The sequence below is a fragment of the Micromys minutus genome (assembly GCF_963924665.1).
Source record: "Micromys minutus genome assembly, chromosome: 24".
Classification (NCBI taxonomy): Eukaryota; Metazoa; Chordata; class Mammalia; order Rodentia; family Muridae; genus Micromys; species Micromys minutus.
The window spans coordinates 44,836,810-45,099,770 of record NC_137959.1 but is presented as its reverse complement, the minus strand read 5'-3'; the positions used below and the strand labels follow the sequence as shown (position 1 = coordinate 45,099,770).

Below are 262,961 nucleotides of genomic sequence, written 5' to 3'. Positions count from 1 at the left end.
TGGTACCACCCTCAGGAGTGGTGCTTCAGGCTCGTAAGTGGTTCCTTTGTCAGCAGCTCAGTATCTGGTCCTTCTTGCAGGAGCTCACACCCACAATCTACATAATATGTGCATAGGGTCAGAACTATGTGGTATTCCCTGGAGAACTCCTGCACCAGCTCTGAGAGAGACTGCCTTTCCTCTCACAGAAGCAGACTCTCGGATTTAGCCTGGTGTCTCTATAACGCTCTCCAGATAGCTCCACCATATCCTTTCCTGAGACTTCGTCCCTTATTTGCTGCTGCCCCTCACAGATGGGATAGACCTCCCTGGCTGCCTGGACGACTTTGACCTTAGTTCTATATTAGAGCTCATCTCTGCTCCTGTGACTTCCCCATACTCCAGATTTCCCCAGAGCCTAGACCCTGCACCCAGGCCCAGCTGCTTCTTGAGCATGGCTGAAGAGTCAGAGCATTCCCAACTCAGTACACTTCCCCATCTTGTCTCAACTTTCCCTCTTCCTGAAAGCTCCAGCTTCTCCAAGATCTCTCCTTATCGTGAGATGGTTGTTTTGTTTTAAGACGGAGTTTCTCTGTATAGCCCTGGAACTCATTCTGTAGACCAGGCTGGCCCTGAACTCACAGAGATCTGCCTGCCTCTGCCTCCTGAATGCTGGAACTAAAGGCGTGCACCACCGTGAAATAGTTAATGCTATATCAGAATGACTGGCCCTCAGGATTCCAGGCAGTAGGTCACTTATTCTTAGAGTGTCTGAAGATGTTTCTAGATGAAACTTGCAATCACTCATCTAGCCTCATGAAGCTAGGTAGGTGGGTCTCATGGACACCATTAGGCCCTGAAGGGAACATGGGGTTCCCAAGTATAAGCATGCTCCTCCACCTACTGCCAGGGTGGGACTGTGTTTCACCTGACTTTAGCATCAGCTGGAGCTTGTACCCCAACATCCCTGAACACCCTGTGTGATGGTTTGTTTATACTCGGCCCTAGAAGTGGCACTATTGTGAGGTGTAGCCCTGTTGGAGTGGGTGTGGCCCTGTTGGAGGAGGTGTTGCCCTGTTGGAGTGGGTGTGTCCCTGTGTGTGTGTGGGGGGGGGGGCTTTAAGACTCTAGTCCTAGTGGCCTGAAAGCCAGTATTCTTCTAGCAGCCTTCAGATGAAGATGCAGAACTCTCAGCTCCTCCTGCACCATGCCTTCCTGGATGCTGCCATGCTCCCGCCTTGATGATAATGGACTGAACCTCTGAACCTGTAAGCCAGCCCCGATTTAATGTTGTCCTTTCTAAGACTTGCCTTGGTCATGGTGTTTGTTCATAGCAGTAAAACCCTAAGACCCCTGGCTTGCTGGTTGTGGAATCAAGCCCTAGTAACAGATTGCTACATACTGCTCACACCTCTGATGGTTCTCCTCCAGGACCCTGTCTCATAAGCCCATCCTTCAGTAAACCCTGCCAGAGGAGCCTGCTGTGATCTCTCATCCCCTGAATGGCCCACGGATACCTCTCTGTGCTCTCAATATGGTCATACAACATCTTTTTGAGACAGAGTTTCTCTGTGTAGCCCTGGCTGTCCTGGAACTCACTCTGTAGACCAAGCTGGCCTCAAACCACCTGCCTCTGCCTCCCAAATACTGGGATTGAAGGTGTACAACACCACTTGCCTGGCTGGTATGACATCTTTTAGCCTGACTCTAGGACCTGTCAGAACACTCAGAGGTCCCATCCCCACAGAGAATACCCATAGGCACCTTCCATGACATATGACCCCAGCTCTGACCTCAGCCCCTCTCTGCTCCATCCTTGTGACTCTCCAGGTGTGCTTGAGGCCACAGGGCATTTGTATCCACCTGAATGCTCTGTTCAGAAGCCACTCCAGGCCTCCCTTGGCCAGCCCGTCTCTTTCCATGCTGCCTAGGCCTCTCCTGAATCCGGCAGTGGATTGCTCAGGTCTGGCTTGCTGCTTTCCCCGTCCCCCTAGGGAGCAGACGGTGACCTCCGTGACCTCGGAGGTCTGATTTCATTCTGGTGTGTTCCAGCTGAGAGTGAATGATGACTGACGGTAGACTCAATCTTTCCAAAGCCTTCTTAGCCACCCTGACTCCACGGCTGCGTCCACACTTGACCTCCAGCTTTGCCGGGGGTCCAGAGCCATGGCCAGGGTTCCAGTTGGTTTTGAAGGGAGAAGAGTGATTTGACTCCAGGATGGCCTATCTGCTATTCCTCGTGGCCATTTCTGACCAGACTTTCAGCTTCTTCTTTAAAAAATATTTTTCATGTATGTATGCTTTTTATCATGTATGAGTGGTCTACCTGAATGTTCACCTGCATGCCAGAAGAGGGCATCAGACGAACCCTTTCTATACGATCGTGAGCCACCATGTGGTTGCTGGGAATTGAACTCAGGACCTCTGAACGAACACCCAGTGCCCTTAACCAGCTGAACCACCTCTCCAGTTCCACTTTGAGTTTCTAGACCAAGTTCAAGTGAGGACACTCAGTGCTTCCCTCTGCTATGAAGTGGGACATCTAAACACATATGTACAGCATCTGTGTCAGAACTTGCCCTGGGTAAGTCCTGTTGGTTATTCTGAGACAGATTGTTAAGGGACCATCTTGGTGAAGGTGTCCCTGAGCTTTCTCCCTGGGTGGGGCGGGTCCAGCCTAGCTGCTGACCTCCCTGTGCTTTATCAGCAAATCTCCTGATGAATCTTGGTCATGACCTCAGAAGCCTCCCACATTCCATGCCAGAAAACAAAGACAGGGTCAGGACAGAGAGCAGAAGGGGGGGGGGCAAGAGGGGAAGTAGGGGCTCCTGTGTGAACTGTTAGATCCCAGACTGTGAAGTGGGGAGGAGAGAACTCGAGGTTGAAAACAACACAGCACCCTGTGGGTCCTTAGGTTTTAGCATCCTGTCTGAGAGCTAGGAGGCTGGTTGTGATGGTTTGAATTTGCTTGGTCCAGGGAGTGGCACTATTAGGAGGTGTGGCCTTGTCGATTAAGTGTGTCATTGTGTGGTGGGGCTTTGAGAGCCTCCTCCTAGCTGCCCAAAGTCTGTTCCTGGCTTCCTTTAGATGAAGATGTAGAACTCTCAGCTCCTCCAGCTCAGCGCTTGCCATGTTCCTGCCTTGATGGACTGAACCTCTGAACCAATAAACCAACCCCAATTAAAGGTTGTCCTTATAAGAGTGGTTTTGGTCAGGCTGGAGAGATGGCTCAGTGGTTAAGAGCACTGACTGCTCTTCTAGAGGTCCTGAGTTCAAATCCCAGTAACCACATGGTGGCTCACCAAATGAGATCTGATGCTCTCTTCTGGTGTGTCTGAAGCCAGCTACGGTGTGTGTGTGTGTGTGTGTGTGTGTGTGTGTGTGTGTGTGTGTGTGTGTATAATAGTTGCTTTGGTCGTGTTGTCTGTTCACAGCAATGGAATCCTAACTGAGACACTGGTGAACACTGAGGAGTAACGCTAGGTGCTCAAGATAGTCTCATGAAAATGCCCAGCAAAGCTGCCTGTTCTCAGCCTTGAACTCCAGACAAGGAGACAGGCCCAGCCACACAGCTGGTGTTCAGTTGCCTGTCAGCACAGACAGCTGGCTAACAGGCAGCCTAAGTTGCTGCCTCCTGCTGGCGGTGTCTCTACTGGCTTTCCTTGATGCTGATCGGGGTCTTGGGGGATAAATGACAAGCCAGTCATTCAGGAAAGTTGTTCCCAATTGCTCATGGTGGGCTCCGTTTACAGACTCTGAGGACTTGGCAGGATGGCCAAGTGCTTGGCGCCATTCATGGCCCCAACTCATAACTCACATCCTTTCTCCCTGGGAGCAAGTCCTGCTGTTATCCATCCTGCCTAACTCTGTAAACCAAGGAGCGAAAGCACAGAACCACAGCAGAGCCATGAGTCATACTCTGGCACAGCGTCAGAAGGGCTCTAGACTCTCGCATGGACCACTGTGGCTGCTCTGGTATGAAAAGCCCCAACTCCTTCCACTGGCTCTCCGCTCCATCTCATACCAAACTGTAAACCTGCCTCTTAGAAGGACCGCCATTACTGCTTCTGCTTCCTGTGGGAACTGAGGTCATCCATCTCTTGTGCTCACCTGCCCTCAGGGAACTCCTACTGCCCTTATTTTGACCTTAGCCCTCAGAGCTGACACTGACCTAGAGAGCTGCTTCCTTTACAGACAGGACATGGTGGTGTTTGAATATTAGGAAAATGTCCTGGTGTCTTTTCTGCCTAGGAGACCAAGCCATGGGTACCCAACACCAATGGGCAGGAGTTCATTCCCTCTCAGAAGTCACTCCCTCCTATCTCACAAGTTATCTCCTCCCATCTCAGAAGTTAGCCCCTCCCACTTCGGAAGTCAGCCCCTCCCATCTCAGAAGTCAGCTCCTCCCTTCTTGGGGCAGCAATTTGTCACCTCCCATGGGAGTTACCTTGACCTGCTCCCCACTGTAGTTTCTCTGTTACACCTGACTGTGGTACCTCAGCAGGATCTGCCCCAAGACCCAATTTGAATCTGAAACTTTGTCTCTAAAAAAAATGTTCTGTAATACCATGGACCTGTGTACCCACCTATCCTTTGACATCTAAAGAAAAGAAGTGATTAAATGATCAAAGAAAAAGAGAGTATGGATGCTTGGGGGGTAAAAAAGGATTTAAAAGCAAGCTGAACATGGTAGCCTACTTTTAATCCCAGCATTATGAAGGCCTTACACTAATAATCTTTGTGACTTCAAGATAGCCTAGTCTGCAGAGTGAATTCCTATACAGCCAGGGCTAAACAGGGACTCAACAAAACAAAGTAATCAAACCTGAGATTAGTCACCAGGACTTGAAAGGCAATCGTGCTGAGTTTTCTTTCAGGGCTAAACACTCCTCCACTGTGCTTCAGTCCTGGGCAATTACAACTGTTAAGAGTTCTCTTTGCTGTTGTTGGATGGGGCTTTGCTGGCTGGTCTGGAGCCCTTTGTGTAGACCAGCCTGGCTTCAAATTCATAGAGATCTGCCTGCCTCTGCCTCCCGAGTGCTGAGATTAAACCCACCTTAAAGGAGCTACATCTGAAGAAGACAGGTGCTTGATTGTGACCAGACGGCTGTCCCCGGAGACCCAGGCTAGACAGGAACTAGCCCATATGACTGCAAGAGTCAGGTCCTAAGTGTTAGGGTTAGAATGGCGAAAGCAGACTCAGTGGAGGACTTTTACACTTCAGACAAAGACCACTCCCATCAGAGGAAGGAGCCGGAGCCAGAGGCAGAGCCAGCTTTCTCACCCCCTGGAACCACTGAATAGCCCGTCCCTGAACATCTGTTTCTAGGCTACCACGGTGCCCTGCAGAAAGGGACAACTCTTCCCTCCAGACAATACTTCTCTAGAGCAGTGCCCTCTGAGTCCCCAACCAGTCCTCTGCCCCTCCCTCAGCCCACTCACCCCAGCAAAGCCCACTCACACCAGCAATGTACAGGTTTGTCCCAGAAGGTCCCTCCTAGCCTCCGCAGCTCTCCAGGCCTCTGAGGCTGGCTCCTCCCTGCCACCTGGCTTTGCTCCCAGGCCTCTCCTAGCCCCACTTCCACCCTGTGTTCTGCTGAAGAGGAGGGGTCAGAGGAGAGAAGTGGCAAGCAGGAGGGAACTCTCTCTCCATCCCCTCCCTTCTGAGCCCTTACGCACTAGAAGACCAGTTCTCACCTCAGGGCAGAGCCTCTCTGGTTCAAACTCACAGAGATCCCCCTGCCTCAGCTTCTCAAACTGGGGTAAAGGTCCAATTGAAAGCTGGGGGTGGAGCTCAGTTGGAAGACCGCTTACCTAGCACTCGGTTTGAATCACATCTCAACAAAGCTGTCATACCTAGAAACAGCTCTGGTGTCCATAAACACAGTGTGACGAGGTGAACACAACACAGCCGTGTGGAGGAACTGTCCATACACACAATGACGTGGATGAATGTCATAACACAAGGAGGGAACAAACCCAGACACGAACAACAAACAAAACAAGAGGGGGTGTTGGACTTGTGTGACTTATCAGGGGAGGACACGGGCTTAGGCTAAGAGGGAGGCCTGAAAGGTTATATTTCCCAGTCGTGATTGTGGTGATCACATGGTGTGTGAATGACATCAGTTCAGCTAAACATTTGGGGAACCTGGCTGTGGTCTCTCTGGGCTTCATGAACTGATTTCTCCTGGGGAAGATCTGAAAAGAGGGACCAGGACCAGAGTTCCTCTTTAAAGGGCAGGCAAGGACAAGCGGGACACCAGGTCAGTGTGTGCTCTGTGGGTGTATGTTGATAATGACCCATTTCTCACCTATAGGACAAAGGATGGGGAACCTCCTCAGACCCCCCCCCCCCAAATCTCCTAAGCAAATGGAAGGAGTTTTTCTTTGTTGTATTCAAATCTCCAGGACTCTGGTTGCTGCAAGTAGCACTGTAGGCAGCTACACGTTGCTGTGCTTACTTTACTGGCAGCCGCCTAATGAGACTCTGAGGCAAGGGATTCGGGTGTTGGCAGCTGGTGGCAGGAGATGGGAAAGTCTTCATGGACACACTCTGTTAGAGCTGATGGCTTTGTGCTGTGACTACCACTTACCACAAATGTCACAATTATATAAACTGCATGGTTTCTAGGGTGGTAAGGAAACCTGCCTTCTGTTGTCAGAATACAAGACAGAAAGGACCGTGCATTGCCCCTTCCTGACCCAATCCTGGATCCTGGCTTCCTCCTGGCCGGTGCCTCCACAGGGGAACATTTTTGAAACAGGAAAATTGTGTCATACCCAGTCACTGTTAAACTACACCTTAGTCTGCTCAAAAAAAAAAAAAAAAGGCTTCTGTCCCAAAGAGTATCCACTTATTGCTTGCCTATGGGGGCGCTCTTCCCAGCCCCTCCCCCAAATGGGTCTAGTTGGGGGCGGGGCACCCTGCAGTCATCTGCCCCAGGGCCCTGCAATTTTAGGGTGGAGCCTCTTTGGAGCTGCCCAAGTAGAGCCTGAGCCACGTTTTCTAGGGCTGGGCTGTGTGCAGCGAGGCACAACTCTCGGAGAAGGACTTTGTGGTGAGTAGCGATCCCGAGGGAACGGGGAGGTGGGGCTTCTGTCAGAGGCTGCTCCAGGATTCGGTAGAAACCCTCCTGTCAGCCCAGGCTAGGCAGCTGTATAGGAAGACTGGAGGGGGCTGTGGGTCGGAACTGCTTGCCTGCTAGGTGGGGCCTTTGGCTACCGCTCCCAGTATGCTTTGGGTTTGAGACAAGCAGACCCCAAGTCCACAAGGATGTTCATGATATGTCACAACCACACAGGTTCACTGTTGAGGTATGGCCCTGCACACAGGTGGCCAAGAACTGGTGAGTAGGGCAGAGTTCTGCAAGCAAATGGTCACCCTCTCAAGGCCAGACAGATGCCACTGTGAGTCCAAGGCCACAGAGATCTATGTCCTCTGATGGGCCAGATGACCAGTGAGTCAGTTCAAGGTCCTAAGATGGTCCTGCAATGATACCTGAGAGCAATACCAGCAGCCCCCTGGTGTGGACCAACACCTTAATGATGGAATGGCAGACTGCTTGGGAAGAGCTTGGGCCCCGGGTAACAGACTCCCTCCCCTCTAGCCCTGCTCCGGACAGTGCCAGCATGAGTGAACGCATGAACACCACTGAAATCTTCGATGGCATCCGCTTCCCAGGGTTCATGCACACCCGGGAGTCCCTGCAAGCGGCTTGCTCTTTCCAGTTCCAGGACACAGACATCCTCTTGGTAACGTTCCCCAAGTCAGGTGAGAGACAGGCTGGGACAAGGGCCCTGGGCAATCCAACACCAGGGCTTCCTTCCACCCCTCCTCACCTTCCACCCTTTCTGGCAGGATAGAGTAGACCCTCTCTCTCCCTGTCACCTGTGAATTTGGTATGAGCTGCCTTTCTGGCTTTCGTCAGTAGCAGCTCCATGAAGCCCCTCACTAGCCTCCTTGGCCAGTCGTTTTTCTTTCTAGCAGCCTCAGAAGCTCAGGGTATCCCGGGCACCAGCAGCCCTCCCTCCCGGTACCTTAGTCAGGTTCCCACAAACTTCTCATACTCTCTCTGCACTTGCTTGAACATGTTTCTGAGCCCACAGAAAGAGTGTTAGGGATGATGTGGGGTGTATGTATACTGAGAACCTGGCTTTAATTCTGAGGCATGCGGTCCTTTGGGGACAAACTTTTCCTTGCTCTCAGTCATGCTGAGGTGAATGGTATACAGCACCCCAGTGAAGTATGTTTATGTGGGGACAGGAACTCCCTAATTCCATAGGACTCCCTGATCTACTGTCCTGTCCTTCATTATGTTCAGGGTACCAGCATAGTTCTGCAGGACCCTACGTGAGCATCCTTTCCATCCTGAATCCATGAGGATGGGCACAGGGTTGAGGATCCTAACCGGGATAGTTTGCTTTTTGTCTCCTGGGCACAGCCCAGCTAGGGCACAGTGCTCATTAAGACCAAGATCTGCCTCATGTGACTTGGCCACCAGGGCCACCTGAACTACCAGTGACCTAAGTCAGTCAACAATTCAGTAGACAGGGCCAAGTACTCCTCCTATACCCCACATTCCTGACAAGTCTTTCTCTTGCACCAGGACCCCTTCCCCTCCACCCCACATAGTTGTCCCACTTCCCAGCCCCCACACTTCCTGGATCAGAGCCCTCTATTCTCATCTTAACAGATTTACCCAGGGGCCTGGTCTGTGGGCTGGGCTTCCCACTGAAGGAATGCAGTGGGTGGGCTGGGATCCACCAGACTGTGCCTACAGCCTCTCAGTACGTCCTCCTAAAGGGTAGGGCAGCAGAGCTATGGGCCCTGAGTCCTGGATCCAGGCCATCAGTGCCCCTGTAAGGGGCAGAGGTGAGGGCAAATCATCTCTCAATAACTGCACAAGTTCATCCAGACCCAGCAAGTTCTGGCCTGTAGCAGGTGGGATACACTGCTGAATCTTATCACTAGTCCTTGAACTGGGCACAGGCAGAGGGGAAGGAAGGGCCATACCTGCTCTAAAAAGCCTTTTCTGGTTTGTGTTTTCTTAGGCTGGTTCTGTCTGATATTAAAAAAAAAAAAAAAAAAAAAAAAAAAAAAAAAAAAGGTGATAACCTTCTTCTCCATACTGGAAGCCAGAAAAGCTAAGGGAAGGCCCTGTGGCCTTCTATTTCCATCGAGGTCCCTAGGATTTGCTATCCCTGAAGGTGACCCCAGAAAAGTGTGGTTGCTTGAGGGGATTAGACATCCAAACAATTCCCAGAACACCCTCCTCTCTGGCCAGGGCCAAAGATCCTTATCAGATGTCTAAGGTAGAGAAACGGGTTGTGGCACATCCCGGTGGAGTATTTGCTTTGTGTAGGTGAGGACCCAGGTTACATTCTTAGCAGAGAAATCCAGATAAGCATTCTGGAAAGAAGGCTAGAAGGTTCTGGAACCCTCCATTGTGTGAGACAAGTGTCGTGACTCACTCCTTTAATCCTAGCATTTTGGAGGCAGGGGTGGTTCAAGACCAGCCTGGTCTACAGAACTAGTTCGAGTGCAGTCAGAGTGAAATAGAGGTATCTTGTCACGAAAAAACAAACTAACGAATCAGAAAGGGGTACCATGGTTTCCCCTCAGGGAGCTCCTGCTGCCTGTCATACTGCTGACATGCACAGGAAGCCACCAGGAGCTGGGTGACAGTTCCATGCCCAAATGCTCCTCTTACTCCAGCTGACCACCCTCCTCACAGTTCAGTGGCTAGCCCTCCTGAAAAGGCTTCTGCAGATCTGCGCCACAGTTTTCCCTCTTTCTGCCTCATCTCTCTCCTCTGCCTTGCCTGGTGGAATTACTGTGGTATCACACATACCAAGGATGCTTCAAACCATCCACACAGTGAGTGCCCATCTCAGACCAGAGCCCTCCAGCACGATGCAGGGAGCCGGCGTGTAAGAGTGTTCTCAGGACAGCTCTTCCACAATGGAGCCTCTCTTCCTCTCTGCCCTGCCCTCACATTCCTGCATCTGATGCCTTCCTGGCCTTAGCTTCCCTTCTATCCCTGCCTGTCATCCCCTGAATAGCAGCCTCAACATTCTCATAATCTAATCCTTATGGTATGTGGGCTCACGAGGCAGAAGGGATTTTGCAGTCATAATTAGACTAAAGACCTCTAGATGGAGGCCATCACGGATCATGGAGTTCAGCTACAGCATCCCTAGAAAGTGTTCCCTAAGGCTCAGACAGCAAAGGAGTTAGGATGACAGGAGCCGGACGGGAGATGTGGTGGTGCTGCGGTGATGCTTTTGCCCTCAGATGAGACAGTTTGGAAGGACCGTGTTAGCCCTAAGAAGCTGGAAAGGGAAAGGTTGCAAGAAAACAGTGTCCTCAGCAATACCAACCCCACTAGCACTCTGACACCAGAGCTACGAGAGGGGTTGCACAAAACATGTTGAAAGCCGCTGGCTTGGTGGTTATCTGTAACATTTACTTATTTGTGTGTGTGTGTGTGTGTGTGTGTGCGCACGTGTGTGCTCAGGTACACGCTGTGGCACTTCCGATGTTTAGAGGTCAGACGACAACTTTCAAGAGACAGTTTTCTCTTTCTACCATGTAGTTCTCAAGGGAGTTTATCAGGCTTGGTGGCAAGCCTTCTTACCCATTAAACTGACTCACTGGTCTAGTTCCTGCCTATTCGGTACAGCAGCTGAACGGGAGGGGACAGTAGTGGTGTATCCAGGAAGGTGCTTGACCACTGCCTCCATGACCAGGGCCACACCCTGTTTATACCACACTTAGCACCATACAAGTGCCAGCCACTCATGGTCTGGAGTAAATAGAGGCCTGAGTGGGCTACCGTGTAAACATCCAAGTGCTGAGGACCAGGTCTTGCGTTAGCAGAGCACAGGGGGATGTGGGCATCTCTCTCCCCGCCTCTCAGAAAACCTGCTTTTGCATCTACTCCTATAGTAGCTGCTTATCCTCCCCAAGATCCCAGAGGCTGACAGGATCTGCGGAATGGAACACCACCTAGCCCTCAGGAACGCTCATGCCTTCCTGTTCCAGCGAGCACAGCGCTCTGCCTACCTTTAGCTCTGCCTACCTTCACAAATGCAATGGATGATGACTAAGCCATGCCCATAAGGCAGGAAGGTGGAAAGCCCCAGTGTTCCCTAGAAGCCACTCTTGCCCAGTGTCTGTGTGGTCCCAGAACTATCAATGGGGTCTTTTACATCCACATCTCCTATCGCCTCTGTAGCATCGGGTCTTACCCACAGTGCCTTCCCCTTGTTTGTGATCTCAGTTACCCACACTCAGTGTAAAAACGTTAAAGGGAAAGTTCTAGAAATCACTAACTCTTGTGTGAGAAAAAACTCATGCCGTCTGCTTCCTCCAACCTGAGTCATGATTCTCCCTGCTATGTCATATCTGCCGCCACTGACCTCAAGTGGACGTTCCCAGTTATCAGATCCAGGGTCACAGAACCCAGTCTTTCTTTCATGTTACCCTCAAGCCTCAAAGCACATGAGCTGTCCAACCCAGACAGAGAAGCCAGAAGGTGCTTCCCTCCCTGAAAAGGTACACATTCTCAACTCAATAAGGAAAAGACAGAATCGTCTCAGGCTGCCAAGGTCTGTGGAGACAAACCCTGTGAAAGTCTGAAGCCGAGAGAAGAAATCCAAGCTAGCTTTGCTGCTGTCCTTAGTGAGGTCGGTCGCTGAGCAACACGGAGAAGGTGGTAAAACTTTAGGTCCTGTTTTGGGCCTTGTGTGCCCTGTGGGGAGAGAAGCAGGGTGGCCTGCCCAGCTCCTCTGCCCCCAGAACAAAGAAAGAGAGTGGCCCTTGTGGTCACAGGAAACTAGCTGCAATCTCCAGCCTGGAGCCAGGCGAGACACAGAGAGAAAAAAGCCACTAGATGACAGACAGATGACCGATGGCAGTGTGCTGCCGTTCCCCTTGCTGTCCTTATTTATGGGTTTTTGAATTTGTTTTGAGACAGAGTCTCTGTGTAGCCATGGCTGACCCGGAGCTCACTGTATAGACCAGCCTGGCCTAGAACTCAGAGATCCACCTGCCCGATAGGATCAAAGGCATGTGCCACACTGCCCCATCCTAAAGTGTTAGTGTAATACAGTTTACAGGAGAGAAGTAAGGCTGGGAGAGCGTGTTCCCATGACCTCGGTTACAGAGCATCCTTCCAGCTCCGTATGCTATTGTTGAGTCAGAGACACCCACTGCTGGAGAGTTCCTGTTAGATTTCGTGATGAGCTGTGTCTTGTGCGGACACGAAAACTGTTTCCTTTCTTTATTTTTAGAAAGAGGGTCTTACTATGGAGCCCTGGCTGGCCTTGAACTTGCTTTGTAGACCATACAAGCCTTGAACTCATGGAGATCCTCCTGCCTCTGCCTCCCTAAGGGATTAAAAGTGTGTTCCACTGCTCCTGGCACTAGGGGACTTTCTTTTCTTTTCTTTTTAAAAGAATTATTTATTTATTTTAGGTATATGAGTACACAGTAGCTGTGTTCAGACACACCAGAAGACACACCATCAAATTCCATTACAGATGGTTGTGAGTCACTATGTGGTTGCTGGGATTTGAACTCAGAATCTCCGGAAGAGCAGTCAGTGCTCTTAACCCCTGAGCCGTCTCTCTGGCCCAACTCGGGAACTTTCTAATTCACCTCTCCACACTGACCAGCTAGCACTGGGTGAGTGTGAGATCTTTCTCTCATGCTGGAACTATCTATAATAGTCAAGGTAAGGAGAGCTTATGTTGGCTCACGGTTCCAGAGATCCCAATCCATGACCGGGGTGGTACCATGGCTTTGGTCTGGTGCCACATCACAGAAGAGAGGACTTGGCAAAGCAAATCCACTGTGACTGAGAAGTGAGAAAAGGAAGGGAAAGGAACTAGGGTCCAGTGAGAGATCACATAGGGCTATACGAAAAGCCCTCAGGTCCATCCAAGTACACAGCATAAGAGAAGAGAAACACACATCAGATATAGGAAGTTGGAAGAATGATTCCTAACATGGGCAAGACCCAAGGTTTGAAGACTGGAAACAAACAAAAGCAGCCGTGGCAGGCAGCACATGTCTGTCATCCCAGCACTCAGAGGCTCAGGAAAATGAGAAGTTTAACACGAGACCCAGCTCAAAATAAGGAAGAGACTAGGAAGCTACTATCTCAGAAAACATTCTGCCATGATCCAAAGGCCTCCAAACAGCCCTTATCTCCTTACTGTCCCCTCCTCCCTCTAACACACACGTCCTTCAGAGACATTCTGGATTCAAGCCCGAGTGCTGGCTAGCCAAATATTGCCAGACCTAGTCTTTCTTGCCTCTGAGCTTGAGGGAAATCACTAACATTTTGCACTGTACTTAGGAACAGTCACTATATGGACGTTATAAAGTCCAAAGGTGGTGGTGGTGGTGCACCTGAATCTTTGTGAGTTCGAGGCCAGCCTGCTCTGAGAGTTGCAGAACAGCTGCTACATGGTGAGACCCTGTCTATCTCAAAACAAACAAAAACGACGACGAAAATGAAAGATTTGCTGGTTGCTTGCAATTTTCACACTTGGTTTACTTCTGTGCTCTGTGAAATAAGCTCTTGCTCTGTGTTTTGCCAAATGGCTACTCTGTTGACCCAGAGGGGTTGTCCTGCACCACAGCTCTGAGCTGCCCCTTCCTGACCATGCTCCTGTCTGCCACTGGGCTGCCTGTGGGGGCCGTGTGCTGTTTCCCACTGAGCACCACTTGTGTTCTGAGGTCCGGCTGCCATGTGTTTCTTTTCTGTATAATTTCAGCACCAACTTGCCCAAGTCTGTAGAAACCCGAAGGTATTTTTATTGGAATTGAGTTTGATTTACAGATTAGCATGGGAGAATTGGTCTGTTTATTTTGTTAAGACATCCTGTCTAAGGACAGAGGATTCTCCATCTGCCCAGCCTACCCCCATATCTTCACCGAGGCGAGAACACTCTTCCCACATAGTCTTTACCCCTTCCTTCCTGTTAGTCCCTCACTGGTGTAGTAGGGTTTTTTCTCTGCTGTTATACCTCAAAGTTGCTCTGGGGCCCATGAGGACAACTAATATTCTTTATATTTTTAATTTTAAAAAGTTTTATTTATGATTTTTTAGAAAAGATTTATTTATACATTTAACGGATGAATACACTGTTGCTGTCTTCAGAAACACCAGAAGAGGGCAAAGGATGCCATTACAGATGGTTGTGAGCCACCATGTGGTTGCTGGGAATTGAACTCAGGACCTCTGGAAGAGCAGTCAGTGCTCTTAATCGCTGAGCATCTCTCCAGCCCTATTTATGATTTTTTTTGTGGTGAAAAAAAAAGTGTATATTTAGAATTAGCCATCTGAACTCAGTTTAGATGATCCAATTTTTTAATGTATATGGGTGCTTTGTCTGCATGTTTGTCTTTATGGTAAATGTCTGGTTCCTGAGGGGACCAGAAGAAGTTGTCACACCCCCTGGAACTGGAGTTACAGACAGTTGTGAGCTGCCACGTGGGGAATTGAACCCACATCCTCGGGAATAGCAACCAGTGGTCTTTAACCACTGGACCATGTCTCTGGTTCCAAGACTTGTGTTTTTTCTTTTAAAGCATACTCTTCTCTTTCTTCTTACCTTCCTTTTCTTCCCCTGTGATGCAAAGGCTAAAACCTAGGGCTTTATGTTTCGAGGCAAGTGATCTTCCTCTGAGCTTAGATCCCCAAAACAAGCTTTTTAATAACGTGCTAAGGCTGTAGGATAGAAATTGACACTAAAAACTAGGGTTCTAACAAATTCTGAGAAGAACCCTAAGTGGGTATGCAGGAAAGCGATTTTAGGTGAGGGGCCACAAGCAGGCAGTTTTGTGGTGAAGGCATAGGAAGACAAGAGGAAGTGGCTGGGATTTGGCTCAGTGGTAGAGTTCTGGCTTAATTTAAACACATCCCTGAGTTCTACCTGTAGGACTCCAAGAAAGGGAGAAAGAGGGAAAACAGAAGTGGGGGGTGTGGTAGAGTAAACCCAGGCTCTTTAAAAAAAAAAAAAAAAAAAAAAAAAAAAAAAACCTAAATCAAAGTTACCTAGCTGTGGCAGAGATGAGGGACTAGGAAACCCCTGAGTTCTCATGTACAGGACGTTAGCAGAAATACAGGCGATAAAAGCCAGAGCAAAGGCCAGGTGTGAGGACTTAAGCCTTTAATCCCAGCAGTTGGGAGTGGAGGCAGGTGTGACACTGCAGGTTCAGTGCCGGCCCAATCCACACAGTGAGAACCCAGACAGCCAGGGCTATGGAGACAGATCCTGTCTCAGCAGACAGACATTGATTAAAGCCTCAAACAGAAGTAAGGAACACGGGGAAGCATGGGAGATCACTCAGCTGGACCAGGTTTGGGTTCTGTGGTCTGCGCACTCAGAACAGCGAGAGAGGACCAGGCTTGCTTCAGAATCCTTGCAAGGGTTGAGGATGCACACAGTAAACCTGTTACTCAGAGGGGAAAAGAAAAGCTGGGAATGTCTTAGGCAGAAGTAGTCACACCCCAACATCTGCTGTACCCCCACTCCTACCCCTTGTCCTGCAGGTACCACCTGGATGCAGCAGGTTCTGAGCCTCATCTTCTGCGAGGGGCACTTGTGGCCTATTCACCACCTCCCCAACTGGGCCCGCGCGCCCTGGGTAGAGCAGATCTCCTTTGGCAGCCTCCTTTCCAAGCTTAACCCTTCCTGGCCTCGACTGCTCACCACCCACCTGAATGCCAAAGGGCTGGCTCCAGCTCTAATGAAGTCCAAGGCCAAGGTAAGGAGACACCACCTTCATGCACCTAAGCATCTCACATAAGACAGGATTCAGACATTGGATGTCCAAGGGGTTTAGCTTTACCTTCAAGGCCTGGGGTGAAGGATATGGAATGCCTGTAGGTAGGGGAAAAGCACAGCAGCAGCAGACGTGGGCTGGAGGTGAGGCAGGGTCTCTACAGAAGGAGGAGGGAGGGTGAGTCAGGCAGGTTAGCTCATTGTCCAGGTGTGGTGAATGTCAGTGATTGGCTCTGGGAGAGAGAGATCCCTTCCTAACTTGGTGGGAAGGCGCTAGAGAAACTCAAGCAGGTCTTGGGGACACAGGTCTACACTGGATAGCCCAGTGGTAGTATTGGTGAAGCACTGTTAGGCAAGACTCACTTACTCTGTGTGTGGTAGTGGCCATCAGCTGCCTAGAGCCTGAGGGAATGAGTAACAGTCCCCCCCAACCCCCAAATAAAAATGTTAACTGTAATAATAAAGAAACCAAAACATGCCCCCAGGGGCCACCCATTCACTACCGTACAGGATTCCACCCACTGCTGCTCAGTGATCAAGTGTGGTCCCTGCCTGGCATCCACCATGCCACTGCTGTGGTGGGGGGCTGCAGGCTAGCATTGCATAACTCTTCCCACCCCCACTTCTAGACTGGAGCTGGGGTCCGGGGCTCAAGTACTTTAAGTAAAGCAGCAGGGGGAAGTCTTGAAGCTCAGAGCTCTGAGATTTGGGACTCTGTCCACCAGGTGGTGTATGTGGCCCGGAACCCCAAGGATGTTCTGGTTTCTTTCTACCATTTTCACCGAATAGCCGGCTTCCTGCCCAATCCCAGCTCCTTTGAGGACTTTGTGGATGAGTTTCTCAAGGGTACAGGTGGGTCTCAGGGACTGAGGTGGCTCTCAGAGTCCCCTCGTCACCCAGCTGGTGGGCAGCCTTGCTTCCAGTCGCCTCTGAGGTCACCCTGCTCCTCCTGGGACCCAGCCACACTCAGCTGAGGCTGCAGACTTTCTGTGTTTCTTCCTTGTTCAGGCTTCTTCGGCTCCTGGTTTGACCACGTGAAGGGGTGGCTGGGCCTCCAGAAGGACCTAACTTTGCTTTTTGTCACCTATGAGGAGCTGCACCAGGTGGGCACCCCTTCCACATATCCAACAGGCCACTTCCTCAGCCCAAGCCCTGACGTGTGGCATCCTCAGCTCTTCCAGAATATTCTGCGAAGCTTGTTTTCCTAAGACAGGACTGTCAACGATATTGGTGCTTTCAGAACTCCTAGCTGCTCCTGATTCAGACATGCTGTCCTACAGCTTTCCGAAAGCAACAGCCATTGTGAGACGTGTTGGTAGGAGTTTCAAGCAATTTTTATCTTATTTTTTGCGAATCAGTGTTTGTCTTTGTGTATGTTTGGACCATGCGGTGCCCAAGAAGGTCAGAAGAGGGCATTGGGTCCCCTGGAACTGGAGTTATGAATAGTTGTAACCACCATGTGGGTGCTGGGAATCAAACTTTCTTAACTTCAGGGTCATCTCTCCAGCCCAAGTTTCAAGAATTATTACATTTTCTTTTATTTGTGTGTGTGTATCTTCCAGTGTCAGTGGGGGCCAGAAGAGGACACTGACTCCCCTGAAGCTGGAGTTACAGGGAGCTTTGAGCTTCTTGATGTAGATGCTGGGATTTGAACCTGCATCCTCTAGAACAAGTACTCAGCTATTCAGCCATCTCTCTAGCCCCAAGGATTTTAAATGTACATTTACAAGTCTAATTTATTGTGGGGCTGGGAAAATAGCTAAATTGGTAAAGTGTTCCTATTACATGTACAAGGGCCTGCATTTGATCCTCAGAACCCATGTTTAAACAACCAGGTTTGGTAAAACATGAGGGAGAGGCCGAGACAAGCAGATCCCTGTGGCTTACCTGGCTGGCCAGCCTAGTCTGTTTGGTGAGTTGAAGGCTTGTGATAGACCTTTCATCAACAAATTAAGGTGGGCTTCTCTAAAGAATGTAACCTGAGATTTTCCTACATGCACACACACGGACCCAAACACATAGACACACAGAGAAGCAAGAATTTAGAGACCAGTGAGATGTCCCAGTGGATAAAGACATTTGTTGGTCTGGTTTGATCCCTGAAAACCATATGGTGAAGATGGAGAACTGACCCCTGTTTTCTCCCCCTGTGCCTTAAGTTATACAACTGGCTATATAACTGGTGTTATTTTTGGGTTTATTCATCAAAGTGATCTTTGATTCACGTTTGACTGCATCTGAAAATACAGATAAGCCCCTCTGAGCAGCTTCGATGCATGGATACAGGCGCTTTCTTTGCTCCTCCTTCCAGCCCCTGTACTTTCTAATGGAACAGACAGGCCTTGTGATTACTCAGCCCACCCTGGCACAGCCAGCAAATTGCATGCCTGATGCTGGAGAACCTTGAGTTCTCTGAGCTGTTCCAATATTATGTGTAAACAGCAAGATTTTAGCTCAGAATAACAAGATGAGATCTCCTTTTTCACAGTGTTTTAAATTCCATCCACAAGGCTGCCCTTTCCTCTGTCTGCAGCTTTGGCTCCAGCTGTTGATGCTGTGTGTGCTTATGGATTTTTGGGAATCCAGGATCTGTTGGGCCTTAGAAACTGTACACATTTACCCCCAGCAGACAACACTGGTTTGGCCTGAAGACATTAAAACAAGGAAAACAAAGACAGTCAGGAATAGATTCAGCAGAGGTTTAGACCTTCCCCACAAAATGAATCTTGACAACAAAATTTAAAGCTCAGTTTTCAAAGCTTATTTTTAAATCAAATTCTTTGAAGATGTGACACCTCTGAGTGTCAGATACAACATGACCTGAACTCGGAGATAATTAGTATTCGAGGTTTTATTTTTCAATATTTTTATTCCCTGCTTCCTTGGTGGTGTTGGCCTGATACTACTCAGCCCCAGGTTACAGACAGCTGTGGGCTGCCGTGTGGGTGCCAGGGATGGAACCTGGTCCCTCTGCAAGAACAAGTGCTCCTAACTGCTGAGCCATCTCTCCAGCATCCCACCCTGCATCCTACATGACTATTAATATTCTGTGGATAGACATAGCTAAAAGAAATTCCTTTTGTGGTTGGTTTTATAATGTTTCCAGCTACTCCCTATAGCAGATAATACAGAATTTAGCATGCTTGTTCACAAATTTAAGTTACTTGCACTATTTTTTAATGTATATTGGGGGTAGGGGTGAGGCACTGCCTCTCTGTGTAGCTCTGGCTGTTCTAGAGCTCATTCTGTAGGCCACTCTGGCCTCAGACTCACTGAGATCGGCTTGAGTCAGCCTCATGAGTGCTGGAATTTCTGGGCTTATTTTTATTTTTAAGTATGTGATGTGTGTACTTGTGTGTTCTATATTGATATTTATGCACTGGATCTCTTGGAGGTCCCGTGGCTGGGTACTGGAAACTGACCTTGGAGCAGTCCCAAGAGCAGTATGCCCTCTAAATCATTACATTGTTTCTCTCCTCACTACTCGTCCTATGTTAATGCCTTAACTATGTATCCATTCCTCTGAATCCAGAAACCTCGCTGTACCATCCAGAAGTTAAGTAAATTCCTGGGGCGCCCCCTGGGGCCGAAAGAGGAGGACATCATACTGGAACACAGCAGCTTTGCCTTCATGAGCCAGAGCAACATGGTCAACTACAGCCTTTTGTCCAAGGAGATCATAGACCAGAGCCAGGGCAAGTTCCTCAGGAGAGGTAGGTGTCCCTCCCAGCCTCCATTCAGATACCCAGGGCCCATCCTTCAGCCCTTCTCTTTTGTTTGTATGTTTTGAGAGAAAGATCTCTATGCAGTCCTGGTTGTCTTGGACTTTGCTATGTAGACTAGGCCAGCCTCAAACTCACGGAGCTCTTTATGCTCCCCCCTCCTGTGTTTGCCATTCCTCCTGGCAGCATCTGATTACAGCCCCCAGCCTACCCAGTGGATTTGCTTCCTGACCTTCCTCCCCGCCTTTCTCGTTGCTCCCCAGTTTCTGTGTGATACTGAGGAGCTCCATTACTTCTGGTCCTGCCTCCACAGGGCTCCCCCTTTGGCCCCAGGCTACAGCTCTGACTCAGACCACTCCTCCAGGAGCCACCTGAATTTCTGAATACCTTTCAGAAAATGCCCCAAACTTCACCGCTAGCAACTCCTCCGAAAGAATCTGACCTTCGCCATTATGACAGGCATTGTGTTCCAGCACTGCCTGAGCCCTGCCCTGCCCACCCAGTTCTGAAGAAAGAGTAGTAGAAAAGGTCTCCATCTACCTGAGTACCTGTGGGATTCTTGGATGCAGAAAAGAGAGGAGCCTGTGAACCCTCATGGCAACTAAAACTATGTCTTGCAATTGTCCCTGATAAAACCTCTCAGTGGGCCTGGACCTCTGGCCTGTGTGCCAAATAGGCCTTGTTTTTCTCAACAGTCAGAATACTTGGAACTGTCCTCAAAGTCTCCAACAAGACAAATCCTCAGGACAGGTCTTCAGGGCACATGAAACCTGACACTGGCCCCCAAACCCTAGCCAAATGTGTGAACAGCAAGACTTGAGCTTGGTCCAGGATGGGGCAGCCATGGGTGCCCATGACCATATTAGCAGCTATGCAAAGTACGCAGACTAGGGAATGTTCTCACATAGCCCTGGAGGTCAGAGCAAGGCTCCTCCTCATGTCTTTCACTCCTCTGGTGACAGTGTTCATAGCTTCTGGCTACATCACTTTAGGCTCTGTCTTGATTAGGGTTTCATTGCTGTGAAGAGACATCATGACCATGTTATAAAGCAAAACATTTTATTGGGGCTGACTTACGTGTTCAGAGATTTAGTCCATTATCATCATGGTGGGAAGCATGGCAGTGTGCAGGCAGACGTGGCACAGGAGGAGCCGAGAGTTCAACATCTTGATCTACAGGCAGCAGGACATTCTGTGCCACAGCAGGCAAGGCTTGAGCATAGAAGACCTCAAGGCCCGCCCCCACTGTGACATACTTCCTCCAACAAGACCACACCTACTCCAACAAGACCACGCCTCCTAATAGTGCTACACCCTACAGGCTAAGCATTCACACACATGAGTCTACAGGACCATTCCTATTCAAACCACCCCAGATACTACTCTTACCCTCTGAGGGCGCCAGTTACTAGATTAGGCCTCTCTCCTCTTAACCTATTTCTAAATTAAGGCATGTTCCCAGGTATCAGATGGGAGGTTCACATGCCTCCTGCAGGACATAATTCAGAATGTGGTAATGGAGAGAAGCAACTGTCAGTCTCTCGGCTGTGGTGTGTTCTTGTCTTCTCTCCTCACCTGACTCACACCATCTGCCCTTACTCTAGGTGTCGTGGGGAACTGGAGGGAACACTTTACTCCTGAACTGAATGAAAAGTTCAACGCTGTCTACCAGTCCGAGATGGGTGACTCTGGCCTTTGCCTCCCCTGGACCATGGACTGACCCTTCTGACCCATCTAGCCTAGTCACATGGACCTATCCTACTGGCTGTGCTCCTGGTCTAGCCTGTCCTCTTATGGTGCTATGTCCCTGGTCTAGCAATAAAAGCCCAGATCCATGTTGTACAGACTCTGCCCCAGTTTCAGCCTAGACCTGTGCACTTTACCCTGGGACCTGAGGGACAAAGGGGACATATACCCCCCAGGACCCTCTTTTGTCTCTAGAGCTTGGCCCTTTACTAGGTTGCAGTCCCAAAGCTTTCTTTAGACCCTCCAGATAAGACTACCCTAAACCTTATATCCCAAGCTCATTTTTCCTGAGAGCAAGAGTGAAGATGTAGAAAAGTGGGAGGAGCCTGTGGGTTTCCCTAGGAGACCAAATCTAGACCAGAGAAGTCAAAGCAAGCATTAGAAATAAACACTGACAAACCCAAGTAATGGGAAAGGTCTCTGCCCACTCACTGGGGCTCCCAGAGTATGTGGGCTGCCTACCAAGATGGCTGCCATCCCAGCCACAGGTACACACAGCAGCAAGCTTTTGCTCTGAGAAGAAGGGTTGGCAGCAGTGGGCATAATGAGGCCCAAGTGGAGCCAGAAAGTTCCTTCTCATCCTCCCCATCCCTGAATGCTGCCCATGTGCCTGAATTCCATGGAATACTCTAATGGCAATATGACAAAAATCCAGCCCTGGCTTAAAGCCAAGGAGTGACTTGATCCAAGGAGCTGGCTCCAGACTCGGTTGATTAAGAGCTCTGTCCTGTTTTCATTTATAGGAGCTGTGTGCTCACGCACTGTGATGAGAACAACCCTCTCTAGACCCTTGGGCCTTGGCTCAGCTGTTGGAAAGAGCCCCTGGTCTTTTGTTTGTTTGTTTGTTTGGTTGGTTGGTAGGTTTGGTTTTGTTTTTTGCAGGACAGGGCACACTGAGTGTGCTTGAGCCTAGGAGCTCAGCCCCACAGCAACAAATTCCTCCAACAAGGCCACACCTACTCCCACCAGGCCAAGAGAATCCATGAGGCCACATGAACGTACAGACTCTCCGGGGTCTGAGTGCAGATCTGGAAGCTTGACCCCTTTGCCTGTTCTGTTGGGGAACACTAAGGTATCCCAATGCCAAGAACAATCATCCTGAACATTGTGGCACAATCGTCCACTGCCCAGCCCTAACCATGGTCCGGAAGTAAAGATGTACCAGGTCTGAGGCAGACAGTGAGAGTACTGTGACTGTGAGCTTCTCCCTCAGAATCTTGCTGTCAAAAGCTAAACCCAGATTGCCTGCCTCAGATCAGGGGCCACCAAGAGACCTTGGAAGGAAGCACCCGGGAAATGAAATGCAGAGGCAATGTGGAGGTGGGAGAGGCCAGGAAGCAGCAAGTCCTGTTATGCTGTTTCTTTGGGTGAAAATGTAGCGGCAGACTCTCATTAGGCTGAGCAGTGCAGCCAAGAGGCCAGCGAGACTCCAGTATCCAGGGGTAAGAGGGGCCAGAGGGTGGAGGCGTCCAGCACACCGGTCTGGGGTTGCCTGCGGAGGGGAGGAAGGCTGACTTGCAGCACTGGACACTGAAGCCAGGAATTCACACATGCTTAGCAAGAATTCTACAACTTCTGGGTGTGGTGACACGTGCCTTTAATCCCAGCATCAGGAGGCAGGTGGATCTCTGGGAGTTTGAAGCCAGCCTAGCCTATATAGTGAGTTCCAGGACAGCCAGGACTATGTAGAGACCCTGTCTCACAACACACACACACACACACACACACACACACACACACACACTACTTGAGAGCTCCAAGGACAGTCTAGAGCTCCAAGGAGGGTCTGACTGGTTGTCTTGGCTGTTCTTAGCAACCCAAGTCCTCATACTGAAAGGACAATTGAATGGCCAGAGACAGGGTGCTGTCCTGAGACCTCAGACTTCATCATAGATGCTGTTTATTAATGTGTTGCAAACACAGCAGCAGCATCCTTGACTTTGGACCTGCTGTGTGTCCCAGAGTGGGAGTTTCTATGACAACCCGTAACTTTTCCGAAGACCCCATGAGCTGGGAATATAACTCAGTGACTGAGATGCCTGCCTGGTGTTTACACAGCTCTGAACCTGATCTCAAGCACTCATAAAACATAATGTGATGGTGCCTGCCTGTAATCCAAACACTCGGGAGGTGGGGACCAGAGGATCAGAAGTTGCAGGTCATTGTTAGCCACGAATATGGTCTATATATACGACTCTGGTGCAAACTCAACAGCCTGCTGTGGTGGGGCACACCTGTAGCCCTAGTAGCACTTGGGAAACAGGCAGAAAGACTTCTGAGAGTTCCAGGTCACCCAGTGCCACCTGGTGAGATGCTGTCTCAAAACAACAAGAAAAAACCAAGATGTCCCAGTGGCCTTGGAGCACTGCCTCAACCACAGAGAAAGAAATGTAAGTCAGGTTCCAGCGCACAAAGGGAGCAAGTGTTCTGGATGGGCCCTGCCTCCTGACGAACTGTGTTCATCCTGGGGCCACAGGTTGGCCTCCTAAAACTGAGTATAAGGATGTCCCCATGTTAGAGAAGGATGCACAGCACAGATGCAATCGAAGCGGTGAGAGATGCAGATGTTGAACGCGATAGGCCAGTGAGAGAGGCCCATATGTACCGTGACTCCATGCACATAAGGTGCAAAGCCCCGCAAAACAATAGATGACCTTGTGACCAGTTGGGGAAGTGGTAGCACCAGGGTGCTCCCAGGAGGTGCTCCAGACCACAAAGAGACACAGATCCTTGTCTCAAGCCACAATAGCTAGTGACCCGGAATGGGCCCATGGCGTGCTTGGATGAGTTGAGCAAGGACTTAGGATGGTGCTGAGCCAATAGGAGCAGGTTCTCTTGTGTGCAGACTGGAACTGGGGATGGGACAGAGTCTTAAAGGACACACTGACGCTCTGCCAGACTCTCCTTCAGGACCAGGAGTCTGGACTACTCAATCTTGGGGGAAAAAAGAGAAACTATGTGAGCCAGAAGATCTCTCTGTCTCTGTCTCTCTGTGTCTCTGAGTCTGTTTCTTTGTCTCTCTCTGTCTCTTTGTCTCTATCTCTGTCTCAGTCTCTCTGTCTCTGTCTGTCTGTCTCTGACATGATGACTAAGATCTTCTTGGTATCTATTAGCCTGAAGTCTAGGCCCCGGGCCTGGTCAGGGTCAGGGTTGTGGACTGAGAGTAGCACTGAGATGAGGCTGGCTCTGGAGGTGTCTTAAGACATGGCCCCAAGTCTCATCACGGCTGCTGAAGTAGATGTCCCCAGAGACAGAACCCAGATCAAGGAAGGCTTCCCTGCTGCCTCACAGGGACCTGCTTTAGCCTGGGGCTGTTTCTTAGGGATATTCTGTTCAACTAGTGACTCTAAGAGGAGTTAGTCTGTTAACCCTTGGCCATCATTTCCCCCACCCACAACACATAGCCAGCCAGCCAGATGTCCCCTTACATCCTTGTACCCTCAACAGATGGCTTCTTACCCTACTTTCTCTGCCTGAGATTCTGTCTTAGAGTTGTAAAATGGAGCCTTCTAGGGTCGAGGGCAAATTTCACGCACCCAACTAATGCCTGAATTTTTATGCATGTGGTGAGAGGTATAGCCAGAGGCTACCCAGGTCAAACTCCACACACAGAAGTAATGGCTGAATTTTTATTTGTGTGGTGAGGGGCATAGCTCTCTCTTGCACTGGTCTTCAAGCTCTAGTGCTCATTGAAAGCCGAGCACAGTGACATAGCTGTTCAAGAGAGACCCAGGCTTCACCTAGACCCTGCAAAAAATATATAATAATAAACCTGGACGCTGTTGTTGGGTTAAAACCCCATAGAGTAGACCAACCCCCAGGGTGGCTGACAGAGTCTTAGAAAGAGGCTTCAGCAACTAAAGCAACAGAGTAGTGTGGTCCTTTCCAGATGCACACATGCACACTCAGACACAGGGTAAAACACACACACACACACACACATGCGCACATATATGCGTGTCCACAGACACAGGAGTAAACACACAAGCATACATAAACAAGGCCCTAGGCTTTACAGCCTGGTAGTCAAGCATGGGAGGCCCAGCTTATACTCTACTGTGTATTCTTGGCTGAACAGCTTCCTTCCTCTGAGTTCAGCCCCCCCTCTGGGAAATGCATGCACTCACAGTGGGCCATCACGTGGGGCTGTGGTGAGAACTCAACACAGCAGGCAATGTTTAAGCAAATGCTTAAGAGAGTTCTGAGGAGGGAGAGATATACTCCACGGTGTGCAGGTACTAGATCTGGTGAGGGAAGGAGGGGGGAGAGAAGAGGGAGCAGGGAGGACACACCCCTAGGCCAGCTGACTGCCCACCAGTAAGGGGCATCCACAAGCAGAAGGACAGGCCAGGGGCAGGTGGCGAGGGGAACAGCTTCACTCACAGCTCTCGTGTGATTGGCCGGACTGCGTGGGGCTTGTCTGACAGCTTTTCAGCCCCCACACCAATTACAGGCACTTAGTCACAGGTTCCTGCCCGCACTTCCTTTCAGCAGCAGGAGAAAGAACAGCCTTGATGGGGCTAGTCCTTCCCACCCCCTCCATCCTGGCCTAGCTTGGCTAAGGAACAGGATGGGCACTAACCCAGCAGGGCAGAGCTTGGTCTCCGAGACCCAGTGGGCTCTATAGGAGGGACAGTGAGGTGGGAACACATTTAGATCACAAAGGATGGCCCTTCGGAAGGCTTTGTATGCCACGTCAGAGCATACGGCAGGTCAAGCTGAAGCACAGTGCTCGGGGCCTAAGAAATATGGAGCCTCTCAATCAAATCAATAAGGCAGCCATGTGACTCTGCAGTCTCTCCTCTCTTAACAGGGACATCAGCCAGGCCTGAGTTCTTAGCTAGCTGAGACAGGGTAACCACAAGGGGTACTCTGAGGTCATTTAGCCATCATACTGGCTGGTTTTGTGTCAACTTGACACAGCTGGAGTTATCACAGAGAAAGGAGCCTCAGTTGAGGAAATGCCTCCATGAGATCCAGCTGTAAGGCATTTTCTCAACTAGTGATTAAGGGGGAGGGCCCAGCCCATTGTGGGTGGAGCCATCCCTGGCCCAGCCCATTGTGGGTGGAGCCATCCCTGGCTCAGCCCATTGTGGGTGGAGCCATCCCTGGGCTGACAGACCTGGGTTCTATAAGAAAGCAGGCTGAGAAAGCCAGGGAAACAAGCCAGTAAGTAACATCCCTCCATGGCCTCTGCATCAGCTCCTGCTTCCTGACCTGCTTGAGTTCCAGTCCCGACTTCCTTTGGTGATAAACAGCACTGTGGAAGTGTAAGCTGAATTAACCCTTTCCTCCCCAGCTTGCTTCTTGGTCGTGATGTTTGTGCAGGAATAGAAACCCTGACTAAGACAGCTATGTATTAACTAGAGGATGGAACCCCACTGGGGGCTTATTCTCATGACACTGGCCATGGGCCACTCCTGCCATGACGGCCCCTGGGGACTAATATTTCAACTAAGCAGGACAATACGTGGTATTTGTAGGGTTTTGTTTATTTGTTTTCATCCTTCAGGACAGAGTTTCTCTGTGTAACCCTGGCTGTCCTGTAACTCAATCTCTGGACCAGGTTGGCCTTGAACTCAGAGATCTGCCTGCCTTTACCTCCTGAGTATTAGAATTAATGGTGTGCACCACCCACCCCCAACATTTTTTGTTGTTGTTGTTTTTTAAACAGGGTCTCATTATGTAGCCTTGGCTAGCCTAGAATTTACTATGTAGATCAGGCTGACCTTGAACTTAAAGAAATCTGACACCTTCACTTTCTTCACTTTCACTTAGTCCTTGGTATTTTAAGGACCTAGCTCTAGAAGTGACATTGGACCCCAACAGAATGTGACCCTACCTCTCAATGCAACACTCAAAGCCCTGTTAAGCAGCCATACTTGTCTCTGGCAAACAAGGGATAAGGATCAAACCCCCTCAGATAGACCTCATCTGGCCCAAAAGATGTTCAAAGTCTAAGGTGTTACTAGAGCTGGTTGGGCTGGACAGCCAACGCCTCCAAAACACAGCAGAGCCTGTGGAAAGGGGCTGATTTCACAGCATGCGTGAGTCAGGGTCAGTCCCAGTGGGGTGGGCCGTGGGGCTCTTGGCCACTCTAGGATCCCCAGTTCAGCCAACTTGGAAATTCTTTACCCAAGGCCCTAGGGTCATTCCCATGCCAAATGCTCAAGAGTGAGGCTCCCCAACTTGTTGGAAGATTCCCGAGTTAACTGGGAACGAATTCTATCTGCCTTGTTGGGTTTGATCCACACAAACACTTCTGGACTCCGCAGTCAAATGACACATGCTGCAAGATAGCAAAGGGGGTAACAACAGGAACTTGGACAATCAAGGATGTACTGGCTCTGCCCCCATCAGTGTCTGACCCAGGCCAAGTCCCTCCACTAATCTGAGCCTTGATTTCTTTGTGAGGTAAGAGTCTAGGACTAGGTTCCTCAAGTGCTGAAAGAAACTCACTTTCTCCTTGCTTTGTGATGTCTTGGAAGGGATGACCCTTCTTACCCCTCTGGCCAGCAGCTATCCCAAGCCCTCCACGCTGACTCTTCTACCGTATAAACCTTTCCCTCACTCTATTCCATCTGCTGCGGCTGGGATCCCAGGCGCCTTGGCTTCACCAGAGAAGAACCCAGGCAAATCTAAGAGCTGTCAGGCACTGTGTGGACCGGGTCAAACCCAGCTGACACCCTGCTGGTGTCTCCTTCCCGTATATCTATGGAAGGTGCATTTCTCTGGTGTCCTCTCTGTCCCCAAAGAGACCAATATCCACCAGCCCTTCCGGAATCGTAGCCAGGTTACCATGGTGATGCCTATTATCCAGGCTTAACGGGAGATGAATCAGTAGCTAAAAATAGCCCCAGAGTGGATAGATAGATAGATTGATAGGTGGGTGGGTCTGATTCAGGGTTGGGACAATTTGTTTTTCTCAGACAAGATAATTGAGAGGAAATCTCAATTAAAAATCCACCCCCACTCAGACAGGTGGAAGCTGCCCTCAGCCAACAGCTTGTGGCACATGGTGAGTCCTGGGTGCAAGCCAAAGTCACTTAGGGCTGCTTTTCCCTTCCTGACACATCAGCTGAGGGGACTACCCTAAAGCTTAGGGCCACATTTGGACTGGTATGGGTGACCTGGTGAGCCTGATTCTAGGGACGTTCGTGTCAGAGCCTCTGAAGCAAGAAAGTCGCAAGGCTGTGAGAATGGGGGACATTTTATTATACCCAAGCTGCCTCCCACAGACCCGGCTGGCCCCCAGGGTCTCAGGTATGGGCATAGGTTGGAATGGCACCAGATAGGATGAAGAAACCTATGGGAACTAAGTACCAAGACATAGGTGTCCTCAGGGTTGGGGTACTGCCTTTCTCCACAAGAGCAAATGGCAAGATTCTCTAGTCAACCACCCCTTCACCAACCCTTCACCACCCTTTCCATAGCTGAGCTGCCAGGATTATGACAGGTGTGGCCCCACCCATCTCTCAGGGCCAAGTTGGGCTTGGGGGCTCTTTGAAGGAAGCTTTGATTGACAGCTGCTGTGCCAGGTTGGTGAGTTCAAGCAAGAGAGGGAGAGAGCATCTTTCACATCATCTGAGAGAAGCTTCACTTCTTTCAGAGCACCCTGTTCGGTGACTGTTGGGGACGGGGAGGCCCAGACATGGGGAGGCTACTGATTTCTGTCACTCCACACACCTGGGTCTCTTCATGTTGGGAAACAGGCTACTGACCCAGGCCAGCAGAACACAGGAAGAAGCAGGGCTGGGGCCTGGGCTGGGTGATAAGCTTCCGAGGGGTCTCTGCGGGCACAGGAGATGCTGTAGATGGGCGGACTGCTCGGAGGCCCCTCCCCTGACATCCTCATGGCGCTGAGCTGGGACCAGCCTCTCCAGTCTGGATGCCAAGGCTTCGAGGGGGCAGTTCCTTGTGACTGTAGTATTCAACTACCTGCTTTGGCACCTCGGCCAGCACACACTTGGCCAGTGCCGCAGGGGATGCCTGGGTTCAGAGACAACATGGTTACATCCAACGGCCTTCCATATCCTCATTCCCCTATCTGGGTCGCAGTCCCAGTACTCAAATCTACTTAAGGGACTTGTGACTTGGCAGTCAGTTGAGCTGCTAAGGACACAGACTGGAAATGCAACCACCAAGCCCCTAGACTGCCCTAGCGCTAGCTGATAGAGGTACCTACAACTGTCCCCAGTGTGCTGGGGTGCCAACCTAGCCCTTTCATATCTCCCAGCCACAGCAGGTAATGGCAGGAGGTAAAGTGGGACCGCCAGGCGCAGGTACCCACCCTCACGCTCTCTCATGAAAACCTGCAATGTATATGTGGGAGAGAGTCCATGTGACGTGTTTACTGTAGTGTGGACATAGCTGGGTGCCAGGTCCACAGTACCCCCACTGGCCTCTCTGTGTCAAGAATTTTAGGGTCAGAAGCTCACTGCACAGGCAGCCATTAGGGTGGAGGCTGACTAGGAGCCATCCCTAGGGACTGCTCTTCAGCCTGACATACGAAGTGTGAGCAGGGAAGCCACGCATGCACAGAGCAGTGAGGACTGTCCCCCAGGGTCCAGCCACTTACGTTCTTGAGCTCACGGAAGGGCACAAACTGAACGATGTCTCGGAGTGCAGGTTCACCTCGTGGGGAGCGCAGGACTCCATCATCCCCGTCTAAGATTTGCATGTCTGTGAAGTCAGCATTGCCCACCCCAACGATGATGACTGACATAGGCAGGTGGGAGGCACGAACGATGGCCTCTCGGGTGTCCGACATATCCGTCACCACACCGTCCGTGAGGATCAGCAGTATGTAGTATTGCTGGAGGTATCAGAAGGAAGTGGGGGTGCTGGTCCCCGAGTCCTCTCAAAGACACGCACATCACATCCAGCTCCAGTCCCCCCACCTGGAGGAGCCCCTGCTGTGTGTGCCTCTGCGGTACCCAGGCTGTTTTCTTCGAAGCACAACACAACACTCATGACAATCCTAACCATACATCACTGTTGGCCACTGTGCAGAGTTAAGTTGCTCCACCTATCATGAGACTGCAGAATCCACTTTACAGACAAAGCCACCTAATCAGGGCTTGAACCCAGGTCTCAGAGGAGGAGGACTCCCTAATGGACACAGCCTAACACCCTGACACCAGGGTGCCCAGCTATGCTTCAAGAATGACAAGAGTGGGAAGTGTTTCAAACAGAAGTCCATTCTCACGGTCAAGAATATAATACCCAGGGGGCTGGACAGATGGCTCAGTGGTTAAGAGCACAATCCGCTCTTCCAGAGGTCATGAGTTCAACTCCCAGCAGTCACATGAAGGCTCATAACCATCTGTTATTAGGTTTGATGCCCTTTTCTGGTGTGTCAGCAACAGGATCTTTAAAATAAAATTAAATTTAAAAAAAACCCAGCCAGATGTGGAGTGGTGCGCACCTAATCCCAGCACTAGGGAAGCAGAGGGAAGCTGATCCCTGAATTCCAGGACAGCCAGGACTACATACAGAGATGAGAACTGGAGAGAGGGTTCAGTGGTTAGAGCACTGGCTACTCTTACAGAGATCCTGAGATTGATTCTCAGCACCCACATGGTGACTCTTAACCATCTTCCAGCAGATCCAGTGCCCTCTTCTGGCCTCTGTGGGCACTGCATGCACATGTTGCACAGAAGCTTGTACAGTTGGGGTTGAAGAGACAGCTCAACAGTTAAGAGCATGGACTGCTATTCTAGAAGACCTGGGTTCATTCCCAGCAACCACATAGAAGCTTACAACCATCTGCAGACATACAGGCAAATCACTCAGTTTTTTAAAACTCTGGTAACAGAAACCATAAAAGTAACTATGTGTGGGGATGGCTGGAGCCTGTGATTCCAGCCCTCAAGAGGGTGAGGCTAGCCTGGGCTATATACTGAGTCCAAGGTCAACCTGGGCTATAGCGTGGGAACCTGTCTCAAAAACAAAACAAGCAAAAAAAGCTCCACTAGAAATAAAACAAAACTTTCCTAGGTTGGCAATAGAGTTTAGTTTATGACTCTGCTTACAGAGTAAAAAGCAGGCTCAAAGCCCCAGCTCCAAATAAAAGTGAATTTCCTGAAGGTAATGCTCATATTGTGCTCAGGTGACCTCAATCTCTGGACATAGACACGGATGTCTGAGGATCAGAGTTACAATCTGCTCTCAGAAGAGTCACTGAAGGTTAGCCAGTAGTGAGTGCTCACACTTGGAGGCAGACACAAGGCACTGCTGCAAATCTGAGGCCAGCATAGTCTCCAAAGAAAGTTTTAGGCTAGCCAGGGCTACATAGCAAGACTCTGTCTTGATGAATAAAGAAACATATAAAACACAAAGCTGACTGCAATTTCAGCACCAGGAGGCCGAAGCAGCAGAATTGCAGGTTTAAGCCTGAGATCAGTAGCAAGAGTTTGTCTCAAACATATGTGCACATACACACACATACACATACATATACATACACACATACATATACACACATATATACATATACATATACACATACACACATACATACATATACATACACACATACACACTCATACATACACATACATACACACACGTACATACATATACATACACACACATACACACATATACACATACACACATACATACACATACACACACATATACACACATACACACATACATACACATACACTCATACATACACATACACACACATATACACACATACACACATACACACATACATACACACATATACACACATATACACACATATACACATACACACATACATACACATACACACATACATACACACACATACACACTCATACATACACATATACACACACATACACACATACATACACACACACACATACACACACATATACACACATACACACACACACACACACAATGCATTTGTATGTGAAACTGAGATGTGTAAAAGCACCATTCAGTGAAAACACATAAGCAAGCAGGTATAGAGTTTCCTTGTGAAGTATGAAAAAAAAAGCTGAAACTCAGGGTATTTGCAAAATGTATGAATGTCTTCAAACCTCTGAGCTGGGCGTTTAAAGATAGTTAGGATTATTTCAATTGTGTGTCTTTTAGCACAACAAAATAGTTAAATCAATTTTTTTCGAAACATAAGCAAAATGAAGCCCAGCACTCAGGACACTGAGTGGCCCTAGAAAATAATGACAGCTCTTGGCCATGTTGTTGGGACCTTCCTCTAAGTCTGAAATTAATTCAAGGTGAAGAAATGAAAATGTTTAGATTCAGAAACAAGAGACATGTAGGCAATTGTTGATCAGGAGTGCGAATCTCTGGGAATCATCTGGCAATTTCTTAGTTTTAAAGTTAAGAAAGAAAGACCGTCACTGTGTGTGATGCTCACATGTCCACATGGGGGTCGGGGGCCAACCCCTCTGCCTTGCACCTTTCCCTGTGTGTGGGTTCTGGGACCCAAGCTCAGGGCAACAGACTTGCATGGCAGGCACTTCAGCAGCTCCACTTGGAGATTTCCTGACTTTAGGAAACAATGAGACCTCAGCTCTTAAAAATTTGTTTTTCAAGGAAAACAAAAAGCATAAAGGTTATTGTAATAAAGGGGTGCACTCCTCAGAAGACAGACTGGCTAGGCTTAGTACATCCATCCACTCTGGACACACTGCCTAGAAGCCGGGATGATATCTGTTGGAGGCCCTCCTTCCTGGAGCACAGAGGAATCCCGACAGCCATCCCTGGAGAGGGCTCCAATGCCAGTGTGTGTGACAGTCCCTGACAGAGGGCTAGCCTGCTGCCTCTATAAAGGAACCCCCTTTCCCTCACAGCTTTTGGGCAGCAGGATGTCTCATGACCAGAGTCTGGGGGTTCCAGGTGGAGTCTGAAGGGTCAAGATGAAGGGGACAAGCACAGTCCAAGTCAGACCACACCTGGGGGCACCTGGGGACAGGTAAGAGTGTGGACCTAGTAGGACTAGATGGCAGGAGGGGCTGCCTTCCGTGCCCTGCCAGGCATGTGTTATACACAGACCCACCCCACAGACATGCACATTTAAGGAGGAAGTGACATTAAGCTACAGCCTCTTAAATAGTTTAGGAGGACACTTAATGCATACATACATGAAGAGGATGAGGCGGGGGGGGGGGGGGGAAGGAGGAGAAGATAAGAGGGACCAGGGATGGGTGGGGAAGAAAGGAGCAGGCTGGGCTACTATGACCCAGTGCCAGAAGTCATACGCTAGTCTGGTCACTTGTAAATACGACATTTTTTTTTTTTTTTAACAAATTGAAAAATTAAGAGAAAGCAGCAGGCCAGCTGCGGCTCAGCAACATAGAGAGGGCTACAGAGGGCGGAAGGTAGCACGCTGAGGATGCTAAAAGAGCCGATATGTGACACCCGCAGAGATGTAGAGAGACAGGAGGAAAACTGAGGCAAACCAGTGTTCATCTGGATAGCCGAGGGCTGACCCTGATGTGATTAGTTCAGTCCTCTGCCCGAACTAAAACCAGACTGCCTGGGGCTTCGAGAGAGAGAGCCACCAGCTGACAGCCCGAGCCCATCCCTCATCCCACCCCGTCCTGCCCGGCTGCCTTTGCCCTGGCTCTACCCAGATAATTGCTTCCCTGGCTCTTCACCACTAGGACACACATAGTTAACTGCATGCAATCCTGTCCCTGGTCACCTACAGAAGCCTCCCCGGTGCGCTCCTCAGCGGCTGCCATGCGTGCCACCTTAGAGATGATGGGCGCCACGTTGGTGGGGCCGTAGAGCTGGACCTTCGGCAGGCAGTTCTGGTAGGCCTCCACCACGCCCTGGATTCCTGTAGGGAACAGAGGGGTGAGCCTGGCCCAACGGAGCACTATGCCAAACCCGCCTCCAGCTCCTACCTTCACATTCATCATCCTCGGGGTTGAAATTGATGGCAAAGTCATGGGACACCTGGTGGGGACAAGAGTCAGACAGGACCTTCCCAGGACCCACTTGAGTCTCAGTTACTGGGAGAAGCTGGTTTGTTGCTTTTCAGGCCCATGTGGAAAGACCTCCATGGAGAGAAGAAGCCAAGGAGGCAGACAGACAGACAAACTAATGCCGGGCAATTACTTTAGTGCTTGAACTCTATAACTGCATCTTCTAAGGTGCGCTAACCAATACTCCCTCTTTTCTTTCCAGCATCTATGTAAGAAGTTGAATTGTCACTTCTGATAAGAACATGCATCATACCTATAGCTCCTCCTCCAAGGGGCCAACAGTCAGTCTCTGGGGCCATAGGCCCAGGTCTCCCCTCCCTCCACCCCCATCCCAAAAGGGAACGGTGGCAACCAGGGATCTTGTAGCCAACACACTCCTTCCTGGGTTGCAGAAGGTTGGAAGTAAGGATGGGGTCCCAGCCCAGGACTCTCCTACCTCATAGTTGGGAGGGATCCGGGCTCCAAATCCCAAAGCAGAAAATCGCTTGTCACTGGAAAAGAGGCCCTCAGGTGAGTAAAGTAGACACTGGAGAGAGTCTGGAAGGCCTGGGCCTTGCTGGTCAGAAGTAGGGGTCACAGGTAAGCCACAGAGGGGAAGCTGGGGAACTGAGCGGAGATCATCCACAGCACAGGCAGGAAACAGTAGAGTTGGCACCAGAAGACTGGGAACTGCTCCCCAGATCTTTCCTCCAGGCCTGAGGACCCTAACCTGAGGTTGCAACTCCTGAAGGGAACCTACTTTGCCCCCACTATACTCCCTGTTCGCCCACTGACAGGGAGAGCTCCACAGGCAGGGAGCTCAGGATGGGGATCTGGGCTGTTGTGTGGGTTTGTCCTCAGCCTTTCCTAGTCTGTCACCCCAACCTCCATGGCTGCACTTTTCTGCCCTATAATTGATTTCCAAACAATGTCCAAGTTCGTGTCACAGTGAAGGGGTACGTGGCCATGTTAGAGACACAACACACCCAGCCCTTGAAGGGTCTGTACCCAAAGTCAGTTGAGCTGTGAATCTACTGGGTCTGCCTCTGCTGGGTTGCTGCAAACAATACCCCCCCCTCTTGCTTGAGATCCTCCTCTTGCACCTCAGGTGTCAATCATACTGCCTGGCACCCCTTCAGAGAGTCCCCAAGACCAACTTGGCTCAGAGAGATGGGTGGGGCCCCACCTGTCATAATCCTGGCAGACCTCGCCCACTGCCACCAGTGCCCTCAGGTATTCGTTGGGCTGGTAAGGGTTGATGTGGTGGAGGGAGCAGCTGTTCCTTGGGTCACCATTGGAGGCTGTGAAGTCAATGGCTACCTGCAGGGGCCAGGATGATGAACGTCACTGTGCACCTGCGCCCTCTCTCACACACACTGGATAGGACAGGATACCCAAGCCCAGCTTGATGTCAAGAGGCTAAACTCTCAGCTTCCCCAGCCCTATGCAAGCTTGATTGTTCACTAGGACTACTCACCAAACCTCAGGAAATGAAGGGCTCCGCAGACCCTGAAAACCCTAAGTGCCACCCTTGGAATTCCAGGATGACATTGACCCTGTCCTCTGGAAGAATCTTTGAGCTAAACTCCCCTCCGAGGGGCAAGGCCCCTGGAAATACTCTCTCTTAACCGCTATGGTCCCTTTTGAGCCTTCCACCTGATCATTTCAAAGCTCCCTTGGGTGTGGCTCTGTTCAGCAGCCCAGCATAGCTGTGCATGAAAACAGGTGTCGGAGTCTGTGATGGACTCCCTGGACCGTCTGTGGTCAGCCCAAGGCTAAGTCAGATGGATGCTACAGCCCTCATTAGCTAAGTGCCCACTGCTGTGTTCTTTAAGGTGTTTATTTTGTTCTGTCCTATAATTTTGTAGAAGCTCTGGGTGGGTGGCCCTGGGCTGGTCCTGAACTCCTACATCCTTTCCTTGATCAGCATAAAGGGAAGGAGAGGGAAATGTGGATGAGAACAAATATTGGAGCCTGACACTCTGAACGCTCCTGCACAAAGGGCAGGGCCCAGAGACTCACCGTGCAGTGGATCTGGCAGCCGCCCATGATGTAATCCAGGAAGGAGTGGACCCTGTGGAGCTTCCAGGCAATGCAGTTGGCAAAGCCACTGGTGACCCCCTCAGCCCACCCTCTTCCTCCCAGAAAAGTAGGTCTGTGTTAGTGGGGGAGGAGCCTATTGGGCATCTCTCTCCTAGGCACTGAAGTCTGTGGGAGCATCTTTCCCACTCCCTCCTCCCTCACCCTTCCCAGGTATTTGAAGACCCCACAGTGAAACCCACTGTACCTCAGAACTGAACCTTTGAGAATCATTTGATAACCTGGAGAAGCTAATCCCACCAACCCATCTCCCTAGGGCTTCGGGCAGGACCGAGGCTCACCTTCAGGTCTGCCAGGATCACCACCCCAGAGTTCTTGTAATTGCGCTTCTTCTGTTTGTACTTGGCATTCACACAGTCCCACTGGGCCTGGGACAGGGACAAGGACAGGCAGAAACTCCACCCAGAGCAGCAGTATTCAGGCCCCTCCCCCTCAAGGGCCAGGAGCCCCTGGATGTCCTAGTCCTGATGGAGCCTTCACACTCCACAAGACTGTCTCCAACAGTGCACAGGAGGCCCTCGCTGCCCGTAAGGGCCAGAAATGGTCTCTGTGGGGACACACCCACTTCACAGGGGAGCAGTCAAGCACACAGTAGGACAGACAGGAGTCGTATGAATGAGAATATGAACAAGATAGGGCCCAGGTTAGATCCTGCACACACTGCAGCCTTGGCCTACAGGTCAGCCATATTCTGAGCCTGTAGATCTTCCTCGGGGACACCAGGGCCCAAGAAAGAACCCAGCACACCCACCCAGCTACAGAGGGTTAGGCAGGTCCCAGGAAGGGTGCCCCTCCCACCTTGACACACAGAGTACATGGTTGCTCACATGGTCACTTGCTTGCAGGCCCCTGTTCTGAGCACGTGGTGGATGTCACTGTTCTTTGTCACCTGTGCCTTCTCTGGGGTGGGGTGGGGTGGAATGACTAGCCTCCCAGAGAACCACTAGGACAAGTCAGAACCTGTGGCCTGAGATGGGCCAGCCACTCACCTGCTCCTCCTCAAAGGCCTTCTGCATCTCTGCGAAGGTGGTGGTGAAGTCGCCAATGAAGTCATGCTTTCCTCGGGAGTCATAGTCCCAGACCAGGCACTGGGTGGGGAGCCCAGGCCTCTCAGTGGGGGGTGTTCCTCAGAGGGCATGACTCCCCCAAACCCCCTGGCCCTGGGCAGGTGTCATTTGTCATTCCCTCCTTGGTCTTCCCTTAGCCACAAACCCTAACTGTCCAAACACTCAGAGGGTCTGGAGGAACTGCACACCTGCCCGGGGGTCCTGGCGCTATGACCATGTCCCTAAATATCCCCCCATTCTAACCATGACTCCATTTTCAGTTCTGCTCCAAACTCTGTGCTCACCTTCAGAAGCCGGGTCTCCTCACAGCTGCAGAGCGAATTCAGGGACACCTTGAAGGGTTCCCACACTGGGTTAAGGTTGTTCTTCACTACCTGTGGGCCAAAAGAGACTGATCTGGGTGGGAACCCCACGGCAGCTAGGGCCCAGGGAGCTCTGGAATCCTTAGGTCATATGTCCCTTAGCTGGGCTACCGGGCTCTCAGAGTCTCAGCTGCGCAGGGGCACTTGGGTAGCAGCCTGTCTCCTGCCCCCTGGAGACTGGGTACCAGGAGACTAGGCCTGTTTTAGGCTCCAAACAGAGCTGGTGTAGTCTAGACAACTCCACTCTCCACTTCCTCCACCCCTGACCCTAATCGCTTCAGCCTCACACCAGCCACCTGGGCTGCTTTCTCCTTAAATAGATTCTTTTCACTCAAATTAATTTGTCTCAAAAGGGAACTCTCTCCCCGCTGTAACTAAAATCCTGTTTCCCGGCAGGAGGAAGCAGGTATCCCTAAAAATAGGACCGGTAACAACAAAGCTGTCACGCTAAATTTGGGCGGACAGAGAGCCAATCCAGCCAGCTGTTCCATTGAAAGAGAGTAGAAAGCCTTGGAAGTAAAGACCCTGCAGCCACAGGGTTGTGGTATGTCCCTGTCCCTCATCTGGGAGGCCCATTGCTGGTACTTCACGTGAATGACCGTCACCTCTGTCCGGTAAACCAGCTGCTCAGTCCCGTCGTCATTGACCCGATACAGCTCCAGGAAGGGGTCGGACTTGCTGAAGAGGTCCTGGGGCAGCAGAGGGTGTGCTGGCAAGAGGGCTAGCCAGCCGTGGGCCTGAGGATGGCTCCATCCCTGATGGCTGGATGTTGGCTTCATCCTTTGCACGTTGGTATTTCACCCCCTCCCCACAGCTCCAATTTCCCCAAGTATCCCCAAGTTGGAATGCTCCCCGAGAGCCTGCAGGGACGAGGGCTCACCATTTGGAGCCTTCACAGGCTTCACCCATAGGGACCCGTGGCCTGTCCCCCAGTGTGTTTCCACATCCCCCACCCTGCTAGTTGTTCACACTCCACCCACCCACCCTGGCTTGTCCCAGCTTAAATATCTCAAAGGGAGACAAGAACCCATGAGACAAGGCTCAGTCCCAGTTCAGGACAGTGACCTCTCTGTCCTCCCTGGGCCCCTCTCCTCATTATTAAATATGAACCCTGCCGCAGACAGTCTGATAGTCACATGCCAAGGGGTGTTGTGGAACAAAGCTCTCTACCACATATGGGAGTGTGTGTGTATGTGTGTGTGTGTGTGTGTAGCTGGGAGGGTGACAGCCATGTCTGTGATGATTGTGAAGTGAACGTAGCCACCAGGGATGTGACAGTGGCGTGCCAAGGGCTCCACGCATAGCTCCCATGTCTCTTGTTCTCTGAAACTTAGAAGCCAGTGCTGAGCAGGAACTAGGCTTTCACAGTGAGCCCGCCTGCAGGAGGCTCGGAGCCCAGCACTCGGGGGATCTCACCTTGTCATCCAGTTTCCGGGCCTGGAAGGAGAGCTCCACATAGCCATTGTTCCCAGAGATGTCTTCTGCTATCACCTGAGTGTGTCACATGGGACCCATGGGCTGCAGGCCATCGGTCTCACCCTCTTGCCTCAGCTGCCACTGGTCCTGAGGGGGCCCTGGTCTCTCCTAGCAACTACACAGCTCCAGTCCATCGCCTCCTCCCAAGACACCCCACCCCACAGCTCCGGGCCTCACCGTGATGGTGGATTTGCCAGCATTTCTACCGAATCTCAACAGCAATGGACGTGTCATTTTCTTCTGGGCCACAATCTGGAAAGCAAGAAAGCTAGGCAGACTTAAAAGAGGAAGGGGACATTGCTCAGCCTCCTGGGCTCTTTCTTCTGCTCTCATCGGCTCCCCACCTCCCCCAGCCTCTGATGGCCTTCTGCTGGTGTCTGGACACGCTCCTCAGCTTCTGTCATTCTCGGGTCTTCCCCTCATCTGCCTGTGGGGTGTAAACACATGCCACAAGGGACACCAGAAGCAGATGCATTAGGCCATCAGCCATCAACCCTTATCCAGGACCTCACGGTACAGCCGGCCCGATTCTACTCACTGGTCTTGGGTGAGAATCCTTGTGGGCTGACTGGTTAAATAGCTCTGAGCTCTGGACCCCTCCTGTCCCCAGTGAGTCAGAGTACCTTTGAGATGGAAGAAGATACTTGGCTTTTCTGCACAGGTGCCTGCTTAGAGAAGGCCATGAGGATATGGGCCCCGATGCTCAGTCCCAGAAGAGCTCATCTTCCACCTTGAGCCTCCCTCCCTCACCTGTCCCACTGGGTAGGTAGCTCACACATGGAGCAATGCACCCCTAACCTAAGGAGGGAGACGGCCTCACACAGACCCAGGCTGCGCGTGGCATATCACCTGTGTAGTAGGAAACAGAGTCTAAGGGCTAAGTTCCAGTGAACCCTTTTAGGCTGCAAGCTCTGGTCTGTTCACAGACCCTTACATCTCCCTGAAGAAGACTCTGTATTCAAGGGCCCAGGATGGTCTATATGGTGGCTGCCACCTTGATCCCAAGGAGTGGCCTCTGACTCATATTTACTACTAGCTAATGGACACCAGGGGACCATGGTAAAAAGAGCTACAGGTTGTGGCACCTGACCAGTCGGCCAAGCTGACCTCAGAGCAGACGTTCATGCAGACATGTTCAAGGACAGAACTTGTATGTGGCCATACGTGTATCCACATGCGGCCATGTCTTTCGATGGCCATATATGTTCATGTAGCTCAGTGCTGCCTGGACTGTGGTGCCTGCACACATGCATGTGATGGTATCTGTGACTGCGTCCACACACTTCTGTACCTTTGCCATCTTCTGAAGGAAGCTGGAAGGGAGTGTGCCCCACTTCATCCCAGCCACTATTACATAAAGGAGGGATGGCAAAAACAAAGAAATCTAAAGAGAAGGAGCCCCGACCAGGCAGTGGTGGGGGATGAGTCACACATGATGTCGGAATGGAGAACCAGACGGCTGGCCAGAAAGGGCAGCCTGCAGGGTGACAGCCACATGAAACCGTTCATCTCAGTGCCTCTGTACTATCTAGTGATTATTCCTTACTGTAAAGGACATCCTGTGTGGAGGTGAGAAGACTTTACCTCACAGCCCAGTGCACGTCACATGGGCAACAGAGAGGAGAAGCCAAGGACAGTGGCTCCAGGCTGCCAGCGGAGTCCTCTAGCACTCTCATGGTTAACCCCATGCACCACTCCCGCCAACCCCAGCTGCAGGAAAAACATGGAGCCTGCCCCCTGCCTGTGTGGGACAGAACCCAGAACCTCAAATGTTCGAGGCGAAAGCTGCCACCAAGCTGTGCGTCAGACTCAGGAGGGCTGTGTGCTGCTGCGGAGAGTTATGAAGAGACCAATGGGGAGAAGAGTGTGTAGAGTGTGTGGGGGTGGGAGTGGGGGGGTAAGGGAGAGAGAGGGAGAGATTTTAAAGATAGGATCTTACTGTGCAGACCAGGCTTATTGAGCAGCACCCCCCCCCGGCCTGCCGCAGGCTGGGATTATAGGTGGAGGTGGGGGCTGGGGGGGTTGGAGGGGCACTACAGCTGGCTGTGGTTTCCTTTTTCTTTTTGTTTGCTTGGGTTTGTTTTTTCCTTGTGTTGAGTCAGGACCTCAAGTAGCTTAGTCTTAGATTTGATAAGTGTCTGATGGTGGCCTTGAACTCCTGACCCTTCTGCCTTCGAGTCCCAAATATTAGAACCACAGTCGTGTACTACCATATCTGGTTTGTGGGAGAGAGTGGCTACATGTGTGTACATGTGGGCGTGCATGCTGTGAGTGTTAAGGCCACAGTAGAACATCCAGTGTCTTGACTGTCACTCTCTTCTTTACTCAGGGTCCTTACGGAACCTGGAGCTAGGTTGGTGGCTTCAGTAAATTTCCGGTCTATATACCCCAAAGCTTGTGGGTGCCAGAGATTTGAACTCATGTCCTCCTGCTTGTGCCGCAAGAGCTCTTAGCAGGTGAGCCAGATTCTTTCTCCATCTTTTTTTTTTCTCTTTAAAGACAGTCTCATTAATCCAGGTTGGTTCCAAATTGACCATAGAACAGAGGATAACTTTTTTTTTTTTTTTTTTTGAGGCAGAACCTCTCTGTGTAGAATTGGCTGAGCTGGAACTCACTCTGTAGACCAGGCTGGCTTTGAACTCACAGAGTTCATCTCTGCTCTGCCTCTTGAGTGCTGATATTAAAAGTGTGCACCACCACTCCAGATAACCTTGACTTTCTGTTTCTCCTGCCTCTACTTCTTTTGATGTTTACTATAGGAGAGCACTCTCTCATGTGAGGTACATTCCCACCTGGTTATTGTTATGGAAAATCATATATTTATTCACTTATATGAGAACAGGATATCTAATAATAGGACTGGGAGGGGCTGCAGGGATGTGCTATGACAGGCCTATGGGAACACAGGAGCATGTAACCCAGCGTGGTGGTGCACGCCTGTAGTCCCAGCACTCAGGAGGATCTGGGTAAGAGTGAGTTCTAGGACAGCGAGGGCTACACAGAGGAACCGTCTTGGCGTTTCACGCCCGCAGTTTCGGTGACTGGAAGAAGATGGAAACGAAAGGACTCGAAATTCAGCATCATCCTTGGCTACGTGGGGAGTTCAAGGGCAGCCTGAGCCAATATGACATCCTGTGTTTACACATGCATCTTAGAAACAATCAAACAAACAAGCACTCTGAGTTAAGAATACTTGCTGCTCTTGCAAGAGGACCCAGGTTTGGCTCCCAACACCCATATAGAGGTTGATAACTATCTGTAACTCTGCTTCCAGAGACTCTGACACCCTCTTCTGATCTCCAAGAACTCACGATGAGTGTGGTTCCCAGACATAGTTGCATGCAAAGCATTCACACTCGTAAAATAAATAAACCACTAGAAAACAAAACGGATAAGGGCCCCGGTTGGTGGTGCACACCTTTACTGCCAACACTTGCGAGGCAGAGGCAGCTGGGGCTCTATGGGACTCAGGCCAGCCAGGGCTACATAAGAAGACTGTTGAAAACAGAGACAACACAACCGGTAAGGAAAGGTGGGTATGCTGGTACACTCCTACAACGGCAGGACTCAGGGCTGAGGCAGGAGGATTTCAACTCCAAAGACGGCCTGGGCTGTCTCAGAAAAACAAGTGCTTTTAAGGAGAAGTGGAGGTAGGCAGAGGCAGATCTCATCTCTGCAGAATCCCTGAGCTGAGGGCATCGCTGCCCCAGAAGCTGCTCCTACCCTCCTCCCTTCCAAGATGACGGGGTACTCACTTGACCCAGGGTACACTCCATGCCCCCTAGGAAGTCATCATCCTGGCAACTCAGCCCACTAGGCCCGTGGGTGTCGTACACCTCAAACCGTAGCTTCTGCATCTCCTCGAAGTAATAGTCGATAGTGAAGACCTTGGAGAACACAGGATGCAGGCTGCTCTTCACCACCTCTGTTCTGTCCACCTGCAGCAAGCCCCAGCCTATGAGCCAACGCCACAGGTGGAGCCTCCCCAGATCTGTCTGGGCTCCTGCCATGCTCCCTCCCACTCATCTGTACCGTTCCAAGCTTGCCCAGAAGGGTCGTACTACACGCTAGTGACACTTGCATGCCTGGGATAACAGCACACCCTTCCCCTAGCCAGTCACAGGCTGCAGTTTCTCCACATTCTCTCATCTCATGCCCATCACTGCCTTCCCATCTCCACATTACAGATGGTCAAACAGAGGCTCCGGGAACAGCAGGGTCCCGCCTAGGGACCGAGATGTTAGACTGAATCAGATTCTAGTCCTGGGCAGGGCAAGCCTAATGTGGAGACTTTTCCACAGCACTTGGGGATTTCTCTGCTGGAGGGACTTGGGTTCACCAGTCTCTCACTAAGTTCAGCTCCCTCCTCCGGAACTTATACCAATGACAAACCTTAGCTAGTGGATTGTCAAGTCCCCTCGGCATGGAGGCTCTTGCATTCAAGACAAGCGTCTGCCTGGCCCTTTCTGGGAATATATGATCCAGGTATCAATGAAGCCAGGCTATGATATGGGAGGACCGGGGTCACAAGATAGTCTTTAAAACAGTCTGCAACAGAGCAGCCCCCTAATACCTTCTAGGGGCGTGAACACACGCCTTGTGGCAGGTCCTTTATCTTCCAGGGAAGTTGACCACAGGATTTCTCGGACCCAGAGTCTAAGGAATATGCTGGGATGCGGAGCTGGTATTACTTGAGGTGCCATGCATCAAGAGGGGAGGTCCCCAGAATAAGCCCTCCCCTTCACTCTCTGTATCCCCTGCACACCCTCGGTGCCCTGGGCTACCCTACAATAGTCACAGCTTATCTGATACGTCTTTCCTGGCTCTTCTCCCATGCTTCCTGCACATGACTGCCACAGCCAAGCGGTGGCTTGGAGCTGCTGTTGGGGGCACTCCTACTTGAGTAGAGACTCAGGTTCAAGTCTTTTGTGCCTGTTAGGCCTCCCAACTGAGAAAGTGGTTTATATTCTCCACAACACGGGCTGTATAAAACACTAGCCCAGAACATGCGCAGAATCCTGACGCTACCCCAGAACACAGGCAGTACCCTTCTGGGGGCTAACGAGAGCTGGTGACTACGGAGAAGCCCACTTTCTGAAGACCCTGGCTACCCTGGGTTTATGGGAAAACCCCATGCTGGAGGCAGGCACTCAGGGGGCATTAAGGAGCTGGGAGGGGCTCTCAGTCCTCGATCTTAGCCACATGCATGCAATTTACCATTTCTCCTTAATCGTGGTGAGGAGACAGGTTGTAGGCTGGAGAGTCCTCTAATCAGGGCATCTTAAATCTGGGTGACGGAGTCCCTGTCCAGCCCTGCCCAGCTCCACTCTACCTGACCAGCAATGTCTAGCTCGCAGCCCTAACACCACTGACCAGGCTGCTTCACAAGCGAGAAGCTCATGGCTACTGCAGCCAATAGAGGGGGAACCCTACAACCTTAGACAGTTCCTATACCTGCCTCAGGCAGGGTCCCCACTCCCAAGGTGCACTCCCTCCTGCGCTCCTTAGTCTAGCCTGGGCGCTTAGCTCCAGCGCTACAACCCCGAGCGGAGACCCTCGGCGGCACTTCTGAACACTTTCCATGAAGGTTCTTTCCTGCCGCAGCTCCCCTTCTGCCCTGCCCTTCCTCGCAGCAGGTGGACACCTCCTCCCTTTCCCTGGTAGCCCCAGTTTCGGAACACTCTTGCCAGCACCCCAAATCTCAACTCACGCTCAGGTCCTCGGGTGCCCAGCTCCGGGACACTGGGCGCCCTACCTGTAGCCACTGGCCCTGTGTCTGCTGCAGCAGCACCACGCTGGGGTCGGACTTGGTCAGCGGATCCCGGTCCAGCAGGTGCCGGCAGCTCAGCCGCAGCTCCACCTTCGAGGCGCAGGGTGCAGGCACCACCCCCGGGGCCACCGCGCGCTCCGAGTCGCCGCTCATGCTTCAGGCTCCGCACTCTCGAACCGGTGGGCGCCGGAGAAATGGTGGCCGGACCAGGCGTGGCCGCGCTTCCCCGCACGCCCGCCGGGCGCGGGCACACGTGTCTCGGGCGGCCGCCACAGAGCGGGGGCTGTAGGGAGGCGATGCTGCCGAGAAGGGATGGAGGGGACCGCGAAGGGGCGGGGCCGGGGTGGGGCCACAGGAGAAAAGCACAGAGACCTGGTAAGGGAGTAGATGGCCGGGAGAGGTGCCCCTTGGAGAGGGGTTTAGGTCCCCTCACTGGAGCTGAGAGATAAGGTCTGGGTTGCACGCAAGCTCTGGGGTTGTGGTGTCTCTATAGGGCTCATCGGTTCTGGAAGCTCCACACTGCTCGAACCTAGGCACCAGGTTTCCTTCGTCCAGACAACCTCTGAGAGATGCACAAGCCACCCCAGAGTCGCTCCAAAGCCCTGTGTCCTTTTTGGGGTTGTCACCTAAATCAACGAGCAACTTAGCGGGTTGCTCACTGTTCGCCCAGCGAGCTGGCAGCAGGGTTTCCCTGTTTCTCAGAATCCATAGGCCGGGGGCAGGCAAGAGCTCCTCACCAATCTCTGGTCTGTGGTTGAGGGTCAGAGAGGGACTAGAAATGTCCTCTCCCAGATCCACTCCCTCTTGTACCCTCTCTCTCCTTCCCAGAGAAAGGCATTGGGAAGAAGAGGAGGTGTTGGCTACGACGGCAATTACCCCCCAGCCCCATTCTCATTGTCAATTTCTGCCTAAACATAGGGCAGAAACCGGACCAAAAGCCATGGCTGGGGCGGGGATTGAGGTGAAGCAGGTTGGAGATCCGGAGTATAGGGCGGGGTGTATGTGCCTATGGGGGTGCAGTGTGGTGTGGTATGTCCAGTATCAACAAACAAGATTCCAGAAGATTCTGGGGTCAAAAGGGTGTCAGCACCACGACAGAGATATACAGGTGGTGAGAGGTGAATGTGGGAGGTAGCGCCAGAGCTTTCGATGAAGTGGGAAACTGATAACGGTATTGTGGGGACAGCCCCTCCTCTGTCAGCTTGGACCAGGGACATACCCATCCCACTAGCCACGCGTCTGCTTGTGGACTCCAGCTTCTAACCTCCATTTCCTGAGGCTCGCCTATCACCTTCCTGCTTCCGCAGCTGTTCTGGACTATCCTCTTCCAGAGCCGGCCCCAGTTAATGCTCTTCCCTCTGCTAAGTCCAGCCCGGGTACCTCTGGGCTTCTCCGTCCTACAGCTAGCCCACTGTTGCTTGTGGGGTTATAGTTGTGGCTTTCTGTTCACAGAAACTCATGGTCATCCCAGAGCCTGTGGTTCGAGGGGACTCTTCCATTCTGGGTCACACCCTCTACCTCTTGGCCACTCAGCACCCAACATGAGCAAAGAGAATGAGGAATCCAAACATCCAAACGAAGCAAGGCTCAAAGCAGATCCCCAGCGCCACAAAGAACCAGCAGTGCCCATAGGGCCTCTGGATTCCCCAACAGGACTTTGGGTCACTGCCCTTTGAGCCGTTCCCAGGTCCTCACTGAGCTCTAAGCAGACGCTGGACAGCACTAACCTGTGGACATGTTCAATAGCTCCAGTTTAAAGGAAGAGCCACCAAAGAAATCAGAATGGGCTGACAGGAAGGATCAGTGCACAGGGAGCTTGCTGCCAAGGCTCACAACATCCTGGAGCCCACTTGGTAGAAGGAAAGAACTGATTTCCATGTGTATGTGCACATACACACACACACACACACACACAGAGAGAGAGAGAGAGAGACATACAGAGACAGAGACAGAGAGAGACACAGAGAGACATGGAGACATAGAAAGGGAGATGAATTTACCAAGAAAATCTTCACTTAAGAAAAAGAGGAGACAGGTGTGATGAGAATCACCTTCAATCACAGAACTTGGGAGGCAGAGGCTGTGAGTTCAAGGCCAGCCTGGTCTACATAGTGAGCTCCAGGCCAGCCAGGCTACATAAAGAGATTATGTCTCAAAATAACAAAACAACAATGAAAAGGGGGGTGTGAGTATTTTGGTGCACAAATTTTGGTTTCAGCACTTGAGAGGAAGATGCAGGTAGATTTCTTTGAATTTGAGGCCAGCCTGGTCTACATAGTGAGTCCCAGGACAGCCGGGCTACATAATAATATCTTGTCTCAAAACACACACACACACACACACACACACACACACACACAAATGATTCAAGAGGCTGGAGAAATGGCTCAACAGTTAAAACACATACCTCCTACAGGGGACTGAGTCCAGTTCCCAGAGCCTATGTCAGGTGGATTATAACTGACTGCATAACATACTGCAGCCAGGGGTATCTGACACCTCAGGCTGTCTCAGGCAGCATCATTGTGCACATGTATATGCCCATACAGAGACACATACACATAATTAAAAATACAATAAGAATGTGTTCAGCAGCTGGTTCAAAGTCTTCTGCCTGTCTGGGGGACTCTGTGCTTCACCAATATTTCTATCAGAAAGCACAGCTGTAGGGCATGTGACAGATGGTCAGCTAGAGAGAGAGAGAGAGAGAGAGAGAGAGAGAGAGAGAGAGAGAGAGAGAGAGAGATGAGAGAGAGAGGGAGGAGCTTGGTAGCTGGAATCTCAGACCGACAGTTGTAATCAACCTCCTGGAAGCTATGCTGGTGTTTGCTGGCTCCTGGTGGCCCTGAATGCAGACAGCACTAGTAGACAAGCACAGACACACAGAAACTACGGGGACAAGCTGGTAACCCTGCTGCTCTGGTCTACTTGATGCCTGGGTTAGTGGCCCTACCTCACTGCCTGTCCAATAGTCTAAGGGCCAGGGAGGGTAAGCCATGCCCCACCCCCAAGCACTAGGCAGCAATGAATTCTTTCTGTTCCCAGCTTCTGCTGGCCCAGGATTTTTTGCTGGCCAGACACAGGAAATGAGATCTCCCTTCAAATATAGTTTATTATCATCCAGGAAATAACACATGTCAGTCTTGAAACGTTAAAAAGCTGATAAGCAAGCAATTTCTTTTGAAATTGAGCACCCAGACGTAAGCACCACTAGCATTTTGTATTTATCCCTCTAGGATTTTTTTTTTTTAATGCAAAAATGCTTTCATTGGTTGATGGGGTTTTGCTTTGTTTTGTTGGCTGATTTTGTAAAAAGGAAGTTTTTCTTTTCTTTTGCTTTTAAGGGATGTCTCTATGTATCCCTGGCTGTCATGGAACTATGTAGATCAGGTTGGCCTCAAACTTACAGAGAAATCCATGTGCCTCTGTCTTCCAAGTGCTAGAGTGTGTGTGTGTGTGTGTCTGTGTGTGTGTGTCTGTGTGTGTGTATGTGTCTGTGTGTGTGTGTGTGTCTGTGTGTGTGTGTATATAGTGGAAAAATTTGGATTCTTTGGAAAGTCAGTTATATCGAATGATATTTTGCTGGGGCACACAGGTGAAAGCATGTCTTGCTAAGGCAGACAAATGAAAGGACCCTTGGTGAAGAAGGAAAAGTATGAGCCCGCAGACAGTGGGGGAGCATTGGTTTGATTGCTCGGCGTCACTATCTTTGCTAATGACATGTGTATTGGTTTGCCTTACATAGGGTTGTTGAACTCCTCTGTGGTAAAGCCACCATTGAGAGAAGCTTGTCAAAGAATTCTAGTAAGGTTCCTGTAGCACCTTGCTGTTTCTGCCGCCTCAGGCCAGTTGGTGAGCCTTGAGGTTTCTTCAGGATTGAACTACAGCTGCTGGTTCATGTGTGGTGTCTGCCTGCCTAGAGGACCAAACTGTAGCTGCTGATTTGTATTTGACATTTGCTAAGGGACTGAACTGCTGACAAAGATGAAGCTTGCCCCCAAAGAACTATTGCTGAACAGATCCACTTCCCCCAGATCCTAATAACTTTTCTCTTCCACTACCTTTGGTGGGTGGTTGGCAAGAGGAGAGGTTAAACATTTATTAAAAGTAGGTTGCAGGGGGCTGGAGAGATGGCTCAGTGGTTAGGAGCATTGACTGCTCTTCAAGAGGTCCTGAGTTCAATTTCAATTCCCAGCAACCACATGGTGGCTCACAGCCATCTGTAATGGGATCTGACTCCCTCTTCTGGTGTGTCTGAAGACAGCTGCAGTGTACTTATATGCATAAAATAAATCTTTTAAAAAAAGAGGGTAGTAGAGGCAGAGAGAGAAAGGAGTAGAGGCCAGCCACAAGCACGTAGAGAGAGAGGGAGAAAGAGAATGGGGAGAGAAGGGACAAAAGGGGAAAGAGATAAGAAAGCAAGAGGGCAGAACAAGAGAGAGAGGAGGGGGCAAGCAGCCCCTTTTACAGTGTCAGGCCTGCCTGGCTGTTGCCAGGTAACTGTGAGGCAGAGTTTAGATAGAATGCTAATACCTCTCTCCCCTTCCAACTTCTTCTGTATCCTTCTACCTCCTCTTGAATGTTGGGATTACAAGTGTACACTATGTCCAGCTCCAACAGACAGGGTTGACTTCACTGAACATCACCAGGAGGCTTGAGTTAGCATCTGTGACCGGAAGTGAAAGGCAGGAAGCAACGAGACAGCTAACTTGGTCCCTTCATCCTCCAGGGCCATCCACACTCTACCTTGTAAGAAGTTGTCTCTGAGCTGCCTTGATCCATGGAAATTGTGCGTGGAGGCACATCTGTCTTAGTGAAGGGTTTCTATTGCCAAGAAGAGACACCGTGACCACAGCAACTCTTACTATGGAAAGCATTCAACTGGGGCAGGCTTACAGTCCAGAGGCTCAGTCCATTTTCCTCATGGCAGGAAGCACAGTGGTGTGTAAGCAGACCTGGAGCTGGAGGGGCAGCTGAGAGTTCTACCTCTGGATCAGCAGCCAGCAGGAAGAGAGAGAATGAGCCACAGGGCTTAGCTTGGACTTCTGAAATCTCAAGGTCCACCCCAGTGACACAGGTCCTCCAACAAGGCCACACCTAGTAGTGTCATTACCTATGAGCCTACGGGGGACTGTGGAGAGGGGCATTTTCATTTCAGCATGTGGGAATTTCTCTCTCTTACTGCATTTATTTGTGAGCAGAGGGTGCAGGTGTGGATGTTCGGGACAGCTTGTGGGTGTCAGTTCTCTAGCCACCATGAGGGTCCTGGGAATTGAACTCAGGTTGGCAGGCTTAGCAGCAAATGCCCTTATCCACTGAGGCATCTCTCTAATCGGTCCACTAATGGAATTTTTAACAGGAAAATTTTTTCTCTGTACTTCTGGCTGCAGCTTTCAACACCTAGGCTCTCTTCTTGTCTCCAAGCCTCTGAATGATCGCAATGTGTCCCTTTCCTAAAAGAGCTGACATTTATCTCCCTTTAGAAGTCTGCATGTCCTGATGCCTCATTCACTGTGACAACACAGCCCTTTAGGTCCTGGGCAATTTTGTGAGATTCCTCAGTTACCTAGTTACAACATGAGAGAGAGAGAGAGAGAGAGAGAGAGAGAGAGAGAGAGAGAGAGAGAGAGAGAGAGCACTCACAGTGGGCTGGGGCTCCCCACCCCCATTGATCACTAATTAAGAAAATATCTTACAGCTGGATCTCATGGACACATTTTTTCTCCCTTGGCACCTGTTTCTTCTGAGGCTTATCTCTGCAAACTCCCTTCTGCTGTGTGGTTCTCCCATTGTTCCCTAACCCACTGACAATTTGACACCATCCTCAGCCCACACAGGTACAAGAACTAAAGTAGCCACAATTTTCTGGATGCTTTTTCACACCAGACAGGATGGGGACTAGAGTTAAGTGTTACAAATGGTAGAAAGGACATGATTTCACAAAGAGACCACAAGAGGGCCCAGAAGCAGGGTTAGGAAAAGGGCAGAGCTGTTTGCTGAGTTTATTTATTGTCTGCAGGCTGGTGTGGTGAGCAGAGAGGCTAAGGCCACTGTGAGACAAACAAGACCTCATTGACATTTAAGTCTCCACTGTACAGGAAGAACCTGTGGGGCTGGAGAGATGGCTCAGCTGTTAAAGGCTAGGCTCACAACCAGAAAGAGATTACTTAGCTACTGACATGTAAAATTGCACCAAAACAGTGCAGCCAGCACAATGCCTACTGTCTACTGTGCTGTCCCAAGAAAAGCCTTGACCTGAAGTACAGGAACAGGCCTCTGCCACCCTGGGATGTGGTGGGAAAGTCCTGCTGCCAAGATTCCTCCAGTAGCTGGGATGACCTGGTAAGTAAACTAAGATGGAGAAGGGAGGGGGCGGGGGACAAAGGTAGGAAAGGAAGAGAAAAGGCACAGGAGAGAGAAGGATGGAGGGAGAAGAGGAAGGAGAGGAGAGAGGAGGGAACTGGGGTGAGAGGGAGAGGAAGGGAAGGAGCCCCAGATACTCACTGCTATGATACCATCTGTCTGTCAGGACTGCTCAGTAGGACTACTGAAAAAGCTCTGACCGCTGGGCAAAGCCATGAAGACCAGGGTGCTGTGGTAGCCATGGAGTATGGGCCTAAGCGGCGGGGAACAGAGTCATGAGCTGCACATCAGGCGGAGCCTGGGTAATGGACATCCTGATTTTAGTCTCTCTTGACTTATCTGGAGCTTTGATGATATTCTTAGCAAGAGTCCTGGACTGATGTCTGGATATTTCTCCCCTCTCTTTTCTGTCCTTTTCATCAATAACCTAGTTTTTCCCCCCTCCTCTTCACAGATTTTTGTGGTGGAATGTTTCCCCATGAACCCATTTTAGGGCAGACAGAAACAGTTTCTAGGATTTGAAATAAAGTGTTGCTCTTTTTTTTTTTTCCCAAACAGGATGTAGCCCTGGTTTTCCTGCCTCTTGAACTCACTCTGTAGACCAGGTTGGCCTTGAACTCACAGAGATCCACCTGCCTCAGTCTCCCAAGTGCTGGGATTAAAGGCGTATGCCACCACTGCCTGGCCAACATAAACTTCTCTTGTGTGTGTGATGATGCTCAGACCCAGGCTCTTGCCAATGTTAGGTTGAGCTATATCTGTAGTCCTTTCCTGTAAGTTATAAAAGAAAAATGGTTTTAACACCCAAAAGCTGTTTTTTAAAAACCAAACTGGAACTAACTTCTCAATCCTCCAGGCCAATGGTGTACCAGGGTTCGGCTGTGGCAGAGAGCAACTTGGCAGGCACAGTTCATGCTGCCGTCGCCCTGCCCGGAACTGAGGTACTACAATGGATTCACTCCTTGACTGCTGCATGAAGGCCCAGCCAGAACTGGCTGCTGGAATCTTCCCCAAGGCTGAGAGGGTCAAACTGCAGCCAGGGCAGCAGTGGGTGGGGCTGAAGATGCCTTGTGGCCACCAGGACCCCCTCAGATGCTCTGGCTGTGCCAGTAAGGGAGAGAGCTCTTTAGTCCCTGGGGCTTGGGAAAGTGTTATACTTGACAGCATCTCTAAAGGGCTCTTGCAGGAGTCGGGGAGCCCACAGAGAACTAGTCAGTGCTTGTCTTCAGCTCTCTCTGGCCACGCTGTCACCTCTCACCCCTTCCCTTTGCCAGCACTTTGGTTAATTTTTTAAAATTGCTTTAAATAAAAAATTAAGCTACTGGGCTGGAGAGATGGTTCAGTGGCTATGAGGACAGACTGCTCTTCCAGAGGTCCTGAGTTCAAATCCCAACAACCGCATGATGGCTTACAACCATCTGTAATAGGATCTGATGCCCTCTTCTGGTGTGTCTGAAGACAGCTAAGGTACTCATATAAATACAATAAATAAATCTTTAATTAAAAAAAAAAAAAAGCATTCACCACTACATCTCTTTATATGTGTGGGGACAATTTGGAGGAACCAGTCCTCTCCCTTTATCTGAGAATCAAACACATCAGTCACAAGCTTCCATCATTGCGCCATGACTTGCTTTCTTTCTCTGGGTCTGGGAAATGGCCTCAGGTACTCTTTCCTGCAGGGCCTTTGCCCGTGGAGTTCCCTTCTGCGTCTTCCAAGCCTCAAAGTACTTCATAAAAGCCAAACCTGCTAGCAGAGCCCCTGAGGAGGCTAAAGCAAGTGTTCAAAACCAACCCAGGTTACACAGTCAACTCCAGGCCAGCCCTCATGGGCTACATGATAAAGCCCTGTATCAAAGCAAGGAAAAGGAGGTAGAGAAATGGCTGACGTTTGAGGTGCTTGCTCTTAAGATCTATGTTTGGCTCCCAACATCCATATCTGGGCACTCACGTGTCTTTAAAAGCTTTTATAGAATTTCGGTCTTTTGCCTACATGTCTCTGCACATGAAGTCATTTTGCTTGCATAGGCTGCATAGCAGCTTCCTATTCCCGGGGACTAGCACCATGTGGGTGCTACAAGTTGAGTCCTGGTCCCCTGCAAGTGCTGCAACCACTGAGCCAATCTCTCCAGCAACTCACAAGAACCTTTAAGTGCAGTTCTAGGGGATGCCATGCCCCTCCTGAGACACCCAGCCAAGCTTAGGCCCTCTCTTGGCAGGCCTATTCTAACAGCAAGTCCATACAGGCCCATGGTGCACATAAACACATGAAGAATGCACATGCACATACATAAAAGAACACAAGGGAGTGACAGCACACACCTATTCCAAAACTTGGCAAACCAGAGACTCGGGCTGCCCAGGGCTACCAACATAGGAACACCTGTCTCAAATCACAAATTTAATTTTAAAACATTTAAAAAACCTAAAGAAAAAAGAAGCAGGAGGTTCTGTGTTTGAGGCCAGTCTAGTATACACAGGCCAGGATACAGTGACTGTCTCAAAAAAAAAAAAAAAAAAGGGTGAGGGGGTAACCCCAAAGAAATGACCAAAATGGTTCACAGCTCCTGAACAAGTGGCCACAGAGCAAATTTAAGATGTTCAATTGCACTCAATCTTGTTCTCCTGGCGAGGGATGGCTGGGTGGTTAAGCATACTTGCTCTTGCAGAGGACCAGACCTTAAAACTTGATGGTAGCTTACAATCTTAAATCCACTCTCAAGATAACAGATTTGTATACAGTATACTTATCAAGGCCTAACACTCAAGTACCAAAAATTTTTCCCTTTCCATATCTGCAAGAGAACTTCTGCCCCCTTGTGGACACTCACAAATGACCAAACCTAGACCCTGCAGGAAATGATGCTTCGGTGGACAGGCAGGCATTGAACCCCTTGGGCACAACTGCTACACATAAGCAAGTACCTAATCCTGGCTGTCACACCAGAAAGAAAAAGGTAAACTACTACAAAATCCAGGTGCCAGCCTTTCTCTGGACTCTTAAGGAGGTCGAGCCTGCTATAGGAGGCAGCAGCCACAAGGCAAGACCCGATGAAGTTTTATGGCTGAACTGTGTGGTGTTTCCCATATATGAGCTGGGTGTTAACAGACAGCCTCCCACCTACCCCATCTTGGTTAACCAAGGCCCACAGTGCTGAATCTCAACCTCATCTCTTAGGAATACCTTCTAACACAAACCTGCAAAATACAACTAATGTTCAAGAAAAGATGCACAGAAATCCAGCTCTTGCTTTATGGAAAATTTATTACAACTCTCCAACTGCGCATTACTTTTTCTTTTCAACATCTTGCTCTGCAGCTTCCTTTGCCCTTTTTGCTCGGATGCCAAAGAGCCGGGCATTGGCACGGGCCATGCGAAGACTGGCGAACGCTTTAAAGTTCTTCTCTTCTTCTGTGATGATTCTAGCCTTTTCCTTTTTATACACCTGGAAAGAGAACAGAAGTCAAGATCACTGCCATAGCCCTCTGGGATTAAGTTAATCACTCTCTGGGCTGTAGCTTTGGCTCACATATGAAATGTGAGAAAATAACTAAGTCATGGCTTCAGTGATGACTGGTGCAGGCTAGTTTGCCTTCAATCCTAGCACTTAAAGCAGATACATGTGTGGGTTAGAGGCCAGGGTGGTCTATCCCAGGACAGCAAAGGCTACAGAGAACTCCTACTGTGTGTGCGCATGCAGGGAGTTCTCTTAACTAGTTTATGCGGGAGGGCACAGCACACTGTGCACTTGGCCACCCTCAGCTGGTGGCTTCTTACAGCAGCACCCCCCTCAGCCTCCATCCTCCTGCCCTGACTTTCTCCAATGTGCAAGTGTAATCCAAAACTTGGTTCTGAACACGGCATTTATCACAGCAACAGAAAGCAGAACTAAGACATGCCCCGTCTCCTTCAAAGAAAAATACTCCCAAGCACTCCAAACAAGTAGGGGATGCTAAATTAGGGAACACAAGCCCATCCTTTAAAAGCTTAAGAGGCTCGTGGTGGTGAATGGCTTTAATCCCATCCCATGGGAGGCTAGCCCAAAGCAAAAAGAAACACACCATCTCAAAACAGAAAAACATAAACAATAAAAGGACTGGGACGTTAGGTTGTTCCCATGGCAAGAGGTAACTTCCTTTTGCCAGTCTCCAATGTGCCACAATACACTTCACACCCGCCAATAAACAGCGTCCACTTACATTCCGGATGGGCATCACAGGTCCTGTTAGCTGGGTGGCCAGTTTAAGTTCTTCAGCCTGTTTTTCAGAAAAAGAAAAAGTTGGGTCCACATACCTGCCACTTACAGACCCTACTGCCATGGCATGTCGGCTCACTACAGCTTTGGGGACAGAGGAACTCCATCTTCTAATCCCACACTGATCCTTGTTACTAAACTCTTTATACACTTCTCAACACTGAGACATTTTATGTGCAGGCATGTCCCAGGATGACCTGTTAGGGGGCGCCTGCTCTAGAACAGCAAATCAGGCCCCAAGCCAGTAACTTCCAACACTAACAAGCACAAGAAAGCCCAGGGACGACATAGTGGCTCCCACCTGATGTGACCCTCCCTTCCACAGCACCATCTTGAAAGGCCACACATGTGTCAACTCAGCAGAGCTGGATCCAGGATCACAGACTCATCCACACCGAACCAGACCTCTGACACCCCACAGCACTTACAGAACTGTCTCCCTTCTTTGGAGCAGAAGGCTTCCTGGGGAAGAGTATGAGCTTGGAGCGGTACTCCTTCAGGCGCTGCACGTTGGCCTGCAGTGATTCCGTGGATTTGTTTCGTCTCCTAGGGTCCACAGAGATGCCGATGGTGCGAGCCACTTTCTTGTGGATACCTGCCACCTGTCCAGAAACAGCAGCGGGTGAAACACCTCGGAGCAACCCCCCCACGGTGGCCCTGCATAGAAAGCTCGGTGTATTCAGATGGAAAAGGGTTCAAAAGTACTTTCATCAAGACAGTACAGCGATTCCGGAGAAATGTCATCATTTCACCGAGCCAAGAGTATTGGACAAAGACCCTATCCTGCGGCACTCACCCTGAGTTCCTCCAGGCTGAAGCCCCTGCCAGCACGGACCTTGGTGTGGTATCTAACTGTAGGGCACCTCACGATGGGCCTGATGGGACCGGACGCGGGACGAGGGGCAATGCGGCGCGCTTTCGCCTGCCGGGCCTTGCGTCTGCAGGAAAAACACAGTTACCTCTGCCCCACACGCGTCCACGCAGGCGCCCCGCCCGGGGACCCACCAGAGACCCGCGCGATCCATACCTGCGGATCTTGCGTGCCGGCTGGTTGAACCAAGTGTCCACTCGCCGTTGCCAATCCTTGTGGAAGTGGGGCTTCAGGATCATGCCATTCCGGCTGGGCGCCATGGCTGCCTAAGGCCGCGAGGGAGAGGAGGGCGGCAAGTGAAGGCCAGAGTCCCGAGCCCCCGCCCCGTGTCCTCCCGCCCCTGCCCTGGCTCCGTGCTGTCGGCGCCTCGGCTCCTCCATGGCTGCCCGTGCAGCTTCTCTTCGCCGATGACAGCGGATGGAGCTCGATGGAGCCTGATGCAACGCGATGGAACGACCGGCGACAGAGACTCACCTCCTGTACAGGAGAACGGCCGAGCGGAAAGGACCGGGCACCGCAAAGCACCCTGGGCTTGTAGGGAGTCCGGCCAATCCAAAACACCAATCAAAAGCAGTTGAGTGCGGAAATGACGTCACAGGAACCGCCCATTGCCTCTCTAGCCATCTGGCTGGATGTTCTCACTGGTTCCTCAACTTTCGGTTGGTACTTCTGACGTGCTCACAGCACAGCTAGACCTATGAATTAACCCCCTAAAAGTCTTTCTCCCTCCTAGATCCAGAGATCTTTGCCCGACCACCCAGGAATATTTATGCTTCTATCTTTAATCTTCTTATAAAAGATGTGGTCTGTGTTGCCCAGACTTCTGGAACTCCCACTTCCCCAGAGCAAGGCATGCACCACTATTACAGACCTGTTTTTTTTTTTTTTTCTTTTTGAGATTTTTAAAATTTATTTTTACTTTATTTGTATGAGTGTTTCTCTTACTCATGTCTGTGTGTCGGATCCTCTAGAACTGGAGTTACTCAAACTCCCCATTTACTTACCTAAATCCTTTAGCCCAGACTACTACTACTCATGAGGGGGAGGTGCAGGGGTCCGGAGATCAGGTTGACCAAATGCAAATATTGCATTCCTATCCACAGTATTAGCGACAGCAACAAAACACAAAGCAACCGAGGCATACACCAGTCCTGCACCTGTATGCCTATAATCCTGTCTTTTTCTTTCATTTAAAAAAAAAAAAAAAAAAGATTTATTTATTACATGTAAGTACACTTGTAGCTATCTTCTGACACACCAGGGTATCAGATCTCATTACAGATGGTTGTGAGCCACCATGTGGTTGCTGGGATTTGAATTCAGGACCTCTGGAAGAGCGGTCAGTGCTCTTAACCATTGAACCATCTCACCAGCCCCAACCCCATCTTTTTCATTCCTTCGTCCCAATTACCAGGTTTCTTCCTGATAAAAATTCCACTATAGAAATAGCTGCAGAAATGGCTCAGTAGTTAAGAGAGCTAATACATTAAAAACCCACATTATACTCAGGCCTGGTGTTAGAGGCCCATAATCCCAACTATTCTAGAAACTGACTGGATAAGAGCAATTTCAACGCTTCTTGAGCAACTTAAACCCTCTTTCAAAAAAACAAACAAGCAAACAAAAAAACCCAAAGAACTGGCAAGATGACTCAGAGGGTTGAGGGTACTTGCTGCCACCAAGTCTGACCATTTGATTCCTGGGGCCCACATGGAAAACAACTGAGCTCCCCAAGTTGTCTGCTCAGCTCTCTATGTGCACCATGATATTCTCTGTCTCTCTCCCCTTCACACAGACACACAAGGAAACTGTGTCCATGTCCAACTTTCCTTTCTGTACAAACATGCAGACAGCAATGCAGACTCGTGAGAAGGCCACCAGCCTGCACCAGAGTTCCAGCTGAAGTTGCAGTGCTGCCTGGGCTGTAGGTGTTAGAGATCTGAAACTGAAACACTGTTTAGAATCAAGTTATGGAAGGGAAGGGAGGGAAGGTTGTGATCTGAAGTTTCCTCTGTTGCATAAAACCAAGATGGACACAGAAGTGAACAGTTATGCAGACTTGGCTGGTGTAGTTGTTCAAGCTCTAGTTCCAGGTCTCTTGGGTAGAAAACTCTGCAGACACAACTCTGCCCAAGAACTTCTTGGATGACACCCTTGCCTGAGAGGCATCCTGTACACAGGCTTGCATGTCTAGCCCCAGCTGCTTAGGCTGTGCTGTGCTCACTACTCTGAGACACTCTGCTCCTACAGTAGCCCTTTCCTTCCCTATGGTGCCTACTGAAACTTGGGTATTTGGGAGTGTCAGGAAACCTAGCCTAATTCAGTAGTTAGCTACACACACACACACACACACACACACACACACACACACATACACACATTTTCTTTTTTCTTAAGATAGGGTTTTTTTGTGTAGCCCTGGCTCACTCTGTAGACCAGACTGGCCCTGAGCTCAGAAATTTCCCTGTCAGTCAGTAATTCTTTCATTCAGAATCTGGAACTCCTGTAGTCACATAACCTTTGATTTTTTAAAGATTACTAACTTTAATATGTGTGTGAGCTTGCAGGAGTTATGTGTGTCACATGTATTCATGAGCTCAGAGGCCAGAAGAGAGAGCACGGATCCCTGGTTTTGAGATGCCGTATACATGCTGGGAATTAAACCCTGGAATCCTTCTGCAAAAGCAGTAAGTGCTCTTAACTACTAACCCATAACTTTCTACCAAGTGGCATAGTATTTCTGGATTTAGTGGTGCACACCAATAATCCTAACCACCAGAAGGCAGAAAGAGGAAGATCACTGCAAGCTCCATGCCAGCCAGGGTTACATAATCAAGACCTGATCTCCAAAAAACAAAAATTAGGGCTGGAAAGATGGCTCAGTGTTTAAGAACATTTACTTGTTCTTGCAAAGGACCTATGCTTGATGACCAACACCCACAAGGTGGTCGCAACCATAGCTGTAGTTCAGGGGATCCAGTGTCTGACATCCAAGGTCACCAAGCACTTGCACAGTGGTACCAAGTATATACATGTGATACACATACGTACTCAAAGGCCAAATACTTATACACCAATTAAAAAGAAAAAAAAAAAGCCACACATACAAAAGGTAGGCAGATGGGACTATCTCAATGGCTAACAGTTTGACATTTGTTTATTTAAAATTAGTCTTTTATTTAGAGATAGGGTGTCACTATGTAGCTTTAGCTGGTGTGGAACTCTGTAGGTCAACCAAGCGGGGCCCAAAAGTCATCAAGATCTGCCTGTTTCTGGCTCCCAAATGCTGGGCATAAAGGCTTCTGCCACCAGCCTGGCCTACTTATTTTGTGTGTAGGGATCTGGGCATGTGTATGCCTTGGCATACATATTGGTCAGAGGGTAACTAGAGTAGTCCAGTGATTGAACTCAGATTCCTAGGCTTGCAGAGTGCTCTTGCCTGCCCAAGACCCTGCTTTAGAGAAATACAAAACCTAGTTATGTGCTAATCTTTGGTTAAAAACTAGAACTCAGATGAAACTCACAATGTTCTTACAAACCCCTTTACTCCCCCAGGTGCTGCGGGTCCTTCCCACAGCAGCTTCCTCAGGTGCACCACGACAGGCGATGAGAACAATGTACTCTGTCAGGAAGTTTCTGTAACCCATGCGCCACACGCTAGCACAGGAAGGGTGGAGGCCCCACAAGCAGGAACTATGAACCAGCAAATGCCTGTGGCTACCCTGCATGCTTTGAACTCCAATGCCCTACACAAAGTGTCTTGCCACTGAGGGACTCAAAGTATAAAGTGAAAACAAGACCCATGACCTCACAGCTCAAATGTGGTTTCCCTATCACAAAATGTGTGAGAAGTATCAGTTTTGGTAGAGGAGTCAAGGCACGCTATACAAGGAAAGGTGGGGGAGGTCTCCACTTGCAGACGCACAGAGCAGTAGGTGGCAGTATTATAATCTTCCAGGATCCAGTGCTTGTTCTGACTTTGGCCCCTCAATGAGGAAGCCCTCTGATGAGGACAGTCTGCTCAGAGGGTCTTTCATCTTAGATCCTATTAGCATTCTGAGGGAATCCAGGACACAAACGAAATCATTCAGTCCAACTGCTGGGCTACTTTTAGAGCTACAAGTCACACAGAAAGATGGCATCTGAAGCGCCAGGGGCTCAACTCAAGCACGTGCACTTCCCACATGAAAAGCAATACATATGGTAAGTTTGGTTTATCTGAAAACAATTTACTAATCATCAATCAATAAATAGAGATCAGAAGTCTTCATCAGAAACCAGAGAATTGACAAAGGCTGAGGTTTAAGTTCAGGCGAAAAGAATCTCAGAGGCTGGTGGCAGCTATGACAGTGACAACCGCAGGTGCATGGAGGAAAGCTGTTATGGGGCCTTGGAGGTGGGGGCTAGGGAGCGGGAGCCTCCTCCTCCCCTGAGGCCTGCCTCTCCTTTTCAGCATCAATCCACTTCTGTGGTGCAATCATTTTCTTTGGCCCATGGGGCGGCGGGCCAATGAGCGCCTCAATGTCCTCATAGTTTATCACTTCCTTTTCCAGAAGGGCGGTCGCCAGCTAGAAAGAACAAACAGGGCAGTGTGAGCTCCCCGGACAAAGATGAGAGCCTTGGAGGGTAGAGCATCAGAGATGGAGACCCATCCCACAGGATGCCTCTGTGTCCCAATGAAGCAGGAGGGCTAGTCTGTGAGCAGGATGCCTCAGAAAGGCCAACTTCCCAGAGACACAGGCGCAAAGAATTGCTCCCTGTTTTTACCCTAAAAGTCATCTGTCAGCTGCCAGCCTCATTAATTTTTCTATTTCCTTTCAAAACCTCTGCTTATTTTTGGCAACTGCAATTTCCTTCACCAAACAAGGTATGTGTGTCTGGGAGAGGCAGGCAGGGTGGTGAGTAGAGAGGCTCAGGCTTGAACTGTGGAGACAGGGGCTGACTGACACAACGGGGGAGGGAGTTCTGCTACTCGGATACAGTCCTGAACATCATCATCATTTTATTCCCAGACAGGGTATCATTAAGGCTAACTTCAAACTTGATATGCTCCTGCCTCAACTTCTTGAGTGTTGGGATGACAAGCACTCAATGCCCATGTTTGGCCCAGAAAATATTTTTTCCTAAAGGTCCTGTGTCTGTGTCTATACCCTGCTACTTCTTGCTGTTTAAAATAATTCTTCCAAAGCTGGGCATTGTGGCACACGCCTGTAAACCCAGCACTTGGGAGGCAGAGGCAGACAGATCTGTGGGTTCCAGGACAGCCAGGGGTATACTGAGAAACCCTATGGGGGGGGGGGGGACTGGCATAGGATCCCGGGGGAGGGGGGTGGAGAAGGGATACTGACAAAACTCTTCTAAGAGCTGTGTGTAGCGGAACACATCTTGAATTCCAGTGCACCAGAGGAAGAGATAAAGGCACACAGGTCTGAGGCCAGGCTAGTTCCAGGCCAGCTAGGGCTATATGGTGAACCCATTTCAAAACAACAAAACCAAAAAGACTCTTCCGACTCAGTGGTTAAGGGTGCTAGAGATGAGTAAGGGTGGAGGGATGCACTGCTGAGCTGGCTTGACACACTTCTCATGAAGAGACAGGAGAACAGGTTCTAGGTGATCAGGGCTGCATTGGCCATGCTGTGCTACTCTTCTAAGGGCTCCTGAGATGCCCAGCCCCACATGCTCTCACCGCCTGCAGCTTGTCCAGGTTGTCGAGCAGCACCTTCTCAGTGTGTCTGTAGGCTTTGGCCACCAGCAGTTTAGCTTCCTATAAAGAAGGAGGTAAGTCTGTATGAGAAAGGTATGGACCATTGTTCCGAGACTCACTGGCTGCCAGCTCCAACACCAAGTGCAGAAAGCCCAGGTTCATGAGCAGGCCCATCTTTCACGATACACAGCAGCAGTGTCTCCCTCTCACTCTGTCTGAGAAGCCCAGGACAAGACACACCCCAACCTTTACCCCAGAAAGTGACTGGACAACCTTCAGCTGGCTGCACTGCACAAGTAACTGCAACTGGCCCTGAACAGAGCCAGGCACCATGCCGGCCCAGCTTGCAGGCTATAGGGATGTGTACACAGGCTCTGCCAGTTGGTGTCCTTATTTGACATTCCCCCAGTTCTACATCTGCTTTGATTTGGACCCTTTCAGGTCCACATTCAAGAAAACACACTTAACAGGTTAGAGGCCAGAACAAAGACTCATGCACATTAGGCCTCCATGGCATATCTGAATGTGCAGGCTCCTATAGCACACCCAATGATGCTCCCCACAGGCAGAGGCGTCCACTCACATGGTCCATCATCTGCTGGAGGCCCTGGCTGAAGGGACGACGCCCAATGCCCACGAGGCCCTCTTGTGCCTCTGGGAAGGATACAGGTCCAATGCTAGGAGCCATCCCGAACTGTTTCACCATGGAGTAGGCGATGCGGGTAACCTTCCTCAAATCATCTTGGGCCCCTGGAATCAAGAAAGGAAAGGATCCTGAAGAGCACATGTGCACAGGAGCACCTGACCTCAGGCCCTGTCACAGTCCAAACTTCCCAGAGCACTATGCTGAGAACGTGTACAGAATCAGACACTCGACATGGTTCTTACTGCTCTCTTTTTTACTGTGTTAACGTTTACTGTGTGTCTGCGCGCGCGCACACACACACACACACACACACACACACACACACACACACACACACAACACATGCAGGACTTGGCTCCCTTATTTTACAATATGGGTTCTAGGGACTGAACCCCAAACAGCAGACTTGATGGCAGTGCTTGTGCCTGCTAAGCCATGTCACTGTAACTCAAGACACTAGCCTGCCTTACACCAGTGAGCTCAAGCCTACGGCCAGGTCTGTACTAGGGAAGCCTGTCGCTCTTTGGTTTTGTTTTTAAGCGGGTTTCTCTATGTAGATCTTGCTGAACTGGAACTCACTTTGTAGACCAGGCTACGCTATGCCGTGATTAAAGGCATATACAACCACCTCTTAGCATTTTTTTTTTTTTTTGAGACCCACCATGACCTTTTTGGATATCCAATTTGATGTAGCCATAGCCATGAGCAGTAATTAACCAATCACATTTACAATATATGACGTTTCAAGCATCTGCCCATAGCTCTGCACTGCACACGCCCTTCACCAGTCTCACCCTGCCAAGTGCACTGAGCACCAGCAGACGGGTTCACTCTGTCAGTCCCACCCAAGAGCTAGCTCCTCACCAGAGGTGACCCTGCTGAATGAGATGGCTTCGGCTGCACGACCACCTAGGGCCATGCACATCCGCTCAAACAGCTGCTCCTTGGTGAAGAGGTACTGGTCCCGAGGGAGCATCTGAGAGAAGCCCAGTGCAGCGTTTGTTCGAGGTGCTATGGAGACCTGCGGAAGAACAAACAACTTACCAGGGAGCGTGTGGCCTCAAGGAGAGGCAGGGGCCGCATAAAAAAAACCTATTCTTAAAAAACATCTTCATACTGCAGAGGCCAGCTCATGGAAACTAAAGTTCCTGTACAGTATGTTCCTGGTAGCACCATATGCATAGGAAGTCAATCTGGCAGGTCTCTTAGAAGCAATCCTAAGGCGTAATGCCAAATTTCACCTCATATGCCAGACAGTACGGAAGGAAGGAAGGAAGGAAGGAAGGAAGGAAGGAAGGAAGGAAGGAAGGAAGGAAGGAAGGAAGGCCATCCTACCCTTGTCTTCTCTCCTTATAATCCAATGCCACATATTTGAGGAAGAGGCAGGACTACTGCTCTAACAAACCAAGAAATACTTGCTTATTACAAAGGAATGTAGGTGGTGCAGGTCACCTGTGAGCCCCAGTTAGAAGCTAGCATTAACATTCAAAGTCAGGGCTGTAACTACAACTCAGTGGTAAAGAGCTTGCCTAGCATGTGCAAGGCACTGCATTGGATCCCCAGCATCACCTGAGAGAAGAGAAGTTGTCGGCTGGAGAGATGGCTCAGTGGCTAAGAGCACTGGCTGCTCTTCCATGGGACTCTGAGGTTAAGCCCCAGCATCCACATGGTGGTCCACAACCATCTGTAACTCTGGTCCAGGGGACCCATCCAATTCCCACTTCTGACTTCCATGAGTACTGGGCACACGTGAGGTGCAGAGACACAGATGCAGCCAAAGACCTGCACCATAATTCCAACAATTTCTTTTAGTTTTGGGGATAGGGTCTTTCTTTGTAACCCTGGCTGTCTCTGTAGACCGAGCAGGTCTTAAACTCATGGAGAACTACCTGACTCTGCCTCCCAGGTGCTGGGATTAAAGAAAAATGTTTAAAAGATGGATTAATGTCTCTAATAAGGACATCTGTGGTCATTACTAGACTTAATCACAGATCATAATGACTGTCAGACCAGCAATGGTGCCTTCAGTTTCTTTCCCAGAACAGAACCATGTCACAGGCTTGCAGACATAAAGACTAAGTGACAATCCTGAGAACAAAACAAAATCTTGAGTTTGGTATTTGTTTGGATTTTTTTGAGACATTATTTTTCTTTGCTACTGAGTTCATTAATGTCCAGCCTGCCTCATGCTAGGTCTGGTCCCCAGATCAGCAACTGCTAAATCTGCCATGGGATAGCAAATCGGAGTCAATGTCCTGCCAATCCGAGAGACATACAGGGACTGCTCCACCCACTCTACTTAAAACAGACCAACCAATACGGACTTTGCTCTTAGCTCTGTAAGCAGGGAGACTGAGCAAGAGTTCCTACAGACAGTACTGTCTGCTGCACTGTCTCACACTGCACTGTGGGGTGGGAACAGCAGCATCACAAAGCCCCCTGCTACTTGCCAAGATACTTAGCCCTCCTTAGCAGCTATGCCAGATGCCTCTCTTATCCCATAATCCTGATTTTGCAAGGGTCTCTGTATAGTCTACATCATTTTGGGAAACTATCAAAATAACCATTTGCCACTCTGAGCAGAAGCAAGCTCAGCTCTCCACCACAAGCCCCGAATGGGCAAGGACAGAGGCCGTGGGTATGGGAAGCTTTCTTCTCAAGCCTTAAATGAGGCTGTGGCTTAGGACTTACGCCCTGCCTCTGCATCTAGTTCCTGCTAGGGACTACAGCCAACGTCATACCAAGTTGGTGGTAACATTTTCTCTCACATAGTACGAACACACGTGGTATTTCCCAAACCAGAGGTAAGGCCTGTGGAGCTCAGGCCGGCCATTCACCACAACCTACCTTCATCACAGCCTCTGTGTGCTCCAGCAGCCAACCGACCAAGGCATGGCCAGACTCATGGAAAGCGACCACTCTCTGCTCCTCCTTGGAAAGGATCTTACTCTTTTTAGCAGTTCCTGAAAGAAGTCAAGGAAACAGCACGCTTTGGGCACCTTCCAAGCGCTCTCTTCTTGCTTGGCATGTCTGTAGCTGCATTCTCACACAGACACACTCACCACTCCAGGCTGGAATGGACTGGAGGCTGACCTACTGTCGTCTGGAAGCATCAATAACAATTCTTTAGGAACTAATAGTCTCCAACTGCAGTCAGTCCCTCCCAGCCCCACCAGTGACTTCTGGCTTTGTTACTGACAGGATGAAGAGAGGTCCCTCTGCTGTGGGGTTCTGCTTCCATTACTGTTGAAACAAGGGCCTCACACCTCAGGGACGAGCTTACTTAAACCTCCCTACTCAGTTCTAGTCGTTTACCATTCCAACCTTTTTTTTTTCTGGGGTTGGTGTGGTGGGGGTACTTTTGAGACAAGGATCTCTCTGTCCTGGAATTCACTCTGTAGACCACCAGGCTGTCTTTGAACTCACAGAGATCTGCCTGCCTCCACTTGCTTAAAGTTAGAATTAAAGGTGTGCGCACACCACATGGCCCAAACTTGGTTCCTATTCTGTGCATTTTTGCTGCTGTTGCTGGTTTTTAAGACAGGGTCTAGCTATGCAGCCCAGGCCTTTGAATGCAACCACACCTGACCTTGATTTAATGTTTAGGACATGTTACAAGGTTCTCAAGCCCGGAAGCCTGGAAGAAGCAAGTTCCTGAGAGGAGCAAACAGCTGCTGTTACTACTTCCTGATCTCTTCATGTCAGTCAGCAGGGTAAAGAAGTGGGCTGCCTGTATGGTTTTGCTCAGGCAAGGTGATATACTACTTTAATCCCAGCACTCAGAAGACAGAGGTAAGAGGACCTTTGTGAGTTTAAAGCCATCAGTGTCTACACAGCAAGATCCAGGCCAACCAGGGCTACATAGACCCTGTCTCAAATAAATAAATAAATAAATAAATAAATAAATAAATAAACAAAACAAAAAGAAAGAAAGAAAAGCCTTCGGGTAAGCACCATCACAAAGCAACCTCATTCACTGAATATTATGTCTGCTTTAATTCCAGCACTTGGCAGACTGGGGCAGGCAGATCTCTGTGCATTCACGGCCAGTTCCAGGCCAGCCAAGGCTACATGGTGAGGCCCCATCAATAACCTCCAAACAAACCTCCAAACAAACAACCCTCAATAACCTCCAAAAAAACCAAAACCAAAAACAAACAAACCACAGCTCCATGTTCTCGATGGAGAATGAGGCTTCCACCCTGTCAATCATCAGAGCTATTAGCTTCTGGAATATGAAAGTCAGTGGCACGTTTATCCCTCTCCCACAGACCCTACAGGTGTCCTCTGGAGGCAGCAGCTTCTACTACATCATACTTTGCTGGCTGTGCCTCATCTGTCCCAAGTGGGCTCTCAGCCACTTCATGGTACTATTCCTAGGATAATCTATGTCACAGCAGAGAATAGAGAGGTGGGTTTTATTTGGGGGGTGGGGGGTGGGGGGAGGTAAGGCTTGAAATAGCATCTATCTATGTATAGGACCTGGCTGTCCTAGAACTCACTTTGTAGACCAGGCTGGCCTCAAACTCACAGAGATCATCCTGCCTCTGCTTCCTGAGTGCTCGGATTAAAGGAGTATGTACCACGCCTGCCTTTTTATACTCTGGGCTGGCCTGGTACTCACCATATAGATGTATTAAATAAATGATGGTATCACAAATGTGTGCACTAGCATATGCTGGACTTAGACTTGAACATGTTTTTGTATTTGCCTGAGGAGCAGGTATGTTCTTAGGTAAGTTTACAGTATCTCACATGGAGAAAAGGTAACAATCCCCTTGCTACTTACGCAACTAGAATATTATATTAATACAGAACATTAGAGCCTAGGTCTAGTTTCATCTACCCACCCCTAACTTTGCTGGCACAGACGACCTCTGAGCCCTAACAAAGGGTGTGTTCCTCATACCAGCAATGACACGCTCCACTGCATACTCAAAGTTGAACGTGTGGACGGATGTGTGTCCCTCCCGTGCAGCGTGCAGTGCAGCCTCATTGCAGATGTTGGCGATGTCGGCGCCTGTCAACACAAACCACAGGCAGGGATGGGGACTGCTGGCTCTTTCCTGTCAGTATTTAGGAAAAGGAAAGAGAAGGGAGGTGGAAGACTCAGCTTTTAATGGAGACCAACAAAAAGGACAAGGGACAGAAGAGGAGGCAGAGGTCTAGGATGCCATAACTGGGGAGGCTGAGGCAAGAGGCTGAGGTTCTAGGCAAGCAGAGTCTACACAAAGGAACTCTGTCTCAAAATAGCAAACAAAAGGACAAAGAGGAAAGTCGGAAAGGTAGAAGGAAAGAAGGGAGAGAGGAGAAAGGGAAGAGAGAGGGAGAAATGGAGAAAAGCTTCCGGGGTGACCTGCAGCAAGCAGGCAGCAGGTGGTCAGCACTCTCACAGGAGCAGCTCCAGTACAATGTCCTGCTCCTCTAGATCCTGCAGTGCTTCCTCGTCTGCTTCTATGCTGTTTCATGTCACCTGAAAGCACATGTCTGCACAATAGGGCAGGCAGGAAGGGCTCTCATGGCCACAGAGCCGAGTAATGACTGAAGGGTAATCACGAAGAGCAGACAGTGTAAGAGAGCTTTCATCTTCACTTATAGAGATGGGGTCTCATGCCTAGTCTCAGGTCTATTGCTCAGGCTGCCCTGAAACTCACAGAAGTGCTTATGTCTCAGCCTCTCAAGTGCTTATGATTAAGGAACAGCCATCAGCCTGGCTTTAAGGGGAATTTTAAATGCATATTAGCTTTTAAAATGAAAGCTGTAAAGAAAGGAAGAGAGAGGAAAAGGTCCCTCTTCCCCGTCCCGCTGCTGCCTGCATCTGCAGTTGATCTCACCCAGGCTTGCACTGACTTGGCCCCAGAACAGACACAGCACTCCCACAGGAATACTGATGCTCTCCCTCACCATGCGTGTACTCAGGTGGACAACATACCACTGAATCCAGGTGTCAGCTCTGCCAGCCGCTGGGAGTAAAAACTGCTGGGCTGGGTCAACTTGAGGCTTTTCAGGTGCTGCTCAAAAATCTCCCGCCTCTCCTGTCACAAACAGAGAAGACAGAGTTGACCTCAGACCTGCCTGACAAGACAGCTCCCATCTCCTATAAGCTCTTGAATGAGCCTTGCTGTCAATCATAGCAACACTGGCTTTATCATGGTTGATATTCTCAGTTGTTTTGGAAACCAATTTAAAGAGCTTCAAGTGTCACATGTAGCAAAGATTTAAACCTCTCCAAGTCACACACTCTAGATCCTGACATAAAATGTCAAACCCTGTCAGGAGATAGGCAGCTTCTCTGCCCCACACACCTCTTTCCAGTGGCATTAGCTACCCAGTCCATAGGTTTGCTCTCCTTCCTTCCACACGTACCCTCTACCCACACCCTCAATCCCTGCTCTCAAGACTGTAATGAAGGCTTTTAAACCATGAAGCAAACAGAAGCTTGTGAGGAAGAGGCTATCAGGCAGAAAATCCTGGTTTCCAGGGCTTTCATCAGACAACATACTTCTAGGACAAAGTCAAGTATAGTTACAAGAGGCAAGATGGCTAGAGGCTGGAGAGATGCTCAGGGGTTAGGGATACTTGTTCCTTCGGAGGACCCTGGCTTGGCTCCTCTTATGCAGACAGTGGTTCACAACCATTTCTAACTCCAGTCACAGGGGATCCAGGGACTCAGGTACCTCTTCTGACACTGGTACTAGGCACACACATCATGCACATACACATAAACAGGCAAACTCTTATATACATATGCACAATTAAATCTAAGAAGGAGGGATGAAAATCCCAAGATTTCCCACAAAGTCTTCAAGGTAAGAGGAAGAGATGCCTCATCTTGATTTGAATGAATTTACAACAAAATTCAACTTGAGCTGGGTGGTGGTGGCGCATGCCTGTGATCCCAGTGCTTGGGAGGCAGAGGCACGTGGATCTGTGGATAGCCAAGGCTACGTAGAGAAACCCTGTCTCAACAAACAAACAAATTAAAAAAACAAACAAAACAAAAACAAAAACCATAAAAACCTCTTCAACTAGATCAATGCAGTCAACTACAAACATTCAAGGATGAAGACAGACACACTAGGTAAACCTCCTCATACTAAGAAATTAAGAAAGAACAGTGAGTAGGTACCAAACAAGCCACATCACCAGGGCCATTCAAGAGGCTGAAGCTGGAGGATCATAAATTCAAGGCCAGCCTGGGATACATAAAAGACTCTGTCTCAAAACCAAACCAACTCCAAAAGGACACTGGGCACTACAGCAGCCAGAAGGGTGTAGACACTTGGGCCCCAAGGGTTACAGCAGTGTTACAGCAAGCCTAGGTCCAGGAGGTAAGAACCATGGCAGCTGTAAAAGCAAAGCTTGCTGTCCCAGGCAGGGAGGATCAGTGCCATGGAAACTGACTGCCCCATCCTTCCCGGCAGTTCTGACCTGGAGAGTAGGAAGATCAATGAAGACATGCCTGTCGAGCCGACCAGGCCTCATCAGGGCATTGTCCAGAACATCAGCTCGATTGGTGGATGCCAAGACGATAACATGGTCTGTGGTGCCCATTCCTGAGAGAACAGAGCAGATACAGTGGCCTTTGGAGTGGGGAAATCAACAGAATGGCTTTTCCCAGTGACTACTGCCTTCAGGACACAGCAGGGAAAAGTAAAAGCCTAGGGAAAAAGAACACCACATTCCTTCTGGACAGTGATGAGGTAGAGACACCTTCCCAATGGCTTCCAATCAAAGTCATGCCAAAAGTGTGAAGTTGCTTGTTTTCCAACAACAGCAGTTTTCTTTGGCAATATGTGGAGGCAGAACTGCCCAAAGTCTCCTGGAGACGCAGGTAGCATCCCTGGAAGGAAATAATACATTTTCATCCCGAGGAGCTATTGTTCTTTCTGAGTGGCACCATCATTACTGTGTGGTATCTAAACACTTTCAAGTCTGGGTTTAGGCATGAGGTTTCTTATCTAAAATGTTAAAAGTGGAGCTGGAGAGAGGAGTCAGGGTTCAAAACTGTGCTACTCTTGCAGAAGAGCCAGGTTTGGATCCCAGCACACACATCAGGAGGCTTACAACCATCTTTAATTTCAGTTCCAGAGGATCTGATGCCTTCTGTTGACTGACATCCATGAGCATGAGGCACACGTGTAGTACACACATATACACGCACAGGCAAAGTACTCACACACAGAAAGTGGCTTAAACACCACCCCAGATCCTGGACTAGATTTGACTGAGGAAGAAAAACAAAAAACAAAACAACAAACTACACAGTTTTTAGCTAGGTCTAGTGGTACACACCATCTGTACTCTCAGCAGCTGGGAAGCAGAGGCCTCTGTGAGTTCTAGGTCACCCTGGTCATATAGCAAGTTCCAGGACAGCCAAGTCACAGACTCCCTTCCCCCTTCAAAAAACACCCCAAAACCCAGAAACTTTGTAAAGAAGCTGAGGAGGGGTTGAGAATATAGGTCAGCTGGAGGAGTGTCTACCATGCAGGAAGCCCTCACTTCCACCGTCAGTGCTGCATAAACCAGGTGCGTGCGAGGGATGCTGTATGCCTGCAATGCTAGCAGTCTGCAGGCAGCAGGATCTGAAGTTCAAGGTAATCCTCAGTCTCGCACTGAGTTCAAGACTAGCCTAGGATTCATGAGACTCTCTCAAAAAAAAAAAAAAAAAAAAAGAAAAAGAAAAAGAAAGGAGAAAGGGAGGGAGGGAGGGAGGGAGGGCAGGGGATCACACCCTCTCTTTCACACTTCACACTTGACAAGCCATGACAACGACAACAGTCCACTGAGCCTCAAAGACAGAGTAAGGCAGAGGGTTACCCTCCTAAAGCCAAGCAGATGTGTAAAAGCAATGTTGATTTTTAAAAAATGAGCTTAGACTCAAAGAGACACCAGACATGGTCTCTGCCACAGCTCAAGGTTCCTCTAGACACCTGAGCCTTGATAGGGCGATGATGACAGAGTGGGAGCCGAGAAGCTTCATGTAGTGTGGCAGCTAAGAGATCCACACAAAACCCTGACTGAAGACCTGCCTGGTTTCCTACCCAGGCTTCTTCTGTTTGTTTTAATGAGACACCATCTCTCTCAGTAGCCCTGCATGGCCTGAAACTTGCTGTATAGATGAAACTGGCCTTCAGCTCAAGGAGAGCGCTGCCTGCCTTTGCTTCCTGAGGACTAAGGGCATGCTTCACCACACCCAGCCACATGACTCTTGACTGCCTTCTGTGCAGATGCCTTAGGATTCTGAAATACACAACATACGCAATAATATAATAACATACGAAAGTGCGTCAGACTTGAAGGTATTTGGAAGGCTGAGGAAGGAGGATGGCAAGTTTAAGGCCATCCTGGGCAACTAGTCAGTTTGTCTCAAAATAAAATATAAATGAAGGAGCCAGGTATGACAGCACAAACCTATATCCTCATCGCTTTAGAGGGGGATGTAAGAGGGTCAAAACCATCCTGAATTACATACACACAGTAAGCTGGGCATGACGATGCATGCCCTATAACCTGCATGAGGCAGAGGCAGATGGATCTCTGAGTTCCAGGCCAGGCAAGGCTACATGAGCTTGACTTCTCAGAGCTCCTGTAAAGCCAGATGCACAGCACAGCTCTATAATCCCAGCACTCCCACGGGAAGGCAGGGAGTGAGGGGCAGAAGAATCCTCTAAGGTGCCCAAACTGTCTAGGCTGGCTGGAAGGTTTGTGTGTGGGTGGTTAGACATGGGGAATGGATCCCAGTAGCCTCCTGCTCTACATAAAGCTGGCCATACCCTGACAATGTCGACATGGAGTAACAGGCCATTTATCAACACACAATTCTAACAAACAGCCATCCCCACACAGTGGAGGCTCACTAAGGTGCTCACCTTCAACCCTTGGTCTGACGTGGAGGATGTCCACAAGCTGCGGCTCTATGTAAAAATGGCTCTTAGCAAGGCCAGTGTTGCTCTGGAGCACAAACTGAGGGTCACTAGTAATGTCATTAAGCTATCAAGCCTGGCATCACCCAGGCCTTGGCCCACAGTGACCCACTTGGATGCTGGCAGTCGAGTGCTAGAGGACTTTTTGCTGGTAGGGTATGACAACAGCTGAGTCCCAGCCTGTGTCTGCTTTGTTACTCACTCACCTGACACAGCTATGAGAAAACTTGTCCTGCCAGAGCACAGCTGTGTAAAATATGCTCACTGCTCCTATGAAGATGTACCCAGATGCAATAAAGGCCATGATGAGGCTGCCCTCGAGTTCACAGAAATCCACCTGCCTTGTCTCCTGAGTGCTGGGATTAGACATGCACCTCCATGACTGGCTACAAGTGCTCCTAACTGCTGAGCCATCTCTCCAGCCTGCTTTCTTCCTTTCAATTTTTGATACAACCCAGGATCTCATGCATACAAGGCAAGGACTCTACACCGAGCCAGTCACCAAGTCCTGCTAGGATTTTTTTCTCCCTCCTCTCCCACCCCTGAAAATAGTCTTATGATGTAGCTCTGGCTAGCCTGGAACTTGCTATATTTACCAGGCTGGCCTCAAACTGCCACCTGCTTTTGTCTCCTAAGTACTGGGATCAAAGGTGTGCACCACCATGCCTGGCCCTGAAACACCACCACGCTGTCTCCAAAAACAAACATGTGCATATGCTGTAACAGACCACTGCATGGTAAAAGCCCTTTCTCCAAGGCACCTGTGGCCAGGTGACTTTGTGGTAAGCAGGTGGGGAACAGGTGCTGGCCTCAAGCCTACGATACAAGCTTATAGTCCCACAGCACCTGTGTCAGGGCCTCCATGGCTGGGATTTCTCGGTCCCTTGCTGAGTTTTCCCACGAGCAGCACAACATCCGCTCTACTCCATCCTCTGCACGTCAATGAACAGAAACTGCTCTTCCTGAGGAGACAACAAAGACTAGTCTCATGGCATCTGAAGGAGCCAGCGTACACAGCTGTGAGTGCATAAAGAGACTTAGTGCTGGGCCAACTTGACAAGCACCGGTTTCCTCAGCCAACTCTGGGGGACAAACAGCTATTTTTATAGTAGTTCAGAGAAACTCAGCTCAGAAAAACGCCATGCTTTCTAGTAGACTCAAGACTCTTGAAAAGGTGGCCTCTGTCTTTAAACTGTGTGAGGTAACAACCCAGTTAACAGGTTTTCAGTATAACTAGCTGAGTATTAATGTGATGAAATCCATTTAAGCCTTTATTTAAGTAAAATATCTCTTTGAGGTATGGGGCAGGGAAAGAGCCCCAGGAGAAGGTTCACTAGAGTCTCTTCAAGCTAAGGACGACTGGCCAATGTTCAGAGGGACGAAGGACACGTGCTCAGCTTCACGTCACTAATCACAGAACCCAGCTGAGACAAGAGAGACCTTCAAGCCAGGTCCCTGGGCTTGGTCCATACTACGCACGAGTTTCTAGCCACCCTCTGCTCTTCACAGGGACTCCACCCAGCTCTCGAGAGGCATTTAGTGCTGGAAACTGGACACTGAGCACTTGATGTTGGTGTGCAAAGCAGTGGTCAGGGGCTTGTGCTTGCTGTGGGCTCTGAACTAATATGCTGATAGACAACTGGACAACAAAAGGGACAGAAAATAGGAGGGCTGTGGGGCAGCTCTAGATGCGACCTATCTCATGGTTTCTCAGTCACGAAATACCTTTTCCTCATCCTTATCAGATCCATCCTTTGCTTTTTGTAAACCTGTAGCAACTTTACAGTTCATGATAATGTGCAACAGACCATTTGGTAACACAAAAGCTAGGAGGTGAACTCTTCTGTGCACTGTGAGATCGAACAGCATATACTTACATATGTGTGCAAGTATATGCCTGTGTATGAAGGCCAAAGAAGGACATCCCGTGTCCTCTGTCACTCTCCATTCCACCTGTTAGTCCACCACAGAGAATGTGATGTTTTGTACAAACTGCTGTGAGGGTCATCGTGTTGTTGAACTGTTCCTATCAAATCCATTCTTCACCTGGCCTGGGAACATATCCCCGGTCTAGGCAGCACTGGTGCATACTTGTAATCCCAGTGTCCAGGAGACATAGGCAGGCTAGCCTAGTCTACATATCAACAGAGGCAGGCTAGCCTGGTCTGCATATCAACAGAGGCAGGCTATCCTGGTCTGCATATCAACATAGGCAGGCTAGCCTGGTCTGCATATTAAGTTCTAGGCCAGCTAGGGTTATATAATGAGGCCTTGTCTCAAAACTAAAATAAAAACCATAAACTGCATGGTGGCTCATGCTTTTAATCCCAGCACTCAGGAAGTAGAGGCAGGCAGATCTCTGAGTTCAAGGACAGCCTGGTCTATAGAGTAAGTCCCAGGACAGCCAGGGCAAAACAGAGAAACCCTGTCTCAGAAAACCAAACAAGCAAACATACAAAACCAGGTTTATACTTGGCAAATTTACGTATTTAACTACAAAAATGTTCATAACAAATAAAATCAAAACACAGAGGGGGCAGGGAGGGAAAGAGGGAGAAGAGAGAAGCGAGGGGGGGTGGGGGGGTGGAGAAAAAGATGACTCAGCTGGTAAATGCTCTTATGGCCAAGGCTGATGATTTGAGTTTGAGCCCCAAAACTCATACAGTAAAAGAGAACCAACTCATTAACAGCTGTCTTCTGACTGTATGCCTGCCATGACATGTACCCCTTTCCACACACAAACTATATTAATGTAATTTAAAAACAATCGTTTAAAGACTGAGTCTTCTAGACATAGCTCAAAATAAAGTCCACATCTCCCCCACTGGGCTTCTCCATTACAAAGCAACACTACCAAGGTCAGCCCAAAAGTCTCCTTCACCGTATCCCACACTGGCACTTCTGATAATACAAGAATCTCAACACCGGGCTCCATGCTCCCCCTCCAAGGACAGAGACACACAGAGAAACTGAGGGACTGTAGCCCGGAGGCCTCCCTGCCAGCTCTCCCCACTCAGTCCCAGCTTCCCTTTGACCAAACCTGACTACGGAATTTCACTGCGGATGAAGACAGTGCTGAACATGGGTGAAGCCTTGGATTCACTCCCTAGTATAAAAAAGTAAAGCCTAATTCCCTTTACATTTACTTATTTTACGTGTATGAATGCTTTACCTGCAATTGTGTTATATGAACCATCTGTGTGCCTGGTACCCACTGGTTAGAAAGGCACTGGACGCCACGGAACTTGAGTTATGGATGGTTGTGAGCCATCATGTGGGTGCTGTAAGTGCTCCTAACCACTGAGCCCTCTCCAGCTCCCAAGGCAGACGTGTTGTGTTTTATTTTGTTTTGTTTCTGATGTGTTTGTTTGTAGTCCTGGCTGTCCTGGAATTCACTCTGAAGACCAGGCTGACCTTGAACTCAGAGCTCTGCCTGCCTCTGCTTCCTGAGTAGCTGGAATTAGAGGCGTCACCACCACCACCATCAGGCTAAGCATTCTCTCTCTCTCTCTCTCTCTCTCTCTCTCTCTCTCTCTCTCTCTCTCTCTCTCTCTCTCTCTCTCTCTAAGATTTATTTAACGTATTTAGTACATTGTAGCTGTCTTCAGAAACACCAGAAGAGGACATCAGATCTCATTACAGATGGTTGTGAGCCACCATGTGGTTGCTGAGAACTGAACTCAGGACCTCTGGAAGAACAGTCAGTGCTCTTAACCACTGAGCCGTCTCTTCAGCCCCCTAAGCAGACTTTCTTAAAAGTGGCAAACTGATAGATAATCCTCACAGTGACTTGCTATTAGATGCTAACATCTAGAATATTCTGTGCAATGTCCTCATTAGGGCAGCAGTGGACAGCAATATACAACAGTGACTGAAGAAAAACAACACCCCTACCAGTGACACTCTAGGTGCTAGAACAGAAAACGTGATGAGTTTCGTCTGCCCTAAAGCTATGAATCTGATGCGGGTCAGAGTCTCCTTCTGGTGTACAGTATGTGGTGAAGCATGGTGAACACCGACCGTCCATCTCAACTAGCAGCTGATTAAGGGTCTGCTCCTCTTCTGTGTTGGAGAACCCAGACATGGAGGTGGAGCGCTTCTTTCCCACAGCATCGATCTCATCAATGTACACTATGCAAGGGGCCCTGGCTCGGGCTTCCTTGAAGAGGCTGCGCACTCGGGCAGCTCCCAGGCCTGAGGGAACACAAGTATCAAACATAGACAGATAAAGGAAATCAAATCCTATTTTTCAGTTACAGCTGGGCAAAATCTTCTACCAAAGTTGCCTATATCTAAGTGTCTACTCTGCAGATGAACAGGAAGTAGCCAGCATCTTGCCATCCTGGCCTCCCAAGCCACAATTGAAAGTGGAATTTTCCAAGTTGATGTGGACCAAAGCTTATTTTGTGGTTTAAGACAGGTTTTTCTGTGTAGTCCTGGCTGTCCTGGAACTCAATCTGTAGACCAGGCTGGCCTTGAATTCAGAGATCGGCTTGCTACTGTCTCCCAAGTGCTGGGTTAAAGGTATGCATCACCACCACCCTGCTTGGACCAAAGCTTATTTTAACCTGGGCTGTGTCTGTCCTTCTCTGTTCCACTCAGCTCCTCACGTTAGGGAGGACTGTAGGGAAAGCCATCCCAGGCACTGGGCCAATGAACCTGCCCACACTTTCAGCCCATACCTACCTCCAATGACCTCCACAAACTCTGGGCCAGCCATTGCTAAAAAGGGCACCTGAGCCTCCGTGGCTACTGCCTTGGCCAACAGTGTCTTCCCACAACCAGGGGGCCCCAGCAACAGGGCACCCTTAGGAACCTTGGCACCGAGCTGAAGGAAACGCTCTGGGCTCTAGGCAGGAACAGACATGCAACACTAAGTACTCAGCACTTAACAGAGAATGTTTATGTGGCTCACACAGAGAGTAGCCTGTGAAAGTCATGAACCAGCTATGGTTCGGTGCATCCAGAAAAAGAGCTGAGGCTTCAGATGGCCACTGCTCCAAAAGAGAAGATAGTCCAGCTGAAGGGAACTATTACACTCTTCTCTTCTAATGGACAACTGTACACTGGCATTGCTGGTTTACCAGGTACAGATACTTTTGTACCCATGAGACGAGAGTCACCCATAACCCATCCATCTCACCCAAAGAACTTCAGTATTAAAGTATCTGCTCACACCATAGCCTTCCTTCCTGGAGAGAAGACATGTCACCCTACACCTCTCACGGATAAGCACATAAGTTTTACCTTCAGATAATCCACAAACTCTCGGACTTCCAGCTTGGCTTCATGCATTCCTGCCACATCTTGGAAGCTGACTCCTTTGCCTGTCTTCCCGTCCACAATGGTGAAACGTGCCATCTTAAGCTGATTCTGTGCAGAAAGAGTCAGGGAACGAAGCTCTGCATCCCTAGCAAACCAGGGAAGCAGCAGTGTCTGCTATCTGCCTGACCTGACACAACCTCTACACCCATCCTAGGTGGAATGCTTCCTCTTATAGCCCAGAAGGACCAGCCTCAAAGCCTACTCCTGCAGTTATGATGCAGATCACAGACCACTTCAAATACACAAGGGGAAATCTTTGCTTTGTATTGTTTATATCAGGAGAAAAGTCATGTGGCAATTTATCTTTTATAAAATTGGAGCTGGAGACATGTTTCAGTGGCTAAGGGCACTTGGTATTCTTACAGACTAGGACAATTACTAGCACCCACACAGAGCAGTTTTCATATGGATGTTTGTCTTCCAGATGAGTTCCAGGAGATTCGACACTCTCTTCTGGTCTCTGTGGGCACTGCAAACATGAGGTGCCCATACATACAGGCAAAATACTCACACAAATGAACTATACTTTAAAAAGATAAATGAATAAAACTTTCGGGCTGGACAGATGGCTCAGTGGTCAAGAGCACTGACTGCTCTTCCAGAGGTCCTGAGTTCAGTTCCCAACAACCACACGGTGGCTCACAATCATCTGTAATGAGATCTGATGCCCTCTTCTGGTGTGTTTAAAGACAGCTACAGTGTACTTATATATAATAAATAAATTTAAATAAACAAACAAATAAATAAAACTTTCTTGGGCATGGTGGTTCATGCCTTTAATCCTAGCACTTAGGGTAGAGGCAAGTAGACTTCTGTACGTTCCCATGTTAGCCTGGTCTACAGAGTTCCAGGCCAACCAGGGCTGCACAGTGAGAGCCTGTCTTAAAAAAGAAAAAAACAAAGTAAAAAAAGAAGGAAAACAAACATAAACCTCCCCTCAGGGTGAGAAGCATAGCCCAGTGGTGGAGCACGCACTGAGCCTGAAGGCTCCAGGGTTAATTACCAACTCTACCCAGGAAGAAAAAGAATTCTTTAGCTAAGGAGACAGAAATTTGCTTGCACTCTCTGTCACTCCCAGGTAGAAAAGGAGCTTCCCATCCTGTCAGCCCAAGCCTGAGGGATGGAGAAGCCATGGGATAAAAGGTTCACTTTCTAAGGTGTAGCCTGAGAGGAGAAGGGGAGTTTTCCTATGCTATGACTATTCTTTAAGCTACTTTTAATATTTATCTTGTTGGCTACTAAGAGAAACGAAGGAGAGAGAAAAAAATGACCACTCCTAGCTGATCAGGGTCACAGTGAACACAGCTCTCTATCTGGAGTGGGCTCAGTGGTCCCCATGTCAGTAACACTGGCCAACCCACTCCCCAGTCACCATGAAGGAGAGATGGGCTGTGCTCATGGCTTCTATCTAGCCACTGTAAGCTCACTTTCACTGGCTGAAGTGGCACACGTCTGTAATACAACCACTCTGGAAGCAGACATAGAGGATCTGAGCCGGAGGTCAGCCTGGGGACTCCCAGAGACTCAAGCTCTTACACAGCAGCATCCAGCAGCACAACTTACAAAAGCACTGAATCCGCCTTCCCTTCCGGTCATTCCAGCCAGTCTGAAAATATACCACAGGATGGCCAAACCTACTGCTGTCATCCCCAGGGCGTAGAGGGCACTGGGGAAGAAGAAAAGGGTTGGAAGTCATTGTCCAATAACTGAGGAATTAGAGCCTTAGCAGCCATGACCTCCGAGTCTGAGGCCGAGGCAGAAAGCAAAAGTTATGCAGACATGTTTTCCTGTCCCACTGTGATCGACCTTCCTCTTCCACACAGGTTTTCAAGTGTTTAGACTGAATGTAAGAAGGCTTACCTATTCTGCTATGTGACAATGCCCAACAAAAGTAGGCTCTTCTACGGCTAACAGATCATATTGTGCCATTTCAATTAGTAAACCAAACACAAAAAAGACTTGACAGAATTAAGTTCTATAATTAGTCTCTCGATATGAGAAGGAGGAAGAGGACCACCGTGCCCAACCACCATGTCCTGCCCTGTACCTGCCCAAGACTTAACAATAAACCACAGGACAGAAATCCACAGTTAAGTTCTCTTTCAACACGGGCTTCCATCATTGCTGTCTAGCAACACCTATGGGTTTCATGGACTCTCACAATATACCAAGCAGTGCTAAGGTACCTCTGGAGGAATTTCTATTTATTATCGGCCCTTTGATCCCTTCTGTTCTGTTTTCCTCTGTGGAAATCGGCAACCTCCATGTGCTTAATTAAGAACTCCCACAGACAGCGAAAGACAGTGAAAGCCTCAGTGACCTACAGGTCCACCCCTGCACTCTCACATTCCTGGAACCTTCCCAGGGATCCAGTCAACCATCATCAAAGGAAGCTCACAACTTCATCTGGTCAGCATGTCTCACACTGCAGTGAAGCTGGGTTAGGACAAGTCTGCAGAACAACTCACATACTTTCCAAAGAATCCTGTCCGCTTGTAGGACACAGGGATCCTGTCCTTGCTCTCAATGTTCAATTCATCTTCAGCTGCTCGGAGCTTCTCTTCAAATTTGTCAATGTTTGCAACCTGCATCCTGTACATCAAGGCCAGCCGCTGAGGGCCAAAAGGAGAGCGGGCAGAGAGAGGGTGAAGGGTCAGCACATTGCATTGGCACACTATGACAGCAATGCTCCGAAGAGGACACTCGATAGAATGTACTTCCATGCCTAACAAGCTGTACTTTTCTCAAGAACACCCTAGAATGACAATCTCAGGAGATACCTTTTTGATGGAAACGCTTTACACTAACTAAACCTTTGCCCTGCCACATGGGACTCCCCACAGGGACAGGCACCTGCAGAAGTCACAATCATCCCCATGGCTAATCTGGGTCACCAGTCTCAGGTTTCACTGTTTTTGTCTCGTGAGACAATAATTTTGTGTAACCCAGGCTGGCCTTGAATTCAAAATCCCCCTGAATGAACCACCCTGCCCTGTTTCCATGCCCAGAGCTCAAGTCTAATGCACTTCTGGACTTAACTTGAGCCAACAACTGATGAACAGAGAAGTCTTCACTCTGTGCCATGGTGCAGGGTAAACTGGTGTAGGTGCCAGCAAGGAGGCCAAGTGAGCATCGGAGCCACCGTTTGCGTTTCCCCCCTCTGCCCGTGAGACACACACCGAGCAGTTAAACTTTCAGGATTACCTTTACTGAGTAGGGTGCTTGGCCTGGACTTTTCCAATTCATCAAACCATACTAACAGACACACAGCTGCACAAGGGGAAAGACTTAAAATGACCCTCTTAACTATGCCAGACTCAAGAACAAAGTGTCTTTATCCAACCCTACATTATCCGCAATGCTATTGGACCTCCTGAACCTGCCTCATTCAGGCACCTCAGCAAAGCAGAACACACTCTGTGTGCTTTTGCTAAGCCTTGGAGTAGGCGCTGCTTGTGAAGTTCCTTCATCTTTGTGGCTTCCCCAGTTCTTATAAATTAGCAGCACAGAGCTGATCTAACAAAACTTGCTAGGCCATATGACATTCATACCACACACATGCAGGTAAGAAGAATCGCAAGTTGTCCTTTTGGGGTACAGAAAAGTTCTGTTGAAAACAAGAATACTGGAAGGATGGTTCATTCCAGGCAACTGGAGCCTGTGCCTGCAGTGTGGTGTGGCTGTGTGGAGCAAGAGCAGGATGATCTCTTAGTACATTCTCCTGCCACCCAACCGCAAATAAAACATAAGATGGAGATAAAAGAAAAATTCAGTGTCTGCTGGCTAAGTGTGATGGCATATACCCTTAATGCCAGATCTTGGGAGGCAGAGACATCCTGGTCTACACAGAGAGGTCCAGGCCAGCCTGGATACATATTTAAGGCTCTATTTTTATAAAACAAAACCCAAGAGTCCTAATGAATCCTATACTCAAGTAGTTTCAAGGCTCACATGGAAATAACCAGAAAAGATGAACAAGAATTCCATCTTTTATTATTCAAGTCAACATCTTTGCCAGCGAGCTCTCAGGACTTAGTAATGGTTACAACACTGGGGAGACGGAAGAGGGACACTCAAAGAACAGAAGCAGAGTAGAGTGAGACTCACCTTGGCTGTCCTCTGAGGGCAGCAGTCTCCACAACTTCAACTGACTACTGTCACTACATTTCCTTACTCTCTGACAGGAGCCTCCTGCTGGATCTGAATCCTTCCCCCGTCCCATCTTCCTCCAGGGCTCAATGCCTGCTATGAACACAACCCCTCATTGTTCTCTTTGAGTTCTAGACCCTCACCAACATTGTGTGTGTGTGTGTGTGTGTGTGTGTCCCTGTCCCCCTTATATCCCTCAAAAGGCAGACATGACTGTGGGGTCAGCAGGCCTCAAACCTGCACATACCCAGATTAGCCTGGCAATACTTTAGGGCTACAGGTGTCTTATCTCCTTATCCCTAATATCAATCAGGCAGATACTGTCTGAAAATCAATTCTCACTTATTTTCACCTCTTCCACTCTGACCCCTGCCATCCGAGCTGTCTTTCCTACCAAGCATTCCTCTGACTACCTTTCTTAAGGTCCACCTTAACAGGCACTGCCCAAAACCTGCAAAAAGCCCTATTCTGTACACATCTTGTTCAAGACAACCAGACAAGCCCAAGTTGAAGGGCTGATTGAAAAGGGGACCCTCCCAACTCTCCCAGTCTCTCCAAGTCCAACGCATTCCCCCAACTCACGGGCCGCCCAAACACCACAGCTCCAGGATGCAGATAGACTTCCACCACATCACTCTCGGGCACCACCTGCACACGCTGCACCTCGCCTTTAGCCAGCATCTCGTTGACAAAGTCAGCCCAGGAAATACTGCCCCCACTAGTACTGAGGGAGTTGAGCAGACTCATTATAATAGCAATGATGAACAAGGTGCGAAGCCTCTCTCGATACATCTGGTCTTCCCGCTCCTTTCGTCTCCTCTCTTCTGAAGGGAACACAGGGAGGATAAGGCACATCAGAGTCAGCTCAGGCACATTCTCACTTGGGCAGGCACTCTATCTCTCTCCACCCCCCTTAGGAATGCTCAGCAATGGAAGGAAGGGTCTGTGTCCTAATGAATTCTGAGTTTTTTGGGGTTTTTTTCCAAGTTACCCTAGCCCTTACCTGGTGGTACACGCCTTTACCCCAGCACTTGGAGAAAGAGGCAAGAGGATCTCTATGAGTTCAAAGCCATCCTGGTCTACATAGAGAGCTCTAGGACAGCCACCACTACACAGAGAGCCTATTTCACTCCATCCCAAAGGAGAGATACATCAAACAAATGCTACACGTGCTGTCTGCAGGCCTGGCACTTTATTCCCTGAAGTCACTTCTGTCCACTACAAGTTCAAAAAAGTTGTAGACAGGCACTGAGAGACATCGTGTGAACAAAAACCCACACAACACTGTAGCATAAGGAGGCAGTCAGGCACAACCAGCACTTTCTCCTGCCTGCCCCAACAGTCAACACCTTCCTCATCCACTGAACAGCCAACTCTCCCTCTACCAAACTTATTTACTGAAGTGAGTAAAATTTAAAAACAAGTTGATATCAAGTGTAGTGGTACAAGCCTTTAATCCCAGCACTTGGGAGGCAGAGGCAGAAGGATCCAAAGCCTTTTACTCTCTATCAGCAGCTGCATATATGGAGTAGGAATAATACCAGCACTTAGGAGGAAGAGACAGATGGATCTATGTATGTTCTCAGCAACAAGAGCTACACAGTGAGACCCTGTCTCTAAAAACAACCCAAAAACCAAAACTCACATCACACATACTTCTCATACACTCTCTCACACAGATTACTCCAGGGTTAGCAAGGCAGCTCAGCAAGTAAAGGCATTTGTTGCAATGCCTCCTGACCTGGACCCATATGGTGGATGGACAGAACCAACTCCCATAAGTGGTTTTCCAATTTCCATAAGCACTTTATGCCATGCATGCTCCTACCCCATAATACACAAATAAATATAATAGAATTTAAAATACCGGGGTAGAGGCATGGTTCAATGTTTTAAAGTAGGGCTGCTCTTCCCGAGGGCTCAGCACTCACATTAGAGTCTCACCCGTCCACTTCTGACACTGAATGCACATGGAACACTGACATACATGCAGACAAACACCCATACACAATAATTAAAGATGAAATATATAACTGTAGAGCTGGAGAGATGGCTCAGTGGTTAAGAGCACTGCCTGCTCTTCCAGAGGTCCTGAGTTCAATCCCCAGCAACCACATGGTAGCTCACAACCATCTGTAATGGGATCCAATGCCCTCTTCTGGTGTGTCTGAAGACAGCTACAGTGTACTCATATAAATAAAATAAATCTTAAAAAAATACATACATACATACATACGGCAGTAACTGGATGGTGGTGGGAAGAAAATCTGAGTTAAAAGACATCCTTGGTTACACAGTGAGGGATCCCGGGAAGTAGAATTTCAGGCAGTCTGTGCTGGAAACTGAACTCATGTCCTCTGCAAGAGCAGCAGACACTACTGAGTCATGTCTCCAGCCCCCTAAATACTACCTACATATTTCTTGCACATCTCTTGACTTAATAATGTGCCAGTTGGAAAGCCAAGGGTCACAACCGAGTCTTTCTTTGCCCGAGACTCTGATGTGAGACTTTCTCTAAAGAGCTTACGTCATAAACCTCCACCAAATCTATCACATGGTACAGACTAACAGCATGCTTTGTCACCGAAATTCTTGTTCAGGAATTAGGGAAATGGCAACTGCTGAATAGGCCACTGGACCAGGCACATAAAGACAAAATGTCATTATTGCACTTTGAGCAAACAGTCACCAGGTCTCCGGCTGTGAGCACTGTGGATAGTTTTATACCCACACTGTTCATCCTGACTACTGATGACTGGAGAGCGGCCTGGACAGTAAGGACAAGTCTCATCTCGCAGAAGTAATGAAGGCATTCTCCTCAAGAGACTGCCTGAGAAAATGTAATGTATTTACTGTATTTGTGGATGTGTGTGCACATGCCTCTGTGAACTCATGTGCACCACATGCATGCAGGAAGCCCAAGGAGGCCAAGAGGATAACAGAACTTCAGAATTCCTGGAATTGGAGTTACAGAGGGTTGGAGATACCCTGTGGGTGCTGGGAAATGATCATTCAGGAGACAGAGGCAGGATTGATCTCTAGTGGATTTGAGGCTAGCCTGATCTATAGAGAGTTCCAGGATAGCCAGGGCTATAAAGAGAAACAAAAGCAACAGACTAAAACCAAAACCAGCAAACCAACACACTCCTGGCTGAGTCTTAATTCCAGAAAGGTGAGACCTAAGACATGAAGACTTAGATTCCACACCCGAGGCTGTGACCTGGGACCAGGCAGCATTAGCTATAAATGGCAGTGATCCTGCCCCTGCAGACCTGCTCTGTTCACTGTCCTCTCCCCAGACCTCCTCCTGGGGCTGGGCTCGATCTAAGATTTATCCTTTCTGTGACAGAGGGACACAGGTGTTCACAGACACATCTCTGAAACAGAACAAAGGACCCAACAACCACCTAAGTAGGGCTGTTCACACAGGGATAAGAGATCAACTGTGTCTTTCTTAATAAGCCTCGCCCTGCTAACAGGAGAGCACAGAAGCAGACACAAGAGGGACAGGCGTCTTAGAAAACAAGGCATGCATACCTTCGTCATCTTCAGGGACCTTGCCTTTGGGTTTATCATCCTCTTTATTCTTCTGTTTCATCCTTGAGGTGTTAAAATAGAAAGTACTACCTATAATAAATGAGGGAAAAAAATCAAGATGGCAGCTCTGAGACACACACAAGAAAGCAGTATGTCCACAAATAACAGACTCACAATGGAAACTCAGAGCGCTACTCTAAGAGTCACTGCATCAGAGACATTACCACCTCCACACCAGCGGAATGTCCGTTAATAACAGAATAATGAACTATTTACCAATGCACAATGACAAGTACCTCTGCTATTTAAACTGGACAGCTAGTGGCTGAAACATACTTCTCTTGCAAGAGGACAAGTTTGGCAGATCACAGCCACCTGTAACTCTACCTCTAAAGAAAAAAAAAATCCTACACCCTCTTTGGGCCTCTGTAGGCACCTAGATAAGGATAGACACACACAGAGAAAACAAGTTTTAAATCTTTAAAAAAGTAAAATGGGGCTGGAGAGATGGCTCAGCAATTAAAAGCACTTGTTGCTTTTGCAGACCTGGGTTCAGTTCCCAGCACCCACATAACTGCTTACGATTACATATCCATGACTTCATTTCCAGGGGATCCTACCCATCTGCTCAGGGCAGCAAACACACGTGCTACACACACAGGGCAAAACACAGGTAAAATAAGTAAACCTAGAAAATGTTTTAAAATAAAACAATCAACTGGCTAGCCAGGTACAGTGTCCCACTCCTATGGCAGGAGCTCTGTAAGTTCTGAGGCAGAGGGTTAGGCTTGGGCCACAAAAGAAGTGCACACAGGTCTGACCTACATGAGAGTATCTCCAAAAAGGAAACAAAAACAAAAAATATTTTTTTAAAGATTCAGTATATATAAGTACACTGTAGTTGCTTTCAGACACACCAGAAGAGGGCATCAGATCTCATTACAGACGGCTTTGAGCCACCATGTGGTTGCTGGGATTTGAACTCAGGACCTCTGGAAGAGCAGTCAGTGCTCTTAACTGCTGAGCCAGCTCTCCAGCCCAATAAACTGTTTTTTAATTGGCTTATGAGAGAAAAAATTTACAGAACATATATAGTTCAGTGGGAGAACACATGCTGGGTTTACTCTCTAAAAATCACCAAAAAAAAAAAAAAAAAAAAGTTACAGATGAAAGTTTGAAAATAACATGTTTGTTACTAGAGAACGATTTAAATCTGCTCTAAGTGAATTCAAACAGGTAAACGACACAATAGTGTTGGCACCTGTGCTAACAGCAGTGGCCTAGTTGCCAATGCCCAGGACAGGCTGGCAGAAGGCAGCACACACATCAAAGGCCTGGGCTTGTCCAAAGTCTCAACAGATTAGAGAGAAAAATCACCATGGTATCAAGTCTGTTTCTTAAAAAGAAAAGTTTTAGCCAGGAGTGGAGGCATATGTCTTTAGCACTCTGGAGAGAGATAGGCAGATCACCATGTTGGGGCCAGCCTAGTCTACAATGCAAGTTCAAGGAGAGCCAGGGAGATAGAAAAACACTGTTACAGACAAACAAATGATTAAAACTTAATTTAAAAAACTAAAAACCAGGTATTTTTATGAGTATTTTGCCTGCCTACTCCTATGGAACTCAGGATTCAGCGTCAAGACTGTTTTTAGCTGCCTGATGTGGGAACTGAACTCATTCTGAGAGAGCATTAGTGTTCTTAACCTATGAGCCACAGTTCCAGCCCCAAGTCTAATTTTCTTCATAAAAACATTAGCAGACTGTCAGGTGTGGTGTCACACGACTTCAATCCCAGCACTAGGGAGGCAGAGGCAGGCAGATCTCTTGAGTTCAAGGCCAGCCTGACAGTGAATTTTAGGGTAGCCAGAGCTACACAGAGAAACCCTGACTCAAAAGCAATCAGAAGCAAAACTGTCATTTCCATTAGAAGTCGATGCTGAAGTTTTGGCAGGTGAGGTGTATTATGTGCCCAATTCACATCTGAGTCCAAGAGCACAGGAAGAAATTCACATGAAGCTCAGCAGATGAGCCCAAGGCAACACAGGTTGTTCCCTTCCTTAGGGTCAAAGCATTCCACTGTTCCCCTCACCAGCTGGGCAAAAGAGGAGTGAATTATGGCACAAACCCCAAATGTCCTACAGGCTTAAGCATGGGGTCTGGAGAATTTTCATCCCAGCATTTGGGAGGCAGAGGCAAGACCTGAGTTGAGGACAACCTGGTCTACAGAATGAGTTCTACAACAGCCAGGGCTACACAGAGAAACCCTCTCATAATAAGTAACTTATTTGCTTGTTTTTAAATGCAATCCAGAAAGAACAACAGCAACAACAACAATGGAATACAACTTAATGTTTTATTTATTTTTAAGATGAAGTAATGTTTCTGTGTGGGTGTTTTGCATGCACATCGGTACAACTGTGTGTGCAGTGCTTATGAAGGCCAGAAAAGGAGTTGGATCCTCTGGAGTACGCATTACAGATGGCTGTAAACTCTGTGAGTTCTGGGAACCACACCTGGGTCCTCTGGAGAAGTAGCTCCTAACTGCTGAGCAGTCTCACTAGTCCACACTACTTACAATTTGTAAATGAGGGCTAATGAGATGGTTCAATAGGCAAAGGGATTTGCTGCCAAACTTGAAGACCTGAACTTAATTCCTAGAACCCATGTGGTGTAAGGAGAGCCACAGGGAGCACCTCTGCATTCATTCTCCCTCCCTCTCTCTCTCTTTCACACACACACAGAGGGGGAAACACACAGAGGGGGAAGGAGAGGGAGAGAGAAAAACAAAACACTTAAAAGTGAGCAAAAGGAAGTCTAAACCTGGTAGCACATACCTGTAATCCCAATACTTGGAAAGTAAAGACAGGAGGATTCTAAGTTCAAGGTCAGTCTGGACTGCAAATTAATACCTTGTCTCAAGAAGACAAAACAAAAACCAAACAAACCAGAGCAAGGCCAAACGGCAAACCCCAGGTAAGGAGCAACAGTCCTATGTGTGTCCTTCCACTGGGGACAGGCAGGAGGGAGTCTAACAGGGCTCACAGCACAAAGAACCAAGGGTAGAAGGAAAATATAGCTTAGTTGTAGGAGTCCTTGTGTACCACACATAAGTCCTGATTTCAGTCTCTAGCTTTACATAACACTGGATGTAATGGCACGTTCCTGTAACCTCAGGACTGAAGAGAGTCAGAAGTTCAGGGTTTCTTTTTTTTAAAGAATCAAAGGTACTGGTGGTGGTTGTTCCTAGTCTTCTGGTAAGGGTCAAACTAGTGACGTTCTCCTAATGGTCACTTGTCATATGCTGAGGAGCCTCCACTCTTAGATTACAGTGCACTCAATGAGAAGTTGGATTCTGCTGCACAACTGACTGCACAGCTCCGTCTTCTGCTCCTAGGCCACTCTGCTGAACACTACACACGTGCTGCTCTCTGCAGCAAGTGCTGTGCTCTCAGGCAATACAAAACCTGTTTTCTGGAGGGGGAGCTGGGGTAGCAGGGTTTCACTAGCCAGTTCGGGTTGGCCTCCAGCTTGCAGCCCTCTGTTTTAGTGCTGTGTCCTCTTCGACTACGCTCACAGGACTACAGCAAAATCTGTGTCCACCAGTAACAGAACATGCAATGCATACATACACACCTGAAAGCTGCCACAGTCTGATTGCATTTGGAACTATGTGCTGTTTCAGTAACAATCCGCTAATACCTTCAAAGCTAGGGGTCAGTATTCGCAAAAGCAAGCTCTGTAAAAAAAAAAAAAAGACAGACTGAGGTAACACTCACCACAACACAGGTCTGGAGGTATGATCAAAGTCCTTGCCTAGCATGCAGAAAGCTATGGATTTGGTCCCCAGTACCTTCTTAAAACTGACTATAGTGGCACATGTCTGTAAGGCCAGGGCTTGAGTGGTGGATACAGGAGCACCAAAAGTTCAAAGTCATCTTCAACCATACATATTAATTCATGCTAAGTGTTTATTTATTTTTCCTGTTGTCTCTTTGTGAGACAGGGTCTAGCATCAAACTCAGTGATCCTCCTGCATCAGCCTCCAAGTGCTGAGATTTTAAATGTGTCACTGACAGAGAACTTGTTTCTTTTTTGGTTTTGTCATTTGTAACTGCCTCAGATGGTTCAGGCTGGCCAGAATTTACTATGTTGCTGAGGATGGCTTTGAAATCCTGACTTTCCACCTCTACCTCCAAATATTAGTATTATAGGTGTACTCCACAGTTGGATCAGCCTTTTATATTCTTCCCTCCACCCCCACAAGACAGGGTCTTACTATGTAGCCCTGGCTAGCCTGGCATGGAACTTTATATGCAGATCAAGCTGGGTCTGTTCCTGAGTGCTGGGTTTAAAGATGTTCACAACCATAACCCACCAACCTTTTAAATATTAAGACCAACAATCCAATTTGACATTTTCTGCCTCATGGTACAGTGAAGGCTAAGAACTGGAACCCTGCGATCAATAGGAAGGCTATCTGTACCTTCTAGGAACAACATTCCCACCAATGTCGAATGGGGTCACACTGGTGCTGAATATACTGTGAAGGCCACTTACAACTTCACTACCAGGGAGAAAGCTGGGGTCTACTTGACAGATGGGGTCAAAAGGCCAATACCTCTAACCCTCTACCGAAGCTGCATGTTTGTGAACTATGAGAGGTACAACTCAAGAGCGTCAGCAATGCCTCCTGTTCCACCTGATGGCCAGGGCCATCTGTCAATTCCCACGTCCTGAAGGGACTCATAAGCACAATCATGCCGTCATCACCACGTGGCCTCTCCGGGAAACCCGCATGCTGGCGACTGAGCTGCCCAGAGCATCATCTCTGCATCTACTAGCATTGCCAAGGCTGTGGGTGACCAGAGCTAAAGAAGGAAGCTTACTGGCATGGCCAGCCACACCCAAAGCCTGCCCTACCACCCGGAGAAAGCTGCCAATCCCAATCGTATGACATCAAGAAGGTGGTGAAGCGCTCCTAAGGGGCATCCCAGACTACACTGGAAATCCAGTAGCTTCCTGAGACTTTGCCAGTGACACCCACTCTTCCATCTTTAATGCTGCGGTTGTCATTCCAGATTCATGGACTGGTGCAGTGAATCTGAATACAGCAACAGGGTGGGCCTCATGGTCTACATTGCTTTCAGGGAGTGACAATCCTGGATCAGCCATTCGGGCAAGAGCACGAAAAGAAGAGGAAGGCCTTCCACTTCTGAGGAGTCAGGTGTCCCACTAACTTATTACTGAGAATCTCCCCCTCCTCGGTTTCCATCCTAGACCGGCCTCCCAAGAAGGGGAGGGGCCAAGGGAGCGCTACTGTTCCAATCAACTCCATCAGTGAATTTCACTGGACTCAGCCAAAAAAAAAAAAAAAAAAAAAAAAAAAGCCAATAACTTTCAACCACAGACAGAAAAGGAAAGAAACTGGTAAATAGGACTCAGTTTTAAACCGCCAGGGACTACGGTACGAGGCGTCTCTCTCACACACGCTAGAGATAGAAGAACCACCCGAAGAAGATGCTGCCTCAGGTGTCGGGGAGCCCATGTCAGACCTCCTCATGCACCCCGCCGAAGAGGAAGGTGCAGGCGCACATCCGGTCCGCGCGGACCCGCCACACCCGCCGCCGCCGCCGGCTCCGAGCGGGTTACCTGAGGCGCGTGGCCTCCAGCCGCAGCCAGGCCACCCGGAGTCCCGCGGACCACGTACGGCCGCCTGCTCCCAGCACGGGACGAAAGGCCTGCGCTCCTGCCTAAGAGCAGGCCCCACAGCCGTCTGGGCCCGGGATCTGGGCTGTGGCGGAGCGCGCGAAGCAGCAGCAACGCGGCCGCCATGGTGCCGAGAGCGGCGCCTGCGCAGAGGCGCTGCGGTCACCCGGACGGTCAGGTTTTGAGGGCAGCGTCCCTTTGCGCTTGCGCGGGGTTGAAGGTTGGGTGCTCCTCGCGACGCCTGCGCGGTCGGAACCTTCTGGCCTCCGCAAGGTTAGCTGCTAAACCTCGAGTGTCAGCAGGGTGCGCAGCGCGAACGCTAGCAGCCCGCAGCCTGCGGGTTCCCGTAGGGACAGGCTATGGTTACCCGGTATTTCTCTCGCCTGTTTTATTTCCATTTCAGGTTGCAGTTTCCAGTGCTTTGGCAAGTGGATACACGATTCGGTTTTCACGATGCCTCTTTCTTTGGGGTGCGATTGGTGGGTCCTGTTGACCACTTTCTGCTCTCCTTTATGTATTTATTTTGTTGTTGTGTTTCCGAGACAGGGTTTCTCTGTGTGATCCTGGCTGTCCTCTCTCTGTAGACCTCGAACTCGGAGATCCATCCGTCTCTGCCTCCTGGATTTTGGGTTTTGTTTGTTGTTTTTTAAATACAGTATCGTTGTGCAACCGTCTGGCTTCAAAGGAGATCCTGAAGCTCCGCCTCCGAGTACTGGCCTGACAAGCATGAACCAGTTTTTTCCTAACACCAGAGATCCTGAGGCTGCTCCTGGCCGGCCACAGAAGCGACTTTACAGGTCAACAGTGTGTGAGACCACAGTGCAGCAGTTACATACCGAGCAGGAAAAACGGTGCTCTCAGTCTTAGGAGGGAGGAGGGGAACTCTTAAAGCTGGAACTGAAGAGGCTGGAGAGAAGGCTGGCTGTTAAGAGCACAGGCTGCTCTTCCAGAGGATCCAGATTCAATTCTCAGGACCCACATGACAGCTTACAACCATCTGTAACTCCAGTTCCAGGGGATTCGACAACTCACACAGACATACACCAGTACATTTAAAGCATTTAAGGTGGTGATTGAAACCATGTCTTCTGGAAGGGCAGACAATGCTCTTAACCACTGAGACATCTTTCCAGCCCCTCATCCAAAAATTTTAAATATAATCTCTGTCTGTCTCTCTCACTCTTTCTCTAACACACATGAGAGACAGAGACGTACCCTTAGAATATTCTTCTATAATCCCTCCCACAAGGTTCTAACCACCTCTCTTAGAGTTATTAGCGATCACTACCCATCTCTCCTAATGTTTTAGCATCAGGCAACTACTAAGATACTTTGTTAATGTGGGCTGTGTTTATGATCAGATTTAGGGCCTTCTGCCATCAATGCCGCTGAGGCTTTGATGGTTCATTTGTGTAGGGACAGAGGGAAGACTTGCTGTCCCGCCCACAGACAATTCTAGGCCCGAGCAGGGTCACTGCTGTTCACTCGGTTCAGTCAAGGGCCACTGAAGCTGTGAGTCCATGCCAGGCACTAGGCTGGCAGTCTAAGTGAAGTCATGGTGCCCTTCCTTCCACTCCCTGTCTTCCTGTACTCTCCAGCGCTTGCTCTCTCTCTTTTTATTATTATACACACGACAGCTGTCTTCAGACACACCAGAGGAGGGCATCAGATGGCATTACAGATGGTTGTGAGCCACCATGTGGGTGCTGGGAATTGAACTCAGGAAGAGCAGCCAGTGCTCTTGACCACTGAGCCATCTCTCCAACCTGACCATTAGCTTTGTATTGCCAGGTGATGTTCCACACAGAGTATAGGAGATTAGCCCTACTTCACCTGGAAACAAGGCTTGCTACAAGTCTAGAAGCCCATATATATAAGTTTGCGGATCATCTAGACCAGGATGGACATCTTAGTGATAGAAATGAGAGATCCTGCCTCAAACCTAGGTGGAAGATACGGGGCTGGAGGGATAACTTAGGGGTCAAGAGCACTGACTGTTCTTTCAATAAGTAGGGTTCAATTGGCAGCACCCACATGGCAGCTCTCAACTGTAACTCCAGTTCCAGGACATAGAATGCCCTCTTTCTGGTCTCTGTTGGCACCAGACATTCATGTGGTACACATATATACATACATACATACAAGGAAAATACATGTACACATAAGATAATTTAAGAACAGAGCTGGAGAGATGGCTCAGAGGTTGAGAACACTGACTGCTCTTCCAGAGGTCCTGCATTCAATTCCCAGCAACTACATGGTGGCTCACAACTATCTGTAATAGGATCCGATGCCCTCTTCTGGTGTGTCTGAAGACAGCAACCATGTACTCATATTCATAAAATAAAAAAGATAATTTAAGAACAACACAAGGTAGGAGGAAAGAACTGACCCACAGGGACATACAACCCACAGAGAAATACATACAACCCACAGGGACATACATACAACTCACAGGGACATTCATACAACCCACAGGGACATTCAACCCACAGGGACATACATACAACCCACAGGGACACACATACAACCCACAGGGACACACATATAACCCACAGGGACACACATATAACCCACAGGAACACACATACAACCCACAGGGACACACATACAACCCACAGGGACACACATATAACCCACAGGGACACACATATAACCCACAGGGACACACATATAACCCACAAGGACACACATACAACCCACAAGGGCATACAACCCACAAGGACACACATACAACCCACAGGGACACACTATGCACTGTTTTTTTTTCTATTTTATATATATTATATATAATCATATATCTGTATATATTTTTCTTCTGTACATATGATTTTTCTATGTAATATATATGATTATATAATTATATGCTAAAATATATTACTTTTTTTGAGAAAGGGTCTTTCTATGTCCTAGAGTTGCTAAGTAGACCAGGATATCCTCAAACTCACAAAGTTCTGCCTCTGCCTCCTGAGTGCTAGGATTAAAGTTGGGTGCCACCATACTCCGTATATACGCATTGTGTGTGTGTGTTTGTCTGTGATGTGCCACCATGCTGATGGAGGTCAGAGGACAACATGTTAGGTCTGTTCTCCGCTCTCACCACACGGGGCCCGGGAACCAAGCTCTAGTTAATTGTTTGTACTTGCTGGACCAGCTTGCTGTCTTCCTTCCACTAACTTTTGTTCACTGTTGGATGGAGGGCCTGGGGAGACAGCTCCGTGGTTAAGAAGATCCTTTGTTGCCCTTCCCTTACAGAGGACCCAGGCTGCTGTCTGGCCTCTGCCTGGCTGTTGAGTCATAATCACCACCAGAAGATGGCGAGAACACAGCCACTGGAACCTGTCAGCCAATAGCCCTAAGCAAGTTATTAACTTCTAAGCCTCAATTTTCTCATCAGTAAAATGGGCATAATAGTTATCTGCAAAGCCAGGCTAATGCCAACCTATGGTTTCCCACACAGCAGTTAGAGAGATGAAATGCAGTAAATGCATGTGAAAGCAACTTGTGAACCAGAAAGCTGCTCACAGCAGGAGCCATTCCTAAGATGTCCTGAGAAATAAGTGCTGGGAAAGAGTCTATTGACTTTCCTTTTTAAGATTGTTTCCTTTATTACCCTGTGTGCATACGTATGCAAGTGTGTGTGTGTGTGTGTGTGTGTGTGTGTGGACTGCGCTGCTCAGAGGCAACTTTTGGGAGCTGACTTTTCTGTCGGCGTCGACACATCTGTGTGTCAGGACAGTCCGCCACCTGTCTGATGGTTGACTCTACAGACTCCAAAGACCACTTTCTTCCGCACCTCGACTATTTCTGCGCTTCGTCACTTCTGTCTGCTCGTTTGTACTTCCGTGTTACCTGTCTGAGCCTGCCAACCCTGTCCTCGGGACACTCCGGCATGCTTCACGGACTGCCTGTTCTCAGTGTCCGAGAGGCAGGGTCTCAGGGAGCTCCTGCTGGAGTTACGTGTTTTAGGGGTCCATACCCTGGTACCAGATACTGCCAGCGTTGGGTCCAAGGAGTACTCACTGGAGGAGAGAGAAAATCTGTCCCCATGTAGACCTTGAACTGTCTCTCTGTCTCTCTCTCTGAGACAGGGTTTCTGTCTGTAACCCTGGCTGTCCCAGGCCCACCTGCCTCTGTCTCCTGAGAGCTGTGATTAAAGGCATGTACCACCACTGCTTGGCAGACTGTCTTTTTAAAGAGTTATTTGTACTTTTCTCTGCATTGGTGTTTTGACCACATATATGTCTGTGTGAGGGTGTCAGGTCCCCGGGGATTGGAGTTATTGACAGTTGTAAGCTGCCACGTGAGTGCTGAGACTTGAACCCAGGTCCTCTGGAAGAGCAGCTAGAGCTTTTAACCTCCGACTCATCTTTCCAGCCCCAAACTGCCTACTTTCACTCCAACTTAAAGGGCTCCTGGACTCTGGTCCCTCCCTCCTCTCACTCACTGCCCACCAGGGGCCTGAGACAAGCTGCTTTGTATCTTCAGAGTCTGATATGCAAAACTGGAATAACTTTAACACTCTGGAAACAAAAGATAAAAGTTAAGTCTCTTTTGGTTTTCCAGTCTCCACTTCCTGGGGTTTGGTGCGTTATATCGATAATCCCAGTGTCTGGGAGGCAGGGGCAGTAAGAAGAGTTCAAAATCATCTTTAGGTGCACAGAGAGCTTAAGGCCAGGGCTGTGAGTTGAGACACAAAACTGAAAAACAATAGCAACAAACCAAGATACAGGCTTCCCATACTCAGGCCATGGCATTTAGCCTGCCTTCTAGGTTTTTATGTTTTAAGACTGGGTCTGTCTTTCCCTCCCTCCCTCCTTCCCTCCCTCCTTTCCTCCCTTCTTCCCTTCCTTCCTCCTTCCCTTCCCCCTCCTCCCCTCCCTCCCTCCCTCCCTCCTTTCTTCCTTCCCTCCCCCTTCCTTTGCTCCTTCCCTCCCCCTTCCCTCCCTCCTTTCCTCCCTCCCTTCCTTCCTCCCTCCCTTTCTTCCTTCCCTCCCCCTTCCTTTCCTCCTTCCCTTCCCCTTCTTTCTTCCTCCACTCCCTCCCTCCCTTCCTCCTTCTCTTTCTCTAAGTAGCCCTGGCTATCCTAGAACTTGCTAAGCAAGCTGTGCTGGCCAGGAACTCCCAGAGATCCACCTGCCTCCGCCTCCTGAGCTCTGTGATCAAAGGTGTGCGCCATCACGCCCAACTCTGGTCTTTAAGCATGGCTGCCTTCCCCTCCCCCCTGTGTCCACACTCATCCGGTCACAGTTCATTCTATGGAAGCAAAGTCAGACAGATTGAAACCACGTGTGTTTGCTTAATCTTAGTCTATCACCTGAATTTTGCAGATTGTTTGAATACACAGATTCATATCTGTGATTTTGGGAAGGCTTTGTTTTTCTTAACTAAAGATTGTCTTACAAATTAACCTCCTTGGGGGGGGGGAGAGGGGGTGGGAAAACTGCAGACAGGAAGTAATAAATGAGAGCACAAAAAAGTGTACACACACAAAGGTAAATGTGAGCTATAAATGTCAAGACATTTATCTTTGGAATCCTATGCAATAAAGATGCATATATTAAAAAAAAAATAAAAGAACCTCTCTCTGTCTGCTCCCTTTCTCTAAAGAGACAAGATTTCCTATGTAGTTGAAGCAATCCTCCTGATACAACCATCCTAAATGCTAGGATTAAAGGTGTGCACTAGGCTCACAGGTGTGTGCCAAGTTCAAGTTTCATCTACACTGGAATTTCCTTGTCTGAACTCACTGTCCACTGAGGGGTCAACAGTGGCGTCCTGCCGTGTGTCCTTCCTCGGTGCTGCTGGAGATGGGTCAGTTACCGGCAAAGAATCACCAATGCGCAGCCAGTATGTCTGAGGAGCTGCTTTGATGTCTCTCTGTCCCAGAAGCATGGGGAGAGAGATGGGGAATAGATATCTGAAGTGGGAAAGGGTATGCTTGTCAGTGAATGGGCTCTCACGTGGTTTTCAGTGAGGCAGGACACTGTGTCCAATGTATAGCCATCACTGCAAATGTCAATACCACATAACCCCTAAACGGTCTTAAGTACAACTATTGTATGCAGCACATTGTCTTCCTGAAGGGTGACAGTCCTAGGCCTATGTGCCTTGTGATCAGCCATAGCTTGTCCCTGCCCAGCTGTTGGTCCTACACTCTCCTTGTTTTGGTCACCTCATGTTTTCAACTAATCAAGAGCAAACCTGCTGCTGTAGGTTTCCTATAAGCCACACTTGAACTTTGGATTCATGGTTAGTGAGTGTGTGCGCCACACCCTAGCCTTTTCTGCCAGGAGGCTTACCTTTGTCCCCTTTGTCTGCTGGGAATTTCCAGAGCTCAGTCTTCAGAAGACCCCTCCAGTGCTTAGATATGCAGAACAAAGAGACCAGGCCAAAAGTAAGGGCTTAAGATGTGGAGGGGGGATGGAGAGATAACCAGAACTTCTGGGGTACACAGTGAGACTCTGTCTCAAAATAATTTAAAAACTTTTTTTGTTGATTTACAAAGAGTAAATATCTTAAGCTGGCATGGTTGCACATGTCTTTAATCTCAGCATTTGAGAGGTGGGAGGCGGGAAGAGGTTCTAGGCAGCCTTAGCTGTGTAAAGGGTTTCAGAAGGCTAGACAGATGGTTCAGCAGTTCAAAGAGCTTTGCTGAACAACCAGGAGAACCAGAGTCTGGATCTCAGCACCCACATTATAAACAGGATGTCTATAGCCCCAACTCAAAATAGAGGTAGGGTTGCTGGGGCCTTCTGGCTTCTAGGCTAGCTGAGAAAACAGGCCCAGGGTTCAGGGAAAGACCCTTCCAAATTAGAATAGCCAGAGTAAAGGAGTACAAGAAGACCTGATGCATGTTCTGACTCCTCTCTCTCTCTCTCTCTCTCTCTCTCTCTCTCTCTCTCTCTCTCTCTCTCTCTCTCTCTCTCTCATTTGAGATAGGGTTTCTCTGTGCAGCCTTGGCTCTCCTATGACTAGCTCTGTAGAGCATGTTGGCCTCCAACTCAGAGAAATCTACCTGTCTCTCTAGTGCTGGGACTAAAGATGTGCAGCACCACTGCCTGGCGTTTTCCTGACCTTTTATATTCACAGGAGCAGGGGCAGCACAGATGCACGCATGCACATACAGTTTCTCTCACACACAAATAAACAAGTAGATTTATTTCTTCTTGTTTTATGTGTATGGGCATTTTGCCTGTATGCATGTCTGTGCACCATAGTGTATGCCTGATGCCCACAGAAGCCAGAAGAGGGCATCAGATGCCCTGGAACTATAGTTGCAGATTTTTTTGTTGTGCCAATAAATCCCTTATTTTTATTTTTTTTTTAAAAAAGATTTATTTATTATGTATAGAGTTCTGCCTGAATATACACACCAGAAGAGGGTATCAGATCCCATTACAGATGGTTGTGAGCCGCCATGTGGTTGCTGGAAATTGAACTCAGGACCATTGGAGAACAACCAGTGCTATTAACCTCTGAGCCATCTCTCCAGCCCAAATTATTTATTTTAAAGAAGAGTTCCAGGGAAAGGCAAAATGGGTCAGCAGGTAAAGCACTGGCTGCATCAGCTACAAGACCCAATCCCGGCAACCTGTGTAAGACAGAAGAAAAAAATCAACAGAAGGACGTTGTTATCATGACACCTGAACACACCTTCCATAGTTGTAATTTGCTTTGTGGTTCTGGGGATGAACGCAGAGTTTGCCCATGGCAGGTACTAAGCCATACTTCTTACTTATTATTTGGGTCCCATGACAATCCTATGTGATGAGTTTATCTATTTATAACCAGAATGACAAGTTGTATCAAGTCCTATAGGTGATGGTTACATTGTATCTAGACTGGTGTTGGGGGTGGGAGGAAGAAACTACACAGAGACCACAGTATTTTCCTGAAGCAGGATCCTATCTCGTCAAAAGATGATTTAGTTAGTCAAAACTTAAACCTTAGCTTGGTGGTGGCTCATGCCTTTAATCCTATTACTCGGCAGGCAAATCTCTGAGTTTGAGACTGTTCAGGTCTACAGCGTGAGTTCCAGGACAGGAAAACCAGAGCTACATAGAGAAACCCTGTCTCTAAAACTAAGACAAAAATGCTACGACAGTTAATTTTGTTATATTGCTTTCTTCTCCTGCTGATAGCACTGGGTAGGCTAGGTGATCTTCCTGTCTCAGCCTCTGAGTAGCTGGGCTATTTTCCTTGGCTGGCCTAGAATTATGTAGACTGGGCCTGCCTTAAACCTTCAGAGACCAGTCTGCCATCTCCTGAGTGTTGGAATTAAAGGACTACAACACTATGCCAGGCCAAACTTCCATAATCACTGTATAATTTTATAATCACAACCATAGTACAAATTGGGGAACAAAACTATTACCAAAGTTGGGCACATTTGCACATGCCTTGGTTCCAGCGACTTGGTGATGAAGGCAGGATTGCTCGAGCCTAGTAGTTCAAGTACAGCCTGCATATGCGTGAAGGTGTTTTACCTGCATGTCTGTCTGTGCACCATGATACCTGATAGCCTCAGAGGCCAGAGAAGGGCTTTAGATCCTCAGGAACTGGGGTTCCAGACAGTTATAACCCGCAGTGTGAATTCTGGGAGCCAAGTGAGACCCCTGGAAGAGTAGATAATGCTCTTTAACACAGAGCCATCTCCCCAGGTCCCCGCCCCTGTTTTGAGTCAGTGTTTGTGTAGTCCCAGCTAGCTTGGAAGCCTCTATGTAGACCAGGCTGGCCTGGAACTTACCAAGATCTGCCTGCTTCTATCTACCTAGTGATGGGATTGGTTGTATACCACCATGCTTGGTTACCTCAGTCTTTTTCTCTTTGCTTGTGTCTTTCTTTTCTTCCCCCCAGGACGAAGTTTGTCTGTATAGCCTTAGCTGTTCTGGAACTTGCTCTATAGACCATGCTGGCCTTGAATTCAAAGAGATTTGCCTGCCTTTGCCTCCCTGAGTGCCCAGATAAAAGGTGTAAGCCTCAACCACTGGCCTTACATAATCTTATGAATAACAAGAAATGCCTTTGTGAGCCTCTAGAGCTGATAGGGATACAGGAAAAACAAAACAAAACAAACAAACAAACAAAAAAACCAGGAAAAAGTTAAAACCCCAAAACCATGGGGTACAGCTCTAAGTGTTGGGCGTGGTTTGGTACTAGTAAGCTTAGCGTGATATACCTTGCTTCATTCCCCAGCTCTTGTGGTGTGGGAGGGGCAATGTACCACAGCACTGTGGGAACCAGGGAGCAAAACTGGTAATCATTTATTGTGTAATGAGCTTGGGTGTCTGACGCTCAAGCTAAGAAAGCTGGTGATCAGGGTTTCTGCAAGGGCCTAGGCTGTCAGCTCACCACTGCAGTGGAGGTGGCAGGGAGGGAAGCTTCCAGAACATGGCCTGCTCCTTCCACTTTGTGTGGAAGAGGAAGCACAGTGTCTAGAAGCTCAAGATGGGTCATGGACTGGCTCCCAGTCTAACTGGGTGAGTGTGGAGGCTGGGGGATGTCTCTGTCTAGGGATGGACACACTTTCTTCCCTGGGAAGGGATGGCCTTCTGCTCCCTGAGACAGGGGCCTGACTCAGTTTTCACTCCTCCCTTACAAAAGCCTGCAGCCATGACTGACTTAGTTTAATAATGAACAATTAGGGCTGGAGAGATGGCTCAGTGGTTAGAGCACTGACTGCTCTTCCAGAGGTCCTGAGTTCAAATCCCAGCAACCGCATGGTGGCTCACAACCATCTGTAATGGGGTATGATGTCTTCTTCTGGTGTGTCTGAAGACAGATACAGTGAGTGTACTTATATATAATAAATAAATAAACAAATCTTTAAAAAAAATAATGAACAATTAACTTTTGTTTTTGGTCCCAGGGAACAGAGATACACTGTAGGTGCCTTTAGCAGGAGCTTGTTGAGTTCATGGTTAACTATACCACTCTGACTGGGGACAAAGTCTGGTAAGAAATACCCCTGTAGAATCCAAGGCTCTAAGTTGTGTTGTATTTGCGTGTGTTTTAAAGACTTATTTATTATATATGAATATACTGTAGCTGTCTTCAGACACACCAGAAGAGGGCATCAGATCCCATTACAGATGGTTGTGAGCCACCATGTGGTTGCTGGGATTTGAACTCAGGACCTCTGGCTATCTCTCCAGCCCGTGTTGTTTTGATTACTTCCCCCCCCCCCCAATTTCATGTGTCTGATGTGTGGTCATGTGAGTCATGGCAGAGAGAAGGTAAGAGAACAAGTCTCAGGAGTCAGCTCTCGCCCTCCGCCTTGTTGCTTCTGCTTGACTGTGTGCTCCTGAAAGGCTGGTCCAGGCCTTAGGCATGCTGAGATTACAAGTGCATGTCACCATCTGGCTTTAACATTTTCTTGGGTTGGGGATCTTGCTTAAATAAATAGCTATGGGGCAGGCCCTCCTCAGGAAGGGAAGGTATCTTTGGAAAGGAAGGAAAGGTTTGTGGAGTTCCTCAGAGCAGTGACTTGAGTGTCTAGTGCCAGACCTGGGAATTACTGCTTTAACGAAGACGGATGTGTGGTTCCTTGAAGGAACTCCAGGAGTTTCTTGCTCTGCAGGAGCTGTTTAGCACCTGATCCTCTCCAGCTTCCATCTGCTCCCTGCCTCTCTTCGCAGAGCAACAGTGGCACTTCTTTCCCACTTGGCCTCTGCCAAACTTTGCAAGCCCATTTTAAAAAAAAAAAATGGGGGTTAGGATTAGGGCCTGGGGTTAGGAGCTGTAAGGACTAGGTCGGGCTCCAGGAAGCTGCTGAAGCGGCCCAGGTAGCAGGCTGAGGCAGAGGAGGAAGATCAGGTTTTTAAGCAGAAACAAAGAGCACAGTGGATCTCGCAGGCAGCTCTTGTCCAGCACGTGAAAGCAGAAGCAGTCAGATCTCTGAGTTCAAGGCCAGCCTGGTCTACATAGTGAGTTTCAGGCAGCCAGAATTACAGAGTTAGATCCTGTCTTAAAAAAAGCAGGGCTGGGTTGGAGTGCTTAGTTCAGTCTTCAGCTGAAGGTGGGGAGGAAGCAGAAGAAATCTGAGAAACTTGGAGCAAAGGCTGCAGAGAAGAGACCCTGGGCACAGGTGGAATTAAGAAATCTAACCAAACAAACACAAACCAGGAAATAAAAAAAAATGTAACTCCTCCCCCAAACCCCCAAACTTCTCCTTATTCGTTATCTAGTGAGAATATAATTTCAGCATTTTCCCCTAGCTTTTCCTTCCTCCCAAACTTTCATATTCCCATCCCTGCTCTTTCAAATTCATGGCCTTTTTCATTAACTGCTGTTACATACATAATGTCTATATGCACATATGTATGCATATATATGTGCATAGTCCTAATTATTTAAGTTCAGCTTGCTCAGTCTATATAACGTTACTTGTACAAATGTCAGAACATCATAATGATTTTAACCAAACCCACCTTCTCTTCTATGCCTTTCTAGGCAGCGGCAAGTTTCTCCAAGAGCTTTTTCCTCTTACAGCAGTCTGGTCAACCGTCTGCAAACCTGCCATCTTATTTGACCTCTGACACAGCTCTCCGATGGTTAACCTTCCTACTCAGTGTCAAAGTCCTGCTCTCTTTGCTGGCCATAGGTAGTGGAAGTGTTTCACGGCCCACACTCACACGCTCCCTCATCTCAGTGACTCCCTTTTGCCAGTTCAGGGCCTCATCCTTGCTGTGTGCTCCCTGTGGAGAGTTCTTCCAACGGCCCAGCCACGACTTCTTCCCTCACTCCATTCCTGCTTGTTCAAAGGTCATCTTTTCAGAGTTCTCCTTTGAATAACTTATATAAACAGCACCCTGTGGTATGATGGGTATACGGTGTCTGCTTCATTTTCTGGATGAAAGAATGCTGCCTGTCGATGTGTGGTGGTCACACATGCCTTTAATCCTAGTGCTGGGTGCTGGGATCTGTGAGGGCAGCCTGGACTACCGAATGAGTTCCAGGAAGTCAGGCCTACACAGAGGAAGAGGAATGCTGCCTACCAAACCACTGTGCTCTCCTCTCCCTAGCTCAGGACAGAGGCAAGGGTGCCTCTCTGTAGGAGCTATGCTCACAGCCTAATAGTAGCCACAGGTGCTGAGATTTCTCTCAAACTAGTTACACAGGAAAAATATGTAAAATGAATTACAATTGTATGTTTTACTCAAAGTAACATATCTAAAATACTATGTCCACATCATACTTTTTTTTTCTTATGAGATATTCAGTTTTTCCTCAGTTCTAAGACTTTGAAATCCTGTTTTCACCATTATGGCGCATGGTAATCTGGACTTTGTTCTGTGTAAAGATGTGGCTATGAGCTGTCTCAGTGGCAGCAGAGAGCCCAACCTTTGCTCAACTCTAACCAATGTAACTTGTGGTCAGAAGCACCGACAGCAAATTAGTCCATTAGGAAAAAACTTATAAAAGCAGACGCTAGATTAGATTGGTGTTTCCTTCTGTGTCTTTTTCTTCACTTCCAGTGTTTTTTTTTTTTTTTTTTTTTTTTTTTTTTTTTTTTTTAATTTTTTCTTTTTAAAGACTGTCTCAGTGGGTAACTTCTATAGACCAGGCTGGCTTCACCGAGGTTGACCTGCCTTTGTTTCTCAAGTAATGGGGTTAAAGATGTATACACCTTCATGCTTGGCTCCTTTTGTTTCTGAAATACATTTTAATTTATCCATAGTACATATGCATGAGCACCATGACATGTGTGTGGTTAGAGGACAACTTGTGCGAATTGATTTTTCTTTCACCATGTGACAGGGATTAATATCAGGTTGTCAGACTGATCGGGTAAAGCACCTTCACCTGCTGAGCCATCTTGCAATTACTCTTCTGCTTTTGAACCAGGTTCAGTGTGACAATGGATTGGGGTTCCCGTGTGGCAGAAGCGCTGTGTAAGCTTCCACAGGCTTTTTAAATGTTTTTTTTTAGTAGGGTGTAAGATCACGCAGAGATGGAGTTATAGGTCCTTGTGAGCCCCTTGATGTGGGCTCTGGGATCCCAATTTCTGTCCTAAGAGCAGCCAAGTGGTGTTAACCACTCAGCCATCTCTCCAGGCTCCTTTTTTAAGGGCACCAATTCCATTTAAGAGATCTCTGATCTCAACTGGCCACAGTTGTGTACTCCTACAATCATAGGTCACTCATGAGTTTGGACTATCCAGAGCACTGGTCAACCTGAGGACTGAAACCCTTTTGGGTTTGTGTCAACCAATCCTTGCACAGGGTTGCCTAAAACCATCAGAAAAACACAGATATTTACATTATAACTCACAGCAGAAGCATAATTAGTTATGAAGTAGCAACAGAATAGCATGGCTGAGGGTAAGCATAGCATGAGGAACTGTTAAAGGGCCACAGCACTAATGCTTCCTGAGCAGGCTGAGAGCCACTGCTTGAGTTCGATGCCCTGTTTATTTGCCTCTAAGTGCTATCACACAGAGGCATAAGCTTTAACACATGGGCTTTGTGCATCTTAGGCAAGCACATTATCAACTGAGTTTATTTCTAGTCCCCAGTGCCCCCTTTTTGTTTTCTTTTGAGACAGCATCTCAGGTAGCTGAGGCTTCTCTTGAGTCCCTGATCCTTCTGCTTCCAAGTGCTAGGACCGCAGGTGTGTGCCACAACGCCTGACTACAGATCCACTTTTTCTTTAAATTTGAAAAATGTTTTTGTGTAAGGGTGTTTCGTTGGTTTGTACATCTGTGAACCATGTTACATACCTGAAGCCCAAAGAGGCCTAAGTGGGTGTTAGAACTGAAGTTACAGACAGTTGTGAGCCACCACGGTACAAAGAACTGAACTTGGGTTCCCTAGAAGAGCAGAAAGTGCTCCTAAACTGAGTCATCTCTCTAGCCCACTTTCTATCAAAAAACAAAAATACAAAAAACACTTCCGGGTTGGGTAGATGGGGCAGTAGCTAAAGCAGAAGTCTATGATTCTTGAAACTTACATTAAGTGGAAGGAGAGAAGTAACTCCACAAAACTCCCCACAGAACACACACAGTGAACTCCAGTCGACACCTTTATTTTATGTGGGCGCTCATGTGCTTCACAGGCTCCACTTCCTCTTCCCCCATGACTATGAAATTGGTACCATCTGTTGTTCCCATTTATCCAGGAAAATAATGCTGCAGAGACCAAGGGTCCACAGTCACAATCACCGCTACCCAGCACAAAGCTGGAATTCTGAACTGGGGCAGTTTTATCATAGCATGTTCTCTAAACTCTGTATTTGCTTCAGAAAAGGGGAAGGTCACCTCTAAGGTCCCATCCACTTCAGGAGCTGCAATTCCATGATTTTGTAATCTGTGTCCTGTGAAGACTTTGTTTACACATAAGAGTTCAGTAAAAGTCAGAAACAAAACAATGCAAACCATCTATAGAACTAATTCTAGGACAGCCTGAGTTACACAGAGAAAACTTGTCTCAAAAACAAATCAAACAGGTATAAATACCGATTTTAGTCACTTAGCTTTTCTGGCTCACAAATACATAGATGCACTTAAATAGGACAAGACTGGAGGTTTGATTACTTAAACATTTTTATTAAAGGAAGATTTTGTGTCTCAGAGCATGTCTGGGGAGACGCTAGAAGGTATTGGATCTTCTAGAACTGGAGTTAAAGATGCTGGGAACAGAACTCATATCCTCTGGAAGAGGAGCCAGTGAGTGGTCTTGACTGACAAGTCATCTCCCCAGCCTCCAATAACTTTAAAAAGGATTTATGCGAATTCTGTATTTGAGTATTCCACACTTGCGTGAGTTCCTAAAAGTCAGAAGAGGATGCTAACCCTCTGGAGGTGGAGTTACAGGTAGCCCCGAAGCTGCCCAAGGTAGGTGTTGAGAAACAAACTCTGGTTCTTGGTAAGGGCAGCACGTGTTCTTAACCTCTGCACATATCTGCTGCCCTGGTTACTTGCTATTTTATATCTTAAGCTCTGTTATGAGATTGGCTCTCACTGTGTAGCCTAGGTGGCCTGGAATTTAGAGTACTGGGATTAAAAGCCTATACCAACATACCAGATCCCTCACGATTACTTTATCCGCTTTCTGAGAGAAGATTTCATGAACTCTGATCTTTAGCTCGAAATGTACACAACAATGTACCTAGAGCTCCGGATATTCCTGCCTTAGTCACTGCAGCGCTGGGATTACAGCCCTGAGCTTTGGTTTTTAGCTAGTTTGCAAACCAAATCAACACTACGCAAACCATCAGCACACTTTTCCGCGTTCTGTAACTTCACAGAGTAAGGCACATGACTATGCGACTTTGCTGCCTAACTCTGAGGTTCGTCATCTTTTTTGGGTTTCATGAACCACCACGGTGAAATTTCTTGAGTTGGGGAAGGGAAGCGGCTGAAGCGCGGGATCTAAGGAAACCTCCAGGCACAGTCTGGAGCTCACCACATCCCGGTTGCTAACGTGGCTCTCAGGAGTCAGAGCGAAGCGCTGTCCAAGAACACCTCCAGAAAGAACAAAAACGCGGGCTGGGGCTTGAGCTACGTTTCTCCTTCGCGGGAACCCAGCTGTCTTTACTACTTCAAGGGCCTCCCGTCGGCTAGAGCCACATTTTCTCGAAGCTCACGCATGCTTACAGGAGACAAACGACCTCCGGACCGCAGTCTAAGGCCAAACAGTACAGCACATCTCTAACTTTCCGGCTCCTTCGACAACAACCTTGTTTCCAGACCGCGTTCTCATCACTTCCGGCACTGAGTAAGGCCAGTCGTCCTATTCCGTAGCGCAAGACCCACCCTCTTGGCAGGGTGGGCAGCCAATCTAGCTGCTTTTTCCGCCTGTGTCTCGCGTGCACGGATGCCAATCTCCCCAGGACGTCTTTCTAGTCCCGCCTCATACCTGTTACGGAAGCCGTCAGGCCGTCTGAGACCTTTCACCCCAGCATCGCATTTCCTCTCCGACGTGACGTAAGCGGCCCCTGCCGCTCTGCGGGGCGGGCCAATGGCGGTGGCGGATACGGCGAGCCAATGGGCGGGAGCCTCTCATGCGGCCGGCGCCCGCCGCAGCCACCGCTGGGTCCTGGAGCCAGAGGCCGCCCGCGACAGAGCGCGATGGACCGAGGGCCCCAGCCGGGGAGGCGCCGCGGCGGAGTCCGCGGCCAGACGCCCCCGCAGTAGTGTCCGCGCGAGCGCCGCGGCTCCTCGTGAGCTTCTGTACGCCGAGGGCGGGCTTGCATCCCGCCGGCCCAGCACTCGCCGCAGCCTACAGTCCGCGCGCCGACGCCGCCTTCCCGCCCGGGCCGCGCGGCCCGGGAAACGCGGCCGCGGGCTGCATGGGCAGCGCCCGCGCCCCGCCGCCGTTCCGCCGCGTCGCCCTCGGAGCCGGGTGAGAGGCGCCGAGGACCTGGGGGTGGTGGTCGGTGCGGGCGTCGGGCGTTCCTGCGGCCTTGCGGCCTGCAGGCCTCCTCCGCTGCCCGACGCCGCGGGTGCCCCGGGGCGGGCCGTGCGCCGCGAGAGGCTGGTCGGTGGGCCGCGGGGGTCCTGCGAGCGGCCATGAGGGGCTGAGGGCGGGCTCGGAGGCGAGCCTCAGGGGTCGAGTGGCCGTGAGAGGCTGAGGAAGGGCTCCGGGGCGGGCCGGGGCGGCCGTGAGGATCGAGGGCGGGCCTTGATCTAGGGCGATGGTGCGTTAGTGGGTCCCGGGACGCTGTGAGGACGACGGCGAGCTCCTTGGGGTCCCTGGGGTCCTCAGTGGCGCGGGGCGCCGACCTCTGACCCTCGGGAGGGGCGCCGTCGCCGGGCTGGTGGTAGTTGTTATTCCCAGCGTCCCTATTATTATCGTGTTTTGAAATGGGAGCAGGCGGCCCTCGGGCTGCGAGCCGAGCCGGAGGGGGCGGGCGAGCCGGGGACCTGGAGCTGCGGGGTGCGGAGGCGCGCAGGCCCGAGTGGGGGCAGGAATGCGGGGCGGCGGGGGGCATCTGGGGGAGGGGAAGGCGGGACTGGGGGGAGAGTGGGAGGAAAGCGGAGTAGGCGACGGCCGCAGGAGCAGCCTTTGGCCTCAAGGAACAATGTGAGACGTTGCCTGAAATGTTAATTTCCGTTCCTCATTTCATCATCCCCTGGCAAGGCGGTAGCTGCGAGAGTGTGTGTGTGTTTGTGTGTGTTTGTGTGTGTGTGTGCGCGGGCGCGCGCGCCCCCGTGTGTGTGTGTGTGTGTGTGTGTACATGTGTTCAAGGTTGGTCCTGCCACATGGATTCAGCCCCCTCACAGACGGATGTACGGTTCAGTTCCTATGTATGTAGCTTGGTGTGGAGTTTAATTTTTTTCTCTAGGCCTTGTCTTTACCTGGTGTTCAGTAGGGTTTTCTGTTTTTGTTATGTTTCTGGATAGCTCGTTCAGCATAACCGCTTACAGGGGTTTGGAAGACTGGTGAAGGTTAAGTTGGTTCACAGTAAGGCTATATGCTCTGACATCTGGCTGTTATGTGTATAGTGCTTATGTTTCATAGTAGTTTCTGTAGTTATGAGAACTTTTATACCCACTTGGGAAATCTGGGTAGTTTTACAAATTTTCAGGTAGAAAAATTGTTTTGTGCCTATTTGGTGAGTTTTCTGTGGTCCTGAGAACACTCCCTAACGTTCCATTCAACTAGATAAAAGGGCACAATTGTATGTATATAAAGTCTTACTTAGGCTATTGGGTCATCTGTGGGGGATGAGGAGACTTACTAACTCAGCAAAGACTAGTTGAGAATGGGTTGTGGAAAAAGCTATCGAAACGGTTACAGTGTTTGGTGTGTGCGATCCTGGTCAGTGGTATAATTTAGACGGTTCCATGGTAGAGTCTCTGAGAAAGGTACTTGTTGCCCTAAGACTTTTCCCTCTGTGTCTCTGTCTCTGTCTCTCTCTACACTGGCTGCTCTGTAGACCTAGAGTTCTGTTTGTGTCTTTTGAAATGATTGCACAAACACTCCGATGTCACTTTGCAGCTATACTTAAGACGGAAAAATGCCTTGCTTAACTTTGATTGTGACCCTTGAATTGGATCTCCATATAGCTGGTGTTTCCTCCCCCACACTCCATTCAGCTGTTCTCCTTTCTGTAGTTTCACGCTTAAGAGCAGGATCTCATGTGATAGGCTGGCCATCCTGAATGGAATGGGATGGGAGGGAACAAAGGCCAAGTTGCTATGACATTTTTCTCTTCTTTGTGCTTGCCTCGTGCATTCCTTGAAAAGCAACCCAAAAGATACTGCTAAATTTGACCTTAACTTGATTCTTTCAGGAGTGTTTTTCTTTCTTGTCTTCTCTTTGTCTTCCTGTGGTAAACAATATACATCAAAATTTACCAGAAGTTCCCTTAAAGTGTCATCTAGTGTAGACTTCCTCACTAGAATGTCTCACTTACCGGTCTAACTTTGTACCAGCCTTGGAGCTTGCATGTTTCTGTTAGATTAGCCATGTTAATCATGCTGCTCTAGCAGAGCCTCACTAAACCAGATGGGCTATGATGACTAGTGGCTGTCATGTTAGCTATAATTACAGTGTTGTTCAGTGACAGGAACTTTGTACGAACAGGGTTAGAGAAACTATGCTGTATGTATTTAAAGATTTTTTTTTCTAGAAGCTTTGTATGTGTGCTTTGGATACCTAAGAGGAGGGTTGTTTTGCATATTGGCAGTGAGCCCATCATCAATTAAATAACATAATTAGAAAGCATCAGTAAATGCTGGTTCAGAGAATAATCTGCATTTGTTGCCAAAATAAGTGTTTTGATCTGTCCATTACCCCATGTAAGGCCCTTCATCCCTCAAATGGCAAGTGTAATGGATGAGCTTCTCGTAATAGCGAGATACTTGCTAGTTAATAGGTGAAAACGATGATGCATGGCGTGTGTACCCGCGCGCTGGGGCGGGTTATTACTGCAGCTTAGGCCGCTCTCTGAGACTCAGCATGGCTCTTGTGATAACTTTAAACAAAAATCGAATAAACTCACATCACTAGGAGTTATTGTCTTGAAATGTTTTCAGTATGTGTTCTCATTTAAATTTCAAATGGAATTTCTGTCTAATTCAGCTTTCTCAGTTTGGTCTTGATGCTATATGAAAGAGGGTGTCAGTCCTCAGCTCCGGAGCTCAGGCGGTTGGATAGTTGGCTTGGAAGGCCTTGTAGGCCTAGAAGGTGATGCAGTTTGATGGCTGCCTCGTTAATCCCTATAGATACTCTGATTCTTAGGTGGCTAAGCTAGACTAAAATTCAGCTTTGTATTTAAGTGTCAGTTTTTGCTATTCTGTATTTTTAAAATTATCATTTAATTATCCTGTTCAGTTTTTCTTGTAGTTCATTTTTAAACACACCAAAAACCTCTTTTTCGGCAGTCTTGAGTAGCCCACACTGGCCTTTGAACTTCTTTTCCTCCCATCACTCCCAATGCTAGGATGTTACAGGCAAGTGCTAACACCCAGGCTTTCTGGACACCTAGCTCCTCGAGTAATATTAAAAATATGATAGAGCTACAAATACTGTTATGATAAGCATCAAAATGATTATTGTGAGTGGGTGAATTCTCACACCAGAGCTTGGGGGTGGGATCTGGTGAATGGGGAGTTCAAGGTCATGGTTGTCTACATAGCAATTTACAGGCTATTGTGAACTCAAGATTTTGCCTCGGAAAACCAAAACTAGGGCTGGTGAGATGGCTCATCCATCCTATAAAGTGCTTTCTGCCAAGCCTGATGACCCGACTTTTATTCCCAATTCCTACACAGTAATGAGAACTGATTTCCTCATGTTTTCCTTTGACTTTTTCATGCTTTCAATGGCACAGGGCCCCAAGATAGATAAGGTAGTATTCAAAAGAGGAAAAGAACAAAACAAAATGCAAGCCTTTAACAACCCCCACATCCCAGACAAACCCAACAACAAACTTTGATTCTGTGACAAGCTTGTGTTGAGATTCTTGTTAAGAGTAGGGACCATGCCTTCTGATTTTTAGGTTGGAGATCAGGTTTTCTGCTTGGGCTCTGTCGTGACATGCTTGTCTGCTGATGAGGAAGCACACATTAGAGTCCTGCACTACCTTCTCTTTATGTTTCAGTTCCTCTTAATGAGATTTCTGTCTTCCTTCTTTCCCTCCTTTTAAGAAATTTATTATTTTATGTGTATTGGTGTTTTGCCTGTATGCATGTCTGTGTGGGGGTTATGGACAGTTGAGAGCTGCTTCTGGTTGTTGAGAATTGAACCCTGATCCTCTAGAAGAGCAGCCCATGCTTTTACTGATGTGCTTACTAGCTCTTTTCTCTTTCCCCTCCTCTTTCCTCCCTTTCCTCTCTTCTCTTGTCTTGCCCTTTCTTCTGTGACAAGGTCTTAAGTATATCCATACTGTGTAGCAGAGAATGACCTTGAATTTCTGATCTTTCTGCTTTCAGGGTACTACTAGGATAACTGTTATGTATTGCCACACCCTGTTTATTCCAGGGCTGTTTGCAAGCTATGGAAGCAGCTTCTTCCTGATTGAGATCCCTAGCCCCTCCCACTCTAGCCCGCCCTCTTTTGGGTTCCCCTCCCTCCCACTGGGTTTCTCTGTAGCCATGGTTGTCCTGGGACTTGTCCAGGCTGGACTCAAACTAGGATTAAAGACCTGTGCTGCCCTGCTCAGCTGGACAGGCTCTTACATAGCCAAGCTGCTCTGAACCGACTGCACAACTGAGGGCTATCTTTTTATTTTGAAAACTAAATTTATTTATTTGTGTAGTAGCCAAAGATCCTTGAGTCCCCTGGGTCCTTCTGTCTCATCTACTTAAGTGGGGAGATACTAACTAGGTCTGGTTGATACTAGAACTTCTTTTTTTTTTTTTTTTTTCCTTTTACAACTCAGGTTTGTTTGTTTTTTTTTAATATTTATTTATTTATGCATATGAGTACACTGTAGCTGTCTTCAGACACACCAGAAGAGGGCATTGGCTCCCATTACAGATGGTTGTGAGCCACCATGTAGTTGCTGGGAATTGAACTCAGGACCTCTGGAAGAGCAGTCAGTGCTCTAACCACTGAGCCATCTCTCCAGCCCAGATACTAGAACTTCTTGATCAGCCCTCTTAAGGAAAGTATCTTTCCCCATTTTGTTATAGCCACATAGAACTTAACAAAAATAAACTTAATCAATTATGTAATACTTATTTGATGTGTTGCTCCTGTCTTTACCCAACTCCAGAGTTATGGTTGTGTGCTTTAGTAAGCTAGGGAATGAGTGACTTCACTGGTAACACTGCCCAGCTCCAAGTGTCACAGGACAGTAATAGAATTGGTTCAAGAAGTAGTTGTGGAATTGTTTAGAGCACACGTTTCAACCTATGACCCCTTTGGGGGTTGATTTCACAGGAGTTGCCAAAGATCATCAGATTTTTACATTATAATTCATAATAGTAGCAAATTACAATTATAAAGTATGAAGGAAAACTTATGTTTGCGGGTCACCACAACATGAGCTGTATTACAGGTCAGGATTAAGAAGGCTAAGAACCACTGGTTTAAATCCTATATATGGGAGCATATGAATGATTCTGATCTGTGAACTTGACTGGCTGGAAATTCTATGTGCTTCAGCAGCTTCCCCATTTGTCTTTGTACAAACTTGACTTTGTAGGATTAGCTGAGGACTAGGGTGTGGGTTTCACATTTGGTATAGAATAAGAGAAAGACATTTAAGGGGGAAGGTTATTTATTTTGTTTTATTTTTTTGAGGGAAATATACCATAGTGGAGTTGCATGTTTTTGTTCTCCCTTGTAGCCTTAGGTTTCCTTTCTTTTTGAAACTAGGTCTCATGTAACTCAGGGTGACCCCTGGCTCCTGCTCCTCTAGTTGTGGAATGTTAGGATTACAGGTGCATTCTGCCATGAGAAGCCTCAAGTCAGTCTGTATGTGCACATGTTGTCTTTCACTACATACATACATACATACATATTTACAATCTTGTTTTTATTATCTGTATGTGGTTGTTTGTCTGCATGTATGAAAGTGCACTTCTTGACATTCCTGAGGCCCATGGAGGTCAGAAGAATGTGTCAGTCATATCTTTTGGGAACCAAAGTTATGGACAGTGACAAGCCACTGTGTGGATGCTGGGAACTGAACTTGGGTCCTCTGTAGGCGCAGCAAGTGCTCTCTCTTACTGCAGAGTTATCATTCCAGCTCCGGGCACATAGTCTTATGTTTTTTAAATTTCAATTTTAATTTTTGGCTGGGATGTATTAGCTCTGAAGTCTGTCTCCTGTCTGCCTGCTCTAGGCATTGATTTCTGATTCCTCTGTGAAATGGGGTGGGAGATTGTTTAATATTTTAATGTTTTTGTTCTATTTATCTATCCATCAGTCTATCTTATCAGACAGCTTCTTTATGTAGCTCTCCCTGGCTATCCTGGTATCCTGGAGTTCGGTCTGGAGACCAGGCTAGCCTGGAATTTAAAGATTCACCTACTCTCCCAAGCTCTGGGATTAAAAGAGGAGTGTGCCACCATCACCCAATGGCAAAAGTTATTTTTTTTTAAAAATTTTATTTATTAAGATCTTGTTTTTGTATATTTAGGCTGATCTCAAACTTGAGCTTGGCTTGCCACAGCTTTCTGAATGCTTGCATTACAGATGTGTACTAAGAGTAGAAGTTTGTTTTTGAGAAGAAAATTATGTTTGGAGTTCTTGGTTTTGGTAAGTGGGCTGGGTTTGTTTGGTTTAATCATTTGGGTGATGGAGGAGAAGGGAGCCTTTGGATGTGGTTTGAACCATTTATACAAAATTCTATATTTGAGAAACCTACAGTTCTATAGCTGATTCTGTGAGTAAAGAATTAAGTGGATTTTTTTTTTAGTATAAATATCTATCTATGAGATTGTTTAGAAGCTGAAAGTTTTGTGGATAGTCAAGGCCATGGGGTGACTCTGCTCTTCTAAACCCCAGGCTGTGGTGCTCCAGAATAGGGATCTCCTTGGGGACAGGTGCTGTTTGAAAGGCATTGCCTTCAATGGCTGGCTAAGGCCAAGCCTTAAAGCTTCTAGTCTTGTTCCGGCATGATTGTAAAGCAATCACATATATCTGTTTATTAATAGAAAATGTTGTTTTTTATTTAAGAAAACAAAAACATTTGACCATTTAAATAGTGTTTTTAGACTTCAAGGTTAAGCAAGACTGCACAAAATATTTTCCCTCATTGCTAAGTGAAATTTGGAAAATGATCTTGGGTTAAATGTAGCTGAATCCTGTGCTCTCTTCATGTCTATGAGCTCTGTCCTCTGTACTCCAAAGTTCCTCCCAAAAAGGTGATGTTAGGAAAGGGCAAAATTGAGATTTAATTTGTAAATGTTTAATAGCTGTTATAGCAGATTTTCATCTAAAATACACCAAACATCTGTTTTTTCCCCTTCCTCAAACAGGAAGAGAAATACTGAGGAAGTTTATTGCTTGTCTTAGCAAGTTATTAATATTGGGGCCTGGAAGATGGTCCATTGTTAAGGGTATTGGCTGCTCTTGGAGCCAATGACATTTTCCTTTCTTAGCACCCACATGGTGGCTTACAGACACCCTTAACTCCAGTGTCAGGCAATGCCTCACAGGGCATCAGACACACAAGTACTGCACATACACAAAAATTAAAAATAAATTGATTTTTAAAAAGTTATGCTGGGTGCACACCTTTAATTACAGCACTTGGGAGCCAGAGCCAGAGGGATCTCTGAGTTAGAAGCCAGCCCAGTCTACAGAGTGAGTTCCAGGGCAGCCACAGCTACCCAGAAAAACACTGTCTCAAAGAATCCAAATAAGAAGAAGAAGAAGAAAGAAAAGAAGAATGTTGTAGTTTTCCATTGCCTTCCTGAGTAGCCTAGGCCCTTGTACATGCTAGGAAAGTGCTCTGCCACTTGGTTGCACCCCCAGCCCTCTTCACCATGTTTTAAGTGTGGTTTGTACATCCTGTAGAACAGGAAATAAGACCTAAAAAACCGCCAAAACAACATTTTTGAAAGAATTAACCTAAAAACCTATCACTGGAGGTGAAAACACTAGCTGCTCCTCCAGATTACCCGTGTGTGATTCTGGCACTTACACAGAGGCTCACAGCTCTAACTCCAGGTCACAGATGGTGGTCTAGGTACCAGGCACCCACTTGGTACATGGAGACTTAGATAACAGGCAGAAAACACTCATATATATGCAGGCATACATGTGAGTATGATTATTTATGTTTATGGCTGTTTTCTCCACACGTACATTTGCACACCAGAAAAGGGTTTTAGGTCTCATGGCACTACAGTTATAGACAATTGTGAACCACCTTGTGAGGACTTGCAGTTTAACTCAGGACCTCTGGAAGAATAGCTATTGCTGTTAATGTGTAAGTAGTCACCAAGATGGCTGGCTAAAAGATATGTAGAGCAAGGAAAACTTTTCTGGTGGTTACATAGAAGAAACTTGAACTTTTAGGAGGCTGAAAAATTATTGATAACTTGCATTGTCATTACTCCAGAACCTCAAGATTCAGAATATAAGTGTTTAGATATTGTGAAGGATATGTTTTCTTCCCCTTACCCTTTTTTGGTGTATAGTGTGGGAAGTGGTATAAGACAGGATCTGACTGGCTTGGAACTTGTTTTGTAGACCAGGCTGGCCTTGAACTCACAGATTTGCTTGCTTGTCTCATGCCCTTCAGAGCTTAATGAATGTGCTAGTGCTATGCTTTGTTTGTTTGCTTGTGGTTCTGGGCCCCCAATTTTAATTGTGTGTGTGTGAATGCAGATGATAGTGGTGTCAGCCATCTTCGTCTGTGCTGGGATTGAACTTCGGTCCTCTGGAAGAAAACTGTGTTCCTAAATGTGCTCAATCATCTCTCTAGCACCCTTTGTAGAAATTTTGGGACATTAAAAAAAAAATTTTTTTAAAGACAAAAATTGGGTGTGTTTTGTGCCAGGGCTTGGATTTTGCAGTTCTGTCTGCTCTCTGTCTCCTGAGTATGGGGTTACAGGTCTGTGTTGCTGGACTTCACTCAGCATTTGTGTGTGTGTGTGTTTAAGGTATGTGGGGTGTATGTATATCACAGCACATGTGTGAACTTCAGAGGAACTTGTGGGTTCTGGGGATTGATACTTAAGGCTTGATACCAAGCACCTTTATCCATTTGAGTCATCTCATTAGCCCTCTGTGTGAAACTTAGGTAATTGGTCTGTGCATTCCCTTACAGCTTAATTAGTTTAGACAGAAGTAACATTTAATGAGATTACATGTAGAGAGCCTTTATACACAAAGCAGTTATCCTGCTTCTGGTAAACTTGAATGATCCTTTCTCTTCTTAGTGATGGGTCTTGTGGACTCTAGGCAAGGGCTCTACTTTACTTTTACTTCTTAGCTACATTCTCAGCTGTGGTGCCTACTTCCTCCCTTTGGTTTTTTTTTTTTTTTTTTTTTTTTTGGGTGGTGGTGGTATTGTGTGTTGAACTCAGGGCATGCTGGGTAAGCATTTTACTCCTGATTTATACTATTCCAGTCCTTTATTTTTGCTCCTTTCCCATTTGTGTTTTGAAGCATTGTCTCTATGCCAGATCGGCTTCAATGTAATTGTAGATGATCCTGAACTCTGATCCTCCTACCTATCTCCACTTCTGTAGTGCTGGTTTTATAGGTATGCACCACCATGCTTAGTTTATGCAGTACTGGGAATTGAACCCAAGGCCTCATGCACACTAGGAAAACACTTGACCAGCGGATGAATTAAGCTACATTCCAGCCCCACTTACACTTCTTTTTCTTCTTCTTCTTCGTCTTCTTTTTTTTTTAGACAGTCTATTGTACATATCCCTGGCTGCCTTGGAACTCACTGTATAGATCAGGCTACTCTCAAACTCATAGAGAATCATCTTCCTTAAGGAAGAAAAGGTTTACTTCATCCTGTGGGTCCAGAAACTTAGTCCATAATGACAGCTAAGGCGTGGCATAACCGCAGGAACAGGGAGCAGAGAGATAATCCACACACAGTAAGCAGAAAGGAAAAAATAGAAAGTAGGGTGAGATTATTATAGATTCTGAAAGTTAGTCTTTAGTGACATACTTCCTCCAGCAAGGTTAGACCCAGAGGTTCCATAACCCCCCCAAACAGCATGACCAGCCGAAAACTCAGTGTTCAGATTCAAGTGCCTGTGAAGACACTTTACATTTAAACCACCACAAGGTCCATTGTTTTACTAGTTTGATAGTGAAAATGTCTCTTTAGGATATATTCATTTCTGCCAGATGGTTTACAGTCTTCTATCCTAAAAGCCAGCTGAAGCATGTCTGCAGCACTGAGCTCTGTTCCCTGTCACTTTATTACTATGTGCATTTGTGTGAGGTGCATGGATGGTGAAGTCAGTTCTCTCCTGCTGTAGATTCTGGGGAATCAACTAAGGTTAAAGGTCATCAGGCTTGTGTGACAAACACTTTTGTGAGCCATTCACTGACACTTGATTTTGGACCTAGCTGGGTACTCATGTTATTCCTCCACAACTAATGAACAACCTTAATTTCTTATTCAACCTAAGCTAAAGGATCTAGATGCTATTTGTTTTGTGCGTTCTGTATGCCACACTGTACTCTGCTTGGCATAAGGGCTCGAGTAGCTCTGGTCTGTGATTTACATTCTGGAGGGAAAAATGGGAAGCTTACTTCAGAAGAGGAAACAGTGTTCAGGAAAGGGACAGGTGGAGGTCAGAGAAGCCTCAAAGTGGTCAAGCAGGACCTCCTGTGTACTTCAGAAATGTTAACATTAGGAGCTCTTATTTATGTCCAAGACAGTTAGTAGGGAGTTAGAGACTTTGGATATTTGCTCACAAAGTTCTAATAAGTCAGTACAAAATGTAAACCAAGACATTTGAGAGGTAGAGACAGGCTGGAGAGATGGCTCAGCCATTAAAGGCTAGGCTCACAACCAAAAATATGAGTGTTAGACTTTGAGTAGTTGCAGGAGCCTGAGGTGTTATAAAGAGTATAGAGACCCTGTGTATTCAGACATGTGTGAATTCATCTTGGGTTTAGTTGTATTTTCTGTCTCCTGTATTTTATTTCTGTTTGTCAGTACATAGGTAATTAATGTTTGCTTGAAAGAGAGTTCTGCCTTTACAAAAGCTTCTGTAAGTCTGAGAAAATGGTAATGGGGGCAGGACATAATATTTTATGTAAGAAACATTTAACATATTTAATCTAGACCGGATTTAATAGTGAGCTCTGCCTCTGAAGTGTGGAATCTAAGGCATGTGCTGCTGCCACGTGCAACCAAGTAGGGCTTTGTAAGGAGCTGTGGCTCACTGGGACTGTTGACACCTCAGTGACTGCTGGGCCCAGAATGACTCAGCTCCTAGGCCGGTAGGCAGGAGAAACAGCAGCATACAGTGCATGTTATCTTTTAAGTCTTATTTGTGTGTGCATATGTATGTGTGTGTATATATATATTTTTTATTTTATTTTATTTTATTTTTTAGACAGTCCCCACTGAGTAGCTCTGGCTGTCCTGCAACTCACTTTGTAGATCAGATTTGCCTAGAACTCACAGAGGTCTGCCTGCTTCTTTGGAGTGTTGGGATTAAAGGCATAAGCCATTTTTATTTTAAAAATAAATCATTTATTTTACCTTATGAGTATGAAGGCTTTCCCTGCAGGTATGAATGTGTGTACCTGGTGTCCAAGGAGGTCAGAAAGGGTATTGGATCCCACGATACTGAAGTTAGAGGGGGTGTCGAGCCTCTTGTGTGTTCTGAAAATCTAACTAGGGTCCTCTGCAAGAGTAGCAAATGTTAACTGCTGAGCCAATTTAAACATTTTAAAATGTAAAAAAAAATTTTTTTTCTGGAATAGTCCAAGTAACACTTTCAGACTGTAAGAGGGCACTATAAATATGGCAGTTTGACATTGCTGAAGTGCCAGCTGCTCTTGAAGGAGCTGTGGGATGCACTCCGGTCTTTATTTTTATGTAAAGCTGTTCCAGAACTGTTTCTCTGTTCCAACAATGTCACATCTTATTTCCACGAGAGTTTGCTTTCTGCTGTTTATTTCGTCACAGTTGCTAGCTAGCACTGCTGTCTTTAGACTCCTGAATCCTCTTGGGGGACCAGGGTAGGTTGCCCTTGAGTCACAGAGCTCTGATACAGTGAGAATGGAGAGAGAAGGGCCCTGGAGGCAGGCTGCCCTGCTTGTTTGTTTTTTTTAATTAATTAATTATTATTATTATTATTTTTGGTGCCCGACTTAAAAATAAGCGGGCCTATCAAAGCTGTTTAGTTTTGAAGTGTTGGCAGCTGGGGATGAAGTCATCCCTGGACTGTTAAGATATAAAGGAGACAACCTGCCTCCATTCTCAGACTCTGAGACCAGTGTTGTCTAAAACCTAAACAATTATGGAACATTAAATAGTAGATTCAGGGAATTGTATATTTAATATTGTGGTACTGGCCTTTACTTTTGAAAATGGGACTTCTTATTGGGGGAAATTAGAAGGTAGGTTGTAGGTGTGAAGTGGGAGTGGAGAGATTTGTAGCACATGCAGTAATTTACTGGTGGTATGTGGTATGTTTTCTTTGTGTATAGCCTGGTGTGTGGGTGTTACTCCCAGCTCACATTTATGCTAAAAGTGACTTATCCAAACTGGGTATAATGCTTTATGCCGGCAGTCCCAGGGATGCCACTAGTTTGGGGCCAGCCTTATAGTAAGACACAACTCCCTAAATGCTCTATTCCCCCAAAACCCAGTAAATAAAACACACATGCAGAGATATTCTAGTGAGTAGTTGGAACTCCTATTCATTATCAACAGGATATTCTTTAGACTGCCTATGTAGATATTTGCCATTGGTGGCTAAGTTCCATGACCTGTGAATATAGCTGTCCCTTAATAGGATGTGGAGGTGATAGAAAATCACACAGAACATGAACTAGATAGCTCAGTGGGTAGGGGCTTTACCATCAGCCTTGATGATCTGAGTTCAGTCCTTGACCCCACAGGATGGAATGAGAGAACTGGCTTCCTCAGATTTGTCCTCTGACAGCAAGATGTGCACCTTGTCACTGCATACTCCCCCATTAACAAACAAGAAATAGAGATTACACATTCACAATTTTCTTGAGCCTAGCATGTAACTCAGAGTAGTCTCTCACTGAATAGTCGATACTGGTGTGAGTTCCTTCTCCCTCTTCCTTCCTGTTACTTCTAGGGGCTTATGCTTTAGTATTGAGCTATCTATCCTTAGCCTTTTACTTTGAACATACAGTTATCAAAGGTTGCATGGCCATTTAATGTCCACTTAGGTCCAGAGAGCTTTTGTATGGCTTCATTCTCAAGAATCTTTGGAATATTCAAGATTTTATTTTGTTGAGTGCCAGGGTTGGTAGCACACACTGTAATTCTAGTGCTTGGAAGATTCTAGACCACCTTGGGCTTATTTATTTTATTTTATGGGAGTAAGTGTTTTGCTTGTGTTTATGTATGTGCATTACATGTGCACCTGGTACCTAAAGAGGCCAGAAGAGGATGTCAGACCCCTGACGCCTGGCTGTGAACCACCATTTGTGTAGAGCCATCTGAACCCAACTCCTGCAAAAACAGCAAATACTCTTAATCTCTGAGCCATCTCTCTAGCTCCTTTAACTTTTTTTTTTTTTTAGTTTGTTTTATTTTGTGAAAAACTGAAGAAACAAAACACAAGCACTTTGAGGTCAGAGATTGATGACTTGGTTTTGTTGCTACATAATTTCTTCATCACTCAGACGTTTGAGCAAGGTCAGATTTCAAGTGCAGAAAGCGTGGTGGTGGCCTTGGTGAAGCAAACTAGTTCCTCATTCCCAGAGTACAGACCCGCCTACAGTGAAAATATATTTTAGGTACAGTAGGAATAGCTCGGGGGCGGGGGGGTGTTGTTTCTGTAGAAAGTCCCCCCCCAAGCTATTCTTTGTACCCCCTTAAAAAGAAAGTGGGCTGAAGAGATGGCTCAGCAGTTATGAGCACTGGCTGCTCTTTCAGAGGTTCTGAGTTCAATTCCCAGCAACCACATGGAGGCTTACAACCATTTGTAATGGGATCAGATGCCCTCTTCTCGTGTGTCTGAAGACAGCAACAGTGTAGTCACACATATAAAATAAACAAATCTTTTAAAAAAAGTGTTCAGTGTATTGACATTAGTATTCACTTGTACATATTCTATAAGTGTATATAAATATATGAACCAGTTATTAGATTATTATTAGTTTGCTGGCACATGATTTATTATCTTTTTAGAAAGTGCTTTTTATTTAAAATAAAGTTAATTTAGTGTTGCACACTTGTTTGTATAGAGTTCACAGGACAACTTTCAGTTTTGTGCATCCTGAGAATTGACTTTAGGTTGTTATGCATAGCTGCAGTTGCTGAGCCATCTCTAGCTCTGGAAAGTGAGGTTTTGATGGCATCCATATACTGTAAGATCTATAAGAGAAGTGTAAATACAAGAGACATTTTGCAGCTCTGATGTGTTTGCCAAACACACTTTACCCTTTCCCCCACACCTTTTTTTTCTTCATTGCAGTATTGGGAATTGAACCTGGGGCCTTGCATATTGTAGGTAAGTGCTTAGCCATTGAATTTTTAAAAAAGATTTCATATATATGAGTACACTGCAGCTGTCTTCAGATGCACCAGAAGAGGGCATCAGATCTCATTACAGATGGTTTTGAGCCATCTTGTGGTTGCTGGGACTTGAACTCGGGACCTCTGGAAGAGCAGTCAGTGCTCTTAACCACTGAGCCATCTCTCCAGCCCAGCCATTGAATTTTGACTCTAGCCATCTGTTATTTTTTCCTTCCCTTTTCTCTTTCTTTTTACTTTTTTTTTTTGGAGACAGGGTTTTGCTTGTCACCCTAGCTGGCCTAGAATTCTGATAAGTAGGCCAGGCTGCCATGAACTCACAGTGATCAATGTGCTTCTGCCTCCCATGTTCTGGATAGCGGCATGCACTGCCACACCCTGGCTCATACTGTGCTTTAAACACTTTGTTGGTAGCTGTTCATAGACTAGGCTTCTGCCTGCTACCCCCACTCTTGAAGCCTCATGTGTTTCAGGGAGTTGCTACATCTTGTATTCTAGTCTGTACTTGCCTATGAGTGTCTGTCACATGCTTTTTAACATTGTAAGGTGAGTGCCAGAGTAATGTGAAGCCAAGAGAATGACTTCTATTTAACTCCTGTAGTGACTCAGACCGATTAGAGGAGCAAGGAGAGGCCTGGGACACTGTAGGGAATTCCAGACTGAGGCAAAGGCATGTTAAGGCTGGGGCTGTGGTAGAGTACTTATATGTGAGATTCTAGATTCAGCTCCCAGTGTCATAAAAAAATAACTAAAAGCAAAAATCCATTTGCTATAAATCCTAGAGAATTTACTTCTGGTTTTCATTGTCAATATTTTTATTAGGCTTACTGTAATTATAGAGTATACAGAAGGAATTTTGTGATATACACACACACATATTTATATTGAAGTTGTTGGCACAAGTTGTAGATGTGCAATAATTGCTGTCTTGGAGCCTGGTGGTGGGACACTCCTATAATTCCATCAAAGGGGAGCCAGAGCTATGCAGTTCTCCTGAGTTGGAAGCCACCCTGGTCTACAGAATGAGTTATAGGACAGCCAGGGCTACACAGAAAGCCTGTCTCAAAAAACCATAATCAGCCAACCAACCAACCCCAACTCCTATTCTATGCTAATATGGAGTGTATATGTTGGGTAACTTGTCTGTTGCTGATGGATTTGTTTTCAGTGTTTTACTGTACCAGTAATTTGTATATTTGCTTAAATGTTCTTGCTATTAGTTACATTTCTAGAATTGCTGGGTCAAGGATTATAAATATTTAAAGTTGTGACTTTACCAGATTACTTTGGTTCAAGAGTGTACTGCCTCATGCTCAATGGCCAACGGTATATGAAGGCTTCATTTGTTTTTATAATTTAACCACCTTTCAGATCAACCTACATGCTTCCCTGCTTCCTGATTGTATATGTGCATCTGCACACCCCCCCCCCGTGTGTGTGTGTGTGTGTGGGGGGGGGCAAAAGGCATATAATGGAGCTTGAATTATCAGTGTTGGCAGGAGTTTGGCTTGTTGCTGGGTTTTGGACATGATGTAGTAGTACATTAAGTGTTCTACTTTTAATTTTTTACAGTGTGTTTTTATTTGTGGTAGACACATGTGCAGATAACTCAGAAGCCAGAGGATGTCAGAGCCCCTGGAACTAGAGTTATAGGTGTTTTTGAGTGCTCTGAAGTGGATGCTGTGAAACGAACTTGGGACCTCTGCTTGTCAGTCCCCAACATACCTTTAATCTCAGCACTTTGGAGGCAGAATCAAGAAGATCTCTAAATTTGAAGCCAAACTGATCTACATAGTTTCAGGACAGCTAGGGCTATATAGAGAAACTTTATCTTTAAAAAAAAAAAAACAAAAGAATATTTATTCTTTGACAGTTTCATGCATTACATGATGTGCCCTGATCACATACAATTTAAAGAGTTTATGTATCTTTGTGTTCTGCTTTTCTTGAATTCATTGTGGGTCTGATGCTTGAAATGGGTGCCTAGCTGGTAACCTGCAAGTGAGAGGTTTTGCAATGTTGCATGTTGGGTATTATTTAAATGTTGAAGAGTTCCTGGTTAAGCAGTTGTTATTCACGTTTATCATGAAATTTGTTTGCCACTGTTTAGAATAGTACTTGGGAAAGAAGGGGACATAAAAGCACAAGTGTGGATAGGACCCCTCTTGAGTTCAGTCAGCTTTACTACCAGTGAAGGTCTGGATGGAAGGGAAAGTGTTTCTTAGATAGTCTTCTGGGTTTCGAGAAGTCCAAATGTACTGGGGAGAGAATTGTGCCTATGTCCTGGGCTCTGGCTGGTGGCTGACCATGTGGGCAGTGGTAGGGAAGAGCCTCTTAGGAACCAAACGACAGTTGGTCCTTTGGAAAGAAAGACCTTTTAGGGAGACATCCCTAAAGGCTTTGTGTCTGTGCTTTTGTAACTACTGGGCTGGGGAGCCACGCCTAGTTGAGTCAGGACAGTGTTGTAACTTGCCTGTCCTAACTGGTTGGAGGCAGGTGTGCTGGTTGGATTTGCCTCTCCAGATGTGCCAGGTTTTGGTTTGTATTTTTTTCCTGTTGGCATGTGAATTACATTGTTACATAGCAATTACTTCTCTGTTCTATAAATAGTCTAGAATCAGAGGATAATATGAAATACTAACATTCTTGTTGTAAGAGTTGTGATTCTTTCTGTAAGGGGAGGAGTGACCATCCTGCTTGTGGGTTATTAAGGCTATACCATAGATCATTTTGGTTTGATTTTTTGTTGTCCATTTTTTATTAACAGAAAAAGAGAATATGAATGCATGGATATGGTGTGCATATGTCACAGCTTGTGTATGGAGGTCAGAGGACAACTTGGGAGAGTGAGTTCTCTCGTTTCACAATGTGTGCTCTGGGGATTGACATCTGGCTACAAATGCTATCTTGCCAGCCCCTTTGTACATGTGTTTGTGTGATTGGTTGAAGTACCTAGTTGGATTTTCTTTCTTTCTTCTTCTTTTTTTCTTTTTTTCTTTTGCTCTTGAGACAGGGTTTTATGTAACTGGCTGTCCCGGGCTCACTGTGTAGACCAGGTTGGCCTCAAAATCATGGATTCATTCATCTACCTACTTCTGATTATCCAGTGATTGGATTAATTAAAGCCCATGGTGGGCACCATGCCCAGCCAAAACAACTCTTAGTCTCATGTAGCTCTGGCTGTCCTCAGTCTTTATTTCAGGGAAACTGGCTTTTAAGCATTTGGTCCTTCTACCTCTACTTCCCGAGTATTGGGATGATGGATGTGTGCCACCACGCATAACTTTGTGATTTTTTTTTTCTAAATAGAAGTGTTTATTGCGGGGCTGGAGAGATGGCTTGGTGGTTAAGAGCACTGACTGCTCTTCCAGAGGTCCTGAGTTCAATTCCCAGCAACCACATGGTGGCTCACAACCATCTGTAATGGGATCTGATGCCCTCTTCTGGAGTGTCTGATGATGGCTACAGTGTACTCACATGCATTAAATGAATAAATCTTAAAAAAAAAAAAAGAAGTTTATTGCTCATAATTAATTTTCATATTTCTGATGTGAATGACTGATTTGAATTGATGGTAAAATCAGTTTCATGTGGGTGGTAAATTCAAAATTAGCATTAATGTTATAGATACTGTCTGCTTGGTTCTTTGTCCAAATTCCTTGTCCAACTTCAATATTTCATTGTAATAGAGAATTCATGTAAAGCTGGGTGTTTTATACTTTCTTTCTGGTTGCTATAGAAACAGTTGAGGTGTTAGTGACTGCTAATGCAGTGCTAGGTTATAGACCTTTAAAATGGAGCTTCTCCACTCTACTGGAGTATCAGGGCTTGAGGAGTGTAAGGGTGCAGCATGGTCCTCTTATCACCTGTTTGCTCACAAGAACATCAGAACCTGTAATTAGAAAGAAGTGATGTTTCTCTCCTTATCTCAGTGCTGTTTGTCAGCTCTGTCCTCTAGTTGATTGCTTATGACTTTTTTTCCAGGGAGTTAGTTTGTATCTCTAGCTCCAGTGGCCATTCATTCATTCAAAGATTTTATAGCTTTTCTCTTTTCTGTAAGATAATCTTGCAGAGAAAGCAATAAGTAGAGTCTGTTGAAAAATGACTTCATAAATAGCATGGTAAAATTAGTTCTCAGTTGTGAAATTTCCCACTAAGCCATTTGTCCCTCTGTACTACCCAGGATTGGAAAAGAAGGCAGGGATAGCCTTGTACAAACTCTGTCCAGTGTCCATTCAAGAAAGAAGAGAGAAAATTAGCAAGAGTTGAGTTCATCTCCATGAATTCTTGTTTATGGACAGTTCTGAGCTGCACTGTGGATGCTGGGAATTGAATCCTGAACCTCTGTCTGGAAGAGCGGTCAGTGCTCTTAACCACTGAGTCATCTCTGCAGTGCTCTGATTGACTTGTTTTTGAGTCAGGGTTTCTCTCTGTAGCCCTGGCTGTCCTGGAACTTGTTCTGTAGACTAGGCTGGCCTCAAATTCAGAGATCCACTTGCCTCTGGGCCTAAAGGTGTCTACCACCACCGTCGGACTTTGCATTTATTTAATTAATTATTACTGTGCATGGGGTGTGTGTGTTCGTGCATGCGTGCCTGCGTGTGGAGGTCAGAAGACAAATTTGGGGAATTAGTTCTCCCATTTGAGTTTGAACTCTGGTGGTCAAACACCTTTTACCTGCTCAGCCATCTTGCTGTACTTTAAATATTAAAAATTTTTTGAATTTTAGTTGATGAGTTTTTGGGTCATTATGTGTTTTTTGGAAGTTAAAGCTGGTGGTATATTTTAATTTGTAAATTAATACTCTTAAACTTATATTTAAAAAACCAACAACAACCCTTGGACTATAGTAATTGTTTGAAGCTATGAGGTAGTTTATAATGAAGTTGGTAAGATGTGCACCAGCAGTAGATTGTGTTCTGATGTTCTGCCCTTGGGCCAGTGCCTGGAAGGTGGGTGTCCCTTTGGCTGTTTATGCTAATGTAGTTTGTGTATGGAAGGTGGCTGCAGGAAAGATCGCCAAGACTTGTTTGGATATGTGGCATGGGGGTGTGTTTGTTTTAAGCTGCTGTGTGATGAGTTACAATTGCAGTTGTTTGAAAGAGCACACAGTTGTGTGGGTTGAGAGTGAGTGCATCTCATTTTTTCAGGCATTTGGCCCAGGTCTGGTCAGGTCAAGCCACAGAGGCTTGCACGATGAGCAGTGGCTACGCCAGTGCTCCCTTAGGTTGCCGGCGAATTTGTCTCCTGGTTGTAGAATTGAAGTTTCTGTTTTCTTACTACTGGCTGACCTGTGGGAAGCTCTTTTGGCTGTTTTTCAGGCTTTCTGTACTTTGCCACCAGTGTGCTTGCAACTCAGCAGTTTACTTACAAGCCTGCAGCAAAATCTTTTATTCTATTTGGGAAGGATGAGTTTTAAATCACAGTGCAGTCTTGGAAATAACATTGTAGCCATTTTGCTGTTCTGTATAACCCAACCATGGGAGTAACATTACATTGCCTGTGCCTTGTTCTGATGCTTCAAGCTGCTGCTCTTCACTTGAGGGCTGTTCATGAGAGAAGCATTATGTGGTGGGTTCTGCTGGCATAAAACCTTTTCTCTGAATTCTCCAGTGCTCTGGTGTTGAGTATGAATGAGAGAGAGGGTCATAACAGATGGCCACATGTTTGGTGGAAGATCACTCTGGCTGCACCTTGTTACAGCCTGTGTGATGTTTACCTTTAGGTTTTATATTCTGAATTGTGCTGTTTGCTGCCTTTATAGTGCTGGATAAGAAGTGGGAGAAGTCACCTGTGAGAACAGGGTCTAGGGATCAAGGAATTATAGCCCTGAGTGTTTCTCCCCCATCCTTTAGGAAGCAGATTGGCTTTCTCTGCAAGCACATACAGGATTGTCAATTTGCTCTGGTTTCTTGGGCCTTCCTGCCCTTTGTACTTGGATTCCATCATTTGTCCACCTCTACTGCCAGGTATCTATTTCCTTCCCTCCTCCACTTCTCTCTCTTCCTCTTTCCTTTCTCGACAATATCTTCTTAATGTATCTCAGGCTAGTCTAGAACTTACTATGTAGATCAGGTTCACCTCCAGCATAGCACTTCCCATATCTTTGCCTTCTGAGTTCTCGATTGCAGGCACATCGCCTAACTCCCTCTACTCCATTCTTCTTCACCGTCCTTTACCTTGGTCCAAATATCACCAAGCTGGCTTTTCTTAAGTGTAAGATCTCATTTGATCATTCCCTTTCTTAGTGAAGGCTGTGGTTTTGCTAGGTTGTTTTTCTTCTTCCACTTTTTCTTTGTTCAGAGCCTACTGTCCTTCAGGTCTCAACTGTCCAGTGAACCTTCCTGAACTCAGGTTTAGCTTTGTCTGCTTGTGACTTCTGGCCTCAGTTGGATAATCATTCTTGCCTCACAGTACCCTTTGTCCTCTGGTAATAATTGCTGTTTTGTGTCTTTTATTTAATGATATTCTGGCCCCCACTCCCTTTTGAGATACAAGTGTATCCAGGTCGACATTAAGCTCAAGGTGATCCCACTTCTGCCTTTCACCTGCTGGGAACAGAAAAGGATGCATTGCTGTGCTTGGTTCTGCACGTTGCTGAGTATCCTGAAACAGCAGGCAGCAAGACTTACATGCTCTTCGTGAACACTGATAAATGTGTCACCTTCTTAGTAAATATTTAAAGATATACAACACAGCCACTAACTGGACCTGGAATGTTTGTTTACTGCATCTATTGCTTCAAGTTTCAGGAGCCTTGTGTCATTGCTGACTTTATTGTGTGACTCCAAAGAGGCCAGCCCCTTCTGTAAAAACCAGTTTTATAAGTCTCCAGTCATCTCTAGGTTTACTTAGAAATATTTCGTCAGTGAAAGGTGGCTTGTGGGAAGTTGACAGAGCAGATAAATGTCCCTATCTGGGAGTCTCAGCAGGAACATCTTTCTTTCCATTTTTTTCCTATGTTTAGGGTAGCTCTTCTATTTACTGGAGGCTTAGGTCTCTTAATTTTGTAATTAAAAGCTTAGCTAGAGATACTGTGTTGGAGCCTCTCATTTCTATACAGAACCATAAGCATAGGTACAGTCTCATTGAGCACTTGAAGATGCAAACTAAGCATCCTTGTTTGTTTTTGTTCTTTTGACTACTTTTCTTGGCTTTTGTGTTCTGGGTGTGTTTATTGGCCAGCATACTTGTACACTTGAGCCTCAGAAAAGGATGGGTGATCTGCTTTTGTATTCGGGACCCAAAATTGTGGCTGCGTATTACTCCTCTTTCCAAGCTCAGTTATCTCTACTCTGGAGCAATTTTTAAAGAGGTGCTTGATGAGAGGTCTGGAGGCTGACTGAGCTGCTTTTGACTGTCTGTGTGAGTGGGGAATGCTGCTGATTATATCGGTCTTTCTACCCAGATACCTTTTTATCAGAAAATAATGATACAGTGAGTATGTGGCATGCTGCTTGTCACTGCATTCCTGAGCTGTGGTGAGCTGCATCATTGGCTGCTCTGCACGTAAAGTAGGAACTGGTAACTAGAGATAGAAGTGTTTCAAATAACATGGCTACATGTGTTCCTTCTCTCCTTTTTTCCTCTGTGTAGTCCTTGTTCTACAGACCAGACTGACTTCAAACTCAGTGATTGGCCTTTCTCTTTCTTCCGAGTGCTGGGATTAAAGGCGTGTGCCACCATTGCAAGACCTCCTTTTCCTTTTTTTTTTTTTTTTTTAAAGAAAGCTTTTTGTGTATATGTGAGCGCCAACATGTTTGTATGTGTAACAATAAGTTAGAAGAGGTTGTCGATCCCCTGGTGCTGGGCTTGGCTTCTGGTACATACAGGTGGTTGTGAACTGCCTGATGTGGGTGCTGGGAACTGAACTTCCGTTCTTTTCAAGGGTGGTGGTGGTGGTGGTGGTGGTGATAGTAGTAGTAGTTTGTGTGTGTGTGTGTGTGTGTGTGTGTGTGTGTGTGTGAGAGAGAGAGAGAGTGAGTGTGTGTGTGTGGGTGTGGGTGTGGGTGTGTAGTGGAGAGGCAGCTCAGCAGTTAAAGAACACTCACTGGCACATTCTCAAAGGACTGAAGTTTGATTTCCAGCACCCACAGAGCAACTTACAATCACCTGTAACTCCGTTGAGTGTGCCAGATACACATGTGCATAAACATACAGGCAGGCAAAATAACTTGCACATAAAATAGAAAAGAACTGAGTAGCAGGTACTCCTAAACATTTCGTTATCCCCTCCCTCTTTGTGTTGCAAGTGACTGAATTAGATAGTGAACTAAATTTCACATTCAACCTTTGCTTTTTGTGATATAAAGTCCCCCCCCCCCCTCAGGGCAAGCACTTGGCAAAATCACCTCCTGTTAGGCTCCTTCAGGAAGTGGGTATAATTCTTACTGGCTTGTGAAACTCAGTTCATCTTTTCAGATTTGAATTTTTTAGGAATGTAAGATCATTTCATGATGTAGGGCCTCAAGTTGGCCTGCTTTTAAATTTTGCATGCAGCTGTTAAAGGAAGTTGTTAACATTTCCAGATAGTGACTCTTTAGTTGGAGATTGAATTGTGCTTTTTTGTTGAGACTGTGGAAAGGAAGGGAGGGCATTAGTTTCTGTGCTTTCATAAGATTTCTTAGAGGTGAATATTTTGCTTTTCTTTTTTGTTAGTTTTCTTAGGTTAATCTGTTTTTACAGTTCCATTTTGTCTGGACGTGTGGCATCTCTAGCTGTTTGTTCTTAAATGGGGCACTTCGTTTTATCCTCAGAAAACATGCCTTTATCTTATTGCACACAAATTTGTTTCCTGATTGTGTTTTGAGGGGGGGGGTCAAATGCCCTTCAGCCCCCTTTCTACTGACAGGATCCTATATAGATAGGATTTTAATCTTTCTTACAAGCTGTGACCATCATTAATTTATAAGCATGGAGGTTACATTTGCCTCATTTGCTACATTCTGTTTTCTTTTGAGATAGGTTTTTAATGTATCACACTTGATATGAGTTGAAGAGGACTTTGTCTCTACTTCCTACAGGCGTATGCCACCATACCCAGACGATGAAGTGCTTTGGATTGGACCCAGTTTTTGTGCATGCTAAGTAAATACTCATGTTTGCTCATGCTAGGTAAACAGCCCAGCTGCATGGCCAGCCCTTTATATCTACTTTGAAAATGTTCTCATATGTGTATGTATGTGTTAATGACCTACTCACTATCAAAGGGGTAATGGTTATGCATTTCTTCCTAGTTTAAGAATTTTGGGCTGGGGGTCACGATGGGCAGCAAGATGGCTTCCGCCACCAGGGTCATGCAGATAGTGAAACCACATGCTCCACTAATAAAGTTCCCTAACAGAAGAGACAAACCTAAACTCAGTGCCTCAGAAGCCTTGGGATCTGCTGGACAAGGCCCCCACTCCTCTGTAGTTTCACAGCATTCTAAAGGAAATATGTCCCCAGATTTACTGATGCATCAGGGGCCACCAGACACTGCAGAAATAATAAAATCATTACCTCAGAAGTACAGGAGGAAACCTATGTCTCAAGAGGAAATGGAATTTATCCAGCGCGGGGGTCCAGAGTGATCACTGTGGCTGCTGCTTGTCACCAGACAGAAGGATAAGCTTTACAATAAAGGACTTCCACAATGTCAAATGAAAAGTCATATATTAAGCAACCTTAATAAATATTCTGTAAGCAGAATGAAGTATAGAAAAAAAAAGAATTTTGATGTCTGATTATTGATTTTTTTTTTTCATCAGATTTTTCTTTTGGTCCCAATATTAAGGCAATACTTACTAACATATGTACTGCTTGGAAAGTTTTGCCTGTTTATAATTAACAGTAAAGAGTGAATACTAGCAGGGTATGGTGGCTTTAATCTTGGCACTTGGGAGGCAGGGGTAGGCAGATCTGATACCCATGAGTTTAAGACTAGCCTTGTCTAAAATGAGTTTTGGGATACCCAGGGCTACACAGAGAGACCCGCATCTCAAAGAACAAACAACAAACAAGAATGCTGTCCCAGTCCCCGGTTTTCCTTCCGTCTCTTCATAATCACCCCTTTTCACTGTGTTTTTGTCACATACTACCTGACCGAAACATCTTGAGACAGTAAGACTTTGGCTCTCAGTTTTAGTCTGTCATGGTGGGGAGGAGGTTATGGAAGAGTGAGTAGCTCATTTTATGGTGGCCTGGGTGTAGACCATGAGGAGGGGAAGGGGGCAGCAGGGAGAACAGTGTCTGCATGTCTGCTAGTGTGCTGACATTCCACCTTTTCCCTTCTGTACCATTCAAACCTTTGAGTTGGTGCTGCCCATATTCAGGGCAGGGCTTCCTCCTCTGACAGTCTTTCTGGAAATGCCCTCTTAGACACACGGCAGAAGTGTTCACTAGCCTAGTACTGTTCAGTCAGGTTGACAGGAAAATGAACTGAGATACATACTTTATTCTTCCCAGTCTAGTTCCTGTCCCTTAGAGTTACAGACAAGCATAAAATGTGTCTCACATAGCAATCAAAAAATTAATCCCTTGTTGGGAAAAATTATTTTAATATTATTGAGTAGCTTCCAGGTGATTGTTAATAAAGAAAATGAACGTGGACTGAAGAGATGCTCCAGATCTTTAGATGACCTGGGTTAAGTTCACCGCACTGTTCACAGCATCTGTAACTCCAGTTTCAGGGGATTTGACGAACTCTTTTGGCCTCCACATATATACGAAGATATCAATACACATAAACATTAGTTGGGGCCCGGGAGATGGCTCAGCAGTTACGAGCACTTGCTGTTCTGACAACCTAACAAACTCCAGCTCGGGATTGGCTCTCTCCACACTTGGGCTCATTGTGTTCACACCCATGTGCAGATACACGAGCCCGTACATAACTCATAAGAATGATGGATTGGCTACATAACTGCTTGGCTGTCGGTCTGTATGTGCAGTTCTGTGCTTGGTGCCCAGGGAGGCAAGAAGATTCTTTGGGAATAGAGTTACAGACAGATGGTTGTGAGCCACCTTGTAGGTGCTTTGAATGAAACCAGGGTCCTCTGGAAAAGCAGCCTCTTAACTGCTAAGACATCTGTCCAGTTCATGGAAGTGAATCTTTAAAATCAAAAAAGACACAACTTGATTTTTAAAACATTTTTTAAATTATAAAATTAAAAGAGGGTAAAATTAAAATTGGGTAATATGAAACTAGTGGGCTATTGACATTTTTGCTTGATAAATCAGCGTGTGCCAAGCCAGTCTTCCATGATCTTTCAGTCGTTCATGATCGTCTGTAAGATACTATTCATTTTATGTAAGTGTATTTGAGTGTTTATATGTTCCACTTTATTGAGACAGGGTCTCTTACTAAACTTGAGCTAAGTCTACTAGATAGCCAGATTGATTGCCTCTTGAATGGTCACTACAGCTGCCTGGATTCTATGTGGGCTTCTATGTATCTGAACTCCATCCCTCATGTTATTACAGCAAAAGTCCTTTTTCCAGTGAGATATCGCCCTAGTCCCATTTAAAAAAAATTTTTATGTGTATGGGTTTTGCTTGCTTGCGTGTGTAATAAGTATGTATGTGCGTGTGTGTATATGGTGTATTTGTATATCTGTGTAGTATGTGCTTGAGCACGCATGTGCATTTGTGCATGCATACAATGTTTTCATGTACCACACATGGCCTTAGTGCTCTCAGAGGCCAGAGACTAGGTTTGTGTCCCTGGAGCTGTAGTCACAATAGTTGTGAGCTGCGTGTAGGTGATGTGAACGGAACCTGGGTCTCCAGCAGCAGAGTGCTTCTAACCTCTGAGCTGGAGTTTCAGGCAGTTGTAGGCTGCTTGAGTTGGGTAATGGAAACTGAACTTAGGTTATTCAGCAAGAGCAGTAGGCACTCCTCACCGCCTGGACCTTCTCTCCAGGGTGAAATAGGCATCCAGAGATTAAGTCTTATGACCCTAATGAGTAGTATCTTTTCATCGAGTTTTCAGGTGTGGAAGTCAGAAGACAGACAGATTGGGACTTGATCTTTCTCTTTGCATGTGAGTTGGGGTAATTGTCTTGGAGGCACACAGTGGTACCAGCTGTCTTGCCAGTTCTTTAAACTCTCATGTTGTCACTCACTTCCCCACCATTGCCACTGCCCATTGCCCATTCTTGCCCTGTAGTTGAGGTTTGTCTTGAACTCCATCCAGATCCCCGTGTCTCTGCACCATGAATGCTGTGCAGAGGTCTCCTGCTCCTTCTCTGGCCTTCACTTGATTTCTTTGTAAGATGTTAAGGACTATCTTCCATTGTAATTTGAGTAGCTTTTATTTCTGATCTTTTGGTATGATTGTGTTGCTCAAAATCTGGTGCAGTGGTGGCTGTGGACATCCAAGGCCCTTTTTTTAAAATTAAAAAAAATTTTTTTATTAAGCCAAAAGGTGTCATTTCTCCTTAGTGACTGTGTTGTTAACTATAGCCATTCCTCAGTATACTTAATGAGGTTGAGGAACTTAATTCAGCTTGAATTTGCTGATTCCTGCTCCCAGAAATTATTAGAGACTTAAAAAATACATTTATTTATATATTTATTTATTATATATAAGTGCACTGTCGCTGTCTTCAGACACACCAGAAGAGGACATCAGACCCCATTACAGCTGGTTGTGAGCCACCGTGTGGTTGTTGGGAACTGAACTCAGGTCCTCTGGAAGAGCAGCCAGTGCTCTTAACCACTGAGCTGTCGTTCCAGCCCCCAATCAGTGACTTTTATTTCAAGGAATTATCTGTTGAGTTGTCCTCCCCATACTCCAACCCCCCTCTTTTTTAAAAAGGACAGTTTCCCCAAAACATTGCAAACTGGTCTTTCCTTTGGGATATTCTTGCCTGTCTCCAGATTGCATGGTTCTCTCTTTTTTTTAATTTGGAAATATTGTGCATTGTATTGTTCTTCATAAATTGATTTTTTAAAAGTTTTTTTTTGGGTGTGTGTATGGGTGTGTTTGTTTTTGAAAGAAGGGTGTTTTTGGCTGCATGCATGTCTGCATATTGCATGAGTACCTGGTGCCAGAGGAAGCCAGAGAAGAGGGCATCAAATCTTCTGGAACTGGAATTATGGATGGTAGTGATCTACTATGTGGGTGCTGACTATCTACTGAACCCCTTAACTACAGAACCACCTCAACAGTCTTTGGAGGTAGAATCTTAAGCTGCCTTTACTTCCCAAGTTTTGGGGTAACAGAGGTGTGTCACAATGAAAAATTTGAAAATCCACATGGGCCTGTTGTTGTGACACATGTCTTTAATCCCAGCACTTTGGAGGTAGAGGCCATGGATGTCTGTAGCCAGCATTTGCTTTATTGTGGGCCCTTCTTTCTTCCACCCCTATCCACCTCTTTATTTTTGACCCTTTCAACCTCCTACCTAGTACTAGATTATCATTAGACTATGTCCTGCTTGTTAGGGGCGTTGATCTCGAGTTCCTTGGGGGCAAGGCAAGTTCGTAAGTTTGATCTTTGCTGTCAGAATATTTGATTTTTTTTTCTTTTTTTGTGCAAGACTTACTTAACAAATGAGACGAACAGCAACCAACCAACCAACCAACAACCAACCTGCATCTGGGGCCCCAGCATTATGTAACTCCTGAAAAGTCCCCAGAATTCCAAATGTCACACACTTGCAGAGCTGTCTGCAGCTGGCAAAACCACGCCTCTGCTAGAGCACGAGGCAAATCACAGTCGCTGCTGTGGACAGTCTGAAGCAGCTCCATTTCCCACACCTGAGATTAAAATGAAAACATTACCATAATATTTATGCTTTTTAATAATTCTCACTGTAGATCTCACTGAGTTGTGGGCCAGCTTGGTCTACATAGGGAATCCCAGGTTAGCTGGGGCTGTATTGTGAGACTCTGCTTCCAGAAATAAGGAAGAGTCACTAAATAATGATACATTGATGATCTAGCATGTTTCCAGGCTTGCGGGTAATGTGGCATGTTTCCTAGTTGGAGACTGAATAGCATGGCATTCCTCTGAACCCCAAGAATAGCAGAGCATTTGGAAATCTGGAGCTTCAGGGCTTCACTCTGATCTCATTTTACTGGTTCACATCAGTTCAGCCTTTATTAAGGGGTGTGAAATGCACTCTTTGATCTTACATGGAGGAGTAGCAGTCATATCTCAGGATCAGAGGATAGGAGTTTGTGCCATGGGCATAAATAGTCGCATTCATACAGTCACACATAACTTGCCTTGTTATAACTTGTTATAAGAGTCAGTGTACCAATGTGCTCCATCCCTAACCCTATATCTTAGTTTCTTGAACTGGATGTAGTGTAAAAGCCTTGCATGAGTATCCATCTGTTGGCCTTATGGATATCCAGTGAAACTTAGTCCCTAACAGTGAGGGTTTTGCCAATTTCAAAAAGCTGGGACTTAATGAGTACCTAAGGCTGGCTGGGAACACTGATTAAAGGCATGTGTTATCAAGCAGGGCCTAAAGTCACTTCATTTTTAAATTAGCTGCATTAGTCTTAAAACATTCGAATACTAAACTTGATGCTGATCCAAACACTGCTCACCTGTCTACCATTCATAAGTCCTGGGTTCAGTTCTCTTGCACAGACCTAGGTACAATTGGTGTACAATTGCAGTCCCAACACTCAACATACGGGTCAGAACCAAGATAAGCCCATGACAGATAAGCAAAGGTCCTGTGGACTATGGATGACCTTTTTTTGGTGGGGTGGCTTGCCTGCCTCCCTCTCTCCCTTTCTCCCTCCCTCTTTTCTTTCTTTCTGAGCTAGGCCCTTTTCCTAGCCTTCCTCTTCTCTTTCATTCTTTCTTTATTGATTGATTGATTGATTGATTGATTTGATTGATTGATTGACTGACTGGCTGACAGGGGTTCTTCTCTGTCTTGGAACTCTGCATATCAGGCTGATCTTGAGCACAGAGATCCATTTCTTTCTGCCTCCCTAGTGTTGGGGAATAAAGGTGTTAGACACTACACTCAGCTTGTCCTTGTTATTTCTTAATGCTTAAGAGGCTTTTAAATAGTCACATTTTTATTTGTGTGTGTGCTGTGTGTGTCTTGGACCCAGGAAACTAATTCATATCTTTAGTTTTGGGCCAATGGTTTTGCCTTAAACCATCTTTTTGAAAAAATCCAAGGTCCCACTCTAGCTCAAGCTGGCCTCACACTCATGGTGATTATCGGGCACAGTGCTGGAGTACAGCCAGCCCACAGACACCACTCCAGAACCATTGCTCTTTGTTAAGGGCTTGAGCCTTATGATATGGGGTGGTGTGGACCCAGGGTGCTTATGAAAGCTCTGCCACTGAGCTACAAATTTTGCTCTTAAACATTCTTTTAAAAAGTCCATTTTCTTTTTTTTTCAAAAAAATTTTTTTTCCTATGGAGTGTGTCAGGGCTGTTCTTAGGTTTCACATAGAGTATATGATTCTAGAACTAATGGGGGAGGGCTGAGAGCGTGAACCCATTTCTGTCTGCCATCATCTCTAAAATGACACTAGATAGTTTGCAGTTAGTTTTCTAAAAGCCTGGAACAACTTGTTAGTTGACTTTGACTTGACTTTTTATTTCTTAAGGCAAGGAAGGTCTTGTTTTGTAGCACTCTGCCTACGGTCTGGAATCACTGTGTGCAGCCTAGGCTAGTCTGGAATTTATGGGCTTCTTGCCTCAACCTCCTAGTTGCTGAGTTAGGAAGAAGTGCCACAACCTGGCTCCTGCTGCATCTTTCCTGTATCCCTCTGAATTTATGCCAGTGTATTGTGTACTTGGTATTGAACAGTGAGTAATGACTGTGGAAGAGTCTCCTTTCCTAGATCTGAGCACTGTGCTTACAGGACGCCGGGAAAAGGTTTGTTTTTTTCTTTCAGTGGTGTAGTACTCGAAAAGCAGGTTTTGTCTACAGGTTCAAAAGCAGGTTTTGTTTACAGGTTCCGCCAGTCTCCTGTGGCTGGAAGCAGGCCCAGGAGGTGTGTCTGACTAGTCACAGATCCATTGTCTTGTCATTAACAAATGTTTGTAGATTTATGTTCTATACCAGGTGGCATTTTGTGTTGAGAAGAGAGAATTTATACCAGTTTGATTTATTATCATTTATAGATTAAACTTTTTAGGGTTTTCTGTCTGAAGTTTCACCACTTTTTGTTAGCTTACCCTTCCCTTTAATTTGGCTTCCTAATCACCCTCAAGTGTTGTACAAAGAGCCAGAAAGTCAGTAGTTTAGGTTTTGCTTGCAGCCCTTCAGCTCTGCCCTTGTAGGGAATGAGCACAGATGTGCTAAATGAGCCTGATGCCTGTCAGTCAAGTTTCGTTAACACTAAAATTATAGTTTTGGAACTGGGAATATGGCTTGGTGGTTAAGAATGTGGTTGGCTATAATACAGGAAACCCTGGGTTTGATTCCCAACATCACATAAACTGGGTTTACAGGTATGTTTTATACTATTTTATTATTTGATTTGAGACTCGAACATGAAGGTTGTACAGGCTGGCCTTGAGCTTGGCTCTTCTCACTGAGCCTCTTGAGTAGATGGGATCACAGGTAGATTCTACTACTTAGGCTTGAAAGAGAAGTGCAAGCTCCCTCCAACCCCCTCTGTAACTCTGGCTGCCCCCTTGAACTCAGAGATCTGCCTGCCTTTGTCTGATTGGTGTGATTAGAAGTCACCACCACCACCTGGCAAAGGCAGGCAGGACTCTGCAGGAGCCAGGAAATGAACCCGGTTTCCTACGGTAGGCGAGAATTCAACCACTGAATCACCCATGCCATTTGTGTTAGTTACTCTTGAGAAAGGATTGCCTGTCAGTTTTGTCCTTGGGGAATATACCATGAACCACATCAGTGTTTCTGTAATTACTTACTTGGTTTAATAATTTCTTCAAAGTGTAGTTTAATGTGTCTTGAATTTGTACTAGCAGCTTTAGTCAAAGATGGTGTGTGCGTTTCACAAGTTAGATTATTCTAAACCCTGATGTGAAGAAGTTAGGTAACCTGTAATCATACGGTACAGAGAGTAGCAAATGTAGCTTGGAATAAGATGGAACTGTCTCCATTTTTAGTGTTCTGCATTCCCTTTTGCATATCCAGATCTCAGCCTACTTTCATTTTCCTTCTTGCTGAGGGCTTCCTTTAAAGTCTCTTGAAAATAATATTTTTATTACGCTTATTTATTTTTGCGTATGTCTCAGTGTGGATACTTATGGATAGCTTTTTGCAGTGGCCTTTGTATATATGTCAGAGGACAATTTGACCCTCCTATGTGGGTCCTGGGTCATCAGGTTTGGCAGCAACCTTTACTTGGCTAGCCATCTTGCAAGGTGCGCCCCCCCCCCCCCCAGTACATTCCATTGATAAGTGCCTTCAGCTTTTGTTTCAGAACATGTTTGTTTTTCTTTGCTTTAAAAATGTGTGTGTGTAGGGGAGTGGTTACAGGTTTTCCTGTTGCTCTCTACCTTATTTTTTGAGACGAGGCCCTCTGATCCAGACTAGGATCTGGTTAGCGAGTTCCTGGAATTCTTTGGATTTTATTTCTTCAGCCAACACCTGACTTTTTAACGAGTGGGTTGAATTCAGAAATTGATGCCTGTATGGAAAGTGCTTATTACAGACTGACCATTTCTTTAGTTCTGCCTTTTTATTTTAAATTGAAACTTACTTCTTCTTATTAGTGCTTATATGTGCATTTGAGTTTGTGAAGGTCAGAGCAGTTGATTTTCTGTTTCTACCTTTTGTGGGCTCTGAACTGCAGGTCCACACTTTAGCCAGCAGAACTGTCCTTCTGTTCTCTTTCCTTTGAAGACTTTATTGTACTTTATTTTTATATGTATGAATGCAGATTTGCTGCCATGGGACACATGCGTAGAGACCAGAGGACAGCTGTCAGCTCTTAGGTGGTTTCACTACATCAAGACAAGTCTTATTATTTCTGTGGATGGGCTGACTTAGCTGCCAAACTTATGCTGATACCTCTTGCCACCATCTCAGAGTGGGTGTGACGGGACCACAGAAGGAGCCAGCACACCAGTGTTAGTGTTACCTACTGAGCCAGCTTGCTGGCCTTCTTCCTTTTTGAATGAAAACTTTAATTGAAGTGTGTCACACCATGACAAGTAAACTGAGTTCTGATTTAGTCAGTTCTTTCTCCTGTGCCTTCCTTCTGCACCCCAGTAGTGTAGGAAATGATTCCTCTGTAGGATAAATGATTCCCCTTCCCATAACACACTTTGCTTTTCCTTCTGATGAATAATCCTAGGATCCTACTAGGCAAGTGCTCTACTATTGAGTACATTGTTTGCGCTTTTTCAGGTTTTCATTTTAAGGCAAGGTCTCATCAGTGAGTTGTTTAGACTGGCCTTGAACTTACTCTGTAGTTTCAACAGGCCTTGAATTTGCAGTTCTCCTGACTCAGCCTCCTAAGTTGTAGGATTATATATAAGTCTGTGCCATTGGGTCTGGCTTTCATTGCGCTTTGAAAGAAATTTTTGGTGTTTTTTAAGATATTTAGCATTTCTATGGGACTGGAGATGTGACTCAGATGTAAAGAGGACTTGCTTTTCCTGCAAAGACCAAGTTGAATATCCAGCACCTACACGGTGGCTGACATCATCATGGCAGTGCCCTTTTTTAATCTCTGTGGGCACTTGTTCTTTTTGTTTTTGTTTCTGTTATTGAGAGTGAGTCTTGAATATCCCAAGCTAGCCTCAAGTTTATGTTGAACTTCTGGTCCTTCTGCCTCCACCTCCCAAGCACTAGGAGTAGAGATCTATTTTACCAGGTCTGGTTTATGGGACTCTGGGGGCTTGAACGTGGGGCTTCCAGTATGCTAGGCAAACATTCTCCCAATTAAGATACACTCCTAGGTCTCTCTTCCTAATTGCTTGAGACAAACCCTCAGCATGAAGCTCTGTCTGTACTAGAACCCCTGATAGAGATCAGGCAGGCACAGAATCTTCCTCCCTCTGCCTCTCAATGCTGGAGTCCCAGATGCTGTCTGTATTCCTATTACCCAGTGGTAATTTTTCTTCATTTGATTTTCACCAGTAGAAGAAATGTTAATTTTTCTTTGTAGGTCCAACATTTATGTCGTCTGCAAATCTCCTATACCGGGTGCTTTAACTTCATGTTTATCATGCTTTGTACATTTAATATTAAGAAGTTGTAGCCTGGCATGGTGACTCATGCCTTTAATCACAGTACCGGAGGCAGAAACAGGTGGATCTCTCTGAGTTTGGGGACAGCCAGGGCTATATAGAAAAACCCTGTTTTGGAAAAAAAAAGTCAATTAGACAAGAAAATAAAAATGTAAAGCTTTATTTGTGTGCCCCTCCCCCATCACTTACTCAGTTGGCTCACTGCCCTCCTGGTCACCCCTGCAGCCCATTCCCTACTCTCCTTAGTTGTGATATATTTTTTTAAAATTTACTTATTTTATGTGTATGAATATTTTGCCTGCATGAATGTAAGTGCACCATGTGTACATATAGTCAGAAGAGGGGGGAGGAGTTACAGATGGCCGTTAGCAGCCATGTGGGTTCTGGAACCCAAACCTGGATCCTCTTAACTGCTGAGCTGTTTTTCCAGTCCTAAGTGCTTTCTTAAACCATTGTGTTTTGTACAGCCTGTTTCATTTCAGAGTAGTAAAAAAAAAATAACAGGTTGCTGTGTCAAAATTATAATAAGGTTAGCATTATTTTATTTTACCTTACTTTGAGACAGTAGTCCTTGCCAAGCTGGAAAACTTGATTTGTAGAAAACTCACCAGGGAGAGTAAGCCATCTAACTCTGGTGATTTATTAGTGTGTCGTTCACACACATTTTCTCCTTTCCAACTTACACAGAAATAAAAGCAAGCTCGAGCGAGCGCGCGCGCGCACACGCACACACACACACATGAATCTTTAAATGAGAGAAGGTATTCTTGTTAAAAACCACCTACATCCCTGAATTATCTAAAAGAAAGGCTGATGTTAAACAAGAACTGAGAGAGAGCTTTGAGAAATAAAATACGGTGCCAGTGTGAGGGCTTGGAGCCAGTGATTGTATTTAAACAAATCCAGGTCACTCCAGAAAAATCTTTCCTCTCCTGTAAGCATTACTGTCTTCTTCCTTTGCCATTCATTGGCAGGGGTGCCCCTCTGAGGGCAGAGCAGTAGGTGACTGTACAAAAAAGCCTTCCTCCTTGGGGATAGCTCATCTTGAAGTGTATCCTTGTGGCATATTGGCTCACACGGCCCATCCAGCTCCTGTTTTGTGTGCTTATGTTAACCACGGTTTCCTGATGTCTCAGTGGTTATTTTTAGTGACTTTTACAGAGCTATACTTCAGATAACAAGAACAAACGGTATGATCAGCCTTAGACAGTTACTGTGTGGTGAATGTTAGTGACTGAGAACCTTACATCATGCCCCAGCTTTTTAAACCCTTTCCACCCTCCAGGCAACCACCAATCTGCTTTTCTTTTGCAGGTTAATTTGACTGTGTCATACTTTCCCATAACCAGAGTCATCCAAGTTATAGCCTCTTGTGTCTGACTTTGTTTTTGTGGAGTAATTGAAAACAACTCATGGTGGCTGGGGAGATGGCTAAGAGCACTTTATTCTTCTAGAAGATCCAAGTTTGGCTCCTAGCACACACATGTAGTTCACAACCATCTGTATATAACTCCAGTCCCAGAGGATCTGAACTCCAGGCCTTCCAGGACACTTATTTATGAACACATGCCTGCATACAGACACCATACCTACACATAGTTTAAAATGAAAATAAATATTAAAAACAAACTGAAATGTGGTCAATTTTTTTAATCAAAATTTATTGTTTTGCTTTATGAGTTGCTATTTTGCCGCTATACATATCTGTACAGCACAGTATGACACTAGAGGAGAGCAAGAGTTATGGGCAGTTGTAGCTGCCACGAGGTATCAGGAATTGAACTTGGTTCTCTGGAAGAACAGTTTGTGCTCTTAACAACTAAGGCAGCTCTCTATCTAGCCTCCTGGTGTGACCATTTTAAATTGGGCAATTCTTTGACATTTGTACTTTTTTAGCATTACCCTAAAAGAAAATAGTTATTCATCAATCTTGTTACTCTTTAAACTTTTTAACAGCAAACCCCTAATTATGGATTTATTATATTTTGTGTAAACAGAAACATGTATGGACTTTTGTATTTGTCTTTTCTTAGGTTAGTATTTTAAGGGTTTAACTTGTATGGATCATGCTTCTTATGACAAAGTAATATCGTACTGTATGGAGGTGTGTTTGTTCATCTTCAATGACATTTGGCTCTTAGGAATAGTGCTGCTGCTGTGAAAGTGGATGTGCACTTTCATTCAGACACTTTTTAGGTGTGTGCCTAGGAGTGAAATTGCTGGGTACTATGGTGGGTCTTATGCTTATATTTTGAGTAATTGTCGTTGTTTTTCTACAATTTTTGTACCATATGTCCTTCCTACTAAGACAGATCCAAAGACACAATGACAACTATTTGAGAATGATTCTTTTTTTTTTTGAAGATTTATTTATTATATACAAGTACACTGTAGCTATTTTCAAACACACCAGAAGAGGGCATCGGACTCTTACAGATGGTTGTTGTAAGCCACCATGTGGTTGCTGGGATTTGAACTCAGGACCTCTGGAAGAGCAGTCAGTGCTCTTAGCTACTGAGTCATCTCTCCAGCCAGAGAATGATCTTTATGCTCTCCAGTCTACTAGCAATTTTTGATAAGACTAGGGGGCTGTTGTTTCATGGTGTGTACATTAACAGTGCTCTGCTGCATAAGATTGGCAGCTTCTTCATTAGTAGATTTCTGTTCATTGTAAGCTTTTCTTAGATCCCCAAATTCTGAAGATCTGATTCTGAATAGATTCTGTTAATTTTTTTTTATTGGCCTTTTGGAAGCATAGAACTTTCATGAGTTGGTTTTTAGTGAGACAAGTAAGTTCTTTATATTTCTTACCTTGCTCTGTATTAGTAGGGGATTCTCATTGCCTGTGAGAAAGTATGTGTACATGTATGTTAAAATGTAATTCTTATGAGTGGGAATAGAAACATCATACATACTGTTTATCTGCTTTTTCCAGTCAGCTTCTCAATCCATTTGTGTGCAGAGGCTTATCCTTTTTTCTAACACTTCTTCAATTATGTTTCTGCCCTATTTTGAGTAGCTAGATATTCAGTTGGGATTTGAGAAAGGATACACAAATTTCCTGGATAGCACTAGGAACAAAGTTATTGTTTTGTAATCATTTTATTTGTGTGTGTGGTGGTGTGCTTGTGGACTTTTAGGGGTAATGAAGACTCATTCAAGCTGTGAGGGTTGGGAGCAATAGCTTTCACCTGTTAAGCCATCTCGTTGGGTCTTCTTTTTTTTCTTGATGCAGGGTGGTACTTGGGGTGATTCTCCTGTATCCCCCCCCACCCCCCTCAGTACTGGGATTTCGGGAATAGGGCACGGTGCCTGGCTTTACAGAGATTACAGTATGCACTTGTATAAACCTATGGCTATCTATGTTGTCTCAGTTGTACCAGCCTCACAGACTTACTCACTTAGCTTGAATCCCATTGCTGGATCCTTCTTGCTTAGGTCTAGCGTGTCTTAAGGAGGTAAATAAATATCAGTTACAGGCACAGAGACAGTGTTTATAGACAAAGCCTGGAGTATTCTCAGGAGACCACAGTAACCCTACCCACGTGATTTTTTTTCTCTCTCACTTGAAAGGTCCTGAGACGTGAACACTATAGAAAATGGCGGTGCTTAGCCTGGTGTCAGGTTAAGAGAGCTGTTCTGCAGTTCTGCCCAGCAGGGGCACACAGCAGAGATATAGAACTAGAGAGAAAGAATTTTTGGGTGAAAGACTAGAGTGGGATGAGATCAAATCCTGGAGTCATCCCAAGCCCTGCCCCTTGTTATAATTCTGGCCTATGACTTTGATGCCCTCGGAACTTGAGACTACAGCAGACTCATGCTTTCTGATTTCAACTTCTTAGGTGCAGTTTGGCTCATTTACCTCTGGTTTTAAGGCAGTTGGTAATTATTATAGAATTGAGGCATGCTTTGGAATTTTTCGGTACTACTTTGGGGACAGAATTTAGGTGTAGTTTAAAGATTATAATTTCCCCCTCATGTTGACTTGTCTCTAAGATGTAAAAGAACTCCAAGATGATAGTATTTTAATTAATATAATCACTTTGCATCAAGTTGTGAATGTCTCTGAAAGCATGTGAGTGGTCATTCTGGGCCTTTGCTCATTCTACCAGCTCTACAGAGTTCTTGTGAGAAAGAAAGAATGCTACTTGGGATGATCTGTAATACTGTCCACAAAGTAAGGCTGTAATTTCAACACTCAGGCAAACCAGGAGTTTGAGGCCATTCTTAGCTCCACTGTTGAATTCTAGACCAGCCTTTGCTACCTGGAGAGTGATTGTACGTGTGCAAGAGTGTGTAAATCGAGGGCCAGTGCTTAATAGCTTATGCCATCTTAATAGCTATGCCATCTTCAACCCTTAGGTGGCAGTATTTTAATGTTGTTAGAAATTAGCAATTAAAACATTGAATTAAAAAATACCGCAATGGAAGGAAACTATTTATTTACTAATTGATTGTGTTTCCTTATTATAAGACAGGATTTCTTTGTATTGTTCTAGCTTTGGAGACCAGGCTGGCCTCAAACTCATAGAAATCTGCCTGCCTCTGCCTTCTGATTGCTGGGGTTAAAGGGCGCACCAACACTGCCTGGCAAGCGTTATTTATTTAATTTAATTAAAAATACTTCATAAATGCTGATTGACTTACCCCATAAACTTATATATAAAAGTTTAGGTTTAAAAAGGTAGTTTCTGGGGGAGTTTCTTAGATATTTGAATTTTAAATAAAAGTGATTTATGATATCATGAAAATGGATGGTGTGGTTCCCCCCCCCCCCTCCAGTTACCAAGTTAACTAGGTAGCTGTGATGGGATGAGCCAGCTCCGTTCGTTTCAGGTTTTCAAACTGGGTATAGAGGTTAAGAGGTTGTAAAGGATAAAGCAAGAATTTTTAAAAAATATTTTTAGAGTGGTTTCTGACATATTTTTGCAAACATGGATATTTACATCAGGATGCTCTTCAGAAAAACATCTCTCTGGGAACTGTCTCTAATTTAGTTAAAAACAAATCCCTTGTCAGGGACCCTATAGATAGTACAAGACAAAGGGAGGACCATATCTTTGAACCAGCAGGTCCTGCCGTGTCCCTGCCTTGTCTATTTTTGAACATGTGGTTTGCCCTCTATTTCAATTTCATGACTAGGTAAGCCTGTTACTGAGTATCATTTGTATACCCTAGATGATTTAAATGTTGATCTCTTCTAACTAGAAGAATGTGAAGGGTGTGTTTTACTGTGTAAACGTGTGTATGCATGTAACATGTGTCATGCATGTAAATTCGTGCAAGTGTTAATATATCCATGCTTAATACCTGTGTGATATTGTGTGAGTAATGTAAATGTGTGTAGTTGTCATCTAAATTAATAAAATTTAAGGTTTTTTTTTTTTAAACTAGCTCTGTTTTGGTTATGCTTTCTCCAAAACTACCTTTTCTTTAATTTCCCTTTTAATTTTACAGTAGCAAATTACAGTACTAAATTAATTTGTCATGATTGATAACTGCTAATGAGAACTAAACAAGATGGTGATGGACAGATGAGGCCTGGACAGGTGGTGCGTTAGTTCTGGGTTATACAGTTTTGTTCAAAGGTGGCAGAGGCAGGGTTAGAAAGTGTCTTCTAGCTTTTTAAGCAGTTCTTGTGCCTGCTTCCAAAATTTTCTTGGTTTACATAAATTTCCATAAGTAACTTAGCTTTGAGTTTAAATGTTGCACAAATGTGTGTGTATTTAGCTGCCTGATTTCTTTTAAGAAATTAATTATTTTATGTATACAAGTACATTGTATATGTATATATGTACTAGAAGGCCAGAAAAGAGCATTGGACCCTGCTACAGATGGTTATGAACCACCTTGTGGTTGCTGGAAATTGAATTCGACTCCTGGAAGAATGCTGTCTGATTTCAGTAATGCCTACTTGAACATTATTTAGAAGGTTTTTTTTGTACTTATGTTTTATGCAAGATTTCCTCCTTCTCTTTCTTCTACTCCCTCTCAGATAGCTTAGGGCCTTACCCTTGCTAGGCAAACAGTCTACCTCTATGCTTTATTCTGAGCCTAACTTAAATTTAAATCAATCAATCAATCAAGCCAGCAAGCCAGGTGTGGTAGGTAGTGCTTGTTTTTAATTCCAATGCTTAGGATGCAGAGGTGGATCTCTGAGTTTTGAGGCTGACTTGGTTTACAGAAAGTGCAAGGGGAGCCAGGGCTACACACAGAGAAACTCTGTCTTGAAATAGGCAAACAAAGAAACAAACAAATAAACCCTAAAAAACCGTTCGAGTGTTTTAATAATACATAGAGTAAGGTTAAGTTAAAAGAGTAGATAATGGGGCTGAAGAGATGGCTCAGCGGTTAAGAGCACCGACTGCTCTTCCAGAGGCCCTGAGTTCAATTCCCAGCAACCACATGGTGGCTCACAACCGTCTGTAATGAGATCTGATGCCCTCTTCTGGTGTGTCGGAGGACAGCGACAGTGTACTCAACATACAATAAATAAGCAAATCTTTAAAAAAAAAAGTTAAAAGAGTAGATAATGGAGCAGGATACGGTCTGAGGGTTTGAAGGGGCCTTGGCTGTGTGGGAGCTTTTGTTTAGAAAAGAAAAGCAGTATGAGGAGACATGGTCAACTCTGGTGAAAGACTATAGTGGGCTTGCTTTGGAGACTTATGGCGATGTCTTGGTGTGTTGTTGTCCAGGCTGTGTGAGCTTCAACATCTGTGCTCAAGTCATTGTTCCCATTCTGCTACTGCTGCCTTTTCTCTTGTTTATGTGCTTGCCTGTGTGTATGTATTACATGTACACAATGCTTGTAATGTCGTCAGAAGAGGACATGAGAACCTTTGAGATTGGAGTTATGGGTGGTTCAGGGACACCATGTGGGTGCTGGGGATTGAACCTAGGTCGCCTCTCAGCAAGAACACAGGCACTTTAACTGTTGAGTCATCTCTCCAGCCCAGTGGCACATCTTCTAGATAGCTGACACTACTGACACATGCCACCATGCCTAGTACACCAAGACATTGAATCTGCCAACATGACAGGAACTGCTCTCTGCACATGCAGGGAGCCCTCTGGTGTGCTGGCATGGGTGTGCTTTGACCTGTCTTTTCAGTTCAGGTTTGGAAGAGAGTGACTGATCTTACTCTTAGACTGCATATGCCAGTCTCTTGGTTGATATTTCATTTTTTGTATACATATTTTTCTAACTTAAATGGTAAAAAATGTAACCTATTCCTTTAGTACATTCTGTGCCTGTTATTTATAGGAGTGACTGGCAAGAGTTGTTTTCTCTACAGAATGCAACAGCTAATGTCAGGGAGTGTATATGTATTGAATTCTTCTGTACCAGGGGCATGTGTATGACTGTTGGCTGGGCTCCCAGGAAGTAAGATCGACAGGAGACTGGTCAGAAGGGCTTACAAGGTAGAAGGGGATCTGCAGAGAGACATGGATTTTTAAAGAATTCTTGAACATCTTGTGTGGAGAGTACCTTTGCCCTATCTGTTCTACCCTGCATAGGCGGTACTGCTGGCATTGCAGTGGGTTAGCATAGGAGTCTGTGCTTGGAAGGAAGGAGAGGGAGAACATGAGCTGTTTGTTCTCCTGCAGTTCACAAAGATCTTAGGTGTGTCCTGAGGAAGGCATATGGGTCCTCTCTGACATTGTAGGGCCGAAGTGCAGGTCTTGTAAATGGTGTGTGCGCACGAGCTTGCAGTGGGGCAGGGAGGGAGAGAGGGAGAGGCAGTTTTTTGCTTTTAATCATTACAGCACTGGTAGAAAAAGGTACCTCCATTTTTACTTGTGTAAAAAAAGTTAATCTTTCCATACGGCGCTGGTACACATCTTTAATCACAGCACTCTGGAGGCAGAGGCAGGTGGGTTTCTGAGTTTGAGGCCACCCTGGTCTACAAAGTGATGAGTTCTGAGACAGCTAGGGCTACACAGAAAAATCCTGTGTTTGCCCTCCCTCAATAAAGAACACACAAGCAACTGGGTGTATTGGCACACACTTTTATTCTCAGCAGAGGTAGGCAGATTTCTGAGTTTGAGGCCACCATGATCTACATAGTGAGGTGGGGGTGGGGTTAACACAGGAACTATTACCAAATGCATCAATTTTTTAATTCAATAACTCAAGAAAGTTATTAAACTGTTCTTATTATTTCAAATAACATATTTACAGAATTTTAGCAGATGCTTGTAATCCTTTTACACACCAATTCAGAACTTCTCTTTTAAAGATTAGAGCTATAATTCAGTGGTAAAACACTTGACTAGCATTCCTAAGGCCCTAGGTTCACTTTCTAGCATTATCAGAAAACAAAAATCTCTTTCAGCTGGGTGCTGGTGGCACACACCTTTAATCTCAGCACTCTGGCGGCAGAGATAGGTGGATCTATGAGTTCTAGGGCACCCCGGTCAACAGAACAAGCTCTAGGACAGTCAGGGCTACACAGAGGAAACTCTGTCTTGAAAAACCAACCAGCCAGCCAGCCAGCCAGCCAACCAACCAACCAACCAACCAACCAAAAATTTCTTTTAATCCTGACTAATAGAACCTGCCTGTGATCTCATTTACTCGAGATGTAGTGAGAAGAATTCTCTGAGTTCAAGGTCAGGCTAGTCTCAAGGCCCAAGTTCCAGGTTGTCCAGGGCTACACAGAGAAATCCTGAAGGACAAATGGGACATAGTAAGTGTAAGATATGGGGTACATTTAAGGAAGTGGTACTTGAGTGATTTTGAAAACACTGGGTGTGTACTTCTGTATAGGCAGAGGAACAGCAGCAGAACAGGTTGGCTAGCTCTGTCTCTGTGAATGTCGGAGGACAGCACTCAGCAGTTGCTTTTCCCTCCACCATACGAGGTCCTAGGGGTCAGATTCAGCCTTGGCAGTAAGTGTTCTAAGCCATCTCACTAAGCCATCTCAACAGCCCAGGGTTTTTTGTTTGTTTGTTTTTGTTTATTATTATTATTATTATTATTATTATTATTATTAGTTTTTAAAGGCAGAACCTCATGTAACCTGTGTTGGCCTTGAACCCATTATGTAGCCAAGAATTACTTTGACCTTTGGACTCCTGTTTCTATCTCCTAAGTACTGAACTTACAGGCATGTGGCACCATATTCCCCACTTTGAAAAACTGATTTCTGTAGACCAGTTATTGTTCTTTTCCCATTAAGTTGAACTTAAATTCTTTAAAATGTAATATCTTTTTATTGCTGCTGTTTTGAAGAAGGATCTTAGTATGTAGCCTGGTATCTTAATCTGTGTTCTGTTGCTATAGTGTTTGGGTATCCCACATACTGGCCAGACTTAACATGGTTCAGGATAATTTTATATTCCTTGCTGTTAAAGAAGGGGCAGTGGAAAAACAATATGTCAATTAATTGGCTTTGGTACCTTGCTCTGCTTAGTTTTGGTGTAGTCCAGGCGAGGCCGAGGTTCCAGCCTCAGAGGTTACCAAGCTGCTAATAATACAGAAAGCCACTGTCACCACTTATCCCCTCCTCCAACGAATACCAGCAGCACTTCATAGAGCCCAAGGAAAGAATATTAGATGCTCTTCTCTCTTCTCAGAAAAGAAATGTGGTTGAGCAACTATGTGCAATGTATTTATTCAGGGAGAAAGTGTCACCAACCCAGAGACACAAGCTGACGTACGCCAGGAAAAGTTCATTTGTTCATTGCGTCTCAGTGTGGAAGCTTTCAATATATAATGTTGCTTATTCTGCTAGTAACTACAAATTACAGATCAGCACTTAACTCTTTAGGTATTGTTGCTATTTTTTATTCAGAAGCACAAAAATTATAAACCATATTTCTTGGCAAAGGAACTGAGTTCTTCCTAAGTTTTGTCTGTGATGAGTTTGAGTGTCCTAGAAGCCACATGCTTGATCTTCAGCTTGGGTGACCTTCTCTGGCTAGGTGTGATGCTGGATGCTTTTTTTTTTTTAACATATTTATTTTCTGTGGACTTGTAGTTTTTTTTCTGTCACAGAATATCTGACAGGAAGCAATTTAAGGAAGAGTTTAATTTGGCTCCTTGTTTAAGAAGGGAGGTAGTTGATCATGGTGGGTCCACAGTTAGGGAACAGAGAGACGAAAGCTGATACTAACCTTGTTTACTTTTTGTTCAATTCAAGGGCTTAAACACATGCTATGACACTTCCCATATTGAGGGTGAGTCTTCAATCTTTCTCAAAACACACCAAGAATGTTTCTGTGATATTCTAAATCTAGTCATGAAAATTAACCACTATAAGACTCCATGCTGCGCACCCCTCCTCAGTGCAGGGAATGCTAGACAAGCATTTGACTCCTGAGCTGTTCTTCCAGTTTGCAGGGTTATCTTCACAATAAATATAATCTGGGGGCCAGCCTCAGGTCTCACAGTGACATTACTTTGCGGCTGTTTGGCTTTAGCACCACTCTACCCAAGCAAACCTGCTTTATTATGTGCCTATTTTATCTATTTGTGTATTTTATCAGAAAAAGGTGTCCTTACAATGTCTGTTGCCTGAACAAGTCTGGTTATAGAATTTTAAAGCATTACTTAGAGAACTTTCCATGTATGGCAGATAGGCGGCTGTACAGTGGTGTTTATGCCTGTATGGTGAAGATCAGGATTTTTCTGGAGCACAGAGACTGACTGACTGGAGGGCACTGGGGACTCTGGACTACATGTGTGTCTTTGTATAGATTCTGAGCAAGCTTAATTTGAGATGTCTCTTGTTAAATTTTTTTATTCGTTAGAGGAAATCTTTGAACTTATCTGTGTAATGGAGGATGCAGAGACACTAATTATTCTTAGCTACACAGTCAGGGGAGGAGGCCTTGCTGTAGAGCTTTGGAATTGCAGGATCTAAGTGCAGGGCGGGAGCGAGCCTAGCGAAGTCTTACTTCCCTTCTACCAAGGAAGTCCCAGAGCTGTTCTGTAATATTTCTAGTTCTCTGGAGTTCCTGGTAGATGGATGGTAGGCAGGAGAGGGTTAAACTAGCATCTGCCCTTTGTGGGACAGCAGCTTCCTCAATGAAGCTTTTCTAACTTTAAAGTATTTTTTTTGTGCATATGTATTTTCTTTGCATGTATGTGTATCACATATGTGCCTGGTGTCCTTAGAGGGTCAGAAGAGGATGTTGGATTCCCTGGAACTGGAGTTGCAGATGTTTGTAACCTGCTTGCTATATACATGGGTGCTGAAAACTGAACCTGGGTCCTCTGCAGGAACAGCCAGTGCTCTCAAACACTGAGCCATCTCTACAGCTCCTCTTGCTACTTCTTTTGGGAGTGAATCTTGGAAGTGTAAAGTAGTTTCTGCTCTACACAGTCTAGTTTGTTAAAAAAAGGTTTTGGCTTAAAACTTAGAAGTATTGAGACAAGACAGAGACAAAAACTATGTCTGGAGAAAACTGGTTACAGAAATATTTCTAGAAAAAATTTTTCCCCCTCAGCATCAGGTTTGGGAAGAAATAGTGAAAAGGTCTTCAGTCAGCTATGACTTTTTAAAAAACAAAATAAAAAATTGTATACTGTGTGTAACCAATCTTGTGAACCAGGAATTCATGAAAATTCAGAGGTGGGTAGTAAGGACTGACAAGGAGATTGTATATTATGGCACACATTGGAGGAAGCTCTTGGATAGACACTGGTTCATGAAAGTGATACAAGAAGCCTTTGAAACCTAGACTATGAAAAGGAGTCTGAAGGGATTTGTGCCCGAAGACCCTGCAGTCAGCAGAGGGTAAAGTGGAGCACTATGTAGACAGGATGTTTCAAGTGTGTAACTGGGAACTTTTCTAAGGGTTGAGCCTGTTGACTCGAGCTGCTGAGCCACACTGTCCTCTTCATCTAGCTCTGGCTTTTTGGAGGTGGTGATGTAAGAAACAGTGTCCCCCATTATATTCAACAGTTTATAGTTATGATTGTTGAACCTCTCAGAATATGGCTAGACTATTAGAACTGAGCCCTTGGTAAGAACACATAGACATTAATTGGGATCATTTTCAAGCCACCAACATCTTTGGGTTGCCACCGTGCTGGAGTCTAAAGAGATAGTAACTTGCTGTGCTTCTGCTGCTTCTTCCTCCTTCAGCAGCCTCTCTGTTCTTTCACAGTTCCTATGCTCTTTGGACTGTCACTTGTATTCCCTGAGATGTTAGACCTGTCTAACTCTTCTTATATTGGTGATCCATATTTTTAACTTTAACGTTTGTACACATGAGTATGTGTGTGCAGGTTGTGCATGGACATGAGTATGTAGGTACATGGAGGCCAGAGAGGATGTTGAGTGTCTTCCTTCCTTGCTTTCTGCCTGGAGACAGGGTCATGCTGTGGAAGCTCACCACCAGGGCTAGGTTGTTTGACCAGCAAGTTCTTGGGATCTGTTTGTCTCTATGCTCCAGTGTTAGGTCACAAGCACACTCATCCACCCCATCTTTTCACTGCTGATTTGAACTCAGTCCTTGTCTTAGGGTTTTATTGCAGTGAACAGACACCATGACCAAGGTAGCTCATAAAGAAGAACATTTAATTGGGGCTTGTGTACTGTTTTGGAGGTTTAGTCTATTACCTTGGCAGGAAACATGACCGCATCCAGGCAGACGTGGTGCTGGAGAACGAGCTGATAGTTCTACATCTTGATCAGAAGGCAACCAGGAGAGACTAGGAGGAGACCTTAAAGCCCACTCTCACAGTGACACACTTCCTAATAGTACCATTTCACATAGGCCAAGCATTCAAACACATAAATGGGGAGGAGAAGGGCAAACCCATTCAAACCATGCTTATAGAACAAGTGTTCTTAACCTATTCAGCCATAACCCCTGCTTTATAGTACCGCATATTGAAAAATTCTGCTTTCAGTACAAGGATTGCTACCTTCTACACTGAACTTGAATTTTACATTATGGTAAATTATTTTCTGGTAAATACACTGTCATTCTAAGATCTTGAATGATTCTAGAAAAACCTTTCACAAAGACACTATAGGAAAATCTCCTATTAGTAAGCATCACCGGCTGGCATCTTGATTTGCTTACCTGTGATTACCTTGATTACCTTACACTGTTTAATTTTATTTAAATTTCATAGAATTGGTGTTGTAGATCTGAAATACTATTTCAGTGCCATTGCTTTAATTACTGTGTAGTAGAATATATTCTGCTATTGTATTTTTAAGATCTTAAAACAGAAGTATATATGAATTAGGTATGGCCTTAATTTTCCAAATAACTATACGACACTTTTTTTAGGTTGTTTGTTCCTGGCATAATGGGAGTATTTCTACTTTATACCGACATATGTAAGATGTGTGTGGTTCCATAGCAGTATAATGAACTCCTTTGGAGGAAGCCTGTTGCTTATGACTCATCCCATTGTCTTAGTTTCTGGACAGGATGTGGGCGTGGCTCTATATTTTGTGTTTTAGGCATAACCCTAAAATGTGTCTGTGTCTGTGTTTTTTCTCGATGGGAGTAAGTCATAGACTGTGGGGTTATGCAGTAGGCTGTGACATGGTCTCCAAGATGTAGGCATTCTTGAAGTTCATGCAGTGGTGATGATGCTGTTCATCCTGGGTCTTGGTCTGTGTTGAGTTCAGCTCTTAGCAGAATTATGTACAGTCATTTGGAATAGAAGCATTTTTAAAGATTTGGAGACTTTGTAGGGATCAGTCTAGAACAGCTTTAGTGTTGTGTGCAGTGTGCTCTTGCTTGTGGTGTGGATTGCTCAGCCGTGTGACTGAAGCTGAAGGTGAGAGTTTCAGTATGATGGTCTCTGGCAGTATGCTTCAGGTGGCCTTTCACCCCATCTCATGCTCACTGCTTTCCATGGATGTGAGGCTAAGACATGAATTTAAAGCAAGTATGGGCTTCATAAAGAGACCCCCCCCCCAAAAAAAACCCAAAAGGACATCAAACCAAACCCATATCTCCCACCAGAACTTAACTGTTATTAACTATTAACAACAGTTAATTGGATAGATTACTTTTAGAACATCATCACTGTTTCAACGTTTAGCCCTCCCACTTCTTCCTCCTAAGTGTTCAGGTGACAGGTGTATGATCACCAGGTATCATAGACTGTGATAATCTTTCCACAGTGCTAATTACCTTTGAGATAAGTACAAAGAATGTAGTTGGTTCTGCTTCTGCAACCTCTGACACATTGCTCTTACCCTGTACTGAGCAGATATGCTGTCTTCCTGCTGTGGTGGACTATAACCCTCTTAAAGCTATGAGCAGAAGTAAATCTTTAATCCTTAAAGGGGATAGATAGCATGCAGGAAGCCTTTAACCTTGATAGCTGGCAATTGGATCTTTCAGATTGTGGATCATGTCTGTCTGTCTGTCTGTCTTTCTCTTTCTTTCTTTCTTTCTCTCTCTCTCTCTCTCTCTCTCTCTCTCTCTCTCTCTCTCTCTCTCCCCTCCCTCCATCCCTCCTCCCTCCCCCCTCCCTCCCTCGATATTTTCTGTATTTACACTTCAAACGTTATCCCCCCTCCCCCCCTCCACTTGTTTCCTTGAAGGTGCTCCCTCTCCCAACCACTCCCTCCACCTCAGCACCTTGGCATTCCCCTACACTGAGAAAACGCACCTTCGCTGGATGAAAGCCTCTTCTCCCATTGATACCAGACAATACCATCCTTTGCTGCATATGCAATTGGAGCCATGGGTCTCTCCATGTGTGCTCAATGGTTGGTGTTTTATTCCCTGGGAGCTCTGGAGGGTTTGATTGGTTGATAATTTTGTTCTTCCCATGAGGTTGCAAACCCTTTCAGCTCCTTCAGTCTTTTCTCTACCTGCTTCATTGGGGTCCCTGTGTTCAGTTTGATGGTTACCTGCAAGCATCCTCAACTGTAGACCCATCATGTCTTAAGAAAACTTTCCTATGCCTTGGTGGTGTTGTTTGTCTTTAATCCCAGCCGGGAGGCAGAGGCAGGTAGATCTCCAGTGAGTCTGAGGTCAGCCTGTCTACAGAGTGAGAAAAAGGCCTCAAAGGTAGGAAAAAATATCTTTTTAAATTTTTTGCTTGTTTGTATTTTTTGAGACAAGGTTTCTCTGTATAGCTTGGACTGTTCTGGAACTCAGAGATATGCTTGCTTGTCTTTGGTTCCTGACTTCTGGGGTTAAAGTCCTGTGCTACACACCTGGCACTTAGAAATTTATTCTTAAAGACTTTGCAGTACTGAGGTTGGTGTTTGACTTTGACCTCATATGTTATGTTCACAGCCCTTAGCCTTGAAAATAACCCTTTAAGTTTTCAATATGGCCAATCTTACAGATTGTACACAGTCCTTGGGCCAAGTCCATAAAAGTCTTAATTGTGGAACTTGGTTCGGTGAGAAACAAGGCTGATGTTAGGGCAAATGTTTCTCCTTCTGAATCTACCCACTGTCTACCTTTCAACCCTGGTCTCAGCCATCAGCAAATCTACAGAGGTTAGGTCAAAGGTCCTAGGTACCTTCTGGTTTTCCTAGAGGCCCAGGGGTAGCTGCATCATCCATATGCACTGTTCGGTTGGGCCAGACACCTGTAAATGACTTGTCTGTGGTGAGGTGACAGTAATGCACAGGTGACATCTTGGGAGCGAAAAATTGTTTTCTCAGTTTTTAAAATTTTCAAAGTAATTTAAAAATTTTTTGTGTAATTGCTCATTATTGTGCTTGCTGGCCCATTTCCAAGTCCCTTCTATATGTGTGTGCAATATTGTCTATAAGCTTATTCTATATACCAGTGGTTGGTTAGTCTCTGTCCTTGAACACTGCCATTTACCTGACTTTAGTAGATGTATTGATTATGACTGATGTGTGGAAATGCGGTAACCTTGTATATCTTTGTTTACATATTGGGGAACTTTTCTGTCTATCTACGAGAATACTAGGAATGGCAGAGGCTTCCCAGACTTCACTACTCAACATTATTCTGTATGGAAGTTAACCAGATTGTAATGCAAAGGGTCATTGAAGGTGTAGTCACTAGAAGCTGGGATTCATGACATTTGAGCCATACAAAACTGGAGGAGCGAGGAGGAAACACCAGAGGAGGAGCAGCACACTGCAGTCAAAAGAGCCTGCTTGGAGGCCAGTGAGGGATGCTGCTTGACTGCTCCTGTGAGTTCAGCTTTGTAATGGGGCCACCGGTGGAAATCTGAGGAAAGAGGTTACATTTGGCATGCAAGATTTAGGGTGACTTGTCCTCTAGACAAGGGAAGTAGGAGGTGAGGGGAGAGAAAATACTCAGAGGGAAGTGAGAAGGGATTGGAAGGTTGTTCTGTTGTTGGCTTAGGAACATGGGTGAAAAAGATGAGCAGGAAGCATTTTTTTCTTTTTTTTTAAATAGATGGAAAGGTGTAGAAAATTGATGGGAGTGGATTCATCTTTGTCATTACAGGGTTTCCATTATCTTTGTTTCTTGGGAGCAAAGATATCTTCTGTCATTGCTAGACGGGCTTTGTTTTCATTTCAGTTCAGTGATGAAACGATCTACTGTTTTTCTTTCTCAGTCTTCCCCTTCTCTGTACTTGATTTTGTTACTACAATCAAGGCTCAGTGATCTTACCTCAGCCTCTGGATGGGACTAGGACTACATTGTGTAGCATTTTGCTTGCTCTTCTGGTTTTCATTTTTGGGGCTGCCCTTAAAAGAATCTTAGTTTGGTTTCCTGTTTGGAAAATTCTAGCATACAAATTGATATTCATTCTCTCTCTCTCTCTCTCTCTCTCTCTCTCTCTCTCTCTCTCTGTGTGTGTGTGTGTGTGTTTTATTGGATGCCTTTTTGTTTTTGAGACAGGATCCAACACAGTTGCCTGAGCTAGAAAGTCAAAGTGTAGCTCAGGTTGGCCTTTAACTTGTGGCAGTCCTCCTGCTTCAACACTCTTGAGTGTTAGGTTTGCAGTTGTGAAACAGTATGTCTGGTTTGATCAGTCCCTCTCTCCTTTCCTTCCTCCCTCTCTTCTTCCCTTACTTTACCATCTGTCGATGCTTGTAGAGGCCAGTTTCAGGCACTGTTCTTAAGTGCCATGTATTTCTGTCCTCTAAGACAATGTCTTTCATTGACCCCAAGTTTGTTGGTTAGGCTGGACGGGCAGTGATCCCTTAGGAGTTTGCTTCTATCTCCACAGCATGGTATTACAAGTATGCACCAACATGCTTGGCTTCTATTGTTATTGTTTTGTATGTCATATGTGCCCCTTATGTGCTTGGTGCCCAAGGAGGCCTAAAGGAGGCTGCAGGTCCCCTAGAATTGGAGTTAACAGTAGACTAGACTGGCCAGTGTGAGCGTCAAGAACTCAGGTCCTTGTATTTTGTACAGTAAGCACTTTACCTACTTTTAGTTGTTTTCCTAGGCCCAGAAAATTATTTCCATACTCTATATATGGATAACAGCTGAAATAGGACCATATGGCATATGCAGGAAGAAGGGTACACTCTTAGTGTGCACACATTTTTTAATTTGAACCCTTCCTTTTCCCCAGCCTTTTTTATGCAGCTCTTGGATCCTCTTTTGGGACACTTGTTAGGAAATTGGTGCCGTTTCTGCTTTTATTCCTTTGAGTTTCATCCACATGTTGGAACAAAAAATTTTTACTTCATATTCATGATGATGAAGAACCTGTTTATTTGCTGGGGATGTCAGAATTGCTGGGAGGAGCTGCATGACTATGCACAAAACTTTCTGCTCATAGTGTCACCTTCCAGTCTAATGGATGGTTTAACAGTCACTAAACCAGTACAAATTGTCCTAGAAATGTGCGGCAGTTGAGCAGTGAAGAGCATTTAGCCAGCATACTGAATTAAATAGGTATGCCTCACACAGAGAACTTGCTGTTCCTCTAGCACCCACATTGATATCTCATAACTGCCTACAACCTCAGCTCCAAGGGAGGATCCTCTCCTGGCTTCTTTGGGCATCTGCACACAGGTAGCATCCTTTATTCCATATATTGATTGGTTAGAACCAAGTTTGTGAGTAAAGTGTTGGTGGGCACATTCACTCCGGCTTCCTAGCAGACTGTATGTATGTTTTGAAGATTAATTGCCACACCCACTGAGTAATCACACCTGCGTGGATCCTGGCTTTACATTTTCTTGTCTTAACATTTTAGGGCAATGTTGGTTTTACCCAATTATTTGTCTTACAAATCAGCATAAATTCTTTAGGATATCCATCTGCTCAGCTCCCAGAATCTCAGCCGTTTCTCCTTGTTTTCTGCTGTTCTTGTCACTTGTTGCTCATGAGCTATTGGGTAACTGGTGTCAGAAGGTTTGTTTGTTTGAGAAGAGATCTCACCTTGTAGCCCAGTTTGGCCTCATCCTTCAGGTCCTTCATTCTTCCTTAGCCTCCAAGTGCAGGGATTATAGACAGGAGCCACTGTTCCCAACTAAAAGGCTTTGACGTATTTGAAATTGACTATAGTATTCCTGTAAGAGACTGGCGTTGCCACATGTCAGATTGATCCCAGCCCACAGAACAAGTGTGGGTTCCAGGAGACATCTGTTTTGACATTTGTATGAAAGGGCTGTTGGGTCTTTGCATTTAAAAGCTTTCCCACCCCAAACTGTCGGGCAGGGGGAGATTGTCTCAGTTTAGAGAGAAAAATTCTTTTAGGTGATTACTATACAAGTTTATATTGTAAGAAGGCAAAGAAAGAACTGAGTCAGTGTTTACTTATTAGATTTATTTGCAGAGTGGAGATCAGAGGTGAGCACTCTCTTTGGAGTCCTCAGTCCCAAACAGAGAAGAACACACTGTCTTCAGGAGGTGAACTTGCTAAAATCATGTTGAGGGAAGTTGTGGCAAACAGGCCTTCTCTGGAGTAGGTAAGGACACACATTCTGCAGAGCTCCTTCTCTCTATCTAGTGAGTGGAAAGGGTAGCCAGTAGTTTAAGTAGAGTCTTGAACTGTATGTATGCGACACACCATGCTCATCTCGTGTCTGTGAAGGAAGGAGCCAATTGTCACTTGTCTAGCATCCCTTGTCTAGCATCCGTGCTGCTTTGCTTTTTGGGCAAAGGAGCTACTCTCCTCTCTCCAAACTACGGCCCTTGTCAAAGCATATGGCACTGTGGTGAGGCCAAGCCTCTGCTCTCACTTTCACATTGCTCCCTTAGGAACACTTTTTATTTTCTTTTAAATTATTGAGATACTGTGTTAGGATTCTGTAAACCCCACCCCATGGTTACTTGGCAACAGCCTGCTATGCTCTGCCCCACAGTTACCTGGAACTATAAAAGGGGCTTTTGCCCCCTCCTCACTCTCTTACTCCTGCTCTTGCTCTCTTCAACTTGCCCTTACCCCTTTGTTCTTCCTCTCCCCATTTGCTCCCCACCCCTACCCCCACCCCTTCACTCCACGTGCTCATGGTGGGCCTCTACTTCTCTTCTACTCCTCTCTGCCTCTACTATCCTCGTAACTCCCCTCCCCATACCCCAAATAAACTATTCTATACTATACCGTTGTGTGGCTTGTTCTTCAGGAGGAAGAGATGCCTCAACATGGGTCTGCCAGAGGCATCCCTCTTGCCCCCGTACCTCACCACACCTCCAGAGAACATACACCCCCCTACTCCCTTTATCTTCTTCCTAACATAATGTCTCACATGTTATTTCTAGCTAGCCTAGAACCCACTATATAGGCCAGGATGGCCTCAAACTCAAAGATGAACCTTCTGTTTTTCAAGTGCTGTCACTAAAGACATGGGTCATTACACCTGGTAGGAAGGTTTCTGACGGGAAGTTTTTTGGTATTGTTTGAGTTGGGACTGGTGATCAGTATGCATTTTTGTTATGAAGTAATGTATCTTGAATGCCTTTTGAGTATCAGTGAGGAGGAAAAGGCATTTTTAAAGCTATCATGAGATAGTTGCTGTGCTGTTGGGAGGTGGTGAGTGTGATGGTATGCACGATCATGCATGTAGGGAAAGGAGGCTGCAGTCCTCCTGGGGCCAGAATTCTAGAGTCATAGCCATTCTTTTACAGGCTACTGAGATAGGGTTTGGAGGAGTTTGTGCTTTTCTTGTTCTTCATTTCTTCCTTAATTTTGTGTGAGCTATATTTGTCCTAGTTGACCTTTCATGTTTCATAAAACATAAATTGAATGGACCAAAAGTGCAAAGTGCTGGGATAGAGACGCTAATTTCTGTGGTCAGGTTTCTGTAATTTCTTGTTAATGTATTAGGTGACTAGACTGTGCAGTCCTGTGATACTTGCATTTCCTTGTTCTGACTTGTGTGTGTGTGTGTTCACTTGAACAGGTTATACAGACAAACATGCACACACAAACACCTGCTTTAAAAAAAAAAAGTCTTTAGCCAGGCAGTGCTGGAAAATGCTATTAATCCTAGCACTTAAAAGGTAGAGGCAGATGGATATCCAAGTTCAAAACCAGCCTGGTTTACTGAGTTCAATACAGCCAGGGCTACACTGAGAAACCCACCTTAATAAACCCAGGTAGACAGATCTCTAGAGAAGCTTGTTTATAGCTTGTGGCAAAAGTTAAATAGAAAAGACGAATAAAGGCAAGATGGCTCTGGTGTATAGCTATGCACACTGCATGTCTACATTCATTATGCTTAATACAAATGGAATTAGTTACCGACACACCCAAAGTATGAACACTCGGGTACCAGGAAAGCTTGAGAGAAAGCTGGTGAGTGACAGGTCTACATACAGCCTCCATCATATTTACCACAAGGTCTCTCATACTACATCTTTGAATATCTAAACTAGTTGTCCACACCACCTCCCACCCATATGCTGGAGAGCATCCCGTCTATACCAGGCTCCTCTTAAATCTCTCCCAGCTTCCTTCGCTGTGTGTGCTTCATCTGGTTTCATACAGATCTTCCTCACCTTGCTTCAGAACTATTTCCCATCACCACCTTTCTGCTTAGCAATCTCATCAGCCCCATGTGACTTTAACCATGCTGTTTAATTCTAACTCTGAATTCCCAGAATAACCATGCCCATTTCTAACTGGAGATGCTGTCAACCCATGTTTTCATTCAACTCATCTTCCTCATGTATACAACACACATGGAGGGCATATTACTCTATGTAGCCTGTTATTTTTCCTGAGCTTCCTGACCTGCTGTAGAAGTCCTGTCTATGCCCTCCTACAAGCCAGAAACCAGTAGCTGTTCCTTCTTACTGCCAAAAATGAGATTGTAAATCCTGTCAATTTCTCTTCCAAGAGAATTTAAACAAATTTTCCTACTTCTACTGCCACTATTCTCATTTTTAACTCAAAATAAAATCTGTATTTATTTACCTATGTTACCATAACTTAGTTCTCTGCCTTCAGTCACACACCCAATCCAATATATTCTCCATATTGCTCAGAAGTGAATCTACCACACCCGACACACCCCTCTGATCTATTACTATACATTTGTCTGGCCTGTAGAACAGGTCGCTGGACTAACGGAATATATTTTGGCCTTCAGATCTCATAACCATAATGAGAAGAGTACATTATGATGGAGTATATAAACACACACATGAGCAGTGCCATGGAGACACACCCTTATGAATCCCAGTACTTGGGAGACTGGGCAGGAAGATCCAGAGCTCGACATCATTATACATCAAAATCCTGAGACTCAACCAGAGGAGAGACTAGAGGGTGGAGGAAAGAGTAAATTATCTAAGTACCTGTGTATACATTTGTGAAAAGTGTTACAATGAAACCCATTATTTTGTACAAATTGTATGTATATATTTATTTATTTATATGTATACACACACACTTTTAAAAATGATTTTTTTATTTTATTTATGTGAGTACACTGTAGCTGTCTTCAGACACACCAGAAGAGGTCATTGGATCCCATTACAGATGGTTGTGAGCCACCATGTGGTTGCTGGGATTTGAACTCAGGACCTCTGGAAGAGGGTGCTCTTAACCACCGAGCCACCCAATAATGTATATTAATAATTTTTAGAGATATCACAAGGTTGGGCATAGTGAGTGTATGTATGCCTTTAATTGTAGCACTCAGGAAGTGGGTGGATCTCTTGAGTTTGAGGCCAGACTGGCCTGCACAGCCACCTCCAGGGCAGCCAGACCACATAGAAAGGTCTTATCTAAAGAACAGAATGAAAAAGACAAAGGGCTCTTCTCTACTCTGCTCACACGGCAAACTATTAGTTTTTCAAAATAAAAACTAAGTCTTGACTTACTTCCAAAAGGATTTTGATACTTTAAAAAATCTCTAAAAGGACATGTGTAGATTTTATATTTTTACCTTCATTTTTATTTTCACTTTCAGAAATAGGAGCTAGGCACTATAACCCATGTGAGGGGAACAACCCCACACCCTGACACATGGAACAACTCCAGCATGGACTTTTGCCACATTACTATTCCCATGGCACTACTCATGAAGTGGTGAGATTGGCAGTGAATGCCAAAGAAAACCCATGTGTGGGTAAATAATCAAGGAGACATGTATTTGAGCACACCGTCCTGGAAGTCTAAGATCATAGCATCAGCCTCTGATTTTCATGAAGGCCCATGCTGCTGGAACATGACAAAGGAAGTGTACAGATTCATGTGGAGGGGAAAGAAGGAATAAATGGAGTCAAGATCTGTTGGTTATATGCCTCACACCTCTCACCAGGCTCCTCCCCCAGTGTTGCTGTGTGAGTAAACGGAGCTTCAACATGACTTTCAGTGGGAAAGAACCAAAGCAAAACTCGGTTAGGTATACTGCTGTGGAATTCTGTGGGCTTGATAAGAGCTTATGATAGTGGCAACAGGTCTCTTTGCCTCCTCATTTAGGTCTTCTGAAAAGTTGGTTTTATGTCTTTATTGTTAGAGTGTGTGAGTGAAATGTCCAAAAGGAGGAGAGAGATTTTCTATTCTTCCTCCTTCCAGCCTTGAGAGTCACTTTGGAAAGTTTGTGGATTTTCTGATTGAAACTTGGTGCAGATTCAGACCTTGTGAGGGTCTAGGTTGTCCTCTCTTTGGGATGTCTGAGCTGCACTGAGTCATTTTCTTAAGCTTGAGTTTGTTTTCAGGAACTCCCCAGTCTCTAAATCTGTAGTTTTCCTTTCTGGTTTTCATTTTATGTGTATCTGTCCGTGTAAAAACATCTGTGATCACAATTACAGTTTAGCAAGGATGGGGAGGTTGTAGTGGGACCAGACTAGAATGAGGGGAAATTCTGCATCTTCTCCTGCTTAGGGGTACAAAAAGAATTGTATTAAAACACTTAATTTTGCCTTTTACTTTCAGTGAAAGAAACATTGAATTAAAAGGTTTGTGAGGAGCTTTCTTTTAGCTTCTTTGTTATTCTCTTTAATTTTTAACCTCCCTCATGGTAACATAGCATCTCATCCTGAAACTAATAGCAATAACTAGTATTTTCCTCCCAGGAGGGTGGGAAAGGGGAGACTAGACTTAGGCTGTCTTGTTTCTCTGGAAGGAGGCCAGGGCCAGTCCTAGGCATGACCCAGCACAGCTCCTTGTGGCTCTAGTATTATCAAGAAGGGAAGGGAGCACACCTGCCTGTGGAATTCTGTCTGTGAACTTCCAGCAACACAGGGATCTCTGAGTTCTCAAGCAAATATTTAAAGCCATAAGGACAACTTTTATGTGCAAATATTTAGTTTCCAGAGAAAAGTAATTATCTGGATCTAGCTGGATTTGAGTCTCAGTCCCTCTACCACTGACTGTGTGACCCTGTGTATGTTTTTCTTAGACCCATGGTTCAGTTTTCTCATCAATAAAGGATAATCATGGCATAGTCTGTAGGGTTATTGAGATTAAATGAATCAACATTAGATAAAGTCACAAGGGTATTTATACAGACACATTTAGACTCTGAGCCTACACTTGGAGAATGATTCAGCACTCCCTATGCTTACACTGTTTAGCTCTACCAATGGTGTTGTTTTATAGAACTGTCATCATAGTCAGGATCATAGATCATAGCATTGATTCAACTGACTAGACTGGTTTGTGCTCAGACATCTGTAAGGAAGGAGATTGACTTCTGTTCATTTGTATAGGGTCATAGTTAACATTTCCCCATCTTTTCTTTAATTTTTGAAAGCTACTCATGCATCTTTCATTTCTAAAATTTTATCATACAAAAGGTCATATAAACAGGATAATAGAAATTGTAACCCTAGGAACCAGGCATAATGATACATGTCTGATTTTATCATTCAGGAAGCGGAGTTGGGAGAATTGGGAGTTTAAGGCCATTCTGGGACTCATTCTCAGTGTCAGACACATGGAGATGTAAGCATGTGCTTCACATGATGTCATGGGAAGGGGCAGCCATATTACTTATGAGATTGGTTCTTATACCTCCCCCTTTTGCTTTAACTTAATTCCCTTAGAACAGTGGTTCTCAACCTTCCTAATGCTGCAACCCTTTAATATAGTTTCTCATGTTGTGGTGACTGCCAACCATAAAATTATTTTTTATTTCTATTTTATAACTGTAATGTTGTTACTGTTATGAATTGTAATGAAAAAATTTCACATGCAACCCCCTGATAAAGGGTAATTTGACCCCAAAAGGGCCACAGGTTGAGAAACATTATCTTAGGAGTTGCCTCAGTGCCTATACCAGTAGTTCTGTTCTTATGGTTAAGTAAGATTCCATTATGCCACGTTTTACCAGTTGGGTTAAGCCTTGTTACAGAGAACCATCTAGGCTTTGGGGGCAGTTATCAATGAAGCTGCTGGGAATGTTTGTTGGACAGATTCTTTTCTATTTCTTCTCTCCCCATCTTTGTGTTGAGTTTCTGGCATATGCTCTACAGGCACTCAGCTACCTGACCTATAACCCCAGAACCCCTCCTCCATTCCTTTTCAGGCTTTCTTTATGTAATCTGTGGTGTCCTGAAACTTGAATACTACTACACCGACCTCTGATTATAGGCATGCAGCCACACACCCAGCTCTTCTTTTCTTATACAGATCTGTATGTCAGGATTTGTTGGCATTTGGGGTTATCATCTTGTCCACATTGTCAGTTAGACTCATGGGTAGACATTCCTCTTTGTTGCTCTAGTATGATCCTGGTGAGGCTGTACCCAGGAGACAAAATGCCCTTTCCTGCCCAGGCAGGTCAGGCACTGCACACTGAACTTAGGCACCATTTTTGTTGGTGTCAGCTGTTTTTCTCAAGATATGTGGATTTCTGAACTAGAATTCACAACTACTATAAGCTGATAGATAGTAAAAAGATAAGAGGAAAAATATAGTTGGTAGTAAAAGATGTGGTTTGATTCCCTTCCTCCCCCATTCATTCATTCATTCATTCATTCATTCATTCATTCATTCATTCATTCATTCATTCATTCATTCATTCATTCATTCAATATAAGTACACTGTAGCTGTCTTCAGACGCCAGAAGAGGGTGTTAGATTCCATTACAGATGGTTGTGAGCCACCATGTGGTTGCTGGGAATCGAACTCAGGACCTCTGGAAGTGCTCTTAACCGCTGAACCATCTCTCCAGTCCATTTGACTTATTTCTAATTGAAAAAAAAAATTGGTCTGTGGAGAGTTGTGGGATCTTCTACCTTGTTGTTGCCCTTAATCCCAGTTTTCCTTGCAGAGGCTTATGTACCCCAGGTTGGCTTTAAATTCACTGTGTTTCTGAGGTTTTTCTTCCTCTTTCTCCTTCCTTAGTGTTGAGCTTTTCTTATCCTAGAACATTTTGTCACTGTTTTTTCCTCCCAAATATTGTAGAGACTCTTGATTTAAATTGTTTTTCTATGGTAACCTGTACAATATTGTATAATAGTTGATTATCTGATAATCATAAAAGCATTTTAAGTATTTGAGGAAGGCTACTTTTAGGTTTATGCAAATAAATTTTCTCTTCCTCCTCTTCTTCCTCTTCTCCATATAAGAGACAGGAACATTCTAAAGTCAGATAGATGTCTCTAGGGCATCTTGGACAATATCTCTCATAAGTTCCTAAGGATGGTTATATTCAGTACACTCCTTTAAGACCTGTTTTTTGCTCATTAAGTTTTTTGAGAATCACTAATGTTATGACTTTTTTTAGTTCAATAGTTAATAAATTGGAGTTTGGCCTAGAGAAATGGCTCAGCCATTAAGAGTACTTGGTACTCTTACAGAGGATCTAAGTACAGTTCTTAGCGCCCACATGGTAGTCAGAACACAGCCATCTGTAACTCCCGTTCAAAGGGATTGGATGCCCCTCTGGTCTCCAGGGGCACCAAGCATGTGCGTTGTGTACACACAGCAAAACACTCACACACATAAAATATTAATAATTTAGAAACGTAGAAAGTATCTGTCTTTTGTGTAGAATGAAGTAGCATTAGGGACGTTCCTCTAACTTCTCCCAGAAGAATTTGCCCTGTGAACAGCTTTGCTGAGCCACTAGCATATCACCATGGGCTTACCGTATAGAGGACACATCCATATCCCAACACATGCCAGCATATTTGATCCTATATAAAGAAAGTATGGAGGCACTGTCAAGGAGTGGGAAGAACACCAACTCAACTTTAGTAGGTTGCTGGAGTTGCCGCCCTGTCTTTTCTCCTTCTGTATGGTTGTTTTGCCTACATATATCGGTACTATGTGCATGTTTGGTGCCTGCAGAAGCCAAAAGAAAGCTTTAGATCCTACGGATCTAGCATTGCATGCAGTAAACCATCTTGTGGGTGCTGGAGATGAAACTCAGGTCCTGGAAAAGTAACACCCAATCCATTACTCCAGATCCTGGACTCATTCTTTATGAATTGAGTTTTTTTATCGTCCATGTGAGTCTTGAGCTTGTGATATAGCCAAGGATGACCCTAAACTCTTGCTTCTCTTTGCTCCACCTCCCAAGCACTAGCACTATAGGCCTGTACAGCTGGCTCTTGAATTACATTGTTGTGTCTTTGAGAATAGATTCCTCTTTAGATTTTGAGTGTGAAAGTAGATTAAGGCTATGTAGTGAGTGCATGTAATGGGGAATACCATGCTGGGTGATAGCTAACCAGTGAACATCCAGGAGTATTCTATACTGGACCTCAAGCATTGTCTTGGTTTGGGAGAATGCTCAGGAAGGACACAGTCGTAGGGTGGTTGGGAATGTGGTATACTGTAGATGTTTCAACAAAAATATAAGACTTGGATAAAGGTTTGATGATTATGTTGTTTGGATTTCTTCTGTTAAACTCCATCTAAGCTTGTCTTAAGGGGAAATAAGCCTAGTGCTGAGTCCTTGCTTAGGGAAGGAAAGAACCACACACCAAGCCAGGTCATCTGATAATCATGTTGGGTCTTTTCCTCACCCTGCCCCGTGAGGCCTTGTTTTGTAGTGTTGAGAATAAATACTTGCTGTAAAGCAAACCATCAGATATGAACTCTTTATAACCCCAGAACAGCTAAAGATGCACCTTTGTAACATTTACTTGTTATAGTTGATCCAGGTAAAGAGGTACTAAAAGTGTGAAAAGCACTTAGAGATTAGTGTTGACTTAAACCTGCTTTTCCCTTTCTCCTTTCAGAGCATTCTGCCCTGTAGGAGTGAGTACCCAGTCCTGAGCAACCCTGAGTTTTACCATGGAATCTGTGAGTACTGCTTCTTGCATTTGCTCTTGGGCCTAATGGAGTTTTGCTTAGAGCACTCTTTGGGTTTTATTCAGAGAGAATGGGAAATCTGGCGTCCATAGTAGCATTTCTGTGTCCTTCTGAGAAAGATTTCATTGAAAAAAAAAAAAAAAAAAACAGTAGGTTGAAGGTCTTGTCTACAAAATACACTTGTTTCCCCCACCAACTTACTCTAGATTGTTTGGAGACCCAACTGTTGTGCATGTTGTATCAACTGTTACCATGACTAATAGAGTTGGAAAAGGGCAGGGCAGATCTGTGGCTTGTGACTTGGTATCCTGTGCTCTTGTTTAGGTGCTGCTGTAAGGGGGCAGCTGGAGCTTCCATGATTTTCCTGACTTGAGACCAGGGTGTGTGGTTAGTTGGGAGGAATGGGATCTTTGGCTGACTGTGTTCTGAGAATAGGGACATCTGTCTCCATAAAGGCCCATTTGCATTTGGGTCTTCTTCTTCTCCCCCCCACCCCCTCTTCTTTCTCTCTCTCTCTCTCTCTCTCTTTTTTTTTTTTTTTTTGGGTCACCATTTTCTTTGGCCCCTTTGGAATGGGTTTGATTGGTCTTTCCCTTGAGTGGCTTGAAGGAAAGGGAGCTATAGGGCTGGGAGAAGTGATTCATGGTTAAAAGCACTTGCCTCTCTAGAGGGCCTGGGTTCAGTTTTCAGAACTCACTTGATGACGTACAGCCATCTGTAACTCCAGTTCCAAGGGATCCAGCGTGTTGTTTTGGTTTCTTTGTGTGTCAGGTTCTCATGCAGACTATATACACACATTTTTAGTAAAGAAAAAGAAGGCATAGTGACTGGGTGAGGGGACCATCAGAGAGGGGGAGCTATCAGGGTGTAAAGTGAATAAATAATTAATAGAAGAAAAAGAACTGGGTGTGTGGCACATCCTTTTAATCCTAGCACTGGGGATGCAGAGGGATGCAGATATCTGAGTGGGAGGCTAGTCTGATATACAGTGAGTTCCAGGATGGCCGGAGTGAGACCCTCACTTGAAAAAACAGAGTGGAGGATTAGTAAGAAGCTAAAAAGAAAGGAAACTGGCTGTAGGCCTTAAGCTATTACACACTATTAGTAAGAGGTCAAAGCTCTCCTAGCAGTGGGAGGGTCCTGTGTGCCTCCCTGAACCCAATAGAAGACATTGTCTTAGGTTTGAAGGTAGACCCAGCTTATTTCTGCAGTAGGCCACTGTTGAAAATGAGGAAGAGGAAAAAGAGTGGTAAGTGGAAAGCCACGAGTCGGATTGGAACTATATTCATGAATTTTAATGAGCAACAAGGAAAAGCAAAATGTAGTCTATCTTTGGGAAAAACGATTGCTAGTATTTGATGATTCTGGAGATGTATTTCTTCAACTGGAATAAATAATATTTGAATTGTATGCTGAGAGACTGTAGGGTTGGCCTACTTGGTCTGGGATCTAGTAGAGCTAATTTGAAGATAAAATTCTACATGAGTGCTTTGCTTACTGTGTATTGTATGCCACTTGTTTACTGGGTTCTCAAGGAGGTCAGAAATATTAGATCCCCTAGATCTAGAGTTAAGCACAGTGAAGAGCTGTCATTTGGGTGCTGGGAATTAAACTCAAGCTTTTCTGGGGGAAAAGGTGCTCTTTACTGCTGGGCCATTTCACTACCTCTGAAGGTTTTATTTAGGGTCCCTCACCCCCCCCCCCCCCCCCGTTTTTAAAAAGAGTCTTGATATAGCTCAGATTGGCTTTAGTTCCTAGTTGCCCTGCTTCAGAAACTCTGTTCCTGTGATGTAGGCACAAGCTACCACACCCAGCAACATCGTGGGTTCTGAAAGTCATACGCATGATGATGAAGTGTTATTATAGGAAGAAAATATGGGTTTCGTTTGTATGTGTGCAGCATTTATTGTTTTACTTTGTGTTAGGCTCGCATGTGTCTGCATCGTGTGTGTGCCTGTTGCTGACAGAGACGAGATGAGGGTGTTGTATCCCCTGGAACTGGAGTTTTAGACAGTTGTCAGCTGCCGTGTAGATGCTGGGAATGTCTTCTGGAAGAGTAGCCAGCTCTCTTAATTGCTGAACTATCTTTCCAGCCCCTCTTATTTTGTATTTTTAATTTAACATATATATTCAGAATAGAAAGGTAGAAACAGGAAGATAAAAAAATTAGAGGCCAGCCTAGTGAAGCTTTGTCTAGATAAATAAAATTTAAGTTAAAATGAACAAAATAGAAAAACATGAGGTTAGGAACATGGTACAGTGATTGAAGGATGACTGCTCTGCATGTGTGAAGTCTAGTGAACCACTTACAACTGCTGGGGCTGGGGACTCCTTGTGTGGCCCAGGCTATCTCTGAACTTGTAGGAGCCTCCCACTTTAGACTACACACACCTATCATCATACCCAGCAAAACTGTTTGATTTTTCTGTACTGTTGATATTGTAAGTCATGTGACAGAGCGTGGCATGCTTTCTGTCTTTTTACCCTGGAAAACACACTCTCCAAACAAGCCACATGTGCTTGATAATGCACAGTTCTCTATCCTCAAGAACAGCAAAGATTGGTATTTTGCCTGGCACAATGTACTAAGGACATTGGAGGTACCTGCTTAGAGCAGCATGGCTGGAGGAAGGGACCGGAGCATTGATTGTCCCAGGGACTCTACGTGCCCCCCCCCCCCTTTTTTTCTAAGATTTATTTTATGTGTATTAGTTCTCTATCTGCATGTAGACTTGTGGGCCAGAAGAGGGCATCAGATCCTATTATAGATGGTTAAGAACCACCATATGGTTGCTTGGAATCGAACTAAGGACTTCTGGTAGAGTAGCCAGTGCTTTTAACTGCTGGGCTCCTAGCCCCCAAGCCCTACATCTTACCTAGTATGACCAGGGGCACATCAAGGCCCTTTCTGTTTCATTACACAGCATGAATAACGGGTCTGTAAAGATAGATCAGTAGTTAAGAGCATTGACTACTACTACTCTTCTAGATGACCTGGGTTTAATTCCCAGCACTCAGATGGCATCTCACAAATATTAATTAATAATAGTTTTAGGACATCTGAGACTGTACTGGTTGGTTTTGTGTCAACACAAACTAGAATTATCACAGAGAGAAGGGCCTCCTTGAGGAAATGCCTCCATGAGATCCACCTGTAAGGCATTTTTTTAACTAGTGATCAAGGGGGGAGGTCCCAGCACATTGTAGGTGGTGCCATCGCTGGCCTGGTAGACCTGGGGTTTTTAAGAAAGCAGGCTTAGCAAGCCAGGGGAAGCAAGCCAGTAAGTAACATCCCTCCATGGCCTCTGCATCAGCTCCTGCTTCCTGACCTGCTTGAGTTCCAGTCCTGACTTCCTTTGGTGATGAACAGTAATGTGGAAGTGTAAGCTGAATAAACCCTTTCCTCCGCAGCCTGCTTCTTGGTCATGATGTTTGTTCAGGAATAGAAACCCTGGCTAAGACAGATACCCTCTCTGGTCTCCAAGTACACCACACAAAAGTGGTTCACATAAGTAATTAAAAAAAAGAGTAGGCACATTTAATTATAACAGTACTAACTCACAGGTTTGTTTGTTTGTTTTGACATAGGTTTGTTGTTGTTTTTTTTTTTTTTTCTTTTCTGTAGCCTGTGCTGACCTTGAACATAGGACAGCCACCTGTCTCAGCCTCTGTAGTGCTAGAATTACAAGCATGCTGTTAATCATGCCTGGCTTCTTTACCCCCTGATTTTATCAGTTTGGCTGTTTGTTAAGTATGTTAAATAAAGGAGTTAGTTTCTTAGCTGTTTGTGTGGGTTATGATTGGGACTGTAAGCAGTATGTTTTGGGGCTTTCTGAATGTCATTCTGTTCAATGTCTGTAGAAGCTTCACAGCGTTGTGTCACCTCTAAACCTATGTCCTGTGTTAAAACAGGATTTCTTCTTAGCCTCTGTATTGGTTACATTTATGCTGCTATGATAAGACCATAATTAAAAGCAATTTATGGAATAGTTTATTTTGGCTTTCAGTTCAGAGGGAAGAGAATCCTTCATTGTGTTGGGGAGGCATGCCAGACAGGGTGCCCAAGTGGGAAGCTGAGAGATTAAATCTTCATCTGCATTGGAACTAGAAGCAGGATGAAGCTTTGAACTCTCAAACTTGTTCCCAGTAATGCAGTTCTTCCAAGAAGCCCCTCTCTAAGTAGCATCACTAACTGAGATCAACTGTGCAAAAACTTGAGCTTTTGTGGATCATTTTTTCATTCAAACTACTAGAGACTCTCCCAGTCTGCACTACTTGAAGTACTTTTTCCTTTGCCTTTAGGAAGGCAGGCACCTTTGTTTTAGATAAAGCCTCCAACTTGGCACTGTTTACGTCCTGCAGTTAGATATCAGGACAGAGGTCACCTGGGCTTATTTTCTCTAAACGAGTGTTTGATACTTTATCTAGTCAGATGCTGGCTACTTGTGCTGTCCTTTGTGTAGTCTGCTTCCTGTCCCTTAAATCATAGCACCATTCTGTCTTGTCTTCTGTATGTCCTAAATGAAGGTGGTTCCCACGTAGACCAGAGTGTTGCTATGCCTCACTTCATGGTGGTGCTTTGTGCACCTTTTACTGGGCCTTCAAGTGCTTTAGCTTCTGGATGGAGGGTTGTAGTATCTCTCTCTCTCTCTGTTCAAGCCTTTACGGTCTGCAAACATGCCTGGGGGACATATCTGTTGTGATTGAGCTGCTGGTATGTGGTATATCCATTCTGGAAATGGTCACACATGTGTGTAACTGAGAATTAAAGGTCATGAAAGACATTTGCTAGGGAAGTAAATTTAATGTTCTGATTTTACAATTTAGAAACGAGACCAGGCACATGGCAGACTTAGAACAATGATGTGTTCTGGCTGGATGTTCTGTGTTATGTATGTGTCTCATCAAGGAGCTCCGAGGGGAAGGAAGCCTTGTTGTTTCCTTGAGTGCATGGATTTTCAGAACCTTGCATGCCAATGGCATGTATTTTGGTGTATAACTGCAGTGTGCTCTGGGGCAAGCTGAGATGGTTAACTTGTACAGTGCTGTTTAGCAAATGCATGGTGCTTTTTGTTGTTGTTATCGATTAGAATATCTTTTATAAGCAAATGAAAATTCTTCTGGAGCACTGCTTCTGGAAGTAAAACTCAAGCTCATTCGGAAGCAACCAGTAAGAGATAAAATATTCATGCTCCATTCTCTTGCTTATAGGTAACCATCTGAGCTCAGGACTATGGCTTTAGGTTGTACATTTTACCTTATTTGCTAGGGTATGGTACAGAAAGGGAAGAGCCCTTCTTTTCAGGAATTGTGTGTGTATGTGATTATGTGTGTTTATAGAGGTTTGACATAGGGCCTTGCTAATGTTAGGTGAGTATTCTACTACTAAGCTACATACTACAACCCTTTTGAGTTTTAAATAAAAATGTAGTATAAAGTGGCTGTTAAAGATGGGCTCTTTCATATTTCTCAGTCTAGAAGTCAGCAGTGTAATTCATGTTTGTAGTACTTTGAAAACCTAAGTACATGATATTTAATTTTCAAAACGCAGATAAAGGTAAGTTGATGGCCACACCTGTCTGAATATGGTTGGTTCTTTAGACAGCTTCTGTGCTTTGCTAACTGGGCTCATGTTTTATTGAAAGCATTATGCAGTGTTCAGAATTTGCTGCTGGCACTTAGGACCCTGAATTATGAGTCATTGGCATCAGGGGCCAAGAGAGGAAAGAGATACTTGAAAGGTCCTACTGTGTGATTAATGTAATGCTGCAACTTTCTTTATTGCAGCCTTTGTTGTATAGCTTTGGTCCTAGACTCTACTGTGATGCCTCATTTTTAAGGAATATTAGAACATTTGAATAACAGTGCCTATTAATCTTCTACAAGTACAAGAGTGGGAAGCCCAGTAGATGTCTAGATGATGTTGTTGTTCAGTGTATGTTTGCTTTGTCTGCATATATGTCTATGTACCACATGTATGCCTGATAACCCATAGAAGCTAGAAAACAGAATTGGATCTCCTGAAATTGGAGTTAACAGATGGTGGTGAGCCACCATATCAGTGCTTGGAATTGATCCCAGGTCCTCTGGAAAAGTAGCATATGCTTTTAACTGGTGACTCATCTCTCCAGCCCCTAATTTTTAGATTATTTTTTTCTTTTGGAGGGGTATGTTTGTGTCGTGACAAGAGTTTTTCTGTTTAGCCCTAGCTATTCTGCTAGCTACTTTGTAGACCACCAGGCTGGTCTTGAACTCACCGAGATGTGCCTATCTCTGCCTCCCAATAGTTTTTTAGATTTTATCTTTTTATTAGAGTAGCCTAGAGTAGTAACAGCTCTTTTAGAATCTGTCTGTCTGTCTATGATTTATTAAAGTAGGTTATACCAATGGCACCAGAATATCCAAGAATCGAATAGTTGTTCTGTCCATGAGGCCAAATGTCTTGGGTGGTCTTCAGTCTACACTAGACTTTGAAGAAGTAGGCTGTAAAGCCAGGGAAGAAATGCACATACCAGCAAGAGTGAGGAAGATAAGAGGTAAAGAGAACAAACTTCCTTCTTTTGTATCTTCTATATAGGCCACCAGATGATGTGGCCAATATTAAAGGTGTATCTTCCCACCTTATAAGTGTGTCTTTCAGGGTTGGAGAAATGTCTTAGTGATTAAGAGCACTGACTGCTCTTCCAGAGTTCAATTCCCAGAAACCACATGGTGGCTCACAACCATCTATAATGAGATCTGATTCCTCTTCTGGTGTGTCTGAAGACAGCTACAGTGCATTTATATAATAAATAAATAAATCTTTTTAAAAAGTGTGTCTTTCTACTTCAAACTAAAACAAATTTCTTCACTGGCATACCTAGATACTTCCAGAATAGTAAGTTGACAACCAAGAATAACCACCACAGTCCATCTCTTGTCATCTTGTCACACAGTTCTTTATGTCATGCTTAATTTCCAAATGAAAACCGCAAACACTATAAATTTTAGAATAGGTGACAATGTCCCTTGAGGAATCAATACGTAGTATGATAATCACTGATTAATTTATGTTGTTACATGATAAAGAAACCGAGGAAAGGAAAAAAAAATACAAACCTTCTTAACAAAATTTGAAATAAATACTCATGCCAATTTTAATTCTTGTTCTTGCAAATGATATAGATACTTATAGTTATCTTTCTCTACTACCTGTTCTGTATTTTCTGTATCCTCAGCATGCACCTCAAGCAGGTCTTGGCTCTTTTTGGAGGAGTGACCCCTACCTTCGTTCCTGGAGGGTCTGTGCCCTTTGTCATCCTGCCTGGATAAGATTGTTGTAGTTTCCCATTGACTTTAATTGTAGTATATGCTAATACCAAAAGACACTCTATAAATGATCTCTTGTACTCGACACATAATCTTTCTTACTTCCATTGTAGAGAAGCAGTTCAGTTTCCCATTGGTAAACTAGCACTGTTATTCCTTTCTTATCCTGTTGGCTTATGGGCATCAGAAGCTCAGTCACAAGGGGGAAGTCTGAGCTTCTAGTTCAGTGGAATGTTTGTTGCTCCTGGCTTTTCTTCCTGGAACCAAAACTTGTAGGCCAGCAGAACAGGAAGCAAAAAAAAATTGTCCTAGTGGCTCACTAGGGTGATATTAAGTGTGAGTATTCCCTTTTCTAGCCCTTGATTTATGGACCTTTGAATCCTGCCTCTGGGAGAAACTGTGGCATAGAGTAGATGCTGATTCAAAGCATATACCTATTTGGAGAATCATATCCCAGCCCTTCATGTTGCTGCCACTAATTGGTGCTGTAACTGTGTCTTCAAAGCCCAGTTCTATCTTTCTATTGGTCCAGCTGTTTCAGGATGGTGGGAAACATGGTAAGACCAGTAGATTCCATTTATGGACCCACTTAATACTTCTTTGCTTATTAAATAAGATCCTTGGTCTGAAGCAGTACTGTCTGGAATACCATGACAGTAGATAAGACTGTAAGTCCACAAAGGGTGGTTTTGGCACAAGCAAGATAAGCAGGAAAGGCATCTCAATAACCAAAATAAGTATCCACTGCAGTAAGGACCAAAGTGTTGTCCTTTCCATGGAGGAAGTGGTCCAGTGTAATTAACCTGCCATCATAGTGATGGCTGGTCACCCAAAGGAATGATGCCATATTTTGGGGCTCAGTATTAATCTCTGTTGTTGGCATTCACCAGTGGCTGTTGCCAGGTCAGTCTTGGTGAGTGGAAGTCCATGTTGTTGAGTCCTAGCATAATTCCCATCTCTGCCGCCATGGCCATGTGTTCATGTGCCCATCCATTGTGAGATTACAGGGATGGCTGGGAAAAGAGGCTGACAGTTCACAGAATGGGTCATTTTTATCTACTTGATTATTGAAATTATCCTCTGCTGAAGTAAGCTTTTGATGAGGACAGGGCGTAAATACATTCACATTCCTTGCCCATTTGGAGAGATCTATCCATATACTTCTTGCCCAGATGGTTTTCTCACCAATTTTCCAATCATGCTCTTTCTAAGTCCCTGACCATCCAGCCAGTCCATTGGCTACAGCACATGAATTAATGAACAGTCACATAGCTGACCATTTTTCATTCCAAACAGACTATGTCTGACTGTGTGAACTGCCTGAAGTTTTGGTGATGATTCCTTTGCTGCTGCACCTTTTAGGGTTGTCTGAGAAAGGGGTTGTGGTGCTGTATCTGTTCCTTTCTGGGTTGTGCCTGGGTAATGTGCAGAACCATCACCAGTAAACTAGGCCAAAGTTATCTCCCTCAGTCAACTGATCATAGGGTACAACCCAGGAAGCTATAGGTGCATGCTTGGGAACAGGTAGTGTTGTAACAGGAGTAGAATAGGCATTTGGGCAACTTCTTTACATAACTTGATTTTATAAAACTTCTGGTCCTGCTTGGGCCAGATGATGTATGTTCTGCTTCCATTTGATAATGGGTTGCTGCTGTGCATGCTCTACTTTATGACTCAGTGGGTCACATAACACCTGCTCATGATAGCTAGCTTATGTCACAAGGTAACTAAACATTCTGTTTCCAGTATGACCCAGTAGCAGGCCAAGAGCTGTCTCCCAAGTGGATGATGGTAGAGCCTTGCTACAACATCTCAAAGATCAATTCTCTGATTTACTTATAGGAGCTTTTCAGAGGCTCCCTGACGGATCCTTACCTGCCACTGACACTTAGTGTCATTGAGCCTGCTGGATCTTAGGGTCTAAACGGTAGAGGAGCCTGGACTTGTTGAAGAGCCTTTTGTTTAACATCCCACACAAAGTTAGCAGCATGGTATATGGGCCAGAGTAACACACCCAAGAAAGGAATGTGTTGTTTCCAGAATTCAAATGGGCCCACTTCAGTTCTTCTTTCTTGGTGGTGAGTAGGGCTGGATACAGAACTTATCCTTCACTTGAGAAGAACTATCTCCACATGTCCCCTACCACTGGACTCCTGTGAATTTCACTGAAGGATAAGGCCCTTGAAGTTTTGTTGGATTTACTTTTTTATCCTCTGATGGGCACATGTGTGCATATGTCACTTGGTTCAATGAACAATGCAACCAGCATAGTAGACCAGTGAGATATTGTGGAATAAGATCCCTTGCTATGACATCGGGCATACTGCTGTACTTGCCAACTGAAAGCAAATTTCTTCATATGGTCTTTATGGACAATGCATATCGTGTATTTGCTTGTTAGAATATTATACCACACCACATCTGGTAGAGCAGCTACAGTTGGAGTCACTACTTGATTAAGATTTTGATAGTCAACTGTTATTCCCCACGATTGATCTGCCTTCTGCTCTGACTAGATAAGAGAGTTAAAGGGAGATGGGGTGGGAATGTGCCCTTTAACCCCTTATCTTCTTGTTTTTACATTTTTCAAGTCCTTGACATCGGCACCAATTCTTGCTGTCCATGCAGTGGCGTAATAGTGTTTTTTCCTTAGCAGAAGAAACTGTGGAGGCCCTTTCAACCATAAAAGACTTCAATTCCACAGGTCAGGGAACCAGTGTGAGAACTGTGCCAATTTCTAAGTATATCTATCCCAATCATATATTCTGGGATCAAAGAAATGTGTACAGAATGAATACGGAATCTACCGTGACTCAGTTTTCAGCCAAAACTCCCAACAGTCACCTGACTTTCATAAGGCCCTACTTTATTTAACTTGAGGCTGCAATGTTTTTTGTGGTCTCCTGTAGTCAGAGACAGTTCAGAAAGTCTGATTGTCATCCGTCATTGACCCCCCCGCTTCCCCGTACAATTACTTTTGTAAAAGGCCATAGGTCCCTTTACGAGATTCTTAAAAATTTTGTCAAGGACCTTCCTCCGGGGAACCTGGCTGTCCCTTTAGACAAGGAGTTCAGGGTCTGCACACTGTCTTAGGTCTGGAAATCGATTCACTGACTGACTTCCTTTTAAAACGATTCAGTGTAGTAGCCTTTTAATTTAATTTTTTTTTTTTGAAGATTCTTATTTTCCTCTTATACAGATTAAACAGAAATGCAGTGGGCTTATCTGTTTCATGCTTGGAAACACTGTTGATTAGCTAGTACCAAAGATCTATATGTGTCATGCCACCATTAAAAAAAAAAAACAAAAAAACCACATTTCCCATGCTGCCCGTTATGATACTGATGATAACCTTGCCGTTGGCGATTTAGTGCTGCCACCTGGTCTCTGGCATGTCCAGGGCCCAATTAAGCCTGTTGCTTTTAATTCATGTACCTGAGCAGCAGCATCTCCAACTCCAAATTCTGGCATAAGAAAAGGGGACAAGGAGCCTTTTCAGATGGTGCTTTTCTCACTGTTTTGTAACTTACAGGATTTGTAAAGGGCACATTGTCCTCCCACTGTGGAGGATTAGGTCCTACACAGCATACCCACTCTAGCATTGCAATTTCCTTGAGTCTTAAAAATCCATTTATCAACACTAAGCCAACTTCTATTCAGTTGATCATCTTTTGACAAATGCTTTAGCCAACCATTCCAACATACTTTTGACACATTTTTTTGTAACTGTACTAGTCTCCATATTAAACTCATAATCTCCACACAGTGAGCCTATAGCAATAAATAAATCCCATATTGAGACGTAGGGATTAATTACATCCTTCAAGAATCTTTAGGGTCCTGTTATGCATCTACATTCTAGATTACGGGATCTCATTCTTTGGCAGTTAATGCCCTTACTTTAATCATCAACACCATTCAAGACCAGGACTTGATTTTTTTTTTTTTTTCTCTCTCAATAATTTAGCCATTCTTAAATCATCTCTCCTCTACCCCCAATACGCATAAAGGGTTTTCTTGTATAATCCTGGCTGTCCTGGAACTTGCTATGTAGACCAGTCTGGCCTTGAATCTACAGATCCACCTACTTCCGCCTCTGCCTATTGCTTGTGAATAAAGGTGTGTGCCACCACTACCTGGCAATTCAGCTAAGCTTAACAATGAGGGCTTCTATTTGATCGTCTTTGCTTGATCTTTCAACTTGGTCTCCTCGGATGCTGGAGAGAAGATTCTCTTCTAAGGCACAGTCAGAAATCTTTAAAGTCTAAAGTTTAGACTGTTTATGAGAACCTCAAGACTAGCCATCTTTATCACATTTCATTGTGGTCTTTTGCCATAGTCTGAGATGCTATACATTTTATTATGGAGCACATACTTTCCTTTGTCAATTTGTCCAGAAATGCTTGGAGCAAACCAACCATCATAATAGTTTTCCCTTATTTCATAGTTAAAAGCTTCATATACAGACTTACCAAATCCATTGCTTCTAATGTTTGGTGAATTGGTATCATCTATCTGTCTATATTTCATGTGTATGAGGATTTGTCCTGTTACATGTGTTTTCACCGCGTGCATACCTGATGTTTGCTCAGGTCAGAAGAGGCCATTTGATCCTCTGGAATTGAGGGTATTGATGGCTGTGAGCCACCATGTAGGTGCTGGGACCCTAATCTGGATTCTCTGCAAGAACAGCAAGGTCTTTTAATTTCTGGACAGCTCTCCAGTTGCATCCCCAATAAACATTGCTTTGCAGTACTGTGAGTGTGTTCTCTAACTGGGAGTGGTTGCTGATGTCCAAGGGCCTTGATCCCCATTTTGAATGCTGAGCTCATATGGCAGCATGATGGCTCAGCACTGCTTGACTCATCACCCAGTGTTTGATCTGAGAGGCTTTTCATTTTGGATTTGGTGCTCGTTAGCTGTTTTGGCTGTATGGTCTTGTTGCCCTTTGTGGCATGACATTCTCAAACCCTTACTTGGGGAGGCTGTAATGTTTTTAAAAGTGTTTTTTAAGACCTTCCCAGTTTGGGAGAATATTTATCATTTTAACTTGCTATTATTGCTAATTTTAATTGACTATGCAAATTCCTTTTCCTGTTAATTTCTGATTATCCGTGAAAAGGGTTTATTGTGGTTTTCATCTGTCTGGTCCACTTATATCGAACTTTGTTGTCCTTGAGCCATGGACTCCTCCAAAAAATGTTCCTGAACTTTATTCAGTTGACTTCTCTGGAGAGATCCCTCACACTTCCTTTACATTGCTTACTTCTTGCCAGCGCTTTACCTCTTCCAAGCTAATAGTGCTTTCATGCCTTTACAAATGGCTGTGTCTGTTCTGAATTGTTATAATTATAACCAAATAAGGATTAACATTTCAGCTGTTATTGGGGAGGCAGAGGGTGTGGTCTTCGGCAAAAAGAATTGTGGTTGACTAGAACTAGTATTAGTACTAAGAATGATTTTATCTTTTCACCCTATCAGAATCAGTTAAAACACTTCCCCAGACCAAAGTATCTTATTGTGACTTATTTAGGTTAAGAATATGTCAGCCATGATGGTATACACAGGTAATTCCAGCACTTGAGAAGCAGAGAAAAAGAGAATGGGAGTATAGCACACACAGAAAAGCAATACAGTTTATGGTTAAATATAAATTAATGCTTCCAAGATAGCCTAAGTCTTTCTACAAAGAACTGGTTAAAGTAAAACATAGGTGTCCAAACATTACTTTGTTATGTCGAAAGGGCAGATCTTCTGTGCCATGAACGGAAAAGACCTTCATTCTAAGGTATTATATATACTTCTTCACTACCTTAAAATAATGATGCTTTGCTTTACTAAAACTGTTTATGGACCTTGAACAAAACTTTGTTTGAATTTGTAGACACTGACCTATCACACCATTATTTATAGTTTAGGGGATCAAGTATATATCCCCCTATAGATAAGCTTAAGGCCAGATCTAGGGTAATATGTTCTAGTGTTCTAGGTCTGTCTCAAGCTTCTGAAGGTTGACAGCAGTCTTTGGGGTTGTTTGACAACTTTGTACATCCCCTTTCAGTCTCTGTATCTGTCTGTATTTGCTTTTCCTGTCTATCCTGTTTGTTTTTAAGGAAAACAGCCATACTAGGTTTAGTGTTCACCCTTATGTTCTCATCTCTGCTTGAATTTACCTGCAAAAGATCTGTTTCCAAGTGGTCACATGCTAGATTTCCATGGTTATTCTTGGTTATGTACTTTGACTTGTCACACCAGCAAATAAAATTAGGTATAAAAAGGAAAGTAGGTGTCTCACTTCTCTCGCTGTGACAAAACAGCATGACCAAGGGATCTTATAAAAGGGAACATTTAATTTGGGGCTCACAGTTCAGAGGATTAGATTAGTCTGTGCCTGGGTATGGCAGGAAGCAGGCATGCTATTGTAATAGTAGTTGAGATCTTAAATCATATTTACAAGCAAGCAACAAACAGACAGACAGACGGGTGGTGGGAGAAAGAGGAGACAGCACACTAGTGCTGAGAGCTGCCTGGGCATTTGGAACCTCAAAGACAACCTCCAGTGACACACCCTACCTTCTCCCAGGATGCTGGCTTGGATTACATAAGACCCTGTCTCAAACTAAACAAAGTGCTTGTAAGATTGAAGGCTCAGCCAGTAAAGGGCCTGCAGTCAAGCCTGACAACAGCTCTATCCTCAGGATCACACGGTGGAAGGAGAAATCTGCCCTCTTCAAATTGTCCCCTGACTATCACATGTATGCTTTTACTGTATGTTTCCATGCACAAAACACAATATGCCCTATGCCCACGTTATTAATTTTGGGGAGCTACATCCTCACCATGTAGTTCATGCTAATCTTGAACTTTCGCTTTAGCCTCTTGAGTGCTAGAATTACAGGTATGCTACAGTGCTATAGAGATTTATAAATAACTGATAAGACTTTGTAGTTACACCATTCTCTATTTAAAAAAGAAATGTGTTTACTTTTCACTGGGCATTAGTTTTTAGTTAATAAAGAGAGGCCGTTGAAGTCAGTGCTGGGCTTGAATAGGTTTATTTGTGAACCTTAAGGGTTAGGGTTCCAATCATAAATACTGGTATGGTGAGATTGTAGGTGTGTCCCAAGATGGAGTGTGGGCGATGAGACTTGATAAGGCATGACACTGAAACCAGGCCGTAAGGAATTGTGTTTCACCAGATGCTGTTTTGTTCTGTAAACAGGACCATGGGACAGCGTGAACTGTTTTTATTGCCTCTAGGAGCTGACCCATATTGTAATTTTTATGGATCCAAACTCTGCCCTGGAAAACACTTTGTATTCATATTTAAAATAACTAGTTTCTCAATAAAAAGTTAGTGATAAAAGATCTATTGTGTTCAAATTTTACAAATTATGCCTTATATTAGCTTGTGAGTCAATTTTGTCTGAAGTGGATCAGGAAAATAGGATGGAAGTGTATTGTAGTAATTTGAGTATAATTTTGGAGTTTTCTGACAAATACTGTTGCCCTGCTTGCACTTCAGGATCTCTCTTTCTGGGTCTTACATGCTGAATATGGGTCTTTGTTCCTGTGCAGTGCAGCATTAGTCACATAGCCAAATGCTGCTGTACTTGTTTTGTGTGGTGATGACACTCCAGAAAATTGCCATTTACTGTCTGCCCTTTGTGGTGGTTTCCTAAACTCAGTCTGTCCCACGCTTTCCTTCTAGTACATTAGGCTGGCCAAGTGTTTCTAGAAGTAGTCATCTATTTGCTTCAGCAAGTGAAATTTCTAGCCATTCACTCTGACTGAAGGAGGATGTTGCCCAAGGAAAAAGAGGTCCCACTTAAGTGGTTGGTGCATGTCAGGCAGTATAGGTATCTTGAAAGACAGAATTTGTGCATTCAGGAAAGTCATTGGTTTATGACAGTGATTCTTTTTACCCTCACTCCCTTCCCTTTATTTCTGTTCTCCTTATCTTCTTCCTCTCTTCCCTCCCCCCTTTCTTTCCAAAGGGCCTCTTTATGTAGTTTGGCCTGTCATCAGACTGATTGTCTTTGAGTGGATTGTATTATCTGTTTAGGTGTCACCTCAGTAAAACTTGGTGGTGTTGATAAAAATTTCACAAACTTGTAGACTTCCCAGATAGGTTTAGAGGCTCCTCAAGGGTCCTTAGACCACACTTTGAAGATGGCTATGTTGAGCCTCTCAGTCTGTATGCTTGTTGACAATTAAAAAAAAATTCCACACCCATGCTGTCCAGACAGCTAAGCAGGTGAAGAGGCAATTGATTGCAAGACTGAAGATCGGGGGTCAATCCCCCAAAGCTACAGGATGGAAGAAGTGTGCTGACATCTACAAATAGTCACCCAGCTTCCACAAGGTTGCGCCGTGGCATGTGTTTGCATGGTTTACATGGTATTTACAATACACCAAGAAGTTTACACTGTTAAAAGACTCTGTATATGTTAACCTCTCTGAGTGAGTGTATGCAGTCTCAGCAGTTGCTTTCTCCCTGCTGTGGGCCCTTGGTGGAGTGGTCTTCTAAAGTGTCAAGGAAGTATAAGGTCTAGTCTTGTAGAACTGGTGTGGTTTTGGGACCGATTGCATGTGGTCAGTTGTGTGTTGGCACTAGAGCTACTTCTCTTTGTTAGATGTTAGGTTTGTTATATACAAGAAGTAGACCATGTCTCTGCAGTGTGGGATGGATTTCATATGTAATATCTACCATTATTCCTTTTTTAAATGGCCTCCCAGGACTATGGAGCCCATTCCTCAGGTATCCCACATCCCCTCCCTGTGTCTCCTCAGTTTCCTTTGCTTACATAATGCTTTTTGTTTAGAAGATGGCCTCAAAACTAACTGCACTTGATTTTGTAGACCAGGATTCTTTAGTTATTCCTGTGCTGGTACCTTCCTGCAGATCTTTCCCTGTGTCTTAGCCTGGCATTTGCTTTAGCAATTTGTCTTGGTTTTACAAAAATGTCAGATAAAAATATAATCTGGATTATAATGTCTTAAAATATAATGTTATACATTTGCTGGCTTGAAGATATGTTTTATTTGGATTATTATTTTTTAATCCATCTTGGAGAAATTGTTATCTCTGACTACATGGAGACCTCAGGGTTCTCAAACAGGGTTCTCAAACAGTTCTGAAACTTGTAGGCTTTAAAATATATCTGAGTGGGTTAGAGAAATGGCTCAGAAGTTTAGAGTCCTTGCAGCTTTTACAGAGGAGCCAGGTTGAATTCCCAACATCCACATGGTGGCTCACAATCATCTATAACTCCAGTTCCAAAGGACATTCAGTACCTTGTTCTGGCCATTTTAGGTACCTGGTATACCTGTGGTGCATATATATGCATGCAGGTGAAATGTTCACAGACATAAACTAAGATAAATAAAATCTTAAAAAATGGCTCAGGAGACTTTTATGTTTACCTCACTTGGTCATATATTGTGTAAAAACAGTGTACAATGTTATTTAAGCTTATTGTAATAGAGCTTTATTGTCAAGTGTGACTGCCATACACACACACACACACACACACACACTGTAATATTCATCTCTGAGGTTCATTTCCGTCCATTTTTTCTTCATATCCCTTATTGCCAATTTTGTTTCTATTATGGGAGTTGAATTATTAAGGTGTATTTTTTATTTACAGGCCTGATAATTTGAAAAAAATATACTTCCTTTTTTATTTTTTAGATATTTACTTTTTTATTTTATTTATTTATTTTACTTTCTATTTTTTTGAAAAGCAAGATTTGGAGAAAATTTGCCTAAATAGCTGAAGTCTTACATTATTCTTACCTAGCTTTCCCCTATTGCTACCATCTTCCGTGGTATCTTGGTCTGAACTAAGAGGCCAGATTGACACTATAGTACTAGCTCTAGACGTTTTAGAAATTCTCAGGCTTTATCCTAATGTCCCCTTTCTGTCATAGGACAACATCTGGTATATACTTCATCATGTCTAGTTCTGCCTTTGCACTACCCTGCAGTCCCCTTCATACTTTGGAATTGCTAATCCCTGAAATTCACTTTTTGTTTTAGTAGGGCGTGGAGGTGGGCGTATTGTTCCCATTTCAGTTCTATTTTGATACCTAGGTGACTATTTGACTCATACCTTGATCTTATTGGCTCAGAATAACCTCGCAGCGAGTGGCTGCTTGTATAGAAAAGGAAAGTATGTTCCCTGACAAGTCTAGCCTCTTTTGAAGGGATGTTTGGATCTCTGTTCCCCATAAACAGAAACAGCCTTGGACTCTGTAGTCCTGTTGTGGATGACACCTTGGGCCTCATAAACAAGCTGCGTTTTGTTCAGTCCAGAATGAGGTTTGTGGGAGCACTTGCTGGAATGGCTTTCTTTCCAGTGTGTGCTCTCTCTCTCTCTCAGGATATGAGTTTGAAGTCTGGGACAAACATGAAAGAGTATTTATTCATCTTTTCTGAGGAGAGTTGAGAGGTGAAGGTGGAGGAGGTCTGAGAAGAAGGATGTTTTAGAGTTCTGTATCTTGTTAATTACTTTGTTATAAGGTTGAGTTCAGGAGAAGCATGAACAAGTCTCCAGAAGACTCTAGTGAGCATGGTGGGTTGAGGAGATAGCTGTCTGTTGGACCTTTAGAGGAAGTAGCTTGAGGAAAGGAGCACCCTACCTGTTATCTGTTAGTGATGTAGATGTGCTATTTGCAGTCAGAGCTTGGGGAATAGCTTGTTTCCAGAACAATGGAAGCCTCAGGAATACTACCAGCCTAAGGATCAAAGGAGCTAAAAATGACAACATTGTTTTGCAAGAAACTATGTGTAAGAAATAATTGCTTTCCACAGTAAATTTGGATTTGAATAGCAACCTTACTAGTTTGGAGACAAAGAAAATACTGTTATGCAAATAGTAAATTTCTTTAGAAGTTGTTTCCAAGAATTCATTATTTAAACTATGAAATTGGTCATTTTTTTTTTTGTGAAAATTACTTAGTATACTCTTATAACCATCGAAGATGCAGCTCACATTTCCCCCTGCCTTCCACATCTCTAAACTCTTTGATTACCTCCACTGTAATACCTACCTGTACATGTATTAGATAGAGCCAGAATTGTGGAGCTGCTGTTTTCTTTTGTGTCTAGTTTGAGTTTCAACTATTCAGTTGGATGCAAACAAGGAAAAGAAAATTGTGTAAATATTTATAAAACCAGATGATAGGGCTAGAGAGATGGCTCAGTGGTTACAGAGCACTTACTGCTCTTCTAGAGCTCACAAATTCTGTTTTTAGTCCCCGCATGGAAATCCACAACCATCTGTAAGTTCAGTTTTAGGCAACACAGTTGCTGCCTTCCAACCCCTTCTGATATCAACATTATGTTGATAAGATATTATATTATGTACACATAAGGTTAAGTAGTAAATAAAATCTTTTAAAATGATATAGATTGTTGAATACTTTACATTTTATGCATTATATATGAAGAGAACTGCAAAGATTAATAAGCAGAAAATTTAGTGGATTTGTTTGCTATTCACTTAAACTTAAATGTTTCCCAAATTCTTACATGGAGAAATGTGTTTAAAAGTCTTCTAACAACCTATTTCTAGTGCACAGAGAACCCTATCATGCTATCTCTGGTAGGTGGAACAGAGTAGGTGGAGACAGGAAGTAGGTTTGTTTGAGGGGTGGTGTTGGAAACAGTTGCTAGATTTCGTGAGGAAACAAGGCTGTGTCATGGGCGCTAGTGGAGGCAAGCAGGCACATGCCCAGCTTGTCATTTTCTGTCGCCAAATGAGGAGTTGTCCTAGATAAAAGATGGTTGCTGCTTTTACCGGTGGATTTAAAGAGGGAGGTAAAGCTGCCTTATGCTACATGACAGCCCCACTGTGTAGCATGCACTACTAGTTTAGACTCGGATCTATTTGGAAGTTGGTTTCTGAGATCTGTGTGATCACAGCAACACTAACCACAGTGATGTTTAGCAGTCACTAGGGTCAGCCTAATAATCTGTACATGTGTACATGGGCACTGGATGGTATTGGGTAGTACAAAAGCTATGCAAGCCCATGTCTTCATGACAGAGCTGGTCTCTTGGTGTTCCCATGGTCTCAGGTATATAGTGTTGTGTCACGCAGGCATGATTTGGGGACACAGAGCAGCTGATGAGCATGAAAAGGTAATTTCATATCCGTCTAGTCACTTGTTCATGTTTTCCTCTCTTCAATAGTTGGTTTTGGGCTGGAGAGATGAATCAGCAGTTAGGAGCACTGACTGCTCTTCCAGAGGACCTGAGTTCAATTCCCAGCAACCACATGGTGGCTCACAACCATCTGTAATGGGATCTGATGCCCCCTTCTGGTGTGTCTGAAGACAGTGACAGTGTACTCACATACATGAAATAAATAAGTAAATCTTAAAAAAAATAATTGGTTTCTACAAACAGTTGCTCCACAGAAGTTCACCACTGTCAATACACACACAGGACCTTGTTATGCAGCCCAGAAGCCTTCCTGAATGCTGGGCTTGAGAGCCTCATTTTTGCAGTGGGCACAACAACCTTATTCTCTGAGCTGTTGCTGTGCCCTGCACTGTTGGTGCTGAGGTTGGGCAGCACAGTGGAGGGTCATGACAGTGCTCACTATACAGGCTTCTTGTTGAGAATACGGGCTTTGGAATTGATCATCTTGAAGGGACAGCAGAGTGCCAACCAATCTAAGCTCCAGTGTTGATATGGATGATACTGGTTTTTGCCTGTGGCTACACCCTTCATTTCAAAATATGTTTTGTTGTTCGGTTTCATTATTAAAGTACCTCACGATCTTGAGAAAGTTACCGAACTTGGTTGTTTGGCATAATCTTTGAAGACCTCTTCATTACTTCCTTAGTTTTATATGGTAATTTTCTAATAGGATTTTAGATGTAATACTTCTGATCTGAAATAGGAGAAAAGTGATTCCTTTGGTTTAAAGTTGATAAGTTAGTGGCAGACAGAATCAAGATGTCTTCAGAGTAGTTTTTCTTAGAATATTTACTGATTTCACTGGAGAACACATGCTATTAGGTTAATGTGCTGTGTTGTGTCCAGTTTAAGCAAAATGAGCTTGTGGGAGTTGAGTGAGGCATTGTCCTTGCCTTTACCTACTGAGCCAACCTGGTGATCCTTAACCACGTTCTATAGAAGTACATAGAGCAGGGAGAGCTTCCTGCGGCCCCATGCTCTCTGGGTGACAGTACTACCGTGTCCTATGTTCTTTGACTTTCTCATCTTGTCAGGAACTCTTTGTCTTTATGAGAACATAAAAATATAGAAGATGGCACATGTTTAAAGGTCTATTTCACAACAGCCTTTCTCTTGACATTAATTATGGTTTTCCATAGGGTCCCAGTTTATAAATCTACACTTGGAGGTGGATTTTGTCATTGACAGTCCTCCACCTACCCCTCTTGTTTTCATGTACTGCTGAAGATGGAGTTGAGGACCTTGCTTGTGTAGCAAGTGTTACACCACCAAGCAACCCCCCCCCCCCCAAACCCTCATCTCTGGTCTTTGGGTTCTTGGTGTCTTGGTCAGGTTCTTTAGAATAACCGAACTTACAGCATGAATATATGGGATTTATTAGAATGACCCACAGGCTGTGCTCCAGTTACTCCTACAATGGCTGCCTATGAACTGAAGGTCCAGGAATTGGTTGTTTAGTCCACGGGGCATTCATGAGTCCATGTCTGGATTAAAGGCACGCTTTCCTATTTCAAAGGTCTGGATTGGAAGTAGATCTTTTCACTTCAAATTGAACAATACTCCCTCATAGGTGTGCCTTTCCTCTTTGGGTATTAGTTAATTTTGGGTGTAATCAAGTGACAACCCAGAGTAGCCATCTCAGTTGGTATTGGGGATGAGAGTGCAGTCCCTCACTCTGTCTTTACTCCTGACACACCTGCAGTGACAATTCTTCCTGTTCTGGGGTTGTTTCAGAATATAGTAGACTTGGGCACAAGCTGTGCCCTTGGTAGAGTCAAGTCTTTGGGTTTAGCTGTACCAGATGAGTGCAGGTGAAGGCACACATCTGCCGTCTTTCACTTTACTGCACCCCCCCCCCCATTTATGTATTATGTATGAGTACACTGTCACTGTCTTCAGACACACCAGAAGAGGGCATCAGACCTGATTACAGATGGTTGTGAGCCTCCATGTGATTGCTGGGATTTGAACTCAGGACCTCTGAAAGAGCAGTCAGTGCTCTTAACCGCTGAGCCATCCCTCCAGCCCCAGTTTTATTTTTAAAATTTAGTTTACTTACTTAAATTATTTTATTTCACCTTGTGTGTGTGTTATATGTGCAGACTCATGACCAGAGACCAGAGCAGAACACAAGGTGTTCAGTCCTTCACTCTTGAGACAGGGTCTCTTACTGAACTCAGAGCTGAATTGGAAGTCAGTGAGCCCTAGTTGTCTCCCTGTTTGGCCTCCCCACACTGGGGTTTAGGCATGTGGCCACACCTAGCATTTGCCTTATGCCTGTAGTTCACACGTGGGTCCTCATGTTGGTGCCCTAAAAGCTGTTGCCTATCGGCCACAGTATCTCAACGGGATCTGAGCTGGCCCTGTTATTTAGAGTCTGTTACTGGGTCACTGCACAATCCCATGTCCATCTTTTTGTTTGTACTACTGCTTGGTCACAGAGAAACCACTGTTTCTACTGTCTGGGCCCAAGTGATTCTTTTTATGCACGGAGGGCATTGGCTTGAACTAAACCAAGCAAAACCACAGCAATGGGCAAAAATGACCCTGGCAATGTTAGTCTGTTTCTGTAACTGTTTTATCTGTTTCTTAGGACTAACTTGGTATCTTGGGGGGTGGGGAAGCATTTGCTGCTTAAGGGAAAGAATTTTCCCTTTGAAGGCATTTTGAGTAGCTACATGAGTCCTTGCACTTCTCATCAGTATGTTCTAGTTGGAATAGCAGTTTTATGTGCATTACAAAATAGGGAATTTGTCCTTTTTAGTTCTCTCCGCCGCTGATTTTATTTTGAGGTCCAGTTGATATGAAAGCTATAACATGTACTTTAAACATACAATTCAATGGCCAGGTGTAGTGGCACCTTTAGTCCCAGCACTTGCAGCTTTTGTGAGGCAAAGGCAGGTGGGTCTCTTGAGTTCCAGGCCACCAGCCTGATACACAGTGGATTCAGATGGCCAGGGTACACAGGGAAAGCTTGTCTTAAGAAACCCTAACCAAACACAGCAATAAAACAAGTGATGCACCTGGGCAGGTGTGAGGACGGGGATCTGTTCGAGTTGTCCCCTGAGTCCCCATTCTTTGTCTAGAGTGTTGTGGCATAGAGGTTTCTCAGGGTCTCTATCTTTTGAATCTATACTGGGCCAAGATTTTTCTCTGGGATTGATGGCATGGGAGTGTGGTTTGGCCTGCATGTCTTCAGTATCACTTGTAGGTTGACTCCTAGCGTGTTGCCCCTTCTAGAATGTTCATATCTCCTTAGAGTTCAAGATCCTGAGATGATTGGTGGGATGGTTGGTAGATTTTATTTCAGCATTTTCCCTACCAAGTGACTTTCTTTTTTTGACAGTCTCACTATGTACCTGTGGCTAGGCTGCAACTCAAACTCTGCTTGCCTGTGCCTCCCAAGTGCATCCCAAAAATGCTTTGAAGACATGCTCTGTTTGGAATCTGGTTTGTTTTAGGACCCAGTGTTCAAACATTTGAGTATTGTGAACAAAACTAGAAACAAATGAGTAAAATCTCCTGAATAAATGCAGATATGGTGCTGCATGCGCGCGCGCGCGTGCACACGCACACACACACACACACACACACACACACACACCCTCACCCTCACCCTCACCCTCACCCTCAAATGCATTTTCCATGGTCTCTTACTTGGATATTTGTCTTGTCCAGTGCTGCAGGCTGTGTGCAATGCATAGTACTTGCAGTGACCTTCCACCTGGACTAGAGTTTTAGTGTAGGAGGCAGTAACCTGCATGTAGTGCTGGTAGGAGATAGTGTCATTGGCATCCCAGCGTGTAAGGAATCCCTAGCTATTGCTAGATGAAATCGCCTTTGAGAACTTGGATGAAAATATATAATATAATGCTGTGGAAGATGTTCGGATGCCTCCAAGCAGACATCAGCTTGAAGAAGGGCAGAATCAAGGATTGAAGAGAGCGCGATCAGGACTGAGTTGTTACATGGTCTGAGATGAATTCAGATCATGGCAGCTTGTTTACAAGGATCATCTGGAAATTATAGGCTTCTCTCACAGATAGCTTGCTCAGGAAAGGTCGCTGAAGTTGCTGGGTCTGGGCATGATTGCCTTACTTCACAGAGGGACTTGTGGCACTGACTGCACTGGTCTAAATGTTAGTAGGACTTTGGGACAGTTGTTCTGTGTCCCTTCAAAAATACACTACATTCGGTTTCAGTGTGAGTGAGATATCTTTGCTAGATGAAAAAGGGCATATATGACTCATTGTCCTTGTTCTGTACCACCTTACCCAAGGGCAGTAGGGAAGGAGAGGTGAGAAAGGGTCCTCCAGTGTTACCTTGGCCTTTGTCATAGCCGAGGACTGAAGCCATCAATCAGCCCACAATCTCAGTGTGCATAAAAAGATTACTGAAGATAGTTTCCCCATCGATTAAGAGGCTCTTCGTAGTAGCACCCATAGCTTGAGAGTTCTCCAGAAAATGCTGTCTGACACCCTTCCCTCAGGCACGCTGGAAGCTAACCTTGAAAGCTCATTGATTATGTCTTGTGGATAGCTGTGCCCTCAGTGACAGTGATGTCAGCACAGAGTTAGCACCAGGAGTAATTACTTGGATTATGGAGAACTTCTGTAGTTCCTAAAAGGCACCTGCTGGTTTCGGGCTGTGCTTCTAATCGGCATGCATGTTCCTGTTCTCATCCTTTCTCCCTGTCCTTTCGGCATGGGTTCCACCATCAGGGTTGAGTCTTGTAGTACATCTACTACATTGGTGTAAAGGCGAACAGAGATGAAGAATTGAAAGCAAGTCGAGAGAGTCCCGGAAGCACTTAACGACTTAGGGGCTCTATAAGTAGCACAGTGATGCTGCTTTGGCTTCCCGCTCAGTAGCACCCTAGGGAGCTCCTAAAGGTTTCTGCTCTGAGAACTGGCTGTGTATTTTGTGTTTGTACTCTTCCCTACAGCTCCCGCCCCCAGTAAATAATTCAGGATTATGGTAACATTGGAACCCTGCCATCGGTCCTTCATGAATTTTCTGAGTTATGATGAAAGTATCAAGTAGGCAGTGCAAGGTAACATTGGTGTGTGATGTTAAGGGTCCCAGGTATTAGAGTGTTCAGTGGCTCACATGTGTGTGTTCTATGAAATGGATTCTGAGAGTCATATGTGGTGGTACTGCCTTATAATCCCAGCTGTTCAGAAGAATGAAAAGAGACTTCTGAGTCTCAGCTCTAGTCCAGTAAGAGGAGGTGAGTGGATCTTAGGATTTGAAAGGATCTTAGGATTACGTGTTGTTTTGTTTTTCTCCAGAAATCAATTTTATCCCCCTCTGGCAACTTCCCTTCTTTCAGCCACTTAGAGAATTTACCTCTCCAGCTAGTCAGCAGATTTACCACCATTGGTGTGGAATTGGTGAAATGGTTAACTCACAAGGAAGGCCTGCCAATAGCATCTATTTATCATTTTTGAGACCATTTTATTAAATTTGAGTTTAGAGATGTTTCATTTCCAGACTTTCTGTCTCTCTCTGTTTCTGTCTCCCTGTTACAGTATCTTCAAATATGATTTTCATGCTAAAGCTGAGGCCTAACATAATGTTGTTAACTTTGCTACCGATGTCCAAGGTGTGGTTCCCCTGTCCTGGGTGTCCAGTCTGAATAGATAGGATAGTTGTTGGCAAGCAAGTACCGGACTTCCTGGATGGAGCTCAAAAGGGACCATTGACTCTTGAAGCAGTTGACATTTGTATGTGTCATGTGTCTGTCCCTGTCCACTCCTGTCTGCACTCCCACCCCAAACAAGGTTTCTCTGTGTGGTTCTGGCTGTCCTGGAACTCAGATATCTACCTGCCTCTGCCTCCTTAGTGCTGGCATTAAAGGTGTGTGTCAGCACCACCCAGTTAGTTGGTAGTCTCATAGGAAGTATGGAGCACTTAAAAAAAAAAATTCCTTGGCCTTCTGTATGCTATTTGATGGTCTATGGTAAACAAGTGTGTAAGTAGCATCTTAAGTATATTCTGTGTTTCAGAAAGTCCCTTTTCAAATTATATGTATACACCCCTGTGGCTTCCTGTTTGTTTGTGTGTGTGCATACTTTTATAGATGGAGATGGTCAACATCAGGTACCTTACACCTTGTATTCCTTGTTTGTTTTTGTTAGGGGTTGGTGTGTGTGTGTGTGTGTGTGTGTGAGAGAGAGAGAGAGAGAGAGAGAGAGAGACAGACAGACAGACAGACAGACAGACAGACAGAGACCGAGGTGAACTTAGATAGCAAATGAATACGGTGATGTGAACGTAGGTGCCTATGGAGGATAAAAGTTTTCGGGTTTCTTGGAGCTGGAGTTAAAGTTAGTTGTGAGCTGCCTATGTATAAGTAGTGTGCACTCTTAACAAATAAATAATGTCTTCTCTCCACTCCCTCCAAAATGAGATGTCTGAATACTGGACTTCATTCTTACACAGCCATTCTTCGCACCGAGCCACCATCACTCCTTTCCATCCCTGTACTTTCTCTCCATGTGGGGTTACTGGAACCTGCCCCTGTGTCTAGTGGCACAGCTCTTACGTGGGTGCTAGGGATCTGAACAGAGGCTTACAGTAGGTATTTTATACACTAAATCATCTCTTTAGCCCATGGGTGGCATGTATTATGTATATCAGTGTTAATTGTTCAGTAACAAAACTGGAGTTTAGTTTTTCAAGATTACAGTGCTGTTTCTCATAAGCTTACTTACTCTGGGACTTTGTCTGCTGATTGACCATCATAATAAACTGCTAGTTGGACAGTAAGGTTTATAGGGCACAGGTGAAGGGTGGGTCCTGTAATAGTGGCCCATAAAAGCTTGAGGGCTAGTTTAAAAAAAAACAAAAAAAAACCCATCTTGGCCAGGTTGCCAAAGTTGTATGTGTGAAGAGAGTGTGGGGGTGTTTTAAAGGTTGGATTGGGGCAACACATAATAAGGTTACAATGTTTGTGAGCTTGCATAGTGCACATAGATCACAGTGACTTAGAATTTTCGTAGAGCGTTCTCCTGCACTTAATAGACTGCTAACATATGTGGGCTGCATTCTCTACGTTCCAGACACACTTTTGTCAGCTAATGAGCTGTTTCCTATTTTGGTTGTCCACTACTTTACAACAAATCTCAAATCTGTTTTCTGGCATTTAAGCACAAGTAGTAAATTTATGTATACTATTAAGGTTCAGGGTGAATTCAGAAACTATTTAAAAATATTTTATGTGTATGTGTGTGCACCCAAATGTATGCATGTGCAAAAGACCACAGAGGTTAGAGGAGGACACTATATCCCATATGGAGTTAATCATGTACTAGATGGGTGCAGGAAACTTAAGTCCAGGTCCTCTGGAAGGGAAGTAAGTGCTCTAAGACACTAAGCATTTTACCCCTCTTCCTACCCCCTAATTTAGAGAATTCTTTAGGCCATATGAGGGGGGAAAACATTCTCATGAGTACTTTTTTCCCCCTGAAAGATAATACTCGTTTTGTTTTGCAATGCCGGACCATTAAACTTCACCATACTTAGGCAAGTATTTTATCACTGAGCCATGCCTTAAGTTTTTGTATAATTTTAAAGAAAAACTAGTAGTCTTTTTTTTTTTTTTTTTTTTTTGATTTGGGCTGCATTCATCAAGTGTTTATTCTGTTTCATTCATGCTTCAACTTGTTTAATTCATTGTGTCGCTGTATATTTTAGGCTCCATCCCAAATGGAACCTAGTGTATTTTCCCTGGCTCAGCTTTTTGGTTTGTTTTTAGACAGCCAGACTAGGCTAGGCTGGCTATGTAGGACATTCAGGTTCACAGGAACAAACACAGTGATCCTCCTGTGGGGAAAACAGGTGTGTATTTATCTTCTTTATTGTTATGACAGTAGGAACTGGGAATTTCACAACGCTATAACGAAAATTCCTCGGCTCTCATTTGTCAATTTATCTGTCAATTTGGGCAAAGAATTAGACCTTGTTTAACAAAACTTTGGTGCACTTAATGAAACCAGACTTGTGATTTTCTGACTCATCCTTTCTGCTGGCTCTCACATGCTGAAGGTCTCGCTGTTTCTGTGAATACCCATCTTTTCTCTGGGAAATAAATGTAAGCTCTTTGTCCATTTGAAGAGCCACGGCAATTTTGAAGATGTTTCTGCTAAGCTAAGCTCTTCTGGATTTAATATGGCCACCCCACCCCCTCCTAGTTATGTGTTTTTTTTTCCCTCTGTATTACGCAACTGGCTTCACAGCCTTTAATCCTGAATTTCATAGCAGTGTGTTTGAGTGATGATCTCTGAGTTATAGGTGTACCGGTGTCTGTCTTCCTTGGAGTATGCTTTTATTCCACAAGGGAGAATGTATAAGTGATCTATGTACTCTGCTAGATTTTTTTTCTTAAATAATGAAAGAAAACACAACTTGTTTCTGTTTGTAAGATGTAACCGTGGAACTCAAAAAAAAAAAAAAAAAAAGTATTATCATAAGCCCTTAGTTACAAAGTTAAAACAATGAAATGGCCATTGACCCAGATAACAAATTCCTAGTTTTGTGGTACTGCTGACTCTCAGAAGGGCAGCTGGAGTCCCTATATTAAGGCTAATAAGGTCAAAGATCCCCAAGTTCTGCCTGAACAATCAACACTGAGGCACCAGACAGAATGAAGGTTACAACATGGCCACCATCTTTCTGCTGCCTAAGAATTATACGCCTGGGTCCCTCGAGGTAGACTCTGAAGTCATTGGGAATTTCTATCCTTTGTGTCTGTGATTGGTTATGTGGAAAATGCTCATTATAGGGAGTTTATCTGTTCTTCACTGCAGTTGAGAAAGGATGCTTCAACAGTCTACATCTAGCATGTGTATTTTTCATAATAGAGATAGGGTGTGACATGCTCTGGTCTCGACTTAGGAAATGTACCCACAAGTAGCATGCTATCTTTGTGTAAACACTGGGTATGTAAAATCAGAGCACAGTTTTGCTTACACACACAGTATTGCACTGTTATAGTGAGTAAAGGATTTGGACTGTCAGTGACCAGTTCTTTTATATATTGAGTTCATTGCTAATTAGTAATACACTTCTTGCCAACCAAGTGGGGCGTGGTCATTGATGCTGCCTACAGAACTAATCTGTGGCATGCTTAGATGGGAATTCTTCAGTACTAGAAAGGTGTCTCCTTTGCTTCTGAAGATGTACTACTATACACAGTGTTTTCTGGAATGTTACATTTGATTCTCTGTAGTATTTCAGAAGAGCAGTTTGTGAAAAACCATCAAAACATGCATAATAAATAAGTGTACTATTTTTATTTATTTTTCTTTTATGAGTCAGGGCCTTGCTATGTTCCCTAAGCTATCCCCTATTTCCTGGTTGCCAGTGATCTTCTGCCTCCTCCAGGCAGCTAGAACTACTGGCGTGTGACATTATACTTGGCTTAATGTTTGTGTATTTTCATTGGATTAGGTTGTTTCTCCTTTATGTTAAACATTGTGCTTCAGGATCTTTGTTTGTTTGTTTTTAAGGGTAAATTTAAGGTGTCACATGTGGAGCTCAGTAACATAAGCAAAGCTTTCTAATTCTGAGCACAGCACCCCGTCTTTGTGTGTTGCAGGGGCCATGGCTGGTTACCTTTCAAGTTCTCATTACAGTTTGCTGCATACACTCAGTACTACCTGGGTCACTATAATTGAAATCTAAGTGAATATGAAAGGAAAGCATTTTGTGTCCATGTATAGTTCCTCTGAAGTGTTCTTTGGCTTCTGAGTACAGCTTTGTCTTCACAGAGTTGACTTTCTGCTGTGCGCCTTCCAGTTAGACATGGGGCAGACCGCTCACTTTTAAGGAGAATGAAGGTTAGGGAATACCTGTGTACATTTCCTAGTGGTAAAATAGAAAGAAATAACAAGTTCGACTTTGTATTGCTTTCCCTTTCTGAATACCTGCTTTAATTTAGGCACACTGGATCACTGGTTTATATATCTAGATAGTACTAGTTAAGCAAAGCATGACCAGCAGCAAGGTCTTGTGTGAACTTTCCCATGGCTTTTGCATAATAGATACATGCCCACAACTGTGAATACTGTGAGTGATTTGGGAGCATTGTCTAGTGCACACAGTTGTGACAGCTGGAAAGAGGTAAGGAATTCTGGGTTTCCCATGGGCTTTGCCATCTGTACCTGCCAACACTGGTTGTTTCGGCTGTAACCCTGGGTTGGTAGTTAATCTGGTTTCTCAGTTTCTCCATTGTTGAAAGCAGCAAAGGGTCCATCTCCTGCCCAGGATCAAGTGTGATACAGGTCACCTCTAAGGCCACTTTACAGAACCAAGTATAAAACTTGGATTTTATTGTAACTACTTTCTTTTTTGTTGTTCTACTGCCTTTTTCAAAAGAAAGGAAGATAAAGTGTAGGTGGAAAAAATACATACACATTTTTTAAACAGGAGAGTCATTTATGAGGCTAAGAAGGCAGGAGGATCATGAGTTCCAGGCCAGTCTGGGTTACATAATGAGACTATGTCTGAATAAACAGTAACAATGATCTAAAAGCAAAACAGGAAAGTCGCCTTCACAAAGGAGCATCAAGTGTGCCATTCAGACAAGGACGGGTTGACATGTGCCACAGATGCAGGGCTCCCCTGCCCCCAGATGACCTTCTCTGCATACTGTTACACACATACGCTGCTTATTAAAGATGTGTGCCACTCCACTCCTTTGTTTTTTAAGGATGAATACTAGTCCTTTGTCAGACATACCATGCACAGTTTGCTCATCTGTGAGATTGGAAATTATTTAATGTGAGCTGGGAATGTGAGATTATTTAAAATCTCTTTTTGAGACCTTGCTTTCAGTTCTTTTTAGTATATATATAACTGTTAGATTTTTCATTGCTATGACAACCATCTGACAGAAATTCCTGGGAAAACTTATTTTTGGCTTATAGTTTCAGACAGGGATCTCTCCCTACCTCCTAAATCCGTGTCAGAGAAGGCATGGTAGGAAGAAAGAAAGAGAATATCTGTGCTTTAGGGCGCTCTACCCTTTTGTAGAGCTTTGTCTTTTTTTCTTTTTTAGATTTTACTTTTATTTCTGTGTCCATGTTTGTGTTGAACATATACCACCTGTACGTTGATGAGGGTGGCCAAAAGAGGGAGTGACACCTCCTGAACTGGCATCGCAGATGGTTAGGAGCCACCTGACCTGGGTGTAGAGGATGAACTCAGGTCCTCTGGAGAAGTAGCAAGTTCTCTGAACCACTAAGCTAGCCTTCCAGTCATTTTTCTCCATGTCTCATTCCATTCAAACTCCCAGCCTGTGGAATGATGTTGCCCACATTCCTGGTAGGCATTTTCCCAAAGTAGTCATTCCTGGAAATGCCCCTCTCAGACACCCCGGAGTTTATTTAATCTTGGAGATGTTCCTCAATCCAGTTAGCTTGACCGTCAAAATTAACCATTATAATGCTACAAAGTAGAATCGCAAAACTAGGGCTGTGGGAATATCTATATCTATATATAGATTTTTTTTTTAAAGGGGAGGTTCTCACTGTACATCTGCAGACCAGGTTGGCGTGTTGCACTTACAGAGATCTGTCTTCTGGGATTAATGGAGAGTACCACTGCCTCTCCGCAGAGAAAACCTCTGCACTATTTTCTGCATTAGCCGGATCATTTTATATTTTTACTAGCAACTAAAACAGGCTTTCTCAATGCAAACATCCCGGAGCCAGTGAGGAAACAGTCAAGACAGTTCCTAGCCTGTTTTCCTTGTAAATGTGACCTTTGTCAGCAGATAGGACAGATAAAAGGTGAATAACTCTATATTAAAGAATGTTTGGGGGTTGGATAGAATGTTCAGTGGTTAAGAGTACTACTCTTCTAGACTACTTTAGACTACTCTTTTAGAGGACCTGTGTTCAAATTCCAGTAACCACATGGCAGCTCACAAGTACCTGTAACTCCAAGATATGGCACTCACACAGACATACATGGAGGCAAAACGCCAATACATATTAAAAAATTAAGGAATGTTTGTTTATGCCTGTCACCTGCCTTCTACAGTTCTGGCCAAGCTCCTCTCTCAGCGGTATCCTCAGCTTTTGTTTTCTGGCCCTTTCTCTTTCCATCTCTTCCCACCCCTGCTCTTTGATTGTGTTCTAAGAATAGATGTCAAGCCTGGATGCTGGGCTGTAAATGCTGAGAGCCATTTGGAAGACAAAACAGCCCACCAGTCTCTCAGCATGACCTTAGTTAGCAGGGGACCTGACTGACATCAGACTTGGGTGTCTCTTGTCCTCTTGAAGTCTCCTGCTACCACAAGCAAGCTTTTGTTATGTGCACCCTTCTTTGGGCTCAAAGGGTAGTGGTATAAAATGCCATCACTCTTGCTTGCTTTTTGAGCAAGTATTTGAATAATAGTGTGTGGTAGAAATACTCTTCTTAGTGTGCCCTACTTTCAGCCGCTTGCCCTGTGCTTTCCTGCATCCAGTTGGATAGCCCTGAAGAAGTCACCAAAGAACTTTGCCTATACATGGGACTTTGCATTTACCTACTTGCAAAAGATGGTGCCTTTTAATGTGCTATGATTCAATAATACTTTTTAGTTTAATTTTATGTATATGGTATTTAGCCTGCACATAGGTCTGTGTCTGGTGACATAGAGGCATGTAAGGGTATTATAGTCTCTGGAACTAGAATAATAGATGGTTATCAACTTCCATATCTGGAAGAGCAGCAAATACTCTTAACCACTGAGCCATCTCTCTAGCCCTCTCATTCATACTTTTTAAAAAATTCTACCATTGTAGGTATATTTTTCATAGCCTGCTTTAATAAGGGTTCAACCTCTCCTAGTCCACCACCCATTAGAGGAAAAGAAAAGTTATTAAGATATGGGGAAGTGACCTGTTTAATAATAGTTCTTTGGGATGGTTCTAGTCTCTGTGTTTCTCAGCCCAGTCCACTAGCAAACACCAAACAAAAATCAGCAAGGACAATTCAATCCAGAAGAAACTGTGAGGCTCACCAATAGGCTCAAGTTAGGGGAAGCAGCAAGAAGCCACAGGAATCTTATGAGAAGTTCTTTGGTGAGTTTCTCTCTATAAAGTCACCACAAGCAAAGCTCAACAACGCAGTGTAGGGCAAACCAATACATGCGCTTTGTCAGCAAAGACTAGTGAGGCATGAGTGCCAATGACCTCCCACTGTCAGTGGGGTCATACTTACTCCTAAACATCATGCATCCTTTCATGTGTATGCAAACCATTCTTTCACCTATCTTCCCCAGCAAAACTTCATTTTAGCATGTTTCCAAAAAAGAAACGTCCACTTTATACCATAGACTATTTATTGTTTACAATCTATAACTGTGTAAACAATGATAATGACCTGATATTTGAGGATAAAAATAATGCTTGTGTGTTGTTAGACTCTTACAGTCTTTCCTGTAGAGCAGTCACATAAACAGACTCATAAAGAGCACCTACAAGTACCAGGTCTGACTTTGGGTCTGGCTTCTGACTGAGACCTTCTTGAACCTATTCTTTTTTGATCACCATTCTCTTTCCACTCTAGCCATTTACTTGCCAGCAGTGCTCATTTGGGTACAGAGAATATAGGCACAATTATAAGGCAGAATACTTCCAGTTTTTTGTAGGTTTCAGTTCTGTTTTGTTTTGTTTTTGTGATCTTGGGCAAGTCAGTTAACATTTCTTGAGCACCATTCTTAAACCTTTGGAGCAAGGACAATCGTGTTCTCTGCTTTTTTCGTTGTTTGTTTTGTTTTTATGTTCTTAGGTGTTTTTGAACTACAATGCCTAGCTTTCTGGGATCAGATAGATACACACGCACACACACACACACACACACACACTTTATGCTATCCCCCCCTGCCCCCGCCCCCTACACTCAGACCACACGTTCACGTTTTCAAATAGCGCCTTACCCCCATTGTGCAGTCTGAATATTGGAACCCATATAGTCTAACTTAGGCTGACCTTTATCTTGTGGCAGTCCCCCTGTCTTAACCTCCTAACCCTTGAGGTTACAGATTTGAGTCACTGTCCCCAACCCTGAAGATTTATCATAACATATTTGTTTCACAGTGCTGTTGTTGTAACTCTGGGAGTCAAGTTCTGGGTTGGTTTCAGTGCCTTGTTGATGGTAGTTCAAGCCAAGAGATAACATTTAGGCAGTCAAGAGGTGTTAAAAGGACACCCAAGTGATAATGTGAACATTTCTTACTAAGTCCTTACCTACCTAGATTGTCATTCATATAGGAACAGTGTGTGCATATATATATATATATATATATATATATATATATTTTTTTTTTTTTTGTGTAGCCTTGGCTGTCTTGAAATTCACTTTGTAGACTAGGCTGGCCTAGAACTCAAAGATCTGCCTGCTTCTGCCTCCCAAGCATTGACATTAAAGGTGTGTGCCACAATGCCTGGAATACTATGGGTCAGTTGAGGCATAAGTGAGCAGCTAAATTTATTCATTGGACCTTCATGCTCATAGATGGGAGGTCCAGATCATCTGAAGGCATGCAGGTTCTGTAGCAATTTTTTTTGCATGGCCACCTCCATTTGGGAAGGGGTGGTTTGTTTGTATTATGGTGTTTTTTGTGATGATACACGCTACTTCAATATTGTTTCTTGACAATTGTGTCAACAGATCTTTCTGAGAACACACACACACACACACACACACACACACACACACATGGGGGGGGGCGGGCGGGCAGGTGCCTTCTCCCTTCTCCTCTCACCCCAGTGTTCTGACAGTAGGTTTGCCACTCTTCAAAGCTCCTGCAGAGTCCACATGCCCTCCAGGCAGGCAGCACGGGCATTTGTGTGCTGTGGAATTGTGCTCGTCCTCTGGCCCCACCAAACCAGAACCGGATTAAGGCAGTGCTTAGTCCATGGTAGATGTATCAGATCAGTGTCATATTCACAGAGGCAGTTTTTCAGTTTTCTTTTCTTTGAAATTTAAGGTAAGGAAAAAAGGAAGGCTCGTTAGATTCTGGGCCAGGAGATTGTTTTCAGCACAGCCTTCCTACTGAATGTAACGCTTACTGAATATAAGGTTTGATTTTTAAAGATGTTTATCTTGGAACAGTTGTGAATAAGTTTTTCAGCTCCATGCTCAGTTTTGTTATTTGGGGATAGAACCTGGGTTGTGCGGACTTTGTCGCAGTAATCTGCTGCTCTCTCCTCTTAGCCAAGATAGTGGCCGCTCTTTTTGTTGGCAAACACAGAGACACTGTTTGCATTTGGATATCTCCGTCCTATTGGGTGGTATATCCCAATAGTTTCTGTTAACTGTTGGCCATTTAAAAAAAATTGGATTACTAGGTTTGGTGGTCAATATCTCTAATGTCAGCACTCAGGACGTTGCAGGAAGAAGGCTGAGAATGTAAGACCAGCCTGAGCTGCTCACAGTATAACTCAGAACAAAATAAAACAAAACCCAAACCTGTAAGTGTGTGACTAGGCCCTTCCTATTGTCCTCTTTGTGTCTGGCTGTAATGTTAGACCAGGCTCTGGCTCTAACCTTGGTTTAGTTTCTGCAGAAGACAGAAAGACTTCTGCTTATGTTACACTTTTATATTAGTGCTAATATATAAAGTAAGATGTAAATAAGCATTTAAGGTTTCTCCTACACTCTTCCTCAAACTTCAGTACTGCTTAATGCACCTCCCCACTGTGCCATAAATAAAAAACAGTGAGAAACAAGATCTAAAACAGAAACCATGTCATTGAACAAGTAGGTAATGTCCACTTCCACCACTCTATTCCTGGGAAGAAGCACAGAAAGAGGCCTGTGCTTTGTTAATGCAGTACCATGGTGATGTGTACCGGTGTCCAGAAGGCATGTTCAGGAAACTGCTGTACTGAAGACTGTCAGCACACACCTAGGCACCCTGTCAATTCCTAACTGGTTAACTTGGTAGATCAGTACCAAGTGGGTGAAAAGCTTTGTTGCTGAGAAATGGAGCAGCTGAGACATTACTTTGATTTTTGTCAGTCACATTGCACTTGAGAAGCATATAAGGGTGGGGGAAGTGGTGTGGGTCTTGGGCTTGGGGAAGAGAGCACTGTGTGAAATAACCTGGAGGGTTTGGGGAAGAGAACACTGTGTGTGCAGAGACTTGGAAGGAGGGAGGGCTTGGTGTGTTTGTTGAGCAACTTGGAGGGCAGTGCTAGCAGTTATGAATATTTAAGAACCTCTTTTATCTTTTAAATGAGCCTGTCCTTGTCCCCCATATTTAAACAAACACCCCAGAAGCTTCAGGAAAGGAAGTGCTCACCATGGTCAACCTGCTGGCCATTTCCTTGGGAAGGGTTTTTTTTTTTTTTTTTTTTTTTTTTTTTGATCTAGATATTTATTTAGCTTCCATGATTTTGGCCTTGATGCTCTGGGCAGTAAAGGGTTTGGGTGTGCTGAGCTGCCTGTGGCCCAGTGTCTTGACAAAGTGTCTAGCATGCCATGCTTGTATCAGTTTAGATGTGTTGGGGGGACAAACACCTAACAATCACCCTAAGGAAGGGTTTGTTTTGGCCTTTAAAAGCAGAGTGTGAAGTGGGTGGTCACATTTGATTTGAGAGGTTACTGGTCAGTTGACTTTCAGCATCCTATATACCATTCTGGGTTACCACTCTCCCTAATTTTATCCATTCGCTGGATTTGACTCCACCCATAGAATAGACTGACTTCTACCCTGTGATCTTTCTGCTTTAGCCTCTTCATTGCAGGGGTGACTGGTATGAGCCTGGCTTATAGTTTTAATTTTCATTTAGCATTCTGGTGTACTTGAGAGATGGAGACAAGAGGATTCCTGTCCGTTTGAGGCCAACTTAGGCTGTAGAGTGATAATGGCAATAATAATTTTCATTTTCCTGTTAGCAGATGATGCCAGTCATTTGTTTGAACCCATCTGGATGAATGCAGGTTCAACTGTTTATCTTCTTTACTGATGATGTATCTTGCCTGTAGTATCATTTGTCCATTTTCAGAAACTAGGTATCAAGCTGGGCTGGTGGAGTGCTAACTGTGAGTGTTTGAATTAGTGAATTGATTACCAGTAGATGGGCCTGTTTCACCCTATATAACCCTATCACTCAGCAAGTAGTGACAAGAGTTCCCCAGTGCAGGGTTGCCAGCTAGTCAGTCAGATTGGAAAACTCCAAGTACAGAGAGAGATTCTACCTCAATAAATAGAGAACGGGTCAAGGAAGACACTCACTGTCAACCTTTCATCTCAAAATGTATGCACACATGCAGTCGCACGTACACCTTGAAAAGGAAAAAAAATGACATGACCTAAAAATGGTGTTTGATAACATGGATGAGGGAAAGGTCTACAAATAGGAAGGAGTTTTAAAGAAAGGCCTAGAACCAAAATACATTATACTCAAAGGTAAAACATTTGTTTTAATTATTGTTGTTTTTGAGAAAGTCTCACTGCATAACCATGCCTGTCCCAGTCTCCAGGGCGCTAGGATTAAAGATCCGTACCCACACTTGGGATTTTTTTTTTTTTTTTTTTTTTTTTTTTAAGAGCAAAGAATGCTTTTTCCTCACCATTAATTACATATCAATTCTTAGTCTCTCTTGTTCTCACCTCACATCTTTATTACTGTAAATTTTCCAAGATCGGGCAAAGTCAGATAAGATACAAGACAAGACCACCAACTCTATTTCTCTCTCATTCTGCACTCAGTTCCTCCCTCTCCTTTCGTATCGAGTTAGTGCGAGGTCAGGTGTTAGTGATAAAGTGTTTCCCGGGTCTTGAAACCTGTGATAACTGGTGAGATTATCTCATATATGCTGGTGGGCTAGTTGTGTTGTTTCCACGTCTGTTTAGAAGTTTGTGGTAGAGGTTGTCTCACTCCATCCTTTTCTGGAAGTACTTTAATGTATATCCCACGGCTGAGGCTCTAATCTTTTCTACTGAGGTTCTTTGATTCTCATTATGTGCATAAAAGCATAGCAATGTTTTATCTCCCATGAAAGGAAGTTTGTGTGACATTCTAGGGGTTTCTTTTCATCCTTCGAGGTATTTCTGACTGGAAATACTTCCCCCACTGCCAGCACATTGCACACTTGACTTCCCTGTCCTCATCTACCTCCACACAGTGCTTCACACTCACTCCAGCTGCTAACCTTTTACCTTTATCTTTAGCTTGGTTTGTTTGTTTGTTTTGTGGTGTTGTAGCAAGCTACCAGGAGCTAGAGAATTTAGAAAGAATAGACATTTTTCGAGTGTTTCTGGAAATTGGGAAGTCCAAGTCAGTGAGTGACTTTGCCAGTAGAGCTGCTTCCACCTGCTTGTCCAGGCTGGAGGGATGGAAGGATCACTCAGAGTAGTGCTTGGGTGAGACTTTTGGCTCCTTTGGTCTGAAGGCACTGCATTAGGTAGGACAGGGGCCAGGTCTAACTCAGGAATTGTATAGCATACACTCAAACAGAAGTGTGTCTTTGTGTTCCTTTTCTCATACATTCGTGTTTATTTAGAGACAAGGTCTTCTTGTGTGGCCAAGGTTCACCTGAAACTAATCAAGGTCTTTTTCTTCTCATTTATTTCCCACTTCCTGCCCCTGCCTGAGACACAATTTCTCTGTGTAGCTCTGACTGTCCAGGAACTTACTCTTTAGGCCAGGCTAGTCTCAAACTCACAAAGATCTCACTGTCTCCTGAGTGCTGGGATTCCCTTCGAGTAGAATTTATTAAGGGCATGGGGAGAGGAGTTAAGAGGGTGGGTGGGGGAGGGAGGGAGACACACAAGTATGTGTAGAGAAGAGGCTGGCCATGAGCACATGGAGAAAGGGGGAAGGGAATAGGGAGAGAGCAGGGGCAGGAAGGCAAGAGCTTCACATGAGCTTTCTAATAAAATCCAAGAAGTGTTTGGTGTTCCTAAAAATGAAAATAAAATAGTCCCAGGTATGCTACGATTGACCTAGTCTTCAGCCCTATCTGATCTCTGAGACAATACAGTTACCAGGAACTGTTCAAGATGCTGAGGCAGCCTTTGGAGAAGGGAAGGGCAGGATTTTTCCTGGAAGATAGAATGTTTTCAACCTCTAGATCAAATCCTTTGGTTTAGACTCACCTCCAGTGGGTGCTGTTGTCTGGAGGTGAGGGTGTGTGTTGTCTGTCTCCAGGCTTTTCATTTGTAACAAGGAAATAATGCCGTCTGTTCAGCTGAGGCTACTTAGAGGCTCTGAATAAAATAATATACAAAATAAAGCTGTCATTAATTATTGTTCCAGTGTGCGCTGTGCATTTAGGGTATTCTGCTTCCTTTCCATAGGCACATACTTAAAACCCTCCTAAAGGTTTGGAACACAGTGATCTCGTCTCCTCCCTCCCCCCAGTGTGTCTTTTCTCTCACACCAAGTTTGTAGATGAAGGACAGGCACATTAATTTCTGGCTCACCATTTTAGCCATTGAATGCCCCCTGTGAAGGGCTAGTGGAGCTAAAACGTATGTCTACAGGCTCTCCTGGGACTCTATGTTGCAGCTTTGGAGATGCTCAACACCTTAAACAGCTTACAGTTTCCAGAGTGCCCATATCCCCTCTGTCTTGTTAGTTTACCACAGTTAGTTGAAGGGAAGTGAATCCTATATTGTTAGCAAAGCATAGGGCAAGCCAGAACAAATGCAGAAAAGACAATGGAGACATTTCACCGCAGGTTTTTTTCTCAACCAGAAACTGGATCCTTCAGAATGCACTTTGACCTTTGTCTGTGAAGGGAGCTCATGGTTAGGAGTGCTTCTTATGCACATACTGATCAGAAACTTCTTCTGCTCCATATTTTCTGACTAGAGTGAAATTCCGATGCAGACAGTTAATTAGACCAAGTTGAGAGACACTTTTGTATTTACCTTTTCTCTCCAATTAACCATAATCTGTGTTTTATTCTCTTGTACTCTTTGGCATGCATATATATGCACACAATCTGTGAAATATATTACTTATTTGAGATTATTTTCTCCCTTCTGGGACAATTTGCCAGATGTTCAACGTACATAGCTGGATCTTTAGAACTGTATTTTTTTAAGGGACTCATAGATATGATTTGCACATAATTATAAACCTTTGAGACATTTGGTAGGAGCCCAGTTTGTCTTTTCTTCTCACTTACCATTTGGAGATGATTCACAGCAGCAAGATGCTATGAGTGCATTGATCGGGGCTCTCTAGAGTCAGAATTTATAGAATGTCTCTATATATTAAAAGAAATTATCAGAATGACTTCGTCTCCAGTTCAACTAACCCAGCTCTGAGTGGGAATCCAGGGATCCAGTAGGTTCCAGCAGTGCTAAGTGTTCCCAAGCAGGCAGATAAGCCTTCCTTCTTCCACTGTCCATGTGGAGGTTCTAGCAGAGCTGTGACCCAGACTAAAGTGTGCACACTTGGAACTTGCTCTGTACCACACTGGCCTTGAATTCAGAGTTCTGATTGCCTCTGTTTCCTGAGATTAAAGGGACATACTACCTTGCCTTGGCCTGAGCTCTTCATGGCTACTGTACTTTAAGATCCAGATCAAAAGCCTGTGTCTTCCAGCCTCAAGATCTGGATCATAAGTGTGCCCTCCAGTGCTGGATTGTAGTTCATTTCAGATGTAGTCAAGTTGACAACCAGGAACAGCTATTACAACGAGTAAATAAAATTTTGGTTATTCTCATTTTAGTTTTGTTTCTTTTGTTGTGATAAAAGCAATTTAAGGGGGAAAAGGTTTATTTGGTACATTATTACAGTCCATCAGAGAACTGGCCATATTACCTACATCTGCTGCATGCCTGCCATTGACTCAGGTTAGCGCATGCACTCCTCTTAGCAGTTCCCCGCACCCTCATCTCTGACAGTAACTACAGCTCTAGGCCACCTTGTTTTGGCTTTCTTGGGTATCCACACATATGTGCACATACACAACAGACACAGAGACACATTTTATTGTTTTTTTTTAATATGTTGATTTTAAATCCCAAAATGACTAAAAATTAATCTAGACAATTCCCTGTTGATCCTATCTTCCCAGGGGACTCTTGCTTGCGTTAGTTGACAAAACTAGCCAGCAAATTCTATGTCTTCTCAGTCCTTTAACACGAATTTGTATGCTCTATGGACTAGCATTTAGTTTTTGTTATAATGAATAAATGCATCTGTTCAGACCAATGAATATACTTCACAACACAAAATACTGAGTTTAATTTTTGTCTTAAAGACAAAGGCTGAGTGAGAGAGCTCTGCAAGTACAAGCCTTTGCTGCCACACCTCACAACTTGAGTTCTAAGATCCACACAATGCAAGTAGACAACTGATTGGCTCAAACTGTCTTCTCACCGCTACACATGGGGGCCATGACACATGTGTATCCATGTCTGCCAAATGAAGGTGTAAAGACCATCCATTGTTTTTAGTGTCAGCTTGTGCTTAGCAATTTATCTGCCTGCTTTTTGGGTGAAGCCTCAAAGATGTGGTATAAGTGAAATAAAAACATTTTTCTTAGTATTGTGGGCTGAAAGGAGAGAGAGAGAGAGAGAGAGTAGGCTAGGTAAGTATTACCGTGAGCAAGTTGTTACAGGAGCAGCTTCCGTCTGCCTGCAGTCACTTCTGCACCCTTTCACATGCCTCCATATTTTCAGGAGGCGTTACATTTTTCCAACCCCTTCCCACAAAGCAGAAATGATAGAACAAATTTTCAATTCCAAACCATCACTGAATTTTTCTACTTTCTCAGAAACCCATAGTCTTCTGCTGGCTTCTGCTGGACCCTTTGCTTGGGCAGACTCCCACGCCTTTTCTTTTCTGTTGTTTATTCCTTTGTAGACTTACCTGTGAGGAGCTGTCTTGAGCAGAAACCCTGCTGCTGAGAGCTGGAAAGGCTCTGAAGGGTAGGACTGTACATGGGAGGCCAGTGAAGAGCAAACTTTTTGAGGGTGGGCCCAGAAAGCCCTCCAGGCCCATGACTCTTGCCCGTAACATGCCAGTATAGGATTGTGGATCTACTGTTAGGATTTGTAGGTGTACCTTGTGCAGCTGATCTGCATATGAAGTGCTGCAGACTGCTTTGTCTTCATGCTGCCGTTCTGCCGCACAGTGAAGTCTAGAGAATAGTGTGGGCTGGAGAGAAGAGGGAATAGGATAGGTGGTGATCTTTACTTTACTCTGGAAATCTTTTTTATTTTAATGCCATTATCTTCTATTTGCAGCTTTTAGAAATCAGCTGGTGTCACTGCACATATGCTTAGAACTGTTGCTATAACGACAAGCCTGGCAGCCCACACAGTCCTTCTGGAAGGCCTGAGTGCTGCTTGTGGCATCTGTTCACAGGACACACTTCTCTCTGACCTGTGAGGATCTGTCATTTGCTATGTTTCTTAAAGCATCTGCTTTCTTTTGATTTGATTGCCTGATTACTTCACCTAGCCAAGATGCCTTACTGTGTATTTACTGTGGTGAGAAGTAAAACCCTGAGACTGTTTCCACTCCTCTACTTCCCACACTTGCAGCAGAATCAGTATCATTTGTTAGTTGGTGCCATCCAGCCATCGGTGAAAAACTGGATTTGAGCCCTTTACCATGGAAACCTCAAATTTTGGAAGCGATATTTCATGTAAACATTTTCTTCAAGATGCTTGACTATGAATTACAATTCTTTGGTTAAATATATTAAACAAATTTGGTGTCATTTATATATTATAACTACCTTCATCTTTATGTAGAGTAATAAAATTATAATGTATATGAAGTTGGGTTTAACAGTAAATTGTTCTTTCCATGTGTCATTTGACTGTCATCTAGTAATCCCCAGTTGGCTCATACTTTAGGACAATATGACTTTTGAAAACTTTGTTGGTTGTAGATTTCCTGAAAATTGGGAAAACACTTTGGATCCTTCCTGAAGGCTTAGCACCTGTGGAAATCTTCTTTTTCTTTAAGTCAGCCACCCTCCTTGAGCTTGCTAGCTCTATCTCTCCCCACCCCTCACCCCGGCTGTTCTTAAACTCGCTATGCAGACCAAGCCGGTCTTAAACTCACAGGCACACAGCTGCCTCTCCCTCCTGAGTGTATTTAATGCATGTGAGTACATTGTAGTACACACCAGAAGAGGCCATCAGACCCCATTACAGATGGTTGTGAACCACCATGTGGTTGCTGGGATTTGAACTCAGGACCTCTGGAAGAGCAGTCAGTGCTCTTAACCACTGAGCCATCTCTCCAGCCCCCAAATGTGTAACTTTTTTTAATTAAACAACTTTATTTTAAAAAACAGGGATAAATGTACAGATTTTAAAAGCATTTTCGCATAAAACTTATGAATATATTTTGTCAGTACTTTTTTTTTTTTTTTAATTTGTAACTCTTATTTAAAGTTGTTCACTATTATTTCCTTGGTCACACCCATTCCACTGAAGTGAATGCTATTTGCAGAGTTCCCTTTCCTGGTGATTATCCTAACACCCCCTGTCCTCAAGTTTCATTGGTGTTTTTGAGGTTGGCTTAGAACTCTGTAGCCCAGGCTGTTTTCAGAACAGCTGTGATGCTCTTATCTTGGCCTCTTGAGTACTGGGATTACAAGCTTCCTAATCTCTTCATAAATTTATAGCAAAAGATACTGTTCTGGTCCAGAATGGGGGGGGGGGGGCAGGCATGGTGGTGGGTCAAAGCAGGCTTATTGACTGGGCACTGTAGCTGAGTAAGTTCCAGGTTCAGTGACATATGTCATCTCAAAAGTAAGGTTGAGAGCAACAGAAGAATACTCGGAAAGGTGAATTCTAATCTCCACACATATATGTATCCCCCACCCCCAAACACACACACACACACACACACACACACCAATAAGTACACAAATATTCACCATACCACTCATTTGTAGTCACAAAAGTTGTGAAGAAACAGTTGTTAGTTAATAAGAGAATGGGTACTTTTTGGACATTACATATCTCATCACCGTTATTACAAAGCAGAATTGTGGGTATCACCCATAGCTAAGTTGTAAAAGCATGAGGGCCCATATCATATGTAGCCTTTGAATGACAGGAAGAATCACAGTAGGAAACCTGGCCTAGGAAAGGAGTAACAGTCGTAGATGAGATGTATGTTGAGCCTCAGCTGTTCCTTAGCTCTAATGGATTCTTATGTTCCTTATGTTTTCTGAGTCCTGGACTCATTTTAAAGAAACATTAGAGGAGTTAGAGTGTTCACGAGTTAAGAGCACTTGCTGTACAGACATGCGAATTTGTTTGGACCTGGAAACCATGTAGAAAGCCGAGGCTTGCTGTCACTGCAGCAGTGTGGGTACAGAGGATAGCTGGGCCTTGCTGGCCTCTAGCTCAGCTCCAGATTCAATGGGAGACCTTGTTTAGCAGGATATGACAAATCGGGGAGTCTATCTTACATCCGTCTATGTTTGAACCCACACATATTCATTTTTGTTACTTTGTTCTAAAATGAAAAGGGGTGTGGGGAGCATCCTCACTCTGTTCATTCTGGTGCCCTCTAGATTTCTGAAATAGTTGTAAAAATCGGTGCTTTTATACTTATAAATGCCATTTGGTTTTGGCACCTTGGACTTTAGAACTTTGTAATTTGTTTGCCTCGGAGTTGTTTAGTGCTCTTAACTCCTGAGCACTCTAACAGTTCAGGATTCAGAAAACATAGGAACATAACAATCCATTAGAGCTAACGCACAGGTTGGCACTGAACTGTGCAGTGTGAAGTGAAGTACCTTCCAGGAACAGGAGCAGTGGCTATCATGGCGTTGTCTCTGGTGTGTTGGTTCTGGTTGCTGAATGTGGGTATGCCAGTTTTCCTGTGGGAGTCTCATTTCTCTCTTGAAATAGTTCTACTCACATCATCTGGATAAAAACGATTAGTAAGCACAAAATGTTGTACAAGCAAGATATGGTTAATGCATTTGAAATTACAGCTCTTTCTGTAATCAAACCAGATGATATAAAATGATGTCTAGTGAAAATACAGAAATTTAAATAAACCCGATTTTGCAAAAGTCACATTCTTGGGTCGGTTATTCGATCCCATTCTAGTATTGTTAACGTTTTTCCAAAACCAAACTGTCTTTAAAGTATGGGAACACTCACTCACTGGAGACACAGAACTCTCCGTCAGCCCTGTCTGCCTGACTTCATTACAGCACTCTGGTATATGTGGCAACCCACAGAACGCACCGCCTTGTTTAGGAATCTAAAACCTAATGTGTTGTAGTGAGTCCCTGTTTGCTGTTACTGAGCCATGGCGGTTCATTTTTGAGCATGCTAGAAGTGACTGTGGAGACTAGATCAGCATAGAAAGGAAAGGCAAGGCTTCTGTATGGAAGTAAATCACCTCAAGATACACATCTTCAACTTCGCCTTCTGTCTTGGAGCCTGAGTGAAGTTGAGGCCAGTAATCCAGCTGCATTAGTAATTTAGACACCAGAGGCCAGGTCCTATCCTATTTCTGGATGAGAGACAGCTGGAAGGTGCATAGAAGGTGAGGATATGGTTCTGATCCTCTTTATCTCTTTTATAGACAGACAGATCTAAACATTTTTTTTCAGATTTATTTATTATATATAAGTACACTGTAGCTGTCTTCAGACACACCAGAAGAGGCATCAGATCCCATTACAGATGATTGTGAGCCACCACGTGGTTCCTGGGATTTGAACTCAAGACCTCTGGAAGAGCAGTTGGTGCTCTTAACCACTGACCCATCCCTCCAGCCCCAGTTGCTTGAATTCTAACCTGGGTCCTCTGTAAAAGTAGCAAGTGATTTTAAACTGTAGAGCCGCCCCTCAACCCCCTGCTTATGTATTTAACTTGTTGTTCTGGTAGAGTATATGTCTTAGTCACTATTCTGTTGTTGTGATGAGATAACATGGCCAAGGCAGCTCTTCCAAGTATTAAACTGGTGACTTGCTTCAGTTTCAGAGTAACTGAAACCATTAGTTTGGCAGCGGGCAGCGATGGTGCTAGAGAAGTCAGAGAGAGCTATATTCTGGTTTGGAAAGCTGAGTGAGAGTCTGTCATGGGATTTTGATCCTCCGAATCCCAGAGATGCAGTTCCTCCAGCAAGGTCATACCTCCTAATCTTTCTAATCTTTTCAAACATTCCCTGAATCAAGCATTTAAATATGTGAGCTTGTGGGGGCCATTCTTATCCAGACTACCACAGTCTGTAGCCCAGCATCGCCTGAACGAGTGATCTCCTTCCTTCATCTCACCTTGCATCGTTTTTATAGAGGCATTTTCTCAGTTTAGATTCTCTAACTGGTGTCAAGTTGAAGTGAAACTATCCAGCATCAGTGTCCTTCCCCCATTCTCAGTTAGATTTCTTTTACTTTTTGTTTTTCACTGTGCTTGCAAGTCTGCTATCTGACCCTGGCTCTATGCATGGGCTTCCTTGTTCACACTTCTTTTTACCTTTTACACCAAGTATTTCATAGAGCAGTAGGTTGAAATTTTAAGCTAGCATATTAATTTTTTTTCTCTTTAGGTTCTGCTTTGGGTGTCATATCTAATTAAGAATTTTCCATACTTCTAGTTTTCCTAGGAGAAAAAGACTTTCTTCTCTTACATTAAAAAGAATCCTGATTCAGTAAATATTAAAAAATAAAAAGATTTATCTCTTTATGGGCCCTGAGGTCTCACTCCTCACGGCCCAACCCCGTCTGTGCAACTCCCTTCCCTTGGCAGTCTTCCTCTGCCTGCCTTCTACCTCGGTCCAGGTGTTCTTTACCCCAAAACTCAACACAAGCAGAACTCTACAGCCCGATAGCTTTTCACACAGGTTTATTTATTCAGCTTTCAATCTAGAAACCCTCTACACAACAAGATTACATCAAATAGACAAAGATACAAACTGCCCTTCTATATGAGATACTAGACCTATAAAATCCTTAATGTTTATAGCTATTTAACACCAATCAATCCCACCTGACTGGTCTAGCTGGTCTAACTGGTTCTTGGGAACCTCCACGTTGCTGTGACCTCCACCCTCTGTACCCTGACCTCTGAGACCTCTCTTCTCTCCACCTCACTCACCCCACCCAGTCACTGGCTTTCCTTTATTTTACTAATTAAAATGGGAAAGTTCAGAGTACCCCACTGGGCAGACCTCCTTGGGGAAGTGGAATTAACATTAAAATACAAACAGCTTCTGGACAATCTACAAAATCCTAGTACTTGGGGAAACTGAGGCAGAAAGATTGAGGCTAGTCTAAGGTATATTACAAAACCTTGCCCCAGAAAACCAACCAGACAAAGTCTTTCTGTACTTGAGTCTTGTGTTTTCATTTTGGTTGGAGCCTTTGTTTCTGCTTGCCTGATACTGATAGGTACGTAGAAACTAGAATTTTCTGTTTTGGTCATTTACTGTTCTGCTGAACTGTTATTTCCAGGAGTTTTTGATGGATTCTTTGTGATTTTTTTCCCCCTACATGGGCGGTTGCGTTGTCTGTAAATAGTAGTAATTTTTTTTTTAAATCTGTTCTTCATGCGTACTATTAGAATAATATTACTTATTGGCAGTGGTGATGGAGACGAGACAGGGAGATAAAGGTGGTGATGACATCTTTGCTGCCTCACCAGCTGCAGAAAGAAACCAGTTCATTCTCACCATTAGCTTGTGTGTAGTTGTCCTTGAAAATGCTTCACAGAGTATCTAGGATACTCTTATGGCGATTTTGCTGAGGGTTTCTTCATGAAAACTGACTTTTATCAGGTGCTTTTTCTGTATGGGTTTTACTGTTGTGTGGCTTTTGTCCTGTAGCCAAATGATTACAGGGATGGGCTATACTGAGCTTCCCTTTTATGTCAGATTTCCTGTTACTGTAAGCTGCCCTCCACATCTCTGAGTAGACTTTGGACTGTATCCATCTTTCTGAACTTGCTTCTTACCTTGGTATTTCAGACATCACTCCATGGTCTGTCCTCAGAAGTCCATAGTGCTCAGTAACAGTGTTCTGTCAAGAGTTTCCCCTGCGCACAACTCTGATTTCCTTGTTTATAGACAGGGAGTTAATGGATGGCTGGGAAGTGGTGTCTCCTTAGGGTCTGTCCCTTTTTGCCTTGGGTCTGTGTCACCTTCCCCATGTCCAGGTGCTCACCATGCTATTGCTCTGCTGTGGAGGCTGTCTGCTGACTCACTGCTTTCCTGAGGTTACGATTTCCAGTCTGCATCACACCTTTAACACACATGCCTGGGTTTCTGTCTCTAAAGTCTTTTCTGCATTCTTTCTGCTCTTTTTATACCCCAGTGCTCCCCAGCTCTTCTCAGAGCGGTCTTTCTGTCTTAGCAAGGGTGAAAACTTTGTTTTGTTCCACAGTTACAGAGGCTTGCTACATACTTTGTATAGGTTTGACTCACTCTGGATGCCATGCAGCCTTGAATTGGGCTCATACTGTCTCCTGTGACTATGGTTTCCAGTAGGAACACAAGATAACTTCAAGCTACAATCACTTGAGGGAAAACAGGTCTGGTTGCAAGGTCGTTGTCCTCAGCTCCATCTATTCTCTGGAGTTTACTCGATGTGTGTCACCTTTCAGCATTACTTACTCAGCTTTTAGTTGGTATTTTTGAAAGTTTCATACATGTTTACAGTGAAGTATAATTAGCTTTTAAATCGTGTTTGTTTATTAAATGAAACAGTTCTATAAAGTGGAAACCTCCTTTTCCAGTCCAAACATGTGTATGATCTTTGCCTTTAGAGATCTTTTTTTTTTTTTAATATTTATTTATTTAAGTACACTGTAGTTGTCTCCATACACACCAGAAGAGAAATTGGATCCCATTACAGATGGTTGTGAGCCACCATGTGGTTGCTGGGAATTGAACTCAGGACCTCTGGGAGAGCAGTCAGTGCTCTTCACTGCTGAGCCATCTCTCCAGCCCCACCTTTAGAGATCTTTATAATCCAGTCCCAGACCACTGCCCCAGTTGTCATTCCCAGTCACAGTCTCCATTAAACACTGGGCTCAGTTCAGAAATTATCTCAGTGGACTTCTTTCTCAACTTCATTTCAAGATTAATTCATATTTCATTTGTTTTCCTGCTGTTTAGTGTTCTCTGATAACTTTGTAGTAGCACGACACCAGTTTGCACCTTTGTTGTTGTTTTGTTTCAAGACAGGGCTTCACTGTGTAGCTCTGGTGCTATAGAACCGGCTCCCAGCTTCTGCCTCCCAAGTCCTGGGATGAAAGGTGTGCGTCACTATGTCCGGCTGGCTCAGTTACTAACATTTTCTTGTAATGTATTTTTAGTTAAACCACTGGCTTGTAGGATATGCTTAGTAGGAGTAAATTAGTGACAGATTTATTTTATTGATTTGTAATTCTGAATAGATAATTTTTCTCTACTGTATCTTTACTGATATTCAATATATTGTTTTAGTTTCCATTTGTATTTTCTTGTTAGTGAAATTGAGAGATTCCATCTACACCCTTACCTCTTGCAGAAGTTAGTTGGCCGTGTTTATATGTGATTTTGTTATTTTACTGATTTGCAGGGACTTTATATTCCAGGTAATAGCTTTTTTTGGTCAGTTATATGTATAGAAAATAATATTTTATATTTTTCAAAGAGGGCTCTTTAGTAGAACAGTCTTTTGAGTCAGAATTTTCATATTTCACTTAGTATTTCTTAGATAGTAGTTTTTGATGTTTCTATTGCTCTGTTGGGCATAGATTGTGTATGAGATATGAGGTAGAAGTCAGGTCCCACTTGTATGTGGGTATTTAACTTGCTGTTGCTACAGGGGGTTAGAGCCATCTTTCCCTAGCTCCCCAAAGTCTCTCTTAGTCCTAAGTGAGTACTAGCTTGACCATGGCTCTTTCTCTGTTCTGTCTTCCTCGCTTTGGTTAGTTCTGCCCAGTTCATACTGTCGCTAACCATTCCAACCTTCTAACTCCTTAACTTTAAAAATAGTCACTTCTGTAACTTGAAAGCTTCCTCCAATTCAAGCTGTTCCTCTTCCTGCCTCTGCCTGAAGGCTAGTACTGTAGGTGTGCACCACTATACTTGGAGGCTTAAAAAAAAAAAAACTATATGCATGCTTTCTTCCCAAATGAAGCCACTTTCTTTTTTACAGTTCTTTTAGGATCTGGGGTGGTATTCATGATAACCAGACTTGGTTACAGTCTTCTTGGTATTCACTACCTACTCACAGCTAGAGAGACTCCAGAGGAGCTTAGTTTATATGGGGGAAATCTATTAAACTATTACACTTGAATATTAAAGGATCTTTATTAAAAACTACTTACTTAACAAAACATCAGTAATAATGTTATAGTGGTAAAGTGGCAGGCATTGCTTTCTTTGTTTGCAGTCCCTGACTGGCTGGCTGGTGTGGGGAGGGCCTGCTATTGATGAAGCTAGAGGTATATGAAGAAACCCTGAGTCATTACTGACAAACAGCAGGAGAGGGGCTCACATGACTACCATGTCTTTCTTGGCAGTGGCTGGTATGAAGCTCAACCATTTCAGTTTGCTCCTGCCCAGGGTGTGAATTTTAGCATCATGAGATCTGTTATCTTGTAAATTTTGGTCTACTGAATTGTGCAGATTTCTTGTTCTACAGTATTAAAAATAGCCTCTTTGATACCACACTTGATCTCAGCACAATGCCTTTAAGTTAGGAGAAGCCGTCAGGGTTTGTAAAGCGTAGACCAAGTTTTCCTGACTTAAAGTTTACTTCTGTTTAAAGCTCAGAGTTTATAATTGGCAACAGCTACAATCAGTTTTCATTGAAATAATTGTCTCCTATAACTCACTTTTGGCAAAATACTGTTGACTCTTTGTCACTGTGGTTCCACATGTGTGGGTTCAGCAGAGAAAAAAAAGGTATAAAAATATGTATAAGCCCCTTCTCTCCTCGCAGAACAATACAGTGGCATACTGTGTCTGTGTTGGTAAGTACCAGAGTTATCCAACGATGACAGGAAGAGTGTGACAAGGCTCTGTGTAGATACCAAGGATCTGGTATCTGCAAGGACCTAGGAATTAGGCCTCAAGTCACTGAGGAATGACTGTGACTGCTAGTTGTCCGCTTCTTATTAATTTTAAGTAAAACTTGGGTTCCATGACAAAGAACCCAGTTGTACTGTCAGCTCACAATTACAGAGCCTTTCCTGATAGCTAGTACACTGTGATGTCTAACAGAGGTGCTTCCTGCTTGTCTCCATTTCTCAAAAAATATTTAAGGCTAAGGACTCTGATCAGATTTGCCTGTAGGCGTGTCTGTCGGACATTTTCTTACTGCTAATTGATGCAAGAAAGGCCCCCCAAGATATGGGCAGTTCTGTCTTTAGGCGGGATATCCTAGACTGTATCAGAAAAAGCTATGGGTAATTCAGAACAGTGGTCCTCCTCGGGAGTGACTCTCAACCTGTAGGTCTCCACCCCTTTGGCAAACTTCTTATCTCCAAAAATACTTATGAAGTAGCAATACAAATAATTTTATGGCTGGGGGTCACCACAGCATGAGGAACTGCTTTACAGGGTCTCACCAGGAAGGCTGAGAGCCTCTGATCTATCTATGGTTTCTGGTCCTGACTTCATTTGGTATTTGCTTTTCTGTTTCTCTCCTAAGTCACCTTTAGTCATGGTGCACACCACGGCAACAGAAAAGCAAGCAGGGAGAGCGAGTGAGTGTGATAGCCGTGTATCTCCAGCTCAGCGCTACCTCCTACTACAATATCAGTACCATGGGTTGCACAGCACACATAGCATCTTAACAGTGTGGTGAAATGTTGATCTCACAGACCCTGAGGTTGTAACAGAATCATAAAGGGCCAGAGAGGCTGCACAGTGGTCTTGGTGGCTGTTGCAGTGAGGGCAGCCTGATAGAGGCCATGGCCTTGCAATATAGCCCTGCTCAGTGCATGCTAGAGATCCACCTGTAGCTTTTCCTGTAAGAAAGCAAATGTTGATGTTAGCCAAATTCAATAAAATGAAAAGGCCCTCAAATCTTAATTACAAATAGTTTTTAAATGTCACAGTTTTTAAAATAAAATTTTAGGCTTTTAATATTTTTTAATGTGTGTGATGTTTTGCCCACATGTATGTGTGTATCTCATTTGTGCCTAGCACCTGCAGAAGTCAAAAGAGGGTTTTGGGTTCTTTGCAACTTGAGCTAAGATGGTTGTGAGACACCACATAGGTACTAAGAATTGAACCTAGTTTCTCTACAAGAGCAACAGTGCTCTTAAACACGTAGCTATCTCTCCAGCCCAATGTCACAAAATAATAACTTTTTGATCCTTCCCCATCATGCATTAATATATAAAACCCATTCTTAGTTTTCATGCAGACATAGGAAGTAGGCTGGATCTGACCTGTGGCTAAAATCTTAAAAAGATGGCCTGTGCCTGTTCACTTTGTCACAGACCACCAATGGGTGGTGGGGAGGGCTCTTCTTTCCCTTTCTGTGAGAAAGGTGCCTACAGTTTTGTGATTTCTGTCACTGTTTCAGGGGAGAGTAACCATGGAGTAATAGGAGGCTAATGATAGAAGGTGTCTTTGTCTTTCACAGACCAGAATGAAAGAATGCCCTGTGCTATATCTTGTCAGAGTCAAAACAGGCGGTATTCTCTTCTCTGATGCTCTTGCTGTGGAGCCCTTCTCTAGAAGAGTGCTTCTGTAACTTTGCTAAGCTCATGTTTGTTCTTTAGCACCTAGAGTGAGTGCTGGGCCTGACGATGCATACCTTTCATCCCATCACTTAGAAGGCAGGGGCAGGCAGAACTCCATGAATTTTTCAGCATAGTGAATTCCAGGCTAGCCTGGCTACTTGGTGAGACCCTGTTTTTAAAAAACAAAAACCAGCCAAAATATTGAGTCTCACCATTTAACCCAAACTGACTCAGTCTCACAGTGATCTGCCTGCTGTCCTAGACTCACTTTGTAAATCTGACTAGCCTTGATCTCAGAGATTTGCTTGCCTCTGCCTCCTGAGTGCTAGGATTAAAGGCCACCATGCCTGGCCAAGACACCTCATTTTTATAGTAGAAAATGCAGAGTGGAGAAACCACAGCTTCATGTGAGAATAGAGATGTCAAGTGTCTTAGTCAGGGTTTCTGTTCCTGCACAAAACATGACCAAGAAGCAAGCTGGGGAGGAAAGGGTTAATCAGCTTACACTTCCACATTGCTGTTCATCACCAAAGGAAGTCAGGACTGGAACTCAAGCAGGTCAGGAAGCAGGAGCTGATGCAGAGGCCATGGAGGGATGTTCCTTACTGGCTTGCTTCCCCTGGCTTGCTCAGTCTGCTTTCTTATAACCCAGATGGCACCACCCACAATGGGCTGGGCCCTCCCCCCTTGATCACTAGTTGAGAAAATGCCTTACAGCTGGATCTCATGGAGGCATTTCCTCAGCTGAGGCTCCAGCTTGTGAGGACTCCAGCTTGTGAGGACTCCAGCTTGTGAGGACTCCAGCTTGTGTCAAGTTGGCAGACAAAACCAGCCAGTGCACCATGCCTGGCCTTTGCTGGGGACATGGATAGGAGCAGCCTGGTCCTGCTGGTGGACAGTGCAAGCAAGGATGATCTGGACAGCCATGTTTGTTACTTCAAAATAAAATTGTTTTGTTGTTGTTGTTGCTTGAGACACCGTTTTTGTGCAACTTGACCCAAACTAGTCCCCTGCAAGAGGAACCCTCAATTGAGGAATTGGATTGCCCCTATCATATTGGCTTGTGGGCATGTCTGTGGGGACATTTTCTTGAAAGCTTAATGTGAAAAGTCTTGGTCCACTGGGCAGTGCCACCCCTGGGCAGACAGTCTTGTTCTACATATAAGAAAGCAAGTTGAGCAAGTCATGGAAGAAGCCAACAAGTGTTCCTTTGTGGTTTCTGCTCTTTAGAGTTACTGCTTAGCAGCCCTTGAGGATGGACTATGAAGTATGAGATTGAATAAGCTGTTGGCCTAGTTTTTGAGCTACATTATTGGGTTCAATTATCTACCATCCTTCCAACCCCTTAACACTAAGTAAGAGAGAAAGAAGGTTGGAGGGGAAAGGGGCCATAGACCTACTTCTTTAGACCATTTCCTGATGATTAATTAGGGGCATAGAGTTCCTTGGCAAGTCCAATCTACATAATCAGGATATCTCCAACCAGCAAATCAGCAATAGGGAAAGCAGCAGCAGAGGGAACAGCCACTGGCCCTCTTGGGGTTCTCAGATTTATACCCTATCCAGAGTCCCCAGGATTCAAAACATAAACTACCTGTAGCTGGCAAAAATCACTCCCCTCCTAGGGCATAAGACAGTTATCATTAATGCAGTGCACACAATCTGAAGCAGCCCTACACCTAGAATTAAAAACGTGTAATATAACCTGGTTTTTAGGGAAACCAAAATTCTCACTACAGAGCTCCTTTTCTCCGCAGGCTGCTTTTGATTAGAATGTTTATTACAGCAACAAAAAAACAAACTAGGACAGTCTCTTTAGCCCAGGCTTATTGCCATGTACCTAATACTGGCCCCAGATAAGAGATTCTCCTCCTGCCTCGTTGTCCATATGGTGCTATTCTGGGCAAGTGCCACAGTGCCTGCCTGACTCCTTCAAATAATGCTCTTAGGCCAGTTAAACATTGAGAAACTACTTGGGAGTTTTTATCATTTATTACAGAAAAGTAAGATAAGATCATGAGATTGTCCAGAAGGGTTTGTGGGGACAGGGTGAGCTGGTGTGCATGTAGTAGAGAGAGGCTAGAGCAGGACAGGGGTGTTTTCCCCTAGCACTGTTGGATTTCCTTTACACAGGGTTTCTCACTGAACTGAAAGCTCAAAGTTTTTGGCTAGGCTTTGCAGCCAGAGACCTCTCAGGATGGCCCTATTTCACAGCCCCACCCCCTCCCTTCAGTGCTGGGCTACAGGCATGTTTAGCCTGACTTTACATGGCTGCTGGAGAGTCTCACTCAGGTCCTCACCCTTGCAAAGCAAGCACTCTTACTCCCCTGAGCCATCTTTCCAACCCCCAGACTCTTGAGGATTAGACGCAGTCCTTCCTACAGGGATAGATCAAACATGACTTCAACAAGACAGGAAGAGCTAGGGTGAGGCTGCTGTCTGCAGGCCCAGATGTGTCAATCAGAAAATTTGTTGACTATATAAGGGAAGATCATCCAAAACAGTGCTTGTGGCTTGACTGGCTGGAAAAAAAAAAAAAGGTTTTTATTTTGTGTTGTGTTACTGTTGTTTTTGTAACACTTGGACTTTCATATATGCTAGCTAAACATTTAAAACATTACTTTTTAAATTTTTAATTTTGACATAAAGTCATTAAGATGTCTAGACTGACCATGAACTTATTCAAGTACCAAGCAGGCCTTGAACTTAACTATTGTCCAGCCTCAGTCTCTCTCTCTCTCTCTCTCTCTCTCTCTCTCTCTCTCTGTGTGTGTGTGTGTGTGTGTGTGTGTGTGACTGTGAAAGCTATTGAGCGAATGTTCTTTTCCCTGTTCTTTAACTAAAACTGTGGTAGGGCAGAGCATGGGACACATGTGAGAAGGTTGTGGTAGAGAGCATGCTCTGAGTGTGCTTACACAGATAAAACCAGAATGATAATTGAGAGGGAAAAGTGTTCTTTACTTTGGACAGTTAGAAGGCAGAACAGAACCATCAGGGCCCTTCTCAGGATGAACTCTAGCTGCCTGGTGTCTATTTATCCTGGGCAGTTAAGGCAGGGATCTGTTGGCTTGTGCATAGGGGTTTGATGAGATGGTAGTTGGCTTGCCTAAGCTCTTGGCTGTTTCTAAATTTTAGTCTCTGTCCAGCACGCCTTTTAGGCTGCCAAGTTACAGAAAATAAAGTACGTGATTAATGCAGCATGTGTCTTAAGGTATTTTCAGGAAGAGAGAGAGAGGCCAGAACCTTGAACCCAGATGAAGGATCTGAGTTTGTGGGCATGGAGTAGGACTTGAAGCTGTCTGTACATCCTCTAGGGATTCCTTCATAGTTACCGTATGCCCGTGTCTACCACTCATATATTTTATTAGTGAAATCTATAGACTTAACCAGTGTACCCGGTGCTTTATTTAAAGTAGATTATTTCTCTCCCGCTTTCTACATAGGGCTGTGAAGAGCAAGAGTTTTGAAGTTGATGTTTGAATGGATGTTGGAAGCTAAGCTGGCAAAAGAGATTATCTATTGGAATTAAGAGCCAGGACATTCACTGCTCTGTGTATTCACTAGGCCTTGCTTGTAGGGATGACAGTATGCAGAAGAAGAGCGAAGTTCTAGGCCCACGCAGACCCATCCCGTTGTGATTTACAGGAGTCTATGTTATGTTATGCCATATGTATGCTATGTTTATGTTAAAGGGGTCCAAGAATCAGGTACTAGTTGGAGTTCCCCAGGATAGACTTTCAGGGTCCTCACAGGTCATTCCTTTCTCCTGTCATGAGGTACTTATTTACTTTGCTGCCCAGTATGCAGTATAACCAGTGGTGCTTCTGGGCGCAGCCTCTTGATGTAGCCCTCTGTGGTTCAGCTCCCTCAGGTCAGTGTGTGGTGTGCTATGAAGGTGGGCAGGTTCGATGTTTTGGGGTACAATGGCTTTTAACCTTCTGTATCTTTTCTTTTGAAACAGACAGTTGATGATGAAGCAATAGCAGCATAAATGAAGATCAAGTAAGGGGAGGAGAACGATGCCCAAGAGTGGGTGTTCTAAAACACCACAGCAAGAAGACTTTTCTCTCAGCAACGACATGGTGGAGAAACAAACTGGGAAAAAGGTAACCCTTGGCTTGCTCTGACTTCCCCTTTCCTCTCCTGGATCATTAAGGTCAGGATATGGGCTAAAGACAGTGTTCACACCATGTGCTTACAGAGCCAGATCATTCATCTGACCTTGGCTGGCTTTGTGAGGCCTTTGCTACCAGGAGTGTTCAGTTCTCTTGTGATTGGGCATGCAAGGAGCCATTCATTCACAGAAAAGGCCCTGCTTAATTAAGTTTGTCAAAGTCAAACTCCCAGCAGACTTGTATATAGAATTCGCCCTTCTGTGTCCTCAGAACTCTTAAGATGCCTTGTCATGTTTACAGTGAGATAGTTAACTATGTCTCAGTTATACTGTCTGTAAATGCTGCTTAGACATTTGCTTTCAAAATTTGTTAATTCAAAACAGTAATAGACTTGGCAGTTGTGGGTGCATGCCTTTGATCCTAGCTCTGGGGAGGCAGACTTGGAGGTCAGCCTGATCTGCAGAGCAAGTTCCAGGACTGGGCTACACAGAGAAACCATGTGTCTAACCAAAAACAGAAAAATAAGAATAATGGGAAAATACTGTGTATCTCTAAACTGCCCTTGTTAGTCAGTGTGCTGTTGACATCAGATTCTGGGGTACATACTTCCTGGCCTAAAAGAAAGATTCCAAGAACAAGTTAGATTGGACAGATCAGAATGAGGCTTTGCCTTAAAATAAGTGTTTAGCATGACTATTACCAAGTCCATGACTTGTCCTGGGACTGGATTTCTTCACTGCGCTACGGCAGTGTCTGAGCCAGTTAAACACACACTCAGAATTCAGTTCATGTTTTTATAAGTTGCTTTTCTAGTCCTCAATTCACCTTGCTATAATTCTTAGTCACTCCTCCTGATTGTCTTGACAGCTACGCTAGCCTGTGTCTGTGAGAGGGTCCCAGCTCTGGTTTGCTGTCAGTGATTTTGATTCTTTTTTGATTCTTTCTGCATGTTGATAATACTCTCCCTGTAATTATTATCAGGTGTTCTACCTGTAAACACTGCTGAGCCAGAGAGATAATGCTCAATTGTGATTGGTTTCTGTACATGGACATATTTGGATGCTGTGCCTCTGGGAGCCTTGAATATCTGTGTAGCAAAAACCCACTTTGGGGGCAGTTTTCACACTGAATAGATGCAAAATTTTTTCAGGTACATTTGTAGATGTTTCCACGCAACAAAAGATAGTATGGAGCATGACTAAGGGAAAGGCTAATTGTCCTTTCCTAGCCTTCTTTAAAGGATTCTTCACTAACTAAGCTGGCTTCAGAAGCAACACATACAGCTCAGTCTGTGGGCATTTAAGTCAGAGCAGTGCCCTTTGAGTCTTGGAGGCACACTTACTCAGTCAGATACATTTGTCTTCCTGTCTTAGCCTACTCTTCACCTTGGTGCTTTGAGCCTCAGTACTGGCAGCATCTCCCAGACTAAGACTGCTCAACTCTGCTCAAAATAGTGTGGAGCACTTTGCACATAACTACCCAAATCTCTCCCCTTCCTTCCCCAAGTTTCCATCACTGTCTTCTGAGGCTTCAGTTTAGATCCTCTCCATCTTGTCTGACTGTAGCTTTTTTCCGTTAAAGTGTTCTCTAGAGTGCTCCAACTCCCTGAGAGGGAGAGGGGAAGGAGGGAAGAGAGAGAATTCGAGAGAGCAAGCTAGCTGTGTGCTGCCTGGCTGTCTGTTTTACTCAGAAGTGTATGCCCACACAAGTGATGTAAGTAGGAATCCCAGGAGTCACCCTCAAAATGTCTGTAAGAGACTAGGATCAATGTTAGGCTTGAGTTTCATGCAGCACTGAGTAGGTTTAAGGTGTATGTGGGTAAACAAAAATTAGACCTCTGCAGTTAGGCTAGACTGATAAAGATGAACAAGCTTTTCTCAGAATTAATTCTTGAGTGTGGGTCACAAAAGTTGTCAGGAAAGAAGTGGTATCTTTCATTTATTTGGCACATGGCCTGACAGGAATGGGTAAAAGGGCAAGAAGGTGTCTAGTCAGGGTCTGGAGAGACAGGCTAAGCTCTAGAGACCATGATGAAAGCTGTGGAGACTGGACTATAACAGCCGCTAGACACTTTCATTCCTAATGTTCCAGGTCCGTTGGGGCCATTGTTAACTCTGGAGACGACAGAGTTGTGCTGACCTGGGCTATGTACTAACTGTGAAGGGTGTACATGAATTCTATTTAAGAGGTGTGTGTGTATGTGTGTGTTTTCCAGCAAGGTAGCCCTGACTTGCTTTTTGTTTGATTGCTTGCTTAAACTAGGCCTTTCCTGGAGATTGACAGTCACTGAAATTGCTGTGTGATGCTGCTGGCAGTGCTCAGCAGTCATGGATCTTTCCTAGCTGATCTGGTCACTCAGTGTGGAACCTAGAAAAAGCAGTCCAAGATTAGGTGTCTATTCTTCAGGGACTACAGAGGATCCCAGGTGGCACATGTTGGTATGAAAAGGGCCTGCCAGTGCCAGGACACTGACTGCCTCTTGTTATACATTGCCTCCTCACGCACGTTCAGGTGCGTGTCAAAAGCAACCTATTTTTTAATTTTTTTTCTCCCAAATGAATCATACTCTTAAGTGAAATATTTGGGAAAAGAACTTCTGTTATATATCTTGCCACAGACCCATTAATGACCCAGGCTGGCATGTGGAGAAGAAAGTGCCAGACATTCTAGGAACATCCATATACTGTACACTTAAATAGCCGCCATAGGAACCAACACATTTCCTGCTCTGATAGCCATGCTCTGTCCACAAAGCTAGATAGCTGCTCTGTTATCCAAGGCCCCTCAGCAAGAAATAATAATACCTCTTGTCCAGTTCAGGGTCATTCTCATTCTCCTGTGACAGATGGTAATCTCTGTTTCAGCAGAAACCTCTCTGAGAAGAAAATGCACAAGCAGCCTCTTCTGGGATTCTCAGAGGGTATTCTAGACTGAGAACTTAGCTCGTGCAGACTAGTGAGCAGGAGGAGGCTCTAAGGGTGTGTGCCTGCCTCTGCTTAATCAGGCCCCTCAAGGGTAGTACATCCCTTACTTTGCAAACTATATGTACCATGTATACCATAATACCTAGTAACTCTTTGCAATACCACAGTAACCTTGTGGAGCCCCGTTGTTGCTCTAGGACAAACTCACACCTTACATGAATCTGAGGGCGGTGCCCTGGGACTGAAGCCCACTTTAAGATGTGGCTGTGTGACTGCCACCAGAGGGGCAGCAGGGCTATGGTAAGGCTCTTTGGTCCTGTGGTTTGCTTTTTTGTTCTTGGTTTGTTTTGTTTGTTTGTTTGTTTGTTTGTTTGTTTACTTTCCAGCAGTGTTCTGGAGGTGTGAATATAAAATGTAGACTACTCTTGACAGACAGGAGATGCAGGAGGCTATACCCAAGAGCAGAATGCTAGGATGCTAGAAAGATGGAATGGAGCCTGATTTACTCTCCCCATTCTTGGCTGGGCATCAACTTATCTCAGGGCAGCACACAGAATCTAATGATAGCAATGGCAGACAGGCTGGGCTGTGTTGTTCCAGCTGTACTGGAGCGTGAGTTTCGTCCTTTGGGCTTTCTGTTTATTTCTTTTGCCTTAACAGAAGAATTAAGCATGACTATGGATGGTTTCCTACCCAAACCAACTATTTTTGGGGCTCACTGGTACAGGCAAGGGTGGCAGAACACTGAAAACTTTAGTGGCTTCTCCAGTGTTCTGCTACTACCCCCATTTAAACCAGTCAGTGCCTGAAAGCACTCCCCTCTAACACTACCTTAGCTGTTAGTGCAACATTTTTAAGATTAGTTTATTATTATTAATTTGTGTGTGCACAAGTATGTGTAGGGCAGAAAGACTGTAAGTTAAATGTCTTAGTCTATTCCTTTCCAGTTTGTTTTTGGCCAATCGAATGATTGAAGACAGGGCCCACACACATTCCTTCTCAAGCATGTTAAAGTCTTTGATTGATTGGGTGAGGTACCCACACACATTTCTTCTCAATTATGTGAATGGGAAAGAACAGTTTGTTGGCTTAAGTTCTCTCCTACCACACAGGTTCTAGGACAGTTGGGGTTTGTCTTTGACAGCAGATACTTGTGTGCACCGAGATATCATCTCATCAGCCATTAGCTTTATTTTTCAAGACAGGGTCTCTTACTGAACCTGGAGCTTACCAATCTGTCAAGACCTGCTGGCCAACAGACCTGTGGTATCGGTTTCACAGTCTCCGATGTTGGAATTATAAATGCATACTGTTACTTCTGGCTTTTTATATAGGTGCTGGAGATCTGAACTCAGGTCTTCATGCTTCTACAACACTTTGCTAGACTTAGCCATTTCCCCAGCACATGATTTGTTTCCTTGCATAATCTACACTTTTCTTAAAATCATAGTCATAGAATTTTTTCTTTTATTTTTTTTCCCTAAGTTTATGACATCAGTTGATACAGGAAAAAAAATGACCAAATTTAACATTTATTACAATTTACTCAACAGAAATGGAGGAAATTCCCTGTGTGCCATCATTGTTTAATGGCAGGCTGAATTCTCTATGAGGTTGGACACAGCAGAAAGACACCTAGTGTCTCTGCTGAGCCTCAGTCTAAGGCTGCAAGCATTAGCTAGCACAGCAGCAAAATAAAAGCAGGAAAGACTGGAAGAGATTGAAAAGGAAAGAATTAACTTTCTTTATTCCAGGATATTTACAGAATTGCACAAAAGCTACAAGAATTAATGATTTGGGCAAGGTGTCACAATGCAAATCTGTTTTATAAAATTTACTTCTAAATCAATGAAAAATCAGGGATTAAAATTTTTAAAAATATTTACAGCTGGATGAAGAGGTGAACAGATCTCTGTGTTTAAAGTTTTAAAGCAAACTATTTGGAGAATTTGTTAAAAGATTTTGTCAATACCAGTAGTCTGAAATTGCTGAGCTAATTAGGAACCTAAATAATTGATCCATCAGAAAATGAATTGTCTTTTAGTTGTATCCCTTCCCACTTGGTATATAAATTCAACATAATGCCATTAAAATCCTTACAGGTCTTTGGTAAAATGTGATAAGCTGAGTATTGAGTTTACATGGACATTCAAAGGACCTGCTGTAACTCAAGTTGCTTTGCCAATGGAGGACTTACACTCTCGATTGTAATATTCACTATAAAGATACAGTGGGGACATGTGAGTGGGGTACATTGAGTCTCCACTGAAGATGGCAGGGTAGCTTATTTTTGAGAGAGTGAGCTACTTAATTCATCATTGGTTTGATGGTGTCTAATACAAATACAGTTTTTTGCCCTTGCTAGAGTTTTTAGTTGCTAAAGTCCTGACTAGCTGGCAGTGAATCACAGTTAGCACCAAAGGCTGTATGTTTGAAAGATAGTGGTCTTTGAAGTTATAATTTTATTTTTCTCCCTGCTTTCTGTAATGAAAATCATGAATTAAGTCAAGCATGTGTGCATAGCCTAACACACAGGTGAATGGGGCCACGACTGCCTCAGGCACCATGTTATTTCCACTTTGACCATCTTTATGACATATTAGAACTTAATGTTCAAGGTGTCCTAACTTAAGGAGTGGTCATTCTGTAACATTTACAGTTGGTCTCACTACAATTATCGTTTTACTAGTGGAGAATCTCAGAGAGGTTGAACCATGCTGGCTTTTCCCAGTTGCAGAACAAAATTTTGAGTCCACATTCACTTTTAAGAACCTTTCTATTGGGAGTGGAAGAGTTTCTTGAACAGTTGTTTTGAACAGTTCTGACTCTCCTGGAACTCGCTTTGTAGACCAGTCCTGCCTGGAACTCAAAAAGATCTGCCTGCCTGCCTCTGCCTCCTAAGCTCTGGGATTAAAGGCAGGCACCACCGTGGCCTGGCTCAAGAACTTCATTTCTCAAGCATTCATCCAAGTGTGTGTTGAACTCTAAATGTGTTCTAGATTAAGTACCAGGTGTGTGGAGTTCCCCCTACCCCACCCCCTTTTTGTTATTGTTTGTTTGTTTATGTGTGGTTTGTGTTTTGTTGTTGTTTGATTTGTGTTCGTTTGCATTGAGGCATTAATGGGACAGGCTCACACTGGCAGGGGTTAGCCTGTAGTCTTTTCGTCCTACTGTCAGCAAGGGTGAGGCGCAGAACGCACTGTAGCAAGAGGGCATAGTGGTGGGAAAGAAAAAGAAGAGAAAGGAGAACAGACAAGACACCCCTTCAGAGCTGCACCTCCAGTGATGTTACTCTCCACAGCTCATTGGTGGATCTCCATGACCTGTCACTAGCACCAATGGGCCCTGAGCCTTTGCACACATATCATATCCAAACTATAACACTGTACCTGTGATTCTTCACCTGTGTTAAGGAACAGGCAGTTGTGCAAGGAGCTGGGTTTTTTTAATGTATGTTTTTAAAATGTGAAACACATGCAACTTGGATTTCACTATTTAAAAAATAAGTGCAGGCTTGGTGCCCACAGCTGTCAGAACAAGACTTGGAATTTGAGTTACAGGTATTTGTGAACACCGTGTAGGTGCTGGGAGTTGAACCGAAACCCAGTATTCTATAAGCTCAACAAGTGCTCTCAACCTCTAAGCCATCTTTCAAGCTCCTTCTGTTTCCCTTTCATATTGTTTACCATTCAGATTTACACATTCCAGAACAGCCTTCAGGTTCTGTCATACCTCAGTGTTCATGTACACCAGCAGATACATGTTGGTGTTTTCTCTGAGGCCCTGTGCTTGGCTGATACAAAGGTTGGCACCACCTGTGAGCGGAATTCAGAACTTCCCTCTGTGATGAGTGCTGGAGAAACTAAAGGGTAAAAACCTATTGCACTTTGTCTAGTCCAAGATAATGATTGGAGTTGATAAACTTTATACTCTTAGGCTGGCCTGGTGTTGAGTTCTTCCTGGGTCTGGGTACAGTGTTCATACCATTGCTCTGCCAGACAGTTTCCCTTCTTCTGTATGTGGCTAGCAGCTCCTACAACTGCATCTTTCAATGTTAAAGGACCTCCTGCTCCACCAGCATGTGCAGTGTTCACCTGTGGTTCGATGCGCCTCCATAGCTCCATGATCTATTGTGTGTAAACATCTTGTGACCTGAGCCTTATAGAGACTTGCTTTTGTGTGTACATTTTAAGGAACACATCTTAGGTGTGCATATGCAGTGTGTCTAAGCTCTCAACTCGGGAAAGGGACATTTTGTCTAATCCATACTTGGTTTTTGAGACAAACAAATATACTTATGCCCAACTAGGGGATGGCATGTTCTTGTGTTTGGGGTGTGTGTGCGTTTGGAGGGGGCTGGAGGAGGAATCAGGGATCAGAATCATATAGCTCCTGGGTTATTACCTCCTAAGAGAGACCCTCTTCCAGCCCCTTGCTTAGTAGTGATTGTTAGATAGGCAGCAAATTGACTCTCTCTTACCTGCAAATACCACCTCACAGTACCTCCTGGGATAAAATAGAAGGTACAAACAGGTGGGTATTCTATTACCCAGGAGCAGCCAGTAGAACAATAAAGCTGAACACCCAATTTTGGTGGGCACAGGAAGGAGATTCATGGTTGTTGGGGTCACCTGGGGCTTAACCACCCTTGCTTGAACAGCGTGATTGTGTACCTCTAAACTGCCAGCACTTGCTTCTATATGAGAGTTATGCTGGGAAATTTGATTCTACATTGTAGGAAGAGTTCATTGTTCCTCATTAACAGTACCTCCCCTGGGTAGTAGGTTGAGGCAGAAAGCAGCCTGTGCCTTCTTCATTTGCACAGCAGGTATTTACTAAGAGCCTGTTAGCTGAAGGATGAGCAGCATCACTGTGGGCCCTGTGGTCAAGGCCACACCACAGTCAACTCTGTCTTTCAGTCCTTGGAAACTCTACACATAAGGCCTGGAACAGGAGGGACTATTAATGGCCCTAGTAAAGTATTTGATTTCTTTGGCACAAGAAGTGAAGTCATGAAAACATCTCTTTATTTTGTAGGATAAAGATAAAGTTTCTCTAACCAAGACTCCAAAGCTGGACCGAAGTGATGGAGGGAAGGAGGTGAGAGAACGAGTCACCAAGCGGAAGCTGCCCTTCACCGTGGGGGCCAATGGAGAGCAGAAAGACTCGGACACAGGTACCAGACTGGGTTTAACACTATCCATGGAGGAGTCTTGCTGTAGCTATTGCACCAGACTGTTCACTGCAGCCAGGGCAAGAGACAGGCCTCTAGGTGATGGCTCCCCAGGAAAGTCTGGTCCTCAGACACCAAACTTGCAAGGCTCCATGCCCTGGGTATACTTCTCAGAAGTTCATACAGAGCAAAGGTGATTTCCCACAGCTACCAGGGCACATGGATTTGTAGCAGAGCCAGGGAGAACCTGAAAGTGAGGCAGCTGGTGTTGTCTTCCTAAGTGCTGAACAGGAGTGTATATGGGCGTATTGAGGTTGGGGTTAGCTTCACTGTCTGTGTATGTTCCCAGACTGATTCATTCTTGGACTGGTCAAGGAGAACCCTGGTCTCTGGTACTGCATTTGATGATCCTTGTATGCAGGCAGGACCCCACTCTACTGGTCATTTTTTACCCTACTCTTCTTCCCTCTCTTCCTTTTTCTTTTAAGGCCTATGGGGCAGTAGAACACAAAAATGTCAGAGAAGGCCTGGGGTGAACCAACTGAGAGCACTGGGCTTCATTTCTGGTATCAGACTCTAGGTTTGCAGCCTTGAGGCAGTGTGGGCATGAGGCTGCCTTTCAGATACAGGGCACACTTGACCATGCCCACAGGACTCGGGGTGTCATTGAGCTAGCTAATGGCTTATCTGTGCCTAGGATTTAAGGCTTGATGCACACGACTTCTGTAATCTATGTGTTTCAAGGCAGGAGCTTTGTAGAGACACTTACATGAAGAAGCAAATGGGATAGATGCTCCACCCTCTACCACAGATGCTTCTAAGGCTATTCATGCTACACATACACATTTGGATAACAGGCTTTCTACACCTTTGTTCTGCCATAATGGAGAGGCTAGATGAAGGAACGGCACAGTTCTGTGGAGCTTACCAGAGCATAGAGAAAACCACATCAAATGTGTGTGTGTGTGTTTTAATAGTGTGTTTGAAATATAGGCTCTTGAAATGACCACACACTTCTCTGGAAGTCTTTTGTCTTGCCTTGTTAACACTTTATAGCAAGTGGTGGTCTTTCGAGTTTGGTGGTGGAGGGATGTCTATCCAGCTGTGAAGGCTTCTTGGACTTGTGTTGTCAAACATCAGGCAGAGCTTGGCTAAGGGAGATAGTATTTTCAGTCAAGACTGAACTGTTGACATAAATAGAAATGGGGTGTGTGGCTTGCCCTGTGTTATCCTTTCAGGGGCTGATTCTTTTATAATGTTTGTGAGTCTGCTCTGTTAGTTGTCCCCGGAGGAGAGGCTGGAATCAGTCCTTTACTATCTTTATTCCTTTGCTCCTCATTTTAGTAGCACTGGAAATGGAACCCAAAATCTACAGTGTAAGATGAGCCTGAGGCTCAGGCATCTCTGTACTTGGAGATGGGTTTCATGAGTTCTCAACTCTGGATCCTTTTGCGTTCATCTCCTAAGCACTGGAAGTGTTGGTGTGCAGTATAGCTTTAGAAGCTTTGTCTTCATCTGTTGGGTTCTGTTCTCTCTCATACACACATTTTTTTAATCTTTCTCTTCTCTATTCATCTATATACTGGATACCTAAGATGCAGTGCTGGCTTAGAAAATGGGGTATGATAGAGTGGGTAGCAAACATCTTTTCTGCAGGGTCTTCTGCGGTGGCACTCACCACCTCACCCAGGATGGAGAATCCAAAAAATGGCCAATTGTGAGATTGATACCTCCCTCACCCCTGTTTATTTTGGCTCAGGGTTCTGGAAACTGGTGCTGACATCTGCAAGATTTTTAACTTGACTAAATAGTGACCAAGATAGGCTCTCTCTGGTCATCATGATAGGGTTGTCAGCTCCCTGGAGGTGTGTGACTCAGTCATTACTAAGGCACATTCTAGCTTTGAAAGGTTATTACAGACAAATGCAAGGCCATTCCTGACCCTACAGTGTCCCACCAGCGCCCTCTGCTGATAATGTACAGTTTAGCACTCATCCTAGATGACGGATGTGGCCTACCAGTAAGGGTTGCCCTCCCACCCTCATCCCACTCAGGATTCCTAGTAGCAAATGGTGAGCTTCCTTTACTGCATACTCAAGTGGCTAGAGGCTTGCTGGCCTTAGATGACCAAACCATTGTTTTCCTGTTTCCCAGACCCTGCTGCACATGGCCCATCCCACTGGAGGTGCGGCCTCCCCAATGCTTAGTCAGGACTGAGGGCATCCTGCCAAGAACAATACAGTTTTGTCTGTTGTGAGTCAGCCTGATCAAAAGCTTGCCCTCCTAAGGTTGTAGTGGTGCCAGTGCAACAGCTAGATGCTGTGGATGTTCAGATAGACATAAAGGTGGAACACAGTTGCTATCATAATGCCCATTAAGATGCCTGGGTTAGGATTGGTAATACAGGGGAAAGAGACTGGGAAGCTACAGTTTTAACATAGGACAGCCGACCCCTGTGACACTGGCAAAGCTGGAACGTAACAAATCTGGTTGTCAGTAACAGGAAAACCAGGCAGCCCAGAGCTGGTGCCCTCATCTTATACTGTGAGACTATCCCTGCTCCCTGGGCCTCAGACCAGGTCCTTGGGACTGAGCACGTACATTGGTAAAGACCTAGCAAAGAAAGCTCTTGGTCTGGTCCCAGTGTAGAATTCCAGCACCAGAATTACATGACCTGGTGTGGTATCACAGACTTTGATCCTAGTGCTTGGGTAGATTCTGAGTTGCAGGCCACCTACAGCTACACAAAAAGAAAAAAAGCTTTCATTATGGAATTATGTGATTTGCTTCAAATGATACTATTCTGCCTCTATTTTATGTTGGAAAGTTTTCCACTGATTTAAAAATCTGTAAGTTACCCTACCTATCTTTCTAGGGCTCACACAGAAACCACATGCATCATAGTCAAAGAAGTGCTGGGGCCAAACCGCCTCTTCCCAGTAACCAGTGCTTCTTTGGAAGGAGGGAAAGAATTAAGCTTTCTTACATTTCTGTGCCTTTGAGCAGGCCTCTTCTCTGGGGGCTTGTAGGGCACACTGACCTATAAATCTTACACACTTGTTTCAGTGTTCATTCCTCAGGGCTTGATCCCTTCATTGTTCTGTGGTAAAGAGTTTTGGTGTAATTAGATGGCATAACTGGGCAGCATGCTTATTGGCAGATGCTAGACCATGGCAAATGAAAAAGTAGAGTCTGCATCCTGTCTGCCAAGCCACTGACTCACTGGCTAGGGGTGTGGCAAGGAAAGTGCCGTGAGAATATGGTGACTTCTGGTTTGGCCACCTCAGCTATAGATCAGCAGCCTCAGCCTAGCATGCAGTGATTGCCCAGTGAGGATTCTGAGATTAACCTAATAACCACATTGTGACTACTTGTGAAGTAACAGGTCCAAATAAAATGCTTTACGTAATTGGTGGTTGCGTAATTAGTTGGTCTGGTGTATTTCTCGGCCATTTCTCCTGTCCATTTCTTCTTCAACAAAAAAGAATGTGGATTAGTAAACAACAAAATTTTGGTTTCAAAATTTCCCACAATTCAGATGCATCCACTTGCTACTAAGGCTCAGGACTGTTGTCAAACAAAATAATCAAAAATCAAAATAAGCCAGTGTGAGAAGAGTTTGGGGTTAGAACACACCAGAATTCTTTAAGGTAGATAACAGGAGGAATAGCAGGCGAATGCAGGACCAGGCAGTGTGGTCCCAGCTCTGCTGAGGGACGTGACCCTTGCCTGTACTACTTCTGCCTCAGCCTTCCCATCCAGCAGGATGTCAGTCAGGCCTTAGTACATGTCTGAACTTGCTGTTTTATGTATTTCTCAATCTTCAGTAAGTGGCAGCTTGTAGACTTATGCTGACTGTTGTCTGGGTCTTTGTTAGGATTACTCATGTTCTGCTAAACTGTGCAACAAGCAAGCCTGTGTCTTTTGTGGTTCTAGGAGAGAAGTGCAGTGAGGACCAGTTAGAACTCGGGGAAAATGGTCTGAGTCTGGCCTCACTGCCATGCTATAGGTAACTAGTCTATTTCTCAGGAGGGGAACAAGGACTAGAAGAAGAATCCACATGGGGGTGGGGTCACTTAGCACAGGCTTTCTCTTCTTACATGATTAATTATGGCTGCCCTAAATATTAAAGAAATCAGTAAGTCAGGAGTGCAGTTAGCATCACCACTGTTACTGAGAAGAACACTGAACCCTCCCTACTGGGCTAGCATTGAAACAGGGGTTAGGTAGGATTGTGTGAAGTCCTTTGTGCACCTGATGACCTACTATGTGTCTTTTCCACAATTGGGACTTTGTGACCCGAAATACTGTAGCTAAATTACTCTGGATTCCAAGACCTGGTCAAATATTTGGTTGGGAAGGGTGTAGTTTTGTTTGTGTTGTTTTAGGATATGTAAAGCAAAGACTGTTAAAGTGTGTACTGTACCTTATTCATGGTAGAGACTGTTCCCTGGATAGTTTCGTTGGCACCTACAAGGAATTTACTGCTATTTCAAAATATCATTATGAAACTTGTTCTTCTACAGAGCATCAAGACTATTTACTGGCTTCTGAAGGCACAAAATAGTTAAAATTTCAGTGATTAGATATAGTCTGTACTCTTAAAAAGTGTTGTTTTAAAAAAAAAAAAAAACTAGAAAAGGCCAAGAGCAACCCCACACTGTGACATGAACGGAAGTGCATTGTCTCAGTGAAGGTGCCAGGCCCCATAGTTAGGCCTGAGATAGTGCAGAATGTCTATCAATAAAGACACCAGGATTTGCTGTTACACACACAGGTTTCTGGATGCCAGAACTCCTTCATCAGGATTACAGACTACAAAGAGCAAAGCTATTCCAAAAGGTTCTGTAAGGGATGGCCTTAGAATGCCACTGAATGGACAAAATGAAATAGAAAAAATTGAGAAATACCAAACATCTGGAAATGAAAATTGTTAGTAAAATTCAAAATTCAGTGGCCAGACTACATTGTTTATTCATTTTTTAAAAATCACATGTATGAGGGCTTGAGTTCAGTCCCCGAACCTCTGTACAAAGGCTAGGTTGTGTGTAATCCCAGAGCTGGAAAAGTAGAGATAGTGGCGATCTGGAACCCACTGGCTAGTCAGCCTAGTCTATTTGGCAACATCTCAGGCCAAAAAATAAAATAAAGATGAATGTGCCTGAGAGAAAAGACACCATACTCTGGTATGCACCTGCACACGCAAACACTGACAGAATTATTAGTGAATTCGTTGGAGCTGAAGACATGAAACACTATGAAAGAGGTGAGGAGAGGAAGGGTCTGGTTAGGGCACAGGAGAGCTGACACAGTGAGCTGTGAGAGAAGAGTAAGAATCTGCAGGAGCGTTTGCTGTCAGCTCCAGAGCATTTACTGAGGATGTGTCAGCATCAGGTGAGCCATAGGCCTCTGCCACCCAGCAGCCAGGAGCTGGGTTTGTTGTCCTTTCTGGGAAAGCACACTCTGTCCTCACTGCCAGAGGACATCCAATGGATGCAGTGGCAGGAAGAAGTCAGTCAGAACAGGCTGCCAGTGCAGCTGTGCCCACTCTCCTGCAAGCCACACCAGCAGTGCCAGGTGAAGGTCATTAGGTGATCCATCCAGGCCTGGTGCTTTCCAGCTGAGTGATAAAATGCTACTGTCTGACCGCAGAGGTCTGGTGTGAGCCATGTGGGTGCAAAGATACTGCAAAAAAGCAGAGCACAGGCCCTGTCTCTGTGAGCTGTACCCAAAGCAAAGACTAAATAGTACCGTTTTAAATTCGGACTATTGGCTCCATTTAGATGGGCCTCTCTGCCCTTCTGCGGGCTCTGGCTGCCACTCATTCAGCTGTGCAGTGGGCTGAATGTCACCCTGGAGCTGTCAGTGCTCTACTTAGCAGTTTAGCAGACACCATTTGGAATTCACATGAAGTCTACTTTCTTCCATTTGGATAATAGAAACAAAATTCAGTATAAAAGACTAAAGAAATCTGGTTTTTGCAGGAACTAATGATTTCTCCTGCTGCTTCCCTCCAACAGTATGTGACTGACAGTGTCTTTCAGTGTCTGATGGGGGCTGTGAGGGGTGCAGGCTCATGTTCATGTCAGGTGGCTCACAAGTTTTTGGACACACTAAGCCTGGGTGTATTCTGAACCATGTGTATGGCAGAACTTTCAGTGTCCTTTGGGGGGAGCTTCTTTGGTGTCCATCTTTCCCCCGAAGTCTGATACAGTGTCTCAGTCTGGTAAGCACTCAGGTGTGCTGGGCTTTGAGGCTGTAGAGTAAACTTGGACAGTTGTGGGTGCCAGTTGTTGCATGTGCTTAGCAAAAGTTAAATTTGCAGTATAGAGACTTGGACATTGAGGCAAGCATATTTCAGAATCATATTTAGATAAGTAAGTCTGATGAAGTTTAAGTTGTTATTCTCTGTAAGAAGTTCTTCCGTGGGAGGGAAATAGAACAGAGTTTTAGTGGTATTGCATGTCCCTGCATCTTTAACTGCAGGGAAGGATGGTTGACAGCAGCTGTGTGCTGCTTAGTTTTCCCCAAAAGGAAAAGCCAGGACGTGGTGTTTGAGCCTTTGAATGACTTTAGTACATGTGCCTCAGACTGCCAGTCTGGTACAGGTTCCTTTGTTATCTTTAAAATAACAAGTATGTGGCCAGGAATGGTAGCAAACTCCTTTAATCTCGGGAGGCAGAGGCAGGCCAGTCTTTTTGATTCACAGCTAGCCTGGTTTACATAGTGAGTTCAAGGTTAGTCAGGGCTACATGCTGTAATGCCATCTCAAACAAAGACAAGGCATGTCATTGTCAGCACATGCCTGTACTGCTAGCCCTGTGAGGGCAGAGGCAGAAGGATGGGGCATATATAGCCCGGGTTGTATAAGACCCCATTTTAAACAAAACCAGACCATGAAGTGTGCTTTATGACGTGAGGACGCATTAACCTGCACAGAAGCAGAGCTGACCGTGTGGCTTTAGTCTCTATTGTTAGTGCAGATGTCAGCAGGAGTGTGCATGTCACACTATGATAGTCTTCTGAGACTCCGTTCTCATGGTTTTGATACTTTATTTTCTCATTTATATATCTTTTTTTAAAACTAGCTGGTGGTGGCTTAAAGTGTTTAGGGGAGTTTTACCATGAATTGTTAAACAGGCACATGTCACTGCCTACAGGCTTGTAACATTAAATCCAAGTCACTAATATAGTGGCTTTTTAAGAAGGCAGTATTGGCATACTTGTAAAGAGCTAACAGTTTGTCAGAAAATACAGTAGAAAAGCGTTGGATGGTTTGGGGCCGGAAGACACTAACTTCAGCAGAGGGAAAATACTGATGGAGCCAAATAAAAAACTAGAGTTAAGTCTTCAGTGACAGATAGCCATGTGGTCAACTGAGTCAACTTTCTTAGAGGTGTCACCTGCCTCTAGAGGCTGACACTGCTTTCAGAAGCCAGTTTGTTCCTGTAAATGGTTTCTTGAATAGAAAGGAAGAAAAATCAGTAAGAGCTACATAGCAGCCTCTTGGCCCCAGGCTATAGAGTTTGTGCCCCGTGGCCCTGGGGGAACCTTGAATCCCTTTTGCCCCTGCTCAGGGATTTACTCCAGATCTCTACCACAAGACAGGTGCAGCTAGGCCGGATTCAAAGTGAGAGCCTTTATGTTCCCAAGTCATGGACTCTGGGGTGTCTTTCTCCACATCCCACCTCTTAAGAGCAACAGCACAGTCTTCCAGTAGAGGTTGGCAGGCCATTTTGTCACCGGTCAGAGGCACCCAGGGCCTGCTTGTTAGGAGGCGGTTAAGATGGAACAGCTGAGCTGTTACATCGTTCTTGTTAGTGCTCTGTGTTGATGCCTTTAGATGCCTCCAGCTCAGTCCATGTTGTGGTACTGCAAGGCTGGTACGGTCCTCGAAGCACCATGGCATGAAATGGAGGTTCCTAGAAGCAAGAAGAAAGGTACAGTACTGACAAGTTGGCCTTGATTTATTTACATATATTAAACTGTGTCTGCCATTTTATATGTGCACTGTTTGTTTGGAGGAGGGCTGGGAAGGAGTTTAACTGCAGACACGTGTTAATAATAGCGACCTGTCCCATGTGGGCCAGGTCAGTGGTGTTGAACTGCCTTCGTGTGTGGCGCCTATAGGGAGCAAGTGGTTGGTGGAGAGCTGACAACAGGGCATTTACACTGTGTCACAGCTACTGCTCAGGGTGGGGTGATGTCAGTGCTCCCAGCACGGTCACTTCCCCTCATAGGCTTCCTTGTTGCTCTGTAGGCTTTTGGGTGGAATAAAGGGGCTCTGTAACATTAATTTAAAATCTGGCTTTGAGGATTGTGCATGAAGTCTCCCCTCCCTTTCTCCCTCACCTGCCACACAGAGAAGCAGGGTCCTGAGCGGAAGAGGATCAAGAAGGAGCCTGTTGCCCGAAAGTCCGGGCTGTTGTTCGGCATGGGGCTGTCTGGGATCCGAGCTGGATACCCTCTTTCTGAGCGTCAGCAGGTGGCTCTGCTCATGCAGATGACTGCTGAGGAGTCTGCAAATAGTCCAGGTGAGCTCAAGGCACCTGAGTGGTGGTCCCTTGGACAGGGAGGGCGTGGCTATACCTGGCACCTGAGTGGTGGTCCCTTGGACAGGGAGGGTGTAGCTATACCTGGCAGTGGGTCCTGTGTGGATCCTGTTTCCATAATGATTGGGTCTTGAGGTTCCTTCTGTAATGCCCTGCCTCTTCTCCTCCTTGGCTCGCAGTAGACACAACACCAAAGCACCCTTCCCAGTCTACAGTGTGTCAGAAGGGGACCCCCAACTCTGCCTCAAAAACCAAAGATAAGGTGAACAAGAGAAATGAACGCGGAGAGACGCGCCTGCACCGAGCAGCGATCCGAGGTGATGCCCGGCGCATCAAGGAGCTCATCAGTGAGGGCGCAGATGTGAATGTCAAGGACTTCGCAGGTAAGTCTTTGCTGCTCCTGACAGCTTGCTTCCTGGCAGGGTTCAGGTGTCCCGATGGTGAGCCCTGAGTGTGGGCCTCTTGCCCTTGCTCCATGGAAAGAAGTGTGTTTGTGGAGTTGATAGTTGGTTTCTGTGGCTGGCTGACGTCCACACAGATTTGCTGCTAAAGTTATTGGGGGGAGGGGCTTTAAATATTTCCTCCCATGTGTCTACCACAAGGGTAGGAGGTCCTGCACTCTTGCACTGGTGATTTAAAGTATTCCAGCTGAGAGCACTCTGCTGCAGACTAAAGCACACTTGCTCTTTCCTACAGAGACTGGACTAGGGAGAAGTGCTATGAGGCAACTCAGTCTCAAATTGAGTGAATTTTGTGATTACAGCACTTGGCTGTCTTGTGTGGAGCACAATGTACCACAGTGGGAGAACTGTGTGCTCACAGAGTCTACTGGTGAGGAGGATTCAGCCAAAAATCAACTCTACTCAACCCTAGATTTCCCTGCTGCCTAGTTCATGATTGTCTGATTCTGCCTAATATAGCACATTGTTAGTTTTCATTGTCTGACTGTGGGCTATACACAAAATTTCTGCCCATGTATAATTATTTCCACAAGTTATAAGAGATAGCAGGCTAGATGTTCATTATGCAAAGCACCACACACACAAATAAAGGCGTGAACTGCTTGCCCAGAAGGCCAAGAGGGGAAGAGCAGCACACACATCCTTTATCATTCACCACAGTATAGGCAGGAGTGAAGCTTTCAGGGATTACATAACAAATACCCCAAGTTTCTGTTTTCAGGCTGGACTGCACTGCATGAGGCCTGTAACCGGGGCTATTACGACATCGCCAAGCAGCTGTTAGCCGCTGGTGCAGAGGTGAACACTAAGGGCCTGGATGACGACACGCCTTTGCACGATGCCGCCAACAACGGGCACTACAAGGTTGGCATCTCCCTGCAGCCCTCCAGTGGCTGCTCTGTCCTTAACTTCTGGACTATTCTACAGCTTCATGTTTCTCTGTCCTAGTTTTTACATTTCTCATACCGGGAAGTGAGTTTTGTGTTGTCATTGTTGCTGTTCCCTATGCCCCTGCTCCCGTCTCCCTTCCAGCCGTAAGGCCTAGTTGCTCCTTCTGCCCTAGGCCAGTACCCAGATAACCTGTCTCGATGACTGGCACTATAGCAAATGTGCAGTGCCAGCTCCGCTGTCTGGATGGACGGACAGCTGTGAGTTGCTAATGATGCTGCCCAGGGTCTAGGGGAGAAGTCAGGACTTTAGGTCCACAGCAGTAAAGCATGGTGAGGACACCTGCCAGAGCCTACAGATTGCAAGAGCCCAGTGATACGCTGGGAGTCATGAATGAAAAAAATGTTGATGACTAGATAGATTTTTAGATTTAATATTTATATAATGAGACCATTGAGATGTTTGTTTGCTGATTTTTAAGAGCAGGTTTTCTAAAAGGGTATATGCAATGTCTCAGACTTGTATAGGAATACCATGGAAGGTGGGTAGCTTGGGTAAAGCTGCTGTGATAAAACTGGAAGGGAAGTCTTCATACATCCATGAATTTTCTTTAATTATGTAAAATGTCACAAACTATAGGAACCCAGTAAGCTGAGCAAAAAGACAGTGGCCTCTCAGGAGAGAATAAAGGCAAATTTTGAAAGCCTCTCTTCCTGGATGGAAGAAGGAGATAGGTAAAGGAGGCTTTCCTCCTGAGAGCAGGCTTGATAGGAACATGGGGAAAGTCACAGAGGGTACTGACTGCTGACCCCAGCAGGGAGAAAATAGGTCCCGGCACTGCAGCAACCAAATTCTTGACAGCCCACACATTGAAGGAACAAACCAGCTTTATCTGCGCCTTGATGTAAGCCAAGCAAGTGAAAGTGGTCTCTTCGACTGGGAGACAGGTTGTGGTGACTTGTTACAGCAGCAGGAGAGAACTCACATGCATTAAGAACACTCTGGTGATGCCTTGAACTGGAACAGTCACACGAGCATGTGTTACAGCTCGAACTTAAGTTGAGAATAGATTGGAACTGGATGTTTGCACTGGAGCTGAGCGAGTTACTGTTTTAGGCATATGCTGATAAACATAGAGCTGTTGAAATGTCACCTTGAATGTTTGTCACCCATGTAATCATCTTTATGCATGTAAAAATCAAGCAAGGAAGGAGTTTTCTTATTTTCTAATGTAAATGAAAATAAATAAACCAGCTTACAGAAATGTGGTCTTTGTTTTCTCTATTTCCCATCCCCCCAGTCCCCTATGTACCCACCTTTGGGAGCTGCTGCTGACCAGCTCTCTCTTGGGAAGGGGAGCTGTGTGAGAAGATTTGGGGGAAGAGGTAGTGCGTCAAGGAGGAGAAAACCGGAAATGACCTGCTTTTGGAGGGGAGCCTGTGCAGTCTCTCACAAAAGAAGACAGCCTTGCTAGACACTTACAGCTCTGCACTCAGCACCCCACTGCCGGGGTTAGAATGGGCTATGGCCTTCTACAGGCATGGCAGGGTAACAGTAGTTTTCAAACAGTCTCTTAATACCATTATTAATGTTTCGTAGGTGGTGAAGTTGTTGTTACGGTACGGCGGAAATCCTCAACAAAGCAACAGAAAAGGCGAGACACCGTTGAAAGTAGCCAATTCCCCAACGATGGTGAATCTCCTGTTAGGCAAAGGCACATACACTTCCAGTGAGGAGAGCTCTACTGGTAAGCCAGGCCAGCAGACCATGGAGTGGGTGGGCAGGGCTTTTTACTGCCTGGTGAGGGAGCACCATGCAGTGTCTACATATGGTATTCCCCTGCAGATTGCAACACAGGGTCTACAAGCCTCCTCAGGTGGCTGGCGCCTTCAGGAACTTCCAGATACAGGAGTTCTGCCAGGGTACCTCACTGCCAAGATGCCTGTACTCTGTCTGCTGAGATACCAGCCTTGTCTCTCACAAAGCCCTGTGGGTCCCTTCTGCCTGTGGTTGGCCTCAGATGTGACTAAAGTAAAGTGCTTCTTCAGAAGCAGAGCCATCCAGCTTCCTCTCCTGGGCACCCAAGCCTGGGGGAGGCCTGTTCCCACCACGGGTGCAGAGCATCTTTAACTGATGGTAAGAAAATGATGCTGGCCTGCCTGACATCTCCCTTCCTGTTCCCAACAGAGAGCTCTGAAGAAGAAGACGCCCCATCGTTTGCACCTTCCAGCTCCGTTGATGGCAATAACACAGACTCTGAGTTTGAGAAAGGCCTCAAGCTTAAGGCTAAGAACCCAGAGCCCCAGAAAACTGTGACCCCTGTCAAGGACGAATATGAGTTTGATGAGGATGATGAGCAGGACAGGGTTCCTCCGGTGGATGACAAGCACTTGCTGAAGAAAGACTACAGGAAGGAGACGAAGTCAAACAGCTTCATTTCCATACCCAAAATGGAAGTGAAGAGTTACTCAAAAAACAACTCGCTTGCACCAAAGAAGGCAGCCCATCGCATCTTGTCAGACACATCAGATGAGGAGGATGTGAGTGTCTCCATAGGAGCTGGAGAAAAACTGAGGCTATCAGCACACACAATGTTACCTAGTAGTAAGGCCCGAGAGTCTTCTAGTTCTAGGCAGCAAAAAGAAAAAAATAAATTGAAAAAGAAGCGAAAGAAAGAAACAAAAGGGAAAGAAGTTCGGTTTGGAAAGAGGAGTGACAAGTTCTGTTCCTCTGGGTCAGAAAGTGAGTCCTCAGAGAGCGACGAGGATGACGGGGACTCTGTGGGGAGCTCAAGCTGCCTCAAGGGGTCCCCGCTGGTGCTGAAGGAACCTTCCCTGTTCAGCTCACTGTCTGCCTCCTCCACCTCCTCTCACGGCAGTGCTGTGGCCCAGAAGCACAGCTCTGGCCACACTGACCAGCACACTAAGCACTGGCGCACTGACAATTGGAAAGCCATGTCTTCTCCTGCCTGGTCTGAGGTGAGCTCTTTGTCAGACTCCTCAAGGACGGGACTGACTAGTGAGTCTGACTGCTCCTCCGAGGGCTCCAGTGTGGAATCTCTGAAGCCTACGAGGAGGAAGCCGGAACATCGAAAGAGGGGTTTGCAGAGCATGCCAGAGAAGAGAAGCACCTTCCACCCCTGTACAGATGGAGCTGTCCCCAAGCTGGATAAGGAAGGAAAAGTAGTCAAAAAACACAAAACGAAACACAAACACAAAACCAAGGAGAAAGGACAGTGTTCTGTCAGCCAAGAACTTAAACTGAAAAGCTTCACATACGAATATGAGGACTCCAAGCAAAAGTCAGATAAGGCCATCCTCTTAGAGAATGACATTTCCACTGAAAATAAGTTGAAAGTGTTGAAACATGACAGAGACCATTTTAAGAAGGAGGATAAGCTTGGTAAGACAAAGTCGGAGGATAAAGAGTGGCTCTTTAAGGATGAGAAGGCACTGAAGAGAATCAAGGATGTAAACAAAGACATCAGCAGAGCCTTCCGAGAAGAAAAAGACCGTCCCATTAAAGCAGAGAGGGAGAGGTCCACAAAGGAGAAGTCTCCCAAGGAAGAAAAACTTAGACTGTACAAAGAAGAAAGGAAGAAAAAGTCCAAAGACAGACCTTCCAAGCTAGAGAAGAAGAACGACATGAAGGAGGACAAGGTTTCCAAGGAGAAGGAGAAGGCCTTCAAAGAGGACAAAGAGAAACTCAAAAAGGAAAAGCTGTACAGGGAAGACTCTGCCTTTGATGATTATTGTAATAAAAGTCAGTTTTTGGACCATGAAGACACCAAGTTTAGCCTCTCTGATGACCAGCAAGAGAGGTGGTTTTCTGACCTGTCGGATTCTTCTTTTGATTTCAAAGGAGAGGACAGCTGGGACTCGGTGACAGACTATAGAGACATCAAGAGTGACTCAGTGGCCAAACTTATCCTGGAAACTGTCAAAGAAGATAGTAAGGAAAAGAGACGCGACAATAAGACCCGGGAGAAGCGGGACTTCAGAGACTCTTTCTTCCGAAAGAGAGACAGGGACTGTCTCGACAAGAGTTCTGAGAAGAGGAGAGACCAGACAGAAAAGCATAAAGGCATCCCCAGCCATCTCTCTGAGAAAGACAAGAAGAGACGAGAGTCTGCAGAAGGGGGCAGGGACAGGAGGGATACCCTAGAGGGCTCCCGGGAGCGGAGGGATGGGCGAATTCGGTCTGAAGAGGTGCACAGGGAGGACCTAAAGGAGTGTGGATGTGACAGCACCTTCAAGGACAAGTCAGACTGTGACTTCACCAAGAACCTGGAACCCTGGGAACGGCCCCATGCAGCACGGGAAAAAGAGAAAAAGGATGCCCTAGAAAAGGAGAGGAAGGAAAAGGGCAGGGCAGAGAAGTACAAAGACAAGTCCTGTGAGAGAGAGAGAAGCGAGAAGTCTGTCCTCGAGAAGTGTCAGAAAGACAAAGAATTTGAAAAATGCTTTAAAGAGAAGAAAGATGGCAAGGAAAAGCATAAAGACATACACAGCAAAGATAGAAAAGCATCCTTTGAGCAACTGAGAGAAAAGAAGTTCTCTAGCATCATCTCAGAAGACTTCTCGGATAGGAAGGACGACAGGAAGGGAAAGGAGAAGAGCTGGTACATTGCAGACATATTCACTGATGAGAGCGAGGATGAGAAAGAGGAGTGCATGGCCAGCAGCTTCAAGGTTGGAGAGACCAGTGACACACAGCGAACGGAGAGTGTCCAGGAGAAGGAAGATGGAAGAGAGCACCCCTCAGACAGGCACCGGAAGTCCTCTTCTGACAGGCAGCACACAGAAAAGCCAAGGGACAAAGAGCCCAAGGAAAAAAAGAAGGACAGAGGAGCTATGGAGGGGGGGAAGGACAAGAAGGAAAAGATCTTTGAGAAGCACAAAGAAAAGAAAGATAAAGAGTGTGCAGAGAAATACAAGGACAGGAAAGACAGATCCTCTGTTGACTCTGCCCCAGAAAAGAAAAATAAACAGAAGCCCCCTGAAAAGGTAGAAAAGAAGCACTTTGTTGAAGACAAAGCAAAGAGTAAACACAAGGAGAAGCCAGAGAAGGAGCACTCCCGAGAGAGAAAGTCTTCACGAGGCCCTGATGTGGAAAAGAGCCTGCTGGAGAAGTTGGAGGAGGAGGCTCTGCATGACTACCGGGAAGACTCCAATGACAAGGCCAGCGAGGTCTCCTCTGACAGTTTTGCTGACCATGGCCAGGAACCCAGCCTGAGTGCACTCCTGGAAGTGTCCTTCTCTGAACCCCCAGCCGAAGACAAAGCCAGGGATAGTACCTGCCTCTCAGAGAAACTGAGAGAGAAGGAGAGGCACAGGCATTCCTCATCTTCCTCTAAGAAAAGCCATGAGCGCGAGAGAGCCAAGAAGGAAAAGGCAGAAAAGAAAGAGAAAGGCGAAGACTACAAGGACGGCGGCGGCGGCAGCAGCAGCAGCAGCGTCAGGAAGGACACCAGCCAGTATGAGAAGGACTTCCTGGATACAGAGGCTTATGGGGGTTCCTACACCACAAAAGCTGACATGGAAGAGGAGCTAGATAAGGCTATCGAATTGTTCTCTTCAGAAAAGAAAGACAGAAATGATTCCGAGAGAGAACCTGCCAAGAAAATAGAAAAGGAGTTAAAGCCGTATGGGTCGAGTACCATCAGCATCCTAAAAGAGAAGAAGAAGAGAGAGAAGCATAGGGAGAAATGGAGGGAAGAAAAGGAGAAACACAGGGACAAGCATATAGACGGGTTTCTAAGACATCATAAGGATGAGCCAAAGCCTGCAGCCAAAGAAAAGGATAACCCTCCCAACTCCTTTAAGGAGAAGTCCAGAGATGAAAGTCTGAAGCTTAGTGAGGCCAAGCTGAAGGAAAAGTTGAAGGAGAACACAGAGCGAGAAAAGGGTGACTCCGTGAAGATGAGCAATGGGAACGACAAACTTTTGCCATCCAGAGACTCAAGCAAGAAAGACAGCAGACCTCGTGAGAAGCTCCTGGGAGATGGCGACCTCATGATGACAAGTTTTGAGAGGATGCTGTCCCAGAAAGATCTTGAGATTGAGGAACGGCACAAGCGACACAAGGAGCGCATGAAGCAGATGGAGAAGATGCGGCACAGGTCTGGGGACCCCAAGCTCAAAGAGAAGAAGCCCACGGACGACGGGCGCAAGAAGAGCCTAGACTTCCCTTCCAAGAAAACTCTGGGGCTGGACAAAAAGGTCAAGGAGCCAGCTCCCATGCCGCCCACTGGTGAAAGCAAGCCACACTCTGGACCAGGTACAGAGTCCAAAGACTGGCTGGCTGGGCAACCCTTGAAGGAGGTTCTGCCTGCTTCACCCCGCACTGAGCAGGGCCGACCCACTGGGGTGCCCACGCCCACCTCAGTAGTGTCATGCCCCAGCTATGAAGAGGTGATGCACACACCCAGAACCCCATCGTGCAGTGCTGATGATTACCCTGACCTAGTGTTCGACTGCACTGACTCCCAGCACTCGATGCCTGTCTCCACCACGTCCACCAGCGCCTGCTCTCCACCCTTTTTTGACAGGTTCTCTATGGCTTCCAGTGTGGTTTCAGAAAATGCAGGCCAGACACCCACAAGGCCTATCTCTACAAACCTTTATCGCTCGATATCTGTGGATATAAGAAGGACACCCGAAGAGGAATTCAGTGTTGGGGACAAGCTGTTCAGGCAACAGAGTGTCCCTGCAGCCTCTAACTTTGATTCCCCAGTACAGCACTTGCTAGAAGAAAAAGCTCCTCTGCCACCTGTTCCTGCAGAAAAGTTTGCCTGCCTGTCTCCTGAGTACTACTCTCCAGACTATGGTATCCCCTCGCCCAAGGTGGACACTGTTCACTGTCCACCAACAGCTGTGGTCAGTGCTACACCACCCCCAGACAGCGTCTTCTCCAACCTCCCACCAAAGTCTTCCCCTTCCCCTAGAGGTGAACTGTTGACCCCAGCCATTGAAGGGGCCCTGCCTCCAGATCTCGGCCTACCTCTGGATGCCACAGAGGACCAGCAGGCCACAGCTGCCATCCTTCCCCCAGAGCCCAGCTATCTGGAGCCCCTGGATGAGGGCCCCTTCAACACCGTCATTACTGAGGAACCTGCTGAGTGGACGCACACAGCTGCTGAGCAGGCCCTTTCCTCCACCCTTATTGCCAGTGCCTCTGAAACCCCTGTCAGCTGGCCTGTGGGCTCTGAGCTTATGCTGAAGTCTCCACAGAGGTTTGCAGAATCCCCAAAACATTTCTGCCCTGGAGAACCCCTTCATTCCACCACCCCAGGACCCTTCACTGCTGCAGAGCCCACATACCCTGTCTCCCCAGGATCTTACCCCTTGCCAGCCCCTGAGCCAGCCCTTGAAGAAGTCAAAGACAGTGGGACAGGAGCAATTCCAGTGGCCATCTCTGCTGCAGAAGGGGCTGCTCCTTACACTGCTCCTACTAGGCTGGAGTCATTTTTCAGCAACTGCAAGTCACACCCAGATGCACCCCTGGACTCAGCCCCTGAACCTACGGGTGTTACTACTGTGGCTCCAGTAGAGGCTCTGGGACCCCTAGAGAGCAGCTTCCTAGACAGCAGTCATAGCATGTCTGCCCTCAGCCAGGTGGAACCAGTATCATGGCATGAAGCCTTTACTAACCCTGAGGATGACCTTGATCTGGGGCCCTTCTCACTGCCAGAGCTTCCTCTCCAGGCCAAAGATGCTTCAGATGTTGAGGCAGAAACTGCAGAGGCCAGTCCTGTTCCTCCAGTAGAGAGCTGCTCTACAGGCCCCACAGGGGTTCTCAGTGGAGGGGATGTCACTGCCTCTGCAGCTGAGGAACCATCAGCCCCACCACCTCAGGAAGCATCACCTCAGCTCTCCACAGAGCCCGAGTCCCTAGAGGAGCCAAAGTTGGATGTGGTTTTAGAAGCTACGGTGGAAACAGAAGTCCTTGCAGATGGGAGTGCCCCTGAAGCATCAAACTCCAATTTGGTGCCGGCACCCAGTTCCCCTGAACAGCATCCTCCTGGAGGTGGTGCTGAAGAGACTGAAGCTGAAGATCCTTCTGCTACTCCCTGCTGTGCGCCTGATGGACCCACCACAGATGGGTTGGCACAGGCACACAACAGTGCGGAGGATGCTGCAGTTGAAGGGCCCCCAGGCAATGTTCAGCCAGAAGCTACAGACCCAGAGCCCAAACCTCCATCTGAGGTCCCCAAGGCCCCCAAGGTAGAAGAAGTTCCTCAGCGTATGACCAGGAACCGTGCCCAGATGCTGGCAAGCCAGAGCAAGCAGGGCATGCCTGCGGCAGAGAAGGACTCCATGCCGGCCCCAGCCTCTAGAGCCAAGGGCCGTGCCTCTGAGGAGGAAGATGCTCAGGCCCAACACCCCCGAAAGCGGCGCTTCCAACGGTCTAGTCAGCAGCTGCAGCAGCAGCTGAACACATCCACACAGCAGACTCGGGAGGTTATCCAGCAGACGCTGGCAGCCATTGTGGATGCCATAAAACTGGATGCCATTGAGCCCTACCACAGTGACAGGTCCAACCCGTACTTTGAGTACCTTCAAATTAGAAAAAAGATTGAAGAGAAACGAAAGATCCTCTGCTGCATCACTCCGCAGGCACCACAGTGCTATGCCGAGTACGTCACCTACACAGGGTCCTACCTCTTGGATGGCAAGCCCCTCAGCAAGCTGCACATCCCTGTGGTGAGTGCCGTAGGCTCTGTATCCAGAAGCAGCAGGGTAGCAAAGAGCTTTGTGGTTAGAGAGGCATTCTTACATGTTATTTCCTCTATCTAGCCATTCATTTTTCACACAGCCCCACACAGCGCTATCCTATTTCAGAAATCCCCTTTTGCCTCACTACAAGCAGCTTCCTTGCTACACAGCTCCCGTGTTTGTTCCTTGCTGACTTGGAGAGACTCATCATTATTATGCTATGGTGTCCAGGGGTTGTCTAAGTGGGCACAGCCCTGAAGGAAATTAATGACCTTGCTGACCCCTGCCTAGGCCAAAACACACACGCGCGTGTGCACAAACCCTAATGGGGATGCGGCTGGTTTTGGTGGTTCACTTGGAACAAATCAGTACAGCTAGCTTGATCACAGCTGGAGGTCCTCGAGCCTCTCCTGCCTGGAATTCTGACATGCAGGGACCAGTGCCAAGCTTTGTCTGATTAGTGAAACAGGGTGATATGACTTCTGTCCAAAAGAAAAGGAGCCCCTTAGTGCTCTGTGTGTGTGTGCCTCCCCACTAGTCTCTCCTAGCATCCCCTTGAGTGAAGCAGACAAGACTCAGGCTAGCCTCACTAAGTCAGAAGCCACAGAAGCATGTGCACAGCCTCTTCCCATAGCAGTGTACTCTCCCTCGTGGACTAAGTACTAATCCCCGTGATGTGTCCTACCTGGTCTGCCTTGAAGACATCATCTCTTTGCCCCACTGGACACATATGAGGCCCGGAGGCATTTAGCTGAAACTTTAAGGTCACTCCCTGCTCCTGCCCACACATGCACACTCGCGCACACTCACAGGAGCCATAACAGCTACTAAGAACTGTATTTCTCCTTCCCACCTTGTGGGTCTCAGGGATTTTACTCAAGTCAGTAGATTTGGTGTCAGATGCCTTTACCTGCTGAGCCATCTCACTGGCCCCTAAGATTTAGTTTATGACTAAAGTTCAAACTCAGAAGCAGCACTGAGTCTATAAGCTGTTAACGGTGGGGCATAAGTCATGGTGATCATTGCCTGGGAGACAGTTCTATGTGGGCATGAGTCTTTTTGTCAAGTACTTAGTCACTAGTGAGGCTGCTATCCTGGTCTTCCTGCTGAGCCATTGCCAGTCTTTTGTAATCCACTTTACCTCAATGAAAAGACTGCGACTATATTCAAAGTCAAGTCTTCTCAAGTGGATCTTGCCTGCCAGTCATTCTGTGACATTGCTTGCTGCCCAGGCTTTCTGTTTCTTCCCCAGCACCTCTAATGATGGAGTTTCCTATGTGATACAGAAAGGTCTAGTCCATGTGTGTTGTCACTTCTGAGCTTCCCTTTCCTGGCTCACAGGAAACTACATGTGCTGCCCCAACCCTGCCCTGCCACCTGCATGCTACTCCTCTGATGTAGAGTGATACGGGACAACAGAATTTGTTTTCCTACCTGTGTCTGCCTTGGAAGCTCAACTCCGTAGTAACTTCTAAGCACCACAGACATCTATCCTCTCCCATGCCTCATTGTCTGTGAGACACTCCATAGGGTTGGTTGTCTAGCTCTCCCCACACCACCCACACCCCAAGACATTCAGCCGGGGTTCAGGATTCTGTAAGCACACTTTGATTGCATGCACCCTATTCACTCAAAATTTCCACTTTCCCACAGTGCTCCTTTGGCATAGGTGGGTGGGTACACCTGACCCCAGATGCTCTGCCTTTCCTGCTGTTGTTTGTAGGGTTCACACTCAACTCCCCCGTGGTGCTTCTAGGTAACCATCTGCCACCTCTCAACAAGTTTCTGGGTATAGTATACTAGACTGTAACATGTCCACATTTTTAATACGCTCATTGTGGCTTACCCTTCTCCCCTTATATTTGCAGATTGCACCCCCTCCCTCTCTAGCAGAGCCCCTGAAGGAGTTGTTTAAGCAACAAGAGGCTGTGCGGGGTAAGCTGCGTCTGCAGCACAGCATCGAGAGGGTAAGTGGAGCCATGGGCGGGGCCTGCTGACAAGAATCTTCAGCTTACCTGTTCCTCTCCTCCTTCAGGAGAAGCTGATTGTGTCCTGTGAGCAAGAGATTCTTCGGGTTCATTGTCGGGCAGCCAGAACCATTGCCAATCAGGCAGTACCATTCAGTGCATGCACAATGCTGCTGGACTCCGAGGTCTACAACATGCCTCTCGAGAGCCAGGTCAGTGACACTGCCAGGACTTCCCTGCTCAGGTCAAGCTGTGGGGCCCTAGCCCCAGGTTGCTTCAGAAGGCACAGGGGATGGGTGGCATCCTCTTCCCTCTCCCCGACTGACCGAAACTGCAGCAACAAGACATGGGGGCACAGGAAGTGTGCCTGTAAGGCTGCAGAGGCCTAGCAGAGCTTCTTAGCTTCATTGTGTTTGTAAATTGGCATTATGTGGGGTAGCTGGAGCCACAGGGCTAGAAGCACTTAGCCTGTCTATACTACTCACCAGAGCAGCGTTCCAGTGCCTTATCTGCGTTCCTGCCTCAACCTGTCACCAAGCACTGTCCTGCCATCTCCCAGCAGCCGTTTTTAGCTTTGTCACTTATTTCTGGTCAGCACTGTTTCAGATGCAGTTTCAGTCCCCTACAGATAACCGCCCCAAACGACTGCCAGGCTGTGGGTATCTGAGGTGGGTTTTGTCATACGGAGGCCATCACATTCTTTACACACTATTTTCTCTATCCTCTGTAGAAATCTCATGGCAGTTAGACTTACTCCTAGGCTGGGCTGTGTCCCTGTTCTGCATGTAGCTGCTTATAACATGGTTCCTCCTGGCTATTGAGAATTTGGTGATGTCTGTCATTAGAGGCCCCTTGCCGTGTACGGTATAACTAAATAAACTTGGATTAAAATTTCTTTTCAGTCCATTAACATTTCTACACTTGGGGAAAAGGGACACACATACTTTCCCCATTTGCACAGATTAGCAACAGGTATTCTTTTTAGAGAAAGAATCTCATGTAGTCTGGACCAGCCTTCAATTCTGATTCTGCCTCCTGCTCCTGAGGGCCAGAGTATACAAGGTGTGTACCACCATTCCAGACACAATGCTCCTCTGCTTCAACAAACCAAAAGTTCTGCCTAAATACACATTCCTTACACATTCCATGCAAAGGAGAGCTAGTAGGAAACTGATCCCAGGCTACCCAAGATCCTCAAGTTTCCACCTCAGACATCTCAGCTGTGCTTTTCAAAGCAGAATCATTACTTTGAGCTTCTAAAAGGGAATACGTTAAAACATAACCATTACTAGCTTTAAGTGATCCTGTAATCTTAAACCAGTAGAACAGAGGCCACATGTGGCCTACTGTGGAGCCCTGAAAATATCAGCTGCCCCAGTCTGTGCCTACCAGTGCCTGGGAATACCCAAGGGCAAGAACAGACGGTTGAAAAGAGGCATTCCTTGTGTCCTCTGATGGACAAAGGACTGACTGAACCAGAGCTTTTATGAACATCCATCCCTATTGATCCCACAGGGGGATGAAAACAAGTCTGTGCGAGACCGCTTCAATGCCCGCCAGTTCATCTCCTGGCTGCAGGACGTAGACGACAAGTACGATCGAATGAAGGTGAGTGCTCGTGCCAGATGCTCTCGTGGGCCGTGCCACTGCCAGGATGCAAAGATCTTGGGTCTGTCTTCCTCTGTCCAGGTATAGGGAGCAGCTCCTGGCACAACCCAGCGTGAGCCTTCCTAAGAGGTTACAACCTACCTTCTACACTTGGCTATTGCAGTACACAAGAGGATGGGAAAAGGTAGATCAACAAGACAGACACAAATCACCACCTACAGCTGCTAAAGCCAAATAGGGTAGCAACAGGCTCCGGCATACCAGTACAGATGAGGAAAAGAAGTTCATGCAGTATCCCCATAAGTGTTGCTCTTCTGATGCAGGGAAGTCAACCCAGAGTCTCCTGCTGTCATCAAATACTTGTTGTAGACAGTACGTGACAGATTGTGAATGTTAGCATTGCACAGAGGTTTATCCTTTCTGAGATGCTGAGAAGACCTGGGGAGAATCAGAAGCCCTTGTGCTTAGGCCTGAGGCTAGTCAAAAGCAGGGCTCAGAGCTGAGGTGGTTTTTCATTTTTCCTATGAGCTCCTGCTCCGTTCTCTTACTCCATCCTAGAGTCACCTCTGGGTCACATCTCATCCCAGATGATGTTGTCTAGGAGACGACTGTGGCAAGACAAAGTTTGACCATATTTGTTAGTAATAAAACAGTCCTAAAATTCTTTAAAGGGAATCTTGGTGAAAAGATCCTCAGTGTTTCTTTTAAAACCAAAAGGTGAATGGGATTCTCCGTTCAGAAGACTATGTGAGACTGGGTTGGAGGAGGCTCTGTCTCCCTATAGAGTGGGAAACTGATGCTGGTAGTTCAGGCTCACAGGATTGAATCTCATAAATCATTCACTTAACCTTAGCAATTACATGACTTCATGGCTCTGAGCACTGGGATGATTTAGCCCATAAGTGTCCTTCAGGGTCAGCCACAAACAGTGAGTAAATGACTCATTTGGTCCTAAAACATGTCCCACTCCATCCAAGTTCCTGTATACACTTTTAAATGCCATCACTATTGTGAACACAAAACACACACCAGTGAAAGCAGATCTGCAACCCCCAAAGGTGAGTTAAGAGTCAGACCCCCAGTATGACTGAGTTACTCCAGTCTGAAGGTCAGCATAGGGGAGGCCCATCCGCTTGATCTAAGCTCTCTAACCTTGTCCTCACACAGTTGACTCTAGGAGGATCTGGGCCTCGTCCGGATGAACCAGGTTCTGGGTTAAGAGCCAGGGTGGAAGCCTGATGGCAGTGGTGGAAGCCAGGGCCTGACAATCCCTCTCACTTTGTGTGTTTCAGACGTGTTTGCTGATGCGGCAGCAGCATGAGGCTGCAGCCCTCAATGCCGTGCAAAGGATGGAGTGGCAGCTGAAAGCCCAGGAGCTGGACCCTGCTGGGCACAAGTCCCTGTGTGTGAATGAGGTGCCATCCTTCTACGTGCCCATGGTTGACGTCAACGATGACTTCGTACTATTGCCAGCATGACACCCAGAGGAAAGACACAGGACACAAACAAGGGCCACATAGGTCGCCCAGTGCTGCTGATGAGTCCCGGCAGCGGAGGAGGGAGCACCGCGTCCATCAAGTGGGAGGAGCCCAGAGACTGCACCTGGCCTGGCCATCTGTCTCCCCCCTCCAGATGCCAGTGAGGTAGATGCGTCTCTTTTTACCAGTTGCTGTGGGAGCACGAGGCCCAGACACTGCAGAGCATTGCCAGGCCTGGGGACAAGGAGACCGTGGTCACAGACAAGGTGGCTCTGTCTCAGCCATGCCTTCTGGGTTTTCTTCCAGCTGATGACAGGGCACTTAAGGAGTCGCAGAGCAGAGTGTGTTTTTTTTTTAATTCCTCGTTCCATTCTGATCAACTAATGGAAAATAGACTAAGGCGTCCACCTCGCATAAGCAGTGACCTCAGGGTCAGAGAGGCAGGAAAGTGCTGTCCCGCCCTGGTCCCCGGGACAGGCTTGGACACTGGTGCCGGCAAGGGTCCGGTTGCTGCCTGCCTGGACACAGGGACGCAGCCAGGACTCTCCGATAGTGTTTTTAATGGAGTCAAATCCACGTGGTTTGTATATTTTTCCTTTAATCTTGGGCATTTTGTTTCTCTTTCTGAGAACGTAACTTGAAACACTACAGAGCCAATAATCCTATAGAGTGTATCCGCAAACTTGTACAGTTTTATATACATTCACAATGTACTTTTGCTGCCTTCTAGATAATTTATTTTGCAACACATTACTGCACAGTTGTAAATAACTTATGTACTGTAACATCACTTTCAGTTATGTGTAAAGAAATAAATAAATTAATTAAAATGTTCTTTGTACATGCACTGTCCCTTCAGGTAGCAGGGTCTCTCTTATGGGCTGCCGTTACGTTAACTGACTAGTACATGGAATCCTGTTAGTCTGTAGAAAAGGATTAGATGCCCAGAGCCTCCAAGATGCTTCTCATGTCCACATGGCTGTGAGTGCCAGGTTTTCACTACCAGGAGGTCTCTCCCACTTGTTTCTGAAGATCCTCGGCCTTGAGCGTGACTGGCAGTGTAAAGATGCCTTAGCAGCTCTGCTACTAGGGCGCCCTGTCCCACCACCCCCATCCCCACCCCTGTTCTTTCCTGTCCCTTAGTCCACTTCTTTGAAGTTCCATTATTTCCAAGCATCCCTGGAACCACCAGTTGCAGCCCACAATGACAAAGCTCAGGTACTCCAGCCCTCCCTCTGCATGAGGCTTTATTGCTACTCTTAAGATTACCCAAATAAATATACCCATATATAACCTGCTGACCCAAGGAGCTCTGTTGAGCTAACTTCACATAAAGAGTACTTAGGCCTTCCAGACCTAAGTTGTACCAGAGAGCCAAGAACCTCATGCACATCTAGGCTCTGAAGTAAAGATGTTGCAGATGCATGCATGTTCAGACCTCTAGTCATCATGGAGACAATATTTTCAACACAGTATGTCTACACACATGCGTGCACATGCATAGCTGGGTGCCAGGCTAGGATAGAGGGATTAAGAGAAGGAAAGAAGAGGTGGGCCACTGGTGGGGACACTCTGGCAGTCTGCAAATGGATGACAATTCTCAGAGGAAACTCGGGAACAGCTTCTTTTCTGCTCAGATGGCTTGTGAGATCAGGTTAGATCCAGGCTGGCCTAAGAACAAAGTTCCATCCAGGGGTTTCCGCCTGCTGGCTTTTGGAGCCCGGTAAGGGGTCTGCCCTGGAGAACCAAAGCAACTCTACTAAAATTGTCCGTCTCACTGAGGACGGGGACAGCACATAGCAGAGTAGCGAGGAGAACTAGAACTTTAGCCCCAAGGGGCAGCAGGACGCTGAGCTGAGCTGAGCTGCAGCAGGCAGGTTAAGGGCCTTGTGCCAGACACCGGGGTCTGACTTTTATACCTATTCACTCCACCTCAGAGCTGTCACACAGGGCTGCCCAAGTTCTCGTTTGGTGGAGGCAGGCCTGATTATGGCCAGCTAAACGCGTGCCTAGCAACATGCCTCTTGTCCCTCCCCAGTAAAGGTTTCAGCCGACTCCCAACGGACAACCTCTGATGGAGAACAACTAAATAACACACATATCCAAAGCAGCTTTTGGACGTGTGGCATTGAAAACAGCTGTGAGCTCTGCACCCCAGGCGTGGTGGTAGTCTGGTCCTTTACTGGGGATGACTGGGCTTTGGAGCCACAATCGTGTTTTGGGCACCTCTTGTTATTTGGGGGTGGAAATTGCAAGTAGACATTTTTCAGTTTCACGCGGGACATCAGAAATGTTAGTCGCAAACACTGGGATATAGTTCAGGGGGCTAAAATAACTGTCAGTTCAATTTCCTTTACAAAACCCCAAAATCATAACAAAGTGAATTCAGAAGACAAGGAAAATTTTGTTTCACACAAAATGGTTAGGATTTAAAATCAAAGTACCTGCAGAATCATTCTCCAGATAGTGAATAAAAGTGAACTGTTGAGATTTGTCAGTCTTGTACTTCAGAAGGTACTACACAAGGCTCGTGAAAGCCATGTCTGTCTGCTCATGAAAAGAAGCAACTGGAGTAAGAACAGAGTCTGAGGCCTTGAGAATCACCATGTAGCCAGGAGGAGTCCCCACACCTGACAGCTCCCTGGAAAAACAGCTGTTACAGTTTGTCATGACTTGACCTGGCCTGGCCTCCAAAGGAATTCCCTCTTCCCACAGCATCGTTCAGAAACACCTTTAACCCAGGGACACATGAGCCATATGTGGACTACGGTCTGCCGTGGGTTCTTGACGGAGAGAAAGCTTGTGTGCCCAGGAAGCATCTGAGAACATTTTCTTAGCTCCAAAGGAGAATAAACCCTTATGCAAATAACAGACGAAGCCTAAAGTAGCCTTGTAACCTGTCATAGCTGCCGAGGAAAAACCCTGGGGAAAAGAAAGTGATCTTACCAGACAAAACCAAACTTAGAAGTGTGCGTTCGAAAAACAAAGGACATCATGCCTAAAATATTAACATGGCTGGTGGTGCAAAAACTGTGTCTCAAAGCCAGAACCTTGTTTTAAAGAAACGGACCCTGATAGATACATAATGAAGTAGTTGGATCTGAGTTGGAAGTCAGTGTGCTGAGAAATGGATGGTTGAGATAGTCTAATCTGAGAAACAGAAGACTGAAGGAAAAACCTGGGCTTCTATAGATGCCAGGACCCGTTTGCAGTGCCTGGGGGAGTCCTAGAAGGAGAGAATTAATAAGCAAACTACAGAGTTGCCCAAATTTGATATAATAAAAAGAAAAAAAAAACCTCAACCAACGTAAAAAGAGTGTCGAAGCGTAAGATCGCAGTCTCCAGAAGGACTCCAGGTCAGCCGGGACTGAAGCAGAGACACAAAGGTCACAGGCAGCATCGCCCCCCCCAACCCCGCCCTGTGCAAAGTTCAAGACTCACGATGGAAAAACTGTCCCTCTGAAGTTAAATTAGAAGACATTTCTAGGTAAATAAAGAACCACCTTGACGTCCCCACCTTCCATAATGGGTCAGACAGGAAGTCATCGAAAACCTGTCCCTCTCCCGGGAGTCCATACAGCACACACCCCGCACCAGGAACGACTGTTCACTGTGTGTGGCTTACTCTCTAAGAACAGGTCATACAGGCCAGAAGTCAGTCTCGTGTTTGTGTATATGCATGTTAGCATATGTGTGGGCCCATATGTGTATAAGAGTGATGTGTATGTGTGTGCATGCATGTTGTGCTGGCTGATCTTGTTAACTTGACACAAGCTAAAGTCATCTGAGAGAAGGGAACTCTGAGAAAAAAATGCCTATAGGACATTTTCTTACTAGTGATTGATAGGGAACTAGGACCACTGTGGGTGGTGTCACCCACACCTGAGCTGGTGGTCCTACGAACTCCAATCAAACAAGGTCAGCATGTCATGACGAGCAACACTCCTTCTTGGTTCCTGCATCAGCCCCGCCTCCAGGTTCCAGCTGACTTTCTTTAGTGATAAACCATGATGTGGAAGTTAAGCAAAAAAAGCAAGTCTTTCGGTCCTGGTATTTCATGTCAGCAACAGTAGCGTGAACTAAGCATCTCAAGGCCAGAGGCTCTATGATCAATGTCTTCCATGATTACTGTACAGCTTATACATTGAGCAGACTCGCCTTCAACTTGGGTGGTCTAACTAGCCATCTCACTCCAGGGATCCCTGTCCTTTCCCTCCTGAGTGCTGTGACTACAGGCTGTCATACCCACCTGTCCTTTACCTGGTTCTAGGGCTCTGACCATAGGCTCTCACCCTTTTTATTTGCTTTACTTTGGTTAGTCTTTTGGGACAGGATTTCTCTGTGTAGCCTTGGCTGTCCTGGAACTCAGTCTGTAGACCAGGTTAGCCTCCAACTCGGATCTGCCTGCCTCTGCTTCCTGAGAGGTGCCACCATGCCTAGCTGGGTTCTCTTGCTTCCATTGCTGATACTTTGCCTCTCCCCAGCCTCTGGGCATACCATTTAAAGTACAAAAATCCTGAAAGAGGCCGCCCGCTCTTAGAAACAATGTTAAGAATCCTTATCCCTCAGAAAACAGGAAGAGAGCAAAGTGAAGGAGCAAAGGCTTAGAAACCACCATCCTAGAAACCCGTGAAGGGTAGCCAGATGTGGCGGTGCACACCTGTAATCCCAACACCCAGGGCAGAGGCAGGCAGATCTCTGTGAGGTCTGGTCTGTATAAAGAAAGGGGAAAGGACACAAAGCTGAAGGACAGAAAGGTCTCCTCAGACAGGAATTGAAGGAATTTCTCTTGATTGCCTCCCCACAAGGAATATTAGACATTCTTTGGAGAAACACGGGTCAGGCTAAGGCAGTGTCTGAGTATGTGGTTAGTTTGCACAAGGCCTAGGGATCAGGGAGAGAAGACTCAGGTCTGGGGCAGAGAGATGGCTCAATGGCCAAGACCACTGTGCTCCTCCAAAGGACCCAAAGTTTGGTCCCCAGAAAAGGATGTCAGCTCACAACTACCCCAGCTCCAAAGGACTTGACATGCTTTTTTGATGGCAGAAGGAAACTGTACATTTGGCTTACATCCATACAGACATGTATAAATTATACATATTGTATATATGCAATGTATTAATTAAAGTTTAAAGAATGTGGATCTGCATTAAAGAAAGGAAAAGGACTTGGGGTACACACCTCTGCAGTCCCAGGAGACCAAAGCAGGGCCATTGCTGTGGGTTTGAGGCCAGTCAGGGCATCATAGCAAGATCCTGTCTCCACCGTCTTCCATTCCTCCCTCCCCCCTCCCCATGCTCCCACCTCACAGCATGCAAGACTCCCACTGTGAAGACATGAGCCTTGTTGTAAACTGCATGGAGTCAGAAGCCTGCTCACTAGGAACTATTCTGGAGCCTGGGGGTCATGGCTACAGGTCAGGCCCCAAAGCTTTCATACAGGTTCCTGTTGTTCCTTGGCAGTCAAATTAAATTAAAACCTGACTCAGGGAAGTACAAAGGACACCAAGTACATAAACGCCACAAAACTGCAACTGGTCAAGGCTTTGTGGTGCAGCCTACAATCCCAATGCTCAGGAGGCCAAGGCAGGAAGGTCACTTCATGTTTAGGGCCAATCTGGGCAATATATAAGAAGTCCCCATCTAAACAAAGCTAAGAACGGTGGCTCACATCTGTATTCTCAAATCTAGAAACAGGCACTGGGATTGTTACAGCTTTGAAGCCAGCTACAGTATGAGACATTGTCTCAAGATCAATAAAAGACACTCATCATGGCAAGGAGGTGGGGAGAGGATGGAGAGAAGGCTAGAGACTGAGCAAGGGCATTAGAGGAGCAGACAGGCCTAGCATCCCACCAGACATCAGCCAGTAGAAATAGTGAAGCAGTGAAGGTGGGGGTGCTCCTCTGTAACCCCAGAGTTTCAGAGGCAAAGGCAGAAAGATCAGGAATTCAGGTGATCCTCAGCTACACAGTGAAGGGAGAACAGGGTGGGAGGGAGGGAGGGAGGAAGGAATTGGATGATGTAGAAACAGTCCTGCAGGCTGAAAGCCAGCAGCTACATCATCTGTGAGCAGCTCCTGGATGGGCTGACTTTACAGAGATCCCTTCAACCGCAAAACACAGCTCCTCGGGTCCACGTGGAGCATGTGGAAGAACACATTCTTACCTTAACAAATTTCA

General features: G+C 45.5%; 6 protein-coding genes across 12 annotated transcripts; 3 read left to right on the top strand and 3 right to left on the bottom strand.

The window, feature by feature from the left end:
- Positions 1-7,611: 7,611 nt before the first annotated feature.
- Positions 7,612-21,222, top strand: LOC308436106 (sulfotransferase 2B1-like; the record flags this gene model as incomplete). The annotated part of the gene is made up of 6 exons (XM_080936899.1): positions 7,612-7,753; positions 15,549-15,763; positions 16,506-16,632; positions 16,789-16,883; positions 19,313-19,493; positions 21,107-21,222. The coding sequence occupies 6 exons, from the start codon at positions 7,612-7,614 to the stop codon at positions 21,220-21,222; spliced, it is 876 nt and encodes a 291-aa protein (XP_080793025.1).
- Positions 21,223-29,099: 7,877 nt separating this feature from the next.
- On the bottom strand, positions 29,100-45,114 carry CPNE7 (copine 7; the record flags this gene model as incomplete). Its single annotated transcript, XM_080937297.1, has 15 exons — positions 29,100-29,237; positions 29,827-30,063; positions 33,926-34,059; positions 34,127-34,178; positions 34,644-34,698; positions 35,373-35,506; positions 36,209-36,268; positions 36,568-36,654; positions 37,276-37,374; positions 37,638-37,727; positions 38,321-38,404; positions 39,132-39,206; positions 39,369-39,443; positions 42,947-43,129; positions 44,947-45,114. 15 exons carry the CDS (start codon positions 45,112-45,114, stop codon positions 29,100-29,102), a joined length of 1,671 nt encoding a protein of 556 aa, XP_080793423.1.
- Positions 45,115-54,569: 9,455 nt separating this feature from the next.
- On the bottom strand, positions 54,570-56,946 carry RPL13 (ribosomal protein L13). Its single transcript, XM_080936806.1, has 6 exons — positions 56,926-56,946; positions 56,608-56,717; positions 56,377-56,518; positions 56,009-56,182; positions 55,525-55,581; positions 54,570-54,770 (listed from the first exon to the last, which is right to left on the bottom strand). Exons 2-6 carry the CDS (start codon positions 56,709-56,711, stop codon positions 54,612-54,614), a joined length of 636 nt encoding a protein of 211 aa, XP_080792932.1. The 5' UTR covers positions 56,712-56,717; positions 56,926-56,946; the 3' UTR covers positions 54,570-54,611.
- Positions 56,947-59,645: 2,699 nt separating this feature from the next.
- Positions 59,646-91,582, bottom strand: SPG7 (SPG7 matrix AAA peptidase subunit, paraplegin). Of its 2 annotated transcripts, none has more exons than XM_080936771.1 (17): positions 91,388-91,582; positions 89,372-89,474; positions 85,739-85,828; positions 82,784-83,025; positions 80,525-80,664; positions 79,616-79,718; positions 77,975-78,100; positions 77,414-77,576; positions 76,748-76,921; positions 70,233-70,357; positions 68,734-68,836; positions 67,711-67,821; positions 65,649-65,764; positions 63,666-63,822; positions 62,739-62,905; positions 62,138-62,215; positions 59,646-61,019 (listed from the first exon to the last, which is right to left on the bottom strand). In XM_080936771.1, the coding sequence occupies exons 1-17, from the start codon at positions 91,568-91,570 to the stop codon at positions 60,855-60,857; spliced, it is 2,346 nt and encodes a 781-aa protein (XP_080792897.1). In that variant the 5' UTR covers positions 91,571-91,582; the 3' UTR covers positions 59,646-60,854. The 2 variants fall into 2 exon arrangements, with proteins under 2 accessions (XP_080792897.1, XP_080792898.1); XM_080936772.1 differs by having other exon boundaries at positions 82,784-83,022.
- A 15,919-nt stretch (positions 91,583-107,501) lies between these two features.
- ANKRD11 (ankyrin repeat domain containing 11) lies at positions 107,502-257,577 on the top strand. Of its 6 annotated transcripts, XM_080936810.1 has the most exons (14): positions 107,502-107,790; positions 168,668-168,731; positions 224,859-225,003; positions 232,974-233,112; positions 240,953-241,049; positions 241,473-241,643; positions 241,841-242,044; positions 242,844-242,986; positions 244,610-244,757; positions 245,198-251,715; positions 253,596-253,694; positions 253,763-253,906; positions 255,210-255,302; positions 256,595-257,577. In XM_080936810.1, exons 4-14 carry the CDS (start codon positions 233,086-233,088, stop codon positions 256,778-256,780), a joined length of 7,830 nt encoding a protein of 2,609 aa, XP_080792936.1. In that variant the 5' UTR covers positions 107,502-107,790; positions 168,668-168,731; positions 224,859-225,003; positions 232,974-233,085; the 3' UTR covers positions 256,781-257,577. The 6 variants fall into 6 exon arrangements, with proteins under 6 accessions (XP_080792936.1, XP_080792935.1, XP_080792933.1 ...); XM_080936809.1 differs by lacking the exon at positions 240,953-241,049 and having other exon boundaries at positions 241,844-242,044; XM_080936807.1 differs by lacking the exon at positions 240,953-241,049.
- LOC308436502 (alpha-ketoglutarate dehydrogenase component 4-like) lies at positions 131,283-131,712 on the top strand. Its single transcript, XM_080937448.1, has one exon. It carries the CDS (start codon positions 131,287-131,289, stop codon positions 131,593-131,595), a length of 309 nt encoding a protein of 102 aa, XP_080793574.1. The 5' UTR covers positions 131,283-131,286; the 3' UTR covers positions 131,596-131,712.
- Positions 257,578-262,961: the final 5,384 nt, after the last annotated feature.

Coding starts and splice junctions, on each gene's coding strand:
- RPL13 (XM_080936806.1), bottom strand. CDS start 56,711: ATGGCGCCCAGCCGGAATGGCATGATCCTGAAGCCCCACTTCCACAAG. Junction 56,519..56,607: donor CCGGCACGCAAGATCCGCAG/GTATGGATCGCG, acceptor TTTTTCCTGCAG/ACGCAAGGCCCGGCAGGCGA. Junction 54,771..55,524: donor CTGTGATGCCCATCCGGAAT/GTAAGTGGACGC, acceptor TTCTCTTTCCAG/GTGTATAAAAAGGAAAAGGC.
- SPG7 (XM_080936771.1), bottom strand. CDS start 91,570: ATGGCGGCCGCGTTGCTGCTGCTTCGCGCGCTCCGCCACAGCCCAGAT. Junction 78,101..79,615: donor AAGGCGGATTCAGTGCTTTT/GTAAGTTGTGCT, acceptor CTTTCTGCACAG/AATCAGCTTAAGATGGCACG. Junction 61,020..62,137: donor ACCTGGACAAGCTGCAGGCG/GTGAGAGCATGT, acceptor TGTTCTTTCTAG/CTGGCGACCGCCCTTCTGGA.
- LOC308436502 (XM_080937448.1), top strand. CDS start 131,287: ATGGGCAGCAAGATGGCTTCCGCCACCAGGGTCATGCAGATAGTGAAA.
- ANKRD11 (XM_080936808.1), top strand. CDS start 224,917: ATGCCCAAGAGTGGGTGTTCTAAAACACCACAGCAAGAAGACTTTTCT. Junction 253,695..253,762: donor TGCAGCACAGCATCGAGAGG/GTAAGTGGAGCC, acceptor CTCCTCCTTCAG/GAGAAGCTGATTGTGTCCTG. Junction 255,303..256,594: donor ACAAGTACGATCGAATGAAG/GTGAGTGCTCGT, acceptor TGTGTGTTTCAG/ACGTGTTTGCTGATGCGGCA.